Source organism: Struthio camelus, chromosome 2 (genome assembly GCF_040807025.1).
Source record: "Struthio camelus isolate bStrCam1 chromosome 2, bStrCam1.hap1, whole genome shotgun sequence".
Lineage (NCBI taxonomy): Eukaryota > Metazoa > Chordata > Aves > Struthioniformes > Struthionidae > Struthio > Struthio camelus.
In genome coordinates this window covers 126308797-126597154 of record NC_090943.1, presented here as the reverse complement: position 1 = coordinate 126597154, position 288358 = coordinate 126308797, and the positions used below count along the sequence as shown (strand labels likewise).

The 288358-nt window shown below is 41.0% G+C and overlaps 2 protein-coding genes and 1 long non-coding RNA gene across 14 annotated transcripts in view; 1 reads left to right on the top strand and 2 right to left on the bottom strand.

Annotated features, from left to right (window-relative positions):
- The window catches only part of TPD52 (tumor protein D52), a 129564-nt gene extending 5667 nt beyond the window's left edge, over positions 1-123897 (bottom strand). Inside the window, exons 1-9 of one of the 10 annotated variants that reach the window (XM_068932455.1) lie at positions 100172-100513; positions 94907-95022; positions 93224-93372; positions 92190-92291; positions 91159-91185; positions 86071-86112; positions 84600-84648; positions 59454-59635; positions 54058-56423 (exon numbers count right to left, since the gene is read on the bottom strand). In XM_068932455.1, the coding sequence (XP_068788556.1) occupies positions 56381-56423; positions 59454-59635; positions 84600-84648; positions 86071-86112; positions 91159-91185; positions 92190-92291; positions 93224-93372; positions 94907-95022; positions 100172-100295 (834 nt within the window). In that variant the 5' untranslated portion in view covers positions 100296-100513 and the 3' untranslated portion in view covers positions 54058-56380. Of the gene's footprint in view, positions 1-54057; positions 56424-59453; positions 59636-81280; positions 82786-84599; positions 84649-86070; positions 86113-91158; positions 91186-92189; positions 92292-93223; positions 93373-94906; positions 95023-100171; positions 100514-123741 lie in introns of those variants that run through there. The other 9 variants (XM_068932454.1, XM_068932456.1, XM_068932451.1 and 6 more) reach the window with 9 other exon arrangements.
- An 11872-nt stretch (positions 123898-135769) lies between these two features.
- Positions 135770-217866, bottom strand: LOC138066023 (uncharacterized). Of its 2 annotated transcripts, XR_011139169.1 has the most exons (3): positions 217521-217828; positions 204223-204423; positions 192524-194578 (listed from the first exon to the last, which is right to left on the bottom strand). It is a non-coding gene; the product is annotated as an uncharacterized lncRNA (long non-coding RNA). The 2 variants fall into 2 exon arrangements; XR_011139170.1 differs by lacking the exons at positions 192524-194578; positions 204223-204423 and adding an exon at positions 135770-137705 and having other exon boundaries at positions 217521-217866.
- A 790-nt stretch (positions 217867-218656) lies between these two features.
- ZBTB10 (zinc finger and BTB domain containing 10) lies at positions 218657-248944 on the top strand. 2 transcript variants are annotated; one of them, XM_068932448.1, is made up of 5 exons: positions 218657-219664; positions 226472-227369; positions 240783-240956; positions 243184-243359; positions 246213-248944. In XM_068932448.1, the coding sequence occupies exons 1-5, from the start codon at positions 218672-218674 to the stop codon at positions 246516-246518; spliced, it is 2547 nt and encodes an 848-aa protein (XP_068788549.1). In that variant the 5' UTR covers positions 218657-218671; the 3' UTR covers positions 246519-248944. The 2 variants fall into 2 exon arrangements, with proteins under 2 accessions (XP_068788549.1, XP_068788551.1); XM_068932450.1 differs by lacking the exon at positions 240783-240956.
- Positions 248945-288358: the final 39414 nt, after the last annotated feature.

Sequence of the window (288358 nt, the reverse complement as noted above, 5' to 3'; positions counted from 1 at the left end):
ACATATAAACAAAAAAATTAACATTTTTACAAAATAAAACTGGAGGGGGATGACATGGAATGCTGTATTTCAGCTCTTGCTACCTTTCAAAACTCTTCAACTTTTGCTACCTTTCCCTGGGGGGAATCTTTTTTTTTTTTTTTTTTTTTGAAGTCATTTCAGTCTACAGCAAAAGGTTGTCAAAGGGAGTTAACTTAGAAAGCAATGAGCATGTACAAACTAGGCTATAAGTAAAATTTTTTTTGATTATAATGATACTGGTTGCTACAAAGAAAATAGGAGAGTAGTTTTGCAGGTGTGCAGTTTCACATGTAGAGGAAGCATTCTTACTACTAAATGGCATCAGGAATTTTATTCAGACTCTAAATCGCAGGTGTAGATACTGAAGCATTTTGTTAAAACTATACAATATTTAAAACTGCATGCAATTACAAATTAGCAAGCAGTCCTTTACTCAAATTATTCTTTTAAAGTTAATAAACCCTTTATTCTTGGAAATAGTGCTACAAAAACAGCAATGCGATTACAGAAATGGTTGAGTCTCACCAGGTCTTGTCAGATGTCTCCCCCTCAATTCAAAACCGCAGTCACAGATATCTTCTATTCCATACTACAAAAACGTAAGACCACTGTTTTGAAAGACAAACAGAACATCTTAGCTTATATTCATTCTATTTTGTTACTGCTTTTCAATTTCCATTGCTTTCTTTGGAATGACGACCTGTGAAATTTAAAGCTAAATAAGCTAACTCCTAGGGCTTGCTGGGACCACTCTCACCCACCATGCAGTGCTCCATACCGTCTGTTCCACACCCAATAAGCCTGCCTGTCTGAATGGGATAGAAAGACAGCAATTAAACCTGTTTTTTCATTTCTATATGAACACCATGATTTAGAGAATTTAATTTGGATTTTTTACATTTTTTGCATTAGCATTTCTTACATCTCCTAACACACTTTAGTGATGGCTTACAACAACAGAAATAAAAGGAATATCCGGATGCATCTTCCATATAAAATATATTGATATAAAGCACTCCAAAGATAGGGTTAGAGCTGCAACAGTATCTACAGAGAATACCATGAGAAGCCTTGATTTCTCTCATTTTTGTATTGTGAGAATTTCAAAATATGTTTTTCACATCTATTAGTCAGGAGCTTTTATTTCAGTATGTTAACATAGTATGGCACAGAACAGTTTAAGATTCTTAATTGTTTCTTATCGTTTCCTGTTTTTAAGTGGAAGACATTACAATATCAACCTCAGAAAAAAATACAACAAAAAAGGTTGTCATATATTGAATATGACAATCATTTTTTCTCCAGATTTTTCATCCACTATTTAGATTAGCAGATTGTTTAATCAAGCTGAAGGAAGGACTGGCACACCCAGCAGTCTACAACCTGGTGAGGTGGACTCACTCAGGCAAAATACACATTCTACATCTTGCCAGGGGGAACAGCAATCCCGCTCACAGAAACTCTGAATATAGGAGTCATAACGGACACACACCCAACATGAGCTCCTGTGCAACACCGGGGCAAAAAGACCCAGTAGCAGCTCTGTATATATAAACAAGACAGTGGAAAGTGGCAGTGGAAAGGTAATGGGAACTCTGCAAAGAGCAGAACACTGGACAAGAGACAGTGTGTCGTGTGCTGGTTGGTGCCTACCTTTCTTTAAGGGCTGTTTAAGATAGGACTGAAGACAAGCAGAAAACTGAATAACTACTTAAAGATCCCAATCTGTTAAGTTATTTAAAATAAATGAGTTGTCTACACCTTCACAGCAAGAAAATACTGGTATTAAAAGACTCTTACATCTATCTGGTAAAAGCATATAATGGCAGGAAACTGAAGTTAGATAAATGCAGGTTAGAATAACCTTTTATCTATTATACTGAATAACAACCAGAACAAATCACCAGAAGGAAACTCTTTAGCCGTTGATGGCTTCAAATGAAGAGGTGTCAAAACAAATGCTTTACTTCGCTTCAAGGCTACCTGCTGAAATTTCATGTCGCCTGGTCCAGTGAAGGTCCCTTTTGCCTTAAATTCTGTTAATGTATAATTTATTATCAGCAGCCAGTCATTCAAAAGAAGGATAGATAATCAAAATAGGGTTTTCAAAGCATCCCTGTTCTCTACAGTTAAATAATTCCCCAAAATGCTCCAAGCTTGCTGGTGACATTCCATCAGAAAATATCATCTTTTTTCTCGTGAGTCATCAACCTATTGCCACTTCAGCTGTATTTGTTTCCCACTCAATTTGTTTGTTTTCATCTTTCCCTGAACTAAGCAAGCAAATTCCTTTTTCTGATTTCCTCTAAGCATTTACTGTTTCTGACATTTGCTTAGCCAGTTTTCACAATATTTTTGCTCCACGTGCTATGATAAATGTGTCAAAACTATCCTTTTATATGCAAAAAGGATATACTCTGCCAGATAAAAGCCCTTTATCCATCTCACCTTCTTGGAAGTGTTAAGCGCTTAAAGCTTGTATGAAACCATTAGCTTAAACAACATTCATCAGCATACTGTGTTTTCTAACAAGAGTACCTATGTAAAGCCAATGGCAAACACTATTAAAGCCGATCAGTGTTTTACGTACCAAGTCCAAGATAAGCCCTACTTTGTTCTGACCACTGCTAAAGCAGAAAGTTGACATGAATCCCAGAAAAAGTCTGGGGGTATTACCTAGATCCTGACACACATAAAACATGCTGGGGCACTTCAAAATAGGCACAGCCAACTAGAGCTTATAAAAACATGCACACACACAAATGTCGCTGCATGTTCTAAAAATCTTCCCAACAACTTTCAATAATACTACCAAACAGACTGATAAGAGAAGCAGAATTTGGGGGTCACCCCGTGTTTAGGGGCTATACTGCTATCTCCACTTATACTTACAGAGCTGACCAAAACTTAAATGTACTGGTCAAGCCCCAACATGGTCATTCTGTGAGACTCAAAGTTCAAGGGCCTTGTCCTCTTTGCCTGTACTTCCCTTGCTGGCTATTAAGACGACTGGCAGCTAACTTACCACGCAACAGACACCAGCAGAGTTGAAACATGAAAGTTGTCAAGTGTCAGCAGCTAAAATAAGGCAAATATAAAGCCTTACAACAATTTTTATGACTGCTATGGAAAACACCTGCGCAAACCATGGCAAAGTCACTGTCATGCTCTGCTCTTACAGTGATACCAATCAATGGCATTGGTTTCTAAGACAGGAAAAAAATACAGTCAGAGGTGACAAATATTTAAACCCAAATTCTACTGCACTCGGTGTGGACATTATGACTCTAAGCAGACGTTTCTATTCATGAAGGGCTTCCAAAGTGTAACATGCTTGCTTTCAATTCAGACAAAAACCAAGGTACCCAATACTCACAAGAACAGACAAAAAATAATTTTTGCTACAGCCTCGGCAAGCATCAGTCTGCATTATAAAAAGCTCTTACGAAAACCTTTAGGAAAATATATTTCTTTTTTAAGAGAAAGAATCTACAGGATAATCTATACTTTAAAATGCACTTCACGTCACAAAGATGAATGCTATAACCTTTTCTCTACGGCATGGTGAGCTAAGGCTGTGACAAAGGAAATCTGCAAAAGATGGCTCCTGTCATCTAAGAACTTGTATTAGATACAGTTATGTCATCATAAAACAATTTATGCCAGTTGCTTTCTTGGTCTGTAACATAAAACATATCCTTTAACTTGAGAGGAAATATCACTCCAAAGAAACTGAATAAAGGAAAACTGTGTCTTTAGCCCAGACTGTCTTATATTTTTTCTGCTGATTAAATTATGCAATAAATTATTTTGATGAAAACATTGTTTCAAAACTTACAAAATGTTTACAAAGTAAGTATTATGATGTATTAAATAGAAAACAAGATCCCTAGTTATACTATAAGAGATGAAAAAAAAAAAGAAAATTGCCCTTCATGCTTATGGACCCCAGAAGCCAGGCAAACTGCTGAAGACATGAAAGAGAAAGGTACTCAAGTTAAGGAAAAAAAAAAAAGGTCCCAGTGTTCTGGATTAACTCCAATCAAAACTCAGGAACAGAAGCGTGCTCTAGCAGGTAGTCATCTTTCTGCAACTGAATCCCATCACGATTCCTGTTCTTTCTCTTACCCACTGTGGGAGCGTCTCTCAAGTTACATACTCTTCATGTGTATAGTCCTAAACCCTCACTCCACCAAATTTCAAATACAGCCTCTACAATACTGGTTCTAGCTTTCCTCTTGACACGTATGATCTCAATTTCATTCTCTTTCTACATTTGTCCCTGTTTCCCTAAATCCATCTCTTCATCTGATCTCTTACCATCCTCCCTGAGATCTGATCAGGCATTTCCAGTTCTCTTTTTCTATCCCAGGAAAAAATGTTAGGTATTTTTTCTGTTCTCCCCCCTTACCTACTGCCTCCTCCTTTGTTCCTAGTCCCAACCTATTCATCTGGCCATATTTATCTCATTCTCCTTTCAGTTTATTACTCCATCACAGTTTACTTCTTCATCAGTACCAGTTAAATTCAGTCCTCTTCTTTTTCTTTCAATGCTTCTCAACTTCTTGCTCAGCCAATTCCAATCCCCCTGCACCAGCAATCTTGAAAGGTCTCTCATAAGGGAGCAAAAGTAAGTAGTAAGTTTTGATAATCCAGGCTTGGTATCAAAATCCAAATCATTCTGTTTCTCCCCCTTACTGTCCAGGTAACAAAACTAGCTAAGGGAGCAACGACAATGCATTTAAAAACCTGCTCAGCCTTGGTGCTCACCCTTCAAGCTTGGAGAAGCTATTACAGAGGAAAAACTTCAGCATACCAGGATTATTCATGCACTGTCTACAGGTTTTTGCAGACGTCTGCTATTCCTTCTCCAATGCTCTCATCTGGATTGATGATAAATACTTTCCATATCCTTTCTTTATCTTTTAACCCCAGCATAGCTACAATTAAAACTATTCCTCTCTTGGGAGAGCTGAGCTGCAGAAAACTGGGATGGTGGTGGTGGCCAGAACGGCTCATCTTGTGGCAATGAGTGCTGGAAACCATATGAAGGTAAGGACTGGCATATCCAATCAAACTGAAAAGGGGGTTGCTGAACATCTGAAGCAGATACTTGAACTCTCACTTGCACGTGAATCCAGCAGGACAGCTGGGAAGGTGCCTAAAGGGAGACTGGGGCACTAACAGTTGAAGGGTCTCTAAAAAGGGAGAACAATCAGAGAAAGACGGGGAGGGATGAGGGAGGTCTGGATGCAGCTTGAGAAATGTAACTTTGGAGAAGATGGGTGAAGCCTTTGGAGAATAGTGAGTTAGTTAAGTGTTGGTGTGCTTGAGGGAGAAGCAGGCTCTAAGGTAAGAGAAGCTGGAGGTACTATACAGTTCCCCTTTATCAAGTAACTAAGGCCACACACTGAGGACCATTCCTCCCAAGGGACTGCTGAAAACCACCAGTCTATTCACCTGTCCAACAGAACCGCCCTAGTCCCACATTCTTCCCCAGTTCCCTTTTCGGTAGCCCTTAGTAGCCCTTCCGTAACATCTGCCCTCTGGCTTGCTCAGTCACTTCTCTGTTCACCTATGGCACACGCTGAGTTGCGTTTAGATAATACACACTTGTTCTATAAGATATAACACACGCAGATTGCTCAGACAATAGCATGAGGCTCAGAGAATAAGAAATCAAAGATTTTAGCTTAGAATATCTGACAGTATCAACACAAAGGCTAAACACTGACAAAATTAAAAGCCGTTAAAACAGGATCTTACGCAAAAAAAAGCACAGCATAACAAGAGATTATTAACTTTACTACTTTAAGTGCGCAAAGACCATACTGAAGCATCGCTGAGCATTCAAATCTCAAATAAATACCTGTATTTAAAAATCAGAGAATACTACTCAACATTTTAAGGTATGTCAAGTTACATTTTTTTAGTTTCAATTAATTGTTAGTGTGCCTTTAGTCTGAATGTCCTAGGAGCAATCTCAGCTACTTATATATTGAATGTACAATACAGACTAGTATAGAACAGACTTTCTGATGAAAAAGAGGTCATGGTGCCCCTGTAAAAGGGACTTTTTCAGATTTCATCAAGAGCATTTCTTTGTAAGCTAACTAACACTTGTATTACTCATTCAAATGGCTTTTCTGATTAATAAAAGCCTGTTCAGGGAGAACATAACATTCTTACAGGGAACTGTAAAAATACAAATTGTTTGACATTGTCGCTTGTATTTTCAGGAACTGGCAAGAAAGAGTGTGAAATACAGGACAAAACTATCCACAAGGTGATTTCTGAGCAGAATGACACGCATCTGTCTTTGAGAACACCCGGTATTTGCTATTTTCACTTTCTGCTAAAACTAGCATTAGAGGCTTTAACTGGAGAGGGATAGTTCTGAGAAAGATATGTTTCAGCTTAAAAAAAAAAAAAAAGTGTTTCACAAAGTAACACAGAACCGGAAAACGCATAAAGGACATGTACAAAGAACACCGTGGCTCTAGACAAGGCGCTAGCAGTGCGATAGCTCACCCAGCAAGCCAGTGACCTGTTACACACAGTGATGTCAGGAGTGAGCACAGACTGCTAATGGCAGCTTTTGGAAATACTAAAAGGAGAAAAGGCGTATCAAATAGCAGGAAACAAGCAACGATTAAGAAAAAGATATGAGAAATGACAAGGTTTATCCTAATGCTATAAGGCTTGAGGTTAAGGAAATACAGAATCTGTCACTGGATGTACCTGTCAAGAGGAACTTAGAGGAACAGCAGAAAATTTAGTTTGGGACGCAATAAAGAAGGAATGAGCAGCTGGATATCTCAAAAGAGATATGAAAGCAAAATCTGAAGTTGGAAATCGGAACTAGACAAGGAAGGACTTAAAGAGAAAGCAAGAAAAGAAATTATGTCATTGGATACATCAGCAGAACATGTCTTGGATTATCGAAACAAAAGGGAGAAGGAATATAGGAAGGACTGCAAAAGGGAATTCTGTTCAAAGGACACTGACTTTTATGACCGCAGAAACAAGAGCATGTTTGTATTTTAAAAAGAGGGGGCTACACAGATAGGGGGACTGAAAGGAGAACGAAAAGATTAGAGTAAGTGCAATCAAAGCAATTCACTGAAAATAGCGAGATAAACAAGAAACAGGCCTCAGGGCTGAAAAAGGTTGTATAAGAACGGTTGAAATTTGGTGTATTCATAACAGCAGAACTGGATGCGGTATGCGAAGAACACCTGGAAACGAATTAGCAGTAATTTCCATGACACTTTATTAGAACCACCTTTCCGATTTATTTGTTTGGATTATGCCTTTTTTGTAACCATTTACTCATTTTTTGTTGCTTACTGGTCAACAGAGAAACGCTCATAAGTTCTCATTAAATGTAATATAAAAATATCAAGTGAGAAAACAAGTAGTGAATGGGGCTGTGGTTCTTTTTTCATAAATGTGAAAAGATGAAAGCTCCACAGAAAATTAAATCATTTTATCTTTCTCCACAGTAAGGAAACTACTGATGAAAAAAAAGAATCTAAGTGAAGAGGAAGAAAGAGAGCTTCTATCATTAGAAGAACAAATTGAGAAACAACATAATTAATGAATTACCATATACACTCAGGTAGCTTTTTGTCCTCCGTAGTCTTACCTCCAAACTCCCCCTAAAAACAGCTCCTTCCAGGAGTTTTTAATCTAAAATCCTTCTTTTCTGAAAATGAGCCATACCTCATTTTCTCCACCTTAAGTTGTGTAATCTTTCAACTGCATATGTACAAGCAGACCTTCGAACTCAAAACGTATTTATTATGAGGGTATAAAGCTACCAACCAAAACAGTTAAAGTCAGGACGAAATCTGTGCCTATAGAGATAAAAAATAAAGTGGTATGGACAAAAGGAACTTAATCGAGACCCCAGCTGACAGGTCTATGTTTCTCTTGCGCAGTATCACCAACAACAGAAAAGCTGGATTCAGGGCTTTAGGCTGGCAACGTCATCAACTGCTCCCAAAGAAACACTGCATTCTCTGACAGGATGTAATACAAGAACTAGTTGGAAAGGGCTTTTTCCTTTCTTGCATGAAAGCTTAGCCATATACTTAGTGCTACTAGTTTCTAATTTTCAGTTTTTCACTTAGAACTATTACACAGAAAGCCAGAACAGATGTCCTAAAAATGAAAAGAAGGCATGTATAGTACCAGATCTTCACACAATTAAAAATTAAGAGCTGAAAGCACTATTGCTCTACCTTCATAGTCAGATCAGTTCTGTTAAATCATCATCAAATGAGGTTATTAAAACTACTACTCAATGCAAGAGAATTGCTGCACATGCTTGGGACAAACCCCAGGACAGTACGAACCACGCCAACCATACCTTGCAGGGCACTTGCCAAGGAGAGCGTGTTATTAGCCAGGCTTGGCTCAAACGATTCACTGCCCACAAAGCTACTTTAATGTACTGTCTCTATCAGAGAAAGCAAGCAAGCAAGAAAGAAACCAGTAATCCAACAATACACTACGATACTTTCCCATCACTGCAGCAATTCCCACCACAGGCAATACTTTGTCTCCAACAAAGAAGCCTCACATTCTACGTCTGCAAAAAACCTATCCATACTGTAGGGATGCCAAGAGGAACATCTGTGTGCTCAAAACTACACAAAACTGGCTTTTTCTGTGTGCGAGCGTGTGTGTGTGTGTGTGTGTGTTTGTATGTCTCTGTGAGAGAGATGGGGGTGGCGAGCTCATAAACAATAGCTCGTGTGACTGCCTGGTAAGGAAATGCTCTTTCATTCCCTTCCTCTTTCCTTTAATTTATTTTTTATTTTGAACAAGGGAGTCAAACAGCCACATCGCTTATCAACTGCTTCCCCAAGTACAGTGAAAAGGGTTAAGCCTCTCCCACATTACTGGTTTTAACCTAGATTTATTTTTACAATAAAGGATTTCTTTAAATGTTAAGCACATATATGTAATTTTCACCAAATAATCTGAGGACTCTGGGTCTACTTTTCTATTCAGCACAACTTATTATGACCATAACGTAGATCAGAGCCATTAAATGCTGAACTACAGATAGTGACGTCTCCTATTATATGGATACCTTTGTGGGGTTTTGATTATGAATATAAATAATGAAATTTTAAAAGGAGAAAAAAAATCAGACAAAACCCCACAAATCCTGTTGCCTTTCTGAACGCTGGGTCACCTGTTCAGAGAGCAGCATAAGAGAATGTGAACCAGGAGCTTGCAGGACTCTGAAGTTCAGCCTGTAAAGTAATGAAAACTAGTCCAACACAAAGTGCTCACAGAACGACCCTCTCGCCATGCAGGGCCAAAGCCATCCCTTAGCATTGAGCATTTATATTTTCTTTTAGTAAGACCTAACAAACTACTTAAATAATACAACAAATCTTTGTTGATAATCTTAAACTTGCTTTTTTCTTCTTCGCTTTAGAAAATACTTTCTGGTTGGTGGATGGTTAACCTGGATCAGTGACTTTTAAGCATGACTTCTCACTTGTTTGCACTCCAGGCTACATGCAAAATATTAGAAGAAACTAGATGTTTTTCCTGGAGCTATGCTAACTTATTCTTATTTTCCATATTCTTATTTTCTTCCTGCCCATTCCCAGCTGCTCCTTCCTCAGCCTCCTGTTTGCTGCAATCTAACAGTCTGACAGAGATCATTAACTTGGACTGTTTCATGCCTCATCTTTAATACGGGCATTACCTTCAAAACCAGGAACAAGTGGTCCAGAGAATCAATTAGCAGTGACTGATCTGTCTCTCCAAATATTTGTAACTCATTAACCAAGGGTCTGAAATTACAACCCCCCCTTACTTTGGGGAAAACAGAGACAGGAGATGTAAATCTGGAGCAATTCTCAGCTTTTCAATCAGCCTCTGAAATGCTCACCTTACTGGGAACTTGCTCGAGCCAGACAAATACCTGTTGTACGTCAGACAAAGAATATGACATTTGTTGCTCTGAATGTGCAGCGTTACCTTCGTGAACCTTCTCCAGAGAGGAAAACAAGTTTTAGGAGTTCCTACAACTCCTGTCAGTGGGGAAATGGAACAAACCACCTCCACTATGTGAAAGAGCTATCCTCTGTTGCATTTTACTCCGGCTTTGGAGACATCAGTCCAGCATTTCCACTTTCACAGGTTCGATACAGAGATACCTAATCTCAGCCGCACCAAGAGCAGGTCTAGCAGGGCCTTTGAGCTCCGTCACGCTACACAAACGTGCACACCTTCTGCAGGGCTCCTGGGTTTGGAAGTAGTCCAAGCAGCCTTGCAGTGCAGATGTTGACTACTAAACCACGCAAACTGGTTCTCTGTGATGTCAGATCTGATATATCTCTACCAGAGTCCCAAAATCAAAAGCTTTGAGGGGCATGACAAAAGTAGCTTTTCAGGGAGTGAGCTAAGGACAAGCAGGGGCTTTTAGCTCTTGTTTAGCCTGGCTGCTGCCAAGTTTATATTGATTACACATTTCTACACTGCTCTGATTTCCAGGTGGTTGTATTAGATCAGGCTTAACGCTACTCGGGAAGAGAGAGCCTACACTAGAGTTCAGCTCTGCGCTTCAGCTAATATGCCCTGCTGGAAGGCAGCGTGCCCAGGGCCATGGCAGAGCTCTTCAGGTGGCACAGCATGAAACCAGCCCACGTCTGAGAGGCCCGGAGGTGAGCTGCTGCTAACATGTCCTGTGGATGGCAGGGAACCGCTTGGATGTATTTGCTCTGTCCTTTCTAGTGCATCCTGCTATAGCTGTGTAATCGTGCATAATGGAATAAACTGGATATTTCCATCCCAACTACCTTGGAGTTAAAAAAGAGAAGAAATCACTGAAATTTTCTACCAGTGATGCCATAGGATACTAGCATTCAGTGAGAACATTACCTCCTAGTTGCTGCTAAGAATAGAATAAAAGAGAAGAGATTGCAAATGCAGCAGATTGGAGGGCTTTCATTAAAACAAATGAAGACCAAAAGAGAATTTACAATTTAAAAGCCTAGTATAAAAAGGCCAACTGAAATGTTAGAAACTAGTCTCGTAGTAAAGGTAGCTCTTGACTTCTACACCAGCTTTGTAATAAAGATTCAGCAATATTATTAAAACAAATAACTGTTTTCCTTCAGTCAATGTTCAAATAAGTATAGTTATTGAAAAGGGAACTAATTATCACCTTCATCTATCTCAGAACTCAGAGTCTGTGCTTATATTTGATATCAAAAGTAGGAGAGCAAGATTTCTTCTGTGCCTTTTGCTTCTCAATATTTTCTTTCTATCGTTCAAGAATTTCAGCTCCTACTATTGCTTACGTTCTGGTAAAGTATGGTAAGACCCAATTCATCACGATAACAAAATCCTAGTCTCATTTTGTAAGTAAAACTAATTGTACTACATTATTTTTTTCCAGCATCTTAGAAGGTGCCTTACAGCTTTCCCACAGTATCAAGTTCCCAATACATACACACACACAGAGTGCCTAGGTGACAATTCATTCCAATTTAAACTACTTTTTCAAACAAACTTCTCCAAACAATGTATTATCTACATTTTAAATGAGGGGTGAAATTCTACCACTCTCTCTATAAAAAGCACAGGAAGGTGTATTGTACTCAACAAAAGATTTAAGAAAAGTATTGACAGTACAAGCAATCCGTAATACTCTTGGAGTGGAAAGTTTTCTCACAAATAGAAAAGTAAAAAAAAATATATATAATTGATATTGTCTATTAATGTGCCAATCCCAAAAAACTTTACTTGCACTGAAAAAATAATTTCCACGATATTCAAAAATATCATGGCTGTAGTACAGGAAAAAGCTTTTGAAGCTGACGGTGTTAGCTGTAATAAGAAAGAATAAAGAATATAAAGACAAAACCAGGCATTCAGTCACCAAGTCGTAATCAAAGAGGTCAAATTAAGTTGATCTCACACTTGGGAATAAACTCAGATTACCTGGCTAATAAAACACCCACATAGACCAGAGCACAATTTACCACAAGGAAGCAGGTACAGGTTTACGTTATTACAGGGCTGATTCTCAGGATCTGCTCGGCTCTTTATCACTTGCAGAAATTTAACCTGAAACCAGGATACACACTCTACTTCCTTCCACAGAGGCGTATGTTTCAGCCTTGTTACCACCGCAGTACATCAATGATTATGCATCAAAAACTTAAATTTAACTCCAATAAGGCTGACAGAATTTCCACACCTCATCCATCTACCTGCTTCCTTAGCCACGTCGGTTGGACTATGCTTCAGTCTTACCTTCTGAATCCTGTCTTAACCCTATCTCACATTTTGCCATCTCAGTATTATTAGCTATTCATACTTAAGAACTTAAGTGACCTATTAGAAGAAATTTAAAAGAAAGCATTCTGGTTGAGGTTAAGTTATTTAATCCCACTACTGATGGGTGCATACAACTAATACACAAAGAAAAATACTTTAGTTAAAAAGTTAGCATTTCTTCCACTCCATAAGTAAAACAGTGTTAAATGGAATTGTTAAATACGCGACTTAAGTTTCCTTTTACAATACCCGATCAATTTGTTACGCTTTTTGTCTATGGACAGAACACTTAAAATGTTGCTTACTAACAGCTAGCTAGTCTTTGAATAACTGATCAAGCCAAATTGTCTTAACAGTATTATGTGACAAAATCATTTAGGAGTAATCAACTAAACCTTAACATACCGCTTTTTGCTCAGAAATCATTTTCATAAATGGAGAGTCAAGCTATTCATTTAACTTAAAGGATTTTAGCAACATGCCACACTTAACGCAACAAAACAGCATATAAACAAAAGAATGAAGGCTCTTCCTCACCAAAAAAAAAAAAATCAGGAAGAAACCACAAAAATGTTACAGTTCAGCTAGCACTGTAAATATTGTTAGATAGGATGTGGCAAGCCCTGGCAGGGGGACTTATATCAGTCTCCGCATTAGACTCTCTGAGCTCCAAAAGCAATTTTTTATGGATAAGAAAAGCAGCAGAACTTTTGAATCCCTATCTGGAATTAGCAGCCAGGTTCACCTCTGCAGAGCTGGGGTAATGAAAAGACAGCAGCAACTCTGCTACTGCAAAAGTGATAGTGAAGTGGCTCTGAAAAGTCCAAGGGTTCCCCTTCACCAAGTAAAAAGTTCATTCTTCACACTCCTGTCATGTAATCATACAGAGAACAGATTCAGCTCCAAATAACTATTTCAGTGCTCTCCTTCTAGGTTTTTTAAGGCATAATTCCAATGTTTTACCCTCACTCAAGAAACCCAATTTATTTCACCTGAGAGACTAGAGAAGAGACTGGTGAAATATTTACTCAATGTTGAGAAGGGTTTACGGAATATTCTTGGAATGTCATCATCACAATTTGCAATTCAAACAAACACATCCTCATCTGAGCCTTCTGAAAAATCAATCATCTTTCTGATGGAAGAAGAACATTTGTAACATTTGTGTCATTTTATATTGTAGTACAAGCAGTGGCTGCAACACACATTTTCTGTTACACTCAAATATAACAACAACTAAGATAATACTGGGCTAAAAATATCTCAACATAACCCTTTGTAGCAAATTTGGATTTAAAAAAGTACAAAAAATTGAAAAAAATGAGAAAAGACAAATCAAACTAAAGAATTTAACAGTCAAACTCCTGAGTTTTTTTTCTGGGTTTGTCCCTGGGATGTTGCAAAAGAAAATGTTTCACAAGAAAACGCTTTGTGCATAAATTGACTGTAAGATGCTTTTGAGCACAGGTAACTAACCTGCATCTCCAATAAGGCTTAAAAAAAAAGTAATTTCTCAGTGTAACACTATGTTAATCTTAAAGATAAAGATGCCATCTTCCAACTCAGGAGAGTGAAACTCTGTTCTAACTCAAGCCGCTAGAGTGTGTCCTATTAAGCAGCTGAAAAACCTTAATTCTAAGTTATTAACCATTGAGAGTTGTTAACACTATTTTTTCCTGATTCCAATATCCAAGTAGTTTCTATGAAATGACTGATTGCTATAAGCAGCGGTAACAAGATACCTTCTGAAAGAGTTTCCTTTTCAGGCGTAAACTGTTTTGTGCATGCGCACATACGCAAGCAGAAAAGCAATGACCTCCAGTCCTACCTTTTACACTGAAGGAGATTACCCCTGACAAATATTTATCTAACTTGTTTTCAAAAACCTTCTATGGAAGAGAGAGTTTTTAACTGGCCTTAGGTAAGCCCTCTCAGAGTTTAAGTAGCCTAATGTCAAGCTTGTTGACCTAATATCTAACATAACCGTCTAAGCTAATTATATAGCGCAAGCCAACTTTTTCAGTTCTTCCTCCAGCAAAGTGCAACAGGCATGACTGAATCATCTTATACACTGAAAATAAGTTCTGAACACATGTACAACCTATTTTCTTCTTCCCTAAAGAGAAACAGCAGTATTGCTATCTATTACTCCAGGCTCTGACAGAAATCAACATGTGCAAGCTTTCCATTATCCAATACAAAAAAAAAGATACTTGATTTTTTAAGTGTAAGGTTGATGACTGACACAGCGATAAAGGGACTGTGAAATGCAAATTGCTGTTATACTGTCCAGGAGAAAGAAATACAGAACCCAGACATCACTGTTTCTTCCTGACTTACCATCCATCCTCCTTCCCTGGGCTTTACGGACATGAGTTTCTACTGTCACAGCTCAAGTTGCCTTTGGTCTGGCAGAACAATCAGCCCTGGGCTTTACGGACATGAGTTTCTACTGTCACAGCTCAAGTTGCCTTTGGTCTGGCAGAACAATCAGCGAGGACTAAAGGGTACTGAAACTACTGAAAGCTCTCTGGCAGCGGCGATCGCTCAGAGGAGCTGATGCTTTCACGGATCCCATCGAGAAGCCCCTATCAAATCTCGATGCGTGTCCAAACACTTACTACCTTGGCCTAGTCTAAGTGGATTATCAAGTGAGCAGCACAAGACACCTCCTTCTTTTACCCTGAAGCAGGGCAGGATAATTACTGCATAAAAAATACCTAAAGCAACCTACTTCCAGAAAGGCTTGAAACATCTCTGCAACACAGAAAATAATACAAACAGAAGACTCTCAGAAAAAAAAAAACAGTGATGGATAATTTCATCCCAAGCATTGAACATTTGACAAAATTCTCAGAGACCAGAAACAGGACATACATACAAAATAAAATATATGAAGCAAGCTCACTTGGGTAGCACCACACTGCCTACGCAGTCCGAACAGATGCATTCATTTAACGATTGCTTGCTAATAATGAATTGCACTGAAGAATTGCTTTGCTATGGGAACAACTGCCCCACATCACAAGAACCTCATTTGTATATCAAAGTAAGAAGTTATGCTCAGCGATAATGCCAAATAATGCTTCTTTGAGTAGCCACCTAAAAATAGCATAGAACAATCTCATTTTTTTGGTCTGATGACTTCTGAAGGGAGAAGAGATTTTTCCCTATAGTGAAAAAATGAAAGAAAATATTTTCACTTTGCAGACTATAAATATCATAGGATAATACAGAAACTCACTGTAACTCCATGGAGTGGGAGGAAGGGGGTGTGAAAAAGAGGAAGACTACTTCTTACATGCACTCCAAAACCTCTCAGCACATCAAAGGAAAGCACGCCACGTTCTTCAAGAAGGTGTTTGTTTATGCTACGAGAGCAGCTTATGGTGTGTAGGCCTCCCAATCATATGAAGGAATGCACTTTCATCAATACCAAGATCCTCTCATGCTTTTCTATTTACTCCTCAAACACGTTCTTAATGCCAGTAGGCCTCTGTTAAAGCTTGCAATAGACTCAAAAAGTGCACAGTACTTTGCCACTGAAGTCTGATTTGCCCACTCACTGGCATTATCAAGCAGAAAAGACCACTACAATAGAATATTCAATATCTTCTTGCTCTCTTTCTCTCTACTGCTCCCTTCTTTCAAGAAAGACCTCGGTGTTCTCTGCAGAATTTTGCTACTTCATTCAACACTGTCCACAAAGTCTGAAGTAGCTTAGTGGTGGGCTTTGTGTCATTTACTGATGATGGCATGGCTTTATGTCACACACAGCACTTTCAGGCTTTTCACTAATCCCCATTCTTCTTTTCTTCTAAGCCTTATGTTAGTCGAGAATTTGACAGGAGGAAGTTTCATATGGACAAGGCTTTCCAAACACAATCTGCTATTGGCTGCTGATGACCAGATCCAATACAGCAGAATGGAGCTTTCATCTGTCAAAGGCCGCACAAACTGTAATGCCAGCTGTCATTCTTTTTTCATAAATAAGGGCAGAAGTAAAAGGTCCAGGTTCAACCGTGTTTGGGACTTTCAGTGCCACAGAAGTGCCTTTAACATACAGCCAAGTGTGGCAAGCAACAAGGGCAACACGCTATTTTCCCTTTTACCTGCATCATCTATATGAAAACTGCAGAAAATGTTGAAACTCTTGTGAACAGCACCCTAACTGTAGCATTAAGAGAGATATTACAAGATTTTGAATTCAGTACAACATTTCAACTGATTAAATTTAAGCAATAAAAATAATACTGCTAAAACTTCAAGTTACTCTGCAGTGACTTTGTCACCAGCTTACACCCATAAAATGCAGAAGAAAAAAAATGCTACATAACTTCAATTACTTCCATTAATTGTTTACACTTCCTAACGAAATCAAACCGTTTCGGAGCCATAAGCAGTATAGCTTGGAGATGAAAAGGCAGGCCATACCCTTCTTGTTTTGAAGTCTCCCTATTCCTATTAGCTGCTGCTAGTAGGAAACACCCTTCCTCCAGCTGTAAGGACAGCCGAGCAGCTGCCTTAATAACCAATGCCAATTCTACATATTAATAGAGAAGAGCAGCTGCCTGCCTGCCTATGCAGCCGAAGAAAAAGTGCTAGAGGCACAGGCCAGTATCTAATACTGGCACTGATTGCAAAGGCAGCTGCTCAGTTCATACAGCTGCAAGAAGAGTGCTAGGTATCCAAGTCAGAGAAGAAATGGAAGATGGAATGGCTGAAGCTGGGTAATCATAATTCCCAGAACTTATAATAGATACTTGCATCCTTAATCTCTGATCCTCAGTCGCCCATTAGCGAATTGGGGATAATATGTCCCCCTACTCACAGTATCCTGAAAAAACAAATTCACTTGCGACTGTGAAGCGCATTACTATAATGATGAGACTGCAGCAGTGCCAAGACAGAAAACTGGATTATCATATCCATAGTATCTCAGACACAACAACAAGAGTGGGTGATACGGAATCAGAGGGCATACAGGATGTGGAAGAAATAACAACAAAAATTTCTGCCTATCTCTAAAACAATGAATGTCAGCAAAATGCCCGGTCTTAGACAGTGAAGCCTCAGAGATGAAACGTTCCCCTATGCTCTGAAGACAAGGGCCAAATCCACAACAACAGTATATGTAGGCAATATGCACACTGTGGAGAAGATAACAGTCTTCTTAATTATGCTACGAATAGAGGAGTAAAAGTTTATTATACCTCCTTCTTACAAGTTGCTTGCAACATACTTTACCAGCAGTGACTACAGTCAGCACACAGTTTGGGAGAACAATTTGCCTTTTTCCATTCTGTTTCTCTAGGTATTGTATGTTTCTATATATATCAGAAGAGTTCAATACTCTAATTTAGCTTTTACTTTTCCAAGATGAAGTAATTAAGGTTTAACTGGAACCTTTTCCTACGGACAGGTCTTAAATAGAACAAGTCCACTAAACAACTCCAATCAGGTAATACTGATACTACAGCAAAATCTACAGTTGTTCAAAACATGCAATAGACTGCATGTCTTTATCCAAAACACTAAAAATTCTCTGTTTGCTGTACCATAGACAGTATTTTTATCTTAACATTCAGCAATATTTGTTACCCCACGCAAAACACCGGTCGTATGTTTAGCAACCTAGTGAGGGATGACAGTATAATTATACGTGAACATTTATGTAACATGTTACATAGTGTAGCATTTGTAAAAATAAGTACTGATAAATTAATGTAACATTTAAATCTCAATGAAGCAAGGTAAGAATTCCAACACTAATGAAGCAATAGATCAGTTTTTAAGCTTTTCTTCTCACTATCAAATAGGACTGTTTATAACTTCCATCACACCACTGCTCTGCAAATGTTTAGAAAAGCAGAGAGGAAAATGCTTCACTGGCTCCAAGTTGCTCCAAGTTCAATTTGACTGTCAGAAAATAGATTCTGGGAAGCCATAGTAATGGTTATGTCTTTGATGAGAAAAGTTATTTTCAATTGTGATGAGAATCACTAAATTTTAGACAGGAAGAACAGTGTCTCCTGGCTAAAACACATAAATAATAAATTCAGTTACTTCCAACTTCTGCCAAAAGAGTCTGTAATCATGGGTACCTTACCGTTTCCATGCCTTAATTTTTTCCTCTAAAAAATGAGAGTGAAACTTTATTATTGCCCTTGAGAAGCATGTTTCATTCCTATTGACAACGTTCCTCCTGAGGAAAGTAAGTGACAGAAATAAGTAATTTGTTACCACAGCTTGCACAAGACCAGATAAGCCTTATTGATGGTCCCTTACACAAACTAGAATGTGAACACGTAACAGATTATTTCCCCAATAATATCACTTACTCTTCATAAAACCTCAGATCATAAATAGGAACAAGAATCTTATCACAGAGATTTACAAAACAGCCAGAAGGTACAATTCCTACCCTGAAAAGCCTCCAAACTTTTTTTTTTTTAACAAAAAAGTAAATTCGCCTAAAATGGCAGGATGGAAGGATGCATGAAGATGAACTCCCCCCTACCAAGAGGGAGTTACAGTTAAAATGGTGGAAAAAAACTTCCTATGAATAACAGCCAAAACAGGGCAAACAGGACAAGGGTCAGGAAAAAAAAAATTCAAACTGTTCAGCAGTCAGGGTAGTTGGGCATATGTCATTAGGGCTCCTATAAACATATACACCATGTATTTCTGCATTGGCCCATGCAATCAGTGATCGTCTAACGTAACCTAAATATTCAGCAACCTACAGAGTAGACCAATCGGCTCGCTTTAGTTTCCTCTCTAATCTCCTGGTGGGAAAATGCCTTTGGCAGTGAACACCAGTCTCCGGGGGTTTGGCTGAGTGGAGCCCCTGGCTGCAGATAAGGTCTTGCACAGGACCATGAAATCCGACGAGTGTTACCACATTTCAGCCATCGCGCCCCTGCTTCCACCGCGAACAACGCAGCTAAGCGTTTCAGCGAGTGAAAAGGTTTTTACACTTCAAACACAGTTTGTTTTCTTACAGAAAGCTTGCAAACAAAGAAGGGGATGTCTATACATTTTGTACAGTTTTAAAAGCTATTCAGGAAATAAATGGTTTTCAGGAAATATTTCAGCGTACAGCAGACTCACAGTTTACAGTAAGACGCAGCCAATCCCAGAGGAAAATAGGAGAGATCTAACGCTTTTGTCTGTAATGAACTCTCTAGACTTGGCTTATGCTAATAACAAAAATTGGTGAGGCAGGCTAGCTTGCCGCATACAACAGTACTTGTGTCTTTCTAAGTCTCCTCAGGTTCCTATGAACCTCTTATTTTGTGGTAGAGAACAACAGCATATTTGTTCACTTAAGCATACTTTTTCCATTAGAGATGGAATTCTGATTCCAGTGGATGTCTCAGAAATGATAATATATAACAAAAGAATCTCTTTAGTTTGGGATTACTGCCTATGGAAACTTTAAACTTTACTTCCACGTACCAAAACACAGAGCATGCAGAATATAGTAACAGCAGATGCAATGCTTAGATTATAATTCAAATGCTTAAAATTAAATCTACTTTCATTAAAACAGCGCAATGAATTAGCTGCTTAGACCTCAATCTAAAATTTAAAAAAAAAATACACAAAATATTAAAATATGCACGTCACAAGATCAGAATCAAAGTGTATCAGCCTCTGTCAGACATTATGCACAGTATTTTGGATGCCACCGTTGACCAGCGCCTCCAGTATATCTTCTCCAGTTCCAACATATGCTTGTGTCTCTGCCTGAGATGATTTTCGATAGTGGGCACACTAATTAAACATTCTTTAGAAGCCACGGAGTTGAAGTCACAGCGTACTGACTAACCAGCGCAGCTGTCGGTATGGGCAAAGTGGGTTCCCATCCTAATCCTGCTCTGACCTCAGAGCCGAGCCTGAGAACCTGTCAGAAAGGTGCTCTCACAGCGCGAGACAGCAAGCAGCAGCTGCGTGCGCTCAGCAGGCTGCAGGCAGGCTTTTTTTTCCTTTTCTTTCCCTTTTTCTTTTTTTTTTTTTTACTGTCACTCTGGATACATGCTGCACAATGCTTGCACATGCACACATACATCCTCATTCCTCTTAAGAAGGAGCTGCCAATGAGCTCAGTATTTCTCAAGTTCAAAAGCTGCTCAAGCCCAGGTCTAAGTGAAACTCCATGTTCCCTAGGCAGAAGGCAGACAGAAACGTGCATCCACCTTGCACATGGGCTGAGCAGCGTGCAGGATGTATTTAAAGAAACACTTTTCACATCCAATTAAAAGCAGGTATTTGACTGTGTTCATTCTTTTATGCAATTAACAAACGCGTTAAGCTGTTTTTTTTTTTTTCCCTTGAACATAAAGAAAATTAACTGGAAAAGCACATCCATAATTAAACCAAAGGAAGCCTCTTTAATGTACTTTAATGTACTAGTCACTAAAACATAACTACGCAGCAGAATAGCTAACTCATCCTTTATTTAAGGCTTTGATTGTTTAATGCAAATTAGAAAATAGAGAAAGTAAAGATTTTTTTTATATTTGAGATGCAACTGCTCTTTGAAGATTCCACACACGTATTAAAGCAAGAGTGACAAATGGCAGGCCCAACAGAGAAGGAAACTCTGGAAAATACCTCTGAATTTGGCATTCATTCAGATAAACAAACCTCAGTATTTCTGCTCAGTCTGGCCTATCCCAAAAGACTCAAATTCCTAAATATTTTAGAGGACAGCAATATTCTCTCTGCAAATCAATAAAGGATGTAGTTTACCACTATCATTCCCTGGTCACCATGCTGAGTCTCTAATCCCCAGTGATCTCCTCATGGCATATTAGAGCTGCTCTAACTTTCTGAGAGAGCGAAAAAAAAAAGAATGCAAATATCATTTCTGCTTATGGAAAACTAATTCTGAAATGAAGAAGCTGAAAAGGGACATGTTTTTACATGAGTTACTAAAACGCAGTTCAGAGAATCATTCAGCACAGCAAATTGCTTCATCAGTTTTGTTTCATCCACAGTCTAGCGCAATGCACTGCAAAGACCTATCCTCTGATCAAAGAATAAAATAATTCACATGCGTTCAGTGTTTTCCTTTGGTACCATGATCCTAACTTTTGCTACCAGCTAAACATCTTGGCAAGTTTTCTTCAGTTCAATCCTTGCACGCACAAGGAAGCACTGAACAAACCTAAAGGGATTTCAATTCAGCTTTTGATATTTTGACTCTTGTGTTTCCAGGCTTTGCAAAAGTATTGCTAGAAGAGTCAATACGTGTTGCAGTGAAGGAACAATTCTCCATCAGAGACGCTCAAGTAACACCTATACTACAGGTCTCACAAAATTTAGAACAATATATATTAATATTCATGACCACATATTGAAAAAATGCCCTATCATGATTGATACTTGCCTGTCCTCAGAAATAAATATATCTTCACTACTTTAAGACTGGGCAACCAAGATTACTACTTCTTGCTGCAGTCATTTTCAGAGGCACTGCTTTCTTATTTTTCCCTTCCTCTAAGTGATAGGAATCGAAGATAGTGTTTGGATCCCTCCTCCTCTCTCTTCTGTGAACGGCCTTTCCTGTTTATTTATGAGACTATATTGAATCAGTCGAAGACTAAATTTCCCAACTGTCAGGGTAATAGGAGAGAGGTGAATATCAGACTTTTAGACAACAGCAACATCACTTCTCTGAGCATCAAGCTATTCTTGAAGAAACTATGGCTGGAAACGCACAAGTTCCTTGTCAAAACTGCTTACCATGAACAAATCAAACCTATCCTTTGATCATCACAGGGCCTTATAAAACACAGCCATCACATCCCAAGCTCTTTGTCCCTTGGACTTAAAAGTATTTCAAGACACAGGGGTGGAATATACAAAAGATCTAGTATACTGATTTCTAGTTTTTAAATGTACTTTTGCAGCTAAAATATATGTAGTTATGGACTCTAAAATGAAAATTTAGATCTTCAAGATACAGACTGTTATCTGAGGCCAGTCCATAAACATAAAAAGAGTGCCTTCATAAATTAAGAATCACCCCAAGGCACACCATTGTGTTTCAAGTACAAGCTGCATTGCTTCAGCCTGGGCTCCTTATACGAAATGAACTTAACAAATCAGATATGAATTAAAATCTGCAAAAACAAAGTTCCATATGAAATTTTACCCCTGGGAAAAGGAAGTAGAAACAAAGAACAGATTGCATGTGACAGATGTTAGTCATGCTTCTTACTGTATTACTGGAATGTGCCTGAATACATGGTGATGGGTGCAAAAGACAGAACTTAACTAGAATAATATCCCACTGTCTGTAATCTAAGCAAAGACATAGGAAAAATTTTGCTTTTAATATCCAAAGTTCAGTTGGGATCATTACGCCATCTTCTCTAACTCATATTCCAAATGACTAAAACTTTAAGGGAATATGTTTATTACCTATGAGGGGCTGAGCCTAAATACACTGACTGCACAGCATGAGCCTCACTGCCATGAACAATCCATAAAACATTTATTAGGACTCTGCGCAGGAAGTTGTAGGCTTGGTAACAAAAGTGAGCAGAGATGAGCTCTGTTAAATAAAGAATTTTGCTTGTCATAAATGAGAACTCTGCATAAAGCACGTAGACGTATTTGTTTCTGACTTGGGATTTTTAACAGCTCTGTTATTATCTGAATTACAAGAAGCTATTTTTATGAATCAAAATTCTGACTGTAGAATCTTTTCTTTTTTCCTTATCCTAGAAAATTAGCAAATTTATTGATATGAATATTGGCGAAAGAGCTTCCATCCTTATCAATACATGCCACACAGTTCATTATATAAAGAATACTTCCTACTGTGATAAAAGGTGACTATGAAACCACATTATATGAAATGACTAAAAGTTATACCTTCAAATCAAGAAAGAGAGAATGCCAGAACAGAAGATATTCCATTAGAGAAATGATTGATTGATGGATAAAATGGCGTATCTGCTGGTCCAGGTGGCTGACTTGACAAAGAGGCTGTACCACTGTTCACATAAATATAACCATTTGTCAATGTATAGCTGACAGGTGCCAATTTCAAGCCCAGTTAAAACAAAAGCATTCTTACCAGCAGTAGTGCCACGACGAAATCATTCCATCAGCTGCAGGGTGCCAAAAGCTAAAATAAACTATTCAGGTACAAGCTAGCCACATAGCTAGATTGTATGTTATCTGTATTAATTGACAATTTGCCCAGGTGCAAAGTTTTCAGTATATGTAATATTTTAAGGGGGAAAACAACTGATTTTTTCTTGAAGGACAACATGTGTGTTTTTTTCTTTCCAAACTTTTAACCTTCTGAAACCTGATTTCCGTTCATGGTATTGTTTGGGCTACTAATTGCATTTTATCCTCCGTCCTCCTCCAACAATAGCAACTTCTTATTTCATATTCACATAGAAAGAGCGGCACTCTTGTTCTCTGTCTGGTGGCTCTGCACAAGCAGTTAACCACGATTTCAAAAATACTAACGCAGCTGATAAGGCCACAAGGAAGAGGTAAGAGGAAACAAATGAAAAGGTTTTATTCCACGCTTCACTATTAATATTTGAAGAAGTTGTGTCTGTCGCGAAATAAAAACAGACATAACAGAACTAGAAATCACTCTGAAACTAATCAAAAAAGATGTAGGTGATGAACCAGGCTTTCCTACTACAGAGAATCTGCTGCCTTAATCATATTCATTTCTTCTGAGTAAATTCAACTTGAACATCTGTTAACATTTGTATTTACGTATTACATCACTGTTTTCACTGATCTCACATTACTCTAGCCTATACTGACATACTCAATAGTCCTTCCACGTGATCCAAGTTTTAATTTAACAAAGTGCTCTTCAAAATACCCCCTCACACACCCTCCCACTGTATTATAGAGAGCTAGTATCCAATCAGTTTCTGTCTAACAGAGTTTCTAATAACCAGTAGAGTAAGCTGAAATTCTTAAAGCTGGTAACAACTTAAAAGTTGTTGATGCACTTGCAAGGGTGCAAAACATACTTCCTGTGCCTTAAAGAGACATATATTCAGCACACACACACAGAGCAGGATGTTTCAGAAGATGGCATTTTGGACAGGCTATCCTAAAACTGCAGGTAGCATTTCCATTTTTTCCCCTCACACTTATCTAGTAACCTATCACGTGCAGGGTGATTAAAGTTCCAATGGAGTCAACGGGACAGACTCAAAAAATGGCCTCAAATTGCTCCAAATAGTCCTATGTCACACATCATTACTCAGACTCCGGGGAAGAACGGCCCAGCTGCCAAGAAAAACGTCGCTCTTGAAGAACACTAGTAACGACTGCCAACATCCCATTTACTCCCTTGCAAGTCTTCACAGACCTCATTTCCCACTCACTGAATTTGCCCCAAATCTCCCGTTCTTTTTCCCCCAGCCCAGAGCACTGGTTACATTACGAAACTGAAAGGGTCTGGTGAGGATGGCTGCACTGACAGACGCTCCAGCTTCTGCAGGGGGACGAAAGGCAGTGCTTAGACACCCTCCTGCCTCTCTTTTCGGTGAGAAACTTGAGCGAGATTACGTAAGTGGAATCAGATGGCCTGGCGCGAGGCTGAAAGGAGCACAGCTACGGACCAGGAGCACTCCAATGAACTTTACCTGAACCAGGACCAGGAGCACTCCAATGAAGTTCATGAGGTCCCTCATCAGACAATCTTAAAAGAATGAATGAATAAAAATAAAAGGCCAAGTTGTCATGGGATAAGAAGGAGAATCATCACATCGGTAAATAAAAAGTGAACGACAGGAGATTAGAGCAGGACTAAATTGATTAATTTTCTCAATGCAGGGAAATCATTAGTGAAGTCCCACAGGAATCTATACTGCAACCGGTATATAAGCAATCCTCCCCAAAATGAATAATTAGGTTACAATATTTGCTCATAATACTAAGTATTTATGTTAGTAAAAACGAAGCTAATTTCAAAGAGCTGTATAAGCAACTCACAGAATTGAATGAACAGGATATCAAGTGACAAATGTAATTCAATGCAGATAAATGTGAAGTGATGCACTTGCAAGGTTGGGGGGGGGGGGAGAAATCCAAGCTCTATATACACACTGCATAGACTCTGAACTAATTTATTCTGCTCAGAAATAGAATCACGGGGTTACAAGAGATTACATAAAACATAACTTGAAACTGTGTTTCAGTCAAAAAGCGAATCAGATATTTGGCTTTAGGAAAGAAATAGAGAACGAAATTAAAAAATTCTATGTTACTATACAGAACTGTGACCTTATAAAGTGCTTTCTGTATTCAGCCTCTCCCTCAAAAGGATACACTTAAACTTGAAATGTTCGGAGAATAGTGGAAAAACTAGGATCGTTCGTGCTAAAAAAAGAAAGGACTGAACAAGAATACAGCACAGGTCTCGAGTCATGAAAAGCATGGAGTGGATGAAATTGTTCACTTTCTTCTAATACAAGAGGTAGGACGCATCAAATGAAACTACTGTGAAAAATTAAGAAAAAGCAACTTCATTTATCATAGAGGCTGTGATACTCTGCCGTAAGAGGTTGTGGATGCTAAAAAACTTGACAGAAGTTCAAAGTGTTTCCCTGGGGCAGGGGAAATAATCAAGGCCTGTTAAACGTGGAGATATCACTTCTTGCTTAGGAAGTCCCTCCAGCCACAAGTTCTTGGAGGCTGGAAGAACATTTGGGAAAGCACTGCTGTATTATTGCCCTGTCCTTAGAGCTTCCCCAGGCATCTGCCATTGGCCACTGCTGGAGACAGGACACTACGTGAAGTATTTCTGCCTTACCCAATGCAGCTGCTTTTCATTCTGTGTTTCTGTGACCATAAGTAATGGGCAACCACAACTGCGGGCTCTTAGGACTATGAGCTCTGCCTCTGAGGAGGCCACAGGGAGATGTGAACAGGAAACTGGAGTCCTCAGCTAGAAATTCCTTGCTTTAGTCTCAATTCTATATTCTGTATTTATTTAATAACCAGCTAAAAAATGCTCAATTATTTTCAAATATACGCAGCCATGAGTTAAATTGTTGTGATTAAAGAGAAGTAAAGTCTCTAAGAGCTACACTTATATTTAAACTAAAAAAATATTAAAACTAGATATCTCATTTACCTGAAAGCTAAACGTACTTACTGAAAAGGAAGACAACAGGTGCCCCAGAAACTCTCTCTCTCTTGTATAAATAATTATAAAATTATGTTAAAAAACATTGTTTTAAAAAGACCAGTGCAAAAAGTAAGTCTCAATCTGAACTGAAGGTAATTCAGCAAAGAGTTGTTCTTCCTTCCTTCCTGGAATATAATCTTGCTTTAATTCAGTTAAAAGTTTTCATGCTTGTACAGTGTCTTTCATTTGAAGTAATAAAAACCTGAGAAGTGATTGAACATTACATGCTGAACAAACTGTTATTCCTTTCATGTATTTATACTTATTAAAATGCATACAACTGGCTCAGCACTTGTCCTAACACAGCTGAACCAAAACCAGAAGATTCTACAATAAAAATGTGCAGTTTCTATCGCTGAATAGCTGTAGGAAAGAGAGTTTTTCCAGAGCTAATCCTTTTATATCGAGGGAACCCCACAATGATATACTTTATTCATTCAAAATGCATCACAATATTGTGACTGACTTTCATCTGACATGAGAGGAGGTCATGCTTAGTATCAGTACTTCAATGAATTAAAATTGTGCTCACAAAATGGTCTGAAAGGCCACAAAAGTTTCTTTTGACCAATGATTGATCTGTAACGACTGCAGGATATCACAGTTACTCTAAGACAATGACAGCTACTGTGGACTCTCCCTAACAAAATGAAGGCAGGCTGATGCTGCATTCCAGATCCAACACATTTTATGACATCCAAGGCAGCTTGATTTGTCTAATCACCAGGCCTAAGAAACCGTCTGAACAAAAGAACAGACTCATTGAATTCTAAGAACACTGGAGGTGGACGGGGATGAAGGAAAGAAGGGAACTGGGTAAACTACCAAAATATGAAGGGTGAAAAATCAACATGGATCGAAATAATAAAACTGGAAAAAAACATCCCTTTTTTAATTATCTGGAAAATTCATTCCTGATCCTAGTAATAAAGTATAAATGTATGCATCTCAAACTAATAAAATTGTTGCTTATTATCTCTAATTAAAAAATGGGTTAAAATTATATAGGGCAACACAGAATCCCTGGGCTGGAATGGAACTCAAGGCATCATCCAGTCCATCTAGCAGGACCAGTTATACCTAAGTCATTCCTTTCTGATGCCCATTACCTGTTCCTAAGAATGGCCAGTAGCTGAGAGTCTGCAGTCTCCTCAGGAAATCTACTGTCACTAGAAAGGTTTTCTAATGCCTGCCTTGTATCTAGCTGCTGTTCATCACTTGACATCATCTTTGGGGGGGGGGGAGGAAGAGGAAAGAGCAGAATTTTCTCAGCTCATATTTAGCTTCACATCTACAGTAACATCCCGACTTTATTCTGCATCCTGACTTAACTGCTGCCTACTATCTGACCCCCATTTGCGTAGCGGATTCCTGCAACGCTTACACAATCCTTTGTACAGTACCTTTTGCTTGCCTACCTATTTTTTCAAGCCCTTTTCCAGCTTGCCAGTTTAATTCTGAAATCCACGGCTATGCTGCAGTTTCAAGGAATCTAAAGCTGGACTAGCGGAGCCTCTCAGCTTGGTATCACCTACACGTTTAATGAGCACACTTGGAATTCCACCAGCCTGATCATTAAGGAAAAGTCTGAGGGCTACCATTAGACCCCAGACAGCCTCCGAGGGAAGCCAACTCAATGTATCTTTTCATTTAGACAATGAACCACTCACTGATAATGATACAGTACGGTTTTACAACCTATTCTTCACCTATTGTATAGCTCCTGCCTTCCTAGTTGGCTTACCAGAAAGCCATTCAGATGGCACAAAAAGCACTTGCTGACGTCAAGCTTCAAACACGCACCATTTCTCTTCTGTTCGCAAAGCCTGTTACCCATTTTTAAAAGGAAATTATATTGATTTTACACAACTTTTCAGTACATCCACAGTGGCTGTTACCCATTCCCTTGTTTTCTTCTAAGTCTTTGCAAGATATAAAGCAAAGAAGGAAATTATTTTTCTAAAATAAAAAAATTAGAATTAACATATAGTAAACAAATTATACCTCTAAAAGCTTACAGTCACCTGTCCTATGCAGACCAAGATTCTACTGTAGTTAAAAAATGAATGTGTTAAATATAATAGATTTCCCTATCTCTTCATATTCCAGCCCTTCTAATTTTGTTCTTCTTGCTTCATATATCTGATTTTAAACAGAAAATACTTTGGACAGGGAAGAGCTCACTTCCTTTGCGAAGAGGAGTCTGCAGCCAAAGTGCTATATATAATACTGTGTAATTAAACAACAAGGCTGAAGAACACATGTTGATTTTTTGTTTACCCTTGAATTCACTTCCCTGCAACATTAACTGAAGTCACCCGAACGTGATGCTACTCAAAAACCACAGCTCTACACGAGGGCCAGATTCGCCCGTATTTATAAGCTGCAAAGCCTCACTAAGGCTGAAATGGTGCCATGACATTTAAATTAGAACACAAGAACAGTGTCCTTAAGTGTTTAAAGTACTTGAGTTTGGTCTAGAACAGATCCATGCTCAGCTACACTTCTAGACATATTTATTCAATTAGTCTTTGAACTGCATATAATACAGCACAACATACACAGGAACCACCAGACTTGCTCTTTGGTCATAAACTACAAAAGCACATTGCAGAAAGTACACAGGCTCTTTCCCAAATGTTTGCTGATGTTAGACCCACACTGCAAACAGGATCTTGATTCATATTTCATTTTTGCAACCTGCTGTGCCCCATTTTACCATGCCAAGAGCACCCGAAGACAGCACTAAGATGCGTTTCTCATCCTCTGTTAAGTTTTACATACATGTACAACAACACTTATACAAAGTGAAAAATATGAAAGTAATCTATACTCTTACCATGCCAGAGTTTGACTGTCAGTCCTTTGTTTAACTGAACGTTAAGTAAAATACATAATCCAAAAAATAATATTTGCACTGTATACACACACACACCGTTTTCAGTCACTTAATAATCATCATTCAAATATCACACAGCAAAACAATTCCTCAATAATTCATATAATAAAATGAGAAAAATCTAGTTCACAGGCATGTACATCTAAAAACAAATACTGTTTTCAAATACTTTACATTTCTCTCCAGGACATTTTAAAACTGAACCTCATTCTTTAATATATTTTACATACTAAGACTCAAATGTGAAGCTTTCTCCCTGGCTTATGAGTATCACAAGCAAAAGGTTTTATTTAAAAAAAAAAGAAAAGAAGAAGAGAGAGAGAAAGAGATAGAGAGACATTAAACATTGAAAACATCAGTGAATATACAGCTAATTTTCAAGTAATTTAGATAAGGAATTTGCATTGTAAATATTCATTCTACATTCCAATATATATTTTCTCACGGTAGATCTTAACCGATCCTCAGTAGTTCTTTCATAAAACAACTGCTCTCAGACAACAGGGTCAAGCTATTTTTTTCTACGAGTGTCTAAATACAGATTCACATGGAGCTGTTACATTCCTTAGGATAAATAAACATTCATTCATACAAACTGCCTACAGAACCATATTAAGAGTATTGACTTCACTGTTCTATTTAGCTCTAAAATAACTGCACAAACGTTTTGAAAAGCGGAGCGTATCACTGACTATCTGAAAATTTCTCCTGGAAAGCAAATGCAGAAAATGTAAAAACACAACTTCCAGAGCATAATTAACTTGGCGGTAGCTGCATGTACCCAATAGACACCAGTATGGTCAGAAGAAAACATTTTCACACTCAAGGACTTTCCTCCTGCTCTTTCTTTTGTAGAAATGCCCGCGTTTTCACTTCAACGGGCAGGAAAGAGAGGCTCCAACTGTTCATGACATACAACTAACCACCCTTGCTACAAAACCACAGAAGATGAGTTAGCCGTCCCAAAGGCATAATACAGGTGGACACATCCTGAGGAGTTTAATTTCTTATATTCTAATAAGGTACACTAACTGGAAAAGTCTTAGCTGCTTTTCTGTTATTCCACAGGAGACTAGAATTCGTTATTATCTGTGCTTCTTATAAACTGAAAGAGATCCTCTCTGTCAGCAGAAGGTAATCCTTCTTCAGGTAGTGAAACCTAAGCTGGTGTGCTGCTCCTCCCCAGAGAAGGCATCTCCCTTATTACGGTCTTTCTCTTCTGAAGCAGTCTGCATTATGAATGAATGTTACAGAAACAGGTCCTTTTTTTCCTTTACAAGGTGGACCTCCGCTGATGGAAGGCTTCTGATCAGTTACTTTGAAGTGATATATGATCCAAGGCAAAAAGTCAAACTTGTAGGTAGAAAGCATAAAATGGAAAGTAATCTTTTCAGATCACTACCATCTTATTCCAAGCAGCTTTTCAGCACAGCAAATTGTGGACTATAACTCAACAGCTGACTGGGCGGTTGTATGAAGACAAGTCTAAAATCTACTCCAACAGTGCAGCAAAAGTTCATCATGACACCTACCAGACTAGAACACATGGAAACACCCACGCTAGCACTCTGCAGTCATACAAGAGTATGACTCCCAGCTTGGAGCTGGGAACTTGAGAAATGCTCAGGTGAGATGCTAAGGTGGCAGATTATTGTGCAGATTATCTGCACAGAGATAGCATGGATTAAATGAGCAATCAGGCCCTAACTAACTAGAAACTTCCTTTCCTCTACTACTATTTGTCACAGCTAAAGTTAAGGACTTCTGTTCTGCAGTGACATGTCACAGTACACGATGAACTAAACAGTCCCACTGAAGAGAACAGGGCCTACCTCAACATTTAAAGATACACATAAGCATGGATTTTGATTCAGATCTTGTTACCTACTACCAAAGATTCATACTTGTAAGGATTATTTTTGATACTAAGGTTTTCTAGAGCCAGACTGCAACGTATTATTAATGTTGCCATACCTCAAAAGGAGATGGCTTTCCAACCTTCACAGACTTGATTTAGGCACTTAATTTCCCCCGAAATTCCATGAGAGATGGAAGGGCTTAACTACCTTTTGTGCCTTTGGAAATTCCCTCAAACTTAGAATGCTCATTTTTCTCCTTTTCAGATATAAGTACGTGGCATGCCCACACTCACGCTCTAGACGTAACCTTACAACTTCTATTCTTTAAAAATATTTTGCAAAAATTTTTTTTTGTTAACATGCATGCCTTTGTACACTTCACAAACACACCTGCTTGAGGAGTAGCGCTTACCCTACAGTCTCTTTCTAATGTGCCTACCACACTTTAACAGCTCTCAATTTTATCATAAGCCTTTATAGACCTGTATTTCTCATTATAGGCTCCAGCAACCAAGTCCTGCAATTATAAGCAGTTTTCTTGTTTATTTTTTAAATAATAGGTTTAGGGCTTTGTTTGTTTGTTTTACGTTTAACCTATATCAAACTGTTAATACTGTCAATCTTGTGACTATATCTGGTTAATTGGGCCACATGACGATGTAATATTTTTTCCAATCACTTTGTTCCTCCAGGACTGTAAATAGGCTATAACCTTGAGAAAGCCTATTTTAATAGATATTAAAAACTCTTAAAAATTAAAAACTATTAAAAACTCTTAAAAATAAATCAACATTATTCCAACAAAAAACAAACAAACAAAACCCGATAATTCGTTATTTGAAAAGCTTTTACACAGATCAACAGTTTAAAATCTTCTCAGCCTAAAATCTTGAATTCTCTTGATTTCCCATTTAATGGCAAATATTCTATTCATTCTCTACAGTCTGTAAAAACAGATTTGCTCTACAGTTTTAAGTAGCCTCTCCTTTAACGGCAGGCTGCAATGTGCAGTGATTCACTGAAAAAACTACATTTATTGACAGGTATCTCCCCCCTCTCCGCATCCTTGCATCCTTTCTTTTTAAGGATACAATGCTGAAACTGGATGGGAAAATGCTCAGCTGCTTTGTTTCAGGTCTGGACAGCATCTTGCTTTCCCACAACAGGTAGGCACAAGCACAGACTGCTGCTGAATGCGTGAGACCTCGCCAGAGGCTCCAACCACTAGTTACTGCTGCTGTCTCAGGCACAGCACATTTTCTACTGAGCATGGCTCTTTGCCAAGGTCTAATTAAGACACTTGAGAATGTCAGAGCGTTAACCCCCTACTGCACCTACCTCCTCGAGAAGAAACGAAGGCATACGCATCTTTCTAGAAATATCTGCGTAGCTACATTACCAGACTTGTGAGGCTCCAAGCCCCTCTACACTTTTACCTCACTGGTTCTTTACATGAAGATGAATTAACTGGAGAGTTGCTACTATGATTTTATAACGGTTTCTAAAATTGAATAAGTACTCCTGCACGAATTTGGTGTGTACTTCCATATTCATTCTCCTTCTGCTTCAAAGGAGGAGAGAACCGTCTCAAATTTTCAAAAAGCAATAATTTCTTAAAAAATAAAAAAGAACGAATAGGCTGTTGCAAATTCTTTACTCTCTGAATAGTGTTTTATTTCATTCTTTGAAGGCTGTACAGATGCAATTTTTTCAGAAGGGAAATGAGGAACTCTTGAGGAACCAGACTTGCACATCTGTTTTACAAGAGAGATCAAATGTAAAAACAGCATTTGCTGATCTATCAATATTATCTATTTGTCTCATGCAAAGAACAACAACTACCAAACTGAATGACGGGAAGCTGTGACAATAGTCACAGTGGGTAAAAGGAAGCTCATGTTGAGGCTGACTTGTACCAATTGTAATATATATATATTCATGTTTCAGAACCCTGTTTAACTATTGCATCCTGTATATATACTGAAGCCTTCCCTAATGAAAAGCAATACAGCTCACAATGTGACTGAGCCATGTACTGAATTCATTTGATTCTAGTAACTGGAGGGAAGAAAAATCTAAATTTGAATGTAAAAAATGTTTACATGCAGCAAAAGCAATACAGGAAAGTAAACTGTTCTAATTTAAGTTACAAAACCACAGAATACTTAGTTGACTAACAATTACTCTCATTTTATGCGATATCACAAGACATCCGTAATGGAGGCCTTAATTACTTTGGGGTAATAAATCTGGACTTTACACAGTCTAAACGAGGTAATTTGTAATCCAGTTCCACTTCTTTGCTCGTATTGTGCATTAGCTCCCATAGTAGGGAAAACAGGACTGTATACCAAAGCTGTTACTGATCTGATCCTGGCTGTGCAGATGTTTTCCTCTTTCACAGTAAAATTCTCTGCTTCAGACAGTATGTTAATAACTAAAATACCTAATCCTCCTTATATCTCTGTTTCTGTAAAGCAGCATTTGAGCTCTTCAATCGAACACATCTGGAAAGCTACACATTACATAAGTATGCTCATAAATTTGTCACAATACTAGATAACAGTCTACATTTTTAAACTGTAATAAATAAGGTACCTAGTAGGCTTAAGATTTACTTTATTTTTAAGTTAATAAAAAAAAAAAAAGCAAGTGCTTTGTGTTCTTTCAATCTTCTGCTTTGTGAGATAAGTACAGCTCTTTTTCCCTGAAAAAAACGTTTATATGAAAACTGTTAAGGTTCAGTTACGTTGCAAGTTCACAAAACCACACATCATTTTCACTGGCTGTACAAAGACTAATCATTCAGAAAAAAAGGCAGCGCTGAAAGATTAGACTTAATCTATAGGTATTTTCCATTCTTACACTTCTCTGCTGTACTTTAGAGCTGAGATCCACAGAAGCTGTTTATCAGAAAAGCACACTGTGCTATTGGAACATAATTTCCAGAGCTGAAAGGCTATGCCCTGGAATATATTTTTAGAAAGGTTATTTCAGTTTTCATAACGTTCTTTTGAACTCATACGGGGCAACACGTGCCAAATGTGCTGTTGTTTTTACACATAGATTATAATATCCTGGGGCCCTTTGCTGAAACAAGCCAACTAATTTCTGTTAGAAAATTTTTTTTCGTATGAATCACCCTTCATTTTCCTTTTAAAAAAGGTACACAAAGTATGCCCATTTAGAATATGGCTAAATAATAAATATAAATATATTTAGGGCTGCCTTTACCACATATGTCTGTATCAGAAAGAACATTATCCGTTTCCATTTCAAATGCATAAAGAGAGATGCTGATAGATACATGATAGAAAAGTAGACAGATGTCACACTGTGAATTGTCTCATATGCGCTACCAAACTAAAATAGAAGTACAAAGATATATTAAAATGTAATCATTATCTAATCCACTATATAAGCAAACATCTTAAAAATCAAATAGAATTCTTTGTAAAGGTATAATAAATCACTCTTAGCTTTTCAGTTGACACATGCTGTTACTTTGAAAGGTAAAGGAAAAGCTGTCAAGAGTTGATCAGAGACATTGTTCCCCCTTTAACGGTAAGCATTTTTAGCATTACTACCTCAAAGAAAAAAAAAACATATAATTTCAACTGGAATTCTTTGTGCTTTTTTTTTTGGTCTGTTTTTACTTCTGTAAATTATCACTACTTCAAAAAAAATGAATTAGAACAATAATTAATAATTTTTCATTCTGGGATAACCCAGGAGCCCACATTGAGGTCGTTCTTTGAGAAGAGCAGGCCAGGATGTTAGATAACCATACTGCATGTGCAGGGAATGAGTTTTCAGTGCGTATGCAAGACTCCTACTTTTTTTCCTATTTCATCTAAAATTGTAAGAAGTTGTTTATAATGCCTTGTTTGCTGAAATACGAAACAAAGCTACAGATTACCATGGCAGGTTTCCCCACAATTAGATTGCTATTACTACCTCAAGTCTCCCTGACTGAAAGTTCTGTGTCAGCACAGAAATTTAGAAATGTTTCAAAGTAATACACTAAACTTAGTTAGCGGTCTTGAGGGTATCTGCATAATCCAATTCACTGAGTTCATAATTATTTCCACATCTTGTTTTCCACCTTCCTTTCATTATATAGCCCCAACTTTCAAAGGTATGAGAATGCTGCAGTGGTTATTACCTATTTCAGTAAGTCTGACGAATAGCTAAAGAGAAGAATTCATCTTTGCCTCTTCATAAATGATACTCTTATAACTTATTTTGAGTTACTGAAAGAGACAGTCAGCAGGGGTAACCTAGGGTATATGTGGCATCAAAATTTGAGTAACTGAGTTAAAACTTTGCTCAAATTTGCATCACTACGTAATCCAGGACAAAGCATATTTGACCAGAAAGCTTCTCGTTCTCTGCTGGGATTTCCTGTTCCAAGTTCTTCTTGCCTTGGAGTGGAACTGGGTTTTTCAGTTCTAGAACTGAAGTATTTTTAAGAATGTAAGGCATTTACAGGATTAACCTTCAGTCTCACTTATCTCCTCTACAGATAACTCAACCGAGAAAAAAAATACTGTTTTAGAATGACTTATAGGGACTAGAGATGAGTCCTTTAGATAAATATTATTCTGTGGTCTGCATCTTAAAATAGAAAAAAGGGTGGGTGCTGAACAGGAAATACTGTTTTGAATATCTTCTTTTTTTTAAAGCACAGAAACGGACAAATGGTTTGGGAGAAAGACCTACATAGGTAATCCTGAGAAAGAAAGGTAGCTTTCTGGGCTGTGTAGTACTATTTAAAAGTTATACTTCTACGAGGGAACCCACAAATAGAATTTTCAGCATATCTAGAAAAAAAATTCTAAAAAAATTCTAGAAAGCAAAGAGAATGTATATAGACCAGGTATATCCTAGAAAAGTCTTTCTCATCCTAAGAAAGTTTATCCCTTTCTACAGCAATTAAGGAGCCTCAGAATCAAATAATTTTAAGAATTCACGGTCAATAATTTAACTCAGTCTTTTGCTGGTAGGAGGACTTTCGTGCTCTCCCTATCTGAAAAATATGCTATTTCTAACTCTTTCTGAATACATCTGAAATATTTTTGGGTTTGGCTCGTTGGCCTTTGCTTTCTGCCTAATAGAATCAGTAATTTTTTATTCCACAGAGGCCTGTACGGAGAAGAAGAGGGTAGAAAGCAAGCAAGAAAAAGAAAAAAAAAAAACAGAAAAGTTCTAAGTGAAATAGAACCACATTCCAGAAGTTTATCCTCAATAAGAAGGTAACAAAGAGAAGACACTAATTACACAACAGATGCCTGCAGAAGACAGAATTTCAGAGATCCACATTACAGGCAGGTTTCTTTGACTCTGAGGAGCTTTTTTCCCTCCTTGTTGCATGAACGCAGACCCAGCCCTCTACTCAGAATCAGTGGACCTGCCTTTGTAGGAGAAAGTTTCACACTTTCAGTAATTGCAGTTGTCCCATCACTGTGAAGGATCTATTACACATTTTGCATAATACTGCTTTGTAGCGCCTAGTCTCCCTGTTGCATTAAGTTTCATGTTGCAACAGCTCTTCAGAATAACTGGCTCCTAGGAAATGATGTTAGGGTATAAATGCAAGCAGAAGTCGCTAACCATTCATTCCTGCAAGAAATTCCTTAAAGTAGGGATTTATCTACAAGCTGCATTCCCCTCCTGCCCTGCAGGCAGGGCTGCCTAGTACTGTGCACGCTCCCAGCTTGCTTGTGCCATGGAAGTCACCCACGGCTGTGCAACCCTCTCCCCTAACGCACATAGTGCTTGTTGTCCATCATATCCTTCAAAGTTGTACAGTTCAGAAAAGCACAGTGTTTTAATAGTTGTTTATGTAGGGCATAGACCCCTTCCCTTCCAACAGAAGTGGGGGAGAGGATGTGTTCGACTAATTTACATAAAAATACTATGCCTCAGTTCCAAAGCACATTAAAAGAAAAGGCATTTGCCCTAAAATAATTTATGGCCAGCAATGTTTTATTACCCTTGTACACGTACCGCTACGTTTTGAAACGTTAGCCTATCATTAATAAGGATTTGTTATCTGCAAATCCTGGCAAGCCATCCTCAAAGCAGGGTAGCCATTGTAAGCATCTCGGCAGAAAATCCGTTAACGCAGTCACTGTTTGCAGAGCTGTTCTGCACACAGATTCTGGCAGAGAGGATCACAAAAGCATTTTGCCACCTCTCCTGATCCAAAACAGCTAAATAATAACAGGATCTAGGGTCCAGTGAAGCTTGGAGTTATGAGAAAAACGTGATGTGCAAGGCTGAAGAAATGCACAGACAACTGCTTGGACTTATTTTTGCCTACATGGATAAAGTATCCACCTTGTTGACCTGTCCGTCTCACTAATGCACCCTCTATTTTCAGTTAATATCATTAAAGTTCAGTCTTCAAGAGCCTAGCCACAGAAGAGAAAACCACATATACTTTTTCCATGGGGCGGTAACCAGATGTCAATAGCTGCAGCTGTGACTACATAATTACCTGTTTGCATGAACGTAGACCACAGTTTAGATTTAATAGGTCAGATGACAATGCAGCAAAACGCATTTAGCCTATGATTACCCCTTTTCAAACATTCTCTCACTCGCAACTTCGACCCTGGGAACATTGCAGGCACAGACTTAGGTCAATAAGAAACATTGGCCGGCACAATAGGCCTTGCCTCAAACAGCGCTGTTGACAGACACCAGCACAAAGGAAGTGAATAGAGTCCCCCTCAGTTCTCACACAGAGCGAAGAATGAGTCAGTGTACTGCTGCTTTGGTGCTCTGTTTGTACAGTGTATACAGCTTTTGTCCTCCGCCACTGTTCTCGGCTCAATGGGGGCTAAAGAGCCTAGGAAGTGAAGGCGGAAGAATGGCTCCGCGCTCTCCCTCGCAGCCAACAGCATATCCATGTGCACATGACAGGTCAAACGAGAAGCCTAAAGTCACTGGTCCAATATCTCCCACCACTCCACCTTAAAGCAGCACAGCAGTATTTCTTACTTTGACCTCCGACTGACTATACGCGTAACATCATCACTGTGGAGACAGACTATCGGTTTTCACTAGCACACTGGGTCTCCTTTAAACTCCCCCCCTCCCAACATTACCCAGTTCACCGCTGCAACTTCAGGCAAACTGAACACTGGCTACGGAATTAAGATCAAATTAAGGCAAATCAAAGATGGTAACAGTATATTCATCCTTTGAAATCCCCACGGCAAAGACTTTTAACGGAACTGAAAATAACAGACAACTATAGCCATATATTGGTATTGCACAGAAAACAGTTATATGGGCATATGAAGGGTCAAGGAAAGACTACCATATATACAATATTGCACATGCACCTGTGTATTAGTTACCTATCAGCACAGGAAAAAGAAATAATTCATACAGATTACCGCTATTCTTCAACAAATGATTTTTGCCAACTTTCACTTCATGTAAACAGTACTGCTCACACATACTATCTTTATAAACATGTTTAAGAAACAAAAGTACAATTTGGCACAGAGTCAAAACTGTTAGCTTCACCTGCTTCATATGCTGAGGATCAAAGTTTTTGCCTGTAAAAGGTACCTAGAATTAGCATGAAGATTCTACTGTAAGGGAATTACCAACTGTTCCTCTCATACAGAGAAACAATTTACCTCTTCACCTTAGACAGATAATACTGTGGATAAAGTTATGCATGATAAAGTTCACGTTGAAGAGCTGCTTAATATGACTGAAGACTCCAAATCGGGAAGAGAGAAAGAAAATGCATTCTAAATTACACAAATCCCTGGATCTCCGTGAAGGGAACAAAGAACAATGTTCACTTTAACACTAACAGCCAAGACAGCATAAACACTCTTTCTATTGCTTACTCTTCCAAGTTCCAAACACTGGAATCTTGTTATTACCCAATAATAAAAATTAATCACATACAGAAGAAAGCCCCAAAATATTAAAAATGGATGTTTCTAATAATGGGAAAAAAAATTAAATCCTACAAATGGAAAGTTTCACAATGTGTGAGCTAGTCATAAAGACTTCTGGAGTCAAAAGCCATGACTTTTACTCTTGGCAAATGCGTTGTGAGCGAGTAACCTGAAAGATATGTGAAGACAACCACCTTATTTTCAGATATTTCTTTTTAAAACAACAGAAGAACTTTTAAGTTTTATATTTACATATGGCCTCATTTAAATAAAGCAGGCATACCTCCTTTGAACGCTAGCTGTAAGGCACATGATTGCACTTTAATAAACTGGCACGGAACATGCAAAGTAGGCAAATGTTTGTACGAATGCCAAAGTATGCCTGCACACCTACCAAGAATCTGATCAACGAGAATCCTGAATGGACATTTTTTAGTTTACGCTAAATGAGGGGCTCACCTTTCAACTACTGTTAGGGCTATTACACGCCATCAATATATTTAAACATGTTTTACACGGAAATATTCACATATCACAAAAGGATGGTAAACAAAGCAGGAAGAATTATCATCTAGCACAATTTTTACAATGAATTGCCAAGTCACGAAAGACCTTCAAATCAAAGTTTGTCCTTTGATCAGAGAAGAAAAGAGAGAAATATAAACCTTGCTGCATCAACTCTTCTAATGGAGTGATTCTAAATCACTGCAAACTCCTTTTTTAAAGACTTTCTAATTTTGTTTTTGTTTAGTTTAAATCCACTGCCAGTGAAATCTAGCCTAACCTACTCCAAGCATACATTCCTTTTCACGGGCTTACTCTAATTTAGAGTTTTAGATGAAAGCGCAACTAATTTCTGCTGTAAACCAGGCCAAAGCTTAGCATACTCTTAATATATCTTGCAGAAGCAGAGGATCAAGAATCTTCCCGTTACAGCAATGTGTAGTTCAAGTAACTGCAAGACCCCAAAAGGGATACTGTATTTTCTGCCACACATCATTGTTGCTTTGTATCTCGTACAAAGCTGGCAGTAGTGGCAAAGCTATATCCTGCCAAGCAGAGGATCACAATTTGTTTACAGAATTCTGTCTGGAGGAAGCAGAGAGCATTTCGTTCTGATTTCTAGCCACCCTTTCAAGACAGCTGCCAAGAACAGGCTTGAAAGGCTTCGGAGGGAGCAAAATCTAGTACTTTGCTATTAAAAAATAGCAGACTGCTGGTCTGATACTGGGCATCCAAAGACGAGTGAAAAGGGAGCAGACACTACCATATCTGAAAGATTAAAACACTTTTAGATAACTTTAATAAATGTAAATAAACTCAGTAAATGGAGGACAGATTAGCAACCAATTTATAACAACCACTCAGATTAAGATCTCTACAGAAATATTCGAAGTTAATGAGTACAAATTACAAATAAACTAAATCTGTACACTACTTGTATTTCCCTAAAATGTACAGGAAAGGCCTAAAATGTTTGACTGTGACTTCATGTTGTACAGAACTATAGTTTAAATATTTTAATTTTTAAAATTAAGACTCCGCTACCTCCAGAAGATTTGAGAAATGTTAAACATGTATGTTGTGCATTTTTATAAAGATAGCCTTCTCAAATATTTTGGGAAAGTCATTAAAATTGTGTCGGTGCTGAACATAACAAAGCTAAAATTTTATTTCATGTTATCACTTGCGTATTTCTGTAATCACAGAATCAGATCATCATCGGTTAGAATTATTAGAGTACCACTACCTTCTAAAAAGTACTTACATTTATACCAGCTGTGAAACTGGTTAATAAGATCTCATTATCTTTGGAAGAGCCCCCTCACTATGAAAATAAAGAATAGAACAAGAAGCAAGCAGGTAAATCCTTCATTCCTTTTAAAATCGTTAATAAAAGCAAAATTGCTTAAGCCCTTTTCTCTTACCCTACTAATGTAAAGTCACCAACCATTAATAAATGATACACATTTTTCATTGCATTCAAATGCAACAGTTATTTCCCTAGCTTTATAGTAATATCCCAGTTTCTCAGTTAAGTGGGTATGCGCTCACACAGGAACACTCGAGATCAAATTATGTGACTTTTTCATGTGATCAGAGCCTGCCAAGTCTCAAAGCAGTTCATTTGAAATATAGCTACAGTATTTTTCAGAACAATTCCTTCAGGATTTGGCGGGTGTCGGGGGGGTGGGGGGGGGTGTTATTATTTCTCACCCAAGCTGGGTGGCTGGATTTTCAGTTCTTTAGTTAAAAATAAATTGGTGCAAAATGCTCTGAAAGCAAAATGGAAACTTTGAGTCTTTCTACAATTATCAAAAAAGGACAAAGTAAAGAGCCTTTTTTTTTTTTAAGAAGAAATGCTCCATAATTGACTAACATCATACTTCATATTTCAATGTCTGTAAATCACGGCTATGTTCAGCAAGTCCATGAAACAACAGCAACTTGCATCTCTGCTGGCTGCTATCATTCCTAAAATGCTCACACAACCATGGGAGCAGTGACCACACACAGACTGAAGAATTTAGCAAGGCAAGTTTTAACAGCTACTGAGTACTCTTAGAAGAGTAAAAACTTTTTTTAAAAATAAATAAATGAACCTTTACTTACACCGTACTTCTTCCAGTACAGCAACAATACCTGCCTAGGATTTCAATCTTGGAAATTAAGTAAAAATAGGCAAGTAAAAACAATAGCAGGGATTGCATTGTCAGAAGTTCTTTACTCAGTAAGTGTGATTTAACACACCCCAGGTGCTGCTTTTAGTTCTTCTGTTATCTCTACTCCTTACCTCCAAAACATTTGATATAAAAAATGCATTCAATTTCTATTCCAATCCTAGTCCTACACAAATGCACAAGAAAACAGAGGCAGCAAGGACTGTGGTGTTTTTGTAAGCAGATTTGTGAACAGACGAGGAAAGGAAAGGAAATTATTCTTAGATAATAGACATATAATAAAATGCTATTTATTTTTTGCTTCAAACTACTTTTTTTCTTGCTATTCAGATTTAATGAACTGCCTAGTAAGAGCAATGAAGCTGAATCCCCTACTCCCAAACACTCAGCCTTAAAAGACTTATCTTTCTTAGAAGGAATTTACCTGCTTTTGTGCCGTTTGGATCATGGCATCTAAATAGGCTGATAAAGAGTCACAGAAAATGTCAGTGGAAGAATATCCTTCAGGGCTTCTGTGCAGACAAATAACAGACAGAATTAATTTTATCTATATTTCGGGCCTATTCCAAGCAGTAGTCAATGCCCACTACTCTCTGATGAAACATCTCTCTATACAGACAGTTGACTGCAAATACAATTGCATGACTAAATCATCGGCAATCACTGCTTTCAGTCAGGCAGACAGATCTTCTACCAAGTTACTATCTTAGAATTACAGAATAGTTGAGGTAGGGAGCCACCTCTAGTCCAACCCTCCTGCTCAAGCAGGGTTAGCAAGAGCAGGTTGCCCAGGGCCATGCCCAGTCAGGTTTTGAATATTTCCAAGAACGGAGGCTCCACAACTTCTCTGGGCAACCTGTTCCAGTGTTCAGTCACACTTATAGTAAAAATATTTTTCTTATATTTAAATGAAATTTCTTGTTTTTCAGTTTTTGCCTATTACTTCTCATCCTGTCTCTGGACACACTAAGACGCGTCTAGCTCTGTCTTCTTAATCCCTCCCATCAGGTATTTATACCCAGTGATAAGATCCCCTGAGCTTTCTCTTCTCAAGGCTAAATCATCCTGCTCTCAGCCTCTCTTCATTATGTCAGATGCTCCAATCCCTTAACGATCTTCATCACACTTCGCTGGACTTGCTCCAGTGTATTCATCTCCAGTATGCCCACGTCTTTCTAATACTGGCGAGCCCAGAACCAGACCTAGCATGCCAGATGTGGCCTTACCAATGCCGAGGAGAAGAGAAGGATCACCTCCCTCAACCTGTTGCAAAGCTCCTCCTAATGCAGCCCAGGATGCTGCTGGCCTTCTTTGCTGCAAGGGCACATTGCTGGCCCATATTCAGCTTGTTGCCCACCAGGACCTCCAGGGTCTTTTCTGCAAAGCTGCTCTTTAGTCAGTTGGCCCTCAACTTGTACTAGCACATGGGGTTAATCTTCCCCAAGTGCAGGACTTTGCATTTCCCTTTGCTGAACTTTATGAGATTCCTACAACTTGCCCAGATCCCTCTGAATGGCAGTGCAACCATGTGGTCTATAAACAACTCCTTCCACTGTTGTATCGTCAGCAAACTTGCTGAGGGTTCACTCCGTGCCATTGTCTAAGTCATTAATGAAGACATTAAACAGTAGTGGACGCAGTACTGGCCCCTGGGGCACACCACTAGTGAGTGGCCTGCAACTGGACTAATCTGAATATTATAAAGCAGACTAAGAAGAATAAAATCAGTGACGTGAGTCTGCTGAACATCTGAACTTTGCTAGTAGTAACAATTTTATCAGTTTTATGGTATTTGGTGTCTGTCTTAAAGTCTTGGCTCTTACTGTTACACAAGAAACTCAATTGCCTTTTAAAAATTGTTTGTTTAATTAAAAATTGCAAGACTGCAGAGTAAGAAAAAAATTGTGATGTGAACTGAAACACTAATGAACCCAAGAAGAAATTTAAAAAAAAAGCTTTTAAGATCACGATTGCTTTAAAAGCCGTGATTTGTGAGACGCTTGACTCATGACCTCTGAACAACCTGAGGTTGATACACTGTCTACAGAATGTTCCTCTAGCTCAGTTAATTCCCTTCTTAGATCGTCTTACTGAAACTGTTCCAGAGGGATGAATAATTACTACTTCATCATTTAGTGTTATATGATAGAACTAGTTTTTCTGAATAAGATCTATATTGTATGAAGACCTGTAATTCACATTTAATCCTAACTGTAATTAATTCAATTTCTCAACCTAGAAACTAAATAGCTTCTGTCTCTGGGCAAGTCTACACCTCTCAATGGACTGCAGTACAGAGACTGTAAGCTAGCACAGGCCAAGCTAGCTCCCAAACTGGAATCAAAGGCCCCATCAGTGCAGCGCTGCTGCTGAACAAATTCACTATGCTAAGAAGAAGGTTTAGTGCACAGTTACACTCAATCTAATAGTTATACTGTTTCAGTAACCTGGACTGTCTTTTCACCTACTGCCTAGCTATGACACAGGAAGAGGTCCAACTGATCAGAATCTAAGTCAGAAACATCTGTAACTTGCTCTGCTCTGGGGTTTAGTCAAGTCTGTGCTCCTCAACAGTAAAAGATGTCTATTTTCAATTAGCTGTATACCTGGCATGTTACTACTTCATCAGCTATCAGCTAGGAGTCACTAGCCACTGAAACACGTTGGGGAGGGTTACGGTTTTTACTAAAAGCATCATCTTCTGCATCTGGAAGATTCCTGATGAGATTCCTAGAACATTATCTAGCTATTGAGGTAATTAATTATACTTCCCCAAAATATTTAGGTAAGAGAGCTTCTCCTTGCAAGGAAACTACAAGGCTTTCTCAAAGCTGGGGGAAAAATTAATTTCCATATAAACTGGATGAAGAGATTTAAGTCATATATTCTCATCAATTTCAAAATAAATATTAGAAAATTGTAATTCTTCTAACAAATCATGAGTTTATAATTCTAGTTCCTACAGTTCTTGACACCTAGCACCTGAAGCACGGCAAAAAAGAGAGTTAACCTACCTCACTCTTCTACAGAAAACACTCAAGCCTTCAACACAGTAGTAAGTTTCCCAAACTTTATTTTCTGTCATATGTGTGTGCATGTGCACATATGAGAAAATGTGTGGCTTAACGAGTATTTTCAGACTTAGATACTGCCAAAAAAGCCCCAGGCCACTTATGGAATTGGTTCTGCCAAGACTCTTTTTATACAGCATATTCCATCTCCAATATATCACGATGCCCTGGGAGGACAGAGCTGGCACAAAGCTTTCATTGGAGAAATATGTTACTAGTTTCTTTTAAAGCCATTAAATCCCATAGCTCTCTGCTACTTTAAACTAAAGACAGAAGTGAAAATAATGCTTAAAAAAAGTGATTTCCAGGCTGGCATGCACTAGTGTGTCAGTAATCCTAAGTCTATAAGGTACACTCCACATTGAATGCAGCACCAGCGTGTATCATTAGCATGGATGAACTGTACTTTTGATAACCAATACCGATGCTATTACATTAACTAAATTCTAAAGTATCTATGATGCAAAATTTACAATATTGCCCAAAAAAACATTTACAGACTTTGGGCTCCAAGAACTCTGGAAGCGCAGTCTTTGTGTATTACAGAACCACAAAAAAACACCACCTCAATTTGTGGTTGAAAATAACCACTGAAGAACGATATACAGTGGGTGGCAAAAACAGTCACAATTGTAAAGTAACCAAGCAAAAATAATAAGCTATGTCCATAGGGAATAAAACTGCTATAATTTCAAAAATGCATGCTGCTATAAATAAAGTTAGAGGTTATTTGCTGAAGTGCACAGATGAAGTTTGGAATCACATGGCTATTCTGTGTACATGTTTTTAAAAAGAAAAGCTGAAATTGTTTGACAGCAGACACAGTGGCACCACATGCATTGTTTGGGCTAGGAGCAATGGCAAATTACACTATATAGAAGCTTTGTAAAAAAGAAAACTCATGCCACCTCCTTGAACTTAGCTGTCTTTAGTATAAACAATAATGCTTCCTTTTAAAGTTGCAGTGTTGGCATATGGGAATAGGACAAAAAGATCAGTTCTGCTTACCACTTCTCCCTGGGATTTGGGCAAAGTTTGCGACCAAGGGGTGACCAGAGTGCCAAAAACCATGTTTGCTGATGACTAGTGCCAACCACCTTGGTCTTCAGAAAATTTCAACATGACATTCTTGTAATTTTAGTCACCAAGAGAGACTGTTTTTCACAGTGTGGACACCAACTGTCTGATTATGTTTTCCACAAAGATACAAACTGGAGGATATTCAGGAAAGTGTGTGAGTGTTTTGTTTTATATTTCAGCAAACTTGACCAGGTTATAATTATTCAACAATTCAGAATAAAGATGGTCTAAGCTCATACTCCAAACTGCAGAGGAGTTTTACCCTCCATTATGGAAGTTCTGACTTGATGGGCAGGACAACTTGGAGGATGAGGAGGGCAAGGCAGAAGTGGGGAAGTATATCAAGATTGCTTCTATTTGGTATGGCTATCTGACATTACAAATGCAGAAGTCAGCAACGTGGCACTGATGGACTTAAACCCTTTGAAGTTATACCCAAAAAGAAATCACAAACTTACCTAGGTTGTTTACCTACATCATTAAATTTTTTTTGATAGTGAAGAAATACTAAACAAAAAAAAAAGCTCACGATGGCAACAGAATAAAGCAGATTTTGTGTGCATGGCCAGTTAAGTTTTCATGACAATTACATAAGATGATGCTAATAGGTATTTTTGTAAGTTATGCAATTTTTGCTTTAATTATATATAAGGAAGCAAAAAGCATTTACAGAACTTCCCAAAGGCATAATTAGAAGGAATAAGTTACACACTGCTACAACAATAGCCACCTCTACATAACTGCTTAAAAACATAAACAATTGCAAATTCTAACAGTTCAAGCTGAAAACGTATTAGTAAAAAGGCAAGTAATATCGTCTAGACCACATGCCTTCTAACCTGTATAATATTAAATAGATACAATAATACAAAACTGTAATTATAATTATATATTAGAAACATATATTAGAGATCAGCATTAGGAAAAAGAATACAGAGAACAAGGCTGGGAAGGGCTCAAGTATTAGTATAAATAGCAATAACAGAGCACATGAACAAGACAATGGCAGCAAAAGATGGAGGAAGAATGTATTTTATTCCACCGAAGAGACTGGTTCCACATTTTCTGCATCTTACTGTAAAGAATTTTTTCTACAGCATAGTTACTATTAGAAAGACTTGTGAGGAAAAGAGCTAGCTACTGGGAACGAAAGCTACAGGAGAAGTTACCAGGAGGAAGGGAGCAAAGGAGGAAAACACCAACTTACTGCTGATTAACTATCAGCAATAATTTGAAAACACAAATAGAATGAGGAAGTGACACAAGTATAGTCATTATTTTCATTTTTCTCATTTACCAAAAGTGGTAGTTAAAAATATTTCTCAGGAGTCCTTGAGCCACTTCTGTGCAAGAACTACACCATGGAAATCAAATGCAATTCTGCACATTCACTCAGTAAGGTGCTCATTTTATCAGAGCAGAAGCATTATTAGTGATAACTACTGCAATGGAGATTAAGTTCATTTTTTTTTACTGCTGCCCTCCTTTAAAGGCTTTTTTCTTTCCTCTGCCTTACTTGAGATGCCACTAACCCAAACTAATGAAAAATTCCTCCATGAACATACATATCATGTGCAAGCTACTTTTTCCTAAATTATTTTCCTCTCAGATACCTTTATGAATACAGTTTCAGACAGAGAAAAACTAAGGCAATAGTCAGTAGATGATTTTCAAGTTCAAACTAAAATTTACGTTAACAAGTAACCACAATTAGGCTAGGTCATTTCGTGATGAAAATTTTTAATGCTTCGGTATTAAAAACAAACTACTTGCAATATGCTTTAACAAGTCCATGTCCAACAAAGGACATTATTTCTACAGGTTCTCAGTTCCTTTCATTGACCTGTTTTCTCTGCATCTGTAAGAGACTGAAAATTGTATTTGCAAAAAATCACTCTTATACTATTTGTTAGCAATTTCCTTCTTTTCCCCTCAAGGACTGCACATTACATATAGATGTTATTTTGCTGGCAACAGATAGCAAAAAAGAAATAGACTGCTGTAAAACAAATAAGTAAAATGAAAGTCAGCATTACTGCAGCAAAAAATATTTCATTTATGTATTACATCAATTACTGTTTTTAGCAAGAATATTTCCATCAAAACTAAAGTCTGACATGAAAGCCGTAAGACGTGCCAGGCTGCCAAAACAGCATGATTTCCAGTCAACAGCTGTACAGAATAGGGAAAAAATGTAAGTAACTGAAAAAAAATATTATTAAGCCTCACCACTGTCACTGCTCACGATTCCTATGGCAGGGAAGGAACCAAACTGCTCTCTACCTGACAGATCATGGTGACTGGGGGAGGTTTCTCATGACTGGGAAAAGGCAAACCTCACACCCGAGAGAGGGGCAAAAATGGATCCAGGGAGCTACAGACCCATCAGCCTAACTTCAATTCCTTGGAAGATTATGGAGCAAATTCTCCAGAAAATCATTTCCAAGTACATGAAAGAGAAGGTGCCTGGGGACAGCCAGACTAGATTCATCACCAGCAAACAGCTCATCCTGGAGGTGACCTCTTAGCATATGGAGGAGAAGAAGGTGATCAGGAGTAGTCAGCATGGATTCACCAAAGGGAAATCACGCTTGGCCAATCTCATAGCCTTCTCAGGTGGAATGACTGGCTGGGTAGATGAGGGCAGAGCAGTGGATGTTGTCTACCTGGATTTCAGCAAGGCTTTTGACACTGTTTCCCATCACATCCTCATAGGTAAACTCAGGAAGTGTGGGCTGGATGAGTGGACGGTGAGGTAGATTGACAACTGGCTGGATGGCCGAGCTCAGAGGGTTGTGATCAGTGGTGCAGAGTCAAATTGGAGGCCTGTAGCTAGTGGTGTCCCCCAGGGGTCAATACTGGGTCCAGTCTTGTTCAATATATTCATCAATGACCTGGAGGAAGGGACAGAGTGTGCCCTCAGCAAGTTTGCTGATGATACTAAACTGGGGGAAGTAGCTGACACACCAGAAGACTGTGCTGCCATTCAGAGGGACCTGGACAGGCTGGAGAGTTGGGCGGAGAGGAACCCCCTGAAGTTCCACAAAGGCAAGTGCAAGGTCCTGCACCTAGGGAGGAATAACCCCATGCAGCAGTACAGGCTGGGGGTTGACCTGCTGGAAAGCAGCTCTGCCGAGAAGGACCTGGGAGTCCTGGTGGACAACAAGTTAACCATGAGTCACCAGTGTGCCCTTGCGGCCAAGAAGGCCAATGGTATCGTGGGGTGCATTAGGCAGAGTGTTGCCAGCAGGTCGAGGGAGGTGATCCTGCCCTCTCCTCAGCCCTGGGGAGGCCTCACCTGGAGTACTGTGTCCAATTTTGGGCTCCCCAGTACAAGAGAGACATGGCACTCCTGGAGAGAGTCCAGCAGAGGGGCTACAAAGAAGATGAGGGGACAGGAGCATCTCTCCTGTGAGGAAAGGCTGAGAGAGCTGGGACTGTTCAGCCTGGAGAAGAGAAGACTGAGAGGGGATCTCATCAATGTCTACAAGTATCTGAAGGGGGGGTGCCGAAAGGATGAGGCCAGCCTCTTCTCCATGGTGCCCAGCAACAGGACAGGAGGCAATGGGCACACCCTGAAACACAGGCAGTTCCATCTGAACCTGAGGAAAAACTTCTTCACTGTGAGGGTGACAGAGCACTGGCACAGGTTGCCCAGAGAGGTGGTGGAGTCTCCTTTGCTGGAGATATTCAAAACTCGCCTGGATGCAATCCTGGGCAATGTGCTCTAGAGGACCCTGCGTGAGCAGGGAGGTTGGACTAGATGATCTCCAGAGGTCCCTTCCAACCTCAACCATTCTCTGATTCTGTGAAATCATACCTGATCAACTTAATAGCTTTGTATGACAAGATGACTGGCTCTGTGGACAAAAGAAAAGCAGTGGAGAGTGTTTAGGCTTCTGACAGTCTTCCGTAGTATTGTGATAGCTAAATTATCTAAATACTGACTGGATAAGTAGACAAAAGGTCAGTAGAAAACTTGCAGGATCACAGGCTCGAAGAGCTGTGATAAGCAGTAAAAAGTCCAACAGGCAGCCAGTGACAAGCGAGGTCCTTTAAGGATTGATACAAGAGCCAATACTGTTTAACATCTTTATTAATAACGTGGATGATGCAATGGGATGCACTCTCCGCATATTTTCAGATGACATCTAACCAGGGACCAGGCAAGAGAACAGGGACTAATACTGAGAGGGACTTTTACAGGTTGGAGAAACGGTCCAACACAAATCTCATAAAGTTCAGCAAAGACAAAGGCAAAGCTATGCACTTGGGACAGAACAATCCCATCCACTAGTACAGGTTGGGCAATGACTGAACAAAAAATAGCTTTTCAGGGAAGCACCTGGGAGTCTGCCTAGACAACAAGCTCAACGTGTAGGATTAGTACGGCCTTGAGACAAAGAACGCTAACTACATTCTAGTTAACTGCATACTGAGCAGCAGGAGCAAGAGTGCAGTCAGGAGGCTAGTAAGGAATTATTTCCTTTTATTCAAGACTTCTGAGACCACACTTGGAGTTGTGTTTCCAGTTTTAGGCTCTGAAATTAGTCCAGCAGAGAGCCACCAACACGGCCAGAGGGCTGGAGCACACAACATACACGGGGAGATTAAGAGAGCTGGGTTTGCTCAGCCTTAAGAAGGGAAGGCTAAGGGAATTTATCCTTGCCTCCAACTACCAAATGTGAAGGTATAGGAAAGATGCAGCCAGACACTTTACATACTCAGTGGTACACAATAATAGGGTGAAAGGCAACGGACATAACTTGTGACAGTTCAGATTAGATATTAGGGAAAAAAAAATCATGGTAAGGGTTGTCAAACACTCGAAGAGATTTCCCAGAGAGGTGTGAAAACACCATCCTCAGATATTCAGAGCTCAACTGGTTGTGTCCTTCAGCAACCTGATCTAGTCAGACCTGCTCTGAATGGGGTGAGGAACTAGGTGATCTCCAGAGGTTCCCTCTAATCTACATTATTCCACGAACTTATTAAGATTGAATGTATTAACACTCACTCTCCTTTGAGGCAACTAGGTTTTTGGGCTTGGGTTTTTTTTCCCCATCTAGAAACAGTTATTGATATGGCTGTAGGTGGTAAATATGTCCCCTTCCATGAGCACAGAGCATCATATGTTTCATTTCATCAGTGTTAGGAATTGCGTGTTTCGGCCCATGTGCTCCCCTCCAAAAAGTATGTGAGCAGTCGCATACATCCATTCTACACATTCCTTGTGGATTCAATTCTTTGAAGAGGCCTTATGGGGTACATGCCTGTTGAGAACATAATATCAGTGCAGTACACATAGCTCAACACCATCTTTTGCATTTGGAATAGCTCTGTCCTAACCGCTGCTAGTCTGGAATTTCTATAAGTACAGATGGTTATCTGATAGGTATACAATGGCAGGTTCCACCAAATGTCTAGAAATCCCATAAAACTGAAATCTTTAAAATAAATTCAAATAATTTCCAGTAAATTATTTAGGAAACATCTGGGAAAGCCAGGAAATACCACAGGCTGGCCCTTTCTCTGTTGTTGGTGCACCTCCTCCTCCAAAACAGCAGAGTTCAAACCCACGGACTCTTAGAACATCCAGTGAAAAATCGGAACCAAAGCGACGCATGAATGGTCAGAAGTTAAGCTACATTCAAGCGTCAGAGTTCAATATGGGGACCTGTAGGCTGACCAATTATATCTTGCTCTAATATACTTGGATATGTTGCTCTTTTCCTTTATCCCAGTCATGTTTCACATGTTTTGCTTTGGAGAAGCTGGAACACAGGATAAAAGATGGACAACTAAAAGACATACCAGATACAACAAGAGGAGGTAATGAAAAATAGGTGAATACAGAGAATAACAGAAAGGACTAAAGGGTCACACACATTATGGTGTTGCAGTTACAGCAATTTTTTGTAGGAAAAAGATTTGAAGTAGAATGACTAGAATAGAGTCAATTCTTCAGGATTAAAAAGAAAACAGGGACCAGGCAGGCTGGCATTATGCCCACAGGTCATGGCAAAGCAAAGGCAGGAATGAAGACAACAGAGGTGTGATGGACAGGCAGCCACACTGGCAAACTTTGGCCTAATATTGCTATGAACTTTAAAATAAGGTGCAAGTTTAAGTCTAAAAATAACAGTAACCTGCACTTTACAATGAATAAAGTGATCCTCACGTATTGTATGAATGAATGACTGCAAGCATAGGAGAAAATTATTTTCCCACTTCTCTGATTGCCTGTTAATAATAGTAGGCTTCTATGGAATACTTCTCTATATGCCTTGCCAGAGTACATCTTCCAGTAGCAGAAATTGCTGAGTTTGCATGGGTTATGAATGGCACTAGAGTTAATTAATTAGTGAACAGTGATAAGTATATTTACTCTTCTGCCACACACCACCAAGATGATCCTGTTCAGCTGCAAAACTTGCCATCTCTTCTTCCTGCTTAACTGGCAGGAAAGACAGGAGTTACTTCATAGCTCCAGCTAGCAGAAATTGTGAAGTGTTTTGTACCTCTTTATACTCATGATACTATAAAAGTTAAAACAACCATTTATAGTAAAAGAAAATTATACTTCAAAATTTCTTCACTTCCCTGGCCTAAATGCATGCAGTCTTCCTTTTCTAAGGTAGCTGATGAATCAGGCAGCTACCATTGGTCAAGAGAAGAAAAAAAATCTTGAAATAATTTTACTAAGAAAAGCCACTAACAAAAGAAAAGACACAAAGCATTAGATTAATGAACTTCAGTCAACAGGAGTATCTACAAACATCCAGAGAACACCATTATCTATGAAAAAAGCTAACTCCTGACAGTTGTCTGGTCTTTACTTAATTTTCAAGTAAAGAGTTAGAAAGGTTAAGTCTTTATCACTGTCTCTCTAGACCTTTTCATAGAATTCAGCACATATAGTCAACTTTCCTTGAGCAAACATCTTGGCCGCACAAAAGTAACTTGCTCTATGCTTTGCGTGAGGTAGTTCATTCTAGCTGAAAGATGCACTAATTGTTAAAGATGCATACCCATGCGGAAGCATAATGGAATAGTTAACTTCACATTCAGCCTCTAGCTTAACGCACAGCAACTTTGTTGAATGCACAATCCCAAACTGGAACCAAACCAAATGTTACTGAAACTTTCCTCCATGCAGAGTATCTTTCTCCATACACCTCTGTTTTTTTGAAACTTTTTTAATCTTATAGAATCTTTTGAATAGATTAACCTACCACTATTTAACTTAAAATAAAAAAAAAGGATTGCCTTAATGAAGTGAGTCTGCTAGAAAACAGCCAGACTCATTTACGTTACATAGTCTAAAAAGATGTATTTAATTGAATTCCACTCCTCATCTATAAAATATTTTTAAAATAGGAAAAAATTCAAGAATTTAAAATGTTTCCCAAATAAAACTCACCCTGGCAACCATTCAAACAGCATAAATATTGTAATACAATTTACAGAAAAAACATTTAGGTAATGTTTTATGGTGCTCATTAAGCTGTCACGTTCTAAATCACAACTAGCATCCTATGATTTCTTCCCTCTCTGCTACTTAAGTTTGGCAAATATGAGCCGTATAAAAGGTGTCAAGTAAAATTGCCACAGGATATACTGGAAATCCCTGCACCAGCTGCACACTCAAACAGAAAGGAAGTGTCTTTCTGATCCTATAGCCTGATAACACTAGAGATGCTGGAGGGTTACAGCAGTCTTTGAAAATAAAGCTTCATTACACTAGCATGGAGAGGTGCAGTTTAATCCTCTTTGGAAGCTGGTCCTACAATCCTACATTTCAAAAAAATTGCTGAAAGCCATTGTATTTTTGTTGGGAATTGGTCATTAATGGTACAGGTGCAGAGCAAGCAACAGGCACTATGAGCACAACCCCTTCCCACACTTTCTGATTCTTAAGAATTCCATCCAATAATGGCAGAAACATGTTGTAACAGCACCTTTCGCCATGGATTAAAGTATTGCTCTTTTGGAGATCTAAGACAGACAGTTTCTTCTTCAATGCTTTATTTCTTCAACACGTGAAAAGCAAAAAATAAACAAACAAAAATACCCTATAGGTACCACTTTTTTTCCCCTCCCGTATTTGAAAAGTTATTTTACGCATATTTTTCTAGAGACTCTTTCTGCCATTCCTATAACACTGCATGAATTACAAGTTTGTTATACATTGTTAGCGTGAAACAGATTTAATACGGCATTAAAATGAATGCATAAAGAAACATATTTTTACTAATTATGGTTTATTTTCACATATTAAATATGACCCTGAAATCATATGGGTAATGAATACTTGTATCCTATTAAATAAATCCCAAAACACAATCTGCTATTGATATTACATGCAAATACATCCTAGCCTGACTCCAATGACATTTTACCAACAGTATCTTCGGTGTCTAAGCAAGCTGACTTATGCTTCCAATCTCAATATAATGAAATGTTTTCCAAACCTATGAAACAGTTTTTCCAAAGAGTATAGAAGGGAGGGAGACAATCAGCAAAAAACAAGAGGAAATAGCTAGCAGGTTCCTAGCCTTCAAATGCTGATTCAGTTTCAACTTTGTATCATTACTGTTCTAAAGTTCTTTTACTTATTTATTTTTAAAAAGGTTGAAATTTTTACTTTAGAAGAATAGGTGGAAAAATATATTTGGGTAAGGACTTCATATTTTCCACCCTAGAAACATCTTTTTCTGTAGTTGTGGTTCTACCTAGGACAGTATTGAGGACAAAATCCTTTCCTGTTGCCACGCAGTAGCTGAACTCCAGTAAATCCGAACCGTCAAGAGTAGGACTAGTAGTTTGTTTAAAGGAACGAGCTTAACAGACCAAAACCTCAGGAAAGTTTTTTTCTGTTTCTTTTCAAATGACTTTCAGCACTTTCAAAGAGCAAAGAATACATTACATCAGAAAAAGTAAACTGTATTATAGTATCAAACAGAATAACAGTTTGATTCTGGTGAGAACTCCAGAACAAAGCCAAGTGACCAAGGAAGGCACGCATCCTTACAAAGATGCATCCTTATTTAATCGGCAAGAGAGAGTTTTTGTTTTTCCTTCATTAAAGATTCTAAAATAACATTTTGCTGGAGTTTCTAAATACCTGAAAAGGCATCACAGTTAAAACCAAAGATCAGCATTAAAATACAGATAACTAGGAGAGTCATGCTCTCAAGACTGACTTGGCATCATGAGTTTCCATGTTTGAAGATTAAATTTGATTTTTTTGTCCTGAATTGGCCTTCAAGAAATCATGTTATCTGTAAGTTAAAACGTCTTCTCTTCTCCTTGGCACAAAGGGTAAATAGTTTGCAAACAGTAAATAGTTCTACTGGTAATGTGCAAGTTAGTAATGCACTGTAGTCACTTTAGTCAGCAAGTGGATTAACCAAAATAATAGTAACAAATTCTTATTGAATTCATCACTGTAAGGTATAGATCTAAATACACACTGCGAACGCTACTGAGTTACTTTTGTGTTGTGGGAGAAGATACTGTGGTACTGTTTTGGTCTTTATTTTGGTTATCAAAAACTATTATTGCCTTCCAAACAGAAGCAAGTGCGCATCTCAGTTAAAGGTGTATGAGCAGCCAAAGACGCTGAGTCTTCGCACTTACTAAAAGGCGGTTCTATGAAAAGATTGTACTTGTTTTGATAAGGCAAACTTTACTTTGTAAATCAATGAACTGCTCTCTTTACCGACGAAGCAGACTAAAGCAATCGTACAAGTGAAGGCACATCCTTCCCACTACTTTTTTAATAAGCAGTAAAAGTTAAACCCTGTACTATCTAAATACTATTGATACGTGCAGCTAGTTTAGACAGCAGTTTTCCGATTTTAGATTCTACGGTTGCTCTGCAAACATGACACAAATTTCATTTAGCAATGGACTGATTCAATTATATGCTATGAAGCACCTCATTACAAGCCAATAACAAAAAACAATAAAAGACTGTCCTGCAACAGCATTTTTTGGCAAATCCAGGTAAAATTTTAGAAATTCCAGCCAAACCAGAATCAGATAAAATGAAGTGGAACAAGGTGGCAAGATTGATTTAAACATTTTCCAATGGGAGTACTTTAAGTTGAGGATTAGGTCCATAGGGCATTTAAACAATTGACAAGTCAGAAATAAATTCAAGCTCCGCAGCTTTGAGAGGAAAAAGGATTTGAGTCTGTCTCCGACATCCCAGATGAATACTGTAAATCTTTCAGAAAGAGAGTACTACCACCACCACCTCAATGATGTAAATGACGCCCGTATCATTTTGTGAACCACCTTTAAGTTCCAAATTTTATTTCATTAAAAATGTCCAGACTTGTTATTTCTCCCTTTCCAATGCCACCTGAAAGAACGGGAAAACAAAAAAACAAAAGAACCTTATTTATATCTCCTTATTTTTATCATCCAAATTAACAGCCAGAAAATTATTGGCATAGACCCTCCCAGGTCCCACATTTACATTCAAGGTGTTCAAGGGGCAACTTACTCATTCTGAAAGATCTGCTGGAAGGCGCTATGCTGCTCTGATAATAGCTTGGTTGGGTCTCATTTCCCACAATACCTCACATTTTCACAGCTTGTTTGGATGAGGCCTTAAGCAACATCACCTAACTATGAAGTTAGCCTTCCTCTGAGGAGGGTTTGGACTTGAGACCTCAAGAGGCTTCTTCTAATCTAAATGATTTGACAGCTCAATGATTAAAATCAACATATTTCCCTTCATATCATGATCTATTTTAAGCAAGGACTTTCAATCTTCTTCCTGGTGTTTAATTTTTCAGGAATGCACTAATAAATATGATAGGACTCAAATAGAATACAGTTACCAAAACAAGCAGCCAAGAATCTTAAAATCAAACATACAATTGATAAAACTCATTTTATAAAACCACATTTCTTTTCACGTCTCTCACTGAACTATCTTTTCCTGTGCTTTACAAAGCAAGTCAGCTGCAGTAGCACTGAATGTCCTGACCTCAAGCTGGCAAAACTTGAAGAGTCTCTTGGGCATGTTCATCAGAGCGCCACACTTTTGGTTTTGCTCAGCCTGTAGCCTAAACAAAAATTACCTTATGTCAGAAAAACAATGTCTGTACATCTTCTAACACGCATAGCACATTATCTACTTCATAGCTATCAATCACATTTGCTTTGAAAGACAGACTTGTCAGAAATGTGTGCTGTGAAAGGTATAGTCATAATATAGAAATATTTAACCCTGATATTTCTAATAAAGCTTTTTAAAAATAAACTATTGAAAAATCCTTTATCATAGGGTCTATATTTAATGTTTTAGACACAGTCATGATGTTACAAACACAGGTATCCTCCCTCTCTCAAAGAAAAAAGGTGGAAAAAGATGAAATAAAATATGTAAAGGATGGGAATCTGTACAATGGTACTTTGCCAGCCTATTGAAAGCTAGATTTTAAAGCATCCTGAAGAAAAATTCAATAGACCAGGTAATTTTTATTGTTCATACAGATCAGCCGTATACAAAAGCAAAGTGCTACTGTGAGAAATCAAACATCAGTTTAAAGCTACATTTAAAAGGAAATACAGTATCTTATTAATACTACGAACACACTGTGCACCCTATCATTAAATAACAAACAATCAGAAGGCGTTAAAGAGAGAGTTTAGAAAGCTTATAAATGTAATTCCCACCAGAATTTTTTCCTTGCTTATCTTTTACTTCTTTTACTATTATATTCCCTAGCACAATAGTTCTAGCTCAGAACAGTGCAATAACACTGATTATCTATTAGAACGGTATTAATACAAATAACATGCAAACTCCCCGGTCTGTCAGCTCACATACATATATTTAGCATAAGAGAGCTCCTGCCCCAGAAGGCTTACAATTCAGAAGGGATTAAAGTTACATATTCACAAAATCTACACGTATTTCAAGTAGAAAGGCTCGTTGTAACAACTAAGGTGATAACAACTTCTCCTGTCTTCAGTGACAAAATACCTACTAGTCAGAGGGCAAAACCTACTGCACAAGTGTAAATGAGAAAAGAGACAGAGGTCTCCCTTCAGGAAAATTCAAAACTAAAAAGCAGAGCTCCCTCTCAACTGTAGTTGCTGCAAAGAGTTTGCTTCTAGGCTGCTGTCCTTACATCCATTTGGAGGTCTCCTATAATCAGCCTCTAGTGTTGATTTGTATCTCAAAAGCTTCAGCTTAGCGCTGTAGGGAAAAAGAAACTGGACCAAATCATTAAAGACATTTAGAAACCTAACCGCTTTACCAACTCTTCAAACACCCACTAGATAGACACATGAGTACTTCTGTGGCGCTAACACTATTCCTCAATCTCCTTAGCTGCTCTCAAGAGCTGGGTCCGTGCTACTACTCTTTCTCGTAAGCATGTGTTTTTGGATTTTCTTCCTCATGAAAACTCCAGGATCTGTCCTCTTGCTGTTCTCCTTTCTCAAACAGTACTTTGATCCCTAAATCTCCAATCTGATAGATTTCAAACTACTGCAATGGCAATGGCTATAATTGTTAGTTTCATTTCTACTGCTGTAATTTAGCAAAGTTATGAACTAGGCTGGGCACAGAGCTTGCCCCTGCAGACTCAAGAAAACAATAACGAATCAGTCTGCATTCTGTTCAAATTTGCAAAGGTCTCTTTCTGAAAAATCACAAGGAGAGGAGGCTTCTCCTCCCAAAAAGAAATATTAAGTCCATATTACAGAAGAGATGGATTACATTCACTGCTCTCACCACAAATGCTCTGATTTCTTTTAGAGCTAACAGCTTCTTAAGCTCAGAGATTTTCTTATCTGTAATTGAAGCAGTATTATAAGTTTCTTTAATATTTAATCTAAAATTATAAAGACGTAGTTATTCTTAAGAAAAATATAAATTAGCTGTGTTGAATCAAACAGCAACAAAAGATAAATTACACATGAAGGCAATGCCAAATTCTGTAACAAAACTATTGAGTCCAACCACTCATTATCAACCTGCAGCCAATACGCATTTCAAAGTGGAAGAAAAATTCTGAGAACTTGCATATTCACACGCATACAAAACAGAAAATAGTAGCAAATTATGTTAAAGCCATAGCGTTCTGCAAACAAATCACACTTTAAAAAAAAGTAACTTGTTTTGGCCTTTGTAAGCTGCAATAACATAGGTATCAGTAATGTAAACCTACAAAAGAATTTGCATTCGATACAACAATTTCTGAGCTAAGCCTATCTGTTTGTCATAATACATTCATTCAGCACGATATTTTAACTTCTGTAGTTTAAGCCACATAATTTATAGAGCTTACTCCAAAAGATCGAGTCCAATTATCTAACCATTCCAGTGTCTCCTTCACTTATTTTAATCACTTACCATAACTGTATTACTTACTTTCCATCTAATTCCGGTCTTTTGCAGACACAATGAAACTTGCCACCAAAATCTATATAAAGATCATCACCCACAGTATGGAATATTTGACCAATGGCAATTTTATCTTTGGCAGGTCCCAGCTGAATTAAAGGAGAATGCCTCAACATGGATGCAAAGGAGTCCAATTTCTCTGAAGCAACCTACAACAGAAGTACACGTTTTACAAAACATGCCACCTGAAAGAGGAATTTAATAAAATTTGTAACATATAAATAAGCTCCATTCACTAAGTTACAACTCAAGATTTCATGTCTCTGGACCATTTTTAGTAAGTCTTCAAGGGAAGCATCTTCAAGATCTGGTGTATTTCTCCAATCCAAAACATTTTACACATTAAAAGCAAAGCTTTTAATTCAATCATACAAAAAGATACACTCAGCATCTCCAGAGTCTTCTGAAAACATCTCCAGTTCTATTATTGAGTAGGTAAATTAAAAAGTTGAGTAGGTTGATTAAAAAGTACATTCACCACGTTACCAGATACTCCTGCAAAGAACATACCTCAATCTTTACCTCTTCAGTGAGGAACAAAATAGAATTAGTACCTTGCTCCTATTCATGAAACTGTTTAATAACGAACAATATTTAAATCTTCATTTTAAAGAGCAAATCTATTTTGCCAAAGCAGCAGAAGTGGAATATTCATACAAGAATGATCTCTAATATATGGAAGAAAATATTTGAAACCCCCACTTTTCTCATATTTCACTCTACAGCTTCAAAGGAAGTATTTTAATTCAGTAACTAAAGGAATAAAATAACACGCCAGTTTCTTCCCATACGGCTTTGGGAAAATGGGAGAAAATAAATCCTCCTGCCCTTCTTCACAGAGACATCTCTCTTCTCCGTGATCTCAGAAAGACTATCCCAGGCTTCCCATTATACATTAGATTAGAATACGCAACTATAACAAACAGACTCATTTCCATATGCGCATCCTATGATATACTAAATAGGACTGCTTTTCAGGATTATCACCTTTGAAATATAATTGGTAAAAACCGCCTTCTAGCAGGTATTAAGTCAAAGACAACACATGTTTTGGAAGCAATACATATCTGAAATCAGACAGTGAACCAAAGTGAAACATTTTATAGATGAATAAATAAATTAACAAAAAGAGAACCTGTTAGTTTTCCCACACATTTAGAAGCAATTAGAGAGAATAACTTCCTCATGCAACACTTCAAACTATTTTCAATCCAACACAATAACTAAATAGAATAAAATAATCAAGCAATTAAAGGTTTAAAAATTCGTTTGCTACAAAATAATATGTAGTAAATTATTGAAAAAGTTTTATCAGAAAGATCTCAAAGAAAAATTAGTAAGAATTCTAATGATGAATTGCTATTTCCATTAAGTTAATCCAATGACTGAAGATGTTCAGTACAGCATGTGAATTTCTTAGGGATTCATGGGTACTCTGAATTTCACATCCAGAGTTCATGACCTCGGAGGGTCTGCTCAGCAGATAGGAACCTGGGGCTGAATTCACAGCATGTGCACATTAACAACGAAATTATATTTGCCTCATTTGTGAGAAAGTGCCAGTAATCCAAAAATTGTAAATACAACATAACAGATTTTCTTAAAATTTCTTACGTCCTCAGAGCACAATATAACATAGACTACTTCTGCCTAATTTTCCATGATACTGTAGTGCTCAGCAGTGGGAAACAATCACATTGTGCTGAGGGATTAACCAAATGACCAACTGAAGTATGAGCAGTAACATATTTCAGTCAGTCCAGGAGACTGCAATACACAAGAGCAAAAGTGAAAAATACTTGGAACTTCTTTCCTTCCTGAATTAACTATTTAAACTGAATAACTACATGTTATTTAAATCCAAGAATCAAAACCACGTCTTCTTGGATAGTACAGGAAAGACAACTCACATCTCCCAACAGATTATTCACTAAATTTGACAGAATTGAGAAAACCAACAAAAACAACCACACATTCCCTGAGACTAATCTAAACAGGCGCCAAAAAAGCATCTATATTGTACATGAAAAGAGAATAATGTCATCATCTTCCCTTTGTACATTGAGGAAGTCTTAACAAAAGACAGTTCTGAATTCCAACTTTGCTGGAACGAACAAACAGCATGGGTTGCTCTGACGTGACAAAAGCTCAGGAATTATAAATCTGCTGGTAAATCTGCTGCTTCAGAAACTGGAGCTGTTAATTATAGCATCTCAAGGACAAGGACTGAGTAAAATGCTTTCAAACATACACACATAAGTATATGAAGTATATAAATACATGCATCTATCATAAAAAGAAAGCAGCCAGCGGTGGTGAACCACAAACACAGCAGTAGGATTTCATACAGGAGACCTAGCATCAGGTAAGCTTTCAAACACAGGAATTCACAAATGCAGTCTAAATTCAAACACACAAAAATTAATTGTATAGGATGCACTTGTAAGTGCTTCAAGAATAACTGCAAAATAACAGAAGCAATAAGAGAAAGTGTTTAAATGAGATCTGTCATATGAACTGAGGAGGCAGCAGCAATTTAGGTTCAACTAATTCAAAGTCTAAGCCATGCATAAACTAAAAAAAAAAAAAAGAAAAAACCCAAAAGCACACACAGCACACACCTTTAAAAACAAATATTTGCTCAAAATGATCAACCAGGCAAGAGATTGTGTGTCTTACTGAGGCACTAAACCCTGTTTTAGGGAAAACAGAGAAATAAATGTCATTTTTTGCTGAGGTACAAGAAAAATATAAAATTCAGTGGTTTTCCATAGACCTCCTGATTAGGAATTCACTGGAGTTTTCTGAATCACCCTTGGAATACAACTATTTGCCCCTGGAAAGTAAGAAATACCATTCCATCATCCTGTACACTCACAAACATTGTTTTTAAAGCTGCATCTCATCTTAGTTATATCTTAGCACTCAATGCCAAACTACAGTGGTGAAATACAGCAAAACTCCACGGTCACTTCCCTATCCCCTGCTTCCAAGTTCTTTTGCGGATCGTTCGATTCCCTGCTCCCCTAAACATCATTACCCCACTTCACCATCCTTCACTCTTGAATTAAGTTAATTTGCCTGAGGAGGACTATGATGACAATGAAAATAATCATCCAGAAAGTGGCAGCGGGAACGCTCCTACCTCAGAAGGCAGCTGAGTGCTACAGACAAAACCAAGTTTTCCAAGAATTAACATCAGAGAGAGTCTCTGCATGCAGAGACTTAATACCTAGTTTAAATACACAAGGACAGCCTATATGATGCTGAAGATGGACATGCAAGTGCTATTTCCTTTCTTGTAAGGATACTTTTCCGCTGGTCTAGTTCCCAAACTAGATCACCAAAGGACCAGGTGAGTGCCAGGAACCACAAAAGAGAGAGTCAGAGCACACAGATGTTACCTGAGATTAATATATCTCTCCTCATAAAAGAGAGGGAAAAAATTTAACATTCTGTGCATTTCCTGCTTTTATCAGTCAAAAAAAATGGGCCATTCTAGTTACTAACATCACTCTCCTGTATTTCCTTGGAAGGAAAAATACAGGTATCAAGCTCTCCAATATACAAACTTGCCTGTGAAGTAATCGCTGTACACAACACACAAGTGCTTTCCTTAAAGAGTGACACATGCACTTCATTTGTTACTAGAACAGAGATTAAAGTCAGTGAGATTTGAATGCTAATGTACCAAGAATTCTTGGGCCATTTTTCTTTGTGGACAGTTTTCCAACAAGCCATCAGGAATCTTTTTTAATTATACCATAGGTTTACAGAACCTGCAGAATTCTCCACTCTGCTTCCTGGAGAGGAACCTTGCAAGAATGTGAACATCTAATATAAGCACACAAGAATTCTCAACACACTGCCACCAAGAATACTTCTGTGGATAACTTAGTAACAGAAAGTAAGCTGAAACATTGTATTTTTTCTAGCTTTCCACATAACCTAAAGGAGTTCTCATTAGACAGTAATTTATCTCAAGCTTCTTTAAAAGATTACATTCCATTTTGAGGAGTTTTTCCCTCCATGATTTCTAACTATCCTTAATTGCATTCCATGCAGTGTGGCCCCATAAAAAACAATAAGATAGTGAAATAACAGGGCAATATACTTTTGTATTAACTACATTTTTGATTTCTTACTCTCAAGGAGTGTTGTCCATACAGCTGCGATACATAATGCATCAATAATACATGTCAAGTTGCAAAAGTTGGAGAACATTACAAAATTCGGAAGCACAAAGGGCACATTCTTTTCAAATACCTGAAGAGTAAAGATTCTGTTAATGTCTATTTGATTTTCCTTCTGATTTCTAGGGTTTAAAGTTGTTTACAACTATTTGGATGCTTTCCACTTTTTGTGCACATAGCTCAGTAAAAAATGGTAGCTCCTTCAAGACCTAAATATTCTACGAGGCAATATCTTTTAAACAGAGAGAGGAAAAAGTTAGAGATTTAAACCCAGTAAGATCCAAAGAAAAGAAGCAACTCCAGTGGAGGAAATTACTGTACAATTTCTGGAGCAAAGCCTATGACTGTACAAGCAGGGTGGTCCTATCCCACCCAGGGAGCAACAAGTCTTAAAAACTCTAGCTATATGTTTAACGTTTGCTTGCAAAGACGTGTAGCGTGCGTGTCGGAATGTGTGCGATACGGACGAGACAGGGATAAAGGAGATGGGAAACTCATAATCAGACCGCTACAATTAGGGAGTGAATGGCGTATAAACATCAAGCAGCATGCAAAGAACGCAACCTCCTATAACTGTGAAATTAGTCTCCTCAGCACTGTCATTCAAAGCCAGACAGATTTTTTTCTTCCCCAAAGTTAGCTACAGAAAACAACAAAACAGGACAACCCATTTGCAGTAGCAAGTTAACGCGATGCCAGAATGGCTAACAGCACCTAACAGCTTGGAGATTATTCAAAACTTGACTGAACAAGGCCCTGACCAACCCGATCCAAGCCGGCCCTGCTTGAAGGAAGGGGCCGGAACAGATAACCTCCAGGGGACCAATCTATATTACTTCAAGACTGTAAGAAACACAAAATTGGGAAGATTGGCAGCTTGCTGTAAATGGTGTTAAAAACAAACAACACAAGAGCGCCTCTCTGTCCTGGTATATAGATAAGGTACCTACTTCATCAATCTAGAAAGTTTATTCCTATTTATTCCTATCTACGAGCCCACTAACCGTTACTTTTCCATTCCTTGTGACTATTAAAAATGCACATTGTTACTTAGATTTAAGTCTATATTCTTTTTTAAAAAGTTGTACAAGTTACAGTAATTCACACAATTTTTTACCAAATTTCTCTAGTGTGGTTTTACTATTTTTTTAAATCAAATAAATGCAACAAGCTCTAGTTTTTGCTAAAATATCTTCCCCTTTGAAATTAACTCTGCCCCTTAAATAAGGGACAACCAGACATTCATTCCAAAACTAGCATTCTTTACAGATCTTTAAATCATATGAATTGTAACTGGAGTCTAAAATGTTGCAACATTCAGCTCAAGTACTCTAAATGAAACTCATTTTGCATAAAAATCTCACCTTAAAGCCAACAGGAGCAACACAAACAGATTTAAAGATAATTAGCACAAAATCTGACATCCAACATACTGTAGGATGGAAGGCTATAAACTATTTAGCACTGCAAGTATTACAAACTCAAGAGTTCTCCTAAACCCATCCAAGAACAAGCAAACTGTTTTCATCACCATTTTTCCCTGCACATTTAAGTTCTTTTGAGACTGAGGTACAGAGGTAAGAGGACCATTCAGAGAACTAAAGTATGATAAGTGACTGAAATTTCAGCACACTAGCCCTACTGCAATTATGGCTCAAAGTTTTACAACTCATTTCTCTGGATGCTGCCTTCTTTTTATAGACCAGATCATTTGGTCTAATGCTGATAATTATTTACTGAAAAGTTCAGTCTTTCTTATCTCAGAATATAATGCCTCAAATTTTAGGCTTCACATCTTTAATTCAACTCTGAACAAAAACGCGCAACGCTCTCTCCTCGAGACCAAGTAAGTTCCTGTACCTTCCCCCATCATCTCCAACTTTGAATGCTTTTGTGAATTTGTGAATTTTTTTGTGACTAGCAGGAACCAGCGGTTTTAGACCTTTCTTAAAGCAAGAACTTCTGCCTCCTGTAGAAATAGAAAGTTTCAAAAAAATTTTTTTTATCTTAAGAGCTGACACTAATGTTTATACTTAGTCCAAAATATTGTCAACCTCTAGTAAGTGCCTAATCTAAATTTCTTTAAAAAATAATAATAATAATAATCTTGCATCTTCAAGTTGATTCCATGGTACAGCTATCCTCTACCAAGGCCTCACAGAATCACAGAATGGTTGAGGTTGGAAGGGACCCCTGGAGATCATCTAGTCCAACCTCCCTGCTCAAGCAGGGTCACTGAGAGCACATTGCCCAGGATTGTGTCCAGGCGGGTTTTGAATATCTCCAGGAAAGGAGATTCCACAGCCTCTCTAGGCAACCTGTTCCAGTGCTCTGTCACCTTCACAGTGAAGAAGTTTTTCCTGAGGTTCAGACGGAACTGCCTGTGTTTCAGTTAGTGCCCGTTGCCTCTCATCCTATCGCTGGGTACCACTGAGAAGAGTCTGGCCCCATCCTCTTCACACTCTCCCTTCCAATACTTATACACAGATCCCCCCTGAGTCTTCTCTTCTCCAGGCTGAACAGGCCTCATTCCCTTTCAACCTGGAGAGTTCTTCAGACCTGCATTCATAGCCTTCTGGACTCCTGGTCTAAAGTAGTTCTACAGCTTAGCAAAACAGGACACAAATGCTCCAATCGGCCCCCCCTTGGGTCTTTAGAACTCTGAACTCCACACAAAGAACAGGCTTACAAAAACTCATTCTTTTTCTTGGAGACATTCAAAAGCTGTTAAAGAGGGCCTTGGCCAACAGGCTCTCAGCAACCCTGCTTGAGCAGGGTTGGACCAGATGATCTCTCAAGGTGCCTTTCAACCTCAATCATTCTTTGATTCTGTGATTCTCCTTTCAAATTTTCAAAATGTTATCCTATGGTTTACATGTGCCCTCAGAGGCAGAAAATGTCATCAGTAATCACATCAATATTTAATACTCACTAGCTACAGTACTATGCATCCTAAACCTTTGTAGAAGATTTGTGCCTACCATTCCTTTTTTGGAGAACGTTAGCTATAACTCTGTATGCCAGGGGCTCACCTGTTTGTTATCAGCAAGTATATCACCAGGAAATAGAAGTAAAATCTCAAATATACTTGTACTCTGATGTAGTTGTCATGCAAAGTACGACTTGCTTATGTTTTGTAGTACCGGGTCACATCAGAAGTTTAGGATGACGTATGGCTCCAGAACGCCACTCTAGCTCTCAAGTGAACAGTAATGCAAAGACAGGAACCAACTCTTCAGTGTGACCTATCTTTTCTTTCCCATCTCTACTCTATCATTTGAAAAAAAGATATTATTAAAAATATCAAATTAGTTGTTAACCTCTTAATATGTAAACATTAGTTTCCAATAGCATTAAAGAGGATGTTTCCCATATTGCCAGCTACTATATTACATTCACCCATAGGGAATGCACACCGTACACACCACCAGCCGGACGCTCTGATGACTAACACAATAAGATGTTTGACTACTATTTATAGCCTTTTTCAAAACTTAATGTTTAATTCTGTAACATGGAATAAGGCTAATATTAAAATGGTATCTATTACTTTTTACTAAATATTTAAGGACAAAGCAAACACATGTGAAGCTACCTACACAGAAAAAAACACTCACGAAGACTATTCCTTATACAGCTCTGCATAATGCAAACTAGGTCACAGGTTTTCGCTAGCATACAAGTACTTAAATACAATTGCCAGCAAAATTCACCTATTAGACCATGTAACAGTTCAACAAAATCCCACTTACACCTATACGCTTATAATGGAAGACAGCATGAGCTCAAGAGTTTCTTCCCGTAAAGTCTACAGTGAGTTTTGCTTTTTTTTTTTCTCATCATAATATAGCTCTTTCTCCTCCTCGATTAGTGGTCTGAGGTTTTGTCGTACGAAAAAAAAAGAAAAAAAATTCAAACAATTGAACTTCATACTGTTTCCCAACAGATTCAACTTACAAACCCAAACGGGCAACCACAAAGACAAGGAGGATCTTTTCTGTTTCCTTAAAACAAGAGTTTTTTCATTTTAATCCATACAAACAGATAATGGTGAGGAGCTAATATATAGTTCTTCCTAACAAATGGTTTTGAAAATGACTGCTGTGTAAAGCTGAAACAAAAGCAAGATTTGTGTTATTTAATAAAACTACTGAAAGAAAATGGTGCAAAGGGAAAGCATAAAAGAAGGAGAGCTGACTTAAAACAAAAATAAAAGCAGTGATTTAGGGAAAAACTAAGATTAATGACTGCAAAGTCACAAAGGACAGTTCTGAAAGCCACAGGAGAAAACTGGAAAATCCCTTGCTGGAAAACAAGAGGATATTTATAACAAGCTTCATGCAATTCCTTTTCTTTGCAAAGACTGTTGTAAGTCTCAATTTCTGTAAGCACAGAACTTGCACACAAGCTTATATTATGACGACTTGAATTCTTTCAGGAAAGTATAGTAATATTCTAATATGACTTCATTCTAATATTAACTAACGTCTACGATCAACATAGTAAATATCAATATAACTAAAAAGTACTATCTACTGTCACAACAGATTCGTTGCCAAACATATTTTCCATTCCGGCTTAAAAGTCTCCTTTGTTCTTCTGAAGATAGAAATATGTTCTGAAGACATGGTGACTTACCAGCTAAGCAAACAATAGCATTTCAAAAAGCATCAAAAAATAAAAGCACAAAAATTCTAGCAGATACTATATCCATGAAGTTCTGCCCACAGCTGAGTAATGATCTGAAGTGCACCCTCAGTGGTAGTGAACATCAAATTATATAGTTTTAGAATAAACACAACTGGTGTCTGTACTTATCTTTTTAAAGGTAAGTTGGGAAGACAGTAGAAACCAAAAGAAATCCTAACTATTTTTCAATACAATACGGTATTACAAAATCAGTATTCAAGAGGGGACAGTGAGTACTTGAGAGCTTTTTCTGCAAAACTTTAAATTTCAAAGAAAAAAAAAAACTTTAGATATGATGATTCGAAAAAGCAAAAGAAAAAGGTTATTTTTTGACTAGAATAATGTAAAGGAGACTGACTGCTCCGCTTTCATTCATAACTTTATTAAATCTGTGTAAACCTTTAAAAACTTCCATATTTAACTGTCCACAGTTTTTTCCCCATCAACAAGCTTAAAGAGATAGCACCTCCAAGAGAACTGCCAAAAAGTAAAACAAGTTCTTCAGCTGTTCCAACCAGAAGTGGGGCATCCATACATTTTCCTCAGTACAGAGGAGAAATGTGGTTTTGTTTTAGAAAGTAAAATAAACAAATTTCTTTAGCCAAGAAGGCTGGAAGGAAAAAGCTGAAATTAAGCATTTAGGAATCCCTTGGTGAGAAGTGGTGACTAAGTGTTCTGGCAGCGTCATTTAAGTTTCACTAAAGGTATTAGGATACTTGGCAAGGGATTTGCTGTGCAAGTCCAATAGTATTCTGTAAATCTCTACCTCCTTATTTTTTAAAATATTTGCAGGGACAGAGTTTAAAATCAAACAGCACAGCTATGAAAGCTAAAATAGCCTCATCATCACCACTAATTTGAAGGTAAAAGCTGACAGTGAGTTTGCTGCATACAACGTGCAAGAAGTCTCAGTGCCATGATCTGACTTAGGAGCATACATCAACTGAAACCTCTACGAGAGGAGCATCCTCTCCCCTAGGGAACTGTTAAGAAAGCGCAGCTAACTCTGTGAGGCTTCTGTGCATCTTGGACAATCAATCTGACAGTGCTTTAAGTTGTAAATTGGAGAACTTACAACTGCTCTTACCAATGTACTTGAAACTAGCCGAGTTATCAGCCCCAGCAATGAAGTATGGTTTACTTATTTTTCAGTTTAGTCTTAAGTAAACTCCAGTAATAATAAAACAATCTCTAGGAAATCCCATTTAGATGGCCACGCTCAGTGGAAATCCAAGATGCACTCGTAAGGCAGAAAACACCAAAATTAAAACCAGAATAGAAACTTTAATGTTGCTTTTTTACATGCACATATTATGATTGACACATTTTCCAAAAAGTCCACAAATCTCTCCAAGAGATGTGTTATGGTCCAACCACAAGCTGTTGGGCTAAGGGCAAGAATCTGTGGCTGATGTGCAATGCTTTCTCCTCATCCTCAGACTCGATAGCCACAACGATCCTTTTTAGCCTAAAAACCAAACATTTAATCTTTGGTTATAGAACTACGTATTACCTTTGTAACAATTCAGTAAAGCCACACCATTTTTTCCAACATCTTACGCTAACAATAAAACCTTCAGGAACATAAAACACTTAAAAAACCTTCTTTAGAGTTAACCGTTTCACTGACTTACACCTACAAAAAGTTGTGACTAGTCAAGAAAGGCTGGTACGCAAACATCTATAAAGCTACTTTGAAATATACTCAGTGAGGAAACAACAGATTTTCACTTAAGAAAAAAAAAAATCTTTACTTTGTTCAAGTTACAGTTCTTATTTATCAAACATTCTCACCCCAAAAAGGAACAATACGAAAAGGACTAAACTTCAGTCATACTTAGAGCAGGACAATTCATATTTCGTAGCTTTACCCAAACAAAGAGGAAACAAATATGGTTATAGGAAGTTATAAGGGTAACATTTGTCACACTTGGCTGAAAGAATTGGAAGATTATGCACAGAAACTTGGCTACACAGGCAATTTTTATGCCCATTTGGATATACTGAAATTACACTTTTTAAAATAGTGCTTTAAGATTGTGTTTTGATTAGAGATCAGGAAAGGATTACAATTTTATTTAAAAAATAATAGAAAGAGTCATCATGTACTATTTGAAATGAGTTTATGTTCCTGGTTAACTTTCAGTCCTTACCTTCCACCTATCTTTCCACGAAGCTCCACTTATAGCATTCACTGCTATACCGACTGACAAATATGCTATATTCCAAAGCAGCTTATTCTATTTTTGTATACAGAATAACTTAAAAACCTTGACTGAGCAGAGAATAAGCTAACAGTCACAATATATTTATAGAAATATCATTGTCCTCTTAATAACAGGCAATGTAAGACCCTGAACTAAGCATATTTTAAAAAGAGATGCAAATAACAATTAACCAAATACACGTAGCACTTAACCACTATAATACCATAGCAAAATCAGTATTTTCTCTTTCCTAATTACATTGTTCAAGTAGGATGACACAGATCTCAAAAATTATAGAAATATGATTTGTACACTGCGTGTAACATGTAACAGGTTTTCCTGAACAGAACTTCAAATATCAAGACTTTTGTTGTCTAGAAAGCTTTTCTCTTACATTGTTAACAGCAACTGCAACTTTCATCCGATTGAAATTAGATGTTGTTTCTTAGATCTAGATATTGTACATGAACAGTTTTTCAAATCCATGAAACAGAACAGCATAATTATTTAGAGTACTTTGTAAAGTCATGTAACACATTAGCAATGTCTCAGTATATGCTGCTAAACCAACTGTAGCAATCCTGTTCATAAAACCAACGTAGTTTTTTCTAAATAGCATGCTACCTAACTTTCGATGCCTTATAACAAAGGCATCCCTATCATAGGGAATCCAAAGGCTGGTAACATCTTAGTCAATTCTGGTTCTGCCCAACCATTAGCAGAAGTTCCAAAGATATATTTAGATTTCTTTGTGTCTGGATTTTTCCGTATTACAAACAAAGATATACATGACAGTAAAATTTAAATCTATATGGCTCTTTCCTGCGACTTGTTGAAGCAACCGTGCTTAGAAGGAAGAGCATAACAAACAACATCGATGACCACATCTGGGGAGGGAAACGACATCACAGCTGGATCACCACAGAAGTAAGCATCTACAGTTGCTTCTAGACCCTTTTCTGAAACATCTTATGAGGTAAACAATTGCCTTTTAAAAATATTAGAAGGTAAAGGATCCCCGGTCACTGGTACAATCAATGCGAACTTCCTTGTGTTTGTAGTTAAAAAGTTTTCTAGCTAACTTCACATTTGATTGGATAACGCAAAACAAAAAATTTCAAACGCAACTTAGAAAATATGCTGTTTGCTAGCCAGAAGGATCATCTTCTAATAACACTATGCTACAAATTTCATAACATAAAGTAATATATAATTTGATTACAGCTAAGCTGCTTATTCTTCTTGAATTTAAATAAAATCTACATATAATTGAAAAACATGTATCTTGTATCTTTCTTTCAAAGACTATTTTATAGCAAGAAAATTTAGAACATCATGACAGAATCAATACAAGATTAACAAAATAAGAAGGTTTCAAAGAGGAGGAGAAAAAGAACAGACGAAAATAGTGAGGTGAAGAACACAGCACAGATGAAAGGGAATTATGTTCTGCTTAATGAAGAGAGGGAGAGACAAGTCTTACTGCAATTACTGCATCAGCAGCAGGAAAAGAAAAATTCAGATCACTGAAAATTATCTAAACGTTTTTACTACTTCAAGTAAAATATGGAGAAGGAAGAAAAACCCAAGAGTTGATGCCTACCTCCCATGAACTTTATGTCCATGGCTTTTCATGTTCCCCTCAGCTATCTCCCAATTTATACGTACTCCTCCCTTATTCCTGTACCAGTTCCTAAAGGACTTGGGATCAGCTATGCAAACATAAGATTACCATCAATCCAGCATGTTGCCACCTACCCAGAGGAACACGACAAACATCAGGTTACCTGCAGGTGTGAGCATTCCCAAAGTCACAGCCGGCAAAACACCCAAAATGTCCAAGTCTTCCCCACGGTTTAATTCTGAACAGATCATCCAGGCTCTAAACTAGGAGAGTAGGTGATCCATGGATTGTGTCAAAAAGTAAATTGTAACAGAGCAGCATACTGAGTCCAAAGAACAACATGTTTCAAGCCCAGCATCTGCCTGTGCAGCTAGATGGTTTAGACAGAACTCAGTTTTCTGAGTCTATTTGTGTCCTTGAATGTTAGGTTGCTGTGTGGGATTGCCATGCTGAAATGGGACAGCAGCAACCCCAAACATCAACCTGGCATGCAAGGAGGCAGGGGTATCTTTGTTCATGCATCTCCACCTCAAGTGGGTGGCAAGCACACTTTCCAGGTCTTGCATCAGACCCATCAACCAGATTTGTTCTTAGACCACACAAAAAAACCTATTATCTGTAGCTACACAAACACTGCCTGCAGTGCAGCATATCACCATTCACCTGTGCAGGTTTGCCATTTATCACCAATCTGTACCCTCCAAACAGAATGTTTTCAGGCTCCTCAAGGACAGGATACTGTTTCAACAGGCATGGTAAAAGAGTAATTGGGACCCATCACAGCAAGAGTGGATGTAAATATCCTGCTAATATCTACTAGGAAGGACTAAATCCCAATTTTCCCTTCACATTTTGGTTCCATGCACCTTTCTCCAGACATCTCACATGAAGCTAATCAAAAACTGCAGAGCATGCAGTTGGCATTCACTTACTTTTTTGGAGGAGCCACAGGCCCCTCTGTGACACTGATAGTCCCAAGACAGTCTTCGCTTTAGGATGCCGTCTTCTGACGGACAGTTATCCAAGGCATGTCACATATGCCAACCACTCACAGTAGTGCCAAAGTGATCACTCACAGACCTGGAGCTATCTGAAGTATTAAGTTCCAGAAGACAACTGCAACCCCTTCCTTACCTGCTACGGTCTTCCTCATGCTGAGGACAGAGCTTTGTAAGGCGCTTTGGGCCTTTATCACATAGCGTGTTGCAGAGCCGCTGCTCTTTGTTACAATTCCACACAATTTTACGACATTATAATTATGCCTTCAAGAGGGGCAACACACATCAGATCTCTGCAGTCTGCCAAGGACATTCAGAGTCCCATCTTTTTCATTTCAGAAATTGCTGCTGAAATACCATTTGATTGTTACCAAATTCTGCCACAAACGCCACGAGCTAAGAAGTTCATCCGACAGACCCAATTGGGCCCACAGCTGGAACTAACCAAAGTCAGAAGAGCCAAGATTTGCTGTCTCAGTCGAAGCGCTCACTGGTTAAAATCATGCCCTCAGAGAAACTTTAAAAAGACAAACAAGTTCATTCCCATCATAAGGCAAACCAACTTTTACAGCGGATACAGCCAATAGGGTGCTGAGAACCCTGCAATAAGGGTGCTGAGAACCCTGCAATACGGTTGGTCCTGGTCTAGGCATGAACCTGGATACAATAACACGCATTCACAGCACAGCAGGCGTAGATATACACTAAGTTTCTCAAATGCAGGCTTACAAACAGATAAAGTAAGCCAAGAGAAATTTCCAAGTAACGAAAACTTATTCCAGCTCCTGCAAATTCCACAAAGGGTAAACTGTTTTCCTAGCCAGTCAGCAGTTTCAATTACTTGAATGCTGGCCAGAAGGTAATCTAGGTAAATGAGAATAAAACCTCTATGCTTGGTTTACAGCTTTTTTTTTTTTTCCTAATGCTATTACGTTTGCAATCCAAAAAATGCTTTCCAACTATTTATTTGTTAACACTGGTAAAGAAATTCATTCACGCAGAGATTAGAGGTGCCTTAATAAATATTAAGGAAGTGAAAATGCCTCACTTTCTATAAAAGTAAGGACTTCATTTCTCAAATATCTGCAACTTCAACAAAATTATGTTCATGCCTTCTACATGTTATCTGATGTGGAAAGACAAATTAACAGAAATACTTCTCATCAATAATTACTTTAAAAATAATTCTAGATTTTGTTATGCCTAATTTCAAAACATCCAGTGTTACACACTTGACAGCTTGCCAAGACGATAAGGAATATAAATACATATAAGGAATAGAGAGATACATAGCCTTCATAACGAATATTAATGTAACTTTCGTAACAAGAGAGCAGTATATTCCTTTAAAAACTCTAATCTCTCTCCTAAGGCAAGAATAAATGAGATAACTCTTCATATCACCTACTCAAACCTTTTATTTTCTTATTTTTAAAAATACTGATGTTTTCTTAAAAAATATAGCAACAAGAAGTTTAAATACATGGATGCCCTCTTGAAGTTCCTGAATTCTTTTGGGAAAGAACCTCCAACTGAATAGGTTTAAAAAAATTGTAATTTTTGGAGGAATATTTTCTCATCTCTATATATCAGAAATTAATCACCATCAGGTACCGATATCACCTCACTGGAAATTCATTATTTCATACATTTGTGATACTTTCTTGAGCAGCGTTATAAAGTTGCTACAAAACTATCTACAGTCTACAGATCAAACCGCCTACTTTTCATACAACAATCCCAAGAGCTTGGGAATGTGCATTATTATACACAACTGTCTCTGAGATTACAAAATGAGTATTACAATCACATAAGTGAAAATGAATTCAAAAGCATCTAAAAAGAGGAGATTAAATTATAGGGTTTTTTTTAAAATACTCATACATGCATAAACTTGAACAATTTAAATATGCAGATTTAGAGAAGAGAAAATATGATTCATATGATAAATTCTGTGCATCAACTAAAAAAAAAGCTGCAACACTCATGAGAAGCACTACCAAATACATACAATGCACTTCTGCACTAAAATATTAAAATAGCAGAATAAAAAATGAAGATTAAAGGGTGAAATTTTCAAAAGTCCCTAAACAATTTGGACACTTGGAAGTATGGAACTTGTCCCTTCAATGTTAACTGTTACCAAGAAAAAAAAGAGTGTCTTAATAAAATCAACTAAAAAGGAAACCTGTCAAATATGCTTTATTTTTTCCTATAGCATCTAGAAAGAAACGATGCCCTCTGTTGCCCTAGCATTAAAAGTTCACATAAAGCCAAGTAAATCAATTCCTTGTTCAGCTGCCTCCCCCTGGTGGTTAGACGGCTCTCACAACCTAATCTTCAGCCTAAAAAGGCTGAAGATAAACAAAAGAATAAGTTTTCAAATAAAGAATAAGTTTTTACTTATTTCACTTAACTGTAACACGGATTTGATATTTCGTATCCTGCTACTGAAAAGGAAAAGGGGCCCAACAGAGCACTTCTATCACATTTGCCACCTATTGCAGGCCAATGGCAAAGATGTCATTGTAATTATCCATTTCTGCCAAAACAGATATTTGCCAAACTCCAGTCATTCACTTGGTTTTTAAAGCTTTTTTTACACTGTTTAGTTCACATAGCAGGAAAATATGTAATTTGTTCTTAATTAGTTACTTCATTCTTACATTTTCTTCAAATGCTGGTAACCTAGTTAAGTACATAGCTCAGTAACTGTTTCGCTACTAAAATCAACAAAAATTATCATGCTTTCCCAAAAGGAAAGGTTTCTTTGCTAGGCAGACAGCTTCAATATACATATATACAATAAAGATAATGCCTAAAGCATTTCCTTTTCTTCTAAAATACAGTCTTAATTATGTAATTCCACACAGGGGAATAGATAAACTTGTCTTTTTTTATGTTGAGTTTCGAATGTATACGCTTAGACACTAGTAATATGAAGCAAGAAAAAGCAGTAAGAGGTGAGCTGCCTGCGGTCGACAAGGTTAACTATCGTCGTGTTTCTCAGTACGTTTCATTCACCGTGTCACTAATTTTTTAATGATCTTAGCCAACGTTTCAGCATTTACTGTACAAATGTCACTATTTCAAAACAGTTGCAACAAAACTGTAAACTGAAGGTAAAAAAATGAATGCAAAGCCCTGAAAAAATACTCAGATAACACAGAATAACACCAGGCAACTCTGAAGTAAGGTCAGCAGTAAAAACATGCTGCTGTGCTTGAGAAATTATCTAGCAAAGAATATCATCATACTTGTTAAATTATCTAAAATGGACACACATCAGCATATCCACTTGTCAAATTTTCCTCCATACATAAAAAATAAATCACCGTCTATCGAATATTGTAATATTAATGCAATTTCAAAAATATAGGGGGAAAAAAAAGCCTTGTTATCCACGAAACCAGTGCAGAAAAGTCACCAAATCTCTGGGTACATGGTTTTTTTCTAAAGAAATAGACACACTAAGGACCCAATTAACATATCTGTGGTCCTACAGCCAGATCATCAAAAACCTGAGAGTATTTTGTGCTCATCTATTCACCAGCAGAGATAAGGAATACAAGCTTTTCTCTAGGTGTGGCTCAGCTAGGGGCTGAGCAAAACCACATTCCTCCTGCTGAGAGGAACAGATCTTGTACACTCAGGGCACCCCAGAAAGGGACAATCGCCAGAGCCACTTCTTTCTCTCCTCCTTAAAAGGATCCAAAGGGGCTCTCTAATGCTTAGTTTTTCCAGCAAACAGTAGTACACCCTACCATCACGACTGCCCAGCTTTACGCTACATTAGCATCTGGGTTTCTCCAAGCTGTACAAAGTCAACTTGTGTCAAATAGCGCACTTCCTGGCAATCAAAAATAAGTTGGAATTGGTGAAAAGGAGACTTCACGAAACCTTGAAAAAACAAAGAGATGATACTGCAAGTCTAAGCTCTTTCATTTTCCTCGTTTCAGTATCCCATCTTCCCACAGCTAACTCACTCTCGCCAAAACCCACTCCTCCTTCCACACAATCTTAAAAGAAAAGCACAATAAATACATCAATCACACTTGGGTTCTCACAGTGCTTACCTAGCTGGACTAAGAACAGCACAAAGTAGACTCAGGGCAACTCTACTCCATTTCATTGTTATGTTTTTAACATCACTGTGATATTATAAAGAGAGAGATTGTTTTTCCCCTTGCTCAAGTGAGAAAGTAATTCAGTAGAGCATAGAAGAATCTAGATTTGTTCCTGCTCTTCATTTAACACTCCTAGTTTGATTTTGCATTGTATTACATATATTTATACCTATATATGTATTTGCATATATAAATACATTTGGAATTTATGTTGTAAAAAAAAAAAAAAAAACAACACTGCTACATAACATGGAAATTCTGAGTTTTCAGAAGGAAGCCGCAAACCTACAACTACTTAATGCAAGTCTGATTCTGATACGACAGTGTTGATTCAGTACATATACAGAGCTTCTAAAGAGTTGAAGATAAAATCAGAAAAGAATAAGTTCCTAACTTCTCACTTCAACAACAACAAAAAAAAGAAAATCAGAAAAAAAAAAACAAAATAGAGTTCAGTATTTGCTACAGCTACATCAACTGGAACCATTCTTAAAGTCTTCTCTGTACATCTGCTTGCTTTAGGATACCATCTGAGCCAGCATAGTGGGTTAGATGGACCTTCAACCCCACTACAGTCTTGTTAGTATGGATACTCATTGGAAAACAGGGAGTTAAAGATTATACACAAATTTGGGATATCAAGTCCTGGATTCAGGGACTGAAGACATTTCTAATTCTACATTCTAGCACTAAGACAGCCCTGCAATACTAATTCACAGCGTTACTCTCACTATCCTACCTGTCACGATACTTATCCCCTCAGCAATCCTAGCACCTGATGGATCAAACAGAACTGGAGAAGGTACAAAGAGTGATAAGAATGAACAATAGTATGAAATTCACGTCCACATGAGGATCAACCAAACAGATTAGGATTTTTCAGCCTGGAAGACATATCCTGGAATATGTTAGTACATATACACCACTTTTTTTCTGTGCTTCCTTAAATGTCTCTTACTGGTCGCTCTCACAGTCGATACTGTAGGAAAATCAGCACAACAAAATTCATGCAAGATCTTACAGAACTTACAAAATCTCCACGTTCATTCTACCCACTCAAACTCGTTCATTCTTTCATAGATCTCATTCACTCACGCTCTCTTACCCACATACTCACAAGCACCGAAAAGCATGTACCAAAGTGGTCTGGGCAGAATCACATGGAGGACAACGGATACCAGCTTTCAAGGCCTCATCACATCTCTCGAGGTTCTTCTTGACTGGCAGTGACAAATTAGTCTTCGGACCAATGTTTTATATCCCTTAGGAGTCAATAGTTGTTCACAGGCTGGTCCTTTGCTTCACAATCCTGCTTATTTCAGCTTCAGTAGATATTAGGCTATGCTGCTCCTGTTTCCCCTTGTTTGTTTGAAATAACTGTTTTCATAGTGGAGTGACAGAAAAAGGAGTGGCATGTAAGATATGCTGCACCCTTGTTACCATCCTCCTGTTGTTAGGATGCAGGATCTGCTCTTGATGAGTCATTTGTGCTGTGGCCTTATCAGGCTGTTGGCCTTGACATAAACATCAGAATCCTCGATTGTACTGCTAGGAACAGTGTGCTGGGGAACTGTTTTTCCTCATTCTTTTAACCTCAGTTATGCTCTTTTTTTCACATACGCACATTTCCATTCATGTTTCACTCATACCAATCTTAACGTTTGTGTCACAAATCTTTACAATACTGGCCTAACAGGTCTTCAGTCAGACCTGAAATTCTTTCGTTAAAAATGGCCTCCATTCTCTCTATCTGCACACAAAAGCCAGGATAGAGTTTTGCCTATAGATCTGTATCTGACACTCTACACACCCAAAACTACTTGTGTATTTTCTTTAAAAATGCTTGTAGGAATACATTTTTAAAAAAGGATAAAAAGTCAACATTTTTATAAGATATTTACTATACATTGAGAACCCATAAGAAAGGGAATAAAAAAAAAACTGAAGATTTGATAACTACCAGAAAATAAAAAATAATAGCAACTGCTTTACATTTACTGTGAATACAGACAGGTATTTAGATAAAGGATTGTTATGGACAGACTTGACCTTTGACTACAAAATAAAAAAAAATATGCTAGTCCAGAGCACCCCGAAAAGAAAGTTCAGAGTTAGTCAGTCAGAAGGTCTTAGTCATCCGTTCCCAACTTTCTAAGCGACAGGCCAGGTGGCCAGTCAGGCCCAGAAGGCCCCCCCCCCCCGATGCTAACGCCCCCACTTGGGCACCCGGAACACCCGTGTGATTCACAGTCACTCGCTTCGCAGCCCGCCGGCCGGCACACCCCAGCTCTGCCATCTCGGCTCCCTACGCGCTGCCTTCCCGCGGCGACCCGGCCGGAGGCGCGGACGCGGCCCTGCGGCGGCAACCAGCCCTCGCCGCTGCCGCCGGGAGGCCCCAAGACGCGCTGGGCCGCGCCGGGCGGCCATTACCCGCGCGCGACGCCTCGCTGAGGGCGGGCGGGCGCGCGCCTGCCTGCCTGGGCACACGCGCGACCTGCCGCCAGGCCCCGCCCACCCGCGCGCACGTGACGCCGGGGCCCACCCCGCCACGTGACCGCCGTGCGCGCCGCCCCGCCCCGCCTTGCCCTTACCTGCTGCGAGCCGGTGGCCGCGGCGCCCGGTTGCTGCTCAGGCCGCTGCCGGGGGGACCCGGCAGCTTGCGCGCCGCCGGAGGGGCGGCCGCTACAGCGCCTCACTGCCGCCAGCAGCCCCCGCGCCCCTCTCCACGCGGCGGCGCGGCTCCAGCTCGGCGCCGCCATGATTAACCGCGTGCGGGGGAGGGCGGAGCGTGAACTCTAACCCCGCGCTACGCCGAGGTCGCCGGGCGCCGCAGAGCGCAAGCGCGCAAGGCCCGGCTCGGGGCGGGGGGGGCCGGGCGGAGTAGGCGGGGCCGCCGCCATCTTAAGCTGCTGCGGTAACGAGTGCCCGGCGCCGCCGAGGCGGCGGAGGGCGGCCGGCCGGCCGGCCAGGCGTGGTGGAGCCACCTGGTTGGTTCTGCTGCCCCGTGGGGGCGCCGCCGCTCGGGCGCTGTCGCTGAGGCAGCGGACCTGGCCGCGGCGCCCTCCCTCCTTCCCCCGCCCGTCTCCCGCTGAGGCGAGTCCCAGCTGGTGGCGCCAGGCCAGGCCTCAGCGGCAGGGCTCGGCTCGGGCACCCGGGACGGCTCACCGCCGCCGTGTTGGGCACGGGGTTGGGGCTCGGCCTCAGGGCGGTGGAAGGAGGCGTAGAAACGGCAACAGGCTTGCCTCCTTTACATGGAAATAGGTCTCAGCTGTGACATGAGCGCCTCTCTGCTCTACCCCCCCCCCCAACCACGTCCTTTAAGGTACAAGTTAAAATTGCAAGAGCCAGTCGCGCTGAAGAGGAGGTCGCAGAAACCCAGAGGAAGATGCTGCTGCACTTCACTTAATTTGTGGCCCTGGCTGTAGCAGGAAAGCTGGGTTTAATATAGTAGAGACCCACTGATACAGGCACTTGGTCAGGGGTGGGGGAAACGGACTGTCTTCCTTCATGCTCAGAAAGGTGCACTCCAGGGCCAAAAGACGCTTAAATAGATAAAGGAAAAAATCCCTACAGCAAGGACAACATCCCACAAGGACCTGCCTTTACATGTTGTCGATCCCATAAAGGAAGAGCTTAGTTCTTACTGTGTCAGACGATTCTCGCCTCCGTTTCTTTGCCAACAGCATAGCTGTCAAAGGCTGTGGGGTACATTTCTGTAACACACTTTGTGAACTTTTAAAAGGAATCAGGGCAGTTTCTATATATAGAACAGCAACTAGAAGGCAATATAAGACTAGTCTCTAGAAATTCTGAAATTCATTCATGCACAGATTTCCCCCTAGTACAGTAGTACAGATCTGTATCAGCACTATGGTGATTGAAACCAAACTGAATTCAAAAGACTGTTTTGATTAGAAATAAATTACTCTATTTACATAATTCTCCAGGACAATACATTCCCCACATACAGGCTTTTATTAAGCTTCTCATGTGTAACTGAGCATATACACTACATCTGACATGCTAACAAAGTTGTCAGGAGCCAGTACTTTTTTTTCCTCCAGACATTTGTGGCATTCATGGACTTCACACAAACGTTTCAAGATCTGTTTCCAGTTCTAAGCACAGTGATAAAACATTTGCCAAAAAGTTGTAATCTCACAGACACCATGTGCCAGAAACATACAAGGATTTTCAAGAGTACACACAGCGGAAAAAGCAACAGGTAGGAGAGCAGATCTTTTAAGATGTCTATACTGCAATATGACATGGTGCACCTCTCAGAATGGATTTCTGTGTCCTTAAATAGGAGTAGGGGCACAAGTGGTACAGGCTTTTAATATTAAAAAAAAAAAAAGAGACTTATGTAGCAGAGCTACATTTCAATGCTCAGTCTTTACACAGAAAAACTTAGCATTTGAGAGCTATTGTCTTGATGCCCAAAAAAGAAAAACTGAAAAAAAAAAAAAAAAACCCAACCTCATGGTCCGGCTCATGCCTACATTCCATGCTTTGTTAGTGTAAATGTGACACCATTATGTGTAGTTTAAGATTAATCTATTCACAGCTGATCAAAAGTTTCAGACAAGTGTATCTTTACACGTTAAGATCATGTACAGAACATGAGATTGGAAGGCTTACTGTAGCTGAACCAAACCAAAACTATTAGGCATCTTGCTTCCATTTACAATGGTCGAAAGTGTCCTAGTTGGATGGTCCACAGAGAAACCAGTAACTTTCAAGTGTTATGTATTACCCTATCCACATCTGTTGTACAAGGAACAAGCTCTTAATACAGTACATTCCTACACATCTGTAATCCTGCTGTGAATAACTTAAGTAAAGCATGTTGAAGCAGCAGCCCTTTCTTTAGCTGGGAGTGATCTTCCTAGTTTGATGTCCCATGTAGGCAACACTTAACTGAAATAATCACAAGGGAGTGAAGTAACAAGCTTCAGTTTGGCAGTAGATTTATAATGATTAAGCTGAACAGTAGTTACAGACTGAAAAGAAGTTATGTATCCACAGTATATGTACAATATAATTAACTTCTCCAAAGAGTTTTTTCAATGTTATATTTTAAAGGTTGCCTTCAAATTAGGGATAAGTCCTTTAAATGCTTGAAAGGCATAAAAATTCCCCTTCCCACAGAAAAACCCAAACAATGTATTTTAGTTTCAAAAATATTTTGAACCCACAAACAAGCTTGGTATCAATTAATCTGGTAAAATAGCTATGTGCTAAATAAAAGCACATCTGGTGGAAAGAGCGCAAAGAATGTTACAAGTGTGCTTAGTTTTGCTTGCAGCATCTGGCAGTGGGTAGCAAGACAGAGGCAGGAATCTCAGTGGGTCTCCTCCTGTGTCTGTTCTGCAATGGTTTCTGTGGCACTAGCGTTGGCGGCAGAGTTCAGAACTTCTCCAAAGTCTCCCCCAGCGGGTTTGCTTCCTCCAACTTTAGACTAGAACACAGAGAGCGTCTCAACAGAAAACTGCAGTTATTTGGCACCTCAAGCAGGGCTAACTATATAAAAACAGCATCTCTGCATCAAAAAGTTTAATAAGCGTTTCCAGTAAAGCAGCTTTTCCAGGACTGGGCTACCTCCACAGTAACGCAAAAGGTAAGTCTCAAGTATCAGGTGGAGAAAAATCAGTAGAAGCAGCTTAACGTAACAACCTCCCTTTGGCCTCAAGATACACAAAACATGAGGCAGTCCTAATTGTAATGAGCCTGAAGGTTGGCACATATACTCAGTTAAAAGTGGATACAGGTATGCAGTCTTTCAAGCCATTTAAGCTTTGAAAGATTCAGAATTAAAACTAACTCTTTTATTGCTCCCTGAACAATTTTCAGGCTCAACAAGGCATCTTCAGTTCTGTAGTGGAGTGTATCAACTACTCTACTTCTTTCAGTAATGTGTTTGTCTTTTTGCTTCTCAGTACAGGACCTACTCCACGGGCCAGCATGAATGTTAGGGACATTTAGTCCTCTAGAGGACTGTTAGTTCCCCATGCTATTGCGTCCATGCTTCTCATCCAACCAAGTGTTTCCATGAGACAGGACAATCAAATCCGGTTCCTATTATAAATATTGGCAATTTTTAAGGTGCATTTTTAACAGGAGAAGCCATTAATGTTTTTTTCTGGCACTTAGGGCCTTTGGGTTTGAAATTTACTCACAGATGCAAACACCTTAAGTATTTATGTCAGAAATATAAGACAAACCTCCCAGGCTATATTCCTGTATGGAATAGTAATCCTTAGGCAGGCTTGGAAATAAAAGCCTAGACCATTCTGGTCAGGGGGCTGACCTGCTGGAAAGCCGCTCTGCGAAGAAGGACCTAGGAGTCCTGCTGGACAGGGGGCTGACCATTAGCCAGCAATGTGCCCTTGCAGCCAAGAAGGCCAATGGTATCCTAGGGTGCATTAGGCAGAGTGTTGCCAGCAGGTCGAGGGAGGTGATCCTCCCCCTCTCCTCAGCCCTGGTGAGGCCTCACCTGGAGTACTGTGTCCAATTCTGGGCTCCCCAGTACAAGAGAGACATGGAGCTACTGGAATGAGTCCAGCAAAGGGCTACAAAGATGATGAAGGGACTGGAGTTTCTGTCACATAAGGAAAGGCTGAGGGAGCTGGGACTGTTCAGCCTGGAGAAGAGAAGACTCAGGGGGAGATCTGATCAACGTGTATAAGTAACTGAAGGGAGTCGGACTCTTTTCAGTGGTACCCAGCGATAGGACGAGAGGCAACGGGCACTAACTGAAACACAGGCAGTTCCGTCTGAACCTCAGGAAAAACTTCTTCACTGTGAAGGTGACTGAGCACTGGAACAGGTTGCCCAGAGAGGCTGTGGAATCTCCTTTCCTGGAGATATTCAAAACCCGCCTGGACACAATCCTGGGCAATGTGCTCTCAGTGACCCTGCTTGAGCAGGGAGGTTGGACTAGATGATCTCCAGGGGTCCCTTCCAACCTCAACCATTCTGTGATTCTGCAGTTCTGTGATATAATACTAGGTATGTTATATTAGCCATTTGTGCAGGTTAGATAGCTATTAGTCCTTTCGATTAAGGGCATCCTCCTACAAGAGGCTCAGGATGCCTATTTAACGTTCTCAAATCATTAGACAGAGAAGCCATTTCCACAGTACTTAAAAATAAGTCATCTAAGCACTTTCAACAGTTTACCAGTGACTAAAAAGCCAGCTACCCAGACTCCACTTAAGTGTTTTCTTCACATATACAGATCCACAATCGTTCAGACATTTTAGTAATGCTTACCTTTAAGTTTTCAACTTTTTCCTCAAAAGATTTGAAAGTTGAAGAATTTCTAGGGAGAAAAAAGAACACACTCAAAATTAAAACCACCTCTAGTTAGTCTATAAATAACAGAAGACAAGGAAACAGTTGCTTTTTTGAATGTCAACATGCATTTTGTTTCAGCTTTTTTCTTTGTTTATATGGGTATAACACAAAAATAATTTAGATGCAAATCTTCAAGAGTACTACAAAACTGAACTTCAGATATACTAAAGTTGCAGTTCATTTTTGTCTTTGAGTCAAGCTACTCAGAAAAAATAGAAATCAGCACCGTAAATGAGCTTTGCCAGTCTCAGTGGTAAGATCTTTCATCAAAACACAGAAAGGAGAACTAGCGAGCATTTTAAGTTTAACTTATTTTTCCCATCAATTTCACAGGCTTCTCGATTACAGGATTTGTTTCAGAAAAGCTCAGTCATCACTTCTGGTTAGCCTAGTATATTGCTAAAGAAAGCTTGTTATGGTAGAGGTTTTTTGCTTGTTACAGGTAAGCTAGTTTAATTTAATGAGCTAGGCGTTCAGTTAACAAACCATGGTTCACATTGGCATTTTCTGCTAACGTGTTGAATTAAAGGGAGACTCCCCCTTGCTTTGTAAGGGCTGGAGACAGCTGTGATCACAGACAGTAATTACTGCATGTGAAGAGCAGGATAGCTCAGAATTTACCATGCTGAGGGGCCAGTGCATTACTATTAGGGTCAGAAGAGTTGCTCTATGCTCCTGCTAGCTCTCAGTGCTATTTGCAAATTTGTGCAATAGCTTGTGCACCTTAGCTGTTATGCAGAATGGAGAATGCTTGCCTTCAGCAGACCAGGAACTAAGGATTCATAGGCAGGCTCCAAAAAGTATTACTGTGTAATATGAAAGAAAGGATGCGTTTTTGAAAAAGGTCTTAAGCTTCCCCTGCCTTTCCCTTGCTTAGCATTTGTGTAGATCACCCACAATTAGCAGCACTCTCATTTGAGAAAATACACAGTAACAGTAATCAGCACATTCATCAAACCCAGACTCTCAGGGGACTGAGGGACACAGAGCCAAGCAAGAGCAGAGAAGAGGCGAGCACTCAAAGTCAGCAAGAGACTTTCTGTGAAAACACAGTATTTCCTACTCACTTTCATAGACAGTTCTAAAATAGATGCTAAGCTGCTGTCTTCAAAACTTAGAATCATTTAGCGGTGCTACATTTCTAATGGGCAGGGAAAAGTTGTTTCAATTCTTAGAACAGCAAAAAAAGTACACTTCATTGCAGTCTAGATATGCAATAACCATTAACATTAAGCAGAACAATTTTTATCCTATACTTTAGTACTGGTAATTCATTACAAAAAAAATTTTTTTTTATTATTAATCTGTATTAGTTTATTACATTTCAATTTGATTGGATTCCACACGTGAAAATAAATATACCCAACATGAATTATACATACATTACCTCATAATAGGCATGCTAATTGAATGTTGTATGGAGCGTATACTAAATGCCAGCATTAAGAAAAAAGAAAGCAAGAGATTAGTTTAAATGATTGGCTGAGAAGAAATTTGCTTAGAAAGGTGGTTCTAGATACTATCTTCTAGTAAATAGCAAAATAGTCTTGTGCAGCAACTCCTTGGTTTTGTCTTTTTTTAAATTGCTTGGCCATGCACACCCACGTACAACAAAGCAAAAGCTGTAACAACTTCCTGCCCCCCCCCTTAAAGTGCCATGCTTATTAGTAAGTACATATCCTGCATACCTGCAATAACCTACTTAAGTTTTTCAAGCAATGAGAAACGTCCTTCCTTTCTAAGTTTTGACAGTATCAAGCAGAAAGTGAATACTGAAGCATCTTATCAACTAATCTGCCCACTGAAAGAATTATTCCTACATTCAGAAGGCTTCTAGTCCCAATCCAGTATAAAGTTTCCATATTCATCTATGCAGATTATCTAGAGAGAGCAGCCATATTAACACATATTCAAAATCTGGTTAAGCGGGCGGGGACCTGAGGGGGAAGAGATCATTTGTTTTATCAGACTGTCCTAGTCTCAATCCTGTTCTGAAATTTTTGGAGGATTTCTGTAACCTGCCAACATTGCTTGATGCTTACTGTTTGTTTAGTTTCAACACGTATCTGCTCCTACAAATTGAGTGGATATAGATTAAGCAGCTCCCAGATAGCTTCAAGACTACCCAAAATCTAATTTAGTTCCATATTCTGGAAAATCCTTATTTACTCTTGATATGAATTATTCTAATATGTTATATGTTTCTCATCAAATACCACAGGAGCAAGTTAGAAAAACTGGTAACAGTTTTTCATAACTATGTTTGAATTACCTAATTTTGACTGGGCTTTATAACATCTTTCAAGAGAACTCTCTCCCAGCAATTGCTGGGGGCTGAGGAGGGGAAAAAATCTTACCTGTGTTGCACCTCCAAAACTTAAATTAGTATCGCAACACAATGGAAGATATGTTCATGCAAGCAAGAAAGGCTCCATGCACGTGGAGCATTGCATCTGAAATTTTAAGATATTCTTTCAACAGGCTCATCAGTAGAATGCAGGAATGAAAAACATCGACACATGTAAACAAGTTCCCTTATGGTTGGGTAGCTGAATGCACAACTTAGATTGTTTTATGGGTATGATATGCTGGAAATCAGATACTTGAGGGCCAAACACTATCCTGCCACATGTCAGTAATACCTAGCCATGTTTCACCCCTTTCCCCTCACCCCATTCCTGCTGCTTTTCATCTTTCCTGATCATCTGGCCTCCATGAATTTTTCCAGAGCATGCAGAGGACGACTGCCTTCAGGACTGTCATTTATATTCCCTGTTCTGTGCTGTGGACTACTAGAAATCCTGATTTTGCTTTGTGCCAAGTTTTAGTACAGAACTAGGCTGATACGGCATAATTCTCTTTGTCCAGCCATGGTCAGCCACTGTCCCTTACCCTGCAAGAAGGGCTGTTAATGTTTGAGACTGAAGAGGGTGAAGGATACCTGTTTTGCCCTCTGTATTACAATCTGCAAGCCTGCTCACACAGAAAAGCAGCTACCGTATACTGCAGATCTTGTTCAAATAGTTGTCTAAAGAAATTGAATTCAATCCCATAGAGACCATTTAACGGAAAAGCTATTTGTATATTTGTGAAGCGCTTACTTGCTGTTGTACAACTTACGTATACTCAGAACCTGTTTTGTAAAGCTGCACCACAAGAGAATATAGTTTTAGTACTGAGAGATTTGGTTTGCAAGGGAACCATACCAGAGCAAGCGCACTGCAGCTGATCCCCCCCTCAAATCAAATCACCTGTTCTGAAGCAGTACAAAGAAGTAAAATCAAGTTTTATAAAACTTTACAAAGAAGAGAACTCTATTTTAATTTTCTTGAATTATGGAATGCCACATTAAGGCACTCACTCAAGTAGGCCATGATGCTGGGCAGTGTGAAGACGGTTTTACAACAATCAGAAGAAAATCCCTATCTTAAAATAAATAATAAAAAAAAAGAGCCACAGTAAGTCGCTCTCCGGCTTTGTATGTATTTATTGTTGCATTAAAAGTTTTGTAATGCATTATATGCAAGTGTTTTACAGTTGCTTCCCTTTGACTCATGTTTTGAAACTGGAGAGTAAAACATGCCAGAGTCCCTGCCCAGTAAGCAGAGGCTTAAAAACTCATAAGCATTAGTTAGTTGGTTTTGTTAGTTAATAGTTAGGTTTCCAGTTGACAAATGATGATATTTAGGAAGCGGTGATCATATCCGGTTTCCAAAGCAAGCATAGAAAGTTATTCAAGTTATTCTACAATCTCAGAACAGGGCGAGGATGAAGGTTTCAGCTGGGTAACTCCTCCTGCGCTGCATTCACACTGTGTGCAAAGTCGTAATGACTGCTCAGATGTTTGCCGAGAGCTGCATCTTGGTACTTCTGCTTCTCACATTGCCTACAAGATGGCTAGCTAATCAAAGTTCAAGACGGTCATACAAAGGAGAATAAAGGTATTAAGAGAAACCTAGTAAGGGACAGAGTTAATTTTCAGCGTAACAAAAAGAACGCAGAGGAAGCATGCAGCAAAAGAAAGCAATAACGCTCTGACTTTGCACTACAAGTCCTCTCTCTTCTTCTCTATTTGATTCCTTTTCCTGTTCCCAGATCCACTAGTGGTCTTATTCCCTTTTACAACTCCCTCCAAAACCACTTCACAGGGCATGAAGACCTGCATATGATATTTGCTGCATGGAATATTTGAAAATAGTCCAACACAGAAGAAATTCCGTTACAGCTGAAGAGTCTCTAAGCTAGGACAGTAAGGCCACTTGAAAGTTTAGTGAGAATATTCAGTATTTTTTAAGTAAGTACTGGGCTCATCGGCTCTTAGTTTCCTGTGCAGGCTTAATAGGAGACATCAGTTTACTGATTACATAATTCAGGGACCTGAGATCACTGGTCAGAAGTTTCTGCCTCCCACTCAAGTGCAAGTAAGGTCCAGAACAGTACTAATTCTCTGCAGCCTTCCCCTAAAAAAATAAATAAATAAAAACACCGACACTGCTCCTGAATTTATAGCCATACCTAGAATTTGCACTGCCATCGTTCTCCCCAAGAAGCACACCTACAACACAACTCCTCTGGCCCCGTGCTCCTTATGCTCCCTTCTACTCAGTGGCTGAGCTTCTGGTGGAGAGCAGTTAACACCAGCCTAGCCACTAACTTGGGGTAGGCAGGATACTCTTGTTGGATGCGGAGATATTGAATTCTTGAGACCAGAAGAGAGCTTTGAGTCCACGCTCGTTTGCTAGAATAATCTATTACTAGTGGGGGAAACACCATAGCCTTAAGGAAGAAAGGTGCTCCTGCTAAGGGAGCAGTTGTTCTCTGCATCCTAAAGGAACAGAGACATCTTCTGGTCTCCCTCTGTCATGCTGATGACAAAGGGGAGGTCATTTTAGACAGGCTACTATTCCTGTACTTGAGCAAACTGTGCTCACTTCGCAGAATTTCTGCTCAGCACAGAGCCAGAATTCTGATACCATCCTATGCTGCCCAGACTCTGCCTACAGGACTAAAGCTCTTAGCTGATGTTCTAGGAGCCCAGTACCGACATCCTTAAACACTTTACTGCTGCCTTTAGCTACTTACTGGGGGGATACAAGGAAGATGCAGCCAGACTCTTCTCAGAGGTGCACAAAGATAGGACGGGAGGCAATGAATAGGAGTTGCTACCCAGGAAATTTCAATTAAATAAGAAAAAAAGTCACAGGAGGATTGTCCGACATTTGAATAGGTCACCCAGATAGATTACAGAATCTCCATAGTTGGAGAGACTCATAACTTAAATGGACAAGGTCCTGAACAACCTGATCTAGTTAGACCTCTGAGTAGGAGGCTGAACTGGATGACCTCCAGAGGATCATTCTGACCTTAGCTATTTTATGATTCTGTCATCTTTCATTCTGCTTAACTCTGAGCAAGCAGCTAGAGGAAAGCCAACTTCAGACAGTTTCACATTGGCCACGCAGAATGGGATGACATCAAGTTACAGTGATAGGACAGAGATAGGAGAAGGTATTAGAAATGGAGCACTCCATATTAAATGCAGCTCTTCTGATGCCTGTTGACCCCCATGGCAACATTAAGAGTAATTTGGGTACTTTTTGCAAAGTCGGTCTGAATTCAGATTGTACTTCCTTTATTCACGCTCCCTTTATACACACATGCATTTGTTAGGCATATTATCCTTTAAGCGCAAGTCATTGCTCCTTTACAGCCATCAACTTTCAACTTGCAGCATTAATACCATAAGCTCCGACTTACATGCCGTCACAGTTAACTACTGAAATCTTTACACTGAATATTTGCTTAAAGTAAGTAGATAAAAGGCCAGGGCTGCCAAGGTAACTGAACTATTCAGTATCTGGAGGTGCTAAAGTCATCGTTCAAAGATAAGGACAATTTCACGGGACAAACTACGAACAGAAAATGCATAAACTATTTTGCATGTAGACTCTATTAATTTAGATCAGAGCCACAGTGCTAAACAACTGCTGTAATAGACACCAAGAGGGGAAGTTGCTATTCTATCAAGGCACAAACACTGTACAGACAAAGAAAAGAAGGAATTCTGCATGCCATTGACCTCAAAACTGTGTCCTGTCTCTACCATTTTAACAGCTTCCTTTCTTATGAGAGAGAAAGGCAGAGGGAAGGGGGGAAGGAAAAAAAAAAGAAAAAAACATACAAAGAGAGCGAGCATGCGTGAGCAAGAAACAGAACGAAAGCACGCATGCGCGGGCGAGCAAAACAGAGAGAGCAGGAGTGCACGTCACTGATTATGTATTCTTAAGACTTCATGTTCTGGGATACTTACTAAGTGAACATGAAGAAATATCTTCCCTGACATTAAAAGAGCTACAGTTTTACATTTCCCAATGCTGGAGAAGTTACTTTTACAGACAAAAGTCATATTAAGATTTTAATGGAGACAGTCTGACTACATGCTTTGTTTTAATAACAGTTCTTGTGCCCACCTTACCTAAAGGAATGTGAAAATGCTTGCAGTCTGCACAATGCCAGAGTAAGCATTAAAGAGAGAAAGGAAGTTCTGATAAATCTAAAGCAAAGTATTTAACTGTGTAGCTACACCTCAAAGTGTTTTCTCATTAGACTGAGAAAAGCAAAAAAGAGGTTAATGGCAGCACTTTCAAACAGAGGGCTGATTTTACTACATTCTTTTCCAATACAATATTCCCTTATCACGTATGATTTTTATTTGTCCAATAATTGAAAAATATAAATTTGATCCACTCTTCATGCTAAGTTGTAACCAGAGATGAGCGGTTTTATACGTTCCAAAAGTAAGACTTATATAATCAAGTAAAAAAATGTAAATTAAGCATATGAATGAATTGCACTCAGGAAGACTTTTCATGAAGCTCATAACACATACAGTGTTAAAAATGTCCACCAAACTTGCCTACTTTGCATGAAGGGCTGCGTCATTTGACACAGAAGGTCAAACTAATTTTTGTATGCTAATACTTAAGAACTAACAAGCGTCAATATTCTATTAAAAAGGTAATAAAATCAAGCCATTTCTATGAGGTAGAACAGTTTAAAAAGAAACAAACATGACTTAAGGAATCCAAACACACTATACAGGACACACTAAAAAAAAAAAGTCTAAAAATGTTCAAAGTTTAAGTGTAGCATTCCAAAGACTGAGAAAGCCAGAGAAGAGAAATGATGCTGCTATATACAAGTACAGGCAAAGACATTGCCACCTGCAATGCTACCACAAGACCAAGCAGAGTAGCCCTGGAGGAAATAGCACACGTTGTTTCTCTTGCACGTGGTAAAATACACACCACTCAGCGCTTCTGCGTGAGTGAGGAGGCACAAGCACGTTTTGCAGCAAGTCATTCAGCACTCCTAAAACAGATGCTGAGGCTTCCTGATAGATTAACTTGTAAAAAGCTAGGTACGTTAACAGCATGGGCTTATTTCAGTGATTAGCTATTTAAAAATCAAAAACGCAACTACTTGGGAAAAGCTAAAGAAACCTACCTCACATCTTCAAACTTCTTGGTTATGACTGAACCAACGGACGAAAAGGCAGCAGAGGCCTTCTGACCAGCCTGAGACAGGGTTTCTGATGTTTTCTTGTATCTGTGTTCAAACAAAATTAAGTTTATACTTATCTTAGTAGAACACATAAGGAACCTTTTAGTATACTTAAATTTGTATCAAACCCAGAGATACACTTCAAATTTGATGGGGACTGAACAAGCTACAAAAGAGATTAGATTCAATCCTTGCAGTCCCTTTCGGCTACAGCATCTCTGCCACCTCAAATTTCAGATCAAATTCACTGACATTCAAGTACCACTCCACCCCCAAAGCAACTGTAAGCAAAAATGCTCTAATGTCACTGGTAGTTTATTTACCTGCAAATCATTGGTGCCTGCAACCCCTGCTATTGTAGGACTTTTTAAAATTATAAATAAATAGAAACACCTTAGCTATACACACACAGGAAAAAAGAGCAGAGGTTTATGTTTTTGTGTCAAATATCTGAAATCTTATACAGAACAGTTTGGTCAATAAACTTTGCCGTAACAGTTTTCCTAGTAAGAGGTACATCTTCTTTCAGTCTTTAAAAGTCATTAATTGCAGTAAGAGGCAGTTCAGTCCTGTCTTTAAGTTAACGGTTTTATTTGGCAAGAATATTAACTACAACTTCATGTTCTTCCTACATGAGCTGAGTTTACCACAATTTTTCAGTTTGGAAGAGAAGGGATTGTTGGATTTAGGACACTCTGAGCACTACTTCATTAGTACTTTGTTCTGGCAGGCAAGAAGTGTATTAGACTCTCCTGTATTATAGTAGCTCATTCTTATTTTGCACGAGATGACATGGTTAATAGTAGTCTTCTTGGAAGAAGGCTACAATGATTTTTCCAAGTAAGTTTGAGCGGAGCTTAACTTTGTATCACCTATTGTCATCTAGTTCCACAAGAACAGCAGGTTTAGACGTGACACAAGAACTACACAGCTTTCACCTCAACAGCTGAGACAGACCATCATGAACTGGTACATACGCTGTCGTTGATGTGACATCTTGCCAGCCTTTGGTGATGTTCTGCTTTAGTTCCTGCAGTGAGTTAATTCCCAGCTTCCTCTTGATTTCTGCTAGATGCTTCTCTTTGGCAGCTAGCACTTGTGAGAGTGTCTGGATTTCCTCTTCTACCTGTGGCAGCAGAGTTGATGATAGAAGCGTGATCTAAGCAGCCATTTAACTATGTATTTATGAAAAGCATCTACTAAGCATCAGTCACGGAGAAGCTGACATGTTTCTAACGTTTCTTCAGTTACTTCAAAATTCCGAAAGGGAAATCCAATGTCCTCTACAACAAAAGCCAGGCAGTCAGAAAGAAATACACTTGCAGCTATTCCTGTTATTGGAATATGCAAAAGGAAATTGGTAGCTCTAAAAGACAGGACAGTTAGAGACAAAAGTAGTTGTCTAGACCAGACAGGGTAGTTACTTTTTGATAGCATTAACCAATGTGAAGTTCAAAGATCAGTCACACCTGAGACCATCCTCAAGCCTATATTTTTCTTTCAGGTCAGAAGAGATACAGAGTTAAAACAGTACCAGGAAGCTCAGAGCATATCTCTTCCATGCACAAGTTTTGTCTCCTTGCTCAAACAGAAAGGTTCTTTTGTGGCTTATCCCAGAAACTTTAGGCTGGATCCACCCACGGCAACGCCTTCCCTAGCCTTACAGTGCCGTTTTGTGGCCCGTGTAGATGTGATAGAGGCACTAAGGCCACATGTATGAAGGCAAAGGGCACCAACCCTACTTCCTCATCCAGACTGGACCACCATTTTTAGGATGGCAGGCTGACCATTCATTTAAACTCATTTGTGGGAAAAACAGTATCTTCAATGCACCTTTATTTTTGATGCCCCAGTTTGAAGTCCAGCGCGATGTACCTTAGCAGGATCAGACTTCCCCTGTCATCTTCAACTGATGAGTTTGGCATGAAATAATCCTCAGGACTAAAACCAACACTGCATTAAATAGCTATGCTGGTATTTCACAGCTAACCTTGAAACACCAATCTTAGACACAAGTTCTGTCTTGTATATCCTTTAGGGTCCTAAATTCTCACAGAGCTACAAAGGAAAAAAGCCTGGCCACTCAAAGCAGCTCGAGTTCATCAACTTTTGAAACGCATGTACCAGGTTTGATCATTTGGCTCTTCTTTTAAGAGCAAGTTAAAGCAGCATTCTTCAAAGTTAAAAATTTTTTTGCTACTATGAATTATGGATAAGAATAGTTACATGGTTAACCGTTAGCAAGGCAGCACACATATATTATTGCAGAGTGCCCTTCATGCCAATAACAGGTTCAGTCACTCCACACCAGTTGAGAAAATACTTGGTTTCAGCTTCTAGCCTCCTGCTCTTTGACAGCTTATTTACCCCCTTCTCACGTGAGAGAAAAAAGGGTTAGACGTGTACATGTTTTGGTTCGAGTTCTGTGCGCTAAGTACTTCTCTAGCTTCAGTTCCCGTAGGGAGAACTGGACGTTCTCTTCTGGACACCTTCCATTTCCCTCCCCACTACACGGGAGTGCTGTACCGAGCTTTAGACACTCTCCGAACGAATATGCAAAGCATGAACTCTGTGTTCAGTCATTTCAGTAACAGCATTACCCCAGATTTTCCTTCTCAAGGCCTATTTGAAAACTATTTGCAAGAGAGTAGCAGATTTACCTTAGCAAGTTCTTTCCTTAGTTCGTCCTGTTCTTCTTCTGACAGCGTTTCCGACATACTAACTGTAGCAGCAGCATCCTCCCCAACCTCAGGTATAGAGTCAGTTTGCAGCAGTCCTTGAGGTAAATAAACCATTAAAGATCACGTCATCATGTGTTTGCCAAACAGACACCAGCTAGATGTTAACATAGATCCTGTTTGTTCCAGTGCACAAGTGAAACAGGTAGGAGGACACCGAAGTCATGGTCCCCAAGCACTTCGGTGCGCAGGAAACCAGAAGGCCTTCCAGACTTTCTTCTAGCGAGTTGCTTTAAAGCTCAGTGTGATCTCAACTTTGACTAAAGAAGGGAACTGGAAACAAACATGCTGAGAACAACGTGGTCCACTGCCTTGGTAGAAACCAGGGTTATGGAGCACCATCTCTCAACCAGTGGTTCACAGGCAATTTCTGCACTTACTGCTCTATCTCACTCACGCAGCGTGAAACTCTGGCAGCGTCAGGGGCACTCCAGATCAGCACAGAAGGCTCCCTCCTTCACTGCTCTTCGGGTCAGAGAAAAATGCCTGTACTCAACGTACTACTAGCCGAGAAAGGGGTTACGCTGCAAGCATAAACGCACCCACATGTCCTGGCTCAACCTCTGCGTCCCCTGTAACTGGGACCATTGCAACTAGCAAAGCGCAGGTGCTGCCGAGCTAGAGGTAAGCCGCCGCCTTCCTCCTCGACATTAAGGCAGTTCCATTTTAAACACCTTTTAATGCAGTGAACAGATTTTCCAGCAAAAGAGTTCCCATTTTGAATCTCTGAAGCTGAAACTTAAACATGGAGTTTGCCAGAATAAAAGAAACCTACGCTAATTTGCAAATATGCTAATTTGCAGGAAGACTGGATACTGGAAAGGTTCTGGAAACCCCAAACTAACAGACTATTCAAGAAGTAAAATTGCTGCATGTTGCTTTACAATTACAATTAGTACCAAAAAAAACTTAAAATAGAAGAGAACAAACCAAGGGTTTTTTCATTTATTTGAAAGGAGAGGGGTCTGTATGTAAAAATAAATAAATAGTTAAACAAACCAGGAATGAGGTAGAGCTTTGTGTAAATAAATAATAAACCGGAAGTGGAAAAGAGTTATGTGTGGATCTTTTCCAGCTATTAGCTAGTTATTCGGTTAACAACAGGCTGGCATTGAAGTGTTTCAGGTGTAACACGAGGACAACCATTTTTTCTGTCCCTTCATATAGTTAGAAATACACTTATTCAGACAAAATGAGGACACATTAAGTAACGTACCCTGACTGGTCACGATAACAATTAACCAGAAAACATTCCATCCTCATCGCAGCAGCTTTTGCTGGCACTGCGTAATACCATTTTGTCCGAGAATCAGACAACTCATTAACAAGCAACGAGACCACCACTACAATTTCATTGTTAGACTTGATATCAAACAGCTACAATACAATCAACTGAAAAGTTGAGGGGGGGGGGGGGCAAAAAAAAGATTTTGCCTGTCCAAAATTAGCTGTATGTATTCTATGAACCATGCTCCTAGCAGCTGACAAGCCTGACAAAGGAGAGCCCTTTTTCCCTGATTCAAGGAAAGCTTGATTCCACAAATTCTTTCCCTAACAGTGTGTTTTCTGTCTGTATTTGTAACCAGAATACTTGTCCTCTATAAGGAGCACACTGCTACGTGGACAGAACATTTGTAAGGGTTAAGGTAGCCATGGAGTACACTGATAAGCAAGGGTATAGAAATAGAAAATAACTTAAACCTCATTTCGCAAACTTTTATTTATGGAGTCTGTACTACATTTTTCCAGAGATTTGTGTCTGTCTTCTAGACTAACATAACGTAGTTTCTATAGGTCTCCTGCCACACTTTTCTGATAGAAATCTAGGGAGAAAAGAACGTTTTAAGTTTAATGCCCAAACCAAGCATAGCACTACAGCACTGAACACAAAAGGATTACTGCCCACATCCTACAAACTTTATTTACATATCCCATTAGCATATTCCCTTTTCTTAACAACAAGCTGTCAAAAATGCCTTTCTGTTTCCTTAACTTGCTGTTTGTGCTGTTAATTATGTATGCCTAACTGAAGGAAAACGGCAACAATTCCAATTGCATCTTTCCCCCACACTCTACAAGCTCTGGTACGGGAACCTCTTTCTGAACGTTGACCTCGTTCTAACTCTGCAAGCCCTCAGGGACTACAGAACTCACCATTTCAAAAGCGTTTCCAGAAAGTTTGCAAGTACCAAAGATCACAGGACTATCGAGCTCTAGCACATCCTGCTGAAAGTCACACAGAATCAGAATCACACAGAATGGCTGAGGTTGGAAGGGACCTCTGGAGATCATCTAGTCCAACCTCCCTGCTCACGCAGGGTCCTCTAGAGCATATTTCCCAGGATCACATCCAGGCAGGTTTTGAATATCTCCAGGGAAGGAGAGTCCACAACCTCTCTGGGCAACCTGTTCCAGTGCTCTGTCACCCTCACAGTAAACAAGTTTTTCTCATGTTCAGATGGAACTGCCTGTGTTTGTCTGCTCAGTCTGGTTATGAAGAGTCACCTGGATTATCTCACCGAAAATAGATCAAGTGAATTCAGCAGTAGGAAAACATGCTGGATGGTCTCCCATATTATTTGTTTCTATTTGGGTTTTGAGTTCTATTTCTATTTGCATCTTATTTTTGGAAAACTAGTGTTTTAAGGGAGTTTGTGCTGCTTGCTGCCTACACTGAACTTAAGATTCAAAACTAAGCAGCTAGGGAAACACCTCCTCTTCCCTTCCTATTTCTACATCTGGTAAGAAGGAAATCTCTGCTATTCAGAGTCCTCCATGCCCCACCTTGTACATCTCCCTAAGCCTTCCCCTCCTCTTGCCTTCCCCTCCGCAGTTTATTACTTTAGTTCCCTTTTTAGTATCCAACACCCTCCATTCGCCTTGATTCTGGCACTTTGCCTCACATCCCCTCTCCTTGCTTAACTTCAGTTTGTCTCAGTTTACTTCAACACTTGCAGGACACAAGAGTGCACCTGCACTCTTTCAACTAGGAAGCAAGAGCTACCCAGCCTGATGAAGGAGCAGCTGCCTAGACGGACAGCCTGCAAAAACTCTGCGGCAGCTTGGCTGCAACCCAGATTCACCACAGGAACTAGTACTGACAGACAACGAAATCCTGGCTTTACGCCAGCTTCCTCTGGAAAGGCGCACAGCGCACCTTGGATGTTTATGGTGTGGGGGGCAAGAAACCAGGCAAAATGCAGCCAGCCAGTAAACGGAAATACTTCAGCTCAATCTGTTATCAAAGAGCATTCGTCACTTGTGCTCTTCTCTCTTCACCTGCAGAACTCTTAATATTGGGTTCCAATCTGTTACCTTTCATTGCATTATTTCTCTCACATTTTGACTAGCAAATCGCTTAATTTAGTATTTTGGTATTCTGATTGCTGTAACCAAGTTCAGCGTTAGCACTTCAAGTGTCTTAAATGCAGTGAAAATTCCACAGAGGGACCTCCAATATTGGGAATACTATTATCGTCTTACCTAGTTTTAAGGTCAGTTTCTAGGTGTTTGTACTAGGACTGACATACTCTATCCCATCCCTTTGTTAGATCTACTGAAATGACCCAAGTAAAGCCACCGAGAATTCAGTTGATTAGTACTCTGAAAAACGCATTCATGAACTGCCAGGGAAACAGAATTTTAAACCCCATCAGCCTGTTACGGTAGGCAAAGTATTAGAGCCATTCAACTTACACTCACGTTTTCTGGTCTAGAATGTGCTTTGGGTTTGGTTGGTTGGTTTGGGGTTTTTGCTTTTTGGGGAGGTGTTTTTCCCCCCCTCAACCCAAACTCATGCTCTATTTTGACCTGAAGTTCCTACCATTTTTTCTGGCCTGAATTCAAAGACTAGCAAGAAACTTCAGTCATTCAAGGAAGTACTCGTCATTTTAGATGAGCAGCGTTTGGACGGAGTTCATAGTGTTCATAAAGCTTTAGACAGACATATTCTGCGTCAGACAGAATAAACATTTCGGCAATCAACGTACAGTTGGCAAAACTACAGAAAAAAGGTGCTTGCTAGAGTTCAAAAGAACAAGCTGTTACAAGTTTTTAAGATCATTCCAACACTTAAGCAATCACGGGAGCGTCAGCACTACAGAGCATACTTATTCTCCAATATATAAGAACAAATTTAAGTGCTTCCCATTTATCCAAGTGAAAAAGCCGGAGCCAAACAAGTATTTCTTCAGCTTGGGGAAGAAAGTTCTTCGGCTTCTCCCAAACGCAGGGATCATATAATCATTTAAAGCGCCTGATGCACTGCTATTAGACGCAAAGAGCTGCTTCTCCCCCTCTAGAAGAGGAGGGCGACACAGGAATTTGAGGGAAAGCTGACTTGAGCACTGCTCCGTGGAGGCCATTTAGTTCACGGAGCAGCTTTAGCTCCTGCAGGGCTTGCCCAGGGGATGCGTGGTCTCATTAAGATTTCACGGCACAAGCCCACAGAAGAGGCAACACCTCTGCAGCTCAGTTTTGCTTTGTTACACCCGAGGCAGGGCTACGCTTTCTCTATTTTTTAATTACTCTGGAGAATCAGGTTCCAGGAAGTGTTACGTTCAGTCCTATCGAGGAAGATAACGTCCATTAGCATGGAAAGGAAAGATGTGGTAAAAAATAGCTGTTTTGTCCAGCAGCTTATCTAGTAGAAACTAGTGCGGCCGAGCCTCAGGGGCACACATCTACAGCCCTAAGATTTACAGCCTTTCACACGCTAGGTGGAACTGAGTGAAGGTTTTAAGGGTAATTTTGTTAATCAGTGATATTTTTAATACTAAGGCAACCACAGATATTAGTATAATTTCAGAGCTCTATATATTTTAAAGTATGTAATTCCAACCTCAGGAAAAAAGCTAAGAGTCAAACTAGGCCAATTATCTCAATCGTGCAGAACTTCTTCCTGGTTTTTTCTGCTCGCGCTGTCTTCCACAAAGAGCCTTTCTCCCGAGTTAAGAAATAAGAAATCAGGTAAAGCGGGGAAATTTGTATCACCGGAGATATTACCTCCATGGCACACTACATCTATTAAACTACCCGAGTTAACAGCAGGCCACCTTCTATCTTCATTTGCACCCGTGCTTCAGCCAAATCATACAGCTTCCTCATTTGAGGAGCTCCTTTTCACAGACACCAGCCATTAAACTCTCCACGGGGATGTTTTTAAAAAGAAAGTTATCAGGAAGTTACCAGAGCTCTTCAGCACCGGTGATCCAGGTGGAGAAATGTTTATACTGGGTGACAGGTAAAGATAGCTTCTGTTCACTCCAGAATTGAAATCAAATGGCGATTTGTAATCCTCATAGAGATCCATCCCAGCAAATTCAGAAGGCACGGCCACGCTCTTCCTCCAGGGAAGGATTCATCTCGGCTCTCGGCAGGGGCCTCCTTCGCACAGCAATCCCCACGGCAGCGCGCACAAATCCTCCGTCTCTTCACATGACGCTCGCTGTGTTTTGCTGAATTTTATGCTTCTCTTAGGCTTGACAGAGCCATCTGGCAAGTAATTTCTTCACCATGTTGTCACCGTTTGCTCTTTACACGGCACAAGGTTGAGTTCCTGTAAATTTATAACTGGGGCTGGACCTAAACAGACCGTTCCTTTAACAAACATTCACAGTACGCTGCTCATAGGCTTCCAGAAGAGTCTTTGTCCTCCGCAGAATTACATCAAGAATTTTCAATCATTTAAATAAAAAAAAAGGTCAGCTGACTGCAGCTACACCAGGATATCCTTAATCTTCTAGGACACAAAAGGATTACTAGCCATAATCTATCCTATACACCATCTGTGTAGGACTTTTTCCTCTGATTAATGGAAAAATCAGAGTGTGCAGCTCTACTGTTTCTACCAGTGTAGTAACCCCTAGCCAGAATCCAGCCTCTGCTAGCCAAATATCACACCGTAATGTTACCCCAGAATACGACAAAGCAGCACTCAGCTCTGAAGGCTACACTATAAATACTACCAATAGTTTTTTGGGGGGGGTTTTCCAAAAAAGTGCTAGTGTGCATTATGATATTGACCCATGCGTCCAAACATATCGGAGTATGAGGCTTTTTTTAGGAAGAAGAAATATTAAACAGTCCTATGTCTTTGGTGCTTCAACCACAGTCCCTTGGAGCCAGGAACCAGTAACACCTGAATGTGTATTCCTGATGAAATGCATTTATGTTTTGACACACCTCTTAGGAAGAGAGATCAACTTACACAAGCCATCTGACTTCACGCTATGGGTTTAAGATTTAGCCCAACAGAGAGCCTGGGAAGCTGAAATGCTTCTTACCTAAAGGAGACACTCAGCCCAGTTCTGCAGTGCTTCACTACATTTTTTTTTCCTTTCAAGGTCATCTTCTTTCACCAGAAAAAAAAATCAAGTTTACTAACAAGGCAGATCACCTTTACAGCTAAGTGATGATTTCCTAAACTCTACCAGCTCCACACCTTCACCTGGGTTCTTCAGCTGCATCCTGCACACAAAAGAGCACCATCAAATGGGAGTTAATCTTTTCCTTCATCATAAAAGGGAAGTTTGAAGAGAGAGCTGATGGTAATTAGTCATTAAGCCACCCCCTGCTCCAAGCCGCAGAGGTGAAGCAGCCTTGCAGCACACCCAAGTGAAGCCAGGGCACTGTGTTCCTTAGGGATACTGGAAGAAACTGTTCTGTTTCTGAAGTTTTAAATTCCCCTTTCCACTGGAGTCAGCGTGGGCACGAACAGACCTTCAGGCTAATGGAGGAGCAGCTCCTTCAGACTGCAAACCTACATTGGCTTCTGGTGCAGATTACCTGCGGGTTCATAAAAATAATGAGGGCGCAGAAACTTCAAATAGAGTTCTCCGCTATAATCCAAACCCACTCAAAGGAAGAAAATACAATGCCCTTCTGTATTTCCGACATGTAGCTGTGAAATCTGCCAGAAATATCACAAAGTTCACCTCATAAAGGTTAAAGTTTTGGTCACCCATTCTACTGGAAGCACCCAGAAACATCAGAAAACTAACACAGCTGGAGTAATATACTGCCAATGCTCTCTATCAACCAAGCACGATAATATGAATAGCTACTGATTTTGTTTTGCAGCCTTCCCTCATGTAACTCAAGAGGCATGGACTACCTTCTGTAGGCTCAGACAGTAATTGCACTAAATGGATTAGACAAGGTGACAAACTACTAGATGTAGCCTACTAGAAAAGCCGAATATTTTCTACTACCACTCTCCTGACACAGAAAAAGAGACCAAAGCTGGTGAGAGTATCATCTGATAAAGCGAGTCTCCCACTTCATACCTTCAGAGACCCTCTAGGGCTGTGAAAAGTAACAGAGCTCAATGCTGACACATTACAACAATCAGAAATATCGATTAAAGGAAAAAGAACATCTTAGGAAGATTCACTGATGACTGCTAATGATCAGGAATACCCTATCCTGGGCCACGGCGTTTTCTGGAGTCAGGATTTACATTCCAGTTATTTACAGGAAACTTCCTGCATTCAGTTTTGCACCATACCTTCTGTTCCAAGAATCTGGTATTCTTCCTATATCTTTACTGTGCAAAAGTCGGTTTCAGGTCCCTAGAGACATCTAGGCTGCCAGTCTAAGACCAAACACATTGCTTACGGGTGAAACACTGACCTGGCCTGTTATGGCCACAGACAGAAGTGTGTTTGGGCCTAACTCTCCAACGTATCTTCTATGTAGGCTGAGACAGGTATGGGATAATACCTTCCTACTTGAACAAAAGTCAACTTTACAGGGAAGGTCTGCTGGAATACAAATCTAAGCCTCCATATGAAAAACACATCATAAAGAGAAGCATATATCTGCACAGTGCAGGACTGTAGCCTATCCTTCCAAAAAAAATGCTGCAGGTTGCCTATCATTCCGAAGTCATCCACTTCAGGGAAGACAAATACTTCACTGCCAGCCACAGCAGTCATTTCATCTGCTTCTTCTCCAGTTGCACCCTCCAAGTGCAATTCTTCCCTGTACTTCCTAAAGATAGTCTGAGGTAAGACAGATCCTGTTAGCTATTGCTTTGGTGAATTGAGGAGGAGAAACGAACTTCTCCCCAGGGGACCTTCAAAATTAAAGTAATGCTCCTGAGGAAGCAAAGTGAGATTGGGGTGCAGGAGGGAGAAAAAAAGATAGTAACCACAAGGAATCAAAAGCAAGGAAAGGTTTTGTTCTGCGCCCCCCCCCCCCCCCAAGCCTTTTGACGAGTTTATTCATTCCCCACAGTCTGAACGCTGCTAGATAATGGCAGGAATCAAGCTTTAAGTTTTACAAACAACCCTATCATGAGACCTTTCTAAAGCAGGGCCCTCCCATGACCAAAATAGCCCACTGAATAGCCTTTGTCTCTCCCCACCCTTCACGGTAATTCCGAGCACATACAACTGGCTCCAGATGGAACTGAAGCTGTTAAACCACTCCCCATTAGATATACCTTGCTTTTCTGCTGCAATACCAACATTTATAGCTGAAGCTTCAGCTCAGACTTCTATTATTTGACTGAGTTATTCTAAATGCTTGAGCATCTTTGGTCTTTGCCCTGCATATGAAGCCTACTTCTTACAGCTGTTATTTCGACTATTACTGCAGGTTATCAGCAGCAAGCCAGTACCTCAAGAGATCATGAAGCCCAAGACTGGGACTTACTTGCTCCAGAGACAGGTAGCAGTGGGCTTTTGATCACTACATGAGAGATTAAAACTGAAAATTGTGCTGCATAAGCCTCTGCTGTTCCAGAGCTAGTCCTCATTTGTCCTTAACAGGTCAGAATAACTAAGAGTTTGACACGTAGTCATCTGCACCATTTTAGAAGCTGGTGTTTGAAAGACTGGCATGAAGGTAGATTACTTCTGTTAAGGATGACTGAACCAATTACTGACAAGTTCAAATGAATGTCACAAAGTGGCTCAAAGGTTCAGCAAGCCTCAAAGCATTACCACAATTCTTACCGTTAATCATAATGTAATCCCCTCTGCTAAGGTTGGGGAGCACGTTCTTAGCTTTCCCAGGTAAGTATTTCATTAGCACAGATTGTGCCTGTCATGAATCATAAGGGAGGGAACTTTCTGCATAGCTAGAAAAGCTGTTCAAATTGAACAAACACTGTTAACCAGATCTTTGCCTGCCTAGTGTCACACACTGTGTTCTTTCTTCAGATAACCAGCTCCTACCTAGTACTATAGTTCCAACAGTAGCCTGAGGCTAACTAAGAGCAATTTAAATTAAGGCAATGGCATTTAAAGCACTTCTATCTTGTTGGTGGCTAAGCAAGGATAAGACATTGTTCTCTGCAAGGCTATCACATGCTTTTCATGCGTGTTGAGGTCCTGCAGAAAAGGAATGGTTTATTTGTATACAAAAGTGTTTTATTCCTCTTTCCCTAAAAAAACCCAGCTAGAATAAAATCAGACTATCTTTAGACTTTGAAGAAACTAAGCCATATATTCAGAAGTGTTTCATTCAGAGAGTTAAAAATTAAAAATGCTTCCGAATTAGAAGAAAGCAGAGACTACCCTAGGACAAGATCCAAACTTTGGATCTACTTTGGATAAAGCCACTTAAGTAAGCAATCAACCAAATCCATACCTCATCATATTAGGTATCTCCTGCCACAGAGGTGCCTTCATCATCTTGGATGCCCTGTGTTTGTGTCATGTTTTAAGCACAGAAATGCCAAACTCATGTACCAGTGCACATATCCAGGGCAAGGCCTGACTTCACGACTTCAGCGCTTAGTTCAGCAAGCAGAAGACGATGGGGATGAGGCGGGGAGTTTGGGGGGGGGGGAAAAAAACTGTCAAAAAGGAGGAGGAGCAGCTCGCTTCCACCCCCACCCCTGGCACGGCAACAAGACTCAGCCTCCTATTCCAAGGACGATGGCCGAGATGCAACTTCCTCCTCAGGTTGTAACTGGTTTGAATTTGCTCGGCTGCTTCTGTAGTCAGGTGACAGGCAAGATCAACGGGAGCCCTTCCACAAAACAGCCATCAGGGTAAAAGTTTCCGGCCACATCTTCCCCCCACAGCCGTCTTTCCCAGGCAGCTGGGGTCAGGCGCCTGTCCCCACTCCAACTGAGTTTCATAATGCGTAAGTCATTTTAAGGGCTATAAAGCCACTTAAGCATCTTAAGCCAATCTAGGTTCTATAGTATCAATTTGATCTTCGAGCTCTTAACAGTTTATAGATGAGCGAAGGCTTTCGTCACCTGCTTCAACGCCTTAAAACCGGCATTGATTTAATCCAGAAGGATACCATGAAGGAACAGGACCGACACCCAGACACTAAGCTTTAATTAGCGCATTCATATTCCAGTTTATGTCACGCACTCCCCCCTCCCTTTAACAGCTGATAGCTCTCTTTCAGCCCCCACCATTTGTTCATGACACAAACGGAGCTGCGCAGCTCTAGCAGTTGTTGAATAGTAGGAGTACGGGCTTCTGCAGCCCTATTAGTAATGGTCAGCAGACTTTGGCATTTGCTGTCCTCTAGCAGAGCCCAATTCAATACCACCATATTAATCTCATTATTTCAGCCTCCTCGCATGCTTTTTCTGGACCAGCTCTCCATTACATAACAGCATTGTCCGTATGGCTGTTTGTATAGAAGTATCTTCTCCAACATTTTCTTATGACTAAATTTTGTGTTTACTTACACCTACTAAAAAAAATCTTGTTAGAGTTTCTCAGTCTTCTCCCAGCATGTAATGCATCATCCTACAACATGAAAGCATTCAAGTGTTAAGGAATACTAGATTGCTAGTACTAGTGCTGCTCTTTTCTTACACCAGGTCTGAGGATGTAAAATTTCAGACAGCTCACACATGCCTTAGCGAAGGGAGCAGTTCTCTTCTCTCCTCCTTCCTTTCTCACAATCCAATTATAAACTCAGACAAATCTCCTCAGATCTAGATTGTGAAGGAGCAGATCCACACTCCAGCTATTTTGCTGCTAGACAAGTTGACACCACAATACTCCTAACCCAGGTATCTCAAATAGAAGTCTCTGCACTTGCGCAGGTTCTCCACTATCTTTTAAAGACAGCTCCTCTAACATTCACAAGATTTTTACCACATGGCAGGGATGCTGCCTACAGGAAGTTTTGCATCTCAGATATGAAAACAGTCACATTTGCCCATTCCAACAATAACGGGTGAAAAATCTTTCCAGCCTACAGTAACAGTCCAGGCCAAAGGAATGCAGTACCTCAGAATCAGTGATCAGGTAGTGTGTTGCATACGCTTTGGAAAAGTCAGGGCAAACTGTACGAACAGAGAAAAACATTTCTAAATAAGATTAACATACCTCCAGAGTGAAAGAGCTGGCAGGTAAGTTTTACAGGAATTTGAATTTAGTTATTTGACTTCAGCTACTTATGCCAGTTACGCTGCCATTCTCTAGAGAGATTCTGCCCCCCAATTAGGGGACTGAAGCAGTCAAAGACGCTACAGAAATAACGCTAAGCTGCAGCTAGAAAGCTGGAAAAGATTAGGAAGAGAAGACAGAATGGAATCTTTTTAAGCAAAGTTTGAGCACGTAACCTTGCAAAACTAATTAAAAGCTTTACTAGAGTGAATTTGATTGGAAAGACTCCCAAGTTCTCTCAGAAGACAGCTCTCATCTTTTGCGCTCCGAAAGCAAATCTACTTCTTTCAATGCTACATGCAAGAGACTTCATTTCTGAAAAATAACTCCAGAAGAGCCCACAATTCCAACTCCACACTATCAGATCGCACCATGAAACTGATACTGGACATTTTAAGAACAAACTAGATTTGATCACAAATTAGTTTCAGTCGTGCGCTATGCTATTTGAAAGGATAATCACCAAAGAAAAGCATTCTTTGTAGTCTTAGCAATACCTTATTAATGACACCTCAACACTGAAAGAGTGTTTGGTGGTGCAGACTAGCTGCCACCATGTAATTACCTAGTCTGTGTCTGGTTTTAGCCCTGCACAGAATTTACACCACTTACTACAAAAGACATAACAGGTAGTAATATGAAAAGGAGGTAAGCAACCAAGCAGCGCACAGTTTGACAGAATGGGGCTTAGGATAAGAATTTCAAAATTCTTTGCAAGCACAGCAACAAGTGAGTTGCTCAGTTTTGAGGCTCATTTCCGAAGCCGCACAAACTCCACAACTCAGACATAAAAGTAGAGATCCTGCCTGGTGGGATCCCTCACTCCCTTTTTTATTGTTCAGGTAGTGAAGTAACTGGGCAGTTACCTCGTACAGCTGACCATGGAAGTAGCTGGGGCATATATAGTCTAGTGAGCTTTCAGAACATGATAACCACGATGATATTTCGATGAGTGCATTTTTGAGGCGCATGCTGTACTTTAGTAGCTAGCAATTTGTTTGGAAGCATTATCATGTAGATTATGAGGACAGCTGTATGAACTCAGTCTGCTTACTCATAGCTCTCAAGGTCATTAAAACGGCAGTGCTGGAGACACTGTCCAGGAACACAAGAAGTCCCGGTGCTCTAACCTGGGGGAAGAGTGTGGCAAGCCCTTGCTCTTCTAAATTGGATTTGCAAATACCTACCAGATGACAGAAAAAAAGCTCAATTTTATTCCATACTTTCTCAACTGAGGTATGGACAGACACTTCACGGTAAACCTAGCACTTGCACTGTAGAGATGTGTGTATTAGGGTATTATGACGGCTGACAAGCAAGGTAAGAGCACGTATAGCAGCAGAGACTATTTTGATTTCAGTTAGGCGTCCACTGTAAAGGTAGCTGACCAGTCCGGTTGTGCCAGATTCTGGCAAGAGACCTGTATTTGCATAAAAGGGACCGGCTTATATTGTGTTCAAGAGATTAGGAGTGAGCACTTTCTTGGGCCCAACACGTAATTTCAGACCTTTAGCAGAAGTAGCTCTTGGCAAACGTGTTTTAGAAAGCCATTCACTAATTCCTGAACGCCCTTCCCCAGCCCAAACACAATTCCCTTCCCAGATTGCAAATAAATGTACAACTCTTTAGTAGGAAGAGTCTACTCCTGTATACGCAGGAAAGCTTGGAGTGTTCAAATCAGGTATGTGCGTCACTATGCTTGTTATCTTATGCTCTCTCTATAGCAGGAGCCTTTCTCTTACTCCTTACTCTATTGATTAAACAGAGCCTAAGGAAACTAGGCTGAAGTTAAGCCTCTGAATTCCCTTCTCAGTCTCCTCAACTCTCTCCTCCTTATTCTTCACTCAGCCCACTGCAGCTTCCTTTATTCTTCCAACAGCTTTACCTAGTTCTCACTGTCAGCTTCTCCCAGCAACTCTTCTAGCGTTCTAGTGCAGGTCTCCTAGGAGCAGCCAGCACACAGCAATAAGCGGGCGGGCTCCCTCTAAAGATACGACGCCAACTGAAGTGCAATTTGTTAGAGACACCAAGGTTACCATCGAAAGAGAAGGCATAGAAAGCGCTGTCCTGCCAAAATGATCTTCTCCTGTTGACTTTGTTCCACGTCAGAACATCCCTAACGCTAACGAAGGAAACAGAGCTTCCTGCCTGTGCTCTCCTAAGGTCCCACGTGATTTTTTAAATGCAAGTAGCATCCAGATACCTCCAGACCTGGCTACCTCACTACGGATTTGATAGGACTTCTTGGAAGCATCGATTTGACTTGTTGTTAAACATAAAACACACTGTTCAGTAGCATCCACACAGAAGCCTGGCAGTCAACTTCATGCCAGCTTGTTTGAATAACTTGCATTTTTTTCTGCCTAATCCCCTCACTGGGCTACCCTGTCTTCCTCTAGGCTCACAGGATCAGCTGGCTCAAAACAGATTCTAACAAAATATTAGAAGTTAAATGAAGGTACTTGATACTAGCTATTACACATAACATATTTTTGCAAGATAGTTCCTTAACACTTGATTAAAGAGCCCTCTATGAGGGCATCAAAGAAACAAAACTAAAACCCTCACCTATGTATCTTCCAGAATAACTCAAAATCATTTGCTACCTGTAGCACAATTTTCATTTCAGTAAACTACAAATGCAAGAGCCAGGCTTCTAATTTACTCTTTTCTTCCTGAAAGAAATGTTATGTTGCACTATATTATGTTGAACATTATGAAAACACAGGAATAAATTTGAAAACTTACAGCTAAACCCAGCCCTTACTGTACAACCTCTCATACGCTCAAGTATTTGGGACACTAGTTACTTTGAAGTAGTTCTTCTTGAGAGGCATACCCCTTTCTGATTTCTGAAGTCACAGCATGCTCTCGGCGACTACAAAAATGTAAAAGTGTATAGTTTTTGCCAAAACTTCTACACAGAAGTTATTTATTGCATGGTTAAGCCGAATGCTTGCTGTAGTCTGGCTCCTGATTCAATTATCCACTACACAGATAAGTTTCTTGCTCAGTAATTCAACACGTTTGCCAGCTAAGCTAAGCTGGCAACCAGCAAATCAATACAACTTATTTTCTCCTCCCCTCTCAGGCCTTGACCAACCAAGCTCCAGATTTAGACAAGTGCTGGCAAATAAGTGAAGTCTGTCTGTTTTTTTTTTTTTTTAATTGCATAATTGTTAATAAAGTATAATTGCTACAACACAAGCAACTGCAAGTAGCATGCTACACAGAAATCCTATTAACATGTTTGCTCGTTTATTTGCGGGGACAGTGTGAAAACGTCCATGAGGTTGTAAAACCCTACCTACCCAGCAGTGGAATTACATTGGCACAGCTAATATCCACCCACGTACGCCCAGCAATCTCTGGGGCCGTAAGAATCTGCACCAGGTCTCACGATCCTCTTCATCAACCAGTCGAGTTGCATCTTTACACTAGTAATGCTTTTTGCCACAAACCCTTCAGGGAATAAGCCTTCCTCTAAGGTACTTTAAAGCAGGCAATAGACATCAAGCCAGCTGCATAGTTTATGCAATCAAAAGAGCCCACAGAAGACGTGTGTGTTAATAAATACGCTTTCAGGCAGTTTGAGCATCACAACTTTATGCTGAGTTCATGGTTTACATCTAGTTAAATTCAGCTGGAGAAGGATGCAGCGAGCACTCGATCTCTGTGGTGTATGCTATTATTCATCTATATTTCCTACCCACACAGGGCAGATTTTAGGTCAGCCCACCTATACTTCAGAAGATAAGACCTAACATTTATATTAATATCACACCAACAGATTGCCAGTAGCATCTCTGTACTGCTGCACAACTCCCCAGCAGTACTACCGAGGCAGCAGCTCTCCGTTATCAGGCATCTCTCATCTGAAAACAGACAGAGGAGCTGTGCTGTTCTCTCTGCAGCATCAGGTAAGACACATTACCTATTCCTGTAGAAGTTCAGGATTTTGCCAGTCATCCATGTGACGGCCTCAATGTGACACTTGAATCGTCCCATTCCAGGTGGAGTTTGGCTGTTACTTGCCATACAGCATAACCAGATGAGCGGCACAAACTGTTCCTATGGTTTCAAGCTAAGATGGACCAAAGGCTGTTACTGACAAAGTGACCTCGAAATCACATTCTGCCATGGCTGCAAATTGGTCACATGCTAGATGCATGGCTTGAATCTTTCTGCACTGCTCTTAATCTCACTGAAGAGGCAGGAAGGAGAATCCTGCAAGTGTACATGGAATAAACCAGGAGCAATCCACTAACGAGACAACTGCATTGAATGTTTTATTTTTACATAATGCAGTTAATGCACCTTCCTTTAAAGCAACATCATCACTGAAATTCCCATTATATTAATAAGGACTTTGAGATTTTACCTGATTGATTTGTCCTTGAATGACTTTTAATGCTGCTTGAGCTGAGTAAATCTTGTTAAGAGACATTTGCTCTTATTCCAAGTCAGACTAGGATAGTAAATTAAATGAAATGGTTAGCCTACAGAGATACTGCTGTCACATGAATCAACAGACAATCATAAAGTCCTAATCACTCCAAAAGTGGAAGGTGGTGAAGAAAAAGGTCAAGGAAGCTTGTCCAAAGACAATTTCTCCCAAAGTTTTAGCTTGTAAGGATTTCCAGGTCTGAGAAGAGCCTGAGAACACCCCCTTCAGTCAAATTTGACTTTGGACAGAAGACATCACTTTTCACCTGTGGGTGACGTTATACACAATCTATATTTGCTTTTTCAGGACTAATAAAGGAAACCCTTTCGGATCAAGGGTACTGACCTCAAGCCTCAAGATTTCAATGCAGTATCAATATATTTATGCATGATCTAGTTCTGTCCCAGCCCATCCCATACAAAAGTAAGTTTTCCAAACATCAGCATGCTTGGATAAGCTCAACCCTAGACTCCGTATTTATATTTCAGAGACATGAATAGAGTAAGTTCAAGCATTTATTTTACTAAATTGCACTGAAATATAAGAGAGCAGATAACAGCTGGAAAGATATGTCTAGATGAATAGAGTTAGGCAGATATTTTTCCTGAGCCTGGTAATAGGTGATGTGGTGGAAACCATGGGGTGGCAGGAAGAAGTTCAATGGGCAAGAGCGTGAACAAAGGGTCTTCTAACGAAATTAAGCTTCAACTCAAAGTTTAGGGGAGAATTTAAAGGAAAAACAAAATAAAACAACAACAAAAACCCACACTCCACTGCTCCTAGTGAGCAGTAGGTCCAGAATTGCACTGCACCACTTCTACAAGTTGCCACCTCACACTATTTGAACTAGAAGTGAAAATGACTGCAAGCCCTAGAGAGTAAAGCTTTTCAGTGTTTTGAAGTCCAAATTCAGCATCATTCCCTATCACACAAGCTCAGCCATCGCACATCCAATGAAACAACCGTAAACCTCAAAAGAAAAAGTTCTTAGGCACTCTAAAGACTGGTCATGCTCCAGTCCAAGTGATCCATTCTCTGTAAGGGATTAGTCTAGTAAAATTTTCAACCTTTATACTTAAGCAGGTGGTCCGGCTGATGCCCAGCAGGTTACCGTTACATCAGGTTTGGCACATCATAGCCCTGCCACCAGGGCAGAAATTCCTCAGAATAATTGAGCTTTAATAGCTATTAATTATGCAATTCACAGTTTTTCCACTCTACGCTGCCAGATAAAAACCGGATCAGGATGTCGAAGAAGGAGCAGCCCAAGCACTTACTTGCATACTGCTTTTTCACAGATGTCAATCCTCAAGGGTGCACTGTGACTACTGAACACTGACATAGCTTTATTATTAAAGAGCCACGACACCTGTCAGAAGCGTTCCTGCCACCAACTTGCATGAAATAGAAATAAAGCCCCTGGTGACATCGTTCATAGGCTCTGCAGTATCCCAAGGGCGTGATATTACCAGCAAACTCCTCCCCAAGCCAAGGGAAATTCTAGGTGGATTTAGCGTCAAGGTCTTGAAACAGACAGACTACAAAAGTGTGGTTATTTTACTTGACAGTTGCTTTACCCTTGATTTATCAGTTCTCCCTCCCCAAGAGCTCAGAAAGTTGTATGAGTTCCACTGAATGACACGCTCAAGTCTTCCTTTGACTTCTATATCCCTCTTCCCATACCATATTTCCCGAATTAGTAGTAGTTCTCCCCACGCACAGTTTCTCAAAAGTGTCTTGAATAGGAAAGTACTTTTTCATTGGGAATGGGAGGAAGTAGGTTTCTGTGATCTGTCAAGATGAAGCTTGTTCTTCAGTTGTAAACAAGAAACAAGCACACGGCAGTGTGCTAAAAAGGAATGAAAAATGACTAAGTTTACTCCAGCAAACCTCTTTCTTCTTGCCTTTCACTTCAAGAATAAATACTCCATTGACTACTGCAGGAAGCATTCAACACGTTGCTCTGCAAATTACACTCACACTCAAGTCCCTTTTCTTCTTATGTGATCTCCCAAAATCTCTGTCTCATGCCAAAAAGATCTGTTCAGTGACAAGCGTGAAAGCCAACTCAAACCGTTCAGTTTCAGAACATTCATTCCACCAATTTGCATTTGCTACTATTTAAAAAGATGCAGAAACTAATTCTTCAGAGCCCATGATTTGCACTAGCTACCTATACATTTAGCAGTGCCTGCAACTTGCAGCACAGTAGCCTACGTTTTAAGCAGCGTACCCAGAGAGGTATTAGTCTTGAAAGTGTGGATTCCTCACAGGAGGCTTTCCATGCAGTCTAACTGCCCTATCAAGCAGGCAGTTTGTGCATTACTGCACCAGCATTACTGCACAATACAAGCAGTTTTTCTTTCGCAATTGCTACAAGCTCACTGAGTATCTGTGTTGTTTTTTCATTGACAAGAAACACAGCTAAACAAGTTTAATATTAACAGCAACACTGGTTGTTGGAACTGGGCAAAGGATGCGTTTGCAGCAGATAATTTGCTCTGAATGAATCAGCTGCTAGAGACTATATACTCCAAACCTGAACTCTGCTTCTGACGCTAAATACTCAGAGATTCCTCCAGAATAGAAAAGCCATTGCTGACTACGTATGTACAGGTTAACACAAATGGGGCCTTCATTCTGAAAGCACGACTTGTTCTTGTCGAGGAGTCCAAGCCTTATTCTTGGAGAGACATTCAGTCATAGCATTTTACTCTAAAATAAAGTTCACTACTACTTGCTTAGTCCTTGCACCTGTTCTACAGAACTGAATAAAGTACTAATGAATTTTCTAGCAAGGCATCGAACTCGGGAAGGACCGTTACACGGACCAGTCTGCAGTCCTGGCAGAGCATCAAGATCATTACATAAAGCTCAAATAACAGTTCACAAGATACAAACAGACCTCACCACTGTACCTCATCATTTTCCAGCACTTTTAGAAAGAGTTAGTATTTAAGACTGATTCCTAGGAAAATAATAATTGTAAATGGGAACAGTGATTACTTATTCCTTCCTCAGAGTCTTCAGATGGTGAGGTCTAAGCAGGTGTCCAGAATACAGCTTTATTACAGTTAAGGACTGATTTACTGGAGAAAAAAAACAGTTACAGTCTTCTCCTTCTCCCAAATTACATGACGGTAGCAGCCAGCTGGCAGCTGCAGTACAGGATTTCAGAGTCAACCTACAAAAACCTGAAGCCAAGTTCCAGGGAGCCTGGGCATGGGGTCCCCTCACACCCAGGGCTGGGGTATGGACCCCCCGCCCCCAGCTGCAGCCTGGGCACCCGGTGGCCCTGCACACACTCCCCGAGCAGGGGTTGACGGGGAGGATAGCGTGCAGGGGGTCAAAGTGTTTGGGGAAGTAGGAAGTTGGACCTGACTAATGATGAGTCTTGCTCTTACGTAACAGGAAGATCAGCAATTCCTGACGGCCCGTGTCAAGCAGCAGCACAACTCCAAGCGTGCCACTTCAGATATGTCATTTGGCCTTAATCAGACGTCAAGACAGCTGTCCCTTTTGGGTGAGATGTAATAACTTGTGTTCCTCACTCCTTCCAGTGACTCAGGAGGAGGTGACAGGCCCCGGGGCACGCTCCAGCTACTGCTTAGCTACAGTGCCACGAATCACTAACATACCTGCTGTACTGGGCATAAAGGGTTGTCAAAAGCTAGAAGAGAAACCCCTGGAGGAGAAGAAGATAAAACAAATACCTATCTGGCAGGTGCTGCAGCAATCACAGAACGAGAGAGAGACAAGAACTCCCTGCAGCTGCAGCCTCAGGACCAGCCCTGGTAGAGGAACATTCCCTCAGCTCACAAGAGACACCCTAGGTCCTATCCCGGGCTACATGAGTTTTACCCTGAATTCACCTTGCTCTAGGCTCCTGGTGCTATCCAAAGTGATTTTCACAAGCCAGAAATGAAGAAACCTGCACCCTACTGGAAGGTGGGGAGAAAAGTAAGCTAAAACAAGAAAGTCAGCCACAGAGATATCGCTTGCTAGTCCATTTCCCACACATCAAATCCTTTGGCCAGCATCGTAGAGCAGGATGCAACAGGAACAAAAAGGAAATAGAGAAGGCATCTGCATTCTGCGTGGCATGAGGGATACGGAGATTGAGACAAAAGACTCAGAGCCTGTACCTCCTTTCAGGGAACGGTAAGCTTTCAAATAGCAGATCAAGGGATCTATCCTTATACTCAAAATCAAATCCCACCTAAAAAAAGGTTTTGGAGCATAATAATACAAAGAGAATACAACACTGCAAGTGGCTGGTCAAGGAGATGAAGCACACAGAGAGACTGATCGCGTAAGAAGTCAAGGTTCAAAGCAAAGTACTTTCTGATAAAAAAAAAAAAAAAGCTTGTTTTTCTTCCCCAAGACAGAGGTACACCTGGCAACAGGAATGTCAATACTTGCATAAGGCTTATTCTCCACCTCTGTCAACCAGGCTGTTACTACTTCTGATGCTCATCTCTGAGCGCTGTGACTGCTCAGTGAGCCTCTTCAGGGACTACCTAGCACAGATTTGAGTGGCGTCATGGAAACAGCATGCAGCAGTTTAAGCCAATCATGCTGACTGATGCCTGTCTGTGTTCAGACATCAACTAAGCTTTGTAAACAGTGATCAAAGTGCACAGAGGAGTTAAGAAGACTGATTACTTTGGCATTTGGGAATCTTTGCTACTTCCTTTTTCAGCCTGCTTCTTGATGCTCCTGAGGAAACTGCAAGATGTAGGCAACACTTTTGGGGCTTTGCTGAAGGGATTTGGCTTCTAAAGAGCAAAGCAGCAACTCGACATCAAGATACACTCCAGCCAATGCAAGCCGTACCCCTTTCACACCTCAGCCTTTTTTCTGAGTCAGGAATACGTTTCCTGCTGGGAAGGCAGGAAAGCATCTTTAAAGATGCTTTACGTCCTCCTACAACTCCTCTTACAAGAACCAGCACGAGGAAGCAGGGAAACAAGCTATATCAGCACCCTAGAATACAGGGGACCAGAAAAAGCAAGTTTAGGGTAAGGGCCTTCTTCAAAGGTAGCCTTGCCTGCTAACAGCTGCAGGAACGTAGACTTACGCAGGTGATTCTGCAGACTAGGCTCCTGTAGAGCACAGCAATGAATATCAGTGAATGTGACTCTACTGGAAGGATTTTGTGTTTTTCTTTTAAATTCTGCTAATCATATCAAGTTAATCAAAACTTTTTGCTACCGTGACATGATACACATTTGGACAGAGAGTAGATGAAGAGAGGGATGAGTAGGATTGTTTTTTGCTCAATTTAGCGCTCCTGCTATTAGCTTAATTAAGGTACTTCAGAGAAGGAATAAACACAGCAAAGCAGACTAGAGCAAAATCCCTGATGCACACAGCTGAAATGTGCAGCTTTGCCATACTAAAGATCTAAGCAGCACTACTTAAAATGCTTCTCTTTCAACATTTTCAAGGTTTTCATCATGAACTGAGATCACCGCCAAGTGTGGGCTCTGATCCTAGCGAAGCACAAGGCAAGCATCTGCCTGAAAATACCAACTCCAGCCCAGGTGGTGTCCCTTGGCACATCTTTTCCCTCTATTCCGGGCTTAGAGGGCTCCGATGAAACTTCACTCCCCTCTAGCTGCTAGAGAAGGGAAAGCATAACAGGCAGAAATCGGCCATTCTGCCTCTCCCACCACCCACAGCAAGCTGCAGCTGCTCCCCAGCCTCCCCGCAGCCCTGCAACTAGGCAGTGCCTTTGCTAGTAACAGGTCATAAGCTTTGTACTGAGTTTGCAGGGCCTCAGCACTACAGCCTGTAAGGCTTGCTCTGTCTGAACTCTTCTCAATCCGCCGCAGCGTTGTTTTACGTGGTTTAACTGTAACAGCAATGCTTCTAACTGAACAGTGGGCTGTGCCTAATCTGTTTTACTTCTGTTTATCCTCTTGTATGGAACCAACACGGTTTTATGACTCTCACATAACGATGTAGTCTAAAGAAATACAGGCCTGTTATGATAACAGAGGCCTCAAGAAGCACAGACACAGGAGGCAATGGTTGAGGAGTACAGGCATGAGATGATAAGGGAGGTGGTACAGGCTTGACGCTGTAGCATCAAGCTACAGCATCCCACAGCTGTAGGCAACTCGTCCGTGGTCAGTTAGAGAAACGCTGATCTGCAGCAGGACACGACTGGTGTTAGAGGTAACAAAGAGAACAAAGAAATAGCATCTAACATACACAAAAGGCACCATATATAGTAATTTTGGATGTAACATGCAGACCAATGAAGAAAGAGCCAACAGGTAAAAAAGCATGTTAGCAAACATACAAAAAGGACCCCTAGTGGATCCTGGAGTGAGGAAGAAGCCACCGTCAACACTGTATTCCTCCCAGCAAAAGACCTCCCAATACCCCCGCTACCGCCACCAGAATGACACTATCGGCCTTACGACCCAGAGGAGCGGGGGGAAGGATGAGCATAAGCCCAGGAAAAGGGGTAGAAACTGAGTCTGCATATAACAATTCTAGCTATAGTATTATCATTAATAAGACTTTTCCTGCATAGAAGTATTCATTCTTTTTCTGTAATAATTACATCTAGATTAATAATGATCCTTGAATCAGACAGTTAAGGTTTCAATTACACTAACCACACATTCTTGGCTATATTTTATATGTATACGCACTGCCCACCTTTTTTGTTAGGAAGCAAGTGATAGCACAAAGAGCATTTTTGTAGTATTTCCAAGCACAAGTGTTTACCGGTAGCCAGCTTGCTCCTTGCTGCACTTACCCTCTCTCCAAAGGGAGGCTGCAGATCCTAGCAGTTGGCTACACCTCTGCCAGAGGTTAAGCGTTTTCGCAGGAGAGCAACAGCAGTCACCCTAGCTCAAGATATGACTCTGCTGCACTGCTAAAGCTGACATGCAGCTACATGTTCATTGAGCTCCCTTAACTAGGGGGAGAGGGCAAGGAAGAGGAGGAGGAAAGGGTAAGAATGATATTTCACCTTTAGGGGAGAACCAGAGGAGAAAGTTATGGGTAGCCTGTCTGCTGCTGCAGACCCTTGAAGAATAGAAGGCTGGTATTGAAAGTCCGGCCTCTAACCTGAGGTATTTAGATAAAGCATCCTAATCTCTCTGCGTGATACACACACCAAATCAAGGGGCTTTAAAGATGCTCACTACCTTTAACAGGAGAGAAAGCTGTCCCTTAAATTGAAGCTGACACAGTGACAATTCTGGCTGAACAGCAGCATTTCAGTTTAGTGCTTAATCTCACTTAATGCTTGCTTTCCCTTTCAGTCACCCTTTGTTTGACATTTTTCTGCTTACTCACTGCAGGATATTAAAAGGACAATGGAACACACCTCCGCTGCTCTGTAGAGCAAATCTCAAACTAGAAGTGCCCGCATTATAAAAACTCCAGCAGAAGCAGCAGCGGAATCGGATGAAGCAAATCAAAGCAGCCTTCTCTTAAAAACACAAAATATCCCACACCTGTCACATGTTCACTGCAGAGGGTTCAGCAACCTAAACTATTGTTCTCTCCTATTAAACTAAGATTAGAGCATTCAAAAAAAAAAAAAAAAAAGCTGGTCAATGAAACATTGGCTTTCGAGAAGAGTCCCTGCTGCTGTGGAAACATCACCCTGAAGTGATACAGTGGATAACCTCCCTTATCAGCAGTAATGTCCAGCCCTCTAAGGAATTAGGGATCCTATAAACGATTTAACTCACTGACTTTACTTGGACCACTGGCAAATCTAGTCCCTTGACTTCGTACAAGACTCCTCTGCTTTGGCTGAGGGGCTCCCTCGCATGGAAATTGCCTGGATCGCTGCACCAGTTAAAGAAGCAAATGGCTATAAAGGAACAAGACAGAGCTTCCCTGACTCCTCAGCCTTTATACCAGCAGCTCTTTGGCTGTTCCCAGGCAGCAGGACTGGCGCGAGGCAGAGAGCAGCAGGAGCCCCAACGCCCGTTTCTCTCACCACTCACAAACCCAGTCGCTCCTGGAAGTATGCGCAGATCGGACTCACGCAATAGAGGTCGTCAGTCAAGGGCTACTGTACTTGGCAGCTGCAGATGACAAGGGGGGGGGGGGCGGGAAGCGTGTACAAGCTAGAGAGGGACAAGAAAGTGAGCGGAAATAAAATTCCAAAGGCAAACTAGTGCAGCGCATGGATATCGCCAGCACCGTTCACAGCACAGAAAGCTGAGCCTAGAGCCCGCTTCCAGCCATCCTCAGACAAGAAGGAGAAAGCAGGCATGAAACCTCAAAAAAAAAAAAAAACCACAGCTAAAGAGTCAGTGTCCCAGGAAAAGAGTAAGGAAGTCCAGTTTAACCCAGCATACTCTTCTTGCCCAAGAGGCACTTGATGAAGGCTTAAAGCGAGGTCAGCTGATTGCAGGCACAGCAGGGGGAGGGCGAGGAGGAGGGGGGAAGAAAGGACACACAGCCACCACCACGGCTTTTTTCCCCCACAGGCCAGGAAGGAACACAGCTTCATCTGACAGCATAAGATCAACTGTTCTCACTTTATCCACAGAGCATTCGGATCAAGCAGAGAAAGACACTTGTCCAATTTATGCCAGTACTGTTCTGAAACCAGTGCCAAGATAGGCTTTGTTTGACCTTGCTAGTTTAAAAAAAAAAAAACAAAAAACTAACAGCAGCATTACTGGAATTACAACTTGCAGCACAATGTCCTGCACACCCACAACATTGTTTCCCCCAGAATTTAATCCCTCCTTCACCAGCATCTCAGTCCCTTTGAGAGCAAGGGTATAACAACAAAATATCGCCCCCTTCAAATCCAGACAGGTCTCCTGTTGCTTAGATAGGCATTTGCAGAGGAAGAAAGTGGAATCCACGAACTATTTCACAGGGTTTCATAGCGCGGGAAACCCAGCGCAGAACAGACAAGATTTGCATCAACTCGATGTCATTGGGATTTTAAAACTGCAGCCCGGCCTTGTCGGAGGATCAAAGGAATCAGATTCGTAGCTAAGCTTTCTCTACCCTGAACGGTCTGAAAGCAGACTTTACTTACCCTAGCTGGATGAAGACTTTCCTTGGTCGCGAGCATGCAGGCCGCAGCACTGGTTATATGGAGCAGGGACGGGCTACCTGTCACTCAGGTCACTGCTATGGACACTCAGTTCAGTGAGCTAACTCTTCCCTTATAGTTTCAACAATAGCTGTCTCAGTTCCACTCTTATTTACTTACCAAGGGTTTGGCTTTACAATTACACAATAACAAAAATTCTTACCTACAGTACCATAAGTAACAGTAGATAAAGAAAACAAACATAGCAGTAAACAGTCCAGTAGGACAATGGGGGAATTCTTGTCCTGCTGCCAGCAGCAGTTCCTTCTGCATAAAAGCAACACGAAAGTCCACTCACTTCCACAGTCCTGCCCGGGTTCATTAGGCCGCTCGGTGCTACCTCCCCTTCATTCAGAGCACACCAACAGGTCGCTTCTACACCGCTGGAGCCGCTCCATACTTGCGCTGCAGTGGCAAGTTGTATCAGCACTGATAACACTCACAGTGGCAAGCCACAGAGGGCCTCTTTTGCAAGCAAAAACAGGTACAGTACTTCTGGGAAAACGCCATAAGACAGTCACGCAACTTCAGATTTAGTTCATGCAGCAGCTAAGTCTACGTGGTAAAAGACCAGATTTTTGTTCACAGCAACCTGACATGAAGCAATAGAACAAGGGACCCCTCATTTCAGGAAAATACTATGTCCGTTTGGCGTGAATTGACACTATTGCTTCAGTTGCTGTAATCACAGAGCAAGAGACTCCAAGCCTTCCACGGTGGCTGGCAAAAAAGCGTGCACCAAACACCATGTGGAGGAAAACAGCCAGATCAAACATCCCCTAACCGAAAATGAAAGCCCTTCAAATGAAAAATTGTTCCGTGATTCCGATGCTACTGACCGTCGGCTAGCGATTTCCCCACCATTTTTCCCAAGAAGGTCTCAGCCAGTGCGTAAGCCAGCCAGAGACCGGTTCTGCACTCACGTGCAAGAAAAAAAGCCACGGAGCCACGCAGAGCCATTACTGACCTCTCAAGAGAAAGGGAAGACTGTATGATGACGTTATCCACCTGGAAGGTTAGCCTTCGGTAGTTTGGCCCCGGTCTTAACTCTACTCTAGATTTTCTTCCCTCCTCCGTCGTAAACTTAACTTTTGCTAGCCGAGGAAGCTGCTGTCATAACCATTAAAAATCAAGTGCAACTTCTGACTCAAACTTTTAAAGAAACTAGTTTCTGGTTAGAGGAAACAATCTGCGATGTTCAAGCCATCCCCAGAGACTGGACTGTCCTACTGCCAGGATGAATTTTAGCAAAGCATGGGGCTTTAGTGAGTAATACCACAGTGTCAGGCAGAATTTACAATTCAAGCACTCCAGTTTGCCCATCAGATACGGTTTTGAGGGCTAACTACAAGAGCACTACAAGCCATTAACTGAATAAGCACAAGTGTGCCGGCTATTCTAGAGTCTTCTCCCTGTAACTGTGGGCCTTCACCTTGCCTGAAAGAGAAAACACTATAACCACCTCCAAAAAGAAGAAGATGGGGGGAGGCATCGCACTATGCTTGCTCCATAACAATCCTGTTATGTCCCTCCAGATACGCTGTTCGGATATACTACTTAGGTTGCACTACACTCTTTATCTGAAGTTGTATTTATGCAAAAATGAGTTCACCAGCAAGAATAGCTTCTAGAAAGAGTCAGTACTGTCAATGAAGCTTTTGAGGAGACCCCAACATCTCACTCTCCCTTTCCATTAGGGGTTGCCCAAGATCCTATGACTGCAACAAAGGTATTACCCTTTATAATAGGCTTAAATCCAAATAAACTATTCTTGAGAGAATTTTAAGACAAATACTGAAACCATGATAGGTTTCTGATGCCCAGCATACAACACTGGCTTTTTCCGATCTATTAGTCAGCAAAAAAAACGCAATGTTTCTCTTGCTAGAGCTGGGGACAACTTGCCCTGACAAAGTAAGTTTTATCCTTGTTAACATTCCTCCTATTGGAATTAAAATTCAAGTCGAATTGACAGCTGTGCTGTTTTCTGGCTAAATAGTTCTGTTTGCCACTCTCCAGGAACAGTACTTTTTCATATTTAAGATAAACACAAAACAAAGACTTCCCACACTTAAGAACAGCTTGGATTAAAATTCATCAGTTTATCTCTCATTTAAACAATTTTCAGCACTGCAGAATGGTTGAAAGCACCTCCCCGAGGAAAGCTTCACCCTCTCAACCACATTATCTTCTACTCCAAGAAAAATAACTTGCCCATTTTCTCCATACATGGAGAAATTTAGAAGTCATTTCCAATTGTACAAGTGCACTGCAGCAGCCTCGAAACACTTAAACCAGTGGGCGGATGGATCTAGGTTGCTACCTGAATCAGCGCACCAGGCAGTACAGGGCACGTGACTGAGTGAAGCCTGGGGGTTACAGCCTCGGAGCCTTGCACACCTCCAACACCGCTATGGCCACTTATACCGCAACCAGACACTTCCTACCCTTTCGAGCATTCTCGGGCTGAAACCTCCAAAAGACGTCATCCCAACAGCACAAATACTGAGCTTGGCCAAGCAGCCCTAGCAACTTACTCAAAATAGCCTATTAACCCAAGTCTAATTTATTTCACCCAGTGGAAAACAGCTGGTGTGTGCTACAACACTATACAGAAGATCCCTACTGGTGCAGCATACCTTTGTGAGAAAAGCTCTCTGAAAGTAAGAGGTCCTCCTTAACACGCGTTGGGGGTGGCCCCCATCAGATGCCAATTATTCTTCTGGGCAACAGTCCCAAGATTGATTGTTTTTTATTTTTATTTTTTAAGCTATAAAGTTTTAAGGAGAGCATTGCCACCATGACAGCTAGAAGGACAATCTTCCCCCGTCGCAAACCCCTGAAGCACCGTCACCTTTCACAGCCTACAGAGACCTGCCGGTAACCCTCCAGAGATACCGCTCCCCACCAAAACGAAGCTGCTTGCTGCTCTGAGCAACCCTGCTATTTATAGTGTTGGGGGAACAAAAGTTACACACTCATAAAATGGCAGCTCTGCACTTTTAATTCAGGGTGAGAACAGAAAGGTTTTTCTTTCCCTCCAGCTGCTGTGGGAAGTTCAATATTTACTGCCCGCGCCCAAGGCCTGGGGAGAGCCGCGCAGCAAGGTTAAGTCGGCGCCGCTCGCCAGCCTCCCGGCGTCTCCCCGTGTTATGTCAGCACCCTCCTCCGCACCAGTTCCGCATTTTTGGTGCAAACGATGCAAGAGGAGACGAGGTCTTGTGACGTGCCACAGAGACAGACCCCTGCTCCTAAGGAGGTGAAGGGCTCCGTCAGCAGGGGCAAGGCTGAGCGCAGCTGAGCACGGCCAACTCAACCCGCTGCAGTAATTAGACCCTCTAAGATGCCACCACTAGAGCTCCCCACCGCTGAACGACGGCGCTTTTTTTGTTTGTTTTTTTTGGAGTTGGGGGGGGGGGGAGTGTTGGGTTTTTTTTTGTTGTTTCCTGGCTTTTCACAAGTTATTTTCACGAGGCGACCGGAGTGCTGACACACTCCGCTGCCAGCCAGCGAGGAAACGCACGCCAACAGCCGCCTCGCCTCGCCTGCGCTTTCAGCCTTCCGCTTCCAACCAGCGCGGCGGCCGCGCAAGCCCCCGCGGGCGCCGACCTCCCGCCCGCCCGGGCGAGCGGCGCCGCCGCGCAGGGCTGCCCGGGGGCCGGGCCGCGGCGGCGCGGGGGGCCGCGGGCCATGTGCCGCTCCGCGGGGCGGGGCAGCGCCGGCTGCGCGGCGGCGGCAGGGCAGGACTGCGCGGCACCGCCACCCGCCCCCCCCTCCTTCCCTCCCCCGGCGCGGCGCCGAGGTGCCGCCCGCAGCCCCCGGCCGGCCCCGCCGCCGCCCCTACCTTGCTCCCTACCGGGCTCCATGGCGGCCGCGAGCGCCTCAGCTCCGCCGCCTGCCTTGCCTGCTGCGGGGCACCCGACACGGTCCCGGCTCGGCGGCGGCAGCAGCCGCCGCCCCCGCCCCGCCGGCGGCTGGTTGGCAGCGCTGGCGCCGCCCGCGCCCCGCAGGGGGCGGACTCGCCGCGCGTCAGACAGCGGCGCCGCCCCGCGCCCGCAGGTGAGCGGACGGGCCGGGCCGGGGACCCGCGGGCGGAGCCGGCGGCGCGGGGTGGGCTTCGATATACCGACAGGCAGAGAGCCGGGGCAGGTGGGGGCCCCAGCAGGTGCTTCCGAGTCGGAGAATCAGCGTAAAAAGGAAAAACGTAAAAAGAAAAAAATAAAATAAAATGAATAAAAAGTAAAATGGAGTGAAATGTAAAATAAAGTAAAATGTAAAATAAAATATAAAATAAAATAAAATAAAGATAAAATAAAGGCAGGGAAAGCTTGAGCTTGAGTGTGCCTTGCAGGACGCCCACCTCTGCCAGGAGAGAAAGGTGAGGGGCCCCGGGAAGCGGGAGACCTCCAAAGCTGCCAGCACCCCCCCAGGCGCTGCTCACGCCGTCGAGCTTAATTTAAAAGGAAGACTTGCACATAGAAGTGACTTTCAGCCTGCCCCCAGCAAGAGGATCAGGCTGTAGGCTTACATACTCCACTACGCTATGTATGCTCTACTACTGGGGACTTCTGAGCCTGATTCCCCAAGAGCGTTTGTGCTTGAGATTATTCCTCAGTTTGCGGTGTCAGCTGGTAGTAACGTGTCATGCCGCTAGAAGTACGTTTCCAGTTTAGATGAGGCATGGTTTTTAAGCACGTTTCTACTGCGCCAGCTGGAACACCACGTGGAGTTTATACCAGGTTTTGGATCTTCCCCGCACCCTGCGGCTTGTGGCCTCCAGCAGCTGCCGTAAGGACAGCTGATCCAGCACAAAGTTAGTTCAGAAAAACAGTCCGCAATCCAGCATTAACTATGTTCCGGCAAGCTTTATGTGCTAAAATTGTGAAGACATTGGAACTGGCAGAGTGAATTTGTAGTGGATCAGTTCTTTGCATCATGTGACCGCAGCATTTTTAATCCAGTATTAGGAGTCCTAAAGCTGGATTTATTGGCTTGTCAAACCATGGCCCAGGTTTCTCCCAGCCATAATTCTTTCTCTTTACCCAAGTCCTTATATGGTATTTTTCACTCCAGTGTAGCATCTCACCATCTGTAAAGCACTTCTGCACCTTGGGTGGTATACAGCGGTAATGGGATATTGTACATTTTGTTCATTCACATAACTTTACACAGGTTGGATAAGGAAAAAACTGTTGCCACCTCTATTACCGTACTGTTAACAGTAACGGACTGCATAACTGTGAAACCTAAACCTATCCATTTGTGCTGTTGTAAAAGCTGCCTTTGTCAGTGGTTCTCCCTTCTTCTATTTTTTAGGCATTTGGTAGTAAAACATAGGCATAGTCACAAATTGCACAGCGTTACTGAAATTAAACTGTGATTTTATTTTAGCCTCAGAGATTCCCCTGTGAGACTTGCTAGCACTTACAACAGGCAAACTGGTGCACTGTGTTTGCATTAAATAGCACTAACAGTTGAAAATAAAATAGATCACCAGCTACCCTAGATACAACCTGAGCTTTTTCTATTAAAATAACACTAAGTGCTGAGTAGTTTTCATTATGCAGCCTGACAAGCAAGCTGCTTTACGAGACTATCAAAAATATTAAGCTATTGTGTATCTCTTACCCTACCCTTTTCTAATCCCTGGTGCTGACATCTGTGCATTTGTTTGCTCGAAAAGATCAATGTTTGCACAGAATGAGTGGCAAGGCATACGTGGCGTGGCGTTTGTGAATAGGCAAATTGTCCCTAACGTTCAGCCTGCGCAGTCACATGGTGGAGGAGCACAATAGAGAGTCAGGAGGTGCCAATTCAGGACGTCCTTGCTCTGGATAATAACAGCATCACATCCAGGTATTTCTCAAAGTATGAGGCAGCTGAGGAACATGAGCTTCTGCTAGGCTAAAGGCACACTTGCTCGTACTCCCGAATACACATACTTGCGGCAAGAGGCGATTACAGTGATGTCGTAAAAATAGCAAGTAGATAAAGCATGGTATAAACATGCAGGGATGTATTCTTATCTCCTAGCACAGGAATTTAGTTAAGCGTGTGATTCTTAGCCCAGAAAGCTCATCCTGCGTATCTCACAGTTTTATAACTATTTCGGTAAATAAATTCGAACACATATTTCAGAAGGTGCAATCTGGTTTTTATATATAAGGAAAAAAAAAAAAATCCCCAGCACTCCGCTTGAAGTCCCAAGCTTTCCCACTGAGCAGCTGATATTTTATAAGTAATCTGTAGTCACAGCAGAGGAATATCAACAGCACTGAAATTTGCAGCTTTGCAGCTGCTTTATGCTAGCAGCAGCCCTGAAGTGTCTCTCAGGCATCAACCTGCAGAGAAGTGAAGCAACCAGCACCTCCCTGCTTCTTTAGGATTCAGGAGTACTTCGCTAGCACATCCCAAAGAAACAAGAGCTGGTGGTCAAGACAGGACTGTGACCTAGACACTTGATTTAGTAGCCCTCTGCCAGCTCCCATGGGTGTGAGGAAAGCAGCTGCTCTCAGTAGAGTGTGAGTGACTCATTTATGGCCCTCTCCGCTGAGGAACGCCCTTTCCATGTGGACGTAACCGTAGTCTGTACAGTCTTGCACCAGTTTTTTTGAATCTCCCTCTTTAAGCTTAGAAAACTTCCCCTTCCCAGGTCACCCAGGCACTGTGCAGTTTGCTTTCTTTAGTAGCTGTGGCCTATTCGCAGCCTAGCTGTACAGCTATTGCTACCAGCTTTCTTTTTTAAATCATGTATGAAATAGCCGTGACCTTTTTGGTCTGTGTAAATTTCTCTTCCCTTTTGCTGACTTCTGATTGAATCTGAATTCTTTGGTTAACAAAGTAATTTTCTTGCGTTTCGCTTTCGGCTTTGATTTTTTCTTAATCACTGACAGCATATTCACAATAACCGTAGCCAATGTCTGCACAGTCTCTTAGCCCAACTTCATATGGGTTACCTGTAGGATTTCAACCAAATCAGATTCCCAGCTGTCTTCTCCAGAAAGATTTTAGGAATGAAACAGATGCAGAAAACCCTCTGCTTGGTCTCCAGATATGATGATATTCCCTTTTCACATAGGAGTCCAGGCTAGTGAGGAGGTGGAATCGTTGTAATGGGTGCCTACAACTCAAACTAACGTCTATTAAAAGTAGTATGAATATTGCCTAAAGGCTCCAACTGCGGTCACAGAATATAAACGCATAACCCCCCCCCCAAAAAAACTGTATCTGTCCTGAAAGCCTTATTGTCTTTTTGAAAAAGGACAGAAGTGAACAAAGACAATGGGACTAGCAGCGTGCTGAGCTACAAAGCTTTGTGCCTGTGACTTCTCATTTCCTCCGGTCAGTTATAACATTATTAACAAACGTGTAAGTTAACAGATAGCAAGCCTCCTCAAACTTGGAACTACCTACCTAAATATAGGACTTCAAAATATTTTGTCCTGGGTAGGATTGTGTCTGTCTCATGCAACTGTCATGTGTTGTGTGGGAATAGGAGCAGAGTGATAAACCCAGAAGCAGGTTGTGTAGTAACAGAGTAACCGTATGTAAGGTTTCATTTCACGTTCACAACACTTGAGCCTTCCCAGTGCTCTCCCTTACAGACAGGCTCGATCTCCTGCTTTGGAATCAGATCCCAGTTTTAAAATGGTATTCCCCCTAAATCAGATGCTTATTGCAGATAACAGGCAAAGCAGTCAGAAGCACCTAAAGGCCAAGGTTTCAAAGAATTTGTACTTACAAGTTCATCTAAGAATCCAGACATCCAGATTTAGGACAATGAATTGTTTTTCAAAAAACCTTGCAGCGCTCCAGCTTTTCTGCTGTAGTTAACAAATGCAGTTACGTCCAAACAGATATCTTACATGTACAGCGATGAATCTGATGATGCTAAGGAGTATTGGTTTAGGGTAGCTGTTGTACTGATACAATGGCATATACAGACATGCTTGTGCAAATGTAAGTGTGCTGAGTGGGCCGTGAGTACCAAGAGGGCTAAGCCCCAAAGCATTTTAGGCCCACTTCCATGGAAGTACTTAGGCCACGCAACACTAAGTTTGAGATAGGTTTTGTATTGCGCTGCTGCTTGTAGAGTTCACGCTGTCCACTCAGTTACGTGGGTTCCCCACACTGCAGCAGAGGAGAGTTAGGTACCTCCAAATGGGACCCCCAAAGGCTCTCTGAATCACAGAGGTCACAAAATCTAACCAATAGAAAGTACTAAAGAAATTTATCCTGAATGCTTCCTCTTTCCAAGGCTGCAGTACCTTACTTAGCACACACACAAAAAATCCTCTGTTCATTCACAACCTTGAATCATCTCCTGGGAGAAGACTGTGTTAAGGAACATGTCCAATGTTTTATTCCAAAATGCAGCAAAAGTGCGCAGTTTACTTGGCTCCTTTGTAATTCAATGGCTAGCAAGACTTTGCTAACTCAAACCTGAGCTCAACTCCCTCTTCCTGGGGAATTAAGCTCTTACCTCCCATAAACTTGTCGCATGCTTGTGGAGAAGCACCCTGCATTGCAGTAGGATGGCCTTGAGCCCCTCCAGCTGAAACTATTCCATGGCACATATAAAAAATACTCAGGGGGTCAGAAGAGTCTGACACTAAATTTTTATAGGAAAAAGCCTGGTCGGCTGCATTCTGTCGAGCACATTATTATATACTCAGTGTGATACAGCCAAGCACAGGGGTTTCTCCTTCCTGCACAACAGTCCTGAACACGGCAGTGTTCTCACTACTCTCAGGCTCACCTCATAGCCCCTTCCTCATAACCTGCTGGGCTGGACACTCTACTGCAAAACACAAGTTCAAAACACCTTCGGCAGGAGAGAGGCGAATACTGAGCCATCACTGACGTGGGTAAAGAAGAAATATGTAGATACTCAATGAGCCTGTACTTCTTATATCCTAGGCAAGTATCACCGGGTTATCAGAAAAAGAGCACTTGCCTTCGCTCTTCCATCCACCCCCATTACATTTCGCCTGGCTCACCAGCCATGCCCCCAAAGCGCTTACAAGATCAAGTCCTGGCAGCTAAAGAGGGGTGTACACTGGGTCAGCAATCCTGCGCAGCCTGTCCTGCCCGAGGCATGGCTGGAAATTCCCAAAAGCAGAAGTCCACATGCCCAATTAGCTTTACGGTCGGAGAGAGACACTCGGCATGCAAGTGCTTCTTTAACCTTGGGTAACGGCTGACCAGCAGGTCAAAGAATCCATAGTCTGGACTTTGGTACATATAGCCTGCTAATTAGCCTTTTATGGAAAATACATCCTCCACATGCGTTAGGGTCTACAGGTCAACTTAAAGATTATATGTATGTAGGGTATGTACTGGGGTAGATAAGCAGATGCCTAGTGGGATTTTAAAATTCCATCAGCCCCTGTCTCCCTAAAAGGGAAGCTCTGTACACTGTTGCAAATCTCTGTGGATGCCTTTCTACCTCTTTAAATGCCTGAACGTCTCCAAGTTCAAGCTCACTTTTGCAAATGGGAGTTAAATGCCTGAATTACTTAAATGCTTTAGAAGAAAGTTACACTGCAGTTCTTATCAGTTGGATGTTAACAAATTTAGAGCAGGGTTGCCAGCTGAAAACCTCAAGGTTATTTTGGAGACATCTCTGAGTAGGTTTCAAAGCCCAACATTGTGAAGCTTCCCTTGGCGTTACACAGTGGTCATTTAGCTGTAAAACAGTTCCTTGCAACGGACAAATCCCGCAGTCCCTACAGGAACTAAACCTTCTGTCAGAGCTCCGGGTTTCGTGACACCCACCTGCATGAAACTCGTTTCTGGTAAACAACCCAACTTTGTGCATGTAAAAGGCTGCTAGCTCCAAATTCATGCCTCCCATCTGCAATGGCACTTGACACCCACTCTGTACAGCTGTCAGTGAGTGAGGGATAAACAGACATTGGGGAAGGGGAGGGGGGGAAAAACGCCACAAAACAAAACAAAAAACACCTAAGCCTGCTGCAAAGGCACTAGAGGCAGTGGTAGAGCACCCCAGTCGTTTAGGATCTTTGCTGCTTGCTGGTTATTTCCCCATTTTCCAGTGAAGGAAAAGTACCTCTGTGTTTATTTTAATTAGGACCCCCCTAAAAAGTTTATTTTGCATGAGATATAAGAAATTCAGCACAGAAGTACAAATGCTGTAAGCTTTACCACGTGAAAGCTATAGTGCAGCTATTACTTTTATCTCAGTTGACCTTTTTTCTCCCTTTGCAAAAGTTACTAAAAACTCATCTACAAATACTTTGCATTTCTCCCTTTTATCCCTTTTACCAGTCCTCCCCTTTGCTTCCTCTTGTGAACAGAAGAAAATGTTTCTAACTTCTCACTAATTACTTACTCTTGTGCCACAGTTTCCTTTGATAACGTTTGTGTTCAATTATAGCTCGAGGACCAATGTGATAAAATGTTCTCAAGCCTGTGAGATATTTCCAGTTATGTCATAAATATATTAATTGAGGAGCACAGCACTTTCCTTGTCACATGCATTGCCATCTGCTATGAGCACCTTTATTGTTTCAGTAAATACACTGTATGTCCGTGTCAACTAACCGCTGCTAATGAGTCAGCCATAAATACACCATCCCAGAAAATGGACTAAATGAAGCATTTTCCCATTCTAGAAATTGATACTAGGAACAAAATGAGGTCATGCCTTCAGTAACTCATTATTAAAGTCACTATTTTTAAGGCTATGGTGCTGTACACTTACTGCATGGTAATTAATAACCAGAGGATCTAGGGTTGCTTTCATATTGTAGTTAACTTTCAGTATACTCTCGTGAGTTTACTAGGTACTACCTGTTCCACTTCATTAGTAGGTAAACCAAAACGCAAGGTATAAATAATTTGCTAAAAAATAGACAAAAAGCAGTACCAGATCCGGAATTAAAACACAGTAATCCTGTTAAAAGGATACGAGGAAGAGAAGAGCACTTCCCTAAAACTGTTCTGAATTGTTTGAGGATTTTACAAGCAGAAAAAAAACACTACAAAGTCCCAACCCCCTGCATAGCGTGAGCCACCGAACTCCAGCCTGTAAATTCTTCCTGTAGACATTCTGCTTCCCTGCTTTGCAAATAAAAATAATCAAGCCTAACAGTTCCCTGATAATATCGCATCTTTTTAAGAGAGGCAATCTGTTTCCAGTTTCTAAGCAAATCACTATTTTCATTGCTAAGACATTCCACTGAGCTGATCAATGTGAAGTGAAAAACCAGAACAGTTCAGACCTGTTAAATGTTGAGATTAAAGATTCATTCATCTCATTAATCTTTAACTAGTGACACTGGCTACTTCCTGCTACCAGTAGGCAGTTCCATCATATCTCAATTAGAAGTGTTTCCAACACATTTGTATAAGATTTACAAGACACATAATCTGTATGAGTTAGTTTCTCCTTCAGACTGTGGTGAAGACAATTATACCACATCTATTAACAATACCCTTTAGTTCCTACCTGATCTTATAAAGCTCATTTGGAAACTCCTCGCAAAAGCCTTTCTTGAAATTTCCCCGAGTAGACAGACTATATTTCTCATTTCAGAAAGAACCAAATAGATAAACCAGACCTCCTCCGTTTCTTTTCTATTAGATTTCTATTTATTCTAATTCATCTCTTTGTCTAAAATCAGCCCAGCAATTACTTGACTTCTCAGTGAAACTGAATTTCCCCCGGAAGCTCTCTGTTATGGGTCATCTACTTCCCTCTTCAGAAACAGCAAGGAGGCACACATGTGGTTCTGCAAAGTGAACAACCTGGGATCCCCTGCCTGAATGCTTTTCTTTCTTTTCTCCCATCAAAGAGAATGTCCTGGTAGCTGTTTCACTTGCGAAAGCCTGTGTATTTTGTGCTAAATTATGCAGCCGTGCATGTGCTAAATACAAACATGAACGTGTTGCTATTGGTCCATGCAATTCTTGAGGCAGGGTGTGTGCAAACCATGATAAAGTAAGACTCATTGTATTGCTGGCCAATTACCAGCAGCGTGCATGCAGCTATCTGACTTGTAGCCTAAAGGAGGACTTCTGCCTCTTAGGGTAGTACTCTGCCCTCCTACAGCACTTGTTGGGCCACATGTAGGTGTTTACGCCTCCAAAGCAAATTTACATATCTCTGCTGTTTCTTTCAGCTCAAGATGTGCAGGGTTCATGCTCTGAGGACTCCGTAGTCTCAGTCCTCACCACAACAGCGACAGCTGTCTAGATCTATAAATGCAAGCTGCGTGCAGAGCTGTGAAACCTCTGTGCCTGAAAAGTCCCCCTACTCTCCTGAAAGTGTATTTTTGCGTTGCATATTTTTCGTTTCCCTTGCTACACTGAGTAACCAATCTGAGTCTTTGGTATGAATCCAATTAACACCTAGACTAGATTTCACTAAAGATTCTGTCCCTGTATGCTTGAAGTTGCTGTTGAGTATTCCTAGCATGCTGTTAGCAGGGTGGCTTTCTTACGAAATTTCGGAGAAAAGACAGTGCAGGCATGTTGATGTAGCCACACTGCAGGGTGGCTGCCTTTCAGTGCTAATTGGAAGTGGTGGAAAGATAAATAATGCAAAGCTCTTTCCTGGATGCCTGGTGTTCAGTACAGTAAAGGACAGGGCTATAGTCTCGATGTCTTTAACCTCCTTGTTTCCTGCTGTAGTGTAGACATTCATGCACTCATTCTGTCCCTCATGGGCACACTGCTTCACCCTCTCCTTTGCGTGTCCATGAGCTCCCAGCTGCTCCATCTCTCCCTCTCACAGCCATAAGCACGCTTGGTCACACCAATTCACCATTATTCCTATTTCCCTCGCTCTCATACTCAAAGCAGCTTTGTGATTTTGATCATGGTTCCACAGGCAGGACCTACCAATGCCAACTATAACTCTGGCCGCAGTCTTGTCCTTCTTAAACCTCTACCGGAAGGGTACCTTGGGCTCCTAGTGCAGAGCAGTGATATGTTACACCTACTGCCACTTGCCTTGCACTGTAGTAAGGGACTGTTACCAAGGGCGAACTTTTAATTCGTTCTGTAAAGCCTTGTGACCATGCAAAGCCAAATAAATAATAACATCCTCAGCACTAGGCAAGGAGGCCTCAGAGAACAGCCAGTTGCCTGTTCTTCCCTCCTCCGCTTAAAGGATTTGTTGCATACTCCCTTCCACCCGACCAGAAGGAACCAGTGTGTGACAGCCCCCCTACACATGCAGATCTCCAAGCGCCGTCCTTCAGGAGTGTAAGAGTGTGTGAGTTCAAAAGGCATGAGACGGTATGTCCTACAATTCACCTCTCAACGCATCCATGATAATTAGTTACTTAATCAGGGTCTTCACAGTAGCTGTATGAAGCATGTGTTGTTTTGCTCTGAAGGAAAGAGGTGTCTGAATGGTTTTACTGCTCAGCCTGTAACCGGTACCGTCTTACCTTGGCAAAGAACTAATAATTGCCGTTCTGAACACTGAAATCTATGTTTTTATTTCTCTTGTTATGGCAGTACACGATGGTGTCTCTTATGTGTTTTCCACATAATATATTATCTACTGCTGTCATCTTAGAACAGCTTATGACAAAATCCTTAGTTTCTTTTCAGCTCTTCTGTGCTTTATCCTGAAGGTTTATGAAATAAATCAATATATGTCTCAGTGTCTTTAGCTAATTTCAGCATTTGGAGAAAATATTACAGATAAGGGGCCTAATTTTCATCTTGTATGTACCAAAATAAAGTCAGAATCAGCTCACTGAAGTGAAGTTTTCATTGGTATTAAAAAAGAAAATGAGAGGGGAATCAGGCTCTTGGTATAACATGCATCTTTATGAAATTAAAGACATGCTGCATGTTCTTTTTCGTTATTGAGCAGAGCAGTGATAAAGAGGTGTATTTAATTGCAAAAGAGCAATTAACTGTTGAAGATGAGTTTCCTACTCCTGTGAGGAAGCTTGATTTTGTGCAGCATATTTCTTTCAAACTAGAGCCCCCAAGTGCCTTGCAGTATTAAATATGTCAGCTGAAGAACTAAATAATAAATAAGGGTGGGGGAAGACAGACCTTTAGCAAAGCTTCCTCTGTCTTAAAGTGGTCACATCTTTCAAATTTAAAGAGGATGTACACGTCCAAAAAAAAACAAGGAAAAAGAACAGCACAAACTGGCTGATGACAAATACTTCACCTGTTTACACACTCCATCTTTCTGCGCACGAGGTGAATACAAGAGGACATGAGCATGTTTATGAAGCACTATGGCAGAAGTAAATTTACACATGGATGACTTCTTTAGCTTTTACTTGCCTAATTGCTTGGCTCTTCCAACGACCTGTTTCTCTAGTAACTGCCACATCGCACTGCAATTACACTGTCTTGGAGTAGCTGAGGACCTTTTTATAGGCTCACAAGCACATTTATCAAAGCTGAGGAAAAGGCTGGTGTTTTCAGTGTGATGTTTATGGTCTTCCCCCAAGAGGTACCTCGAGGCAGTGTACAATGAATCTGTAAAGGGGTCTAGTACACCAGCCTGAGCCGCACACAGTGAATTCCCCTTTTGCTGCTCATTTTTCGTTGCTTCCAGCCTCCCCAGCCCACACATCGTAAGGACCACTCACACAGAGCAGAGCAGGAGCGAAGGAGAGGGCAGCAGACCCAGGAACAGCAACAAATCATTAGCCCAGTAGCGAAAGGAGGGCGCCCTTAGGTGCATAACACATGGCCATGATAGGGGAGAAAATGGAAGAAGAGAGAAATCTCCAACAGACACTGTGTTCCTTTCCTTGCAAGGCTTTTTACATGGCTCTTCACTTGTCTTTTTTGTCTTCAAGTACAACAGGTCCATAAATACTAAAAGAATTTGGCAAGAACATAGTCTTTAATAGCCCTAATGCAACTGCCTCTGCCGGAGGAGTGAGCAGTGCAAAGCAGCCAAGCTCGCGTGCCCTCCCTAAATAGCCTTTCTGCTATTGCCACTCTTGCAGACTGGGTAAAATCTCTAAAATAATGAAAAAGGCTTAAAAATGTTTTTTGATGTCATTTTGATTCCTTTCACATTCTTTCCGGATCCAGAAGTTTGAGGAAGCGCTCTGATCATGTCCTCAGATTCATCTTTCTGTCTCCTAGTAGGTTTTAATGACACTGTGCTGTCTGATCTAGATTGCTTGCACACTAGAGTCAGAACAGCTTCATTAGCTCTACATAATAAAGAAGAGGTGGATGCCATACATAATCGAGGATTGGGAGGAAGTGGGACTTAGAGAGAAAAAAAACCAAATACTATGACTCACACAGGAAAATTGCAAGACCTGCTCACAACTGATCTTATGCCTTCTGATCCTACACTTCGAAGTCATTTTCCAAATTTTTAGTTACCATTTTCATCCTGCAAGGTTATTGCTTTTGTTTCTCCTGGCAAAACAACATCGGTTTCAAGAGGGAAACAAATTTCGTAGCCCTAGTCAGGTTACTCTATTGGCGTTCTTGTTGGATATCCTCCCATTTTGTCGTGCCAGGCTAAGGGAACTGCTGTACTGCGCCATGGTTCTGACTACAGGTCATACAGGCTAGCCCTAAACTATGCAGCTCAGGGATATTCAGTAGCTGTACATAATATAGCTGTGGAGCAAGTACTTGAATGTAAGCTGTAAAATCTCCTCAAGGAGCAGCATAAATATGGGTCCACCATGAGTCCCACCCTTCCACAGCTATGCATTATCAGTCCCTAAACTGGCTAGTGTGAGCATGCCTGCATGAGACACAGTTTCAGCAATGAATCCAGTATCCTATGTTTTCTTTGAGTGAGAGATATGCTTACTTTCTGTGAGATACCCGTTGCAGTAGGAGATGTCCAGTTAATCCCCTCATAATATATCACAGCTGAGTTGAGACAGAACTGAGTTTAATAAAGCAGGTGGATTTGAGAGCGTTTACTCAAAATAAAGAGAAATGGAGCGACAATGGTGGCTCTAAAGATGTGTTCAGTACTTGCTGTATCAAACTGGAAGGTAACACCTGTCTCATATGGCTTGGGAATTCATAAGTCATGTACCTTTGCTCGAGGTCATGAGTGGTAAATTTGAGATCCAGGACCCCCCTTTTCTTCCTGCTCTGTTTCATAGCATCCTCCCAGGCACCGAGAAGGCAATAGAGTAAACAGATGCAGTTTGCACATTGACTTTGCTTCACTAGAAGCTCATGAGGATATTTACATGTGACATTGTCTGACAATTGAATAAGACTTTTAATAAAAACATAACTCAGTCAGCGTCTTCAGCCCGCTGACTCCGCTTTCCATAACGCTCTTTATCAATGTCAGGAAGCTGTCAAAGGCTATAAATGGTGTGGAAGGCAAGTGCTAATGTCATTTTCCCAAATAGCTGATCTACATAATGGCAAAATATTAATACAGAATATTAATGCATATGAAGAAATCTCTTGTTCTAAAAGTGCAGGGACTTCACCTTAACTGAACTGATTAGAAAATGTGGACAGATTTTCAGCCAGCATGAATCAGTACAGTTTATATTGACTTCAGCTTAAACAAACTGTCTTTTACTGGGATGCAGTATAAATATTGACAAATCTGCCATTCCTCTTCCGAAGTAATGAGCTGGGGACAAACAGCTTCATCACATGCCGTAGAAGTCCGATTCTATCTCGCTGAGGTTTGGAGTTGGAGGAAATAATAGTGAACAGAGTTAACTTCTTTGCTGGGAAGGTGGAGGATTATCTGGGCACAAGTCCAGCTGCCCCGCAAGGGAAGGAGAGCCTGGGGCCGGGGGACCACGCGGTGGGAGCAGAGCCAGCAAGGTGCCCGTGAGGAGCAGCTCCAGGGGCATAGAGCAGGCTTAGACCAGCCCAGTGGTCACCCAGCAAGTCCGTAGCGACCAGGCAGGTCCCAGGTCAAGCCGGAAAGCTGAGCTGGTGGGTGCGGGTCAGGGCCAGGCCCACGGGGGTACGAGCCCAGGCACAAACATAGCTGTGGGGAAGCACAGGCAGGGGCCAGCAGCAAAGCCTCAGGAAAGAGGCAGCTCCGGAGGGAAAGCAGGGGCAGGCCCTCACCTCCATCTCTCCTCCCAGCAGCTCTTATCAGCGCAGGAGCCGACCTCGGGCTCAGCCAGCTAAACTCCTTAACTCGGCCAGCTGAACTCCGGAAGGGGATTGCACCCACGGCCCTGGCAAGGAGATTCGATTTTTCCATCCCCGTTCAGAAACATTATTTTTCTACCTTCTCTTATTCCCCTAGAGAACAGTATCTCATTAGTATGAATTAAAAGTTTTCAGAATCTTCAGCTTTGCAGGCTAATTGCTAAGTGATAGAAGGAGGAAAAAAGCATATTTTAATTTCAAGACTAAAACTGGGGGATTAGGAGAAGACAGGTTTAGATAAGCTACCAGGAAGAGCTTTTTAACACACTGTTCAATTTTCTGAAAAGATGGGCAGGCTTTGCACAGAGTGTGAAAACCCTGGGGGTTACCCTTGTAGATTAAAGTAATCCATTTAGAAAAGCTATGCTTGGTGAAAAAGACGAAATAAATGCTATTACTACCTTTGCTCCCACTAATAAGCGTATCTGCCAGCTGATCTGACCTGTGTGGAGGGGCTGTGCTGTTAATGAGGTTTTAATGCTGAGCCAGGACAGGCCTCTCAGGTAGGTCCGAAGTGGACGGGCTGCCCCAGCCCCTTGGAAATGCCCTACTTGGGGAACCCTGAGGAGCAGCTCCGCACAATACAGCTGGGGCCAGATCCAGTGGCGCTGGTAAGCACCGAAGTGGAAATGCATTCAAGGAAAGCTCTTCCTCCTCCTTCGTCCATACAAATGGTAGTGCCTGTAGAAAGATGCAGAAAAGTTCTGATTAGTGCTATGCTTTAATTTTGTTCATTTTATGCTATGCACTGGCATAAGTGGGAGGGGGGGAGACAAAAATGCTCTCTGGCCCCCAGAACCTGTATATCAAATCAGGATTCTGGTGGGGAATAAGAAATAATACAGGAGAAGGGGACAGACACGTGGAGAGGGAACATATGGCCCAATTACAGTATTAAATACACTAATTTTTCAGTGCTTATCCTTTTATTTAAATATTGGCAATTTAGAGGCGAGAGGTCAAATGTAAATGAGATGGAGCCTAAGTTAGGTCTAGAGTAAGGAGAAATTAGGGAGTGCGCAGAATCAGCCAGGAAAATTCTGACCCAGAGATTAATTTTGATGTTTTATAGGACTCCTTCGTGGCAGAGGAGCTCTCCCCTCCTCCTCTGCAGTGGCTGCTTTGGGCAGAGAGAGCAGCCCTCGCTGCTCTGGAGGCCAGTAACGCTCTCCAGAGCCATCACGCAAGAAGGAATTTGGTGTCTGTCACCTGCCCCTGACAGTGGGGAGAGGCACTTACGGGACCTGGACACCTCAGTAAGGAGCTCTCTCATTTCTGGTACCCTGAAAGAGCTTCGGGGGCTGCCACGGGGAGCAGCCCCATGAGAGCAATGAATCTGCGGGGGCTGAAGGCCCAGGGCTCGTCCCTTCCACATGCAGCTCTTGACGCTGGTTGTGCTGGAATGGGAGGTCAGAGAGACTGCAGGGTTTTCCTCATCCTCATCCCACACGTTTCTAAATATCTAACTACAGATGCCCTCTATCAGCTCTTTCCCAGCACTAGCTGGTACAAAGCAGAGCCTGAATTTGACATTCACATCCTGCAACGGTCCTTCAGCTGTGTAAGCTGAGATAGATATTTGATCCACACTGCTCTACACATCAGGTGAGAGAGAACTGCAAAGTTTTAGCTATAAACTATTACAGCTCAGAAATATTTCAAGAATATATATCTCAAAAATTACATTAAATGATCAGTGGAAGAGTGCCCGACCTTTCAGCTTTTAGGCATTCACTGAATTAGACCCATATTTCTGTGTACAGACATTTAAAAATTGACTGTACATATCTATTTAGTGATGTAACAGTTTTCATTCCATGACTTTGTAACTTGCTGTAGGACATGAGCAGTAAGAGATTTTTCTCATTTTTCTCTCTCCCTTACTGGTTATCTGAGCAAGATTCAGTTGTGCAAAGAGGCTTTTCACTACTGAAATTCACATAGAGAACACAAGAAAAAATAATAGACCAAAAGTATATATGGAGGGACTTTTGCATGATTATGTACCTTTGAAAGAGACTATGCGTTGGCCCTGCATATACCAGAATGGAAGTTCAAATGGGTTTAACAGGAGTAAAAAAAAAAAAAAAATCACAATAATTTGTATGCCAGGCCTTCATTTTCTCACAGAGCAGATGCTATTCCAGCCCACAGCAGGAAACAGCCGTCCTGAAGAGAAGGGAAAGGGGGAGGAAAGGGGAAGGGGAAGGGAAGGGAAAGCAAAGCTGTGCTGTAGATCCTGCCCTGGCTTGCAGCTGGACTCACCTTTCCACACCTTTCAGAGCTAATCTGGCCACATGTCCAGTTGCTTTGATTCACTAGCGGGGATTGACAAAGGAATCAAGACACCAGTTCCCCCTGAAATTCAATGGGACCTGATGCTGAGCAAATCTGATGTTTTGAACTTGAAATATTCCACTGTGGGTATCCTGCATGCCTTACATTGGATTACAGTAGGCTCGGGTAGCTTCCCCAAGGTGTTGGAAAGAGGATTTCAGTGGGACTAGAGCAGATCCTGCAGAAAAAAAATCCATGGACTAAATGGCTGACCACCAACTCTTGAGCGGAAGAGAGTGGAAAGGAGAAGACATCTCCTCAAATAATTACTAACAAGTAACAATGTATTCAAGTCATAGAAAGGAAGGGACTGCAGGGATCCCTCGTTTTACTTGACCTAAATACGCATGTATTCATTCTTTGAATATTTCATACTGCTCTGGCTTGTAGCATGCATTCCACTTCTGTGCCCTGGTTTGAATGTTTTACTTCATACGCAATTTGCAATAGTTTCAAGAGAGAAGATATAATAAAAATATTTTTATAGCAAAAGAAAAGATGATCTCTTAAATGAAAAATGAGTAAAACAGGGGCATTTCCATCCCTAGCATCTGGGGTGACAGATGGGGTGGTGAAAAATATGCCTGCAGGGCAAAGTTCTGCACCAATCACTCTCCTGCTCACAGCAGACACTTTTTAATTTGAAGCACTGAGGGCTATGCACTATGGAGCTACATTTTGATAATTTATTACCCCTCACGTTAATCCTGCATATAAATCATGACAAGTGGTGAACACATTGCAAAAGGTGTAGACTGCCCTAGCAAGCAAGCAGAGTTAGATTTAGGGGGTTCAGACATGAGCATGTCACCTTAAAAAGAAAAACAAATTTTCTGTGTTAAAATATCCCATCAGCCCACTAGCAGTCTCTCAGGGACAAGGCAGAAACTGCTGTATGCAAAATGGAGAGAGGGAAATTTTGATGAAGAAACTGCTTTCGGCCTCAAGTCTCCAAGAACTTCTCATGATGAGCTAAAGAAAATAATTCTGAATTAGAAGAAAATAGTTGGATGGCTACTTTTTAAGTGATAATATTAAGTTAAAAAGAGAAAGCTTTTTCCTTTTCTGAATAACTCCAGCTGTATTAGCAGGCAGAGTGATGAAGCCTTCCCTTTGCTGTTCAACACATAGATGGGCAGGAACCATCATCTCCATCAAAAGTTTTATATCTTTCTGAATAAGGCTTCTACCCAAGACCAGATGGCTCACCCTCTTGGAGGTGTCTCTTTCTCCCTGCTGACTGACTTTTTTAAAAGAGAGCCTAGATGAACTACTCGTGACCAAAACATCTAACCTTGTGATGCCTAAAACGAAATGCGATAAATCAAAGCATTAATCATTTACATTAAGCAGCTAAAATAAGCAACGTGAATTCCTCTTGAGTAATGCCCAATTTGACTGAGTAGGATCTGCGAACATTCATACTTTTCACTCCTCACAAAGAAGCTTGCCCTCTGATTTTGAGCCAGCTGTATCTTCAGATATGACAAAGGCTCAAAAATCACACGGTGATTTCAGAAGAGAATAGTGTGCCAAAGCTGTTCTCTAGCATGCATACTTAGAGATAGTGAAACTGTGGAACAATAAGGCTGAGAAGAAGAAATGCTCTCAATGCATAAATAAGTTACCGGGTGTAAACATAAGAGGATGCTGTAACAAAATATTGCACTACTGTGGGGATAATTCTTGGATATTTTCTGCAGTGTGTGAAGAATCAAAAGGAAATGACAAAACTGCAGAATTTTTTTGTGGACAACTGGTGTGCAGTCATGTACTGAACTTGTGTCATCCTCAGCAGAATGCAGTCATGTTTGGGTCCACTTTTGGGGACGTTAGCACGCACATTTACAGGAAGCTCTTTGCTTTGTCTGGGGAAAATGAGAACAGGAGCTACTGTAACACACTATGTACAACGGAAATATTTCCTAAGCTGGGCCAATCAATAAGTGATGAATTGCTTTGGGCACATCACAGTCGTAGCAACTGTACTAATCCTATAGGAAGCTTTTGCTTTAGGATATATGAATGAAAGCTGTACACATAAAGTGTATGGGATCTATACAGAAAGGCTGAGAGGGAGGCATGCAGTAGAGAGCCAAAATAATTAGAGATCTGGAGGAGTATTAAAAAAGGAGAGGAAATCTGAGAGGGATAGAGATCAAGTGAAAATTAAGATAGAAGTAAGTGGACATAATTTGGGACATCGACTGGAATGGAATAAGGAGAGGATGTTGATGGAAGAAGAAAGAGAGAAAACTAAATTAGTTTTGGCCCATTGCCTGAAGGCAGGAGCAATCAGCTCATAGATTTATTGGTAGTCCAGGATAGAAGGTTGTCCGTCTTCAACATTTATCCAGTCTCAGACTGTGATGATAAACATCATTTTTGACAGAAAAAAAAAAAAAAGGAAAGACAAATGTTTGCTTCTGGTTAGAGTAATAAAATAATAGAAAAGATTACTTACATATGAGGCTTACTAATTATTCTGGGGGAGGTGGATTAATAGGTAGAATGCAGAATACGTGGTCAAAGGTACCTGAAAAGTGTGGTTTATTTCTAGCCTTTGTGTACCACCTACACATGTACAACACCACGGTCCTAGGAAATGCACTAACATTCCCAAGTCTAATAGTTTGAAAATGACTTGCTTCATCATTACTAAAATCTCAGTCCAGCACCATTAATTTAATGAGTGGTTTGCGTGCTGCTTGGATGCAGACGTTCCCTTTTATCAGAATAACGACTTTCTACTGTTCTTTCTCCGTTGATGGGCAGGCACTAAATGGATGACAGCCCTCTATCCACAGTTCACTGTTTGACTTAGCTAGGTTAAAAAACTAGAAGATTGCACTGACAGTAAGTCCTTCCGCAGCCTTCACTTGCAGATGTTTGGAGCAACAGTAGCATCCAGTGGCCAGAATGTTAATTACATTATATGAGGGCATTGCACACTGGCTGCATCCTCTGTCTGCATCATCTTGACAAAAAGTAGGTGAGAGGAGGCCTTGAAAAGTAAGGATCATGCTTATATTGCACATAATTAAACTTACATGCATTAATATTAATACGCAAGCCACCTTGATAGGTTGGTGTGTTTTCCCACCTGTAACAAGTGTGGTTAGAATAATCCATTGCACTGACTTTTAAATCTGTAAATATTAAGATGGAGATCTCTCAGCCTGGCCGACCGTGGGTGCACAGAGATGCCGTGCAGCAGGTGGGGTTAGAGGACCAGTGGGAGGACGGACGATAGGAGGAAGCACAGTGGCTTTGGGGGCAGACAGTTTGGGGGGCATCCCCCTCACCACCCACACGTACACACTCCTTATCTTCACCTGGTCTGGTGAGAAATAAGAGCAAAAAAGGCGAATCCCACACTGAGAGGGCAACACTCGCTCAGGCTTTGCATACTACAAGAAACAAACGACGTCGAATAAAGGCTGCATGTCCGGTCAAGGGCAGGAGGAAAGGAGGTAAGCGTCTCCTCTCACTTGGAGGTTTCTGTAATTGCCCTGCAAGTGAGGGAGCGCCAGGTGTTCGTGGGAGAGAGCTGGGCTGAATCTGCCCAGCAACGAGGCACTAAAGAGAGAGCAGGGAGCAGATTGTCTGCTCAGGAAAACAGGAGACCTTGAAGACGAGGCAGCTAGACCAGGATATCAAAAATTTAGCAGGTGGTGACTACAATTAGACATCTAGGGCTAATTTTATCCCTGGAACTGCAATTTAAAAAAAAAAAACAACCAGCTTTCAGTGTCTCTGTGCTGTGCTAGCGTCAGGGCTGGAGAATCCCAGGAGCAGGACTAGCTGCAGCTATACAGGTCTCTGGCTGCACGCAGACCTCTGCCTTTCATGATCAAAGTGCTCCAGTCCCCCCAGCGCCACCAGGCCTGTTTCACTATGCTCCTGCAGTCTTGCAGGGCGCACTTTCCTCTGCGACCTTGAGGCCACAAAGTCTGGCAGGGATAGTTAATGATTCTCCGAACCCCCTTAGCGTCTCTGTGCTCCTGTGCAAACATTAGCCAAGGTAGAAGGGAACAAGCTGCCAGGGTGGCTGTCCCTTTGTCTTCCCTCCTCTTTTTTTAACTAAAAAGAAGTCGACTGCAGAGATTTTACCCATCTCCTGCAGAACTGTGCTTGCCTTAAGTACTGGAGAGAGGAGTTCTCCCTTGCCATCCTTTCTGCTCTGTGCACCTCCTGCCAACAATGTTATGAAGTGGTCAAATATTGAGGCCTATGCAGGGAGAATTAGCCCCCATCTGCCTTACATGCCTGCATGGGTGAACCTTTGGAATTATTTCCTTCAGTTTCATATTATCTGCTATAAAATAGGTGCATCTCCAGCAACAACGATCTTTTACAGAAGTACTTCTCGCTGCTTCCCTGGGAACGTGTTGGGAGTTTTTCCCAACATATGAACACAGCGATGACTGTCACTGTGTTGGTGCTAGGCCCTGCGTTGTTCAGCAAGTCTTGGTGGGACACGTGGAACGCCATGTCTTGGGGACATGCTGAAGGGCTCTTCTCTCTCTGCCCCATGGGCCACCTGCTGAGGTAGTCTGTGACATATTCAAACTGCTAGCAGATGGCTATGGACAAGGCAGGTCTTCACGCTATGATGTTGTTCAAGCAGTAAATGTCATCGCTTGTGTCTCCAGCTCTCTCAGGTGTTTTCTCCAATGGCGGAAGTGTGAACTGATGCCATACACAGCAGGCAGATGTAGTTACGTGACCACAGGGTCATGTAAACTGGTGACACATTGGCTAGTGCCTACTGCGTGGGAGCTTGAAGCACTGTAACCGCTTTTTCCACTTGATGCATATTAAAGACTCAGCCTTCCTACTCTTATCCTGAGGCACTGTGTTTGTCTCTCCTGCCACGACGAATGAAACCTGCTACTGAATCATAGAGAAAAACTTGTGTAACTCCTCTCTGAAGCTGAGACCGAAAGTTCCTGGGAAACAGAGCAGTACATGGCAGCTATTACCAGGAAGATTAAGGCAACAGAGCAATATCTGTTTCAAATGGTAATTGTGCCCTGGCTTCTGCACAGCAGCTGGGAAAGCAAAGCAAAGAGCATTGCCAAGGCTGGGAGATGGAGGCTCAGTGCCTTTCCAGAGGTTTTGATGTCCCCTTTTGAAAAACTGACCACCTGGAACACATTATATTGGATGTTCTGCGCATGGGATACTTTAAGAGAAAGAGCCCATGCTTGGCATAGGCAGGTGGAAACCTTGTTTGCTTTATGAAATCATGCCATGGTGATGCATGTCACGTGGCTGTGTGTATGAACGGTCAGTGGGGCCTGCTGTGCTTTTGGTGCCCCATCAATATTAAACATTGGAGTACAAAGCCAAGGTAGGTTCATTATCCATACAAAGGCTGTCCTGTGCATGCTTTAGAGATCCTGTTTTTGAAACCCAAATAGTTCACAAGCAAATATGGTTGAAAATATTCCTACGTTTAAACAAAACACAATGCTAGTATCGCCCAAGTGCAACTATTAAAAGAGCAAACAGCAGTGAATGTGCAAGCACTGATAACATGTAGAACTGTGGAAAGAGAGAGCTTTAAATTAATGGATAAGGTGATTTACACTGAGGCCATGGAAGTGTGGGAGAGGGCTCACAGCTGGAACGAGCAGCTTTTTCTCTTTGAGACTGTGCAGGGATCTCCGGTGCCTGGAGCAGCGTAGGTCTGAGGGTTGACAAGAGCTGGCTCATTCCAGGTGGTTTAGTTTCTATGGTAACAAAGATAAAAATCACATCACATCCAATGCTGGAAAGCCATGTCCCAAGGACACTGCCGCAGATTTGGAAGACCCTGGAGGCAGGGAGTCCTTTTCAGATATTCCTCTCAGGTTTCTTGGTATGCTGATGCAGGAAAGCATCCTGGCATGAGCACCTGGTGTCTAATGGGCTTCATACTAGTTGCTGCCTGCTTTTCATTTAATTTATTTTTGGCAGAGGCTGCATTGGTTCTGACGCTATAGGAGACTAGATATTTAATTAGCAGAATAAGGGAGGGAGGTCTAAGAGATCGGTTGGGTGACCTAAAGATAGGCAAATGGGTGTTGGACGTTTATACCCTGCAAGCTTTCTTGCGTATTAGACACCATATTCTGAACCATGTACAAATAGCAAAGAAAGCGCACTTATAAATAGTCATCAGAACCAAGCACAGTGGGGTGCTGTTGTTCATCGTGCCTGTGCCTCCTGTCAGTGTGCTTAGCCAACGGACAACCCAGGCACCTCTTCTGACCTAGCAAATAGGAGAACCTGAATAACAATGAGACCACCTTACTGGAGCCCTCCCTGAATCTGATATACCATTTCATCTCCCACATAGCCATGGTTAGATTCCTTGTCCCATCCGTCCTGTTTTGGAAGGAGTTCCAGAGTTTGAGGCGTTTGCATCATTTGTGCTTTGCAATGTGCTCTTTGCTTGTACTTTGCATGTTTCCAAAATAAGGCGCACAGTAGATTTAATGCTACATAGGAAAGGCTCTGCTGTCAAAAGCTTTTTAGCACAATGAGATTTTGACAGAAAGCAAAATGACTGCTTAAGATTTGTGAAGAAAACAAAATGGTCCTGATTTCCTACATTAATTCCCAGCAAAGTCAAATAGCACAATTCATAGTTCTCTTGTCAGTAAACTCATTTCAAGGTCATTTGGGTAGAATGAGTTGTGGGTGTTCAGGCTGGTTTGTTTAGTGTTTCCCAGCTGGTCCTGTCCTCCTTTCTGTCCTTGAGTTTCTCATCTATGTCTGAGATAAAGTGAGATTCCACACTGGTGTCTCATGCCAAAGTCCTGTTTAAGGCTGGAAGTGCTAGTTTGGTCCTGTAAAACGGCTGTGGGCCGTTTTCCAGAATTGTCCCAGGCACTTTCAGATGTAACCAGATTGGCCTGTTGATGTAAGAAAACAACTGGTAGTCAAACAAACTGTTGTGGTTTATAGGTGCCAGATAAATGTTTTCACTTTCTCCAACAAAAAATTATTCTCATACCTAATAACAATGCCAGCTCTTGCCAGCTTTTCTGTTCCATTGATGTGAGGACATGCACACTGTCTAAACACAGCTCTTCTTCTACATCGCAAAAGTTTTGACCCAGTACAAAATGTGTTTAAAGATAAGCCCCAGGCCTGCAGATGGAGTAGCAGAGCCATTACATAGAGTATCAGAACCTTGCGACTCTTCAAATTCCTGCACATAGTAAACAGAGCTGCCAAATACAGCCCCTCAAAGCTCAAGGGCAGCTGTGGTCTGTTAGGAAACCTGCTACAACTAATATTAAAGATAGAAGAACCAAAAAGAAGGAACATTGTCTGCAAATATTACAAATACTTTCCTGAACTAGATCCTTTATCTAAAAGCCTTGGAAGTAACCTTTTAATTCTCCAGGGTTTAACACTGTCACCAAAGTACTCTTGGGAAGGGGACACTAAGGGTTTGTTCCTGCTTGTGATTCAACATTATGTGTAGAGGTTCAAAACCCTTATACAGTGACAGAGTGCCCGCTGAGGATTTATAATGCTTGCAGAGCTGTTTTAACAAGACTGGCAGAAGCTCAAGGGCTTGCTTTTAGGACTCAAAATTGAGTGTTAACTCTCTGCAAAGACATTGCTTCAAGAAAGAAAACTCTGTAGTGCAGATTAAGCCTATTGCTTCTGCTTTTATGGGCAGACAGTTCTTGACTCCACGCCCTGTTAAATGTACATGGAAGGGTACCACGAACTTTTATTTTCCAGTTCATATATTCATCAATGTAAAGAAATTAAGAGTGTAGGAGACCTATGGCAGAAGCTGAGATAATCGTGGGTGTTATGGAAAATTCAAAGGGAGAACAAGTTTCCCTTATAATGCAAAAGCTAGTAGTCATCAAATGAGACAAAAAGTTCAAAACAAAGGAAAACATTTTTTAACCCAATATAGAGTTAAGCTGTGGAACTCCTTGTCACAGGATGCTGGGAGTGCCAGAAGTTCATAGAAATTCAGAATGCAATTGCACAGGAAAAGGAAGAAAAAGCCACCAAACAGTGTCAAATGCAAGTCACCACTTCTAAGGTAGTCCCAAGCTACAAATGGCTGCAGGCCAGGAAAGCATTTTGATGCAGTATCTCTGTATTTTTCCTGTTCTTGTGTTCTTCCCTAGGCATCTGCCAAAATTCGATGTTCTACTGGAAGAAAAAGAGGAAGGGATGCAGATGAGGATCAAAGGATCAAATTTTTAAAATTACTGAATTGCAGAGCAGGAGCAGGAGCATCCTCAAGAGTAGCCGCTGCTCCCGGACAGTGTACAGTGAGCAGCTGGACACCACCTGCTGGTGCTACTAGCCACGGTTATTGGTTTCCCTTTTTAGGACGGGCTGACACCCAGTCCTAAGGAAATTAAATGCTCCCTCCTCCCCTCATTTCCCCCCAAAAGAAGAAAAGCTGACTTATGGCAATGCATAATAGATGACAAACACCGGGAATTCCTTAATTTTTCTTCTCCTTTTTATTCCCTAATTGAGTGAAATGTCCTAATTTCCTGAAATATGCTGCTATGAATCCAGAAAAATTTAAAAAAGAGATTTTGAGGGTGGAGGTTAGGGGGGCAGAGGAAGAAAAAAGTTCACTGTAATGGTCACTGCACACCTTCTCCCCTAGCTAGTGCGTTCACTGAGACCTGGAGCTGAGAACTGAGGTAACCAGAGATGGTATGTTTACCATTATAATACATATAGGACATTTTGTCTATCTCCTAAAAAGGAGGGGAAGAATCACTCCAATTGCAAGTCAAGAAGTCTTCAGAAATGTTATTACACATTACTAGCCTTATTCCCTTGCCGAAACCAGTCCTCGGTTGCTCTGCAGGATCACACTCCATGCTGACCTGGGAGCAGGAGGTCAGCATGTGTCTTCTGCAGATTGAACTCGCTTATGTTCATCTGTATTGCAGACACACCCTATGGCCAAGCAAGAACGAGCCCTTTCTGTACAAATAGATCCCAAGAGCTTACAGGCTAAATAACAAGACAACAGGTAGCCTATTGCTTCGGGCCAGTGCTTCATATAGGTGTCCCTAAGAGCAGAATTAGGCTTGAAATATTCAAACCACCTATGGGAACCGGCACTGAAGAAAGAGGTGCATCACCTTTCCATGCTTAGTTCAAGGTGACTGTGCAGAAGCCATGGTGTGTTTTATCAGAGTAGGGATTTCAGCTGGTACCTGCCAGTTGCCACAGACAGAGTCACTCTCGCTTTTCCTCCCAGTCCTTCGCAGCTGTTTTGTGATGGGTCCAGAGATCCTCCCCACCGTGGGGGTGATACACATCCCGAGTATGTTCCCCAGCCTCTCCCCTTGGCGCGGCAGAGGCTGTAGCTGTCAGACAGGCAGACCAAAGGCCAGCTTTTGTAGCTGTCAGATGGAGGTTATTTACTCTCCTTCCAGCTCTGCAGAGATCTCACAAAGCCCCGTCACAGCCCCCATCGTTTCTCAGGGACCCACTCGCTAGCACGGCTCTGGAGGCCCTTAAGATCCCAAGCTGTAGCTAAAAGCAGAACTTGGCTCAGGATCTATTTTTGCTCCTGTTCCTTTTCAAGAATATAATCTGCTCAATTAAATCAAACATTTCCTCCCAAATCAACAAACCACAACATATTTTCCTTTTGCTCCAAATGTACCATTTAATTACAACAGAGGAGGTTTGGCAGCTGCAGCTAAAGACTGCCACCCAAGCAAACAAACAAGCAAGCAAATAAAAACCTACAGAGCTCCTCAGAAGGCTATCTTTACATAAGGGACTGCTTTGTAACCTAATTTGCACACATGAGCCTATGTATAAAGAATCAAAACATCAGAACAGAGAAGAATGCCTATTCTGAGGTTAGCAATACCATACTCAAAAATTACAATTTATATCTGAAGCACAGCAGGGGAGAAACCTCAGAGAATCTGAAGAAGTTCACTGCACAACCTCCAGACTTTGAAATACCACCCAGATCAATAGCTGCATTAAAGAATATCAGTATTATCTGAGTAGGCTGGGATATTTCCAGGTCCGTAATTTTTTTCTAAAGAACAGATGTAGATATAGATATTGTTTGCTTTAAGTAACTCCTTCAAACCAACAACATTTGTTTTGCGTTTTTGGAATTCTATAAAATGTGTTCCAAATGAAGTGTTTTCTTTAAAGCTCAAGCTTCCAGAAATTATTTGGTTACGAGGAAAAAGCCTAAAAGGTTATGAGCCTAAAAATATGAAGCCTCAACCACTAGAGTTAAAAAATTTAAATTCCAGGGTCAGATGAAGACCCAATAGCTCATTTTAGCCCTCCAGATTTATATGCCAGTCTTTGGAAGCGAAGCTTGTGGGCTTTTGGGTTCACTCACAGTATACTTGAACTTAAAACAAAAGCATTTGCCAATTCTGTTTGAAAATGGTTTTACATTTTTCCAAGAGAGTTACTTATTCAAAATAATAAAAATAAGAAACATGCTTTATGAAATAATGAAGGAACGCATACAGACAATTTAAATGTGCATAGCAGAGTCCACGATATAATTCTTAGAATACGTATTCCTAAGTGCTGAATGACATTCAAAATCAATAAAAACTCAACTCAATAAGCTCTGCCATTATAGGGAACAATGTTTTCCTTTTTTAGAGAATACTATTCTAATCTTTTTAATCAGGCCTTCTTTGGAAAGTCTTTTTAGCAGTTTCAGCTCAGTCCTGCACACTACTGACCCAGCATGGCTCAGCTCTTCTTGGAAGAATATACTTGATCATCACTGGTGGTTTCAGCCACCATCATTTCCCAGAAGTGTTTCCTGGGAAAAAGACTTCAAATTACGGCAGTGGATTCCATTTAAGTTTTTTTTTTTTCATTGTTCAAATTAAATTGTTTGCATTGCACGTGTTTTGTAAAAGAAACCAAAACTATAATTATGCATTCCTGATAATATATGCAGTAGCAGAGGAGAAAAGCAGTACACTATTTTGTCGTATCTCAAAATATTAAGGCAGATTTGGGATGATTAAGCACAAGAAATATCAAAAAGAAATATAAGCTACTTTAAAGCTCAAAACACTCAGCACTTTAAAAGGCTGGCCTTCACATGAAAGAAAAATTAGGAGAAAACAGAACAGCAATTCTTTTCCTTTGAAACACTTCCAGTAAAGGTGACTCCCTAATTTTGTCTGCCAGAGATAAGAAAGTATTTAGTGAGCTGATTAACCCACCCTTCCCAAGAAAACCATCACAATGTAAAATTTCCATAACTGACTATAAAGGTTTCCCCTGAGCCCAGGAAGCGAGGAGGCTTCCCCCACCCCGGGAATGCGCTGGGGCCACATTCTTGCCTCCCCCCCAGCGGGGCAGGAGCCGTAGAGGAGCCCCACAGCCACGGAGGAGTCCCACGGCCACACAGGAGTCCCACGGCTGCAAGGAGACACATGGTGGTGGAGGAGTCTCACAGCTGCAGAGGAGCCCCATGGCCACAGAAGAGACCCCGGCCGCAGAGAAGGCTCACTCACGCCCATGGAGGAGACTCACGGCCGTGGAGGAGCCCCTCGGCCGTGGAGCACACCCTTCGCCTTCCTGGCGGTCCAGCTGCAGCAGAAACAAAGAAGGAAGGAGAGCACTGAGCAGAGAGAGGGTAGTGAGGAGAATAGAGGGAGAAGGTATAGCAAGGTCAACTCCATAAATAAATGCAATATAGAAGGATGGAAAGGAATGGAGGGCACATACCAGAAGGCAGCTGATGTCACTCCAGTTTCTTGTTTATGCTTTCTTTCACTTTAAACCTGCTACCTGAGAACAACTTCGCTATGCAAGCATAAGAAGCAGAGAGCCAAGGTTTTAAGAAGTAACTATTTTATTAGAGCTTTTGAAACAGGAGGCAAAACACACAAGACTGGGGTTCAGAATATCTCTCATCCTCACGATACCGCAGCTGCAATGCCACTGTTACTCTGTGAATCGATATCTTCTCCATCATCTGCTCTCCCCTCCACTGCTTTGTTTTGCCTTCTGTTAACCTTACACCCTCCCCTGATTCAGCTCGTCAGAGCTGCAGGCTGGAGTCGGGTGCGCGCGGTGCCTACACAAAAGGCCTGTTAGTCCCACGCAGCCTTCGAGGGCATGTGGAAAAGGAACCAAAAAAAACATGGAGACAAATCCCGTTCAGAAGATAAGAGGGTAGCTCAGAGACAGAGAAACCGAGAAAGCCGGCGATGCACTGAAAAAGAAAAACAGCAAAATCATGATTAGAATAAAACCACCTCCAGCACCCATCCTGGCCAGAAGCCGCCTGGAAAGAAAAGTTGCCGTTTTCTCCCAGGAGCGCCGAGGAAGATGCAAGTGCCCCTGGTAGTGTCCTGTGGACAGAAAACGCAGGTAGGAAGGGCAATGAAAATGCTGAAAATGGCCGGGATCTCAGAATAAGCTGTTACATTCAGCAAGTTTAGGCCCATCCGTTAAACCATGGTGTCCGCAGGGTCCTGGCAAAGCCTGGGAGGAAGCACAGATCCGTGGGGGGAAAGGTCTGCACCTGCAGCCTGGGGCACAGCCTGCAGGTCTCGGGCAGACACGGAGCGCTGAGAAAAAAGGGAATGGGACTAGAGAGTAAAGCCTGGAGCCAACAGAGAGCTGCCGAACAGACTAACAAACAGCCTTTGATTTCATAGGGAAATTTGCAAACAAACCTATGTACGTGTGAGAATTTAACTCAGGGAGTGCTATCTTGCATTATATAAGGCATTCACAAGGACTGCAAAAAAGGAGTAAAAAGCTATACTAAAAACAACAAAAGAATTAAAAAGCCCAGAGAAGATGAAAGGAAGAAAATGTCTCGGCCCTGAGGGCTCCTGCAGCACCCCCACCATCCCTGCCCCCCCACCCCACCCTGGCCCAATCTCAGCCCCCCACCCCGGGGCCATCGGTCGCTGCCCTGTGAGGACACCACAATGCCGGCTCCAGTCCTGCCGCGGCCCAGCCCCAGCCCGGCCATGGGACCCCCTGGCCCCCGCCCCAAACCATAGAGGTGCCTGATGCCCCTCCAGGGCTGACGGGGCCCTGTGCCCTCGGGGCAGAGGGACAGACCCTGGTCCTGCCCCCCTGGGAGCCCCCCAGCGCCAGTACCTAGAGCCCTCAGCCATGCAGGGCCCCAGCAAACAGTTTAAGTCACCAGATCATGTTGTAGGAGTTTCTGTCCTAATAGGGTCAGTGCCCTTTATATGGGTGTAGAGTATTGCTCTTGAGAACGAGGAAGAAAATTTGATATCGTGTTCACAGAATCACAGAATGGTTGAGGTTGGAAGGCACCTCTGGAGATCATCTAGTCCAACCCTCCTGCTCAAGCAGGGTCACCTAGAGCACATTGCCCAGGATCGCGTCCAGGCGGGTTTTGAATATCTCCAGCGAAGGAGACTCCACCACCTCTCTGGGCAACCTGTGCCAGTGCTCCGTCACCCTCACAGGAAAGAAGTTTTTCCTCAGGTTCAGATGGAACTGCCTGTGTTTCAGGGTGTGCCCGTTGCCTCCTGTCCTGTTGCTGGGCACCATGGAGAACAGTCTGGCCTCATCCTCTCGACACCCCCCCTTCAGACACTTATACACATTGATCAGATCTCCCCTCTCAGTCTTCTCTTCTCCAGGCTGAACAGTCCCAGCTCCCTCAGCCTTTCCTTATATGATAGATGCTCCAGTCCGTTCATCATCTCAATAAGCCCTTCATTAGACTCGCTCCAGTAGCTCCATGTCTGTCATGTACTGGGGATTCCAGTGTTATAAGCACTCATATCTGTATATCTCAACTAGAGAAGAAACAAAAGGGAAATTGAATTAATCCAAACAGATCCAAGTCTATTGGTCCAACTCGCACACAGTGTTTGGCAGATTAAGGACAGAAACTGGGCCTCCCTGGTGAGCGGGTTGTAAAACCACCCAATAATGGCAGGAGTGGGCTGTTCTACTCATGAGTTTCCTCTAGGATATCGGGAAACCTACCATCCCATGGGACACTGTTGGGCCTTCCTTGTTCCGCTCCAGAAACTGCAGACAGACCCGAACAGGCCGAGTCAACCGGAGAGATTTTTAACTAACTACTCTAGGATAATTTGAAACATAAGAGCTGAGTTTCCAGGTCCCCTCCTCACCAACTGTTGCTCCTAACATTTTCCTTCCTCACCATATCCCTTGTCATTGTGATCAAATTTTGCCCCCTGTTAAAAACAAAGCTGCGACAGCTCCATCATTTGCAGCAAAGAGGTGATTAAAAAGATGACAGCACATTTGATAATGGATTTGGACTGAAGAGAGAGGAGGGATTTTGACACTTACTCCAATATAACCTTTATTTTGACACCTTCAGGCCATGAACATCTGCACTCAAAGTTGCTTACAATACTGTAAGCCCTAAACAGTCTGATGGTTTTGGAGTGACTGATCAGACTGAACATTGTGTTTTCTTCAGCAGTAAGAGTCAGCATGGGAGGCAGAAGCTGTGTTTCATCTCACTGCTGTCCTTTTCTACTCCTTTTGGATCAGTTTTTCTTCAAGGAAACAGAATTGCACACTAGCTACCACTGTGGAGTCCCAGGTATTTTCACTCTTTCCTCCTTTAACTCAAAATAATGGTTATTCCAAGCAATAACCACTCAAAAGGCTATGCCAAAATAAATTTTAATATTCTTTTCAGTTTAACAGAAATGATATGAGATTCTATTGAAACGAAAGTGCTACTAAATGCTTCCGATTATCCATTCTAACTGCTTTTTCTTTGTTGGCAGGACTTTTAATAACAGGTTAGAGATTTGTAATGACAGTTGTCATTCTGAGACTAAGCAGCTTCTCATCTTTGTATTCTAAACCCCTAATAAGCATATTCAACCACAGCTAGATCATGTTACCACCTTGGACTCTGTGGCCCATGTATTCTAACAAAGTTGACGCAACAGAACGTGCCTGAGAGATTCGGAAAGTACCACGCTGAAGTCTGATAGAGGATCAAAGAGCCGGAAAATCTGAGTGAGCACAAATGCCTTCTCAAATGAGGGTCTGGGCATCTCAGAAGAGGTTGCTCCAGCGCCTTGGCCAGCAAGTCAAAACTTTATTTCCTAAAAGAACATATCAAAAACTGTGCTCTTTTCTATCTCTTTTCCCTTCTCTGAATTCTTCCCCTTTTCCATCAGTTGCATCTCAACTCCAAGTATTTTTCTTAACACCCTGTCCTTGGCCATTTTTTTCTAAAACCACAGTATTATTTCTTTGCAAATAATAGCCTTCAGCTCCTCTGGGAAAGATTAGTAAAGATGCAGATTAAATTATCAAAAGAGCTATTCCATTGGTATAGCTCATACCACTTCCCCACTAAACTATACTGGCAGGATAACTTTTATTACCGTTGTCTAAGTCTACACTGAACTTTTCCTAAAGTAAGTATGTCAATTAATATGTTATTTGGGTTAGTTTTTATTTTACACTTTCAGCCATAGCTATGGATGCACAGTTTTTGTTCATGTTTTGGCCTTGCTATTCTACCCCACCCCTGAGGTTTTTGAATTTTCTGTACCCCAAAAGAACATTGAGCCTGGCTCTCTATTATTTCCCAGGGTGTAAAGGAGGAGGCCTCATCCCTTCCATGTCACATGTGCTCTAAAAGTAAACTTTTGCAACAGTTAAAGCACAGGACTCACAGACAACAGCCACCTTACGAACTCTAGTTAACCCACAGACTAGATGAGAACCTGTGCAGTTATGAGATGATACGGTTAAAGACCTTCTCTAGCAAGTACAAAGGAGCCATAGTAAGGTTGCGTGAACAATAGAAAGCTATTATATTTTACAGTGTCCAGCACTGGGGGGAAAGCAGTCACTTTGTCAGTGGATTGTCCAACTGTACCCTAAAGATTACCTTCAATTCTTTTCCTTTATATGTTTGTAGATCTGTACTTGAGCCATTCTATTTCTTCCCTCTTGAGCCCAAGCTAGCTCTAAAGAGCTCAAATTCTACAAAAGACTACAGGGCATACTCTTGATTACTAGATACTAACAGAGATATACTCTTAGTATGTAGAGAAACATACTAACAGAGACATACTCTTCGTCAGTGCCTTAGTTAGCTTTCACAGGAACTTGACTGGATGTTGTCTCACTCCATAGGTGATGTTCCAACGCAGCTGAAGCCTCTCCATGCTCTGCTGCAGGCAATTGTTGATTTCTAGCTCTACAAATACTGTGAAGCAGATGTTTCTATCTGCTTTTCCCTTCCCCTCTCCCTGTACTCCATCTCAAAGTTCATAGTTAGGTAAAGAGAAACCTTTAGAAGTATTGTGAATGTAGAGTACTGGGTTTCCTATAGAAATCAGAAGGGAAGGTTAAAGACGCGACAAGTTACAGTTCATGCCTTGTCAAGCAATGGTGCACTCAGGTTTTAAAAAGATGGGTTTCAATGTGGGATGTAGCTTAAAGGTTGACTTGCTAGGCCCCAGGGCTTCCAAGAAACAAGAGCTATAGTTGAAATTAAGCTGTATTTTCCATGAGAACTTCCCCACTTCCAGTTCTCTGAAGCTGAATAAATCCTCTCAGAAGTCCATATTTGCCAAAGCTTTTGGCTTGGCACAATGATTTAACTTTATTTGCTGGTTCAGCTTTTATTTTCTCTTTGTTTGTGCAATATTTTAATGGCTTTGACTTTGTGACTTTCAGGTGCCTAAAGTGCTGCAGCAGATGGGCACATTTTTATTAGAAAGCCTTGCCAGCTTGGTTTTCAATTCAAACCTTTCTGGCTGCTGATCTGTGGGCCTAGCAACTGAAATGTGTGTCCAGTGCACTTTCCTTTTCACGGGTCAAAACAAGAGGACAAATCCCACACCTTCTCTTCAAGGTCAAACTGTGCCTTCGAGGCTTCATGTAAATTCAGAGTAGCATCCTGCTAGGAACATGTAACTCCTACATAAGGGTGCATTATGTGTTCACCAATATGCCTGCTTCATGAAGGATATGAGCACCCAAGCACTAGAATTTGGCTCTTTGCAGGTCCCTATACAATAATCCACACAGGTCATCTGTAACATCAGTATAATATTCCCCAATCTTAGTCCTGAGCCCTGTAAAAAAGGTGCTGGACGAGGACTGCACAGAGATCTACACTGTTCCTTTACCGGCCTAGTGTAAATGATCAAGAAGTGCTCATCAGCTTTGAGCTGCAGTACTGTTTTTATGCACACTTCGTTTGCTAGAAGGTCTTTTTAAGCAGGATCCCCGGCAGCCCTGGTATCACAGTTCCCTGTTTGCCAGAGCCTTTGAGCTGAGGGAGAGGAAACCCAGCACTGGATGACTCCAGCTATTATGATTAACTTTGAGACGATCCACACTTAACTCTCCCCAGTCCTACCCCATAGGCCCAGCTCCAAGGAGATATCCTGGGCCTCCCTTGGCCAAGACTTTGGCTTCTTCTACATTTAAATAGAGTTTGCTGAGCTAATACTGTTACTTTTTCTATACTAGCAAGTCCTTTTTCATGTAGGCAAGGAATTATTGAAAGAGTTATCTTGTCAGCATAGCTGCTACTAGTTTTCCAGACAAAATGAGTTATACCAATAAAAGTATTTTTTCATCCAATATAATCTCAACAACTCCAGAGTTTCCCAGGCTTACAACATTTATTGGATATGTTATTTGTCTGCATCCTCACCAATCAATGCAATAGTGATAAACATTTCAATGATAGACTCAAACCTCAGGCAAGTCTTGCCATGTTTAGCAGGGTACCTGCAAATTCTCCTTGTAAAGGGTTCCTGTTCATTTCAGAAGAGATTGTACTGGAAGGAGGAATACCAAACCAGGTAAGTACATTAAAATTCCTCTCCTTGTGCTTACCCTGGATACTATAAATTCTCCTTTTTTTTTTTTTTTTTTTGATGTAAATTGCGTATTAGTTAGTATTACATTAGAAAGCTTGACTCTTGAATATACTGACTTTGGTTCTGTATCTCGCTATGTGGGTTCCCACAATAATGTATATTGCAGAAAACAATCTGCTTAAAATACTTTTTGCACTGTTACTATAACTCCTTGAAATATGGAAAATATTTCTGAATGTTTGCTGATTATGTAAATAAAGTAGAACATAGAACACTAAAATGATCAAGATGCAGTGAGAAGACAAAGCTAATGCTTCACTTTGCTGGGAGCTGCTAATCTCACAATCATGTAACTTGGTAAATAGTGATAGCACCTCATGCTCTGAATTTATTCCAGATTTTATTTTTAACTTTTGGCAAACAATTGCTCAATAACAACTTTTTACAAGAGGGTACTCATTTTTTTAGCACACATTTAACATTTCACAAATATAGGAGCGGAGAGATTCCTTCTAAAATTTGTACCTGAAAGAGAACAAGCAAAAACCATCCAACTGAAGACAACAGTAAGCCTAAGACTAAAGATTAGGGAACAACAGGAAATAAATTAAACACTAGGTCAGCATATTCCACAGCATTGTGGTACAATGTAACAGTGTCATAGTAACCCTGACCCTAGCATTTGTCAGTGTTCCTGTTGCTTTGTTTCTTATTCCGTGGTGATATTTGCTAGTAATGTATTAACAGAATTCACATTCCCAAAGCATGGAAACATTTTTTTTTTAGTTCCCAACACTATAGACATATCTTGAATCAATAGAGCTGGTCACTTACTGCGATAATTAGAAATATTGTGGAAGGTAATTGCTTCACAGTAAATGACTTTACATGATTTGATGATTACTAGTCTCAAACATTATTCTTGCTGTTAATCCATTGTGATTTATTGTCCGTTTCTAACCTATTTATCATTATTTGTCATTATTGTTCCAGGGTTCTTCTTGATCTTTGGTTTACAGAGCCCAGCTGCACATTTTGTTGCTGGCAGTATAAAAAATTTTTAGTTTGAATGTCAGTTGAAATGCTGTTCCCAAAGAACATGTTTCACCTATACTGTTTCTGGATAGTTCTTAGTTATCTTTCCTAGGTTTCAATCTTGTGGCAAGTCAACACGAGTATGTAGGTTTAATTCTCCTCTCTGAACTAATAATGATTTGATTTTACTTCATTCCCAAGCCTGGCTACAAATATATAGCACAGCATGTCTTAATTGTACAGCTGACATTTATTGAATGGGTGTTAGAATATTTTGATAATATTTTATTATTCACTGCCTGAGCTTTCCACGCTTCTCAGGTTTTAAGTGTCATCAGATACAACTGCTTTTGCATAGTGGATAAGGATAGTGCTAGCTAACCAGTATTTCTTTCCATGATGTTTTAACTTAAGCATTTTCATTCTGTTAATATTGCCCAAATGAGAGTTATACTTTAAAGATTCAGGCTGGAGCTCTCAGGTCCTGCTCTGGGTGTGGAGAGGGAAGAAGCAGCCACAGATCAGCTTCCTACATGCCTGGGCCAGAGGTGCAGTGGTGGAAGCAGGATCTGTCCACACCACTGGGGAGCAGTCAGAACAGCCCCAAAATGACTCCTCTGCACGTGGCTTGCCGCCCAGAACTTCTGCGACACATCTCTGTCGTGCCTACAGAATGGCGGTAGGTTTTCCAAACTGATAATACATTTCTCTTTCTAGGGAATGAAATTGTCTTTGTGTTATGTACACACTCCCAGCCTACGTTTGGGGGGTTTGAAAGATGCCCAGAAAGACAGGCAAAGCCTAAAACTGTTGGCATTTGTTTTGAGACCTTTGAGACCCTTTCTTTTTACCTAAATGAGGTCTCTGTTACAGCTTACCATCCAGCAGAAGGTTTGCCTATGCTTCAGATGCTTGACGTTTTTCCTGTTCCTAAAAGTCATTTGAAATGTTACTGCTTATCATGTTTTGGTTATATCCGATCTGTTCCTCATATGACTGTAACTGACTAACTATGAAACTGAAAATCAATTTTTTTTCTTTTTCAAAGTACAGCTTTAAGTGCCCTTATCAATCCCTTTTATTAATTGGAATTTCAGCCTTACCTGCAATTTACTGTGCCTTTGTCTCTCTTTATTCCTTATATGGCCTATGCAAGTTGCAGGCTACTGCTCAAGAAGGGCTTTCCCTACAGTGCAGCCAATGACAGGTTGTGAGTCTGTGGATTTTGGGTTAAGCCTGTATCTCTTTCTAGTAAAACTGTGACATAACCATCACCAGCAAAGTGAGGGAGTTGCATTCACAGCCTCAGATGTCTCCATGGCTTTACTTTCTATCAATTTTTGAAGCAAACGCTGTCACGGTTATGGTCTCACAACTTTGTGGCAGGTTGGGCAGCCTTCACCCTCTGCTCCTCCCCTCATTCCTAAGACAGAGACATGAAGCTGCTCGAAGAACTCTCCTTCCAGGCATGCCTAGCAGCAGTTGCCACATTAAGCCCCGATCTTGTCACTGCTTGTTTCCTGCAGGCTGGGTACAACTGCTCGTTCCTGTGAGGGATGATGTTAGCGGGTGAGTTTCACTACTCAGAGACGTCCAGCTGACAGGCAAGTCTGTCACTAATACAACATTTTAAATTCTCTGCCACAGTCATTAATTTTGTCACAAATGTAGCATTAAGCAGAGGATTAAAAATGGACTTTATTTATATTATAAATAGAAGATTTATTGCTGCACATACCAGAGACCTTTGTGGAGTGGTCTCTTTGCCCTTGTAGAAACAATCTGAAGGGTCAGTGGGGGTCATCCACCGAGCACCTTGTGGGGAGCAGGACCTCCATCAGCTGTGCCATTCCCTCAAAGCTCATTTGAGTGAAAGGGGAACACCCTTCTTGAATGTGTGTGTTGAGGAGGAAAGGAGAGGGCCCTCGCTCCTTCTCCAGCCTCCTCTTTCATTTGTCCTCCTTCCATGCAGTGAGCAGACTTGGATCGTGTCGTAGCAGTTGCATAAGGGCCTGTCCCACTTCATGCCTAGCAGTCAAAGGTTTGTTACTAAATGCGCTTCCCTGTTGCCCTAACACCAGCCAGGAGAGCAAAACATAAAGCTTAAAAACATCACTCCGAAGTATGGCCAAAAGAGGGGTGAGTCTGAGTCAGCTGAAGTACACCTGAGAGGAGTCTGGCCTTTGCTTTTAGGACTGTAACTACATGACTGCAGTTGACAGGAGAAAAGTCTGGAAATAGCTGCCTTGGGACATCTATGTGAAAATGAACATCTGGTCTTGAGAAGGAACTGAACCCTGAACTGGACCCAGGTAAAACTTCCCAGGTTAAAGCTGATTTATCTCATTTCAAAGTATTATATCATGTGGTCATGACTTTTAATTTTCTTTGAAACAGCTGGGATTTTCCCAAGATAACCTATTCATGGCCAAATCACAAGGGTTATATTTAGTGTTACACTAAAAGTGAACAGGCACCAATATTGCTTTAGAGCATGTTGTATTATGAATGATTTATGCCTGTAATAGTCTGCAGAATCAAAGACTAAAATATCCGCATATTTGCCTGGGGTTTGTCAAGAGAGCTACTGCCCAGCATATGATTTGCACAGTGACCTCTGAAACAATGTGAACTACATCACTATTTAGTACGTATAGCTTTGGTCTGTAGTTTTAAACTAAGTTTTAAATTTCTGCATGTTTTCTGAGTACCAAGATCTTGACAGTTCTACAGAGTAAAAGCCTGGCACACCAAACGGAAGTACACCTAAAGAAATCTCTTGCTAATGAACAATGTTGTGAGGAGTTGTTAGCCGTGTGTATAGTGCTCCAGTAGGTCATACACAGAATCACAGAATGGCTGAGGTTGGAAGGCACCTCTGGAGATCATCTAGTCCAACCCTCCTGCAGGGTCACCTAGAGCACATTGCCCAGGATCGCGTCCAGGCGGGTTTTGAATATCTCCAGCGAAGGAGACTCCACCACCTCTCTGGGCAACCTGTGCCAGTGCTCAGTCACCCTCACAGGAAAGAAGTTTTTCCTCAGGTTCAGATGGAACTGCCTGTGTTTCAGGGTGTGCCCATTGCCTCTTGTCCTGTTGCTGGGCACCATGGAGAACAGTCTGGCCTCATCCTTTCGGCACCCCCCCTTCAGATACTTGTAGACATTGATGAGACCCCCTCTCAGTCTTCTCGTCTCCAGGCTGAACACGCCCAGCTCTCTCAGCCTTTCCTCACAGGAGAGATGCTCCAGTCCCCTCATCATCTTTGCAGCCCTCTGCTGCACTCTCTCCAGTAGTGCCATGTCTCTCTGCCATGTCACACCTTTTGGGTGCTGCATGAAGAAGCACTGAACTTACGCACCGACTGGGCACATCCCACACTCTTTGGCATAACACCTTTCCTATAAGTCTTTGCAGTCTACCCAGCAAGACCCTTCTAGCATCATCCCCTCCACCAATCTGGCTTATTCATACTATGCACATCAATTGATGCCACTGTGCAAGGGTGGGCAATACATGGCCTGTGCCAGTACCACCAGGTCCTTTCAGCAATACAGGGCAGCAGGGAGTCTGGGCAAAGAGCTAGACGTCTGGACTAGCAGCCTTCCACAAAACCTGAATGCCCTTGTATTGACTTGCATGTAACACCCATGGAAGGCATCCGCCCTGGAGGCTCAGCCTAACTCAGTGTCTGTATGGAGCAGAACGCTCCAGATTCACTTATGGACCAAGGGCTTCTCTCAGGAGTTCACAGGCATGTGGTACAGTGGTACAATATGTGAGATTGGTCCCTCACAGAGTTCCCTTCACCCCGGTACTGTTCAGGGGCCCAGACTGAAAGGGGTGGTACGGCATAAATTGGAAATAGCAGGGATGGAGCTCCATTTGCAGTACAGTGTTGGGATGGCATAATTCCCCCTCACCACCTCCAGTTCTGTATAAATGTTCCCAGAAGTGCTCAGAGATTTTTTTTTTCTCTAAACATGGAAGGCTTTGGCTGAAGAGATCACGGTGTGACCACTTTATGGATAACTTCATACAGCAGCAAGCAAATAGGCAGCAAGTAGTGGGCGACCTATCCCCATAATGCTGGCTGGGCTGGCAGTGACGAGGGAGCTGGGTGCAGGGTTGGCAGGCAGGGTGCCAGCATGGCAGGGATGAGGATAACAGATTGGGCAGAAAAAGATCCTGCAAGGACCATTCCCAATTGGTCCCAATCTGCCTTGGTCAGTTGCTTTGAAGACTGCACTCAAGCCACATCTATGGTCCCTGGAAGCCCACCTGAAAGGCCACAGTGCCAGCCTTGTGCAGGGATTAATGCCCAGGGGACTAAGGCTTTTCAGGGATTAAGGCTGAGAAGTGACCAGGGCAGGTTGTGGCAGGCCGTGGTGGGAGGCAGAGACTGCAGAATGGACGAGGCATGGCTGGACATGGACCCCAAAGTGTTCTGCTCTGTTAGTCCCCGAGATACGACCTTGTCATCCTGACACAGTCTACCCTGAACCATGTTTCTGATGTGTGCTGGTTGCCCAAGCTAAGTAGTGCCAGCTTGGGATTTAGTCAGCTCCAGGTGGGTGATGTGGAACCAACCCAGCATCTCAGCTGGTTAGTGTCAACACCAAGCAGTAGCAGAGCACAAATCTGTCTAGCAGCCATCTATCAGGTAATCATTTTGGAGCCCAGCTGCCAGTGCTGGAGCAGGGTCTTTAAGCAAGGAAAGGCATACAGTGTTTGAAAGCCAAAGAGGAGGCACGAGCTACAGATGCTCTGAGTGTGTTGCTGACTGGACAGTCTTCTGCTCATGACTGTGCAGGACTGAGGTAAACTTTGGGGGAAGCACATCTTATAGCTTTTCCATGATGACTTTGGTGTGAGGTTCTCTGGTGTGCAGGAGGCTGCCTGGCAGGCATCCTGCTGTTAGCGTTACACTATTGTTAGTGAAGCAGCGAGGTGAGCTCTGCAGGTGAGAACCCAGCTTATTGTCTGTGCCATGAAGAGGAATAGGTACACTGGGTCACCTAGAAATATTCACCTTCAAGTGGTCTTAAAGTTCAAAACCAAGTAGACTGTCAAAGAACAGTAAGAGGTACTCATTTAGATCATCTGGGTGTTATAAACAGGCTGAGTCCAGCCCTCTGCTATCATAGCAACCACATCATATAAGTCCTTGCACGAATTCAGCAAGCTTACTCCTAAATTAGCTAGATTTCTGTTCCCACCCTTCTGTTGTAAAAGGCTGCTGTAAAATATGTTAAATGTCATGCACCCAGCATGACATCCTAGCAAACCAACCCAAATGAAATCAACTTTCAGCAGGAAATTCTGCCCATCTCCCACAGATGTAGGATGTTACATTTAGATGGACTACACCTCCAGCATCCTGCCTGCCTAGGGAAATATGTCATCTTCAGGGAAGATCATTGTTACAGAAAGTTACCCTGTTGGCTTCACTCCAAGCCACTAAAAGATCTTCACTTAGATCAATGACACACAGTAAAAACACACACTTGACTTGCAAGGTAGCAAACCTCACAAGAAGCAGAGGGCAGAGCAATCAGTAGTTGACTCTGGAAATGTCTCAGACTGTGTCTCAGATTTCGTTGCTTGGCTGCCTCCTGCAAAGACGAACCCGGACCTGAATGCACAACCAAAAGCTACCAGTTTCAGAGCTAATGTGCTGTTTAGAGATGGATTGGTGACTTCCTAGACATACCTGCTATGGGATCCAGGTCCACCTGGATGAGATGCATGAGGGTCGGGTACCCCATACGGCTGATACAGTAGGAACCAGCTTTCTAGCATATTCCTGTTGATATACAACTATTTCGTTTTCGTCAGCCAATATTCAATGGCAGTGTGGGTATATTTCTATCAGGAAGAGAAAATGATTATATGACTAAGGTGATTCTTGGTTGTTCAGTCCTGTTTGTTTGCTGAGAAGCGCAGACATGCCTGTGTCCCCAAACAACCTGGAAACAAACAGTGCACAGCTGTGCTGCTCACTCTTTCCAAGACTGCTTTTCCACTCAGCTCTCCTTGCCCAAATTTTCTGTCTCCAGGAGCTCTGTCTCAGGGCAACGCTCTCCATTACTTTTTCTTTTTTTTCCTGGCTTCCAGCCTCTAACATACTTCCAACAGCCAACCTCCTTTCTTCAGCATTTGCAACTCATTTCATCAGCCCATGTTTTAGTCCCTGATACTCCTTTCACGCTATGTATTATATAAGTTCCTACCATTTCTAGTTATCATGGCCTCCAGAGATATGTTTTTCTCTTTCCATTTAACTTGGAGAAACCATGCACCGCTTACACACTGGTTTTAATGAGGTCTGTACTTTCTACCTGCAGAGAGTTTATTTGACTTCAGATTGAAATGGCCCTATTAGAATAGTAAGATACAGTTCTAATAATCTCCGTGAATGGTAACTAAAGGCCAGACCCAACAGAAGAACTCAGAAGAAAGTTTAAAATGGAAAATTATTGTGAAATAAGAAGAGCAATGTATTTGCTGCATATTATTTTTTCTAAACTTCCTCTTATGTACTTAACATGCAGCGAGTTCAAAGATGTTTATTCAGTTTTGAAATTTGAGCTGCCTAAAATTATATTCAAGTGGAATTTAGGTAGATAAATCCAAGGTTGCAAGCTGCTCCACCTCCACAGCTCCACCTAACTAAGGAGATTCCTAATTTCAGGAGCTGCCTCAATTTTTTGCTTTATCTTGCCACACATACCTGAAGGGCTGCTTCAGAGCATGCCCTGATGTAGCTCAGCCTTGACAGGGGAGAGAAGCTCTTCACCTACCTCATGTTAAAGCATCTGAGTTTGAGAAACCAGGTTCTTCTCACCCATACCCGTGCAAGGGACACCATCTGTCTGAGCACGCCTCACACGCCTACAGGATCGGCCCTGTACAAAAGGCATTCCCACTCCTCTTGTAGAGCACATTTTTCCATGCAGAAAAGGATAACTGGGCCAGAGAGAGAAGGAACAACCTGCCAAGCTAGGCGATATAAACACTTTTAGCCCAAAATTGCATATGTAATTCTGACTCTCTGCATTAAGCAGAGATAGTTGGTTGTCTAATATATTGATAAAGCTAATCTTATACAGGTATCTAATAAATGTCTGGCCATACTGGTGCAAGGTAATTTGTATTTGCCAGAAACATGCTATGCCAAGTATTCCTGTGCTATCAGATTGCTGACGGAGTTTTAAGGGTTGGTGATTATGCAGCTAAGGGGAAGTGAAGCAGATGCTAAACTTTTTAACATATTTTTCTTTTTTCTTACCAGTCAATAAAGCGCTAATTCTCACTGTCTTTTCCATAGCTAGGAGACCTGTTATTCACTAACTGTCAGCTATCTGCTAATATTTCATTTACACTTTACAGAGATGGATTTAATTTTTTGTGTGTGTCTGTGTGTCTGTGTGTCTGTGTGTGTGACACTGTTTATGTGTGTGCAGTCATTTGATGATTTCTGAAGAGGCTGGTGAAATTGAGAGTTAGCTGTAGGCCAATGGTAAATGGAAGGAAAAAAAGAAAAGAAAAAAAAACTCAGCCAAAGCAGCCTGCAATAACCTGAGAAAAGGGCTGTGTCTGCATCACCAATAATGCAGCATAAGAGGAGCAGTTCTGCAGAGTGAAACAGTTGGTGCCAAACACCTGACCTCTACATTATGTGCCTTTCAAGACAGTTGCTTAAGATGAGCTCTAGTTTGATCCCATGGACTGAACTCCTGTTTGTGGTTGGAGCACATCAGACATGCTCCTGGAGTGCACTTTCTGCTTCAGTTTAGTCTGAGAGGAGCCTCATTTACAGACTCTAACCATATGAAACTAAGTGCATTAAGCAAGCACAGCTGGGCAATTTGTTTCAAAACACACTCATGAACTAGAACGCTAATATAGATATGGGCAAATACTTGAAGTAGATTAAATTCAGACTAACTGAAGCAAAGGGTTCCCTGTATGAAGCATAGGAAGACCAAAGCTGCAGGTTCACAGTAACTTGCAGCTGACCTAGACAAGCGTGCATTTTGTTATGAACCTCTTTCTGCATCCCTCTGCTTTTTTCCTGATACACCATAAAGGAAGCTCGGGTGCCTAATTCTGCACTGTGGATCTCACCAAAAGAGCCAGCCATCCAGAAGTTAGACATTGCAAGGTAATCTTAGAGCATCTAAAAATAAGCAATTTTGTTTTAAATTAAATATTACCCACCTTATATTTTAAAGCGGGGAGAGCCAGGTTTTGCTTTTAGTTACTCTGGATGCATACTGGAACAAGATTTATCCTATAAATATTTAAATAAACCATATTCATTAAATTAGTTTTCCTCCTCCTCTTTATATTTACTTCTATTCGCTATCTAAAGTTTCATTATGGATTCAGCTCAGTTTTTCCCTGGAGGCTGTAGCCACAATAATATTGTTTGATGTAAATAGGTTGTGGTGACTGAATTTTTTACTCCAGTAAGCATATTGCTTGGAACACACTGCTCACTCCCATGGTCCAAAAAACTGTGAAGGGATGACTCATACCTGACAACTACTGCTACTGATCTCATTTCCCTTACTCAAACCCCACAGTTTATGTACAGTTCTATTTTGAATAGTAGGATGTGTGAATGTGTCTTCAGTCTTTCTTTATGCACCCTTAGGAGCAGAGAAGGGATTTTCTTTCCTTTCTGTTAGTGGACTCGTGCTCATCTCACTAACAGTGAGTCAGTTTGCAAGAACATAATGAAAGTTTTAACTTCAGTTTACCCCTGAGCAACTGCACGTGGTATTTTTAGAACTACTTCCTGAGCATTTGCAAGATAGATGGCCAGGTGGGACTACGCTAGCCTAGATTTTAAGGAGTTATTTAAATGGATGCATTACCCACTCTAAGCTGGTAGCATCTGTGTATGAAGCGCTACATGCACATGTCACGGTTCCTTCTGGGGGGTAACTAGATTGTTATTGTGGACTCCTCCTGTTGAAATCAGCAGTAATATTCTGCCCCAGATATGTTATGGTGCAGTAATCCTTCTCCACTCATGTCTATCTGAATGGTTCTCCAGTTGTCTTCCCACTAGGTTTTTGTACCATGCATGACCAGCTGGCGTGCTGGCCTGTGTGCCTTCCTGCTCCAGGGTCATAGTGACTGAAATCCCTGTGCTGTGCAAATGCTGACACAAATTCAGGTACACACACCTGCTTCAGGGCAACCGGACCTTATCTCCTCCCTTGCCCGGCATTTCTGTGTTGTGTTTTTACCCAGAACCGCTTGGAGGTCCTTGGAAGAGGAGGTGATCCACGGAGCTGGGTGATCCCTGCTGCAGAAGCAAATGTTTGCGAGAGAAGCACTAAAGAGACTGGCCAAGCAAGACCATAACTGGGCTCCCATGCAGTGTCATGTAAAGCAAAGGCCGTGACGACGACTTAGAAAATAGGAAGAGAAAGGCTACTTATGGCATAGCCCATGTTATGGGCTGGACAGGATTTATTGAGGTGAGGATTAACGTGTGTAACTCACAGCCAAGCCTTTCATTCATACTGAGCATTTACTTTTCAGCCTCCACTGTCATCCTGTAGCTAAGCAGTTACTTTCTATTACGATTTCAGTAAAATCTTTATCAAAAGCTTTCATCATCCAGTTTAGAAGATGGTAAGCAGGTTCTCCTAGGCAAGGTTTGTTGATGCTCCTTATTCACAGGTTGTTAGTTATTCCAGCAATGGCAGCCTTTGTTATGTGCAAAGTCAGCCCTTTTTCATTAAGAGAAAGAAATGACAATTAATGCATTCTTCAGGTAAACTGCATTAATATTGTTAAGTCCACAACAGGACTAGCTAGACCTTGGTTCGTAACAGGAAAATGCCCATTTCTACTGATGAACTCTGAGTCCTGGTACAGGGGAGAAGTCACTGAAATATGATTTCATCAGGCTATACACAAGCAAAGCCATCAATAACCTCATAAGGAGGTCAACAGGCCTTATTCATGCCGTGAAATTTGTCATTTATTAGCATAATTCCCCATTAGCAGAGCCCCAGCAGTTGATCTCCCCCCAGTAATTTATTAGTAGCAACTGGCAGCAATTAATGCAGCTTGCCTGAAAAATGCATGAATTCTCATCTTTCCCCTAATGAAAAAGGGCTGACTTTCCACATAGCAAAGGCCACACACTTCTGAACAGGGACCTCTTGTGTTATGTGCTGACCCTGTGGCATTCATGCGGGTTTCCAGAAAAATAGTGCTGTCACTGCCTGTCATACCAAATGTTTGCCAGAACCACGTCTCACCCACATCTATCTTCTTCCACTTCAAGATTAACCTAGTTGCAAAACATGCCGAAAGATGTCAGAAAGGGAACAAGAGAAGCATGTAAAATGACTGGTGAGCAGTGGGAAGGGATGATGGTTTGAGACACCTGAAATTATGGGAATGTGCCAAGGAAGGAAAAGAAAGAAAGAGCCGCACTATATTCTGCGGTGGGCGCAAGCCAATACTTGAGCACAAGTTCATCTCTTGTCCATACTGCTTGGAGGCAAACCTATAACCTAGACAGAGGCTAACACAGACCTTCCCTAGAGAGGTGAGAAAAAAAAAACAAAAAACAAGAAAAGCCCATACTTTTGCAAAGCTAAAGTGTATAACCATTTGAAGGGTGGCTTAGGTTGGGAATGCTGGCTACAGCTGTACTAGTAAATTAAACGTACCTGAAACTGGCTCTTCAAACTGAGACTGGCTGTGCAGAATGATTTGCACCCATGCTGTTAAAACTCTGACCGCCCAGATCACACTATCCAGAGCTATAGGTATTCTCTAGCAAACCATGTGGATATGTAGTGCGCACGGCAGTGAGCAAGCTCTATATAGACTTGCTCCTTGAGCGTGGACCAGGAAAGATAAATAAAGCCTAAGTGACTACAGGCAAAAGCTTGTTGGCCCTACAAGGAAAGGAAAAAAAACAGAAAAGAATGGGTAGCAGAAAAAATAAAAAGGCAACAAGGAGAACCTAATGCAATGAAAACTGTGTTACAAACAGTGTTAAGAAGATTCAGGAGAACTGATGTGAAGTTCAACCTTTAGAAAAATATCAGCAGAGGCCTTGGTGAGAGCTCACTGCGGGGAGCAGGGGAAGCCACACTGAAAAGATTAATGATGCCATTGGAAGAGATTTCCCTGGCTCATGATGTTTATTAAATATCCAATTTTAGAACAGTGATAAGGTCGGACATTAGTGCTCAGCTACTAGATTAATATTTAATATTTATTGACCCCCATTCTCATATATCAGTGGAACATGCTGGAAACTGTTGTAAAAATTAGATGAGGATTTGGTACATAAATATGGAAAAGACTAGTTCTAGTAGTAATTTCTTTAGTGCTTGAAACTGAATTTATATACTTCTCATCTGCAGCTTAGTAGGACCTGTAGACTATGGCAAATATTTATTTTCAGCATAATGTATTGCCGCAAGTACAGAAAGGTTCTGACTGTTTCTCGGTGCCTGCCGGCTGCTGTGTCCGCGGTGGTGCCATTCAGTGCAGACAAAGAGAAGACAGATAAGCAGATGGAGCATTTCTTTTGGCTAACACTGCCAGATTATAGCATGTTTTTTTCCCCCTCAGTGAAAATATACTCGTGCTAAATACAAGCCTTGTGATCCACTTTAAAGTGTTCTGCAGCAAAAAAAAAGAAAAAGGCTGTTACCTATCAGCACAGGTTGAGTTACTACAAATTAATGAACACAGCATTATAGATATCTAACTATTATAGGTATCCAATTATGATAGTGACGAACTGATGTACACAAACACTGCCTCTAGCCCTACTGTGCTACTGACATTTGTGGAAGTTGTCACAAAATGCAGATGCTGGACAACTAATCACTTCACTCCTTTTACTTATGATTAAAATCAAAAACTTTTCAGAAACATCAGGAATAGAGTTCAGCCACTATATTTAGGGGAAAGGAGAAAGACATGGGCTGCATATCTAAAGAGCTTATACATCAGCTGGTGATAAGTGACCAGTTTGTGAGTCAAGGCCTCAGTCTGCAATACGTGAAAAAGCCTATGAAGATGAGAGCTTCAAGGAACTATGAAAATGAGACTAATGAATCATTATAGTATAAACTTTTCTCTCCACACATGCTAACCTTATAAGGATGGATTGGAGTAGAAATAAATAGCACGCTTCAGTGTGACAAAACAAATATGGAGGTGCTGCATACATATTAGTGATCTGCAAAAGAAGGTGATGCTGAGAGCTGAGGTGGCAACATTTGCCAGATGGCTATTTTTGTACATAGGTTGACCTTAGATAGGACTAATTTCTAAATGAGCTGAGAGACCTGTGTGAATCACAGCATGACGAGGGACTGGAAAGGTTAACTTGAACTAAATCCAAAACCGTAATAAAATAAAATGCAAGCGTTTAGCTGAACGTGGTGCTTGAAATAAAGCTGTACCAGGAAACTTTCAAAACGATGTCCTCTTGCCACAGGACAGACACTTATACACACTATATAGGCACTTCAGGGCTGAGACTGTTTCCTTTTAATATTTATTTAGTACCAGACTTAAAAGAGGCTACACTCTTTTCTGAAGCCCCTAAACACTTTCACACTACACAACAGAGGTGGAGGGGGAGAGGGGCGGTTTACCTGGATAGCTTTTTCATTGCACTTGGCCCTGAAGCAGCCATTGCCAGGAGTGGTATTATTTCAGGCACATGAAACATCTGGACCTTAGGTTTCCCTGCTCAACGATGATGAGGATAATAACAATAATAACAATAACAAAACAAGAACAGTTTTTCTCTCATCTTTGCTGATTCCCCCCTGCGTTGCGTTGAATGAGACATAGGAAGAGCACTGCGTGAGCTACATATCCTTACCCTCTCTTCTGCCTGCAAAACCACCACGCCTGTTGAACTCAGTTCTTGCAAGCAGAGCTTGCGGAAACACTCTTCCAATTGCAGCTCTGCTGCCAGTCCCAAATGCAATGGGGATCATAAACAGTAGACACAAGCACTTACAATTTGCCCTGATTTCTTGAGTGCTAGATCTTTCATCTCAACACCAGAGCAAAAGAATAGGTATGGGCTCCCAATCGCACATCACTAATCGGGAGAAACCGCCCATCAGGTAGCATCTCCAGCTTCTAGAGGGAATTGTGTTTGCTCCTTCCAGGAGGTTTCTGCCAAAGACAACAGCTGCTCTGGAGCCAGCATTTCCCTGGCTGAGCAGAGCAGCCGCTTGGTCAGCAAAACAGAGGCCAGGAGGCCCCAGGCCTGCACAATAGTGTCCTCGCAGTGTGCTCCGGGGTCCTTGCACAAGTCAGAGCAGAAGGCTTTATAGGTAGGTACAAGCATGCACAATTGCTCCTACCTTAGACATGCATACAAAACGCACAACTCCCATGTCTCCAGTCTATGATTTCATAATACCTCTCTCTTGATTTTATAATTATCTTAAGTCTCTGATTCCTGGAAATAATGGATTAGATGGGAATCTCAGCTTTCATTAAATCATTTTTTTCTTCATCTTCACTGAAAGAGTTTGAAATATGACATCAGATGCTCCAAGAAGTGAGGACAAACACACCCAAAATTTGTTTACATGTTTAAGAGCCTAAATAACAGTTTTGAGGTCTGATTCATTATTTGGGGTGCTTGAGGTTAGAAATTATGAAACCAACAAACCTTTCAAGTCAAACAAGTACAGCAGCTGTAATTACTGAGAAATGTGTACCGAGATTACTTTCAGGTGAGGCACATCAGCCCTGAGGCTATGTACAGATATATGTACATATATATGTATATGTATACACACATATATAAATATGCATGTATACAGAGTTTTTCCTGGAAGGTTACTTCCGACAAACAGTCCTTGAATGATCATTTAAGACTGAATAGGCTTAATCATAATTTTACAGTTAATGTAAGTCATATGGCAGTAGTTACATGCTCTCTACAAGCTTCTGCAGGCAGTGCAGTACTGGGCCTAGCTGGACTCCGTGTGTGTGTGTGTGTGTGTGTGTGTGTGTGTGTGTGTGTGTGTGTGTGTGTGTGTGTGTGTGTGTGTGTACACAATTTACATGGCCATGAGCCCCCACCTGGCTTTAAACAATGGCCATTGTCACACTCTAAAGGTCTGTGAAGTGCTGATTTACTGGCCCATTCTGCAGGGCCTTCTCTCCAGTCTGGGCAGAATGGGGGCTCCCTCTATCTTTTATTCCAGGTGAGTGCTGACAATATGCTGTAAGGTTAAACACTTGCAACAGAAAAAGACAAGAGAAGCCTACTGCTGATAAAAGACAAAACCACCACATATATTTAACTGGGCTAAGCTTATCTTGTTATCTCTTAAATTAGCAGAGTTCAATCTAATTAAGTGCTCACATGGAAGAAACCCAAGTTGTGGTGTGACTAATCAGACTGAAGACCCTTCTAACCACAGCTGTGATAGGGCTCTATTGTGCTACTGGCTGAAAGAAGATATAATTCACGCCCCTAATAGTTTACAGCCTAAAGCCTTTCAAAAGGGTTTGCAGGCAAAGAGTCATTTTATAGGTGCAGTTTGTACCTTCAGAAGGTAATTCTGCTGGATTATTACAGCTCTTAAAACAAAATCATGTTATACCTGTGCCTTTTTGCTGTTATTAGCTGCATTTACTGCACCAGAAAATGTTGACTAATATACTTAAACTGGTAAGTTATATTACAGCCATGGCAGAAGTTTCTATAGCAGATAACACCTATGGAATTAAACTGCATCGAGGTTTATACACAGAGTAGTTGATACTCTGCTGTTGTGGATTTTTCCAAAAGAAGAATCGCTCAAATACGTAGTATAAAGACCAGACTGGGATCCCAAAGGTACAAGCCAGCCGATTAAACAGCCCACAACAGGCAGGGAAGCAATTTGACTCACATTTGTATCTGATTGTGTATTACCTCCTGCTGCTCCATGTAACGGGGCCCCTTATATCTAGGTGGCTTTTTAGGTAAGCCTGCACCAAAACCTTGAATTCAGACATCAGACCTGACAATATGATGCAAATGCTCTGTCACCGTGCCACAGGCAATAGATTTATACCTGTATAGGTGGTTATAGCAAGTCTCTTACAAGCAGTTATATTTTGTACCATCAGTGAAGCTATCTATCCATTCCTAGTTTTTGATACCTCGCTCTAAAAATTAGCTGAAGTGTCTTTAATGCAGCACTGGCCTCAGTTATTTGTGTCCAAGTCTGAAGACAGTGCAGGTATTCATAAGTAAGTATGACCAACACAAGTAAGATACAGTCCAGCGCCAACGAACATCATCTACGGCACAGCACCAAGCCCCTCCTGACAAGTTACTGGAATTTGTTGTCTTGACTATGCAGAATATGAGGCCTAGTGAGGGTGGGAACCAGCTCGCTCAGCTGGAAGGGAGAGCAAACCGGAGAGGAGAGCAAACTGCAAAGGAGAGCAAGCTGCTGTATTTCTCTCCACTTGCCTGGAGGGGGGGAAGCCTGCAAATGAAAAAGTCAACCACCTCCTTCATCTGAAGGAACTATAAAATGAAAAAAACCAAACCCAAAAACCTCAAACAGCTGAAATTGAAAACAGCTATAGCTTCCCGCACTGGTTCACCTCAGCTAGTAAGGAGGGAAAAACAGGGGAAGAGAAACAGCATCAGATCTTTCTCATCATTGTCTGACCTGTGCATTTAAAAACCTGTGAAATTCAGGCCTGGGAGGGTTTTTCCCAGGAAGCTGTGGGGAATCACTAGGAACAAAGCACAGCTCAACACACAAAGGCACTCTCACCTGCCAAAAAAGCTCAGCTAATCACATCCTTAAGTAGGCGAGAAGGTGGCAACTCCTTTATACCCAGTTCCCCCCCTATCATTTGGCTGCCGCAGCCGGAGAGGTCCAAAGCCCTCGGTCTGCCGAGGAGGTGAGCAGTCCCGCTCAGCGCTGCCCCGCACCAACCCGCTGCCGGCAAGTCCCGCCTGCGACCAGAGGGACCGCTCCACCTCGGCCGACTGCGGGAGCGTTTACCGCGCATCTCAGGAGGCTTCGCCGCGCAGCCGCGGCAGCGGTTGGCTTGCAGGAAGCAAGGCGGGGGGACGGGGACGGGGGACAGAGGAGGGGGCGGCCAGGAGCTGGGCCCCCCAGCTTGCCTCGTATGTTGGTTGGTTGGTTGGCTCCTTCCCTGGGGAAGAACGAGGAAGGTGTACGCACTGGAGCACCAAGGGGTGCGCACGGGGAGCGACGGTGTCACCAAATCTCAAGAAGAGCGTCTGTCGAAGGGATTTGAAAACTGCAGCAGTGGCCGCAGCATATATTATCTACGTGTATACACACACACACACGCATCTGTTTCTTTCTTATTTTTAATTATATCTGTGAGGCCGCTCCTCCTCCTAAAAAAGAGGAGAAAAACACAGGATCGAGGAACATATTAGAGAAAGGATCGCCTGTGTTGTGTCAGCTGGAGCATACATACCCAGGTCCTTCCACGGTGGGCACGTAATCAGGCAGGCTCTCCATCAATACCTCTGGTATGTTTAAAGTAAAATAGGTCAGTGGAATTTTTTACCCTAAATACGTTACGTGGAGGAGCTGCCTACGGGATATATGTGCCACTACCCTCTAATGGATGCGAACAGAACTGCTCAGCCATGCTCTGGCCGCTCGGCTGCCAGCCCGGAGCCGGCGTACGAGACCCTGGGGAGCTGCGTGTCTCCCGCGCTAGAAGCTCTTAGTGTCTCCCTTTACCTGTGGAAGACTGACCATAGACACAAGTTAAAACCGTCAGCTTACTTTGGGGCTCAGAGCTTGAAAAGTCGTTGTCAGACTCTGATGAGCTTTAAAGCAGATGCTGTTACAGTACAAGCTGCTCAGCACCAAATGCATACAACACTATTTCAGACAAAAAGCATGGCATGAATGAAGTACAGCGAAGTTTCAGCCTTTTAAAGTCTCTCAGTGTTTAAAATAACAATGTGATTCTTTTTAGTTTTACCAAAGCATGGCTACATAAAGAGTTGGTGCCAATAATGTATTAATGTGTTTTGTGTTTAACAGAACGAACTATAAGCTGTTGGGCACAGGATAGGTCATGTCCTTGAGAGATTAAAGTAAAACTCTGTATAAATTGATAACCCAGAAGTAAGACAGTGTTATAACTGCCTCAAAACCTGTCCTTCACTGCCAATCTGCAGTAGTCCCAAAAGGCAACTGTGCCACAGACCTGTAGCAGTCTGGGTAGGTGGTTTCCCAGCAGTGCTTCCAGTGCGCTTATGTATTATACCAACAGGTACCTTCAGCCCCTGCTCTTTCTGATATTTGCCCATTTATTGTGAATCTGTGCATTGACATCAGCAAGAGCTCTGGCTGCTGCTCAGACACATGAAGCTGAGCAGGACAATGCCGTGACAAAGCACAAGTGATGCTAAAAGGCAAGAAATGATGCTCTTCGGCTGTTGAAGAAAAGCAAGAAACCTCACAGCGCTGCAGAGCAACTGTTTTGTTTGGTAGTAGATAACTTGGGATAAATCCTCAGAAACCCTGGCACCGCAAAGAAGCTTCAAGACGCAGTGAGAATCTAGACAAATCAGGCTTACATTAAGCAGTTTTAGCTCCAAACACAGGCAAAATAAGCACTTGCAGAGAGATAGGGGCTACAGCTATCCCTTTTGCCCATTCCAGCATCTCGGGAAGCCAGGTGTCTTTGGCAGATGCAGCTTGACTCCTTATTCAGAAATTAGAACAGTAGTATTCAGTTTTGTGTTCAATGCTGAACAAAACTTGAATCGACTCCTAGAATAAATTATTTCCTTTCCTATTACCAAAAGGTTGACCAAAATCATAGGCCCAGAACCTGCGGGTAGGTAGCTCCCAGTGTAGCTTTACTGAAAAGTAGGAAATGAAACCAAACCCAAAATCATATTATAGGCATGGAAAAAATACAAGCTTAGGAAAACGTCATGTGATATATATGGATCCAACAGAAAGTGGAGATTATTTAACTCCAGATATGGCTACCCAAGCTATCTTTGAAAAGCCAGTTACAGTTACATGTAAAAGCATGTGGGTTGCTCCTCTGCCCTCCCCAGTGCAGATAAGCGATCAAAACAAACACATTTATCTGAGGGATCTGTTAATCCTCTGCATAAACAACATTTCACCATGCAAGTTATAGTGAGCTTAGTGTTCCTTGAGCATTGAGAAGCTTAACGCTGCAGTTCAGTCCTTATCCTATGAGCACAACTGCAAAATCCAAGCCATGTTTGTATGTCCTGAGGTTACCCAGGGCACTACAGTGGGACAAGTGCAATATTTGGCTGCTGTCTGCATGAAATGCAACGCAGACATCCCCAGCCCCCAGCTTTGCAGGACCTGAGCTCTAGTGCACTAAAATCACTGCTTTGCGGGCACAATAAAAGCCAGTATGCGGAGGGAAGCTGACACAAACTTTGAGGGAGATGAGGGATATATATTCACTCTTCCTGAGGTTAGTAAGAAAATTCTTTTTTCCTAAACCAAAGGAGCTTGTCAGCTTGTTCCCTCAGTGCTCTAATATTGGAGCAACCGAGCCCTGGGCAGCTGCCGGACAGAAAACTGAAGTTGTCCGGCACAGTCGGAGCCCTTGCCCTTAGGGCTTCGCTGCAAGAGTAAGGGAGGCAAAGCTCTGCTGGTGAAAGGTAAGCAGAGCTGTTTCAGAAATGCTGCCAAACCCGAAAGCTTGGAGGAGCCTACGCAGAGCCCACACTGCAGGGACCAACTGCTCATGCTGCCTGAAAGTTTTGAAAGGTGAATAAAGAGTGTCACCCTCCTGGGAAATCACAGCACCTCCCTTTACAGCCTTCACAAGGGACTCCTGTGAACCTGCCGCCTTGTTGGCATGCACAGCACACCCACGCACCGCTCGCCTGCAAGCCTCCCTGGCTCTTTCCCTGATTTTCTCAGGTGCACAGATTCATTCTGGGTGTATGACTTAGGCGGCCACCACAGTCTGCATCAGCACCATGATTGAAGCTGAACAGGGAAGAAAAGGTCACCTGCTGGTGACCTGCTGGTGGGGGCCTTGCAGGCACAAGCACATTTTATTTGGAAGCACGTTTCTTCACTCTGGCCCCGACCATGCTGGTCATTTTTGGACTTTGTCTCAGAGGGGACTGATTTTGTAAGTTAGCTGCAAAGTAGTGGAAGGAAAAGGAGCATTTCCAGAATATAGGAGTGCACTAGCATACACCTCCGAAAATGTAAAGTTTTTTAAATCTGAAAGAGGAACGCAGTCAGACCCATAGGGAAGCTGAGGGAAATTAAAAAAAAAATAGAAGACAGAGTTTCCCTGTCTGCCACACTGGAAGACCGCAAAAATATTGCCTTAGGTGTTACCCAGAAACAAGTTGTCGAAACGTGGTAGTCACCTGTGGTATACTGAATATGAAGTCAAAGAGGTCAGTCACCTGCTTAAGGCCATATCTCTATCAATAGCCACTACTGGAGACGGGCTACAGGGACACACAAGCGCTTTGCTGAAAGCATTATGTGCCTTATGTTCTGTGCTGCCGTTTCAAAATAATTACAATCTCTGTGAGGAAAGATATTACAGAGAAAACACTGAACTGAGTAAAGGAAAAAGAAGAGCTAAGTGGCTGTGGGAGCTAATCTCCTGCGCTTGTCTGGAGACACATGGGTTGCGTGTGATGCCCATGAAAGGCTGAATCAGCTTTAAGTAGCTGTTAGGTAAATCTCTTCTCCCCTCAGGGTACACTCAGCCAGTGGATGGGTTTTGGCAATCAAAGGCTGCTCTCTTATGTTCCCTTGGATGAGGGTGTTACCATCAAGATCTCGGTAGGGAGTGGATCTTCCTCTGAATAAAAAAAGAAAACTTGGCTTTGATCGTATGGTCTGAACTAATCTTTGTCGAGCAACTATTTGTTTTTTATTTATCGCTACCTTCTCCAATGCCATTTTCCCAATCATAGCAATGTCACATGACATTCTCTTAAATGCCTCTACATAAAGGCAAGCTATTTTCCAAAAGCAGGAATCTAACTCCAAGTCTGGGAAAAGCTGTAATCAAAAGCTTTTCAGATACCAGATTTTTAGCACTCATTAAGCAAATTTCATTTATAGCTACCAAGGTAAGTGGTGATAATAGACATCTTTATCTCCATTTCTAAATGAGGAAAAATTAAATGACTTTTTCAGGGCTATATAGGAAGTGTTGTTCATGGCTAGGAAAAAATACATTATTGACTTCCAGACCCAGGCCTCTTCAATGTCTTAGCTACTTTTTCCTAATAAAGTTCAGTCTCCACTGGAGATCATAAAATTCTGTGAGAACGGACTTCAGAAAGTTTTCTGTAAGCAGCAAACTAATGAATCCTACTTTTCCTGTGGATTTGCATCCAGAATGCCAAACTTCTCATCCTAACCAGACTCCGATGACACCACCAGCCTTCCCCCCAGCTCCCTCCCACATCTTCCACCCAGCATGTTGGACTCCTGCTCTGGTGGCGCATGTCTTGTGAGCCAGCAGCCAGGGCCTGGGGCTGGCCTACCAGCTGACTCTGGCATGTGAGAGTAAAGGGCTGAGCTTTAACCATCTTTCTCCTGGGAAGGACGTGACTTTGGGCATCTCTCTCTTCCATGCAGTAGCTGACTCTCATGGAAAACTCATAAGGAGCTTTGTCTCTTTGCATATCTTGCTTTGAAATGGGGTTGAATATGGTTTAAAAGTAGCTGGGAAAAGGGGGAGAAATGGCAGACAGAGGAGAAGCAAAATCACATAATCCAGCTTCTTTTGGAAAGCAGGCTAAAATGCAATCAGGCTTCACCTAAAGCACCTGCCTCTATCTAGAACTGTGGAATTAAATGTAGCGCAAATTTTCCTGTTCAGCGACCTGCTAAGCGGGGCATTCTGGAAACAGTGGAAATTATTAGTACTGTTCCTGTTTGTTTTCCAAGAAATCACAGCAGTGACTGACTTACACTGCAGTGCTCCATCACGGGTGTTCTTCAGAAGTGCTCCAGCTCCCCAGTGTCTGTGCAACTGCAGGAAGGCCCTTGAAGACTTTACAACCCTCAGCCACCAACCAGTGGCTCAACGATGACTTTATTTCAGCAAGTACCTTGGGATAGGCTTCTAGCTGCTCTGAGGGTTACATCCCAGATTCATAGGAGTGGCACTAGTGTAAAGTGCACTGAAGACCAGGATTTAACAGCAGTCATTAAAAGGCTGTTAACTATATGGCTGTTTTCACTGCTCTTCATACAATGTCTTGTTTATTGGCTCAGGCAGGATACTAATTGGATAGATATAAAAGGGCGAAGGTGGTCCAGATTTATCAGCCTGCTATATTGCATTTACCTCTCTCCAGGGGATTTTGCCTGACTCTGGATGTGACCATGGTTCCAACAGGGCATATACCTTCTTTAAGTCAAATGTATTATTTTTATCTATACTTGGTAAAGGATTGCAGGTACTCTGATTTCTGTGTACCTTGTATACCCGGTTCTACGTAGTTAAATATCTGCCTGAGGCTGCCCGTTGGAAGAAGCACAGCCTTATGTGCCCTGGCTATCAGGAAAGAATCAGGCCATTTAAACCAAGTAACATGGCCTGAGCAAGAAGCCTCGGAGTCTGCCTCACAGCATCAGCACAACCACACTTCTAAAGGCTTTCCTGTCCACATCAAACTGAAAACAGCGCGCTGTCGGCAGTAACACTTCAGCTGTGTTTTCTGAAAAATACTGAACTTCCTACCATAGGAAAAAAATCACATTTCTCTCTTTTGCACTTTTCAGTAGGGATCGTAATTGCTATAGCTGGGGGGTTGATTGTTGAAAGCTTCAAAAATTTAAAACAAAGAGCTGTGACCTGGCACCTCAGAAGCTGGGATCAATGGGGAAAGATCTGTACATAGAAGTCAACCACAGAATGTCTGAGAGGCATCTCTGTACAGCAACCATGGAAATGGCAAACTATGATCTATTGAGGTATGTTCAGGAGAAAAAGGGGAGTATAAATACCATACTGCAAGACCTTGCTTAGACAGCCTCTGAAATCTTAAGTATGACTCAATATGTTCTAATATGATCTCAAACTAGACCATGTGAAGAGAGGAAGTAGCATAACTCTTCAGGCATGGTAGCAGAAACTCCAGCTTGCAGGCAGAATAAGTCCTTAAAATGTAATTTGTACAGCCTGGCAACACGAGGTCTCTCCCCGCCCCTTTTCCTACTCTTTTTTCCCTCCTGTTCTCATTTGTTCTTCCACTGCCTTCTCTTGTATCTCCTCTTCCCACCCCGCACAAAGGCCATCTCCAGCAAATTCTGCTGTTCTTCACCTCCCACTCTACCTAGTGCTGTTCCCCACAAGGAAACAAGGCACCCACACAGTAAAGTGAGCTCCATCATGCAAAGGGACCAATTTGGAAATGAGATTCAGAGAACAGAGAGTTTAGCAGACTCTGCTTGGGGCTGAGGGGGACACCTGGCAGTGTTATACAGCCGGATAGTGCTGCCTGGGCCACTGCACAGACACAACGCACAGACTCAAGTAACAGCTGTCCACTCCTAATTAGGAGGAAAAATTCCAGTGTCTTCAATGAGGCAAATACCAAATTTAATCTTAAAATTATTACAACTTTATGAATGAGTATATGATAGGATTGCCCATGATAAAAAGAGTATGGATTCAGTCACGCAAGTAGTCCCTTCCATTTGCATGTTTCTTCATTGTCTTTCGCTTGCTCTTAACATCCTCAGATTTGGGATCTGGGACTTTACCATGGGAAAAATGAAGCCTGCAGTTTAAGAGGTGCTGCCTCCAGTTATTCAATTATTATGAACAAAACAAAGCAACAACAAAAACCCAGCCTTGCCGTTGGGCATAGATTTTTTTTTTATGTCTAGATACTTCTCAGATCCTTTTAACAATCTTGATAGCAATCAGCTCATTATTCATGTAGTGCTTTTAAGATCAGCACTAAGCCCTTGAATTGCTCCCACCAGAGCAGACATCCAAGCCACAAATTATGTAGTCATTTTGGGCTGCATCATCATAGTCAGGAAAGGAAAACTAGTCTATATGAGATGTTATTTCCAGGCGGACTTCAGTAACAGCTCAAAGTTGAAGACATTGTAGCATTTAGATCTGCAGAGAGCTAAATTGTGGCTGAGTACAGCAAAGCTCACCTTACAGGAGATAGCTGCAATCCCTTGACCCATCATAGCAACTACAAGCGGTCATGACGGATTCAGCAGGATCCAATAGCTATTTCAAGGGTAATCTCTAACTTTAGAACGGCTTATTAATGGCTTATATTACTGTATAGCCCACTGCCTTTGAGGTCCTCCATATCAGAAGTAGAATGGATGAATCTAATATATCTTTCCACCCTGAGAAATAGTCTGTATTAGAAGTGGAAGAAAAAGACTTAGAATAATTTTCCAATTATGCTATTAACAAACCAAATTTTTTTTTCTTAAAACATTTGACAGATATGGCTTTTTACATATGCTTTTCTCACATTTCCTCTTTGGAAATTTAATTGCCATTTTAGCAACAGTTTGTGGCCAAACACTTGTTTTCATTTCTTTTTCTCTTATAAATACTAACGTTGGCTTGTAATCCAGCTTACTTTTCACAAAAGAAAAGGAATTAAAAGAAGCAGGAGGCCGCAGCTGATCTTGAAGTGTATTTCTTTCTGACTGTTTCTTTTTTCTGAATACCTCTTTCCTCCCATTTAAGTACCTTCCTAAGTATTTAACAAAACAGGGGTAAAGCGGTTGTTTGCATAGCATTTGCTTATTTTTCAGTTGCATGCTTCCCCATCATCCACATAAGATATGGATGAGCATCAGCAAAAAGCCAAACAGATCAGCTTTTGGCTTAGACGTCCTGAGCTTGCCACAAACTGAATAGCTATATCAATTTTGCTAAAGCATCTTGTGAACGAAGGTTGTTCTACTCGTTGGTAGTTAGGCAAGTTCTTTATCAATATTGGTAAGTGTACATAGTACACAGCTCTTCTGTTTGCTCTCACCCACCACAGTCATGTAAAGAAATTAATTACTTTCATTCATTCACTGGATAATGATTTACTGGTGATGAATCTTTAAGCCATTTGCTGCCACTTACTGGATAACTAAACATCCTACTTCATAAAAGGGAAAGAAAGATCAGAAATGGGCTTGCAGAGAAAATCACAGTAGGCATTGCCTTAAGCCTGTACCAATGTAAGAAAAATGTCAAGGGCAAAATGAACATTAAAGTCGTTCCACTCACCGGAGGCCAAGTTCTCTGTTAATAAGTTACAACTATAAAATGCTTGTAAACTATACCACCCTATCTCACTTCCTCCTTCTCTGTGCTGCTCTATACAGGCTAAGTATAGCTCATGGAATCAGGAGCAGGCCATCCGAGCATCTAAATTAAAAGGAAATTGACTTCATTTGCAGGAGACTTAGAGATAAAAGTAGTACAAACTGAGAAGAGAAAGTAAATTTTCATACTTCTTTCACTGTATTTCCTCGAGATTTTATTTCCTGATGATACTAATACTGATAGCATTGCCATTTCCTTAATGAAATGGAAGGTTCATTTTATTTTGATGTATTAAAAGAGTTTTAATACAGTTAAAAAAAATGCTAAAGGAATCTTAAAGGCTGCAAATCCAGCTAGTCACAAATAGGAGAAGTCAGGATTGAGATGATGGAAAGAAGAGTGTGACTTTCCATTACGATGTAGTCTTTAGTCACAGGAGAACATCCTGTTTTGGTGGAATCCTTGCCTAACAGGGAGCCGGATGGTGAGGCACGGCCGTGAGTGCTTGGTTTCTTCGCTTTGCAGTCCCGTTCCTTTACCTGCTACACACTACTGAAACCCTGATCCGGAAGCAGAATTATTAATTTCATCTCAGGCTGCTCTGTAGAAGTGTTATCTTATTATATAAGCACCCCACAAACACAAATTAATTTATTTTTCTTAGTGTCTCTCTGGGAAGAAGAGAATTGCTGTGAATATCTCATTTCACAGCTGACAGCTGAGACACAATCAACAATGTCCACAATATTTTCATAAAACAAGCAACCAGCTCTCAAGCAGATAGTCTGACAGCAAGAAATAAATACTACCAGCAGCAACTTTTGAAAAGTCTGATTTTTGCAGCTTGAACAAGATTTCTGTGACGGAGCCAGGGATAGAGTACAACTCTGCATTGCAGCATCAAACGTTTCCTGTCTTGCCTGTGCCTGTTTCAACTCCTTTTTGTTTTTGTTTTTGAGGCGAGGCTCCAACTATTTCCTTTGCTGAATAAACCTGAGGTACCCCCAGAAGATGGTCCATGATGTCCATCCAAATGAGCTGAGATCTCAGTAAAATACCAAGCGATCACGTACCCTGAAGTCCACGTACCTTTCTGACTGGAAAGACAGCAGGTATCTGACTTTCCCTTGTGAACAGTAGCCCATGGGCAATAGACGTTGGCATTTTTCTGCATCTCTCTAGCCAAAATTCTAGGCTGGCCTTTCCTATTTCAGCTGCCCAGAAACCTTCCTGACAGGCCAGGAGATCCCAGGTCTTGCTCCCCAGTGACACGACCCAGTTGAAGTGGGCATGTAAGGATGATCTTCGGTCAGCTCAGAATGTCCTGCAAGCCATGCCCAAATACAACCACCTTAGAATTAACTACAAAGTGCAAAAAGTGGGATACGAAAAATGATGACTTTGTGGTTCAGAGCTTCCTGTTAAACCAAGGGACTGAAGGTACAGATTAAGTTAGTTGCCTTCGTGACATGACCGGTAATCCATTCTTCTGTATTGCTTTCTCACAGCTCACTGATTCATCCATATTTTAACTTGCTAAGCATTTTTTAAAACTATTCTTTGCCATTTTTAACAGAAGAAAAAGGTGGGGAACGAGAGAAATCTTATTTCTCTTACAGGTCACCCCTTAACAACAGAGCTGTCTCTAGTTCTATTAATATATAGCTTACCTAAGCAAAATGTTAAGAAACTGCAAAAACCATCTCCAATCTTCTGACGGAGAAGGAAGAACGAAGCCTATGCAGCTAGACTTCTCTCAGACAGGTTTACATCCCTCATCACCGTAAAGTGAAAAAGCGTTTTAATGTGGGGTACAACTAATGACGTAACCTCGGGGGGGGGGGGGAATCATACTGAATTTATTATTATTGCTGCATTTCTTCATTGCACGGTCAATTTTTTTTTTTTTTTAACTGCTTCACTTCTGCTGTCGTGCTTGACTGCAGGGAGGGAAAGTGGCAGCACGGTGCTTGTTTGGCACTGTGCGGTACAGCTGGCTGTAAACCAGCGAAGGTCCCGGCGGTCCTCATCTGCAGCCTTCGCAGCTCCAAGCGAGAGCTCGCTGAAGCAGTGCGGAGCTGCGGGTGCCGCTGCTGCCTGCTGCCTGCGTGGGCAGGGAGGCAGCGAGGAGCGCTGGAATGTGGTTTCGGGCAGGGAAGGTGGGGAGATAACAACACCCGCCAGCGGGTATGTGGGAGGAGGGAGGCTCCTTTTTCTCCTAGTTGTGCCCAGCGCAAGGACAGCCTGGTCTATAAACAGCATTGGCTCAGGGTGGTTGTTTGGAGAGAAAATGCTCCATGTCTGCTGATGAGAAAGGCGGTGTTTGAGCTTTGACTGTAGCCCCAGCCAGTTTTAATGTAGTGGCTGGACTGTTTTCCAACTGTAATGTGGAGGAAGTCCTACAACATGACAAGCTTTATAGTTGGTTGGGTGCAAAAAAAGCTGCATGCTCACTGCAGGAGATGTTACATTTCATGCCTTACACTGACCTCGTTCATAATATGCAATCAAAAAGCACTATAAAGAAAAAAACAAGAAAACCCCAAATCCACAACCCTCCTAAACCGTCTTCTGTTTACTTTGTTTGCTGTTTTTAAGTAAATCTTGAGTGAAAAATGAATTGCTGCAACTCTACTGAGCTTTAATTTTTCCTCCTGCCAAAGACGTTAGGGAAAAATGATTTTTAGCAGGCAGAAGCCATGGTGTCCATGGGGAACAATATGTCCATTGCTACTCCCCATCTGTGGTATCCTTAGGAAGCGTGTTCTGCCAATAGATGCCAAAGGTAAACTGTACCATATGCCTGATACCACATCCACTCAGTTAACACATTAGGATCATTGTAGAAGGGAAGGCACATACTAAAGCACACACAGACACAGAAGGAAAGCGGTGTGAGAAACAACCTACCTGGTTAGGGGTGTCTTTGTGCATTGGCTACATTTCAGTTTCAGACTGTTATGCAATGCTACGGTAGCATACAGGTGCAGGGACCATAGGAAAGATGCAGTATGTGCAGAAATTGTATGCTGCGCTGTTGTTTAGAAGACGCTCAAGGGAGCTGCAGCCTTCAGTGGCATTGTACAAACCATCTGAAACTATTTCAGAACCGCATGCTGCCCTCCTGTAGCTTACGCGTTGGTGGCAGTCCAGCTGTTATTAAAAATACAAACATTGAATTGGCTGCTATGGTCTGGCAGATGGATTGTGTACTAAAAACTCTTGACAGAGGAAGGTCAATACGGACTAGTCTGGATACAGATCTGGTTACGGACCGGCTCTGAGCCCCAGACACAATTTGCCGGAAAGCTAGAAGCAGAGGGCAGATGTAGTCAGCCTTTCTTAAGGCCGGACTCAGAAGCCAGGCACGAAGGCAGCTTCAGCTGTTTAGCTGCTCTGTCATAGTGTGCCCACAGGACTCGGACTCGGGCTCCTATCGGACAGGGCTCTGTTTGTTGGCTGTGCAGGGGTGATCTGTACACGCACATCGTCCCAGTGCAGCCCGGGGACCGCATGCTCCATGGCTGCTGCGAGCCCGGACAGGACTGTGCCTATGTACACACTGCTCCCAGTGCAGCCAGATCGCTTCACGTGCTCCTGGGCTTATCTGCGGCACCATGTGAAGGAGAACTTCTTTTACAGCAATGGGACAGTAATGTGTTTTGCTAACCTGCACGTCTAGGGCTGTGACATTTGTCTTATATTTTGTACTTGAGAAACAGCTTTCCTCCAGCAACTGCTTTCCTTTAGTTCTAGCTGGATTGGTTTGACCATAATAAATAAAATACAAACAGAAGTTACCACTTCTCAAAACAATTCTTTTCTCTTGTTGGCACTCAGGGTTTCTCCCTTTCAAATAGCTTTCCACCTCAACTTGTGCATACTTTCTTTCTTGCAAATACATGTGTACATGTATTTATTTGTATGCAAACACACACACATATACAGAAGCATATATAAAAATATACATATATATACAAAAATTCCCCATAGTATTCACTAAACTGCAAATGATAGTTCTTTAATACTTGTATACATACTGTCTATTTTACAGTAGAGTTGAGGGGTTCACTTAATTACTGCTGGCATAGTGATTTTTATTTTCTTGGATTAGATCTTCAAGCTCCTTTTTGCAATTTCTGATTAGTTTTAAAGTATCAATAAATGTTGAATGTGCAATAAGAGGTCTGCATAGCTCCATCTCTATTCTTTTCAGCTCTTTTAGAGAAATGAAATCACTGTGAAGTGTTTGAATAGTTTTACATCCTGAGTGTTATTTGTTGTTTTCCTCCTTTTTAACTTGCCCAAGACTAATTCCATGCCTGTTTGTCTTCCATAGAAAGTAAATCTATTAGAATTAACATTTCAGAGCAAAAATGGACCTATGAAGATTTTGCATATTTCTTCTACTCATGAATTCCTTATAAATTCATTAATTGTGTATTTCTGCAAGTCATCAATCCATGAGAAATTTTCTGTTACTACAGATCTGCGATGTAATATTTTAATTGACCAGCGGGCCACATGCCATTCTAGTGTTGTTCTACTTGAATGTTAACACCCAGAATCAGGTTTCTACTGCACATGTGTACAGTTACACTTTCTACAAATACTCTTCTAAGGACGGATCTACTTCTCTACTCCAGGCCTCAAATTTCATAGCGAGATGTACAAGAGGAATACACGGCTATTAATTTAGGCATTGTCTTCTCTACAAACATTCATCATTTTTATTTTACAAGAATTTTCCTTAAAAAGTGAAAGCAAAAGAGGACAAATCTCCAAGTAAATTTATTTCACAGTTCAAATATACGTGTAGAGAATTCTAGGGACAAGTTCTGAACACGATCATGGCAATCTTTTCTATGTTTGTTTCTCTAAATCTTCTTACATATAGTTTTTAACATCAGCCACGCAGCTGATCACCGCCGACTTGCACTCCCTTGTGCCCTTGATCTTTATGTTTCCCATTGATAAGCCATCTCTGAAAGCTTAGGGACTCAGGTGGCTTTTAAAATACCTACACGTGACTGCTCGAACCAGATCCTTTTCTTCTCTAGAGGTCATTTCTGCTACCCTGAAGATTCAGGAGTACTGTAAGCTAGACACGTGAACCTGTAAGAAATGCAGCTGTTCAGAAGAAACATCAGCTAGCACAGGACATGGGTAGTTCCTGGAGGCTGCAGGCTGTACCTATTCTGGCAGAGTTTCAGCTGAACTGTGGCCATACGATAGCATATCCACGGGTCTTGGTTCCTCAGGTACCCAGTTAGCAGTCACTGAAGCACACTGCAACCCACGTTCAGATTGTGTATTTTTGTCTTGCTCAAGGGACGTGGCCAAGGCATACACCCATTGTAGGAGTGTGAAAGCACGCCTGGGTCCTCTAGCTTAGGTGGAGCCTCTGAGTCCGCATCAGGGTACAGAGATGTCACTGGGGTGTCCTTATACCTCGGCCAGCCTCAACTGCCCTATTTCACGTCAGCCAGTGCTCCAGTCCTTGGCTAACTGCGAGTTCTGCCATGCACAAGGGCTCTTTTAATTCCTACTTCTAAGGGTGACTCAGGCAGCAGGAACTTAGGCTTAAAGTAATTCACGCTCAGTTACCTTTATAACTTGTCCTTTAATTAACTGATGCATGCAAAAAAACCTGTTCTCCTAGCTATTCAAAATGTGGCTATTCAACATTAATCCACAAACTTCTATTATATCAACAGTCACCAGCACAAATTTTTGCAGTTACCTGACTTGATCATTTTGGACAGAAATGAAGCCACTGCAAATAAAGGAACATTGTTTCAGATCAGCTTCTCATGTGAGTGTGATTATAGATCTAAGGTCAATTCAAAACTGAGTCCCCAAAATGTCATGGGATACTGAAATCTATTAGTTACATACATCCCGAGCTGATGGGACTGGTTATCTTGAAGAAGAAACAGGTACAATTTCTTGAGCTGGACTCTAGTGGGAGTATTTGCCAAAACATGTAGACCCAACACAAACTACTGAATAGTAGCATCCTTAGATAATGGACTTGAGACTCTTCCTTCAGGATTAGTTAGAATCTTCCCCTCCTCCTTTGCTGTTGTACAGTGTTACTGAATGTTGTTAACTCGTTTTTGGACAGTGTCATTGAATGTTGTTAATTGGCCATTATATTTAATTCCAGAAATTACTGCATTACACTTCTAGGTGAAAAACTTATGAGGTTACTGTTTCATATTATATTTTCTTCAGCAGCAAAGCTGGCACGCAGGCCTGTCCAGAAGTGCCCGTTCCCACCTCCACACTGTATCATGCTGCCCTCGCAGTTGTGCTAGTATGACCGTTTGCAAGGCTGACACGTAAATCGGATCAGTGAACTGACCTTGGTTAAAAAACCTCCTCCAAAAAAACAAAACAAAACATATGCAGGGCTGCACCACTGACAAAAAAAGGTAATGTGAAACTATGGCCTGTTTCTTTCAGTTCTTCAAATGTAGGGCTGCTCAGAAACATTTGGTCAGATTTTTTTTCCTTTGAAAATAAGTGTGATTCACCACATGGATGAATGGTGCAGCTTACAGTTATTTCTGTGACATTCTTCGATAGAAAAATCTGAAACATCAAGAGAAGGTTCCTCATTAGGATCATTTTGATTAACTTCATTCTGACTCTTGCATTGTATTTCTGTTAACCTTTCTGCTGTAATAGAAAATTTAAAACAAATTGTTTGATTGCTTTTAAAATATAAGTTTCAATGCTATTGAAAAGAACTGCTTTAGCAACCCATCCTTCAGAAGCGTCTTTGAGGAATAAAATACTGTCAGTTTCACTATCGTGGCTCTGTTGTGATTCTAATTCAGTATGGAAAAACTTAGGATATCAAGTTTTCATATGCAATAGAAATTCCATTTCCTGATTGGGGTTAGATAAGCACTTCGGGGGTCTTTCAAAGAAGAATTAAAAAAAAACATTTATAATGGTAAGCAATGAAAATAGTGATTCCTAATGATATCACAGAATCACAGAATCGTTTAGGTTGGAAGGGACCTCTGGAGATCATCTACTCCAAGCTCCCTGCTCAAGCAGGGTCCTCTAGAGCACATTTCCCAGCATCACATCCAGACGGGTTTTGAATATCTCCAGCGAAGGAGACTCCACTACCTCTCTGTTTTAAACACTTTTTTTCCCATGTTTTTCTTTAACACTTTCCTTCTTCCTCTTTCACTTGTCTTGTGGCCAGAGAGAAAAGCATGCAAACATGACAAGTATAAGTCGGAGCTAACTTCTTCCCTGTCAGATCAGCTTTACCTCATCTTGAAGATTTGACAGAGCTGAACACACAAGGAAGCAGTCTCCTCCAGCCACTCCCCTACTGCATCCCGAGTAGTCAGTGACGGCGAGGGTGATGTTCACAAAGGGATGAGCACAGCCCGACCTGGAGATCTCCCCTCTCATCAGTGTGATTCCTCTCTTCAGAGCAAACCCAGTTACTTCAGATCTCCTGTTCCCCTAAAATAATCCCAGGTTGACTCCATATCTGTGTACTCCAGAACAACTCAGCTACAGCTCCTAACTCCCACCCAACTCATTTTATGTCTTCTCCCAGAAAGTTCTGTCCTCCACCCGTCCAACCATCCAGGCCCTAGCACCAGAGATTTCATCCACTCACTCTTCCTCCTGCCAGCACCCCAGAGTTCACCCACAAATCCTTGCTACTCCTCACCCAGGCCTTAGACAGCAAATAGAAAACACAGAAAATTCAGATGTTGCACCTGCTCACGCACCTCCATCAACCCATCCTTCAATCAGAATATCCAGTAGAAACACTTTCCCCTTCTGCTTGCCCAGATATCGCAGCTTTGGGCAGCTGATTGCCTACTATGGCTCTGAAAAGATATATTTACTGCAAGCTGAAGCATATGTTCATATAAATTATTTGCAAATGCGCACACTAGTTCATTCGAAAACAAACATGAAATGCCACATGTGGAACTGCACAGAATTTAGCCACCAGATAACGGATGTCAGTCTGCCTCTGCAGATAGCTGAAACACAATGTCCAAGTGAACTGTTTTCTTCACCTTAACTCTGAAAACTGCTGCCTCCTTAGGGATGACGATGCCCTAAGGTGGAGTGAAGCCCAGAGATGGTAAGGGGCAGGTAGAGTACACCAAAGTCCAATTACGGACAAAGGCCTTGGCCTTTGTTTTGCCTTAATTTAGACTTGCTGAACTTGGCTTTCCAAGGAATAAGTCCTGTCCCATCTAAGATGCCTTCACTCCACCTGGTTCTGGATAGGAAACAAGAAAAAAGAAAGAAAGAAACAAACAAACAAAAAACAGATCCAAAGGTCAGGCTTTTCAATGTGTATTGCAGAATAGGGATTTCTCCATAATGAGGACTGACTGAGTTTGGAAGTACATCAACAGGGAAACAAGGAACTTTTACTTTCCAGTGAGAAAAACCATCTTGCAGGAAAATATTTAACTGTCTCAGCTTCTTTCAGACAGACAGTCCAATGTGGGTGAGGACGTGCTTATTTTGGCAAGACTCTCCTGAACTGAACTGTTTTGTGTGTGGTTAGGAGTGTTGGATGCTAGCTCAGTAATTTGCTAGTGGCATCTTGTGGTAAGTAGTTCTTGCGAGGAGGTTGACTAAACAGCCAAAATGTAGGTCACTGGTGGGTGGAGTTCACAACCTCCCAACTCTGCTGAAGTTTGGACACAGAAGTAACTTCTCCCACAGAGTTTGAAAATCTAATTACAGATGAGGGCTGAAAGACTGGCCATTACATATAAGCTTTTAGGGTGGGAATTCAACTGGTTATTCACATGTCTATAATGCTCTACAATGCCCAGTCTGCTGCCGGCTTATCTGTTTTGAGAACTAAAGGCAAGTCTAGTTTTCAGGCTAAGTCTAAAGAATGGGCATTTGCAGTTAATAAATAAAACAAATTTTGTTTAAAAAGTAGAAGTTCATTATTTTCAAAGTGTGTCCTTCCCAATGTGTTCATGGCAATTCGGAGTGATCTTCTGGCTCTCAGGCTCCAAAGGCCACTTGATGGGCAGGGTTGGCAGCCATGGTGGGTGACAGCCAGGAAGTTCTCCATACCTGCCTTAGCTGCTTGGCCAGACATTTAGCAAGCGCAATTGGGGGGAAGGCACACATTTCTCAAAAGGCTTTTTAAAAGAAGTTGCACAGCAATGTCCTAGTCCTCATCCTTCCCACCACACATCGTTCAGGAAAAGAATAACCATTTTTCTAAACGAAGCCAAAATAACACATCCTTTTATGTATGCACACCCTCCATAGCCTTCTTAACTCCAGGCTAAACCGCTTCTGTATATCTGCATAATCTTAAACCTTAGCAAATTAGAAAATAAATGTACGTGTATGCATTTGAACTAGCACATTCTCCTTCAGGCTTTCGCTCTCTGTAACTGCTGAAGCTGTCTGACAGGGATACTCCTTGGAGTCCCATCACACAGATCTATGGCAAAAAGGTTTTAGCAGTCGTGCCGTTAGTCGTACCATTTAGTGCAGACGTACCATTAGGGTTGTCACTGGGATGCTTTTATTTTTTTTTTAATAGACAACTGCCACCGGAGAAAATTGCTGTGTGTGAGCAGGTCTCTCCTGTGCCCAGTGGCTGCACAGGGATGGCTTGCTTGCGTACAACACCTCCAAAACAGCCTTGCAGAGCTGCTGCCGAAAAAACTTCAGCTGTCCCTCTGCCAAGAGTAAAACCAGGAAGGCCAGTTAGAAAGGGGCCTGCATGATGTCTGTGTGAGATGTACTGGCAGGATCCATGAAGCAAAGCTGGTGACGATATCTGGTGTTTAAGGCTCTAAACAGGCACGACTCCTATTCCAACAAATAACAGAAATAACAGAAAGAAAAGCTTGTGCCATAGCTTTGTAGACTACTCCCTGATGGGAAAAGGGTTAAGTGCACACAAAGGTATTTTGTTAAAAGGAGGCGCTACTGGCATCTGCATTAGACATACTCACCCTTCAAATTAGTCTCTTCAAAGGGCAATGATGCCCAGTTTACAGACCCAAACAAAGCTGGATTTAAAACAGCAACAAAATGAGCAGTGCACATTAGCCATGTGGCTGGGGAACTAATAGGTCACTAGTACCTCCAAAACTTTACAGGTGAAAACAAAGGTGTCCAAGCAGAGATACATACTGTGCGATGAGGCAGGTTTGTCGTCACTTGGATTTAAGCAACCATTTTCCACCCAGGTTGTGCCCATGTAATTAGGCATGTAATTGTTTTTTTGGATCTGACTGTATGTGGACATCCCTGAATTTACACAGGAAATCTGTGGTGGAGTAGGAAACTGATCTCTGATTTTCCAAATCCCAGGCCAGTGCCTTAACCACAGACTCTGACGACAGCTCTGAGCTCATATGGGTGTTACTGTGCCATTACTATTTATGTCACTGGAATTCTTCCAAATTAGTGCTGATATGAGAACAGAAATAGGCCCTTCCAACACAAAATAAACATGAATAGCCTGTAAACGTTAATGACACAATGTACGCGTCACTGTTCAGTGAGTAGAGCCTCCCATCCCCAAACGCTTACAGCCGGAGTTTATTTTCCTTAAGATCAAACACCGATTATTTTAAAAAGCTTTGTCTCAGTAATCTATCTTAACATTATGATTAATCTCTGACAATTATGCTAGATTAACATCCAACAGTAACGGAAAGACTGAGGTAAGCGTGTTCAGAACAGAGTCTTTAAGAAGTTTATCATAAAGCTGTTTGCTGTCAGAGAAAGGATTTCTGTTATAAACAAGTATGTTGTTATTAACAATCACAAATAACTATCTAGGGATAGCAAGTGGGCCTTTTGCAGTCTCAAAGGTTAAGTAATTAAATCGTGCAAGAGTTAAGGCTTTAAATGTAAAATTTATTGGTGCTTCTCATGCAAAAAGTGGATAAAAGTACATCAAAAACCTGAAATGCTCTGCCTCTTCTTGTCTCTCCATCATCATCCTTGGCCCTCCCAGTCTTTGTAGTTGCCCTGCCTGTCCACTCAGTACATACATGCCTGGTCAAAGATTGAATCCAGCAGAATCAGATTTCATAGGATGCTCTGGTAGCTAAAGAATGATGCAAGGGTGAGACAACACACAGAAAGGAATTTAAACCTGACTGAAAAATAACAAGAAGGAACATCTTCAGCCTGAGAATGCACAGTGTGAAAAGCAAGCAGGATATGACATACTTTATGTATACATTTGTGTTCCATTACAATGATATTCAGTAAAGTACATAATTAAAAATGACCTCAAAGGTGCCTTAAATAATGATGCTTTTGCATAGTAAGCTGCACATATTGAGACACTGCAGACTTTTTATTGAGCTGTAGCCAAGAAGCCATTTGGATAATACACTTACAATATTTTAAGTACAATATTCCACAGCAATGTCTTATTTTTAATTTCTGCTTTTTCCATTGCTTGTATTTCAGGAACGGTTAAGCAGGGAAAATGGTTGTGTGTGACATAGGACAGTGATACAGGCACAAATTTCTACTTCCGTTTTGCAGGGTAAGCACGTCCTTTTATGTTATCTTTCTTTCTATTACCTATTTTGATCAGTACCACAGATAGATAAAACTATTTCTCTGTTACTTACTAATGACAAAGTCCTACAGCACAGGGACAGGAGACATCTTTGGATTGCTGTTTGTTATGTTTCTTCATAAGTTATTTAATTAAAGCATTCATATCACATCATTAATATCAGATTTCCAGCATGCCCTGATAACTTTCAGCATTCAGTCTGTGGTTCCTAGACTCCCGAGTATGATGATTTGACTGCTACTGCTCTGTCAGGGCTGCCACATTTAATCCACTTTGGCACTGGATTTCGTAGAATCACAGAATCGCTGGGGTTGGTAGGGACCTCTGGAGATCATTTAGTCCTAGAGGATCTAGTCCAGACTTCTTTCTTCCTTTCCCCCTTTACATTGTAGTTCATATTTCAGATCCTAGAGGAAACGCACACTTTTCAGACTAGAAGACTACTTAGATATATCTGCTGCAGTTGAAATATGATTCAAGTCTGTACTGTGTTACTTAAGTCACAGAATCACAGAACGTTGGGGTAGCAGGGACCTCTGAGAGCGTCTGGTCCAACATCCCTGCTCAAAGCAGGGTCAACTAGAGCAGGCTGCTCACGGCCATGTCCACTCAGGTTTTGAATACCTCTTCAAGGATGGAGACTTGACAACCTCTCTGGGCAACCTGTTCAACCACCCTCATGGTAAACAACTTTTTCTGATGTTTAAACGGAATTTCTTGCATTTCAGTGTGTGCCCATTTCCTCTTATCCTTTGACTGGACATCACTGGGAAGAGTCTGGCTCTGTCTTTGTTATACCCTCTCATCAAGCATTTTTGCACATTGATAAGATCTTCCCTGAGCCTTCTATATGCAAGATTTGTCTGCTTTCTGAGAATCTGGTGCCTTTTTTAAATGCTGGCCCTAACTCCAGCATGCATTTGAGTTTCACAGGACTACTCTTCTCAAAGTTACTTGGATGCATTAACACTTGATGGGACAGCAGTACTATCCTTGTCAGCACACTGCAGGAATCAAATCTCAAGAAAGACATGATGAATAAGAATATGCCGTTTTCACAAAGTTTCTTTTCCTACTCGCTCTGAAGTCCATATATCTTTTAAAAAAAGGAAAGGAAACTGCCTTCCTTTTGGCAAATTCCATAAGAGGGGTTCTGTAGTAAGGAAAAACAAGAGGCGGAATATAGATGCCACTTCATCATAACTTTAAGCACTTGGCCCTGGGAAGCAAGCCTATCCATATAACATACTGCTCAAACGCTCTACACAATCACTGGAGAGTAACCAAGTTCAAACACTTCCCCCTCTCCTCTGACAACATACTACAGACGCTATATGCATCTCCAGCAGCAATTCACTCTGCTTGAGTTTGTTGTTTACCTCTTTCACTAACAACATATGGAACTATGAAAAAAGTTAGTTCCTTCTCTCTGTTTGGCATCAGGTCCACAGAGCCTCCTTGGAGAATGGGTGCCTGAAAGACCACCCACTGGATCTTTTACAGTGTTCACAGCAGTCCCTTGAGGCCCAGTTTAGGAATTAGAGGCTGTATTTTAAAGTATCCCTGTAGTCCACAGACTCTGAATCCCCTGTTGGAAGAGTGCTTTAACTACCACCCCGTGAGGATACTCTGAGTGAACATGCTCTCTGCTCACCTTTGGAAGCCAGCTAGCAACTCAAATCTGAGGGACCGGGTAGAAAGCTGGTATCACAGATACTCACCATAACCTGGCGGATAAGTCATTTCACTCATGGCAAGGCAGAAATGATGTTCAGACCCTGCTTTCTACCTCAGACTACCACAGGATAAAAAGCTTGTTTCTCTTCTTCAACCAACACGATGTCCTGTTCTCCAAACCCAGCCTTTTAAAAACTCAAAGCAGCCTCAAATCCCCACCTCCAGCTGTCACTTTTTGGCTGTGAAGCTTCCTGGCATTATACGTTAGAGGTTTCTCTGCCTTTTTCTGATCCCAAGAGCTTCATAAACTACACTGACTCAGTAAGATCCAAGCTATTTTTAAAAAAGGTTCTTTGGATTGCAAGTTTGGGCACTTAGGAAATGCTAGATCTGTGCAATCTCAGTTCTGTTCGCTTTTTCATTCCTCCTACACTGTCCAGGCTGTCCTGTCAATGACTATGTGAGCTGATCACTTTAATTACGGTTCTGACATTAATGTCAGCACCATCAGAAGCATGCATGGAGGAGAAAGAATTCTGGTGAAACAAGAAGTTAAACCATTTCTTCTTCAGAGCACTTGTCTTTGCAACCTAAGTAACAGTAATTTACAGTGTTAATGAGAGGGGAGCCATGCCCTCATACACAGTATAGTGTTGTACATGCAAATGACTCAGAGGTGATGAGAAACAAGCTCTAGAGGACCCTGCTTGAGCAGGGAGGTTGGACTAGATGATCTCCAGAGGTCCCTTCCAACCTAAACCATTCTGTGGTTCTGTGATTCTGTAACAAGCTCCTATTTCCAGCTCTTCCAACAGCTGGACAATTCAGCAATCACCTTTGGCAGGTCACTGAATCTCTTTGTCTCCCTTTCCTTAACTGCAAATTGGCAATGATAATCACCTTTCTGTGTAATGAGATATGGATGACAAATAGGAAGTAACAGTATTGTCCAAATAAGTTTTAGCTCCTCAGTGTAAATTCACATCTATAAATCTGTTCCAAAGTACCTTGTTAGTTTTGGGAGTTGCAAAAATGTTTGCTTCTGCTGTCACATGTGTGGGAGTAGGTCAGGATTAACTCTCCTAAAGTTAATAATAAAGTCAGGCTGAGTAAGTGCAGCATCAGACCTGCCCAGTAACGAAACACCCCAGACCTACTCTCACAGGAGCTGAGCTTTCTCAAGTGATTTTCAGCACTCTGATAATCATATGTGACAAAATACACCTCTGTTCCAAGTTTTCACTCCTTCAGAATCCCCACAGATCTAACATTTCTAAATCTGGTCTGTTTCCCAACTCAGCAGTTTAATTTTCTCACCTAGGAAAGCAATTAAGTCACCAATCTTTATGTACTCATTTTTATTTCCATGTACGGATACTTTGCGACAGTAAGCTTCCAAAACCTTCACCAAGCATGAAGATGCCACAAGATTAAATTCAGACACTTATCTGTACAGTATCTATTTTACTCAACTACTACAAAGTAATGGCGAGTACATTAAACAGGAGAGTGTCAGTGACTATAGGAAGGACAGGGAGCACCATCTCTAATATTTTTCCTATCCACGTAACCTGTGTGTCTTAAGTCAATCAGTTCCATTGCACACTGTATCTTCAAGGCTCCTTTTAGGAGGTGGGAGAAAGTACTACGTATGCCTGACAGAATCCGTCATCAGGCCTTCAATCTTTCACTCAACAAGAGGAAAACTTAAAACTGCAGATGTAGCTGCAGCTAAATTACATTGCTTCAGAGAGCTGAAACATAGTAACATAAAATAAGTAAATCTCTCAAACATGTCTTTCACAGCATCTGGATCCTGAATAGCTTTTTTTGTGCATTGTATGCCATCTCACAAAACAGAGAAAATACTCTAATTGGATTTGTACAATATTTTTATACTTCTTTTACAGGTTTCCTATCCAACCTGAAGTTCAATAAAAATGTCTTTGCTTTCGGGGAAGGTGGGTGTCTTTTTAAAACTGTTCAGAAGTACCTAGCATTATTTTCTGGGGACAATCCAGGGAGTTCATTACTCTGGATTCTCTATAACTCAGAAGGGAGCCCTCAGCATACAGTGAAGAAGTGGGAGTGCTCCAGAGCACAGATGAGCAACTGAGACCCTGCCTCAGGTGACTGGGGGATGACTAGCACAAAAAATATTTGAGAAAGGGCTGTGTCCCATTACCACTGAGACCAATCCACATCTGCCAGTGACAAAAATGGCTCCGTCAGTGCCCCACTATATGAGTAACCACAGCAAAGGCTAAAGACATAGGACAGCGATCCATTTGTAGAGCAGAGTATCATTCCATATGCCGTGAGGTTTCTGGCTTCTCTGCAACTCAAGAGACCACCACTGCAGTAATGCTGATATTTCAGCCTCTTTTCAGCCTCTACGGCTGCAAAGAATTTAGGCTTCAAACTGCTTTTCCCTCTTTCTCTCTCAGCTATGTTCCAGCCTTTGCACCTTCTGCACTACAGTTGCCAGGAGCTTACCCTTACCTCGCTTGCTCCAACGTGTATGCATGGGCTTCGCTAAAGCAAGTCTGAGCCCAATTCACCTGTCCCCTGTTACGCTATTTTGTTTACAGTGAGTAAACAAATGCAGGGGAGCTTGATGTTTTTACATTTTGAACATGGCTGCACAACAGAAGAGCACAGATTATTCCAGTTAGTACTATGCACTCCATTTGGGTGCACGAGAATTCTTGCCTTATAAAGTCCATTTTGTCTCCTACCCATGCCCCCATGCAGTGTATACATAAGGAGAAACTGAAATGTTCCAGGCTCCCCTGTCATCTTATGAGCTAAGCAATAATATGTAGCTCTGCATCTTCTCTTCATCAAATCAGATTCTTCAGTTTCATTTCTCTCCTAGTACTTCACTTCAACAGGAATGAGGGTGAACTGCTGCACTAAGCCTGACAAAAGCAGAAATGACGCTAGACTGATGAGCAAGCTGTGGAGTGAAACAGAGTGGGACGGTTTTACTCAGTCTTTGCGCCGCTTATAGCCATTTTATGCTAAGAAAACTGTTGGTCAAGGGTCTCTGAATAAGAAATGCTCTCAAATTCCTGGTAATAGTGATAGCTTGCATTACTTTAAAGCACACTGACCGTTCCTATCATCCTTGCAACAATCATCTATATTTTTGTCATCTACCTGGTAACAGAGCTGTACAATTATTTGCTTGAGGAAAAATATAGTTGAAAATTGCCCTGAAATTTCAGCCAGTGCAGGTCACATCTTTCTCCTTACAAACCTGCAATAGCATAGAAGACCATCATTTGATCCTCGGCACCAACTCATTACGTATTTCATACTAGGAGAAGGGCAACATAACCAAAGGACTGACATGCTGGACCTCAAACTGTAACTCACTGAAACAACTGAAAGCAGCAAAAAGGCTGCTGCCACCACTAGAGATGAATCATATGTGATTTCTATTCAAAATGGTATCACAGTTCAGCCTGTTAACCAGGCTGGGACTGGTTCTCTGCCCTTTTTCTCCCACCTCGTGGAATTAAAGTGGCTTGAAAGAAAAATTGGGCTTGAGGGCTTTAACACAGTGCCCTTTTCAGTGAAAACGACCAGGAAACTCTTTCTTGCTTTACTGACAGAAACACTAGGAGACACCTGTTTTGGACACACAAACATTCAATTACTGGTGGTAAAGAAACACTTCTGTTCTATCAATCTGTTATCATTCACTCCAAAAAAATGTTGTAGGGTCTGTGACCTAAACTTCTCCCTTGTAAACAGGGATTTAGTCTAAATATGTATTATTCCCCTTAGACACACTGCTTTTTCTGTTATAACATATGTCCTGTATTCAGTTCTAATTATAAAAGTAATGACCTCCTCTATTTACAGAAAGGGAAGCTGGTCACGCAGACATTTTTTTCTTTTTAGTTACATGAGCCCTTCTGACACAAGTATGCTTCTAGACCAGTTGATTTATGTTGAAAGTCCAGCTTTAGCTTCAGCCTTGTGTTAACTGATTCCTACTGAAGCAGTCCTTCTCAGCCCATCAGCGCTGTAGTATGTTTCTGCATTAAGGGTTTTTCACAACAAAATGCTACCGTAATTTCCCAGATGCTCCATCCTGTCACTCTTGAGACAGGGCTGTTCCCAGTGACTGATGCTTGGAATACAAAGAAATAACAGTTCAGAGGCCCTCACAGCTTACTATGCCTTTGCTGGTTTGCATTTCCTAGGTCAGGCAGGAAGTCTGCCTTCACATCCCATTAATTTCCTAGTGTGAGAGGTGGAAAAAGAGAAAATTGATGCCAGAAGGGTCCAACTCCTCACAGATTTTGAGGAGCAAGAAGACGAGACCACAAGAGCAGAGCTTAAGGGAGAGGAGACCTTTACATGACACACCCTTAAATGAAGCACACTCCTAAAAGACTGAGCTTGGGAGAAAACTATTATATTTGTATATGTAAAACATAAAAACACAAAAGAGGAAAAAACCTTCAGGGCATTTATAATAGACTTGGTATCTTTGAGATAAGTAGTCTCAGAGGATCTACAGAATCTTTAGCCATAGGGATGAGAACCAAGACAAAGAAAAAGCTCCTGATTTAAACGTGTTTTTCTTTTTTTTTTCTCTTAAAATAGCCATGTCTGTTCTGCAGCCTAGCAAAAGACCAGATAGCAAGTTCTGAAAGGAAAAGAAGATAAACAAACAGTGATTTAAATTAGCAAAGCACAGATTGATAGGCACACAGACATCTATAGCAAAAGTGAAAGCTCTAAGGAAGAGGCTTCAAAAGGCAAAAAAAAGTCTTTTTGCCAGAAGAAGAGTTTTGCCAGAAGCAGAATAAAGACTTGCCTGCAGCCTGGAAAAAAAGCTCAGATCAGGAGCACCCATTTCCATACAGCTGCTATATTTGCAAGACCAAAACTATTTTCTGCTGAAACCTTTAGCCAGGTTGATGCGGGATCTGCAGTTACAGACTTTGCAAAGAAAATCTAAGCATGCTGAATATAGGCAGGTAAAATACACCTCTTAGAACGGGGGGAAAATGTTATTCTGGAAAAAAAAAAAAAACGTTTTCAGTCATTTCAGGTAGTGGGAAAGGCTGAAAAACATAATCTCAGTAATAGGGACTCAATTCAGTTGCCTAAAGTAAGGTGTTTAGTGCCCTCGAGCTGCCCTACAGAGCTGACCCCACCAGCTGTTGCAGTACAGCAATGGGTCTTAGGCCCTGCACTTTACCCATGAGTGTATATGACTGTCTCAAATGCCATTTGAGATACTCCAGGGTACCAGCTACTTACGTCCAAGAAACTGGCTCTGAGCCCTAGGTCTCGCTAGCAGAGCACTCATGGTAGTAGGATAGGAGTCCATGAAGGTGAAAGGAAAAAAAAACATATATAAGAGTATAGAAATTATGGAAAAAAAAATCACAAGTAGACAAATACCAAACTGATAAAATTTGATACTACCAAGTACGACTTGTAAAAGTTAGAACAAAGACTAGAATCCAATGCTGTGTATAGTATACTAATATACTAAAAAAGAGTATCTGGATCCATGATTTAGGATCAATGCAGATCTGTTCACCGATGAGGAAAAAAAGTTACATACCGGCTCTAAGTTATTATTTCTCCAATCCAGAAATAATACTACACAGCTGATAAGCACATAATCAATGTTTTAGTCAAGGCGTTTGCCAGAAATAGTACATCAGTAACGGTAGTGGCAGACAACGGACCACAGCTTGATTCCTTTGAGTTTAAAAATCAAAGCCTTTGCAAACCATTCAAACATTTTACTTCAAGTGCAGGATATTCAGAATATAAATGTCTTGCGGATAGTGGTGTTAAAATAGCTAATCATCTAAAGCCATTAGAGTATGCAGATTTTTAGGGAAGCCAGATGTTTAGTGAAAAATAACCAAAAAGATGTAAAAAAAATTCCTAATAATGAAACTAAAAACATATAGAAAAATTCACAATAATGACAGAAAAGACATAAATATTCAAGCGCCAGCAGCCTATAAAATAGCCCAAGGAAAATCTGGAGTGAGTTAGTCCAAAGGAATGTGTGTGAAGGGAGGAAAAGCAAGGGAACATGACCACACAGACAAAACTTTGCTAGTGCAGGCCACTCAGAAGGACTAGTGTTAATGTTAAGATGGGATCTGTGACAAAAGAGAAGATTATCCAGCTAAGGAAAAGGTGGACACAAGCAACCCATGCCAGATGGTAAAAGCTAAAAAGTGACAAAGTATATGAATAAATGAGAAAGAAAATGTATCTAAGAAAGTAAAGGAGATGAACCACATTATCAAAGAAATCTTTTGAAAAAAATTCTTGCTCAAGGGGATCTCCAAGAGGAAACGGCATGAAAGAGAGCTTGGAAACTGTGAAGCCCCAAACCTGAAAAGGAAGGAAGGAAGAAGATTAGGCAATGATTGCTCAGTGTAGGAGAGATTCTGGAGAATGGAAGAGCTCATGATTTGATTGCATGAGGAAGATAAAGACAAGGCAACAAAGACTGAGATGCACATATAAAAAATTTAAAATAATAATTTTAAAAAAAAGCTTAAAAGTCAGAAGCTTTTCTTCTGAAGGGCAAGACTCAAGAAAAAAGAAAGGTATAAGGACATTTGTTGTCCATGGAGAAGAAAAGCTGCCAAAGGACACAAGGCCAAGTTCATCTTTGTATCTGAACTGAGCTTGCCACAAAAACTAGAAGATACTGGGGAGTTTATCCACTGTCCTAGCAACTGGGCCGCAGGAACCTTTTCCTGCAAACGCTCCTTGGGCCAGCACCCCTTGCTAGGGAAAGACTCTTATGGAGACTCTTATGCTGACTCTGCCTGCTGAAGACTTTATTAGAAGACTTTCTTAGGCAACCATAGCTGTTTTATGATTACTTTCTTCATACAGTAACGATGAATATGGAGTAGGACAAACAATCAAACAAAAAACAAAGAACAAAGCCTTTGGCATAGGCCATAAACAGGACAGGAGCTCAGATAGTGATGGATGAATAAGTTAAAATGCAGCAAAAGGCATTTGCGCAACAGGAGAGCAGAAACAAAGGAATGACCTTGGAGAACAGTGAAAGAAAGGTAGAAAAAATTTGCAAAGATAAGATATATCACTGCTAACAAGGTTGGTATTACTATACTCCTTAGCCAAAAATAAAAGCCAAAACCAAACCTGCAAAGATGGATTTGATTTGAAGAATTAGGCACTAGAGAGAAGTCTGGACTTTCTCCAGCTGCATTCCACAGCCAAAGGTGTGAGCAAGATGAAAAGCAGAAACTAATCAATGCTAAGGAGTGTCACAGATGCCAGAATGTGAAACAAGAAGAGCAAAGACAAAGAATTACAGAGGTAACACACGGAAAAGTCCACAATCAACTCAGAAAAAAACACTCCCTACCTCAGATCACCAGGTTACTTACAGGAAATGATCTGACATGATAGACTATTTCATATGGAAGTTTTTCCAGTGCGTGGTGTCACCTAGAAAGATGTAAACTAAATGTAGTTTGAGTCAATGGCCAAAACTATAACGTTCTGCAGAAATGTAGCATTTTGCTTGTGGCCCTGGAGGCCACACATCCCTAATGCAGACCATGAGCTGAGGGCTAAGATAAGAATATTTTACCAACTTCTCAGAATACATTTTGCAAGTGCCCACAGCGAGAAAAGGAAGGGGTAGAGGAGAGATTTTTTTTTCCAACCTTAGCTCCTGCCTTCTTCCTACACAGATTTATTTATCCTTTTCCACACTCCTCTAAAGATGTGACCATAGGAACCTCCTCTTTGCAGGATTTATCAGGTCAGTTTAGCAAGTATCTAACCTTACTGAACCACACAGCAGCTAGCGTCTGCCATAAGTCACAGTATCTACTGGGATTTCTGGAGAAAGTATTCACGCTCAACAACACGAAACTAGTTTATGTTATGTGTTGTGAGAGAGCTTGTCTACCCTTGCTGATGCCAGCAGAAAGGCAGGGCAGAAAGGTTCTCTGTCCACCAGAACGGTTTGCTGACATACTCTGCAGATTCATCACATCTCTTCTCCCTGCTGCCACGCATGGGTCCACAATAGGAGGCTTATTTGTTCCTGCATTTAGACAGCACGTTAACTCATAAGGGTTTAAATCGGACATATAGAACGCTAAAGAGTACACGTCAGCAATGACACATGATCTCTGAAGGCAGGCTTTGAGAATGCGGTCACGTAGGTTGGTTGGGGATGTGACAGATCAAAGACAGCTGATGCAGGCTGTGAGATTTTTGCCCATGCTAATTCCCAACTTCAGTGCAGGGTCATAAACCCAAGGAAGTCTGAGTCCACTGTCCTACAAACATGAAAAGAGCTAACAGCATCTTCAAAACTTACAGGTGAAGCGTGTGATCCAATCATCCAACCTCAGAACACGTTGTGAGGAACTCCATCGCAACTCAGAAACAGCTTGCTTGTTGCTGTCTGGAAGCTTGCTAACCCAAACAGCCACAGCTCAGCGGCTAACCAGTTCAGTGTTGGCAAGTCAGCTGCGGGTATTATGGTGGAATATCACGGTGTCTCTTTTTAAAGTCAGATCTGAAAACATGAAATGTAAGCTATGTAAACACCAAAGTGTGTGCTTTATCCTATGATACAGATGAGGATATTGAGTAAGAACATCAGAGTAAATACGCACGTCCACATGCTAAGTGACGAAGAAACCCTACATTCAGCGCAGAGTAAGAAGATGCACACAGTGATCAAAGTGCAGCTGAGCCACTGCCAGTTTACATCTCATCTTGTTTGCAGTAACCTGAACAGCTGCCTATACTTCAAGCCACTGAACATATAATTGGAACAGGACACTCTAAAGTGCAGTTTTATTTCTACTGACCCTGAGAGTAGATCTATCCAAATGAGATACTAAAAACCAACAATTATTATCTCCTAGGAGAGATATATTTGGAGAGGAAAGGAAGCAGAGACCAGCTAAGGGGTCTGTAGCCTTTTTCTCTCCCATTAGTGTCATCTCATTTAACATCCAGGCCCGGACATATTATACCAAAACATTTCTCTGACTGTGCCTCCAGCGCAGATAGCAGCTTCATTCAGCCTCAGTTCCAAAGACTGAGTCTGCATCTGTTTGTCGGGTTGCATACACTGGCCAAAAGCCTTCTGGTAATAAGTGAGACACCACCTTTGCTGGCAGGTACGGCAGAAAGAGTAGGGAAACCCTGTATGATCTTAATTTCCTATATAGCTTGGCAATATGATGTGATGGGTTTTTTTTAAGATAGGGTAAAAACAAAATCGCATTACATTAGCAGGGACATTCAGCAACAATTCTTTTTTCAAAAGCCTGAAGCAAAATTTCCACTGTGTAAAATCACACTACTATTGACTGTCATTTACAGATAAGTTATGCCAAATATAATTTTGATTAGACTTTCAGGAACAATCTTGGGTTATCGTAATTGGTAGTACGTAGTTCTGTCTTCGGAGCATTGCACTAGCATGACTTAATTAATTCACTCAAACTAGTAGAAAAAAATCATCAAGTGGATTTATTAATTGAGAAACAGACCTAAAGAGGGTTAGAGGTGATGTTCTGGCCAAGAATTTTAGAAAAAAAAGAGAAGTCGTTTCTAGAACAAACATTTGATCAATATTGAAACTCTCAATAAAATTCACTAATTTCTAGACAAATTTCTAGAAATACTACACTGTCATACTCCTTTTGTTCATAAATGTTTCAGTCCACTTTCCATCACACTTTAATATCTTTCACTTTCAAAGTTAACAGTTGTTCAGAAACAATGATTAACGTATTCAAGATTTAAACAGGTCATACTAACAGAGCTAATATTACATTTTTTTCCCACATGAACATTTGGTTGGGACTTCTATGTCTGTTGTAGATTTAACATTTTGGCTTTGATGCAAAACATGCATTATTTACGAAAAACTAGACAAGAGGCAAGTTACTAGTATATTTATTGAGCCGTTACTCAAAATATTGTGGAGTTGCCACTAAAACGCCCTACTTCATGCTCAGATCAGCTTCAGTATGAGCATTTAGTACCCGCAAAAAGTTAAGCGATAGGCTTATACAGAAAATTTATCAAGAAGATCTTGTTTCACATCAAGCTAAATTCAGATTCACATCCCATAGGAAATTAGGAAATGTCAGTATCAGTTTTCCTCCTGTTTTATCATCCCAAAGACAGTTGACATTTCAGCATTTCCTACGTAAAACCAGGACTAACCACTCCACTACTTATTCATTACCAAATATCAGATGTTAGCAATAGATGTAAATTCCGTTGCAGTTTTATTTACTGTTACACTGGCTAAACAATTTGCTCATATTTTTCACCAGTGGTTACCTCCCCCACACTCAAAGGTATTAATGGCCCTCCATGGTTCAGGTCAAGCCCTAGAAGTCACTGGATACTAGTAAAAACAGACCTTTCAGCAACCCCTTGAAACAAATTACTCTGAAAAGCATAATGTGCATAACAATTCCCCATTTTGCTTATACGCTGCCCCAAACACCACCTGTTTCACAATCTAGCGTAATAAACCCTTCAACTGACCATCCTGTTCTCATAGGTGAGCACTGCCACATCTCACGCCAGAGGTCCTGCAAGATAACTTTCCTGCCTCCATATCTCACACTGTCAACCCTTATGCTGGAAGACCTATGTCCGTGAGCTCTTTTAGGACCACCCTCTGACACTTGCATTTAGCCTGCTCCTGCAAAACTGGCACTGGCCTTAGACCTAGGAGCCCCTCACAAGCTTTCTGCTCAGCAGTTCTTCTCCTACTCTTTCAGAGTATTTTGATAGCACGTTCTAACTCACATCTGCTCATCTATCTGCATTATAGATCTTTTCACTACACCACTGAAGAAATTTGGATACTATTAGGAAGCAAATAATTAGCCATAGGTGCATCTGATTATTTAAAGATATGCATCATCCTGGGAGACCACAGAACACGCATTCCAAAGTCTTTGATGAGGAAACATCATGGCAGAGATTCATGTTGAAGCAATGCTAAAAATCTTTTTTTCCCGTCATCTCAATATTAAACTTTATTTCCCCTTGTGGTGAAGCCCCATAACTTGAAAGAGCTTGTAGTTTTAAGTAATAAAGCCCCCTGTTCTCTCCTGCAGGCATGGCATGCTGGTCACGCTACAACTTCCAGAACACACCAGACAGGGTGGTCAGAGGGAAAGCGGTATGCTACAGAGACAGATGTAATTTTCAATAAACACTAGCCCAATGAAGAAAGTGTGACAAAACCAAAAATTTCCTATAACAGTTTTCATTTTTCAGAAACTGCATTTTCAAATGTGAAATACAAGTTCCTAACCCCCTCTAATTAAAACCTAGACTGTTTTCTTGTCATTACCAGGAAAGCAATGAAGTATGAAGCAGCTAGTCTCTTCCCACTGCTATCGCCTTCTGCAAACCAGATCCTGGGTGAAAGATTTCCTGTAAATGAGGTAGGAGCATGCGGCCTCTCTTTTCTGGTACTTCCTCTTGGGAAAAAAGGGAGACGCAGACAGAGAAAGCCTTGACTCCATGTTCGGTCCAACTCATGTAATGACTAGGAGAGTTAACCAAGCACCAACAATGAAATAAACTTCACCCTTCAAGTAAAACAGTAGTTTGTCTTACCTCAGTCGCAGAAGGACAGGATGTACTGCCCTGCATATTAACTGCATTTTTGACTCAGAATATGTCTTTGAACCGATTTTGGGAGCAAGTAATTCACATGTTGATCTATATTTAGAGCTGTGCCAATGAAGCAATCCAGCTTTAATGAAATATGACCCCAAAAGCCTCTTTAACTGAACTCAATAAATTACCCTATTTGTTATAGTCAGACACACTTAGAGTCAATGATTTATAGCAATTTACTCTGTTTTCCAAAGTCAGGATCCCTTGGCAGAAGCAAGAAAGCAATAGACAAATCCTAAACAAGTACTATCTGAATAAAAAATGAATATATACTGCCTGTCAATCTGAAATAAACTTTTAATTCACACCAGTGTAAATATTTCGTCTTGAGTAGAAACATTAACAAATATAGTCATCTATTATATACTAGTCTATTCATGTTCTTACACCATGCTCATTGCAGCAATACCCAATTGCTTTCCAGTAGTGCATTAAGCAACATGTTGTTTGTTCTCCCTTCCTCTGCCCCAGGGGAGAGGTTTGTAGAATGATTTGCTTTGATAATTTGAGTGCTTTTCTTTAATGTGTATGTTGTAATGTATTTATGTCACAGAGGCAGGTTAAAGAAATCTTATTTGCATTTGGGTGATCGAGATCTGTGATAGTCTTCAGTTCCTCAGGGAGTTCATTCCACAGCGTTGGACCAGACATTGACAGTCTTCAACGTCGTGCATAGAGTACCTTGAGGCCAAAGAGTAAGTATTTTTTTCTTAATTTTTGTCTTGTTTTTTTTTGTCTTGAGCTTTAGCCCGCCTTGTAGATTGCAGCTCCCTGATGACAGAGCAACCTATCAACAAAGATTAAGGCCTGGAGTTTGGATCAGTATTCTGTAAGTCAAGACAGAAAAGAAAGCAGTCATCAAATGTACTTATTATAACTGCTGCTGCTGAGGAGAGTTGTTATAACCTTCCCTAACTACAAGGATTTCCCCAATGCCCACGGTCTCATGCAGATTTATCATTTGGCTGTAATCTAACCAAGAGGTGGCAAGCAATATGAGACCAGGGCAAGAAAATCTGCCAACACAGGAGTCTCCTAGTCAAACAGAGATGACTAAAGCATTGCCTGCTTCATGGGCTGCTATCAGCAAGAAATTCACAATTTCTCCCAGACTGTGGACTGCACTCACCAGCTGTGGGTTTCTGCTTTCACACAAAGGAAACTACAGTGAACATACAAACTCTTCAAAAAAAATCTTCTACGAGCATAAATTCTGTCTTGCTAAGATTTTTGACCCAAGAGCTGAGAACTGCCTAAATGAGTAGGTTGATATCGTTGGGTGAACAGCTCTAGTATTACCACCTAGTTTTGAAAATGTAGCCTCTGTAGATTATATCAAAACGTTACTATGGTGCCATTTGTAATTTTAAAAATCCATATGCATATGTGTGACTGTAGGTTTTTTTTTGTTTACTCTACTTTAACATAATTAATATGATACATCCCTAATCTCTAGGAATGCTTACAGTTTACACTTACAGAAAGGCAAGAAGCTACTTTGATTTAATGTCAATAGCACTATAACTCCATCCATTCTCTTACACACAGAAATAAGTTACATTTTTCCTCTTTACTTACACCTTCTAGAAAAGCTTGAACAATTACACTGAGGTAAGCCTAAAGTTTCCCTGATTTAACCAGGATTGTACAAAGCATTAGATACCACATTTTAGTAATCTTGTAAAAATATAATTTTTTCCCAGAGTTTCTGAAACGTCCATCTGGAAACTATGATGTGCCCCACAGCAACATAAAGTGATTATCTCAGGTGGACACATTCAGTAGACTAGGACAACAGCCTGTCCATACCACAGAGAAGAGGAAAACGAGGGATGCTATCCAATAATACTTTAGTCAGGTACCAGCCATAGCTCACAGAAGGTACCTGCTGACAGCAGGATACAGAAAAGGATACCACCAGCATCAGGTGCTGATGCTCCTGGGACAATCTCCAGGTCCATGCTACAGTAAAGAGTCAGTCACCAATGTTTAGGTAACACTTTCCCAGGCACTAAACAGAGTATTCCAAGAAGGCCTTGAGTATTATTACTATTATAACTTGTATAAAAGCCATGCAGTAGCAATAAGGTAATCAACGCTGAGTTGTGGGAAACCACGCAGTACTCTGTGCAGAGGGGAGTACGTTGGTATGGCTGAATGAAGACTCCGATGGTTTAGGAAAACGTACGTTAGGGAACGGGGTGGCAAGACGAGAGTGCAAAGAAGGTAGTCAGTTTTGCTGACTCCTCCTCTTGCTTGCGCTAGCCTGTTTTGGGAGAAGAAAAAAAAAAAAAAAAGGACTGTAAGGTCAGCAAATGGCTCCTGAAGTGGGCAAGGGAATTAAGTAAGGACAAAACTGAGTGTCAGAGCCCTGAGCCCATCCCCACTCTCCTGGGGGTTTGGCTGCCTGGGCTCAGGGCCAACTTAGAGACAGCGCAGCTGGTGACCTCAAGGAAAGCTCTTCCCGAAAGCTCTGCTGGGAGGCCTCAGCAAGGGCTGCCCCTCCTTCCCTTGGGAGCTGCTTTTAAGCCGAGACTCTTGCCCTTGGTCCCTGCCTGAGTTACACTGCAGCTGTATTGGAGCCATGTCTGTGCACTGCCTGCAAAAGATCGTGAGATCTGCAGTGACCATGTCCGGCCAGCAATAAACTAGCAATGGTAGAAACTGCAACATCCCATCATGACTACATCTTTAATAACACTTGAGAGTGCTGACCCTGCTGCTTACTGACTTAGCATTAGCATCTTTGCTAACAGATTCCACTCAATTTAAGAAATTTAATTAAATTTGATTTTCTAATTTATTTAAAAAATCCTGCAAAAACATTTTAAGAAACATTTGAATTCCCTGAAACAATTATGGCTACTGTATAGAATTACAGCCTTAACACTGTGTGTCATAACAAATCTATCTACTTTGTATTGTTTTCTTATCTCCTCTCAAGGCAGGGACTCACAAACATTGTCCTACAAGGAGGACATTTCAATAAGCAAAATTTCCAAATTTCAGCCCTATCCACTACGGCATGGTCTACTGCACTGAGCTGAGATTCTGCAGCCCATAGTAACTGTAATAATTGCTCACTAATTACCATCAGGAAAGCTAATGGAGACAGGCATTTTCTATGAATTTCGGTAATTTAAGACAAAGGAAGAAAGGTACCATGTGATCAGCTTGCAGACTTAAGAAATAAGCAAAAATTTATAACGTTATCAAGAAAAACAAAAGATGGGAAGTAGCTATTATAGCAAAGAGATGACTAAATTGGACTACCTATGTGAAGTCAGCAGTCAAACAGGTAGGAGGAGGCTGTATCCAACAGAGGAGGCACTGATCAAAGTCCCTGAGAAAGTGCAGTTGTTTAAATATCCAGAAAAAGAGCCTCATTCTCTTCTTGATTACACTGCATCTTTCATAGCTCATTTACTCCCTGATAAAGCAAATCTGTCCTGGCCGTAGACTGAAAAATACAGGAGTGCTAAGGAGAGCCACCAAAATAATGAAAAATCTGAAATACCAAGAAGGAAATATTTTTTCAATTAGATAACAGTTGAGATCCAATGACTTTAGGAGCTAACCTATATTCAGAGCAGAGGCAAAGACAGTCAACAAGAATCAGAATGACCCTAATGAGAAAGGCTCACAATGTTAGGTAAAAACAAGCTACTTCACTTTAGAAGAGAGCTGGAACAAACAGGAAATGCTTTGCATTTGCTAAAGCTAATCTGGTCATAGCTACAGCCATAGGAATAGGAAAAAAAAAAAAAAAAGCCTAAGCACTTAGCCCAAGGAATGAATAGATTTCCACTTCCTATAGCATGCTTTAGAATAGCTCTTATAGTCCTACTTCAGAAAAAAAACATATACATGAGAACACACTTATCTAGAGGCAAGCACATGCTCAAGAGCTTTGCCAAGGGGAAAAAGTAAAAAAAAGTGCTTCCTAATTCAGGCTTTAGGTGACTGACCAAAACAAGTAACAATGCTGTCCATGTGCAGACTAAAATAGGAAAATAATTGTGTGAAGCTACCAAACTGAAAAGATCTGAAAAACCAAAAAAAGGAACAACTTTTTCCAAACGCAGCAATACAGTTAAGCAGTAATGCCAGCAATAAAAAATAGCAGTGAACATAGCACAATCTGTTGGTAAGGAAATCTAGAAGCCCCATACAAATACAAGGAACTATTGTTCTGAAAAGCCAGAGAGATGAAGAAAACACTAAAATGGGAAGAAAAAAAGAGCAGAAAATAGATTCTATGATTAATCTGTCAAACAGCAACTGTTCACGAAAAAACAGCATGGGGAATCTGTGAAAGGAGTGAAGCTGCTACAGGTCCTGTGGCTCCTTCAGACAAGGTGATGGTGCAGCCAGAGGAGATGACTCTGTGATGGGAAGGACAAACCTGGAAAGATGGTGAGGAAGACAGCTGTTCACAGCCAGGCAGACAAAACTGTCTTTCTAGACAGGCCTTTGTGCAACTCCGTCTCTCTAGGTTTAAGAGCAATAAGAGTCATGTACATAGCAACCATGAGAAAATATGCAAATAAACATCAGACCATACTCCACAATGTGAGTATCTCTACAGTAACGGAAATCAGTGCGGCACAAAGCCCTGGAATGGACTCTCACTCAGCTAAGGGGCTGCAGCATCGCACTGAATTCAGGGCTTATAGTGTATCTGGAATTGTTTAAAAGAGCAGCTGAGGTTCTGGCTTAGTGATGAGAAAATTACAGATTTAATTCCGCAGGACTACAGTTGTTGATATTCACCTGTCAGTCCCTTTTTACGTTGTTTTGAAGAATAAGAAGGCCTTAAAAGGAGTATAATCTAGACCTTTGCACACTTTCAAGTTGTTTTATATTGCCAGAGCTATGTAAAAGTACCTAGTGTAAAGGGGAATTAAGCCAGGAATGTAGAACTCAGAAAGCATGGACATGTTTGGAAGAGAATAATATCCGCAGCGCATGCAGGACTACATCATGCATTGGCATTCACTTTGCAGACAGGTGTGCCAGTTGGTGACATTATCATTCTTCCAGTTGTTTCTTACCACTCCGCTGCTGAGAGTTTCCACCCCCACAGCTCTGTTGGCAAAAGGAATTATGTGAGCACTCCCTCATACGCTTCCAACAAGTCAGATGGATTAGTCAACGAAGAAGGTTTAAACTAACCCTGCTCTCTTTGCCTGAGGCAAATTAAAAGTGCTCTTAAACAAACCCTTGTGCCAGCAGAACTGTGGCAGTAGTAACCACAGCATCAAAGAAGTAGCATGTAACTGTAAAACGGCAAAACCTTCAAATGGCACATTTGGATTTGGAACACCATGTCTGTCCATAGCTGTACAAGTAGGCACAAGCTACAGCATCTTATTTGCCACAGTACGTGTTCACGTGTATATTTTATTCTGCAGCAAATACAGAATAATGTAATTAGATTCTTTCACTGTGTGCTAGGTTAGGTGGCATTACCTCATGCTTGCTGTGTGCTAAGAGTGTGCACGGGAACAGTTAGCAGATGATGGATGCTAAGTTTTAATTCAGGATACCTTCCTATCATGCCTAAGGTCAAAAGGTGTGATTGTGTAATTAAGTGACTCACTGCATATTCTCATAAGGGTTATAATTTATCTTCCCAAATATCAGCTGTGAGGTATTTCAAGAGAAATAACTGTACAAACTCCAACTGAATTCAGTTTACTACAATAACTGCTACCAATTCTAGTCCAAACACTCTACCGACACTCAATAAATCTGTGGGTTTCTATTACTGGGAATCATACTTCCAAAAGTTTTCTCTAACCGTAATTTGGAAGCAAGGATTGTAATATGAACAAATGTGCCTGTGTTAGTTTGGACAGTAATGAAATCTCAGCGCATAATCCTTCCCACAACACTCGGTGCTCTCTAAGCAACTGAACCCAAACCACCCAAGTCAGCTCAGGTAGGTCTACTTCAGTTACACCTGAGAATGCAGCAGAGACATAACCTCAGACTAGCAGCACTACTGAGGTTTCTGAGTCTTTGGTGAGCTTCAACCATTGTTTTCCCTTCCTGGTACTTGCTCTGTGGCATAGCTCTGCTTATACTATAAAGTGAATGTTTATACTATTTATTTTCTGCCATGCTCTATTTTTCCACTCTGGGCTTTTCATGACAAATGCCCATTCACTTCTGGCAGGGTAATAAGGCTCTGATTCCCACACGCTGACTTTAATGGCTGCCCACAGCAAATAAGCCAACTCTGTAGGGTAAGCTTTTACTCGAGATACAAAAGATTCCCTCTCCCATCAGTGAATTTCTAGCTTTAAAAATCCCTGTATATGTAGGAGTTGCTGAACTGCAACTTTCATATCTCCAGGAATACACATTTTCAATAACACAAAAACCATGTTACTAGAATTTCACCTTTCTTAAAAAAAAAAAAACAAAAACAAAAAAAACCCACCTCAACTCTTGATTCTTCTTTTAGGGTTCACCTGCTTTATGGCTTAAGCATTTACCACAGAGATACGCTGTAGGAATCAGATAACATCACAACAGTTTTAGAAGCTATCTTGGAACTCATCATGAAAGTGTTTGTTAGGTCACAGCAAGAATGTGGGGACAGATAATCAATCTTTCCAGATATAACATGCTACTAGTATCAGTACTATTTTGCTGAAAATGCTATGATCAGTATATATCAGAATTGCATTGTATCTCTTATGACGTATCTGTTTCCCACTGATTTCTGTTAGAGACCTGAAATACACTCCTCAGCTGCAACAAAAGGAAACACTCACTGAACACGGGCAAAAAACTCACTACTCCTATGGACTAACATATTGTCCCTAATTAAGAGGATACGCTACATCAGGGACCACAGAAGTCTGAGAACTTAATCCTCAGCCATGCACAATAGGTTTTTATCACCTAAAAGCAAAGAGCCTATTCGACGTGCAGTAGCTTGCAATTTTTTCGCTGAAACTCTTAATTCGTGAGAACATACAAACACATGTTTAAACGTTTTGGTGAAATGGACTTCAAATAGTCTTAAATATGGAACTGATCAATGATGATATTCATCCGCTAAGTAGTTTCATCAACCATTTTCCCCAGATACACATGCAGGTAGAGTGATTAACAGAATTTGATGTGATGTTCGCTCCTTCATAGCATTATACCTGCTTTAGTTAGAGATTGGACTTTTAGATCACAGAAAACAAGAGTAAGTGACAACTGATGCCTTCATAGGGATGCCACACAAAGTAATGTCAGTGACTGGTAATTGCATAGTTCAGACTTGGGCTACTTGGTGCAAAGCACTATGCTGCAATTTGTATACAACACGATGCACTGATTATTAATTCTGCTCTCTTATGTCAGGTACTAGCTTCTAATCTGCAGAAAGCTGAATCAGTTTGCGATTCTTTCCCAATGAACCATGGGAGATTCTCACGTCTCTCTGACAGACAGGAGAAAAAAGTGGAAAGAACTGAGGGACTATATCAGAGAAATATGGAAGCTGTACTTTGTGTCTGGAGAATGAGATTTCACATTGAATAAAACAGCATTTGCTACCCACAGAACTCTGATAGTTCACTGCTAAAAATTTCTTTCTTATACTATGCCATCAAAGAAAGGAAAAGGAAAGAAATTCTAGTCGTTGTTCTGAACTTTGGTAGTAAATGCAATCTCAGCTCTCAAGAGAACGTGGAAGAAAAAGGTATCTTAAAAAATTACCATGAATCAGTGAGTCGTACATCAGTGATTATTTTCAGCTATGATCAGTATGTGGGTTTGAAAGGGGAACAAAAAAGAGCTGATGAAGAAACAGTGAAACGTTACTACAAAATAAATGCTTTCTTGCTACAGCATTTAAGTTTGCTTGTTGAAATATTCAGTCCCATCTAGAGTATAACAGTAATATAAATAATAATAATACTATAAAACCTCATTTGCAACAAAACAATCTGAAAACAAAAAACTTGTGCAATGGAAACACCTGGTCTGAAAATTTTTGTGAATTACTTGGTGACTAAGAAGAGTTATACAAAAGTCAAGATTACCTGGCAATGCTTGCGTCCATGAAGACACTCAGTAAAACTGAATTATCTAACACATCGATACAAGCTCAATTCTGGTGTCACAGAGCCATTACATACCAATTAAATTATCCACAAAAGATTCAATTAGGTTCCTCACGTTGAGTGAACTGAATGAAGGAGGAATCCATTGTAGCAAGCTGGCAAAGCAGGAACGTGACAAGATTATCTCAAAGGAGCTATTACTAAAGGTCTTCTGCACAAACAGACCAAGAGTCTGAGATGCTGACCCTGAACAACCTAACATAACTCCAAAAGTGGCCTTGCTTTAAACGGAATGAACTCCAGAGGTTTCTTCCAATCTAAACTATTTTATGGTTTGTGATATGCTCACTAATTTGTGGGCATTCTGTACTACCTGCTGCACTCCGATTACATTTCTTTCCACTCCAAAACAGAGAAAGATGGTAGCTCATTACCCTGTAGTTCCTATAGATCCCATGCTAGTTTGTTATCTAGATGTCAGCCCAGTAGGTTTTAAACATACTGGTCCTGGATGCAGATTATGTTCCCTGATCACGACACGTCTCCTTCATAAAGGTGAACTGCAGCAGGGATTCTTAATGTAATCTTTCTGCATATACTACCTGCAAACTGTATTAGTATTACTGCATTACACTTAGCAAGAAATAATTTACAATACCAAACACTTCTTTAAAAAAGCATCGTTTCCAAAGAAGGGTGAGAAAAACTAATGTAGTCAAATGCTGATGCGCTCCAGTCAACTGAGGAACACTGACAGGCACGGATCAAGCACCACATGAACACACAGACATTGATAAATCGCAAAGCCCAAAACTTTCTGAAATACTGGTCTGTTTTGCATTTTACAGGGGCTGTATTCTGGGAATCCTTTGCTTTGATGGCCCCAAATTTGGATCGCTATCTCCACCCTGTGCCATAGTGAGGCACAGCAAATTTCAAAATTTCGCATCTCCCACCACTCTTTTATCTCCTTGCCTAAATTCACAGTATCTTTGCTCTTCTGGAAATCTGATACTGCCTTTACAGTTGCACTGTTTTACACTTCTCTGTGTCGAACCCTCCCCCCTGAAATTTTTAAAAGATGCTCTTAATCTTAGCCAGTGGAAGTTATTTTTCTACCAAAGGTCTCTTTTCCTAAGTTACTCTTTGCAATGAGGAACATAACATTCCTGTAACTTCTTCTCAAAAGTTTATTTTGGTAGTTCTCTCTCACTGTCTTTCAGGATGCTGGAAAAAGTCAACTGTCCCTGATCCCCTTCATATTTCCAGGCCAAGATACAAAGAAAAAATTTTTTTCATTACACAATACACATATCTGCATTACACTACAGCTACAATACAATATTTCATCTGGAAGACTCTACAGCCCCTCTCTCTGACAGCTTTTGTTACCTGTTCAGCACCTCCCATCGCTCTTCTACACATTTGTCTGGATTCATACAGTCTCAGCTGTTCTCTTGAATGCATTTTAACATATCTTTTTGACGTTATGATCAAAGAATCTATGGATTTTTAAATATATGCCTCAATCTTTCAACTTGCAAACGCAGGGATCTAGTCAGCGATAACGTATTTACAGGACAGACGATTATTCACTTACAGTCCTACTTCTGAGGGTAGCTTCACAGGTTCGATTTATCAGACGCATTTAACCGTTTCTCTTTTCCTATTCACTTGTTGAACTCTGAGCAGAGAGCGGAGCAGAAAAGAATCTTTGCTTTTCATCGTGAATTATTTGAAACAGATTGTGGTAAAGACGGACCCACCGTGCACGTGCTGCGCGGCTGCGCTGCACATGAGCGGCGCGCCCAACCCGCTGCGCTCGCAGCGCACGTGCAGAACACTCCGAAACGGCATGCACCCACAGACTTACCGCGCACCTAACGGTACCACGGCGCCCGCGCCCTCCAGGGCTGCCGAAACGCTTCGTGCGCCCTGGCCTAGGATCCAGCCCTTCCGCAGCATCTCTGCTAAGCGAGCCAGCAGCGAAACCACTCTCTCCTCACACGCTTGGCGCTGACGCCTCTCCACCGGGCGGACCGGCTGCGGGACGGCTCCAGCAGACCGCCAAACCCCCGCCGGCTCACAGCTGGCTCCTTGCTCGACGTCTTCCCCCACCCCCGCCCGCAGGAGGCACGGGCCCAGCCGCCGCCGCCGCCGCGGGGACACCCGGCAAGGCCGCACCGCTGCCCGGCGGCTGTGGGCGGCACTCGCGGCCCGCACCCCGCCCCGCGGCCGGGCGGCACGTGCCCGGCCCGCCGGTTCAACCGCCGCTCCGCAACGGCCGGCGCTCGCGGCGCCCGTTACCGGCGCAGGGAGGCGGCGGCCGCGGGGAGCAAGGAGTGTGGGGGGGGGTGGGGGGGCGCGCCGCCGAGCCCCAGCCCCGCGGACGCGCTCCCCCCGCCGCCGCCGCCGCCGCCGGCGGGACCCGCGGCGCCCCCTGCGCGTGCGCGGGCGGCGGGTGGGGGTGGGGGGCCCCCCGCGCGCGCTCCCTCCCCCCCCCGCCAAGGCGGGGCGGGTGCCGCGCGCCCCCGGTGGGGGTCGCGCCAGGGCACCTCCGCTGCGGCGCGGGGCGGGTGGGGGGGGGGAAGGGGGAGGTGGCGCGCGGAGGGCGGCGCGGGGGAGCGTGACGCTCCCCAGCTGTCGCGCCCGCCCCGCCAGCCCCCCGCCTGGCCGCCCGCCCCCCACACGCGCTCCCCCTCCCCTGCGGTGGCGCTCCCGGTGCATTGTGGGAGCAGTCCGTTGTTCATTTGCCATTCGACCTGATCCGGGGCCTGTTGGGACGGAAGCGCCGCCGAGCCGGATCCATTGTGGGGAGCCTGCGGCGTTGATCTAGGCCAGAGCCGGGGGGGGGCCGGAGTGCGTTTCGCCCGGCCGCCCGCCCCCCGTTTCCCGCTGCGCCCGCGGCAGGCCGGCGTCTCCTTCCCCCTTCCCGCGGGCAGAGCCGCCGGCCGGGCGGGCGGGGAGCGGCGGGCGCGCGGCGGCGAGGGGCGCGAGGCGGCGGGCGGGGGGCGCGCGCGCGCCATGTTCGCGGAGATGAACCGCCGGACGCTGGCGTTCCGGGGCGGCGGCCTGGTCACCGCGGCGGCGGCGACGACGACGGCGGCGGCCGCGGCGGCGGCCGGTGGCCCCGCGGGCGGCAGCAGCGGCGCGGGCGAAGCCTGGGACCGGCAGGACCCCGAACAGCTGAACGGGCGCGGGGCGGACGAGGAAGTGGAGCTGGAGGGGCTGGAGGCCGAGGAGCTGGAGGCGGCCGCCGCCGACGAGAAGGAGCTGCTGCTGCTGCCGCCGCCTCAGGACGCGGTCTCCCCCCCGGCCGCCAGCGGCCCCATGTTCGCCGAGAGAAACCGCCGGACACTGGCCTTTCGGGGCGGCGGGGGGCTCCTCGCCGGCCCCTCCGCCGCTAACAATGGCTGCGAGGCCTCGGCCTGGCCGCGGAAGCACTTCAATGGGCGGGGGGCGGACGAGGAGATGGAGCTGGAGGGCGCAGAGGGCCTGGAGCCGGAGGGCCTGCTGGAGGGGAAGGAGCTGGTCCAGGACGGGGGCTCCCTGAGTGACAGCAGCGACGACGAGGAGGACGGCGAAGGGGGCAGCCTGGGCGACGGCAGCGGCGCCGAGGGCGGCAGCTGTAGCAGCAGCAGGCGGTCCGGGGGCGACGCAGGGGACGAGGCGGAGGGCAGCAGCGTGGGCGCGGGGGAGGGGGAGAGCATCAAGCATTTCCCGTTAGCCAGGCCCAAGTCGCTCCTGCAGAAGCTGCACATCTCCTTCCAGGGCTCCTGGCTCAAGGAGTTCCCATGGCTCCACTACTGCCAGGAGACCGGCCTCATGTCGTGCGCCTGGTGCACCGCCGCCGCGGCCGCCCCCCCGGCCGAGCTGCCCGCCGCCGCCGCTGCCGGGCCCGCGGCCGGGGGGCACGACGAGCTCTGCAAGGGCACCCGCAACTACAAGCGGGCCCTGCTCCTGCGGCACCACCTCTCCGCCGAGCATCGCCTCAACGAGCCCGTCAGCGCCGAGCAGGTAGGCGACGCGGGCGGGGGGGGAGGGGGGGTGCAGCCGCCGGCGGGGGTCCCTCGTCCCCCGGCGGGCGCGGAGGGGGGAAGGGGCCGGCCTTCCCCTTTGCATAGTTTTTTGCCCACGTGTGTGAGCTACTTTAAATGGCTTCCTGTGTTTGTTATTGCCCAGCGCGCCGGGCACGTTTCGCTGCCCTGACGCGCCGTCTCCGCGCTGGAAGATGATTGTGCTTTCCGTTTTAGACAGACTCCTCCGGTTGATCTGTCCAGGCGCAACGCTGACAGCGCTGCTCTCCTGCAGCCCGGGAGCGTTTTCACTAGCCATGTGGCTGCTCTTTCCGGCTGTACGTGGTTGGCATTGCCTGGGGGTTCGGAGCTAGCGAGTGACATTTTCGTTAGTTTATCTGTTTATCTTGTGACGATAAACTGGCTATGTGGGAAAAAAGTTGCGTATGACTACTGGTGTAACTGCACTGATTTAAAAACACTCAGTTACAACTTCCTCCTGCGGTACTGGTAAAGGGAGGGCAGTGTCCGGCAAACAACTGCGTGTGAAACTGGTGCTTACCGGCATGAAATTAGAAGTATGCTGCTGTTCCAATCGGTGCAGTCTGTGTGCCGTAGTAGGATAATTGTACGTCGCCTAAACGTGCCGGTTTAAATCTCTTTTTCCTGAATATGTTGCTTTAGATTCAGTTACTCTGCGAAAAGTCAGAAATTGCTTGGTGTGTGTTTGAGATAAACATGTGGTTTCCTGAAAGCCATGTCAATATGCCAGCTGTCCTCTAATGCTTTAGAACTAGTGAAACTGTTTGCCTTCCTTGCTGAACTTAAAACTATTGAATCTCTTATGTGCCCTTATTTATGAGGCAGGGCTAACTCTAGACCGTATGTGGATGAAAATCTCTTCAGGAATACTTACTCGTGTTGAATCACCAATGTTTCTGTAGCCTTTCTTCCTAAGGATGTCTGCGCAGCAAAAGTTAAGTGAATTAACTCAGGTTGGCTAGCTGGAGTTCACTTGCCAGGAAACACAAGCTAATGAGCTTCAGGTTAGTTTAGTAGGTTGAACTCTAGCAGCTAACCTGGATTAAAATCCCTGATTACTCTAACTTCACTACTTTCACCCGAGTTTTGATTAAAACACCTATCTTGGTGGTATAGACGTATTTGGAGTCAGAACTGGAGTGCAGGGCTTAACTTGAGCTTATCACTTGAGCGCTTCGGGGAGCTAAGGGTACCTTGGACAAGAGATGGTATTCTAATGTTTGGGCAGGATATCAGGATTACAGATAAAATGTCAAGTGAGCATAGGTTTTCTTACAGCTAGCTGGAAGAGGAATATGAGTTTTATACAAAACTTATGCAGGATTGCAAGAGAAACATGACCACAGCATGAAGAAGTATCAGTTATCCAAAACAATATTTCAGACTTATTATATTTGTTGGTAAGATGAATAATATCACCTTTTTAGTAACTGTATTCGTGGACTGAATTTCCAAGGCAGCTATTGTTTCGGACATTTCGTGGCAGTAGGTCACTTTATCAGTTTCCTGCAATCTGAGGTTTGCTATTCACTCTGAGTGTTTTGGCCTGACTTGTCTTAAAGTGACTTCAGTTTCTATTTTGAATCTTTTATTTTTAATTTTTTTTATCTCATTATATTTTGAAAATGTTCGTGTTTGTTTAATGTTATTGCCATGTATCTCTTATCGTCTTCTTGCTTAGTTTATAACTTTGAGTTGTGAATAATTACCATGTGAAGGTATGTCCTGTCACTGGTTAGTCTCAGTGTCACTAGATACTGCTACTTTATGTCACAGTTGAAAGCTTCTCTCACTCTCCTGAAGCCACGTGTAAATAAACATATTCCAAGCAATTTTTTTTGACTAAAATTACTACTCTTTCCTTCTATCTTCCTATCCATAGTCTGTCATAAGACTATTAGTGGGCATTTTGGCTTGCATGTCACAGCAGCTTAAAAGCTAATAAAAGTATCATTAATGTTTGAAGATCTGCCCTTCGTTGTTGGGGAACCTTTATAAAAATGAAACAGTGCTTTTTTTACCAATGATAAAGGTTCCACGAATCCTTTTCCTAAGTTAAGTAATTGTAGTAATAAATTAAACAATAGGACAGACAAGATGCATCAGTTGCTCTTTTGTACTATATTAATGTAAGGCTTGAACAAAGCAAACCTCTATTAAAAAAAAAAAAAAGGCTTGGCGAGATGATCGTTCAAGTAGAAAGCGGTGCTGTCCGCATCCCTGTGCGATTACATTTTGGTTAAGAACTTCTTGCAAGGAAAGGATTTGCAGTTTTTCAAGAGTCAGTGTAGTTTTACTTTGTAGTGCAGTTTTGGGTTGCACATGCTTTATCGCAAATATGATTAAGGATCACTATTTTCCTCTCCACTTTCATGTTTAATTTACACATACTTTCATATTCTTGATAGCACTTCCTTTTCCCTTGATCCATTCATTTAATCTAATACCAAGGCAATAGCCCCATTTTTTTTCTTTCTCAATGCCGCGGTACCAGATACTTGGAACAAAAACAGGTGATTTGTACCCTGGCCGTATTTCCAACATACATAATGAGGTGATAGAGCCTTTTAGATTTAATGGAAACTTGGGGGAGACCTTTCAGTCTTTGTCTCGCAGACAGCACCCGTATATTCTTGACTTGAGAAGCTTCAACTGCAGGGCATGTTTAGCAGCTGCTAATAAACATATGGCATAGTGCCACTGTTCAAGTGCGAAAAGGAAATTGTAGGTGTTAGTAAAGCAGTGGAAATTTCTATAGGTCTATTGGATGTTACACTCATGAAGAAATGAGTTGTGATTTCAGTTTATTTTTGGGATATATTTAATTTGGGATGCCAAAATACATTACAAGTGGTTGCAGCTGCTGTAATTCAAGGGTACTGAGCTGTCAGTTGATGCTTCTTTCTAAGGCACAAATCTTGACTCATTTCTTTCTGTTCTAGTTTTTAAAATAATCTGCCTTGATGTTACATTAAAGTATAAGGAAGATGTATTTCACCTTGAAACTGCCTTCAGTTTTTAAGAAATGCACTCTTATACTGAAATAATCTCACAAACTAGACCACTTGCTAGGAGATCACTGCAATAGCTATTGAGTTCTCTAATGAAGATAGTTCCGTGAGATACAGACTTTTCCGTTGTTGGGGGTTCTTTCCCTTAAAGCTGCTTCTTAGAACCTTCTCTCTTTGGACGTAGTTTGAAGTTGAGCTTTGGAAATACTGCCAGAAAAGCTGTCTCTAGCCTAATAGACGTGTTGGTTTAAAGCAGAAGCTCTCCAAAAGGACCTTATGAGATATTATTTTTACCATGTGAATGATAATTGTTCGCTTTGTGTGAGGAGTGATGAATAGGAGTTGTGCTTTCAATGTAAAAGTTATGTTACAGTATTGTAAGTTAACTTCTTCAGTTATTCCTAACAGAGCACAAAAAAAAAAAAAAAAATTGAGGAGGAAGTCAGATCTTCAAGGCCACAACTGTCATTTATTGTATTTTCATATAATTGTTTTACCTAGAAACACTTTGGGTGTTAGACATTTAATGTAACAATTTTAAATTGACTGAGTTTAGGTGATGTGTGCATGCATGTTATGTGGCACGTAAAACAAGAGTTGAGCGTTATGGATGCAGCTACCATCTTCTGAGATAACTTTCCTGGCTTGCAGCATGTGCTAAAGAAATTCTTGGTAACTCACATCTGTTATGGATTACAAAAGCATGGTATAATTACTTTTCATATACATAGTGCTGGGACGAAATCTACTCTTACACTGACTTTTCTCAGTATTGTTGCTCCCAGGAGATGAAGTATCCTGTGGCACAGGAGGGGAAGAAAAGCAAATTTCTGGTAGTACTCCCAGGTTTTCTGTTTCTTCTGCTGTTATTTTTTAGGCATATTTAGTTAGTGAATTATACATATTAAATAGTCGTTTACCTTTGGGTGTATTCAGATGAGCCTAGTTAATTGCAAATTAACACTATTAGTTTCCCTAAGCAGTCTGTGTTTTGTTAGATCACTTTTCAATCTGGTCTACAAAGATAACAGGAGAGGTTTCTTAAACATATTATTCTATAGATTTCATAAATGAGACTCTGAAAGTCCTGGTTTTTATTCAAGGTTTCTCATCTTTTTCCTTAAAGGATAAGCTTGTTTGGTGTTGAGATAACTTACTGTAGGGGAATATTTGGTCTATATTCTTAAAATATAATAGCAAAAAAATCTAAGCAAATATTCTTTGAGATTCTTGTGGTTCTTATCAGAAAAGCAGTGTTCTTCTGTTAATTGCCATGAGCATGATATGTGTAATACAAGTTTGAAAATACACTTTCCTGGATCTTCTGTGGTTATTTTCTGACCTTCACTTCCTACTGAAATGTATTATGCCTCTTCTGTACAATGGGGAGATGTTAAAGCTCTTCAAGAGGTATTCGTTTTATTTTTTTAAATTCTCCCAGTAGTAAATGTTAATTCCATTCGTCACTTGGTTTACATGGGCTTGTTAACTGTTCAGATGTGGGAAGCTTATTTTGTTTGAGGTGCAGCACTAAGGTTAGCTGCTTCCAGCAGGTAGCAATTATCTCTTGTGTCCAACATTACGGTTAACTTAAAGAACTAGCACTGTAAAGCTGTAATATCTCTACTAACTCATCAATCTCTCTCCCGCACCACCACGAAAGTATTTTGAATGTTTATTGCTTACTGCCTCTTATTTTCACTCAATCTTCTGTTGTTTTCATACTGAACACTTCAGTCTTGTGTTTCTGTAGCACATAACTCTGAACATTGTCTTCATCCTGTTGGTTTGTAGTTTTCTTTAGGAAAAGGTATATTGTAAATCTCACTTTCTTTTCTACCAGTTTGACTGAATACATAAGACTCCTCAGTTTACTCTGTTGCCATCCTTTAATCGGACATCCTTAAAGAGAAAAAGCCTGTTCCAGTTTATTTTTAAATTTAATGTCTTTAACACATTCTCAGATAAGGGAGCTTCTATCAGATATAGTAACTAACCTAAGGTTTCTTGTGTAAGGTGCACGTCACTGATAATTAACTTTGTCTGTCGACTAGTGACAACACTTCAGTATACAATCATTTCTGTTTTAACCTCATCTAATGTCAGTGTAATTGGTGTTTTGAAACTGTACAGTGCTCTGTTGCTGTAATGATAGAAAAGTTGGTTGAGAACTGAAGTCTTCTGAGAACTTAAAGAATATCAGATTTCCTTGTCATGAATTTGGGACGAGCTTCCTGTTTCGGAGCTCTCGTCTGAGGGAGCGCTTGGTTATGTCAAAAAGCACACAGAAAGAAGTAAGGCGAGGTTGGACAGAGATTGCTGCTTGTTTTCACATTAACACCAAATTGTTTTTCTTTCTCCTTTTTTTTTTTTTCTTTTTCAACCAAAGAAGCTTTTTTTCTGGGAAAGGTAGAGGTTTAGTAGTAACTCGAATGTGACAGCAAACTGAAATTCCTCTGCAGGCGATGTTAGAATGGTACAGTTTTTCCTTGAATTATGTTGGGTATTAATCACTGCTTATAGATGTGAAGCTTCATTTTTAGAGGATGTAGTTACAACTTCGGTTGTCATCCCAGTGATCTGCATTGGGATTACAACTTGAGGTGAGTACTGATTTAGTGCGCTAATTAGAGGTTGGTGGAAAATGACTGTTTTATAGAACTAGTTTCTGCCATAGTCAACTCCTTATGTCTCCAAAATAAGGACAGTACTTTTCTGCAAGATATACTTTACCCCAGTGTAGATTTTGGGTTTGTGATGGGAGTAATCTACCTGTATCAGATCTTTGTTACATATCAGTATCCCGCTGTCTGGACTAATCTTTAATAACAGTTTTTCTGGTGTTGGATTGCCCGATAGTACTCTTTGTTAATAAAATTTTCAGGCCACGTTTGAGATCACTTCTTGATCTTGCCTGTTTAAAGGCATGTAAGTACATATTGTCTGTATAATAAGAATATACCAGTTTAAAGATGCTGCTACTGTGAAGTGTTAGTGAAGTTTGTTTGATTCAGGATACTCTTGGTTAAATAGTGTAACTGTACCTTAATTTCTGTGGTTTGTTGCTTGAAGAAATCACTTTCAGTATTCTGTCCACTTGTCTTGTGATACTGCTATTTAATGCAGTGCTCAACACAATTAGAAAATAAATATTAAGTGCCTAATTTGTAAAACCGTGTAAGAAATGTCTGCTGTTCTAACTACTGCTTTATTATTTTTCTTTAGAACACATAAGTATAGATATGATCTGCACAGTGTGTAGATAGTTTTTATACATTCATCTCTCAGCACGAGAACGTATTGAATCAGCTTTGACGTTCTGTTTACCCATTCAAGTGGAGGTTTCTATGGAAGAACAGGGAAAGGATATGGGAGAACCACCTAGTTAAAGCTTAGGAAAGAGAGACTCCAGAATCTTTAATGTATGTGGGTTAACAGAAGCATATACTTTACACTCAGCTAAAAATCTTTCCTTACTTTTGGCCTGAACTTCACTTCCTTTGCCCTTACGGCTATCCTACTGCTTCTATTTTTGTGCCAAACTTGGGGGCTGGGGAGATGAGATCTTAATTCTTAGTTTTCAAAAATATTTTTTTATGACATGTCTCTGCCTTTATGACTAAGAATGTAAATAAAAAATTCAGTTTGTATAATATTTTTCTTCTTAAGTTTATTTTCATATGCTGCCAATAGTGTTGGAGAACGGAGGAGACCGTTCATTAAGAGCTAATTATGTTTTTTTTTTTTAATTGCAGGAGTCAGAATTACCGTCAGAACTGAATAATGAAGGATACTGTGATTATAACAGCAGGCCAAATGAGAACTCTTACTGCTATCAGCTCCTGCAAGAACTAAACGAGCAGAGGAAGAAAGGCATTCTTTGTGATGTCAATATTGTGGTGAGTGGGAGGGTCTTCAGAGCTCACAAGAACATCCTGGTTGCAGGCAGCCGCTTCTTTAAGACTCTGTATTGCTTTACAAACAAAGAAAGCCGTAACCAAACCACTGTTACCTATTTAGACGTTGTTGCTGTTCAAGGTTTTTCTGTCATCTTGGACTTCTTATACTCTGGTAACCTCGTGCTTACGAGCCAAAACGCCATTGAAGTGATGTCAGTGGCCAGCTATCTTCAGATGACTGAGGTTGTCCAGTCCTGCCGCAATTTCATTAAGGATGCCTTAAACATAAGTATAAAATCAGAAGCTCCAGAGGCTGTTGTAGTGGATTATAACAGAAGATCTGTTAGCAGGGATGGTATGTCTCCAAGGGATCAGAAGGTTGCCAGCTTCTGGGCTACGCGAAACCTTACCAATCTGGCAAGTAGCATACAGACTGAAAACGATGGTTACTCTATTGATGAGGGCCAAATGGAAAACTACCAAATGAATGACTGCAGTTGGGTCCAGGACAGCTCACCTGAAACAGCTGAAAATGAATCTCAAGGTGAGGGAAAAGTTTTTGTGTGGAATGACATGGGCTCACAGGGACAATCAGTTCAAGAACCCGGAAAAGCGAGAAGGAAAAACCAAACTGCAAAGAGATTTATTTATAATATACCACCTAATAATGAAGAAAACTCCGAAGATTGCTCAGTGTTGCAACCGTCAGTCCCATATCCGGAAGAAGATATGCAATTTATTAAGGAAGAAGCAGGTAAATATTATTTAATGTCAGTCATATCATTTGAGAACTAGCCTATTGAATTAAGTACATGACAATGCAAGTGTTATAAATCTATGTTTGATAAGATCTTTTAGTAAAACCAGCAGACAATTAGGATTATTTGATGATCTAATTTTCCACCTTGGCGCACAGCAGTGTGTATCTTGCAGTAGAGTAAGGAATGGCTATGCCATGCCATAAATAACATGCTATTTGCAACTAGCGCTTAGGTTGGGGATCCGTACCAGCTGGTGTAAGCTAGAATCCTTGCAGCTACTTTTAATGTGCAACCACAGTTAGGCACAAAATCAAGGGGCAATAAATAACTCATGGCTAATGATGCTAGCTGGTTACACAGACAGGAAAGGCCTTTTTAATTCCCTTCCCTTACTAGATTTTTGTGGTCCTCTCCCTGACCTGGGTGTCAACAAGAAAGAAAAGTTACCTTACTTGTGCTGTTTATTGTAGGGATATCTGGGAAGCTACAGAATAGAGTACTCCTGGCTAATGTAATATTAAACTCCTAGAGCAGATATTTTTGAGAAGCAGATGGGAAAGTGATGCCACAGTGGCATATATGGAGGGAAAATCTTTTGTGTTTAACTGCTCTTTAAACAAATCATAAGAGAGGACTCAATTTGTAAGGTTTTTTCCTTAAGGATCATTTGTTAACGTAAATGCTAGAATAAGATCAAATATCTCTTTGCTAAACAAACTTATGGTCACACAAAAAATTATCAGCAGATAGCTTAGAACATATCAGGAATTTGGGGCAATGTAGTTCAGTTACATTTAAACTATTTATACCACATCTATTTTTGAAATATTTCTATTTACTCATGTCAATTTTATATAAATTGGCATCTGATTTGAAAATTGACCCTTAAATAGGGATAAATTCCAGCTATGCTACAAACCTACCTTTAACTAGGTTCTTTAGACAGATTTGTTTCTAAAGCGCTTTAGAACGTGCCCCTTTCAGACTCCTCAGAGTACACATGCATGGGCATGTCCTCTGCTTCACAGATTTGAATTATAGTTTTAAGAAGGGGAATTTGTATCTGTAGCTATTGAATATTCCTGGATCTTTCTCTGCTCTAGTGATTAAATGGAGATTTGAAAGCAGCTTTTCCCAGCAGGGCTCTTGGGAGAGCCTAGGGACCTATCATAATTTTGGTGGAGGGACAGATAGCCTTAATTTCTTCCTGTATGCTCAGTTTTGCTTAAAAGCAAAGCCAAAATACATCTTTCTGTTAGTGGTACAGAGGGGCCAGTTCTGCTGGGGTCCTGAACTCCTTGAACCTGCAGTCTTTTAGAAACGTATCTCTGGGTCTGATAGCTACTGAGGTGTGAGAAGGAAATATGTGAATAGCAGTCCAGCAGAGGGCACATGGCAACTCTGCTGTGTTGTGCCAGAATATGTCCATCTGTACTGCAGCTATGTGTGACAGAAGAGGAACGTGGACTAGAGCTATAAAAGTGTATCTGGTAGAAGCGGGGGAAGGTGGCACAGGATATGTCTGTGTTGTTAGCAAGTAGCGTGGTGCAGAGAGAGATAGCTATGCTTAGGAACTTTTAGGTGAAATAAAACTGAAAGCTGTGTTTCAGTGTCATGCCTGATATATGCCTTACGTGTAACAGGCCTTGAGTCTACAGCACTAGGTCATATCTAATCTTAGTAAAACCTCTTTAAATGTGTGTAGTAGGGATGTTGAGTTCTCAGTACCCGCTCTACAAATCTGCCTGTGGTGGGCTGAGCTACTTGCTAGCATGTATTTAGCCACGGTGGTGTGAAAAGGGCAGCAGAGTCTGGAGCAGGAATGGAGGGCCTGGATTGCTGTAAGTTGCACAAACATCAAGTTTCTGACTCCCATTTGGCCTGCTGTTTGCTACTCCTGATTTATTTGGGATGGACACTCAACCTTTTTTATTGCTGGAAATATCACAGAGATAAGCATGCATGTTGGCAGTAACAGAAATAAGTACGTGTTCGTGTTCTGCAGAATCTGAATATATATGCGGAGTTTTCTTGTAGAAGTAGTGGAGAGCATGAGCAGTCTAATAATGGTTAAGTAAGTTTAGTATTTGCTTGGTTTGTTTGGGCAGACAAAGGTTTCCTGTTATTAGCTGCACTAGAGATTTAAATTACAAAAATATATCTGTGCAACCCCTCGATGAGAAGAGCTGTACTAGAGTCGAAACCGGAGGTACACTGAATTTAAGCTGTGATGTCTGTCCAAAACCGTTGAAAGCTCTATGATTGTAGGAGGAGGTTTATTTTATTCTTAAATTATAAAATAGTGTTAACTAATAATCTTCTTTGATACTTTCAGACCTCGACTTAAGTGGTCCCAAGTAAATAATTATTTTCTGTCAGTTCTAGAACTATTCTGGAAGCCATACCTAATATTTGTTATCGCTTTCACTTCTGTAAAGTTTGTGTGTGTGTGTGTGCACATTATGTAAAACACTAAGAAGTATTGGAAGTAGAACTTGGTATAGCTTACTCTCGGCCATAGGCAGTGCTTTAGCAGTCAGTGTTCTTTCTCCTCTGCTACTGTTTCTTAGTTCTGTAAGTAGATTCTGCGGGCGATTTATATATTTGTTGTGTAAAACACACTCTGCTTTCACCTTCTCTCAGTTGAATTCCTTTCAAATTTCTCTGTTGTTCTACCCCCCCCCCCCCCCCCCCCAAGAAAAGATGTGAGAGGGAGGAGGAAGAGGCAGGAGGAGTGGAGAACTGGAAGAATAACAAAAGTGGGGTGTAGAGTAACCTGCAGGTTATATGATAACTTTTTAGTTACGGATTAAATTTCGTGCTGAGATGAACTGCCAGAAATAATTGGCAATGGGAGTTAAAATCCATAAGAAAATATCTTCTGGAATAAATTGAAGACAAAGCTGTGAGAAGAAAAAGGAAAAATAGTAAATACTTCTCATGAAAGCTAAGCAGTGTACTTTCCCTTTGGTTGCTAAAAGGGAAAGAATGAGCTTCTAGTATTACACTATGTACTGTGCTGATGGCAATAACTGTAACACTAGCTGTGGTTAGTAGATGTCCGAATACATGCAAAGTGAGTTGTTATGTTCTTGATTATGGTTTTGGGTTTGGTGTTTTTGTGAGGCGGAAGAAACATCATAGGTGGTGGAAGGGAAGCCTGCCCTCTCCTTGCAATTAAAATAAAACCAAACCAGAAAAACCCCAAAGCCACTAGCTTGAATTCTATACAAAATGGGCTTTCCAGTTGGGGTACCGCCAAGTAAATATTAGATAGTTCAGCAAGACTTTTGTTGCTGATTATCTGCTTACCCTTCTTTTGTCTCAGTAAAGCAAACATGTTAAACTACTCCTTGCAGAACATAAGTTCCCTTGAAAGTATCCACAAGGATATGCCAGCTTCTCCTTCCTCTCTCTCCCCACGTTGTCAGTGAGTTTATCTTTAACACCATTCCTGTAAAAGTAGCACTTTGGAGGGATGTTATAAACTTCATAGATTTGAGATGGATTTTAAATTTTATATCCCGTCTTACTTCATTTACTTCCTATTGAAGCTCTTAAGCCTTCTCCAGTTCTAACTATATTAGTTAAAAAAGCTGGTTTCCCTCCCACTGAATGTTACTATCTGTCTCACTGTTGTCCCTTCTAGTTAGTAATCTGTTAAACAATGTCTTTACTGTTTACAGCCCTGGTGCGTCTTACAATTAACCATTTACCATGCTGAAAATAACTAAAGTCGAATCAATCGGCTTCTTTCAGCCAGTTTACAGTTCATAAAATCACACTGATTCTAATTCATCAACTTCTTAACGTCTACTCAGTTTCTTTTTATAAATTTTCGTCACTTATTGAATTTGTTTTTATTTGAACTTCTTTTTGGAGTACAAATGTCTTATCCTCAGGCTTCAGAACACAGGAATGAAGTATTATTTATGCCTTCTGGGGCTGACCATATTACTTCTTATGGAAACTTGTATGTAATATCCTGATAGTTTTATGAAGCTAACACCAGATGATTTGTTATCGTGATTTTAAAGTTAGATAAGGCTGTGTCATGGATTGGATTGGAGGGGAGCAGAGGGAAAAGATAGCAAGGACAGGACGAGCAGTCTTTTGTGGAACAAGAGAGTTCCCAGATAACTTTCTAGGAATCCTTAAAGAAGGATTTGAATTCAGTTTGCTGTGAAAGCAACTACTTTTCGGAATAGTACAAGTAGCATATAAAGCTGCCTACAAAAGTACAGTGCTGGTAGTGGAAAAAATTGCAAAGGGGGATGTCATGATTTTTGTCGTAAGGCAACATCAACTTGGTCAGGCCTTTACAGTAAAGATGGGTAACGCTATTTTAAGAACTCAAGAGTGAGGTACTTACCTGGATATGTATATATGTTTTGTAGGGGTAAATCTCCCTTGGCTGTCTGGGTCAGAAAATTAAGTCCCTTGCCCCTCTCCCCCCCTTTTTTTTTGTTGGTACTGTGACTCTCAATCAAATCCTCCTCAGACCTCCAATTGATGTTCTGATTGAAAGACTTGAAAGGCTAAATGGATCTTTTAACCTCTTAAATTGCCACATTTCCTGTTTAATCTGGTATTGAGGGCCCCACAGGTTTCAAGTCATCTAGAGAGCATACTATCCAGGAGTCAACCTCTTCCCCATCCATTAAACTTATCTTTCCTGGAGATGGTCCAAAAGATGAATAGATTCTCACGTTCCTGTGGAATATACAACCATTGACCTCACAACTATAAGGAGTCTTCTATCTCTTAATATAAAAAATAAAGTTTGGGGTGTCCACAGAGGGTTGGAGCCAGGTGAAGATTCTCACTTCTACCATGTCCTGTAATTACCACAGACTGTTGGACTAGGGTTTTTCACCTTACCGTCTGCTTGATGTTTTTTTTTTTTTTGTCTCAGTGCAATCAAAGCACAGGAAATGCATTAACTTTTAAGAAAGGATTATCAGTTCCAAGTGCTCATTTGACCTTTCTGCTGCCTTACAGCTATTTATGAAATCATGGTGTTGGTGGCAAGAACTCTATAAATAAAGAAAACCAGGGTTAGTATATTTTCTTGGTTGATTTCGGGGATGTAGCACAGCTGACTTCTGTGGCCCAAGTTATTTCTTCAGTTAGCTTCCCTCCTACGCCTCAAAGATCTGACTCAACAGGTCAAATATAATCCTTTCTGTCACGTGCTAATCAGTGAAAGTGTTTTTGCTCTAGGAGAAGTTCCAGGTCCTTTTGGATTGTAGATGATTTTCAGAATAGTGGGGTTTGGAGTGTTTGATTTTTTTTGTTTGTTTTACCATCATGAGGATTAAAATACAACTTTGTTCTTAAAAAAATAAAATTTTTTTTTCCCCCCCCCAAGATAATCATTACTCTAGAAAGTCCAGTTTTGTTTTCTGCCTACGGGCCCCTTATTTCCTGCATGCTTGCCTGCACGTGCCTAGCTACTCTCGGAGGATATTTATGAAGCTGAAAGAGACAGGTCAAAACCTTATAATGATTTTTGTCTTGACTGACACAGTACAGAAAAAAATGTTAAGCTTTTTATTTAACCTGTAGGTTTTCTGCGTTAGTAGGCTTATTCACTTTGATTACACCATCCTATCCCCTTTTGAGAGCATTCTTATGCTAAAGTAACTCTGTCGCATAAGCTTATAGAAGTAAGAACTGTTCAACTGATGTTCAGTTCCTCTGAGTTGACAAGGCTTAGTCTTTTAATTTGAGAGGGAAGAGGTAAGGCACTATCAGTGTTGGTAGCTGGAGTATAAATAGTTTAAAACTTCTAAGTTGCATTTAGCCTGCCTAACAGATAATTCCTTCAACTATATTTTCACATTCTCTCTCCTTACTGAGCTGTTGTTTTATGTGCTGCCTGATTTTTAGTCTCTTGTGTACTGTATAAATTCTAGATTTCTTATGTACAAAACTTGTAGCATCTCCTGTTGGGTAGGAGAGAGAGGCAGGCAGTTTCTTGAGCTGGTTTCTAACAGATATCAGTAAATAAATCCACACCAGAAGTGTGTTTGTAGTGCAGTTTACACTGTGTAGGATACTAAAGTGTAGAAAGTTTATACTATGCATTCACCCGAAAGTTTATTGTGGTACCTGTCCCTCCAGGGCAAAAAATACAGCTTTAGCAGTTAACTTGAGATGAGACACTAGTCTTCACTGCTACAGCTTTGTCAGTCATAAGCTTCATGTTGTCGTATACAGTGAACAGTACAGAGGGGAGTGAGGAAGTTCAGAATTACCCATTTTTACAGTGAATTTTTCGCCTTATTGGGGAATTTTAGCTATTTCTGGTATTTCCAGGGTTGAGGGATTTTTTTGAGGGGACTTGATCAGCAAAGCTAGAAAAACTTAAGCAGTGATTCTTTCACAGTCAGGTAGTACGTATGGAAAATACGGGCTACATAAAAGTTTTGATTCCATGTTGGCTTGCTTGTGACTTGAATTGATCTCCTTTCTTTAGGATGTATTGTTACATGTTTCTTTGTAAGGAGAGCATGACGGCAACTGGGCAAGCTTAGTTTGTCTTGTACTCCCAGATCTTACCATGCAAAGTTCTCTGAAGAACTATCTGGGAGGTTTTTGGGTTGGAAGGGAACGTTTTTCTTTTTTTGTTTTGATATTTTAACAGGGTTGCTTCCCTGTCTTGTGCCCTACTTGTCTATGAAGTCCAATGTAAAGACAAAATCCGTCAGTATTCCACTGCAAAGTTAGACTTTGGAAAAGTCTGTTGGGAATGAATGATGCTGAGGTTTCGAGTTTTAACACTGAGGGTTTTGGTTAGTTGTGCTGCTGCTGCTGCTAAGACTGCCATCGGTTAAAGAAGTTAACATCAAGTGAAGATCTCCTTAATGCTTCCTTTCAACTGTATAGCATAAAAAGTTGTTATAACCAAAACAGTCCAGACAGACCATAACAATTGTATCCGTGCTTATGTCTTTACATAAGAATAAATACAAATGAAAGCTTATACTATTTTTTTGCGTGTTTGTCTCAATACGGTGACATCAGTGGTCTTTGATCATGACATGCTTGGTGATGCTTATTTTCCTGTACATCAAGTTGAGGTTTAGTTCCCTTCCTTTAAGGAAACATATTTAACTCAAAGGTGGTATTACAGGATAGTACTGATGCTGCTGGACTTTGAGGGCAGCTGGTAAAAATGGTAGCAATAGCAGCTCTCTGATTCTGTGTGGAGAACCTTTGTATTAGGGCTATGATGAATAGAAGCTTAATAATCTATCTCCTCCCCCTTTGATGCTTTTTTCCCATAATTAGAAAGAAACTGGCAGCTTTCTTTGGGTAAAAGCCAACTTTTGTTTCCTTGAATTTGTTCTACAGTTACTTTTTTCAGCCAAAGAGGTAGCAAGAAAATAGGAGCAGACTGTAATGCCAAGTTAATTTGGTAACTGTTTAATTCTGTTACTAGAGTATCTAGGATGGCTTCCCCCCCCCCCCACCCCCCAGATTAAAGGATCTTAAGCCTAAATACCAGTTGACAGTTTGAACTCTAGAAAGTTCTATGAAAGTCTTAGTTCTGTTAAAGTTTTAAAGAGATTTGATGAAAAGGGGACGTGGAATGTTTGCATTAGAAAGTCTCTGAAGTATCTACAAAGATGATACTTAAATACTTTACCTGGGAAAGTTCTTCACCTTCTGGTGGTACGTCCTTAAATTGACCTGTTTGCAGCATTTGTGATCTGGCCCTCGAGCTCGCAAGATAGTCCAAAAGTCTATTAATGAAAGAATCTTCTTGATGAGGAAGTCAAGAAGGGCTATTTCAGGAAAACAGCTTGATGACTGTCGTGCTGTTTAACATCTTCATTGATGACCAGGGCAGTAGGACAGAATACACTCTCAGTAAGTTTACAGATAACATCAAACTGTGGGGAAGGGGATGATAGGCTAGAGGGCAGGGCTGGGCTACTGTTCAAAAGAACCTCAGCAAGGTGCAGGAGTTGGCCAGCAGGGAATCTTACCAAGCTCAGCAGAGACAATGTGAAGTCCTGCGTCTGGAAGTAATAGGCCTCGGCATCAGTACAGCTGGGCACTTATGGGCTGGGTGGCAGCTCTGCAGGAGAGAAGCAGGATGTCCTTGTGGACAACAAGCCGAACATGAGTCAGTAGGACATCCTAACAGCAATGAAGGCTAACCACTCACTGCATGGTATTAGCATGACTAACGCCAGCAGGCTGAGGGAGGTGATAATTCCCCTCTACCTGGCACTGGCAAGACCATTCCTGAAAGTTTAGGGCAGCCCAGTACAAGGAAAGCGTCGGCAAGCTGGAGGGAGTCCGATGGAGAGCCAAAAAGGTGGTTAGGAGACTGGAGAACATGCTGAAGGACAGACTGAGGAACTGAGTTTCCTTAGCATAGAGAAGGCCAAGGGGCAACCTGTGCAGTCTTCCACCACCTAAAGAGGATTACAGGGAGGATGAAATGCTTTTTGGAGATCCTTAGTGAAAGGACAAGAGTCAATAGTCACAAGCTGCAGCAAGGGAAATTCCAGTTGAGTATAAGGAAAAGCTCTCCTGATCCTGAGAGTAGTTATGTTAGAACAGATCACTTAGAGGAGTTATGGAATCTCTGTCCCTGAAGATATTTGAAACTTGGTAAGGCCCAAAGCAACATACAATCAAATTTTGAAGTTAGTTCAACCTCCTACTCAAAACAGAGCTAAGTGACCTTCAGAGATCCCTTCAAACCTCAGATTTTCTTTGAGTCTGTGACGGTCCCTGGGAATGGATTGCCCCCACACAAATGGTCTGGATGAGAAATATTTTCGTTATGTCAAACTTCACTGATGTGAAAGAGAGATCAGTAAAGTAGTTTTCTAAATAAAGACAGAATGAATGGTACCCCTTTCTCAGGAAGCAGTTTTTTTGGGAGTGTGTGATGAGCAATTTGGAAAAAGCCAATAGATTATATATTTGGCAATAACTGGTGATTGGGCAGGGCCAGTGGATGATAGATCTCTCTTCATCGTCAAGGTAGTAAACCAGTCCCTTCACGGATGGGAAATAGTAACAATTAAGAGCAATCTAGAGCAGTACACAGAATATCAGAAAGATTGCACTGGCAAATGCCTTAAGTTTGGCTGAGACTTCTGTTGCAAGAGGCAGTTCACAAGTGATATGCTTTGACCCCTTTTCAGGAGCAAGGTTAAGGATATGAGTAATATTCTTGGAACAAACTGAAAGCAATGCATTCTTTCCTCTACCTTCCTAATATGTCAGTTGTGGCAGTGCTGTTTTTTTCTGTCACGTACGGCTTAACATAAGCAACAAATCCAGCTCTCTGGATTTATTTCAGTAGATTGTATCAGTAGATTACTCCTGCTCTCTTTACAGTGCTTAATAGCTATGGCCTAATTGTTTGTCTGCTTTGTTGAATTGACCTGAATGAGCAGTGAATGTCAGAAGAGTTACTGGAGAAGAATAGTAGTGTTCCTTTTCCTCCTTTCTTTGGCGCTGTTTTTAGTGGTAATTAGTATAAAGAAACAGTTTGAAGTCCATTACAGCCAGCTGTATCTACTATGCTGTTTTGTATCCTTTCTCCTTCAGTGCACGCTACCTCCACGTCCTTTCTGTAATGACCTATTCAATGGCTTCTGTTACTGATTTTTCTCACTTATCTTCCTTTCCCTATTCAGCAACGTCTCCTTTGCTTCTTGGAAATTCTGCGTGTTCCTGGTTACAGAGAAAGAGCGAAACCTCTCAAAATAAGGATGTTTCTGCTCGCATGCTTGTGCGCTCTCTTTTCTTGCAATCACCACCACGACCTTCAAAACTAAAAATCAGTATGTCTAATTCCTGGTTGCCCTCCTTCCTTGGAAGGAGCACATGAAAGAATAAAAGCCTTCCATAAACATTTTTTTTGTTGGTTATGTAAAAGCCTACGTGACTACTTCAGTATATTTGGAACTGTGTGCATCTTTTCTTAGATGAACATCTTGATGGTTTTAATTCCGGGAGTTATCAGTTTGTTTGTGTTCTGGTTTATTGGGGGGTGGGGAGAACAGAGGGTCAAGGTGTTTTGTTTTTAAGGTCAATTTCCAAATATAAACATTTTATATAAGGGTAGAAGTGCGGGACAGATATTGCATGCATAACTGACATGTCAATCATTAACTTACACCTGTTTTAGAAAATAAACTAAACTGTAAAAAGATATCCTTTGATCAGAGGATAATTGTGGTCAGATGAACTGGTTTATCTGCATTTTGGCTGGCCCAGGACATTACGGTTTCTAATTACTCCCCTTTTTAGAGCTTCCTCACTGCAGTCTACGTTCTTCCCCCTCAGATCTGCCAGTACAGCTGTATGTCTAGTTGCTTTCAATCTTCTGTGCAAATCATCTGGGTTTATGTTAAGTTGACAGGACCAGGTTAGACTATAACCGTATCTACAGTTTTGCAAGCAAGTTTTGAGAGATGCTGCGAGCCGTTGAGGTTTTATCTTCCTATACTTGCTGAGCTGCAGTGAGAAGCTTGTCAGACTGTAGGCTGGATGTCGACCTGTGAAACTAACAGAGACTAGATGTTGCACTTAAAGTTCACAGTCTATGTGTAATACATGTCTTTCCTGTATGGATGAGCCATTAGACCTTAACAATGCTTTTTGTTGTTGTTGTTTTGAACACATTACGTGTGGGCTCAATCTGAAAGGTAGGTTTCCTAGATCAATTAATTTTTTTGAGAGGAGTAAGTATTAGCTTTAGTCATGATACCTGTAGTCTCCTATCCTACAGACAGGAGTTTGCTACATACACTTCAATCTCTTGTATCTGTGCTGGTGCTCTTTCATGTTATAGCAGGTCTTTTCAAATTGGTGGTAGAAAGATCTAGGAGCTGTTGTCTATGCTAGACTAAAGCTCTTAAATCTCTCTGACTGTATCCCAAGTTTTATGCTAAGATCTGGATCTACTCAGGGATTTCAGTTCCTAATTTCCCTCAAACTTCAGTACTAGCTGTGAGCATGCATGTTCCTTGTGGAATTTATTTTGTATTTTCTTAGATCCAGAAGAATTGTCAAAGTGACCAGTGCCATAATAAATGAGCTTGTCTTGGTAGACCTCTTACGGTCAGTCCTCAAAGTATGCCTATTTTGAAGAAAGCTATATGATATTGCCTGTGCACAGCATAGACATTACATCTGTGAGCAGTCAAGTCTATTGATCCTAGGGATATTTCTCCTATAAGAAGAAAAAACTGATTAAAATACTGTGATCTTCCACAGTTCAGTCAGAGATAAGGACAGTTCTATTAGAGGGGCAAACGTATAAAGAAACGGTCTAATGTTTTTAACGGATTATAGCAATTGTTTTGTTTTTCTCTGCTAGCTCCTGAAGTTGTCTTTAATTTGGAAGCTTTTAGCCTCTAAATCCAGTCGCCTTTGCTCATGCCCAAAACGGCACAGCACTGCTTCCTTACTAATCCTTCCTCATATATTACAGAGGTTTTACTGCTCACCTCAAAGGAACGTGTAGTTGGCACATATATAGGGTATCTGTGTTCTATTGCCTGAGCTGTTGTGAGATACCGTTGCTGAAGTCCATATCTCCAAATTAGTGCAAGGAGTTCTTTCCTCTTTTGGGCATAATAACAGCTATTAGAATGTGTAATGTAGAAGAACATTCTAATTAATTTTTTTCTCACTTCCTTGGTTCTTGAAGAGCAAGGAGGCTTAGTTTCCACCCATCCTTATTTCTTTTTGTACCAAGATAGCGAAGTGAGAGAGCTAAAATGCTGGAATTTCTTCTCCTTTGTCCACCAAGCTGTACTCTTTAAAAGCTCAGATATATGCGGTACCTTTTTTGCTTACGTGCTAGAGTTTGGCAGCCAGGATCCCACCTTGGTTATATATAGTTGCCATCATCCAACCACGTGCAATAGAATTTCAAGCTTTGCATTTGTTAATTTACTTCAGTTTCCTTTGGAACTGTTGTCCTGTGTTGCAGAGGCAACTGCTACTGCCAACCATTAAGCGTGGCTGAGCGGTAGAATGAAACTAACATATATGCCTAATGCTATGAGGATTTATAACCTGTACCCCTTTTCTAGCAGAACTTTTAAGTTATGACTGCTTCTGTATACAATTTATCCACCACTAGCTTTGTGAAACCGTAGCCTGTACTAAGAGAGTTTTGCTTCCACAGAAAATCCTTAGAATGAGCAATGTAAGGACAAAGGAAAAAGTCTTAGGACTATTGCAACGTCGGGGCTCAGGCTGGAAAGTAAAATCGTATCCGTTTGCTCGTAAGGCTGTTCTCAGGATTTTTGACAGCAGTGACATTGGGAATCCAGTGTGCGGAGGACCTAAACATCATTCAGACAAATGGAAGGAAATCTGCCAGTTTCTGTTGCAGTTTGTTTATTTAACAACTATGTGTGTGTGTGAAGAAAGTAAAGGATTTATGAGTTCATGTTTTCCAACAAACTCCTGTCTTGGGGATTGGCGGGGGTGGGTGGGGAGGAATTGATTTGCTCTTCTGCCAGAAGAGTCTTTGACCCACAAATATGATTCTGTCAAATGGCTGGTGTGGTATACTATTCATAGTTCTTTTCTCTGTGCTCTATGGTAGTGATTCCATATTCACTCGTACAAATGATTACTTGTAACAAAAGCATAGAATTAAAATAAGCAAGCACCTCTTTTTTAAGACACTGTTCACTTTCGAATATTTTTGTTCTTTTAAAAAAAAAAAAAAACAAACTGCAAGGACCATGCAAACTGCAGGAAGAGTCTGTCTGAAGACCGTATGTAAATATGCAAGCTACTGTTGTAAGCTGGTATATTTAAAGTAATTACGGTCTCTTGAATTGATGTGGTTATAGAGTAATGGAGATGATTTATTTATAAAAGGATTTAGACATAGCTGTGGGATACTTTATTTATATAGAGGTATGGAGAGCACTTTATAGGCTACTGAGATAGTTTAAAGCAATAAAGAAAATCGTACCTCCGGTAGAAACGGGTAGTTTAGTACCAACTAGGCTGCCCGTGGTAGATCAGATGAGGTCACTGTACAGAGCAGTTTTTCTAAAGAGAAACCAGTGGAAAACTTCTTAGCCCTTTCGTAACGATAGTAAGGCAATAAAGATACTTGCCATAAAACTTTCTGTGAAATGGAAAAGGCTTTGACTTGTTCTCAGGATGGAGAGGAAAAAAGGTGCCATGAGAAGTATTTCGGAGATCTAATTCTGTTGAAATTAGCAATGCAGTTTTTTCCTCATTTCACTATTGAAGATCGTGTGAAAAACAATTATGATAGTTACTATGTTAAGGTTTTAAACTTCTTTTGTTTGAGTTTTTAAAAAAGATATTTTGAAATGCAGCTTGGCTGATTAAAAAGCAGGAAAGTTAAAGTAACTCTATATCTATAATAGGTACTTCAAGTGACTTCAAGTACGGACTGCTGCCGGGTACTTCAAGTGACTTCAAGTACGGACTGCTGCCGGGTACTTCAAGTGACTTCAAGTACGGACTGCTGCCGGGTACTTCAAGTGACTTCAAGTACGGACTGCTGCCAGAATCCTGGCCAAAAGAAGCTTGGGAAAATGGCAAGTATCTGATGGGGAGGAGGTTGTTTTTTGCCTCAGATAGGAGCTTTTTATTTTCTGTGTCACTGCTGGTAATATTTGATTAGTTTATACATAGGTTTGTAAGATTAAGTGCTTATATAATAACCTTCTCTCATACCGTTTGCCTCTCTGGCTAAGGTAAATAGTAGTACTTCCTTGGAGAGAGAAAAAGGAATCCAAATGTATGGAAGAGTTAAAAACAGAGCATGGTTTATATCAGTTCTTGTATTGTACCTGAATATGAAGATACCTGAAGTCTCTAATGGTCTAATAGCTTTTTTCCCTCACTTACTAAGCTAACTACAGATAAGTGGGCTTTAAAATTGAACACTTGGATGATGAAGATAAAAATTTAAATATAATTTTAAAATTATACTAGATTTCCATACATACTTCTCAATACCCAAATAAAAACTTGGTTGTGTTAAAGGCTGTGAATTCAATGCAGCCATAACTAAAGCCCTGTTCAGTCAGACCTGTGTTGTATGGCCTAGCTTCTTGCAGTTTGCACCTTGTTTAGATAATTGCTTGCTTGAATTACTGTAACTGTTTTCTGTCTAAAAACATTTGAAACGTACCAAGAAACAGCACATCTAAACTGTTATTTCTAGATAAATACACAAACCCTTTAGTAAAGAGAAGATCATATGTCCATGCCGGATTGGGTAATAAGAATGCCTACCTCTTTTTTGTAGTACTTGGATATTATTGGGATGAAGTTTATGTTTACTTTTAATATGTTTGTTTTTACAAGGGAAGAAATTGAGGCATAAGAAGGTGAAATTCACTAGTTGGCCAGGGATTAGAGCCCAGGTCTTTTACAGCCTTTCTCTTCTTAAATCATCAAATTGCTATATCTGTTACAGCCCTGATGTCTGTCTATCATACTTACATTGATGGATACAAGACTACAATTCAAAACCCTTTTTGACCTTTTTTTTTTAACCTTTTTCTTCATGTAAACCGTTATATTATTACATAACTTTGTTGACATTCAGCTTCCATGAGTGTTCAGAAATAGCGAGGTAAATTTTTGCATATTAGCAAAACTTAACTTCCATCTCATGATGAATTTTGAAGCTTTTTAACTGGGAGGTGGTGTCTTACCTTAAATACAGGTGTACAGGCTTATGCATGTGTATACAGTTATTCTTGCTTTCCTCCAGCCAGCATGAACTTCAAAGACTCTTGTACATAAGTCACGTGGCTTTATCCAGTGCTTTTGGGACACTTGCTTTTGTAGACAGTTAAGCTTAAGTTCATAAGTTCCTGTGTCACCTGTAATAAATTGATCAATACCTTATCCTCAAAATAATCTTTGTATTCCTGTGTGATCTTCTATATAACTGTCACAGCATCCTGTGCTTTTCTGTTTAATACAGTAGTATGCTCCTGTGATAAACCTTAATCTTACACATATCTTTTGAGCAAGCTGCGTTATCCCTGGTTCAAGGATATAAATAACTGCCTTCCCTCATAAGAAAGAAGTGGGGTATTCCTACTTCTAGACACTATTTCTGACCTCGTTGTTTCTTATTCTGTTAGACCTAATTAGATTTTGAGAAGGGAATAGCTAAGATTTGAGCCAGTAACTTCCCTTTTGTAGCTGTTTCAGAATTATGCTACCTCTTACTGTCCTACTCCTTTTGTCAAGTTTATTTCTTATTTAATTGTACTTTTTTTCCCCCCTCCCCTTTGATGTAGATTCAGATCTCGGCAGGCAGCTTCTGCACGTACTTTGTACTAAAATGTTGGGAGAGAAGGTCATAACTCTCTAAATGTCGCAGAGACCTAGAGAGTTTCTAATCCAGAATAAAATATTTTCTGATATAGGTGACCTCTATAAAATGGAGTACTGCTTGTGAATTTATGAGAGAGATACCAATCAGAGTATCAGAGAACTCTTCCTGTTTTTAAGTAACTTACTGATTCATGAAATTGGACTTCTCTCCAAGGAGCTGGTCTGTGCTCTTGTACTAAAAATTCCTTGTTTACTAATAGGTATTATTCTAGCAAGACTTTTAAGTCCTGGACATACCAGTTTTTGTGGTTCCTGCAGGCAGGCATTGCCCTGATTTGGCTGATGAAAAGTCTTGTAGGTACTTTTTTGTTCTGGCACCTCTTTGTTGCTGGGTGTCAGGTAGAACATATCCAAATAGTGGGTTTTTTTTCCATCTTTTTTTATTAATGGCTTATTTTCTTGTAGGTGATTCCTCTGCTTTAATCATGAACAAGTTGAAGTGTCCACACTGTAATTATGTAGCCAAATACAGAAGAACACTAAAGAGACACTTGCTTATTCACACGGGCGTGAGATCTTTCAGTTGTGACATCTGTGGGAAGCTGTTTACTCGAAGAGAGCATGTAAAGAGACATTCCTTGGTGAGTAACAACAAATACACGTGTGCATGTGTGAGTTTATAAATATATGGTTTTTTTAATGCTCTCAAATATTTTAGTAGTTGGCATAAACACTGTTCTCTGATTTGTCGTAGTGTAAATTGTTTTATCTTAATCTAAAATGGATGAAGAAGTGTGGTAACTGTGCCTCCAAAAATTATTAATGGAAAATGCAGTATCAGTTAAGACAATCTGTGGAGTTTTGTTACAGCTAATTTCAGGATGATTTGAAAGTGACATAATAAAGGAATGCTGTATATTCAATTATTTTGTTGATAATAAAAGGAAACTTTGACTTAGTATTGTAGCAGCGGATTAACATATTTGCTTGTTTTGTAGTGCTACACCACTGTTTTCAGTGTGGGCCCTGTGTTAATCAACTGTACAATATCTTGAGGTTGTTCTGAAATACTTATTTCACAGCCAAATGATGGTATAGTATAAAACCTGCTTTAAGATTAAAATGAAAAATATTCAAGATGCAGAAAGCAAATGTCCTTCTGGCTTGCATTCTACCAATAGAAATTCAGCAGTTGACTTAAGCCTGTTCTGTGCATGTTGTATAAATTGGATCCTCAGATAAACAAAACTCAAATCAAATCTCAAAGAAGTATACCTGGCCTGGGTATTTTGTAGATAATTTCTGTCTAACTGATAAGGAAACTGATGAGACTTCATGATAATTTTAACAATAGAAAATCAAAGGTGTGTTTTAGGGGAGTAATAAAAACAAGATTCAAGCTGTGATCTTATGCAACTCATTTTGCAAAATGTTTTGCAAATACCCCAATGCATGTACTAACTTATTTTGAGTAAATTGGCCTTTACTCATTTGGGAACAAGAATCCACGGACCACCTTTTTCTCTCCTGAAAGCCAGCTAGCCTAGGGAGACCTTATGGAACACCTTCTTGTTGAGCAGTGAGCAGAAGGTAACTGAACTTCCCAGCTTTACCAATTTTAATGTGGATGCTGAGAAGAGCTAGCTCTTTTTAAGCCCTGTGCAATCATAAAATAGTCTTTCGGTTACCCAGTGATATTTTAAAAAGTGAAAGATAAGAGAGTGTTCTGAGTTGTATCGGAACATAATTCTTGAAGATAGTTGTTTAGGCTGCACTAGTAGATTTTGGTATTCTTTAAACTGTTCTACAGTTAGGAACTGCCTATGTTAATAGAGTTCCTAAGTGACTTTTAAAGTCAGCATTTTTCTTACGTGTCCCTCTGGACTTCTCTCAACTTAAATATACATCGTTCTATCCTGCAACTGCTGCTTCTGTTCCTGTTCCCATACCACCTGGTGAAGGCTTAGGTGGTTGAGGGGATGGGAGGACCTGTGGTGTTAGTGAGTCTGAAGGACATTTTGTTCTGTAGCAAATCCAGGTGACTGCAGTATTAGAGGTGGTGATGGTACGGGACAATTCTCTGGCTGGGCAGAGGAGGTAAAGTCACTATCACCTTATTGGTGGTCATGCCTGTAACTTGTCCCAGCAGCTACTCTACTTCTTCCTTTGTGGCTTGCTAGAGAAGACAATAGCAGACACTCTGCCAGGATCAACAGAGTGGGAAGTTCAGGTTTTTATCCTGCAGTATCCGATCAGGTCTTGTAGCTGAAGATTCTTTTCCTCTAGAAAGGAAAGAGGTGAAGTCAGGCAGGGTTAAAACAGCTATTGAGTGAAGCCCAGCCCAATCCTGCGTTTAACTTGGAGTGCTTTCTTGCTAGGTGGGTTCAGAACACCGTTGTTGCTGTTTGTTTCTTCCATTCAACAAATACCTCACATAAGCATTTTGCTTTTGTGTGTAACAAGCCTAGACACTGAAATTGACCATACAGAATTATACAAAGGGATTGAAGTGACTGTGTCTTGACCTTGTTTTTTCCTCATCTGGGCAATAATTTCCATTTTCATCTAAACTGACATCTTTTTCAACTCAACCTTAAGCAAGATATTTAAAAACACAACTATACCTTGCCATGAGGACACCAGATGCAAGAAATTTGTTCCAGTTAAATTCTTCCAAGATGGGAAGAATTCACAGTTCAGCTCAGTTAAACCGGTGTATCTGGTAGTATCCCACGTAAATATCATTTATTGTCAGAGCAACAAGTCCACGTCTTTTTTTTTTTTTTTTTTTTGTCAAGTCTGTTTCTGCCCTTTTTAAAAATGCACCTTTCAGCAACTTCTTGGTAGCAATTACATCATTAGTTAAAGACCCTAATTTATGATTAGTCAAGTTAGTGAACAGCAGTCTTCTAATTTTACGTATAAGCTTGCTCTACTTAGGGGACAAAATGAAATTCACCAAAGTGAAGTGGAAAGGTGTTGTGGGGTTTTGCTTGCCTAGTTTAAGGGTTGGGTCTCAGGGGTGTGTTGCTGTTGTTTGGTTTGGAGTGTTTCTGTTGGTTTGTTTTGCGGAAGAGGGATCTTTCAGTTTATACAGAATTTAAACTGTTATTTGTTCTTAATGTTTGTGGAGCTTAAAATTATAAAGGCAATTTCCTGCATAAGGAGTCTGTGTATTTTGGTACTGAGTGCAGCATAGGTGCGCATAGCATGCTCATTGCTGCTGAGTCTTGTTCTGTACGCGTAGCCACGAAGCGGACACTGACCTGCTTTGAACGGTAGGCAGGTAGTTTAGGTATGGGCAATAGCCCTGCCGTGTTAATGGATCTTCAGTAACGCTTTTCGCTATCTCTGAACGGTGTTGGGGGTCTCTTTCAGAAGAGTTCAAAAAGGAGAATGTTTTTATTACTAGTTATTATTGATACTATTCTATCATTTTATGCAAATGCAATCTGATACACATAACTCCAGTTGTTAATATTTCTCTTTCTTAGGTGCATAAAAAGGATAAAAAGTATAAATGTATGGTGTGTAAGAAGATCTTCATGCTAGCAGCCAGTGTTGGAATAAGACATGGATCTCGACGCTATGGAATTTGTGTAGACTGTGCAGATAAAAATCAGGCTGGAGGGCAAGAAGGAGTAGACCAGGTGCAGGACACAGATTTCCCTAGGGATGAAGAATATGAGGAAAATGAAGTGGGAGAAGGTGATGAGGAGCTTGGTGATGACGTGGAAGAACAGAATGACCAGTCTCGATGGGATGAATCTGGGGAAGTTTGTATGCCTTTAGATGACTGACAAGGCATATGGCTTCAGGGTGCCACAAATGGACACTATATGGATTGACTATTTGAATTTTTGGACTGAAGGCTTGCAAAATATGGTACAGGCTGGATGGTAGTTATGTTGCTGTGAAAAATGTAGGGTCAAAGCCTTATAGCAAAAAAGGATTATTAAATTTTTTTATGATATTTGCACAGGACTGTACAGCATACAACCATTTGGTTGAATTATACAGAGTCCTCACATCTACAGTCAGTTATCAAAAGAAAAATGTATTTTTTATTATTTATAGGATATAGTTATTTGGGTCCTATTCAGACATAGTAGTAACTGTACTTATTATGTTACAAACTCATGTACCTGTTAACGTGAATGAAGAAAATTGCAACTTGGTATGGAAGTACAAAGACAGCTTCCCCAAATCCACTCAATAGTTTATCAGTGAACCAGTGAAGCTAATTTGGGCTGGTGGCTCTTGTTTCCACAAGCATGGCTTTGCCGTACAAACCTTCCCTCTCCCTTATTCTGATAGATGAAAGCCAGTCATTTAAATATGCATCATGGATAATGCCAACACCATACTGAAATTTGGTTTTAAAATTTTTGGCTCTAAGCCAGCACGTGGTATAGGTGATAAGCACTGGAGAAGTTAATAATGGCATTAATTTAGTGTCTGTTTCTTCACGAGTTTAAATTTTAAAGAAGGTTGTTATTGTTTCATCAGTTCCAAAATAATCTTGCAGAAGACATGACCAATAATGAAAGTAATAGCCTGACTAGAGCATGAGTAACTCATCTGCTACTTGATCAGAAGAGAGAGTCATGCTAAAAAGTATCAGATTGTAATAAAGCTTCCCTTCCTCACCTCCCCCCCAACCTTCTAACTCCCCTGGTGTATACCTCAGTCCCACAGAAAAAAAAAATAAAAATGCAAGGAATGGAGAAAGTGTCATATTAAACAACTTTTTGGTTGATAACTTCTTTCTTGTCAGCTTTTTGGCTAGTTTGTGATATGCATTGGACACTAGGCTGTTGTGCCCATTGTTCGTCATTAAAATGAACACAAGATATTTTTTATTCTTTTGTATTTAATGGGTGGTTGCTAGTGTTTAATATAAACAAAATACGTTTTACTCCTTGAGTTAATTTGCTGGAATTTTTTAAAAAACAGAAACAAAACAAAAAGTCCAAAGCAAAATAATGCTTTTTGAGTTTTCTACTTCTCAGAATGATATGCTCCCTACACTCTTTATTTCACATTTTCAGGAGGCATTGAAACTTGAATTTTTGTAGCCATGCAGAATTTTTTTTCCTAAACTTATAATGATTTCAGGCCTCTTTCACAGGGAGGGGAGGGCATTGCATCTTTATTTTCAACTCCTCTGCTTTATCTAGCCTAAGGCAAACAAATTTAAGCAATCATTGGAACGATACATCTGATGTACTATTATGTCACAATGAGTAAATATGCAGAGCATTTCTCATAACACATAGCTAGGCCAGTGTGACAGTACTGTATACAAACCAATTGAGGGTCATCGTATTTTTCAGCTTTGTTTTAATTTTGAAATAAGTATATTTTTTCCTATTTTATATCAGGTAACTAAATTATGCTAGTTGTGTGGATAACTTTGAACTATGCTTTGACGGACAGAATCTTAATGGTGCTCCATCTGATCAAAGTTGGTATGTATTTAAAGAGACAAGCTTTACTGTTGTCCTTTACATCAGTAGAACAGTAACATAATGTTAAGACATTGTATTTGCTGATTGCAACTGAGAAAAGTTGAACTACAGTTATTTGGGAATTTTTTTCTTTTTAAATCATCCATTTGTTTCATTGGTAGTTTCCACTTCATTGTAAACCTGACGGATGATTAGTTTTCTTGGGGGGTGGGTGGGGCGGGGGGGTTGCCTTTTTTTGTTTTCTTTACACTGGAGAATACATCTTATTCTCACTGTTCTAGACGGAAATGAGTAATGTGTAATTCTGGTGGGGTCCAAAGTAGAAATTAGCTGGGCAAAGATGATATGAAAAGTATTTTAAACGTTAAAGTAATGTTCTGCTTTGTGAATATGTAAGTATAGCATAAAGATTTTTTTCCATCCCATTTATCCCCTTTAAAACCATAGTTTACAATTGGTAGATCTGTCTATATATATAAAAATATATATATATATCTGAAATTCACCTAAATCTGCTTTATTAGAATACTGCTCACTTAATGCTTAGAAACTGGACCTGGCTCTACATTCTTAATGTATTTTCCTTTTTTTTGTTTTTTTTTTTGTTGTTTTTTCTTCAAGATATGAACTTATTCTCTTGGAACTGAATCTTCTTTTACTACTTAAATCATTTATGTATATCTGGTAAATTATGACCAAATTTGTTGTTAGACTGCATACAGTAAATTGAAATATACACTTGGTACACTACAGAATTGTTGTGCTTTTGTTCTGATTATATTTTGAAAAGCAGAATTTAGTAGAAATCACTGTTATTTATGAATACTCATATGTTATTCACTGGCCTTAATATTTTGTTGCATTGTGACAATCTTTTTTTTCCTTGTTAATACTTAAGTGCTTGCCTTTAGGAGTTGCATGTAACTGCCCTTGGTGTAGGGTTGGAGGGAGAGGGATGACTGTTTAAATGTGATACTAGCTCTTTAGCCAATGGTATGAAATAGTTTAATGGAGATCCACTCTTACGTTCAAAAAACAAAATAATTTGTTTGGCTGCTCTCTGAGGTCTGGATTCTCTTAGCTGTTTGTTCAGAAGTTATTATTTAAAATAGATTACTTTATGATCAGGGAAGCTCTAAAATAATAAAAGCAAATTTCCTAAGAATTACCCTAAAAGAGACAGCTCAAGTTTCTTTACTGGTACAAAACGCAGGAAGAAATTTGTTTGCACTAGGAATTGTCGTCTTAAGAACTGCTGGAGCTATGCTGTAGTAAATGTGGAAGTGAATTTTAGGAATAAAAGACTACTGCTGTTAGTGTGCTCTCCCTTATCAAATTAATCCTTCTAGAAAGCTTCCCAGTCTTTCGTTTGTCTTCTCATGAACTAATTTTCAAACTAGTCTGACGTTGGCTCATTTGGCGCAATGCGATACATGCTTTTTTTAGTAAAACTACTGTATTAAAAAGAAAGAAAAGACAAATGCCGAATTGTAATGTTGGGATTCCCCCCTTCTATGACTATCTTAATGTAAAGATATGTTGTGGAGGCAGTGGGGCTTTTGTTCCATTTTTTGCAAGCAGTGATGATTGCCTTTTAGAAATAAATATACAGAGCACTTTTTAGCAGAGAATCATGATGCAGGACAAAAATCAGGTAAATAAGTATTTATTTTGATTATAAGGCCCTATCACAGTAGGTATCATGTAAGAAACATAAATAACTTAAAATATAATATAATCTTAAGCCTACATGGAATTAGTTATTACAGTGCAATATCAAGCATTTTTCGATAGTAAGTCAGATGCATCTTGAATGCAAAATGAAATTTTGTTCGATCATTTGCAGGCCATTTTTGTACTTAAATTCATAAACAGATCTTCCTTTTATTAAAAATATTTTCTGAGATGACACTAGTATTGGAAGCCAAAACTGATACTTGATTACTAACACAGTGATGGATCACTGAGGAGTGACGATTAAAATTATTGGTCCCAGTACTAAACAATTACATTTTGAGATACATACACTTATGCAAATGCACAGTTTTGAGATATTACTGCAAGCCCCCCTCCCTTTCTTCTGAGAGGAATGAGCATTATCAGGTGAAGAGAAGTTTGAGGGTAGGACACTGGCATCTGGTAAGCTTCTAGCTGTGGGTTACTGGAGTAATTCTGTTTATTGGAAGGGGCTTTCTTTGCCTACCTTTAAGTTGGTAAGGCTTTTGATAGGATTTTCTTCAATGAAGGCAGAAAATGCAGAACTCAAACTGGAGAGACTAAATTTTGTTTCACTTGGCTTTTTCTGTTCTTGCCCCTCAACAAAGCAAAATATTTCTGTAGTCTACTGACTCCATACAGGTGCAGAGTTCACTTTGCAAGAACTGCTTCTGGGGCTGGTCCTTTTTACTTCATTATATTTAAATGGCTTTGGAAACTACTAAGAGAAATGAAAACAAGATCAATTCCCGTCTCTCCCCTCCTGCCCTGGAAGACTTACAGTGCCAAAAGAAAGTGGAAAAGAGGGGGAAAATGATGAATGCAACGTGATAGGAAAGAGGCTTTTGGATCTGAGTTTCTATAATGCTGCCTATTCTGATTTACTATTTGAATGTTGTGGACAATTGACTGTTTTTCATTAGTACAATTTGCTGGCAGCCTTCTGAAGAAGAAAATATTGAAGAAGAATCCAATTTCCATTTTATTCAGTGTCTTAAGAAAGTGGTTCAGATTCTGCAGAGATAGTACCCTTTGGTAGTTTTCTGGAGATATTTTACTATATATGCTCTCTTGGCATCGCTCCTCAGTATGTAATTTTTTTTTTTTTTGACAAATATGTTTGCTCCTTGGAGCTGGAAATTCTGTGTTTTATATGTTATGATATCACATTACTGTGACACAAAACCATATGCTTTCACAAAACAATATACTTAAATGTTGACACGCTGGATAAAAGGACGTAAATTGATTTCAGTGCAGTATTACTTTAACAAACCTGTAATAAAATACTAAGCCTTTTGTAATAAAGAAAGTACGGGTTTGAAGTCCGGAGGCAGGAGCATTGCTGAGCTGAGCGCCTCTTTGAGATGTTGAAGATCCTTGTCTGGATCCCATGTATAATTCACTATTGTGTTTTTGTGTGTGTGTGTTTTTTTTTTTTTAATGTTATGTGAAAAAGGGTAAAAATATATTGAAAGGTTCCTCTGACTTAGGAAACTGGAAAATAAAATTGGCTCAACAAGTACTTTGTATTTAATGTTATTGGAGTTTGAAGCCAATGCTTAAGCAAGTAAACTATAAATAATGTTTTTTTTTTTTTTACTTACCTGAATTGATTTGGATTAGCCAATTCAAAATGCAGACATAAATACTTTCTCACTAGCATATTGGTATGTAAACCTAATTCCAAGAATTCTAATAGTACATGCACCAGTCTTAACTTTTGTTTGCAGTATACTGGCTTTATCTGTGCTCTGCCCCTTTCCCCTGCCCCCGAAGCAGGTACAGAGATTTATTTGGAGGTCTAACTGTTAACATACAATCCTCTGCTGCAAATGACTTAATTCCCATTTCTGAGATATAAAATAGCAACTAGTTTTTTAAGATGATCTGCCTTATTATGACTGTATGTTAAAATATGGCCTTAAAATAAATTCTAAGTACCAGCATCCCAAAAAGGATGTGTATACCTAGAATTGGATTTTAGACAAACTTTCAGTGCAACATTGTGCAGATCACTTAAGGGATACTTTAAACATAATCTAATGCATACCCAAAAAGGATTGGATCCCTTACACAATGTACTCATGCTGTGTGTGCCCAATACACTGCAACTGACCTCAGACACTTAGTTTTGGTGAGCAGGAACCCAGCTTTCACTTGGACTTCTCGAAAGCCTGTCGACTAAATAGTGCTGAAGGAGAGTTTGAACTGATACTTGGCTTTCTGTCATCCTCCTAAATGAGTGTTGCTTTTGGTATGCTATGCAGAAGTGGGTTCCTTCAGTGGCTGAGCTGTTAAAAGGAGATAATCCTTTGTCATTTCTTTCAAGGACAGATGTAAATGATTGCCCTGTAGAGAAAGTTCTAAGTTCTGTACCTGTATAGATAAGTCTGCTTGCACCCCTTGACTTGGATGCTAGTATTTATTGAGGAATAAGGCCTCTCAGTGATTAGCTTTCCTTACCAGCTAGTGTTGCACAGCTTTCTGATACGAAGGGTGAAACACGTAAGCAAATTGTCTCTTGGGAGAGAATAGCTCTGGTTTGGTAAGCCTGGGAGCTAACCTGTAGGCCATTAACCAAACTTCTGCGTTAATACAGCAGCTGGTCACATACTCTGAAAATAATCTGAACGGTGTTTTTTCAGGGAATTATTTTCATGTTTGAAGAATGTTTTCAACTTGTGAATTAAGTGTCAGGTTGTAGTAATGCGGTGGTGTTTTGTTACGTTTTTGTAAGCTAGCATGATTTGTGTGAGTATGATAAGAAAAAGCTTCACGTTCAACAGAATAGCATTAGCTTTGTAGTTATAGCTAGAAAGAAATATGCTCATATGAAAATTCAGCAAATTCAATCCAATTAGGTAGGAATTAACATTGCTGACAGGAAGCGGTTGTAGAAGATAAACTTCAAAGGGCCTTGCAAGTTTGTAGTAGGGTCATGAGAAGATTCAATGTTGAATGAGATGGTCGCTGGCGGCTTTCTTAACAGACGTAAAGTCTTGCTGCATTCATCGAGGACAGGAAAAGATGGTTATTGTTGAGCTAATCTTATTGTAAAAATCTTAACTCTTGAAATGCTGACCTTTGAAAAGGATAACTTGCACTTGAAACTCTTTGATTTACGCAGTCGACTTCTTTTTAGCCCTTTAACTTGAAAACACCTACAGGATTTAACAGTTAAACATTCAATTCAAATGAAAAGATACTTTGAGAATATAAGTGACTATACCGCTTGATTAAATGCTTTATTTCCCAAATTCATACAGTGGAGACACAGTACTAGTTTAGTTCATTCAAAGATTTTCATGATACTGAATGCCAGAACTGTCAGCTTCTAAATCTTAGACTTTCAAAAGCTTTCAAGGAAAGACTGTTGCCTAAATCTTGAAATTGCATTTGTATCAACATATTCTTTATATGGCAGAAAATGCATAGTATTCATGTTCAAATTCTGGAAGCATTCTGTCATTTCAGTGGCTTGTTAGACCCAGTCAATATGGTAAGAAATGGTAACTGCATCCCACTCCTTATAACTCTTAACAAACCCCTCTTAGGTAGAGGGATTGCTTTTTTTTCTTTAATCGGTGAGTATATGCTGCACTCTGCCAAGATACAGTCTCCCTAGGTTCCTGCTCACTCAAACAAGCCTGAAGTTCCTTTTCCTGGGTAAGAACGCAGAACATTATCAGTGAAGAAGTGTCATGACTGTCATTCTTACCTAGGAATTTTTTTTCACTTAAACTGAGGAAGTAAACTTTTAAAGTGTTGTTTTAATTGAAAAATCCTTTTATGTTAAGTAACTATTTTTTTAAGGAATGCCAATTTTCTGGGTGATTTGCATGCTCTTTGATATTGTCTTTCCATCTTTCTGCAAATTATTCTCTCCATCCACTTAAAATCGGACAATTGAGGTATTTGTACTAATATATCTGTGCAACCAGTGGATTTCATCATCTTTCTCAGAAATCTAGGCAATTTGAAAAGGGAGTAAAGGTTTATCTTTGATTTCAAAGTAATTAGAATTTAGAAAGATGCTTGCTTTTTAAACCTTATTTAGTAATGAAACTTGTTTTACCAAGATGTTTATGACGTCTGGATAAGTTAGCTTAAGTTACCATTGCCATGTTTAATTTAAAAAAAAAAAAAAAAAACTTTTTTCAAATCTGCTGAAGTTTTAATCTCAAAATCATCTCTTCCTTCGTCCCTTCCACATACATTGCCTAAGAGCTTTAGAGTATCTACTCATTTTCTAGAAACAGCAATATATGAATGTATAACGTTCACAAAAGAGTCATGAGTAACACTACCTACTGAAAGGTTTAATTCTGCCCTAGATTCTTTGAATTCTGTCTTTACTTTCTGGAAGGTGTGGAAGAGACCACTCAACTGATCTGATACATTAATTTTGGTGTACTTCAGTAAATGAAAATAGGATCTCATTATAAACAGTGCTGTGCAACTACAGTTGTCATTTGCACTGTTTACGTAATAGTAGCTATGGGAGTTGTGTAGTCTGATTACAGCACTTGACTTTTTTTGTCCATTTATGCTATGACTTGACTGGTAATCTTAGGGAAGTTATTTCACCCTTGTGTATGTCCTCCTTTCCCCAGTAATATCACTGTCTTTTTCTTTTTTCCTTTAACTGAGACACTGTAGAAAGCTCTCTAAAGCAGTGAGAAGCACTGTCTAAGAGTGAAGCATTAGAGTGCTCATATAAATCTGTGGCATTTAATGAGAATTATTGAAGGTTTTTACTCTTTGATGTAAGTTTAGAAAAGAATCTAAAACTCAATGTGGTTTTAAGTTACCACATCAAGTGATTTAACCTTAGGGTATATTCATTGTGATGGAGGATGACTCATTTCTTTATCATCACAGGCTAAAATCTCAAACAACTGTTCTCCAAGAAATACTTACCTATTCATGTAGTTGAAAAATACCTTGCACCAAATACGTTTTTTTTTTTTTTTTTTCTCTTTGCAGGTTGGAAAATTCAGTTGATCTCATGAATATCTTCTCTCTAATTCTGTTAGCTGGCTCTAAAATAACGTGGATCTGAAGATCCACATGCTTGTTTGCTTGCTAGAGATGGAAAATACTATTGAAGAAGTTAATGGAGTTAGGGAGAATTGGATCTGTAATGCTCAAAGTGAGCTAATAGTTGCAAAACTTGCTTGATTTTTCTCAATGTGATAATACTAATTAAGAATTAAACAGTGGAAAGAATTACGAAATTCTTTAACGCAAATGTCTTTTACTGAGCTTGCTCGGGTTTTTTGTGATGCTTTCTTGTATTTGCTTATGGTAATGAAGTTGTTTGGCTTTCCCTGATACCTACTGAAGGTGTAATAGTTACAGTAAATATTTTAGTGACTACCTCATGGACACTGGCCAAACGAATCTGGTTGTAAATGGCATGCGAATTGTTGTGTCCTCAAGATAGCTAACATGCTGGAGTTGTTTTGTTTGTTTGCAAATCATTTAATGACCTTTTAGTTTTGGAGTTGATGCTGGGATCTTATGAGCCACTCTTTTCAGTCATTTCAGAGGAAGCATTTAAAATGTAGTTTGGGTGGTTTTATTTAGCCAGTACTTGGAACTATATTGCACTATAAATTACTGCAAGTCACTTGTATTTCTATAACTTGATATTGGGCTCTCAAAACAACCTGTTTAACATCTACAAGTAACTATGCGATCACTGCAACGTTGACCTGACAGAGCGAGCTAGTCAGTTGGCTGGTGAATGGCAGGAAAGAACGGAAAATATCATAGGAGAGGGAATCCTTAGGTTTTACACACAGCAGGCAGGAGGACCCCCGCTTTTAAGAATTCCTTTCACAGTAAAACTGCATGGAATTAGATTTATGTACTTTGGAAGGTGGAAGGACTGAGTCAGCCCTGCTGGAATTTGAACTTTTGTGCTAGGGCGTCTAGATATTTCAAGTCTGAGCTTACACGGCATCCCTTTTAACAGTTGTGTTAGTACACTGTAGCCATAAGCCTGCAACCTGTTTGTGAATGTCAGGTTTTGTTTTTAAACTCAACTTTCTAACTTAATATTTAAATAAAGCTGCTTTCACGTTAGCATTTGAGAATCCATTGTCTGAAAGGCACCTTGTGTTAATTCAGTATTTAATGCAATTGATATAAAAAGTTAAAATATGCAATATTCTTTCATGTGCAACAAGAGCTTTGTCTCATCCTGCAGTTGTTTCTTCAGATAAGCAAGCTTAAGCTCAGGTTGCTTTCTTTTCTCCTACCCAGAGGCTAGCTCAGAAATTAGCTTTGAAAAGCAGCTAGCTGCTTTCCACCCCTCTCAACTGCTTTTCCTGTACCAATCAAATATTAAACTCTTTATATGGTATATAGCTTATTTGGTAAGTATGTAATATGAAACCTCATGTCTTCTAAATTCCACATAATTTCTTTATTAAGAACAAAACCAAAAAAAAGTACACCTGAGGTGTTTTTCAGGTGCTCAAATAAGAGGCTGTTCCTGGACAATTGATCTCTCAGTGTTCAGGATGGCCACATCAATATCTTGTTAATACATTTCATATTAATGTAATATTATCATCTTTGCCTCCCAAGTAATCTCAGGTGGTTCCATGCCAAAGTGTATGCCTTTAGGCACAACTGTAATCATTAATAAAACATGGTACAAAATGCAGCTGTACTATAAAAGTACAGCAGATCTTTCTGGCAGGTGAAGTGGAAGAAATCAAGGTCCCACTAAAGTTCAAGCGATCAAGGGAAAGAATTGTCAAACAGACCCTGGCGACAAGATTTTCTGAAAGTTTCATCATGTCCTCATTGTTTGCTCTTTGTCAAGAAGCAATACTCACCTTTTCTAGTATGTGATTTTTCTCCTTAGGATTATCTGTGAGAGACAAAATGCAAGTACATCAGATGCCCCACTTCCTTCTCACGAAAAGAGTTATTCTTTGAGCTTACCGTTATCTAATTTTCAGGCTGCTTTAAGCAGTGTTTGGAACAGTGATGGTGGTTGAGACTTAAAATATTTTATGAACTGTATGTCATGAGAGATGTATGTTCAGCTTTTCAAGTTTGATACCAAGCTCTCCCTTATCTTTTCGTAGAGATCACATGTTACCTAGGTGACATGGCTGACACGCTCCATACTTAAGGGTTTTTGTGTCAAGTTGCTGCTATCATTGTTTCTTGTCACTTAGCAGAGTCAGTGTGATATGATTGATTCATTGGTATCTCATATCTTCTGCTATTATCAGCTAAAGAGCAAGGGTCACAGATTAAATTTCTGATTTAAATCTTTTTTATGATGTTTACCTGCTAAGCTGCCAGTACTAATAAGCTACATTATTCTTAAGCTTTATCAGTTTGCTACTACTGTTTTTAAATCTAAGTATGAATCAGCCCTGTCAAATCATCATGACTTGAAAGGAATAATGACTGAATCAACGTAGATGCTGTGAAGAGGGCACGTCTGTTTTTACTCTTAGATCTAGCTTATTTAGAACTTACTGTACTTAGATATCTGTTTTCAGGATAATGAAAGTTATTTTCTGAAAATGTATTCATGCTCAATTTCTCACACAGTTGTGATCCAATTTGTTTCATTTTCCAACAAACTATAAAATAATTCTGACCTGTTTTTTCTAGTCTTTTTCTCTAGTCGTCTTCATTCAGCGCTTATGCTGAATGGACTTGCTTTAAAAAAAAAAAAAAAACTATCTGGGTGCTTTCTGGCTTGCAGTACTTGAGACTATAAAAGACCATTTTCTTTTGCTAATGTCTACAATCTTCTGCCATTTTGTTGCATAGATATTTGTCAGCTGGAAGTTCTTTATCTTTGAGCGGTTATCTTAGGTTTTTCAGCTTCCTCACTAAATGTATAATCTTAACTATAAACCTGACTGATGTATTTTCCTGAAATATTATAGAAGTCATTCTTCATTAAACTGTACAATTTTCAAGTTTGGATCAATTTTTTTCATTTTGTGGTAGCAGAGAAGTGCAGTTCATGAGTTACAATTGAATGATTACAACTTTCCTTTATAATTCTATTTATTCAGCTTTTTTCCTCCCAAAAAAAGTTTTCCATGAAAAGCCTAGGCTTGGGGCCTTTTTTCTAGTGTTTTTGGATATCTTGGGCCCCAGTTGCATGTTAATAATGCCCCAAAATTTTAGCTTAGTAATTCCTGACGACTGTCAGAATCTGTTAGGAATATTTAGTAGTTTAAAATAATTGTTCCAAATCCATCTTAGATGTGATGTAGTGTACTAGCATTCTTTGAAAGCAGAGTATAACCCACTAAATTAAGACAGATTTTTTTTTAAATACCGAAGACAGGGGTGAAGAAGCAAAGATGATCAAGTTTTCCAGGTGTCTTTTGTCATTGAAGATAATTTGACCATCTGAGACTACTGCTAGGAAAAAGATGAAGATTCTCCATACAGTTCCTGCAAGAAATGCCCAGCACACGAAACGCTCGTCTCTGCAGCACCGTGTGCCGTCTCTAGGCTGACGAGAGGCGAGAAGACTAAACTATCCTCTTTCTCCTAGGAAGTCAAGGTGCAGGCATTTCAAGTTGTCAAGTGTATGTTTGGATAAAGAAAAGACACCGTTTTCCACTACAGTCAGTCAAAAAGTAAATAGAACAATGCATCACTAATCCTAGTGTGTTAGTTTTGAATCAGCAGTTCACTTCTGAAGCAGAACTCTCCATCATCCCCACTTACCCTGCTTTAGTTTATATTGCAGAGCTCTCAAACGCTTCATCGAATTCCTTTTGGGTGAAAATAAAGTTGAAGACGTAGTTCGAGAGCACTCCTGATGTTCTTCAACCACTAATAACTCTTAGTCCATGCGACCAAGTTAAAGTTAAATCAAAGGAAAATTTCCCTGAAACGTGTATCGTGTGAACAACTTATTTACAGATCTGCTTTTATCCAGGCCACAGTGCTTGTGGATGTAGCCAAAACATCCCCAAGTAAATGTTCCTCTTGAGTTATGCTGCTTTTGCTTGCATCAACTGTACCAAAGACCAAAATGAGGACACACAGCATTTCCTAACTTCGAAAGTAATTACTTAAATAAGTGATTTACAAGCACTGATAATTACTGGCAGTTTTTCCTACCCAAGCTCTTTAGCAATATGATGTTGCACAGACTGGCAGCTAGAAAGGTATTTATTTCTCTTCCAGCTGATGAAGCAGTGTCTACAATCTCACACGTTCTGATCTATTTTCTTTAAGTTTTGTTTCAATATCCTGCTGTTGATCAGCTTTCTGATGAAGTTGAAACCAACAAAACATGGTGATTTAAATATATATTTACTGTGTCTTTAAAACTTTTTAAAACTTTCCTTCTGGTGCAGCAGAAGCACTGGAAGTAAAGGCAGTAACTGAGAAGTGAAAGCAGCAGTGCTTATTGCAGGGTTAGTTCTCTGTAAGTTATAGACATGGTTATTGTGGCCACCACTACTCTTAAAAAAGGTTACCAATCTACAGATAGCTATTAGTATTTTTTTAAACATGAAGGAGCTTAATATGGGAAAAAAACAGACAGCCACTGTCCCAGAGCTTTCCAGATGCATCCCTATTCATAGAGAATTGTGATGCCACTGTTCTCCTAAGGACTCGCAATATTCCTCTGAAAAACATTAGGTACAAAATTCTGTCTCCTTGCAGATGCTTTCAGTTTGCTGAGCATCTGACCGGAAAAAGCTGTCTAAGAACAGATACCAACATAAAGGAGATACTGATTCAGCCATTCCCCATTGTTATCTGTTAAACACTTTTTGAAATTGCACTAACTCAACATTGGAACAAATCATGATGTTCCCTTATCTCCTATTCTCTTAATTTTGATAGAGAGCACAACTTCAGTTTTCCTTTTGGTCAGCTGTTCAGGAAATCTCCAGGTGAGACTTTCAAAGACACGCAAGGAGTTGTCTGACATGATTTGGATACCTGCTTCTTTGCTGTTAATCGCAATCTAAATTGGAGAAGGTGGAAGGAAATGATTGCATGACAAATCTTTGGCACAGAGCTGAAACTGGCTAAACTCGAGGAATTTTATGCCCCCTGAATTTGGTTGAACCTGCATAGATACTTAATTAGATATTTTGATAAATTGTCACCTAACTTAAAGGAATATGTTTGTGTTGCAAAAGTTGTTCAGAGATCATCTCTTTCTATCATGTTAGGTACTCCAAATAACATAGAATCAGACTGAAGTTTATATTCAATCTTCCCCAAAATTGTAAAAGTTAAATTTTGATAGGCCTTCATTAATGTTTATGAAGCATATTCAGAGTGCAAAATAAAGATGACTGGTAAAAGGAAAAATTATTAAGCTATACTTGATTTTCTTTTTTTTGAGCATAGTTACTTTAAGTACAATTGTGCATGCTGATAGCTTGGAAACCAGCCTTAATTATTCTGTTGTTCACAAAAACACTAATCAAAACTTTAGCTCTCAAAGCTCCATTTTAAAAGGAAGATTCTATGGCTGTGGGTTGCTCATATGCTATGCAGATCTGCCAAATCACAAGTCATAAATTAGTTGTTTATTCCTTTTCATCCTGGCTCTCTTCCTCAAAAAATGCTTTCTTAACTTGTTCAAAATGTTTTTTTTTAACAAAAAAAAAAAAAGCCCACAACTGTAATAAATATACATTTCAAATATAATCCCCAAAATCTTACACATCTTATTTAAACTTGAGTTGATTTTAAGTTTCAATTAAAAGTTTGTATATAATTATTATTAGGACTTTGATGGAGACAGTACTGCATTCCTAGCTATGTAGGTCTGATAATTAATCCTATCACTATAGGAGGAATTATGTATTATTTCTACCTGAACTTAAACATTGGCTCCTAGCAGCTGGTGGTTGCTATGGTTTGCCTGATAAACTAGGGCCCATTTGTTCTCCAGAAGTTTTTATTCTGACAATAGAAAGCAACTCAAATTACTTTTGTGTTTTCTTAAAGATTAGATTTGGGCAAGAACATAAGAGGGGAAGTGACACATTAGACACTGTCAACCACAAGTAAGGAAGAGAAAGCTAGAACATATGCTAAAAATCACAGAAGTGTGTGAAGTGAGACTTATTTTACAAAATAGCTTGATGAAGTTTTTTGGTCATGCAAAGTGTGAAGCTTTTTATCAACAAAGTTTTATCTACGTATTTTAAACGTGTGGCAGCAAACTAGCTACCTTGCAGAGATCACATTGATTGTATCATGATGATGCCAAGCAGGTAGCAGTTGTGCCCGTCTTACGAAGAGCTGCATGCCTACGCCCCCAGGAAGCGAGTTAGCATCTTTTGCTAGGCCAACTGACTTAGATGGAGTTGGGGGAGAAAGGAGGGGGAGAGAGAAAAGGACAACTCTGGGACACAAGACTGAAAACGGACAGGAATCTGAGTTTGTCCCTACCTGCACATTATCAGTTGGTGTAATTTAAAAATAGTCCCCCCTACAGCTGGTCTTTTTTTCTTTTTAGTAGCCACTCTATTTGTGTTATGTCACAAAATGTTTCCTTTGGGGTACTGACAGGGCATCTTTCCTTTTGCCAGCTGTTTCGTTTGTCACTTTCCAAATTTTAATGACTCTGAGATTGCAAATAGAGGCTAAAGTAATGGTGGGAACATTTCTTATGTACCAGGATGACAAGTCTTTTTCCTACACCAGAGAGAGCAGGCTAGAGTTGAGCTCTAATTAAACAAGGCCTTCAGTATTTGTGCTTCAAAACAAGTATCTTGGGAATGGACCTTCATGTGAGTATAGATGAGTTTCAGTCCCATAATTGACTTGTATGGTGGGTGAGGGTCATGCTTCTGACAGGTTTTCAGTTCAGGGAAAAGTAGTTTTTTGTTTCTTTCTTTTTCAAGAACCTGGAATCTGTGTGACAGCCCTTGCACCCAAGCCTTCTCCAGCAAAGGATGTACAGTGATTGCTGCGTGGCTTCGATTAGGCATGCAGCTCTGGAAGTGACCGAGGCTTTTTTACGCCTGCTACAGCCTAATAGGGAGAAGTATTAGCTAGCCTCATCTTCTTTAACATGTGGGACTTCATCTGCGATTCCCATGTGAACGTGAGGCGGTGATAACCAGGTGCAGCATGTACAAATAGATGTCTGAAACAATAACCTCTAAGTTGAGCTGTTTCACTTGCTAATAGCATTTTGATACTTAGGCCTGAATATTTTGTAATGTTCCCATAAGATTTTGCAACAGCTCTGTCCAATTAATATTAATTAGATATGCTTTGGCTACTGACTAGCTCTCCCATCATTATATGCCATTTTTAGTTTGTTTGGTCATGTACAATCTTACACAAATTTACTACTCTTATCAGTTACTCTTGACAACTGGAGATTCCAAAACAAACGATCCAAAAAAAAAATTGAATTCTGAATTATTCATTTTAACTTCTTAAAATCTCATTATATTGGTTTGAAAATGCTTAATTGAGTGCTTCTTCAATTTTGACTTCAGTTTATAGGCCTTGGTTCTTCGAAACGCTTGATCATATGTTTGTTAAGTGCTTTCAAAATCTATTTCATAATTTATGTAAGTATTTGGGGCTCTAACCTCATCCTACTCATTGCTGAATATGCAAAAATATTGCCCAGCTCAAAAGAAGCTGCACAAAATTGAATAATAAAGTCCTTCTTAAATATTTGCTACCTCAAGTAGTCCAGAGATTTGGGTATTTCTTGATAGGCTTCAGAGTTTGCCAAAGTTTTAATGTAGTGCAGAAGACTTTCTAATGGAAAAGACAGGAATGTAGAAATCTGTCAAATGATGCAATAAAAGCTTTTGTTGTTCACTTCCTAAGCAGGCTGGCGTGTGGACCCCAGATTGAGCATCCCGTTTCCAACTCATGAAAATCTGTGAAAGCCTAATCTAGGAATTAAACTCTGGTAAAGAGGTGATATTACTTGCTTCATTTTCCAAAAGTCAGACACTGCGTTCTTTTTCTTTGATAGAGTCGATGGCTTTATGTACTTCTTGGTGGACTTGCGTTAGTTTTCTTTCTTTGTTAATGTCTTGAACATGGAAACTTCAGCCAGCTTCTTCCGCCATGTAGTATCTTCCGTTCATAATAACTTTTTGCTGTTATTATGCTGTTACTACATCTGTGTGAAATAATCAGTCATGCAGATAACTGTTGCATAGATTTTAATCTGTGGTCTTTAGATTGGCACGGAGTTCTCAAATTTTATTTTTTTTTAACGGTAAGATGAATAACGCCTTGGAAAATGAGAGAGGGGAAGAAAACCACAACAGTGTTTGTGGTTATATTAGAATCTTCTTTTTAAGTCATTTTTAAGAGTGAGTTTTAATTGAACAAATTAGTTCTTATATATCTCCTTGAAGTCCCACTCTTCCCTTTAAAGTATATCCTCAAAACCTTTTTTATCATTAATCTTATTTTTTCATTTTTATTATGTTTTAGATCTTCTTTGAAAAGTGAAGTAAGCTCATTTGACTGGCAGGAATTTGCATGCAACTAGTATATGTCTCGACACAACGTAACAACAAGGCCCAATTCTTTGTCCTCCCCTCCCCCCCTTTTTTTTAAACCTTGACAAAAGTCCCTTTATCCTTTGAATTAATACTGGCACTGGGTGGAAAAGAAGACTAAAGTTAACAAGAGTTAAATTATTTATTTATTAAACATGTGGATCAGCATAGGGAAGTGGCTCTAAAAGTTGTCTTAGCTGCAATGTCTGAAAATCCTTGCTTATAGCCTAACAACCTGGGTATAGCAACATCATACAACAGCTCAGCCACATCCATATCAGCAGCTGGATAGTTTTTCTGGTATAGATAAAGCAATGTTATTGAATCACACTGTCATGTTTCTCATATTTAGTGCTGTCTCATTCTCTCCTGTCCCTGTTCCACTAATACTTGAAAGCTGAGAGATTATTTCAGGGAAGTATTGTGTATACTGCATTGTCCTTATGCTCATGTCTATGCAACTCCTTTTGGTCACTACTGGAGAACATGATACTGGAGGAGACAGGTCTGCAGTATGAGCCAGTATGGCAGGTCCTATTCTTACAGTACCCAACATCATTTTAAGCACTTTTATCCTTACGGGATAGACTGTTTTCAAATAATTAAGTGCAAAGAGGTGAACTTACTTACTGTACATATTCATGTTAATAAAAAAAACTCTCTTCTAATAAGCAAAATACCTTTGGGATAGCCTCAGGTAAGTGCTATCTACAGAATGATACTTTAATACCTGACAGAGTTTGCAGATATTTTCACACAGTTTGATTTTTCTGTCTCTAAAACCTTAGCATGGCTATTGTTCTTTCCGGGTTTCAGCAGGACATTATTCCAGATGGCAGCACCTCAAATGAAAATTAAGAATAAAAATTCTATGTGTTTCTCTTTGAGTTGTGCAGTCAGGCACAACTTGCTCCTGGAAAGAGGCCAGGCTTCTTAACAAACAACAAACTTCAGTAAAATGATCAAAGAGAAAGTATACAGGTGGCATTTTTAACTGAAAAGAACCCAGTTGCATGCTGTAATAGACTAAAATAGTTAAGTTTCACTAGAACAAAGGAATGAAGTTGCTAAACTTAATTTGAGATGATGTATTCTGGATGTACGTGAAACACATGGAATTTCTATCCCTAATATAGGCTTTGCCGCCCTAACTAGGGCATATGCAAGTTTCAGGTCAGCACCAGAGATTCATCTTACCTAGATGTAGTAGTTGTCTATGTCTACCCTGTTTCATATATCCGCTTTAGAACAAGATGAACCATGCCCTTATGTTATGAAAGAAGCCCTATTCAAATGAAGGGAGTTATGGCTCAGTTCAGCTGCCCAAGCATGTGGCACAATTTCAGATGCTCCGAGGTATCTCACCTGGTTTCCGCCTGCTGCTCGGGAAGGGTGTGGGTGTCCCATAGACCCTGCGGGGGTATTTGCCAGTCACGCAGGGATGTTTCAGAGAAGCTGGGCACTGAATCAATTCCTTCTGATGGCATTTGGTTGGATATCAGTGAATCATTGCACTGGCAGCTCAGGCACCTGGCTCAGATGTAGACTAGAGACCCATTTAGCTGACAAGCCACGAAGAGTCCCCTTTGGGATAAACAGAATCACCTTCTAGGCTCCACTGAGCCTAGTTATAGATAGCTAGACACCTGAATTTAGGTATCTTAAATTTGAGCTAAATCCTAGCTTGTATTGGTCAGATAAATTTTTTCTTGATATGCCTACTGCTTTCTGGAAGTTTGTGAGCCAAAACAGCTGAAAGAGCAGGGCACCTGGAAGCCAGAAGAAAACCCTAGACAAAACCTAGAGCAACACTGGCTGCGTGACTTTCAGAAAGGCCTAAGAGTGCGTTGCCAGCTAAACGTTGGCTAAAAAAGGATGGGAACTATGTACAATGCTATTCCCTCTTGCTGTTGTTCTCTATTGAGGGGAACAGGATTTAAGCATACAGGGATGTATCAAAGAAACAATTGATTGGTTCACTAATTTCTTCTTCTAACTTTAGCAATCCAGGGGACTGCACATTTTTGATAGCTGCCTGAGCCAAAGAGTAAGACTCTCTATTCTTTATTCTTCCGTTCAAAAAGCAGCATGGCACAGCAACTTTTAAAGGTAAAGTGTATGAGGCAAACCGGAGAGCTGCAGAAGGTCGGGCAATCTTTCAAGTTTGCCAAGGAAGTCCTCAGATTGGAATCCAATACTTCAGATCAAGATTTCTTTGGAAGTAGCTACTGCTTATAATTAGTTCTTAACTCTGTAATGTGCAGAACATATCAGAGTATCTATTGTGTGTGCGAGGCTGTATTCACCTTTGGTAGGTTCATAGAGTATACTAATTAAAGGGAGTCTGGAGATACCCAAAAGCTCAGTAAAACAAACTGATGCTGACATACACAGATAATGTCAACTGATAGCTAGTTGGCATTGTGAATTGTTTTGTAATTATGTAATTATGCAATTAAAGCAAGCCTGTACAAACTTTAACTTTCAGGAAACTAAAAAAATACATGTAGCTATAAAATTATATTTAGCTACTAATTTCTTGTCAAGTCTGCCATACCTGCTCATAAAATGTTTAATAAAGAAGATTACACACACAGAGTTTAATAACTTTCTTCTAGAAGCTGCAGCATGTAACAGCACAGTCCTATAATACCAGATTACAACCATAAAAAAATATATATATATTTTGGCTCTTCATTCTATACACCTTCTTCAAGTCAAAGTACAGTTACTACAACTTCAGTCTCTTAAAGGCAGGAAGATACTTACTTACAGGCTACCAAAGTCCCACTGACTTAGCAAGAATTTGAGGTTTTGTATGCAGGGATCTTTAGACTGGGAACTGAAACTGTTGGTTACTGGGATTCAGTTTTCTTCCTGAATTTAATTTCTGTTTCATTGTCAGAAAATATATCCTAGGGCTTCATAGGGAAAATAAATAGCAGTCGGTATTGAGCCCTGAACTATTATATGGTCTTTCTTTAGGATCTTGCATGAATTGATGTTGTATACAATACACAGATATCTCCTGACAGACATGGGGAGGCTGATGATGACTAAAGGCACACTGACAGATTTATAGTAAGAAAAATATTCAGAATAGAAGTCTACAGAAACTAAATGTCTTAGATTGTTGACTTCCAAGTCAACGGACAATTTTGCACCTGTGGCCTGAGAATGGATTTTGGTTCTATATGTCTGAATTTCCAATTATCACAACAAATCTTTTACAAATAGGCCAACTAACTTGCTAATAACACTTTGCATTTTTTTCAGGGACTAATGAATCAGGGTTCTTTGCACACTTCTTTTAGTTTCAGTTGATGGATATTTTTGCAGAATCAGGCTGTACAAGGTATATACAATAGATGAGCTGTCACAAATGTCTTTTGCTTTGGGTATTTCCAGCTAATGTTGAATAAACTAACCGGAGGAATTTATGGAAAACTAAATGTATTCTATCTGCTGGATAAAAGCAATAGGCATACCACAGATGCAGAAATGGCTGAAAATGGCTGAATTGTCTATTATCAAATATTTTTCAGTTTTGAGGGTTTTTTTTTTTTTGGGGGGGGGGGGGGGAGTATTGCTGTTGAACAGCTCTTCTTGCAGCCACAAGTCCCTTTCACGTCAATATAGCCTAATCCGACTTTTATCTCAAGGTATGTTGTGTGATAAATCTTTTTTTTAAAGTGCTTAGCTATCCAATACATCTTTAATGCTTTTGATACTCAACACCGGGGGGGGGGAAAAAAAGTAGAATTTCTAAGGACATGTTCATTACTGACCTAATCTGTACTTATCCACTATGCAACTGCTACCATTATCAAAACTTATGATACAGTAGAATAAAACAAAATGAATAAAATGCGTACACAGGAAAAATGAATGCTGCCAGTATAAATTGTTTTACATCTTACTTTATACAAGCAATTTCCCTTCACTGGGAAAAGCCTTCTGACAGTTAAATGAACCTTAAGGTGCTTTGGGGGCTGGCACAATTTTACTTCCTTTGTTTTTCTCATGCGTTATTTATGACCTGCCAAGAGCTTAGAAAAGAAAAGCAAAGGCTCTCTCTCTTAACATTTAACAATGCTTTCATTATTGGAGCAAATAAGTTTGAACTAACTAGGGCACTTTTCTCTGTAACTTTTAGCTACAGTACCTAAAAAGCAATATAAACTTAAATGTTGCTATCTATCTGAAATATCAGTATTTTCTTCTCCCGATTGTGTTGTTATAAAGATGCATCAACAATCGCGAAGGGCTATACTGTCACCGTTTTCAGATGAAGGGCTCAGTTTTCCTAGTTTTTATGTGCGTGGGGTCATATTGAAGTATATCTGTAAGAGCACGTATGCTTACTGAAGCTCCCTATGTATACCTATTGAAAAAGGGTTGGTATTATCAGTTCCTCCATAAACTCCTTGTGAGTTTCAGTTTCAACTTTATAATTTATTTTTTAAATTAAGCAGAATACAATAGTGAGTTTTAAATAGTCTGCCATATGTATTCACCACACTATTGTTTGCTAATGGTCTTGTCCCCCTTTCAAAGAACAATGCCCCTTCTGCTGGTGAGCTGAAAATTTGCTTTTAGAGAAGGCTTAAAGGCTGTCACTTCTTAGAAGACAACTGTCTTGATAAAATGAGATAAAATATCAACATATTTAAAAAGTGGGGAAATGGTGGCATTATGGGCAAAAGAACTGAGAAATTAGTCCAAATGCCTGCATCTTGCTACTTCAGCTTTTTGGTATTCATAGACGCTGTTTGAATTGGACTCTTTGGCCTACCTGCTTCAGTTTTCCAACTGTAAAGTAGTTGTAATTGCTGGAAGGGAAAACCTTGAGGTTTATAATGTACATTGAGATTGTTCTGCAGAACATGCTTACTAGTATCAGATATTAAAATCTTACAGCAAGGGATTAAAAGGTGCTTTTGATGATCCAAGTCCTTACATGCGTCATAGTGAAATGACTTTGGTAATATTTTGAGTTTCCACATGCTAAAGCCACAACACAGTTTAAAATAATGCGGTCTCGATAGAGTATTTATAAGCAAGATCAAACTAGCAATTGGGAGTCTCCCAGCTCTAATCACAGCTCTGGCACAAACTACCCAGCCTATGCTAAGGGACTTGGAAATAGCAGATGGATTCAGTAGAACCGCACCAAGGTGGTGGATGTAGTCAAGCTCGGTAGAGAGCCGGTATTGCCCCTGCAAGCAGAGAGCGTAGTCATGCTATACCAGAATACACGACTGCCACAGCCACTGCCTCACCTCTGGCGTGAACTTGCCCTTCTCAACGGTGTAAGCTCGCCTAAAGAACGGTGAGTGGGAGCAGCTCCGACGGCTGAGGAGTGGTGATCGGTACCCACTGAGATGCTACAGAACCAGTTTGTTGCTGCCTTAAGTCTCCACTGGAGTGCATGCTTAAGTTTCAAAGAAAGAAGCAATCTGTAGAGTAAGTAGGCGTGCTGCGTTAACTAACACTAAGTAGCACGTACAGCTCTCAGTAACTGTGGTTCATGCTCAGGCTTTTCTTTGGTCAACATGTATGTGCAAAAGCCATTCCTTCCAATGTCTGCTGCTCCTGTCACGTATGCAGTAGGCAAAAGACATTGCAATGGGACTTGCTGAATCCAACTACCAGGCAAATGTTAATACAACTTACAGATATCACAAGACTTTTTAGAATATTAATTAGATTAGATTGCTAAGTTACTTTCAGTGATGCTTTAATTTAACTCATCTTAATTTTATTGGAAGAGCTTAGAGGCAAGCACAGATATGCCTCCACTACCTCCTTAAACATGGTAACTCAGATAGGTAACTTCTTAAGTATGCGGACATCATTGTAATCATGTCACCATACATGTCTGCATGCATGTGTCTCCACAGGTAAAGCTTGTTAACATTAGGATGAGGAGAGCAGGAGGCAGGTTGCTGTGATGTCATGGCAGCTTATTCTGTTTTCTCCTTTGCGTTATGGTAGAGATCTATAATTACTGCTTCTGCTTTTCGCAATAAATGCTCACATTCTAAAAAAAATATTATTTTTGCATCCAGTTCATCATCTGTTTACATTTTCGTGCATTTAATGTACTTAATGTGCTTTGTTGCTGTATTTTAGAATACTAATAATTTCTCTTTACTCAGTTTTTACTCATCTGCAAAATCCTCTATTTTCACTTTTTCTTTTTATTCAAACATGTTAGCTATTTTCAGAATTTAAAAAAAAATCTCACTATCGCAGCATGTTAAAACATTTTAAACCTCTAAACCATTTAACTGACTGATACTTTCTTGGAGGAAACCCGAATCTAGGTGGACTTCTTAAATACTCTGTCTCAAAATGCTCACAAATACGACATGTGATGTTAAAACCAGCAGCTCCTCTTTAAATAAGTGGCTCTGGCTGATCACTTGGGATTAATGTACTCTAGTTCATGTTCTTTTGGAGGGATATGGACAAATAAGCAACTGGAGCTTTACCCTGAAAAAGAAAAGAAATAATAGAGGAAAATGTCCTTGGTAGCATTTACTTTACCCGCTTTAGTCTACGCAATCCAAAAGTAATTCAAACAATTCCTATGCATGGGCCAACACGTGGTATACATCAGGCCTCTGCTTGCATCGAGGCGGCTTTGGCAATCTGTGGGAAGAAGTGAACCAACTGTGCTGATTTTGGCTACCACCACCTCCATCCTGGCTCCTTCTGCGATATGGGACTCCTGAGCACTGTCACCTCCTCCCTGTGAGCCATTTCTAGCATAGTCTCTATCCTCCAGTTGCAGAGTTAAATACGGTATGTTAAGTGTGGCTATTGATTCCTATGAAGATTTTAGTATATGGGTGGGAGGCTTAGGCAGATTGCCCATACCTGGGCTAGTTACAGGTATTTTTGTAGTCAATGCTCAGTATTGTACTTCTATTTTATATGTTTTTATATGCAGACACAGACAAAATTTACTTTCCTCAAGCACGGGACATGATAGTCCTGCTTCAAATGCCAAGAAGCATGTGGGTTGATGTGCCTAATGGCGTAGCTTTATGGCATAACCATGTCCAGATAGACAGGTTTTTGTGGCTTTGTGCTGGAGGAGGACAAATGATACCTAAGTTCTATGAAATTAGACCAGTGCAGCAAACTGGAAGCAATACCTGTTTAGCAGTGACAGTTACATCGTCAAACCTTCTCTTCTAACGGTTTAATGGTTTCTAATGGTTTAATGCTTTGAGTTCTGTGGCTGCAAAAGTTTTGCTCTGTATCAATTGCCTTAAAAACACATTACGTGTCTAGTGGAGCTGAAGTCTAAGAGCTGCAAGGTACTAAACTTTCTGTAATTTTTTTTTCCATGCACCAGTTATGTGAGAGGCAAATATAGTTAAGTGTAGGCTTTATGCTTTTCGGTTGGTTTTGAGCTCCATCCTCCTTTCCAGTCTCTCGCTGTCTGACACCAACCGGCCCAGTATTCGGGATGGTCATGTCACCGAGTGGAAATGGGAGACAAGAACTGAGCTCTGTTCCAGATCATGGCAGAGCACTCGGCATTGAAGCCGCTATGGGCATGTGAGCTCATAGTTAAAGTATAAAATAACCTTTACTGGGATCAGATTGAGGGAAAATCCTCCAGCAGTTTTCCTGAACGTAACAGGCTGCAATATACTTTTCCCCTCTGCGCCACGAGAAAAGGGAGGGAATGAATTCTTCCAGTCTCTTTCAGCTGAGGGAGTGGAAATTCACTGTGTACACTTGGATGAATGTTTTTACTCTCAAATTCTTTACAGAATAATAGCTTTGTAGCCAGAACCGTAAGAGCAGTAGCTCTAACAGTTGCTAAATAAATGAGGCCAGGCAGGCTGGAGGGACTGCAGGTGATTGTACTGCCTTGTCAGACTGGTTGAGGAGGAGGGTGCAGTGTATCAGAGGGCAGCTGCAAGAGCACCTACGCTGCAGGGGAAAAAAGGCAGCATATCAGTGATCTGTAGAGTCGCACTTCAGAGATTTACTACAAGTTGGAGTTGTAAATATTTGGACAGAATTAGAAAACTCCCTCCAAGACTTTTTCTGCGTGAGTGGTGATTTTTGGTTGGCTGCTGGTAGCCTTATTGGTCTACGCTTGTTATAAATTACAGTTAAGGAATCGTTGGCTTGGTGACAAGAGTAGTACAGGCAGAGTGCTTTTCCGAGGGTCATGTGATAACTGAAATCACATATTAACTGCAGTCTTCTCACTTTTGGCTAAAATTGCAAAATATTTTGATACAACAATTAATGTAGATAGCTACTGTTCTCGTCTTGCAACGAACAGAACGCCACGTTCAGCTCCCAGCCTCGCAGTCTTGTTTAAGTAACACACAGTGGGGAGTTGCCAGCTCCTGTGGTTTTTGTTGCAGCTCATTTTATACTTGATTTTTGTTCTCAAGACTCGAGGTGCAGGAATTGAGGGATTGCAATAGAACAGAACTTTATTTTTTCTAAAAAGAAAATAGAAAAACTCTTCAGCTTGCAGAGCGCTTGGAAAATGTGAGTCAGGTCCATCCTCAAGCTCAGAAACCAGAAAGCAAATAAAGAAGCTAACGATGTTGCTCAGAATAAATAACCGCATTGTGGGGCACCTGACTGGGGGGGGATGGGGGGAGCGGCTCTTCATTTTTGTTAATCCTCAAGCCTGGCACATCTGCCACAAGGTAAATAAACAAATCATTATTGGAGTCGAGAAAGGACAAGCTAATGTAAAACAGGCTCAGGATATAAATTAGTAGTCACAGTGCTCTGTTACAGGTGAGTGCTTGTGAGGGAACTGGCTTAAAATGCCGAATAAACCCATATAAACCCTTCTGCTGAAATCCAGAGAACATGTTTATCCTACCACTTTATTTTAATCTAAGAATTAGCAACAGCTACTATGAAAAAATGCGTATGCAGACCTACAAACACTGAGAACTCTCTCTGGTAAACTTCTTTCCCTCGATGGCTTCTCTGCCATCTTAGAGCCCGTGGAGCATCTGCAGTACTGGAGACACTGAGCAGCCGGAGAAAGTCAGGCTCCTCTCAACCAGAAGATACCAAAATTTTAAGTGCTACTTTTTTTTTTTTTAATTTCAATGTTTTATGGGTTGAAATTTCTGCTCCTTCTTTGCAACCATGAGGATTATCAGTGGCAAAGAAAATAAAAGGTGAAATTCTTGCGTAATCTCAGCCTCAGCACCAGAGGTTTTATGGAAAAAACGGTGCAAGACTAAGGACAAAACAATGACAGCTGGTAACAAGTAAACGTGCTCATCTCCAAAATGCTTTCATATTCTCAGAGAGTGTTAAAGCAAACTTTGCCAAAACTTGTCAGGAAGTGTCACATTATCTCTTCATATTTATTTCTTGGGTTAGCACTGGCTTGCAACATTTAAATCTCAAGATGGTACGTTAGGCTAAAGAACATGATCATACACACACCGAATAAACTGTTAAGTAGATGTCTGACTCACTAGCCCAAACCTACAGATAATTAGCACTCCTAAGTTTGAACAGATGAGTAGACCTAATAGAGCACACACACGAACCTGCGGTCTGAAAATAACCAAATGGGGGCTATTTCGGGAGTGCTTGAGGAGCATAATGGCAATATGCCTGTCCTTACAGGTCAGCCAGCCTTAAGAGTTATCTCATGTTTCCCCCTTCAGATTACAACTAATTGTTTAAAAAAGGACTTCTGTCTGAGGTGAAGTGAAATTTGTGGGGGGGGGGGAACCCAGCCCTTACGCTGTGAGAAGTACTGACTGCTCAGGCTCACGTTGATTTGCTCGCAACTGGATGAATAGGGTGAATTTAGATTTCACTTTATGTGTAAAGCTAAAACAATGATCCTAGAAGCTTACCTGAATCTTTGTGATATGGGCTGTTTGGGTATAACAACAAAGCAAATTTATTTGATGGTTGAGCAGTATGAACAGAGCTAAATAGCTTAGACAGCAAATCTGTATTTAGATTTGATTGCTGCAGCATCTAATCTAACAGTTGTATATGAAAGACTCCAAAGTCTCAGATCTCTTCTGAAAATCACCAATACTGCCAAAACTGAGAACCCAATAATCATGACGCTGGCTTACATTGTGAGATTTTTGCACTTAAGTAAGTCATGTATTTGCTTTCTGGTTAACCATGAAGGAGAAAAAATAGCTTTCATTTGAAAAACAACAAAAACTCGAATATGATTTCAAGGGCCAGATCTGGGCGAAAGCATGATATATTGGAAGAGCAAGTAATGAACAGACTTGCCCGAGCATAAGCAGCAGACTGCGTAAGTATCTCTAAGATATTGTAAAGTTTCGGAGACTTTCACACTATCATTAGGAGGAACCTAGAACAAGTATTCATATTTTAACTACAGAGTTGTAATGGCAAAACTGTGCCCCTAGCATGGGTGCGTACAGCCCTACTCTGCCTGGCTGCCAAATAACGGGGTGGGCTGGTAGCACAGGGCTCCAGGTAAGGAGGCTGTACACTTTTTCTCACATTTCTCTGCAGCAGTACAGACGCCACTCTTTGATTTACCTGATCTGATGTGCAGATAGGAAAAAAAAAAAAGGTCGCAATACTCTGTTGGAAAGGAGGGAATTGAGCACAATGGGAAATGGGTCACCTATAACCGGGGTTTTAGGTCCCTCTCCCCTTCAAAATCCATGGCTGCTGCATCTGGCATTAGTTGTATCAGGAGAAAGGTCAGGTTTAAAAGCAAAAATAATAAAAATGCATATAACTTTTTTTATCCCTTTTTCTTTTGCTCATCTCTTTTCCTTCCTACGCTGCCACTGTAGATGACTAATTTCCCCTTCAGGCCTTGGGGGCACTGGCAGTACAACATGGCCCCCAGATGTTTCAGGAATGGTTTTTTATTTCATCGGGGGAAACTCAGCCGGATGCAGAGCGTGCAGCCTCCATGCTGCGTCTTGTTAACCTTGTTAGTCTTGGGTGCAGCTACTGGCCGCATCCAGAACGAGGAAAGGAGACCTGTGGTTTCCTTTTTGCATGTAAAATGGTAGCAGAATGAAATGAAAACCTATAACTTTTCTTCTTCTCTTACATAAGCTTTTTAGATCTGGGAGGGGGCATGTGACCGTGACTGCTGTGTTAGCAGGGGAAAAACCCTGCAGTGGTCTACTTATCTGCATGACTTCCCTCTGCTCTTGCAACGGCAGCGTCTGCCCCGTTTTTTTTCTACCTGCAAGGTAGATTCCCCTGCAAGGTCTGTGACAGCCGCATGGGGAGAGTGTCGAATGCCCCGAACAACAACATGCCCATATTCAATGCAATTCAGGCGAAGTCAAAGTCATTTCTTGTCTGTCCCCCACCACCTTCCGGTGAGCAGTTAGATGCAGCTATACTCCTATACTGCAGAAATGGAGAAGGTAGATATATCTGCAGGTTAATGGGAACACAAAGAATTCAAACAACTTAGTCATTTTTTTCCTTCTGTATGGAGTTCTCCCACGTTTTCTATAGCTTTTCTCTGAATTTCTTCTTTTGCCACAGAGCAGATGGTATTATTAGCCCTCGAGAAACAAGTTTTGCAGGGAAATCTAACTACATACACTGTATTTCAACCCCGAGCACATTTTACAGCCCATTTTGAAAGCAAAGCTACAAGCTATGTTTTTTTTCCCAAATTATAGTAGGGATTTTTGCATCTGACCTGAATTCTGCCTTATCACTCTATTAGACTGGCTGGCTTTTGCAAAGTCTGATTAAACATTAACCCAAAACATAAATCCTAGGGTATTTTCCATGTCACTTTGATGTTCTCTAGTTTGATACCTTGCTTAAAAACCCTATTCTACAAAATTCTGTACTGCCACTTTTGTGAATGTGAAACACTCTTGGAGCCATGGTAAACAGACTTTTACACTGAGACTTTTAATTTATTCCAGCCGCATTATTCTCATCTGCTGCTATGTCCTTTATTTACCTAATCAAACCACCTGTTGTTTCAGATGACTGGCTAAAACTATTATTTGTCTGTTTGTTTTAAGTTTAGGGTCCAGACAGAGAGGACATAACAATAACATGGTCATTCGATCTGTATTCTCCAAGCAGATAACTAAATTCAATATCTAAATCAAAGACAAATGTTCAATTGGACAGAGAAGCAGCTGAAGCAGCTGGGTGGACTGGATTCCTAAAGGGAAGAAAGTCCTCTGCCTTTAAAATCTAATCTGCTCTCAAATACAGTTAGGAACACACCCTTAGGAAACAGCAAACAGATTCTCCCAAATAAGGGGAATTGCACACAGTTTCCAAATAAGGAATTCTCCATGCAGTCTTAAACAAAGGAAATCATCCCCTTTTCCTACTCTTAGTCAAATGATTCATTTTTCTCCTAGAATATAATTAAGCAGTCTTTCCTAGATGAACACATTCACTCCAATATTCTGAAGTTCCTATGCTTTCAGTTTTGGTTTTGCAAAAAGATATAAAAATGATGTCTTATGTTCCAGTAGGTAGATTGCTTCGGTAGATTCTTCACATTATTCTGCTTCAGTTGACTTGGGAGAGCCTGTCTGTCTACAGAGACAAAATGCAAAGTAACTTTTTAAGCTATAAACCATCTTTCAGAAATCTGTAAAAAACATTTCATATGACAAATATTTGTTACTGCTCCCGGAACGAAGGGACCAAACCCATATGTTTGTAACTCACTTAGGAAAGCAAAGAAAAACACAAAGCCACTTGTCTAATCTGCTTTTGCTCTGTTGGTCTTTTACTGGGTAACAGGCTTTAGGAACACGCGACAGTCAAGGTCAAAGATTGCTACGTTTACATGGATTGGAAAAAAAAAGCCTTTGCGCCATTAGGTGACAGGTCTTCCAGTTCCAGCAAAGCCACCTCCACCTCTATCTGACTTGTAACAAACTCGTGATCTCACAATGTCATTTACATGAAAATTTATAGTTTCTGTCTGGAATGCTGATTCTTCTACCATACTAGTGCTTTATATCAAGTTCTTACTTGCAACTTTCTAAGAGCTGTTTTGGCCCACACGCAGACCTCTCAATTAATACTGCAGCATCTCCTAATAAAATCAGGACCTAAGTATTGGAGGGTTTTTTTTTCCCCTGAGAAGCTGGCAAGCAATTAGACTTAGTGGAGGCATGTCCTCTGACTATCCGAGACTTTATGTATCTTTTCCATAGTCTGGTGGACAGCAGTGGCTCCAACCACCTTAAGTCAGTGGATAATGCCAATAGGCCTCCTAACGGTGCTGCCTCAGAGCTGAACTGAAGGAGAGGAAAAAAAAAAAAAAAAAAAGAGCGTTATGCACTGTAAAAAGAGGTCAATGGAACTGGAATTTCCATACACGTCATCTGGAAAACCCACTTTTCATCTCTAGGCCGAAAGCTAAGTCTCAGTTTAGACCAATGATTTTTTGCTCCAGTAGAAACTGGAGTTCTGCAGATTTCTGCTGGGAACAAGGGCACAATCAATAAACAGTGTGAAGACAGTATCAGGAGGAGTGAAAAGGTTGTTTTGGCTTGAAGCATGTAATGCCCTCATTCTATAAAACTTCCTCTTCTACTTGGAGATCAAGTGGGGCAGAGCAGCAAAGGGGATTCACACACCTCCGGTTTCGTTTCTCTGTCACACAGTGGAGGCAGTTGCTTTCCACATCTGGCTTTAACAAACTGCGTGCTGGACAAACCCCACTCCAGTCACCACAGCTCAGCTACACCCTCTTCTCTATCACTCTGTCTCTCAGCTGTGTTCAACCCTGGGAAGGCTCTCTCTCACCAGGCATGGTCTTGCCTCCTCCTCCTCCTCCCACCCACCAGCGTTTCCCCGGCAGCTGTGTCTTAGCCTTGCTCCAGCCCTGAGGATGTCTCCACCTACCACTTCCTGCTATGAAAGCCCTTTGGATTTATACCACATCTGCAAATCTGGATAACGAGGCACAAAATGCTGAGCTGTATCACCTCTCAAAGGCACAGATGGGGGAAGGGACACAAAAGTGACTTCATGTACCTTGGCAGCTATGTTTCTGCTTGGATTCTAGGGAACCAGCACATATCAAGCACTGAATCTGCTTTAGCAGCCCTTTAATTCCTTTAATTAATTCCAGCAGTTCCTATAGCACATAAGAGTCACCCACAGTGAACACTCCCTTTACAGCAACCAGCGCATGGGAGTATTTATGACTAGCCTATACAGCTCTCAAGATAAGACAGTTCTCCTACTACTGGTGTCATCCTTAGCGCTTCTGCAGCCGCAGATGTGATGCTCAGCAATCGGTAGGGCCCTTGAGCGTAACAGGAGTGTAAAGACAAAGCTCCAGCCTGACTAGGTGTGGAAGGGTGTGAGAGTTTTTAGGATAGAGAGAAACTGGGAGATGAGAGCTGTATAGCTGCGCGGAGACTCAGAAAAGAGCTGCACAGGGCCTCAGTCCCTTGGGAGGAGATGCTCCACAGGAAGTTCAGCAAGCGTGTTTCAGGCTCCCTCTTAACATTGTTGGTTTTTTTTTTTTTTTTCTGGAAAGCGGAATGAATTAGTGCAATGTATCCTTCTTTAAGAGGTGGCTTGTTTTGTTGGCTCCCTTCCAAGTTATTAAAAGTGGAAATACCGAAAATGAAATCGGTTTTCTAGAGTTGGTGATTTCCTCCACTGGTGACTGAAAAGAAACATTTCTACATTTTATTTCTAGCTGGCATTTCTTGTGCTGTTGCAAAACTGTAGTGCTTGGGCTATAAATGCTTCAGGGAATTTAAAAGAGAACTATTTTTCCTGCATCTTAAATCACAGAAACTCTTCTATTGCTGTGAATTTCTCACACTGTACCAAAATGAACTTTGATGCTTTCAAATCTAGCTCTTTATTTACCTCATAATGTTACAACTGGAAAGGACTTATAAATATTGACTATTATAAACAATGAAAGTCAAGATTCCTGAAAAGAAAAGCTGTAGTTTAATGACAGTAGGCTATGGGAACAGAGAGAGAGAGAGAGAGAGAAAGACAGAGACAGAGAGAGGCCATATATTAAAAATCGAACATTATACAGAAGCAAATATAAAAATATATTCTAAAAAAGTATGCGATGACTCCCTCTCAACCTCTCAAGACACAAGTGTGGAGTGCAGTACGTACCAGAGGCACCAAACAAAGAGGGCATACAAATAATTCAAGGAATTATTAATGTAAAATACTGTGGGATTCTGGTATGTAGCATAAATTACGCTGACTGCGGCTTCAAGGTTCTTTATGCACGAGATGAATAAAAGCAAAGGGAAAGCTAGTTAGCTGAGAATATAGGAACCTTATGCTGTGAAATCAGAGATGTCCATCAAAACAAAAGGCATGGGAGAATGCTGAGATTTTGCTGTGCTGCACGATAAATTAGGCCTTTCTCTCCTTATGTTTACTGGCTTTCTCCTATTAGGGAAACCTCAGTGCTCACCAAAAGCAATGTTTTCTCCCACAAGAGACTAATGATTACAACATTTCCTATCCAACCCACACTCCCATCCCGTCTTTCCTGGAGACTATTAGAGTCCACATCACTCCAGCCTAACTGTTATGATATAAAATTATGCCCTATTCCGCTTTTGAAAGTCAGAACAGGATCTAAATCCAGGAAAGGGTTTGAGGCTGTGAATCAGTTAAGGAGACAGATGCTCTCCTCCAGTCCTGAGTTAGTTGCCTAAGAAAGATCCTGAGCCTCAAAAGATTTAGGTGTTTAACTTGTATTTAAAGGTGCTAATTACCTTTAAGAGTCTGAGCCTAAGTAAGCCCCTTGAACTTAAGTTGTGACTCTCTCCTTAGCGTATCCAATAGCTACTTCATAGAGACCCCTGTTCGCTTTGCCCTAGGCATTTTAGGAGGCAACAGGCATCTACCTCAGACCTGTGGGTGCTATTAGGTATCAGAGCCTCTGTCAAAAGCTAAGGTGCTTCAGAGCTATCACTGGCACCTTCTAAAACCCCACTGTGAATTTAATGTCTCAGTCCCCCTGACCTGTCTTTGTACACATCTGAAACCCATCTACTGCTACTCTTAAGCTCTCCACCTTCTACATGCTTAAATACAACAACTCCTTCCATGAGCCCTATATAATGTGCTGCCTTCCTCCAGGAAGCAGTTGCTTTTTTTCTTTCCTCTACTGCTTTGCAACATCCTCGCTTTGGAATCCATCCAGCAAGCTCCCTAAGCACATGGAGGCACAAGTACTTAGCACAGAAGAGTATTATATAAATAATAATAATATAATTAGTAGCCCATAAATATAACCTTAAGGGGCTTCTAATCCTCACATGTGCCTGGAAAGCAACTTCCAAAAAGTATTTAATTCTAGTGAGAGTTCTTAGCAGGAATATAATAAGCAAGATATCAAACAAGTTTGCACAGTTACCCAGCCAAGTGGGCTCCAGCACAAGGTAACACATGTACATAGTTCAGCTGTGGCAGAGCGTTGCCCATCCCATTCCTGAAGTTCATTTTTTAAACAAGATTTTCAGGGAATTATAGGATGTGTTACTCTCTTGTGCTACTCACTCGAAACTGGGTTCCAGGTTGTAGAAGTGAATTACTGTGGAAGCAGCACTTCTTTTAAGTTGCCTGAAATAAGAAATGGCACAATGTATGCAGTTACACACACACTAGCAATACACTATTGATGCCTACATTTAATGGTCTTGAATTTTTAAGTTAAATGATGTCACGTAATTTCAACACCCCTGGCGTTTCACTCTATTTGTAAGAACATTTTGTTCTCCTTTCCCGTGTGAGATTTCAGTATTACAGTTATGAAGAAAATGAGTAGAGTTTCGTCAGTGGTACGGCTAGGGTTTCTGGTCTCCCATGTGACTGTTTTCAATGTTGCTAATGTATAAAAATAATCTGAAGACGTATTTGAATAAATAGTGCTTTTGCTTACGTCACTACATTTTGACTGCAGTGTCGTTCTTTTACAGCTGCCCAGCAGTAAGGCATCCTAAGAGAAATCAATCGCCAAAGTTTTGCAGGACGTACACGCAATTTAGTAGAAACTTGAACAGTTCAGGATGGAGTCTCAGTCTGCACTCAAACCGGGCTGACCCTCAGCATGTGCCTGAGACATGGGCCACTTTTGTGTGTTGTATCATGACATATTAAAGAACGACTTTTCGGAGTCCATCCAGGGAAATGAAATCCCCCCACCCCCAACGGTGCCGCTTTCCTTAGGGCCCCGTTGCCGTTAGCCAACGCCTGCCAGTCATCTCCGTGGTGGGCCTCAGGACCGTGCCGGTGTGTTTTCCAGGAGAACGTGGAAATCTGGAGAAAAAGAACAGCCTCCCCTTGTCCCCTTGGAAACAGCCAGCTTTAGTCAGCACACCTTTTTTTTTTTTTTTTTTTCCCTATCATGCCTTGTTGTGGGTGCTCAGCGAAGCGCGAGGCCGGCCGTGCCACGGGGCAGCAGCCAGCAGCGCAAGCGTGGAAGGGGATGTGGCAGCTCCCACAAGGTGAGGACGTCTCCCCCTCTTCTCCTCGCAGTGTTAATGAGCATATGGTCATACGTATAGTTTCAGAGGATGGGCCATGTGTCCCCCATGTGTCTCCTCCCTTTGCTCTTAATGCAACCTGCAAACTCATGCCCTGGAACTTGTTCGTCATTTATCCTCCTGCTGCGTGTTCATCTTGTTGTGGGTCTGAGTGGCTGGTTCATGGTTTTTTCCACAGGATGCCTCTCTTCCTCAGCGCATAAGCTAGTCGGTGCTCTGGGGATGAATCATAGCTGGGCGGCGCAGCAGGATGTTATCCGGCCGGGTCCTGTTTCAGTTTTGCAGAAGCCACTCATGTGTAGTGGGCGGCATGGGGGAGTTCCAGGAGACACGGGATGGCCTCAGGAACGGGGAACTCAGATGCCACTTTTAGCAGAACTGAAGTCTGCCTTTGCCTGCACGGCAGAGCTCGGCACCAACTCAGACTTTTGCAGGCTGGCCACTGAAAGTATGCTCCTTATTTCCGGGCTGTCCAACGTGAGTTCTCACAGCCAGAGCAGAAATCACCAGGCTTCAATTCTGAACAAAGAAAGTGCCAAAATGTGCTAGATATTGTGAATAAATTAGCAAAACAAAAGGTTATAGGTTTTTCACACTGAGATCCAAAATAGTCGGGCCCTGGTTCTTATTCTTTACCAGCCTTAAGATTTAGTTAAATTAACACTTTTGTGATAGCAAAGCTAAATTAAGACATTTCTGTGTCCCCACAACACATCTGCCCATACACTGATCCCTGCCTCTGCATGGCAGTTCCCAGCTCCTCGAAAGTGCTAATGCAACTGTTTATGGGACTATAGTGCAGCTGATTTACAGCCCAATCTCATAAACAGTTGCGTCAGCACTACTATGGCAGTGAACTGTGCTGTGGGAGTGGGACTGGGCAGCTGGAGATGGGGGCCGAGAGAAGGGGAACTTGTTTAACTGCTTTTGCCATGGGAGGAAACTTTCCTCTAACTATTCCCTGAGCCTCTCATCGGCATAATAGTGAAAACAGTATGAAAACTTGTCCCTCACCTCCGAAAGGCATGTAACAACATATTCATTAATATTAGTGAGGTACTCTGCCATCTGAGCCCTCAAGCAGTACTGGTCAATAATTCTCTGTGCAGACCAGGGTTAGAGCAATCTTCAGTAGACAAGGGACGCAGAGGCACATGCAGAAAAAGGGAGAAATCAAATTATTGACCAGAAGCTCACCAAGCGGTCCCTGGCTGTTCTGCTTACCAAATGACGTAAGAATCCCACGGGGAAAAAGCCGCCAGAACATCACATGTAGTTAAAGATTGCATCCTAACGCAATTGTGCAAGGGGCTAAACGAAGGAGGCAGCTCTTAACCCAACATTTGCCCAAGATGTTCGTCTCCTTTTAGATATTCTGTTCATCTAAAAATACCTTTCTTCTGGTCTCACTGTATTTCGGTCCCGTCAAGACAGCCGTTCCTCCGTTTCTCCCTGCCGACTGCTAGCTGTGTCTTAGTGACAGAGGAGCAGCAGCGAGCTGGCGGGGGCCTCCCGAGCCCCTGCCGCTGCCGGGACAACCTCGTACAGCGCTGCGCTTCTCCTCTCCAAGCCAGGCAGAAGCTGCTGCATTCGTTTCCCCACCCTGAAGAGCAGCGTGTGAAGCGAGGGCTGTGCGGTATCAGCCTGCTGCACCTGGGGGAGAGGCAGTCCGAGCCCCCCGGGGGAAAGCAGGCTCAGGGCTACACTGTTGGTTTGCTGGGGTGACTCTTGCCAGAGGGCAACGAAAGAAGAGGGCAGCTGGGTCGTGGGAGAGGACTCTCTGCCCCACCAGTCTGCTTCAGGAGACGGAGGGGCTGGTGGAGGCAGAAATTTCCTTTGTTCCTTCTGCCTTCCAAAAAAAAAAAAAAAAAGGCAACAAGAAACTCAATTTAAGGATTCTCAAATCAGCAGTGGCACTTCTTGTAAAGACAGTTTTAATGTTGGCTATAGCTGAAGAAATGGTGATTGCTAAGGGTGGGTGACCTAGAGTGTTTAGTGCATGCTTGTTGGGATACTTTTGGTTTGAAATAAGGGCAGCTCCAGGGACAAGTAGCCAAGTTCCCAAGCCAGTATTTTGTGGTTTTACAATCACACTTTCAAAAATGTTTTTTCCTTCCTGTTGCTGTGTGGAAGATCCACCAAAATAGCCATGAAGATGGCCACTAGACCAGGCAAAAAAAAAAAAAAAAAAAAAAAAAACAAGTTAATAGCATCTGCTTTGCAGTCTGTGTGATATACAACACCAGGAGTCAAATAGGTTTGAAAAGGAAATGTGTTTTCTGTTGTTTTTAATTTGACAGTGACTCTTTAAGAACATAACATTGCCTCCAGAGTTTATTTTACATTTCCCAGTAAATAAGAGTTAGGCTGCCAGGCGTGATTACTTTGGGATTTTTTTAGTTGTTCCTAAAATCATGGTCTAAAAACTCCTAAAATGCAGAATGTGGTGTTCCACATTTTTGGAAGGAATTGCTCGTTGCGTCTGCTCAGCACTCCATATTCTGCTTTACTGTTGCACCTCTGCCTATAAGGCTGTGGTGGAAAAAAATCATATTTCACAACTTCGTAATATTTAATAAGAAAATATGAAAAGCACGTCCCGTTTCTTTTAAATAACTATGACCCTGAAATAATAACTATATAATACTTTCCATCAGCTGACTAATTTATGAGTGAACTAAACAGGGCAAAGAGCACAGGCAGTCCTTGGTATGTGACTGTTCATGCTGCTAGTATGCTTTCTGGGGAGGCTTTGGTCCACACTGTCAGTACTCCCCAGGCAGTGCCCAGCCACGAGCCAGAAACCATTCCCAATAGGCAGCAGGGACTTCTTTCAGGAGGGGAGGAGGGTGTTGCCACATGGACACAAACTGGGTACTGCCACCAGCCCTTAAGGTCGGGGACAGGCACTAGACCTGCTCAGGTTACTAAAATAGCTACAGTGGAAGTGATTTACAAAGGGAGCAGTTCCCCATTTTACAAGTGGAAAGTTGAGGAGCAAATAGTGAGGTGATGCAGCCAGATCCCAGTAGATCCTGGGATACAGCACAAACCTTCTATCCAAGTTTGTCCATTAGCAATGGACAACTGACAGTCCCTGCCGTCGGGCCATAAATCCACGATGCTGATGTTTCAGCCAGGCCTGTTTGGATAATCAGAAAGCTTGTGTGAAATGCTGCCACAAGCGTCAGCTTCATTAAGTACTTAGCTCTCCTGCACTCCTCTCCTTATAAAATGGTCCTGATCCTGCACCGAGTCCACTAGGAGGATCTCAAACCAGGGGACTATGTAAGGTGCATGGATCTGTTTGCCTAGTTTCTTTATGAAATGGGTAGTGATTTAAGTAACACAATGCAGACTTGAATCACATTTCAACTGCAGCAGATGTGTCTTAAGCAGTCTTTTAGTCTGAAATATGAAATATGTACTGCCAGATAAAAGAGAAAAGGGTCAAAGACGCTGGATACAGTTCATTTTTTCTTCTACTAGAAGTCTGTAACCTCTGGCAGTGGGTGTTGTGACAGCGGGGTATGTTTAATGCCTCCGGCATTATTGTTAAGCCTGCCAATATTTGTCTATGAGAGACCAAAATCCGTTCAATGGAGCAGGAAGATGTTGGGTACCTGTCTCCTTCAACATGCTGCTTCAGCTATGTAACCACTGAACTTAGGGTTATGGCGGTTGTAAAAAACTGAAACATATTCCAGCTTCGCTTCCGCTCCCTCCCCAAACCCCAAACACCCTGGGCTCTCCCTAAATAATGTCTGTGGTCATCTATTTAGGTTATTTGCAAAGTTTCCACTGACCACAGTCATTTCATAGGAACGAGAGTGTTCCTTCAGCGCTAGACAATTTTGTAATAACGAGAGTAGAAATAGGCGATGGGAAAAAGACCAGAGGAAAGCAGAGGCCTAGTCTGGTACTGCCTTTTTGTCAAGCAACCTCGGCAGAGAGTCAGGGGAAAGCTAGGTGGTGCTTCATCCTGAGCTACCACATCAGTTAAGACTGAAAGCTGTTACTGGCCGATTCACTGGGTTAGGGTCCTGGTTAGGGCTGGCTCGTATTTGTTCAGGCAAGAAGGCTGTCTAGGCAATAACCCCACTTTTAATTTGCCTGGTTCATATGTTGCCCCATCTGAAAACAGTGAAGTCCGGTTAAGTTTGGAAACAGGACAGGGGGATCTGTGTGCACCTCAAAATAGCTTTCCCCTGCCTCTCCCTCCCCCCCCCCCCCCAAAAAAAAAAAGAACAGTGAATGCAAGTCTTCACTTTTAAAACAGCTCAGCTTTAAACCTGTCAGGTTTTGCTCCTCTCGACTCCTGCTGGGATGTATGAATAAAGAGGGAGTTTAAGTCACAAAGACTTTCATTGGAATATGTATCTTGTGGACCTCATGCTTCATCCATATATTAGTCTTACACCCTGAAACAGCTGTCTGTAGAAAACCAGATGAGCTTTATACAGTTGATATATATCTATATATTTATATCTATCATACTATACAGTTGATTAGCCTTTAAAATCAAGTTACAAGCTCTCCTTTTACATACTTAAAACAGGTCTATTTTAGTGTAGGAAAGACATAGATATTAAGGAAAAGCTGATGAACATGCACATGATGGAGAAGGAGAGCTGTTTCTAGCACAAAGTTAGATGTGTGTGGAATCAGGATGTGCTAATCCGGTTTTGTGCAGATAATGCACTGAACAATTCGAACAGCTCCAGCCCTTGTGCTTTTGTAAATTGTCTTTTAGATGTCCTAGGTTCTCCTTATCAGAATGGAGGAGGACAGGACTTTTCTGAAATGTTGATCCTACAGTATCTTACAGAAACTGCATCCCAGCTTGACGCAAAGAAACACATAGCACTTATCGAATGAGCTGTCACTGCTTTTGTCTGTCTCTGAAGTCCAAGACTTTCTGCGCTTGTGACTGTAAAAGTCAGAACCCCCCGATCTACGCAAGTCTACAGCCACAAAACTGAGTATTTCCCTTTTTATTTCATCTTTCTTCAGAACTGTACTATACAGAAAAATGGTAGAATTTCCACAGTTCCAGTTATCAAATGTGAAAACTATAGAAAATCCGTAGGTGAACTTGTATGAACTCTTACAGAAAATTCAAGTGGTTTTTTATAAAGCACATTTTAAAAACTATTAAGTACCTAAAAATTCACTTTGTCTTTGGAATTTCACGTGAAAACCACTTCTAAGAGAAAACATGCTTGTTTCTCCTTTTTTTCAGTTCCTGGGGCGCTTACCACAGCTTGTATTTTATGTGGTAAAATTGGGGTATTAGTCATTGAATTGAAAGAAACAAAGTGACAGAACTTGTCCTTCATTTCTCTTTTTCACTCGTTTGCGTCTTGCCTTTGAAGCCCAACACCTATCCTTGTTCTAACCAAAACTCACTGTTTTATGTTCTCTCCTTCCTCTCTCAAGCCAGTAGCTCCTCGGAGCAGCCACCGTTTAGAGATTAGCAGCCTCTTGAAGATCAGCTGCTTCTGTCCTGCTTTTGAAAGGCGCCTGGGCTGGACTTGTCCAGCTCTTTCTGTGGGCTGTTATGTCATGTGAGGGGACTGGGAAAAAGAGAAGACATGAACATGGTAAGGGGAAAAAGTACAGAGCCCAGCACTGTAGTAGGCAGATATAAGGGATGGCTAAGGAGGTACAGAGAGGCTGGGGAAAGGGAAAGACAGAAGAACATTTGTAGTCGCACAAACCCTTTGCTGACACAGCATCTTCTTTGTGGAGCTGTTTTGTGGCATCACTTTACAGACTTTCAGCCAAACCTTTAAAGTCTTGGCTTCCACCCCACTCACTTATGTTGCTCTCTAACGTAACCATTTCCCTGGCCCCCCTTCCTCTTTTTCCATTGGGATTCTTACTTTCAACACTGTGCCTACATTTACCCTCACCACCCTGATTACTTCCAGGTCCCCTTCTCCCTCCCTTTGCTCCACATAAGATGCTCATTAGCTGTCCCTCCATTTCTAGCCCTTTCCATGCTGGGAACTGTCTGATCTTGTGGCTCAGTACTTTTTAAAATACTACCTTAAAATTGCTCCAGCTTTGAAGCCTCTCTGTGATATTTCCTCCGACCATATATTGGCAGATCAAAAAGACAGAAATCATTGCCAGCTTGAGATAAACCATTTCCACCACAGTAAGCCCCGCTATACGGTGGCCAGAGACTCTCTTATCTTTCCTGTGTCCTTTTCTTGTGACTGCTGTCCCTGCAAGCCCATTCTTCAGTTCCCTGCCCCATTTTGTGCCAAAAGTGGGATTCAATTGTGGGGGTACAATGAAGGGCACTTAAAGGGCTCAGAAGTTTATCTTTACATCAGGCCAACAAGCACCAGCCTTTCAAAATGAAGTATCAACAACAGGGTGCCTCCTGTCACCCCTTCTTAGAGCAAGCAGAGAACTTGACAAAGGTGTGAATTCTACTCATATGGATGGCACAAATAATTGAATACAAGCATTCTCAGTGTAATAATTGTGACTACCCCAATAAAACAAGATAGATACCTTGGACATCTAATCCAAGCCTTGTTAATTTGGATGATCACTTGCTCTCCCGCAGCATACATCACCTTAGACGTAGATTTAATTTATCAAAATGAATTGTGCTTTAACAGGGGCAGATCAAAGAAGTTGCCCCTAGCCATCTTTGTCAGATGTAAATGTGTCTGTTTTTAAATCAGAAAGCAGGTGGCATAAGAAGTTTGGTGTACTCTCCCCAGAAGCAGGTGAAAGTCATTTGCTCAGCTCACAAGGCAGAAATCTCTGCCTGCCTTTCTTGGAACAAGGTCATAACATCCTCAGAAATGGTTTACAGAGGTTTGAGGTTAGGCTCTGAATTCTGGCCTTGACCGTGCTGCAAACAAGCTAGTTTAAGCAAGTCATGTTTCCTGTCTGGTTGGAGACATAATCCTACCCCTCCTAGGAGTTTTCTCACAAAGGAAGAGCTCCCACATAGGGGGAGGTTTTGATCTGCACTTGCTGCAGTTGGAGCAATGCCAGTTTGCAGTGGCGCTGCAGCAACGAACACAGCCTTCCAGAACTTCGGGTCAGCCGTAGCATGCTGTTTCTCCCTCCTTTTGGAGCACAGACTTTAACCCCATATGAGCTCTAACTCCCAGATGTCCTCAGTCTACATAGTAGGTTATGTGGGTGGGGACCATAGCCTGCTTGCTCACCTATGAGCGCCTTGTAAGGAGAGGCCAGCATAAATATTGCAGTAGGCTGCCCCTTCACATATTCTATCAATGTTCAAAGAAAGTGTATGTGCAATCCTAGATCTACAAGAGAGATGAAAACCTCCTGGCAGGCATGTTACACAGGAGAAAACATCTTTCATTCAACTGCTTGTTTACATGATCCAGCATTCAGGTAGGAC

Excerpts from the sequence above, each read along its gene's own strand:
- ZBTB10 (XM_068932448.1), top strand. The coding sequence starts at position 218,672 with ATGTTCGCGGAGATGAACCGCCGGACGCTGGCGTTCCGGGGCGGCGGC. Across the intron at positions 240,957-243,183 it reads AAAAGAAGCTTGGGAAAATG|GTGATTCCTCTGCTTTAATC; the intron begins GCAAGTATCTGA and ends ATTTTCTTGTAG. Across the intron at positions 243,360-246,212 it reads ATGTAAAGAGACATTCCTTG|GTGCATAAAAAGGATAAAAA; the intron begins GTGAGTAACAAC and ends TCTCTTTCTTAG.